This window comes from Dermacentor albipictus, chromosome 9 (assembly GCF_038994185.2).
Source record: "Dermacentor albipictus isolate Rhodes 1998 colony chromosome 9, USDA_Dalb.pri_finalv2, whole genome shotgun sequence".
Taxonomy (NCBI): domain Eukaryota; kingdom Metazoa; phylum Arthropoda; class Arachnida; order Ixodida; family Ixodidae; genus Dermacentor; species Dermacentor albipictus.
Window position 1 is genome coordinate 92361345 of NC_091829.1, and position 288358 is coordinate 92649702.

Below are 288358 nucleotides of genomic sequence, written 5' to 3' on the forward strand. Positions count from 1 at the left end.
ACCAAGGGCAGGTGGCCCTGTATTGTGTCGGAAACATCTTATTGAGCACCCAGAGAAACAAATCGTGAGCACACACTGATGACAAAACACGTCGAGATAGGAGCAAAATTCAGGGAAGCATACTCGCACGCGCTAATAACTTGGACAAGAAAGCAATTACGAGCTCACGTGAGGTCCTGATGGAGTATGTGCGTGAACGGCGGCCAGAAAGGGGATAGCGAAATTTGTCACTAGAGTGGCTCAAATGATGACTTGCGAAGGGCTGAGTCCCAAGTGGGTCGGCGACCCAAACTGAAATTATGTGCCACATTGTTCATCGCAGACCACCCTCAAATCAATGGCAACAGAAAACGCTTCAACCCTACGCTCGGCAAAATGGTATTAATGTATGTCGTATAGGCATAGAATACCTAGATGCAACAAACTTAACATGTCGCGTTAGTATTTGATATTGAAATTTTAAAAGTGAATGGTGGTCTTTCGTGGCTAAAGGTTTTAGGTTAGCTCTCGTTAACAAGTTCGTTGCAGATGTGCGGTCATAACGATTGTAAATAGAGAGAACTGATTTTTGTCACTCATTTCCATCTTTTCAATATTCGTTATTATAATGAATCCTAGATAACAATAGAGTGATCTAACCTGTAATCGCCTAAAGAAAAAGAAAACAGGCTAAATCCAGTGATGTAGGCTGTATTCACGTAGGTATAAGATACACATAGGCGTATTCTACGTGCTTGACTAAAACTGCAGTATGCCTTAATATGTCGGACACAATGCGACGGTATCTGATAGTAATGACTACACTATCATGCTAGATGTGATAACACGTAACGGATTCCTGAATAACATTAATGACTTGATTGCTCTATACCCGAGAGCTAGGGACTTTTCCTGCTTTAGAAACGGCGTGTAAACGTCAAATTATAAGCAGCAGTGAGGAGTCCCCCAAGGGAAAAACATTTTCTCCTCTGTTTTGATGACTATTTTGACGCGCTCTGAAATGCACCCAGGGGCTCATGTTCATTTCTACGCAGATGACGTTGCAGTCTCCGGGTCTCCGAGGGACATGCATTCCCTCTATGAAATTCTACATAGTTAAGTTCAGTTCGCTAATGGCAAGATTGACTTCATTTATGTCCTTATATATTAACTAATGTGCCCTTCTTGCATTTCATTTATCAGCGCCTATTTGTTTCCTTCACATTGTCGCCAAGCATGCATGCCGCGGGCCTGTTTCCTTTTTGGGGGGGATTGTTGTGTCCTCTTCGATGCGGGGCACCGGGGCAGGGAGCTGTGCCGAAGACATGAAAACGTCAAAACTAGGGCACGGTGGACTAGCGCATTTGTGCGGGAATGACCGCGATGGCTAATCAGGTCGATGCAGTCGCACTTGACGGTAACTTTGTGTTCTGCATGCAGCCGACTTTGGTGCATCACGAAAGTGTTGGGGACGAGTGCGTCTATCGTAGCCTGTTCGCGTTCGGCTCTGCCCATAAGTCATGATAGGTTTTGTTCCCGGTGTGTTTTCGAGACCATGTCTAGTCGCTCGCACTGTGGTATCTATTGGATCTCACTGACTTGTCTCCCTGGCCTGAGTTGGCGATCGGTGAAGAGTCCTGTGTCTGCGAACGGTATATGTCTCTCAATTTCAGTTACATCAAGTTGAAATAGCATACTCGCTTGCTTAAGCTTCCTTGGGCGGTCCAGTAGTTCCGCTTTTGCCAGTTACGCAGTATGTCTCTTCAACAAAATACACCTTGATCAATCTATACGAAACAAGCACTACTATCAAATTCCGAAGCTCAGCAGCTGCAGTTCTCCTGCAATGTTGACTGGTGTCCATCAGAGTAATATATGCTGTTGCATTTGCGAGATGGGGATGCCGCATTCCGAAGTTAAACTTTTATTTGCAAAAGGCTGGTCTTACGCGGTGCCCTCTCGGTCACTTCGGAAATAAGACGGAGACACTCAATCATTTCTTTTTGTGTCTTCGTGGATTGTCGTGGAGTTGAGACCACGTTCCAGAAGAAATTTTATCGCAAGTACATGGAGCAGCAATGGGTGCGTCGATTTCGGTCACAGTAGCTAACGTAACAATGGAGGCCATCCAAGCTCAAGCGCTGTCGTCATTTACACCGGCACCTAAAGTCTTCCTCACATATGTCGAAGACTATTTCAGTATTTTGCAACGAAAAAACCTTGACTCTTTCACGGTTCACCTAAGCAATATACAAGTAGCAATCAAGTTCACCGTTGAAGTGGAATCTGAAGGCCAACTGCCGTTCTTGGACACACTTGTGCAGCGAGAAGGGCCAAACCTTTTACTCAACGTGTTTAGGAAGCTCACTCATACTGGCCGCTACCTAAACTATACCCATCGGTGCACCCTGCTTCGCAAAAGAGGTCTGTCGTTGGCTCTCTTCTTCGTCGGGCGAAAAACGTGTGCACAACAGCGGAAGACCGCATGGCGGACAACGCACTTGTGCGGAGGGAATTAATGGCTTGTGGATACCCTGAGTACTTCATTGACTCTGTAGGACGCCAGCTGGCTCGCACAGTACGCACTCAGCCTGGACCCCCCAAAATACCGGCTTCGATTCCTTACGTCCTCGGCATAAGCGAAACTCTTGCACGCGTCCTGCGGTCATATGACGTGCAGGCTCCCGGAAACTTAGACACGAGCTCGTGCATGTGAAAGACCCTTTGAAAAAGGACAAGTTCCAAGTCGTGGTGTGTGTCATTTCGGATGCGGACTATCGGTATGTCTACGTCGGTGAAACCGGCAACTCCAAGATAAGACTTAAGCAGCACATGAATGACGTCCACAAACGACACGTTGCATCGAATGCCTTGGCCGAACACAGCGCAACCACATCACATAGGATTACCTGGGAGAAATCTCGCGTGATTGCCAAGGAACGAAACCATTATTCGCGTCTTTATCTTGAGTCTCTAATCATCCAAACCATGGCGCACACTCTTAATCGCAACGAACGCAATATGCCGCCCATGTATGCCAGATGCCTTAGTCAAGTGTTGAGACACACATAAAAAGGGGCGCCAGCTCTGCCGCTTCTTTCATTGTGAACAAGGCTCCCGTGGGGGAGCCGAAACGTAAATAACTATTTTAAGCCATTTTGGCTGGTGTTGCGACCTCTTCCTTTTAAGCATGCATCATCCCGACCAGACGGGCTTCCGTCATACTCTCAACGTCACTTCTCCAGTTATGCTTTCTATATGGGCTTCCGCTCTGGGCATCAGCTACAGGAGTGTTCGCCTCGCCATATACAAAGCCGCTGGCAGCACCGAAATACTGGTGTTATAAATAGACATTTATCCTTATCCTCTCTAGCACATTGTTGACGTAGTTTCGAGTTACGTTAAAGCGAAAGGACTATAGGCCTCAATGGGTGAAAATCCGGCTTCATGACGGCGGCGTTACCGATCGACGTTACAAAATATAGCTGACGGGGCAAAGGGAAAAAATACGCCTAAAGATGTTGCGATTGACGTCAAATTTGTCAGCAATGTTCCTGGGAACAAAGCAAGTTATACGCTTTGAAAATGAAATTTCTCGCATTTCGGTCTGGTAGGCGGCGAGTCCGGGCCTCCGTGGTGCGAGGCCAGAACTCTTCCCGGACGCCGCGGCGGCTCCACGGTTCTGGCAGACTAAACGCGTGCCTAGTGCATGCGTGCCTAGTGCAGCCATCTGATCGACTAAGTTGTGTCCTAGTGCGTGCAACGGGCACATGATGGCGCCGCCAATGGCGAAGGGGCGGCGCCACGTCATGAGGGCGTAAAACGAGCGCGTGGCCTCCCACCACGTCACTTGCTCTTCGGATTTCATCGGTGTTTTTACTACTGCGATGGACTTTCGACGCCACGTCATGAGTTTCAGTTGCACTAGGCACACCTTTAGTAAACCAGAACCGTGCAGCACCCGTGGCGTCGGGAAAGCATCCTAGTCTCGCACCCCGGAGGGCCGGACTCGATTCTCCCCCAGACCGTATCAGCCGAAGGAACTTTAATGTGTGTGGGAAATATCAGGCAAAAACATTTCAGCAAAGCGGCTATAATGCTTTCGCGTTCCCGTGCATAAGCGGTCTTAAGGTTCTCTGCCGAATTTTCGTTCATTCATTTTCAATCGTGCCTGTATTATAAATATCGCGTTTCAATTCCTGAACACCTATGTTGCCTGGTATTTTTTAATTTGTCCTCGTTTTATTTTTGGCTCGTGGTTCTGGGCCCTTCCCTCGCTGTGGGTATGTGCCATAGCTTAGAAATTGTCAAGCGCGGGGGCCTCCGTGCTTCCTTCCTGAGCTGCTATCAGTTATTGTTGCCTCAAATCAGTACACGTACACACGAGGGGGATAGGCCACACGGTATGGAATGAAACGAATACCCAACAGCATACCATAAGTGTTAAGGGCGAGCATTTAGGACAAATCATTTGGTAAGTAGCCGATAACACCGATTTTATCAGCACCTATACATCGAAAGAATAAAAGAAAATTAAACTGATAAGCTAAGGAATGCCACACGCTTATCAACATTGCACACACGACAGGTATCATGGCAATCTAAATAGGTTCTGTCATACACGGCCTATATCCGCATAGTGGAGAAAGCCTAACTGCTAGATGCTCGTGAGCATTACAAGTGCTGCTTGTGTTGGGTCGGCCTGTTCTGTCTGCCTTTCAGTTTTGTTCCTGTACTTACCTGCGCGTTCCCAACTCCGATTCCTTCGTCAAGGATCATCGCCATTGCCGTCATCATCATCCTACCACACGACGGAACGCGCTCATGTTGAACGGGACCGGCCGCTCGCCCCAAATGCAGCCAGCGGCGGACCGGTGCACACCTCGACCAGCACAGCAGTACTACGCGGCCCGTTGCTGAGCTGTTCGGGTGAGTGACGTTTATTTAATGACATGGCTCTGTACAGGACACCGCAGTGAAGCTCGGTATCGCTGATGCAGAGCTTGGATGTCCATCCGAGACGCGATGCCCATCGAGCCCGAGTATCCAATTGTTCAAGCTCGTTCTACATTCAGGCCGAAAGCGCGTATTGATCATGGTGAAGCACAAGAAACTCAAGAATCACTTTAAGTACCATGATTTTCTTAGTCAACGTGGAGCTTTAAACTTACGTGCCTATTTTAAGGACGTTACCTCGTTTCACAAGCTCTAACAAATGCTTTGTACACGTTAGAATGACCGAACAAGTTAATTTTTTACATCTCGGTACATGGAAATAGCCCAAGCACAGCGGTCTGGCGAATTACGCATAACTTTCTTTGATCCTTCTACAGCACTCTCTCACCTGGTGTCTTTATATTCCTGCGTTACTCCTCCATGCAGAATAAATATCATGTAAGCGACTACAAACGCGAGCCAAAATTTCAGCGTTTCATTAATGCCGTCTCTTGCGGTCAGTTCAGCAATTATTCTTTCTATCATGACCTCGAGTTTAGGCTTCAGTAAGACCCTTGAGTGTTTACCCTGCTATGTAGTACTTCGTCTCTCACAAAAAAAAAAGGCTGCTGAGGTAATTCGATACTTACTTTGTTTCTTTGTTTAATTACCATGCAAAAGCTGAGTACGATTTATTCAATCTTTATATAATGCTGCTTTCTCTTTGTTTTATTTTTATTGGATTATCAAACATTTACTTTTTCTTTTCCGTGAAAGCGTCCCGTGCTGCGCGCGTGTTTTACTCCGCTATTATTTACTCATTTATTATTACTGCTACCACCCTTTTCTTCTCATTTTTCTAATGTTCTCAAACCCGCGCTTAAGCCAAATTCTTGTTGTCAGTATGTACCAATGTTTGGCGGTGGCAACGAACTATACTCCTGGCAAGTCGTTTGCAGAACTGTGAAAGCAGCGAGGCTCGTTAGCAAATATGAAGGCCATATGCAACTCTATAGATGTGTTCAATCGTCTGTCGGCTGTCGACGTTCACGGTATAAGACGCGCATGCGCAATAGTTGTAAGATCTAGAGTATGGCTGTAAAGCATGACGCACCAGTCAAAACGAAGGCTTGGTAGTCACGCCATTAGTCACACAGTTACGCCCGGAACTGTATTCCGCTGCGCAAGGAAATTGCCTGCGTACGCCTCGTACTTTCGGCAGCGTTGGAAATGACTTGTGTAGTGGGGGCTATGCTTTGTACTGGTATGTTGCACGCGAACTATGCGCACTCTGACAAGGTAAACAATACGTTTCCGCCCTTGAGACTGTAATGAGTGCTCTTATACTTTTTCAGCACATAGCCTCGGGCATCATTTCCGTCGCTAGAGTTATTCGGCCATTTCATGTGTCTTGTGCGTTAGGTTCCCAGTGGAACAGGAAGAAAGAGCATTAAGCGATGGGCCCGATTTTTATTAATCGTATCCTGAGAAACCAAGAAGCAAAGACGACAAGGAAAACATAGGGGATATTACTTGTACTTACTAATTGAATTCAACAAATTATGAATTAATGACAATGGACTGCGACGAAAAAACAACTTGCCACAGCTGGGGAACGATCCCACGTCTTCCCATTAGACGTGCGATGGTCTAATCACTTGACTTAGCACAGCGCCGTTTACCCATCCACTTTGTTGGGTATTTTTGTGTTACTACTAGAACTGATCTTGGGCGTGTTAGGCAGCGTCACCGCTCACAATCCTTGGCGGCGGATGTGGAATATCCTTTCTGCCGCTGGCGTCACGAGTACGTGATCTCTCTGGGTGAAGTGCAACTGGCCGATAAACCTGCACATGCTACCTGAAGGCATCTATGTTACCGGATTCGAGACCCCCATTATGCAAGGACAAGAAAGGAGGCTAACCGAGGGGCTTGATTTTTATTAATCATATCATCAGAAGCCAACATACAAAAAAGATCATGTATCCGTGGCTCCTGCGGCAGAAATGATATTGCACATCCCCCGCCAATGTATGTGAGTGCTGGCTCTGGCTAGCACTATCAAGGTTAGTTCTAGTAGTAACATATAAATGCCCAAGAAAGTGGATAGGGAAATGGCTTGAATGATATTGCGCGACAAAAAAAAAAAAACGACACGGACTGGTCTGTCGTCTTCTCTCACGTCCGTGTCGTTTTTTTTTTTGTCGCGCATAATTATTTAAGTAATGTTACACCATGATTGTACCACCTCGCAAGCAGCCTATATTGATACATTTAGGTTCACCGCTCTTTCACCTAATTTTCGGGTTTGGCGTGGCTCGCGTGGCGACCATGCTTTAGGAGTGCTTTTTTTTGCGCTGTTCTCCCAATGTGTCTTTTTTTTTGCGTCAGGTTTTTCTCTGTGTTTTGCCGTGCTTTTGTTTTTCGCGTCCAAGTTGCTCCGCCACTATTTTGTGCGCCAGTAGTGAGAGCAATATTTGGCGTGAAATGAAAACCATCTGGTTGTTCATAATTCATTTTGCGCGTCATGTTGTATTCGCTTGGTCTTGTGTTGTATCTTCTACAGCTTGATCACGAGTTTTTGTCTCTTGTGTTTGCACTGCTCGGTGGGTCTCCTCAGCTTGCAGTGCTTTTTCAGGAGTCGTTGAATGTTCAATTGGTTGCTGTTGAGCTAACAGTAGATGACGGCATTTACATTTCCCAATCACTGCCTTGTGCACCACAATAAAGTCTGTCCATCATTTAAGACAATGAATGGCTCATAGCCCCGTAAACGCGGCGTCCTCATTACGACGATAGAAAAGTGAAATTCTACGGTGGAATGACGAGCGGAAATGGAGGAAGGTGTGGAAAAAGAAGACGACGCTCGAGCCATTGCTGATGTTGAGAGTTTTAGCCAACTCGACAACAAGGCACGGGGTCCGCATGAACAGCTTTGCCGTAGAAGACCTCATTGCGTCTATAGTACTCACTGTGCACAAAAGTGAAGAAAAATGAGAATGCTTTAAGCGGTAGCACAATGTGACCGGAAACGGGCACTTACCGTTTAAGTCGATGCTGTAGGGTTTTGTTGTTTATCCCATCGTTAACACAGAAACAGGTGCCATTAAAGTATGATTCAAGAGCAAAGCTCAAGAAACTGATGATAACAAAAGCAAAGAGCGTCGATGTCAAGTTTATGGAAAACTCAATCTACAAGCCCAGTGAAACTCGGTTCAAGGGGCCCTGAACCACGTGTTATTGAAGGTAAAAATGCATTTGAAATTAAACAATAGTGTTTCTGAAATTATTTTCAACAAAGTGTACTTCAATGCGTTCAGCCGGCGCACAGTTATTGGCAATCAAATGTTCCCTACGCGGAGCTTCCGTTATGTCTTCAATGACTTGCACTGTGAAGGCTGCGGCGGGGCGGGACCTGATCACAACGATTCACAAATTGAACGCCACCGTTACGCACAGTGCAACTTGGACGCCACTGTTTCTGGTTTTGGGTGCCCAAGGCGTCCCAAACGCGGTGGTCATCAACGAGCCGCAGCAAGCTCAGTCAGCGGACTCATCGCGGCACGCCGCGGTTGGCGACCGTCGTATCTACGCTACGAAGGAGACCGCAGCTACATGCAAATGAACTGCGTATAGGCAGATTTTGCATTTCACACGACAGGGCTTGAGCGCACGCTCATGCGCTACAGGCTGGTATCGCCACGTGGCACGGACGAGATTTCTCCTGCACCAGCTTGAACGACGAATAGCAGCCACATTCAACTTGTGCATCTGGAAGCGCTATCGATAGCTCACTACTATAAGCGGTAAGACTGCCAAGGCGCGCCACCAGGAGCAACCCGAAGTGAGCGCGCGCTGTCAAGCATGCGCATGGTCTTACCTAAAGCTTTCCCTGGTTAGAGGCTAGTGTTCAAAACTAGTACAAATTAGCGAAAGACGACGGCTAGAAACCTATGAGCGGGGTTGATCGAAGTTAAATTCCTGCGCAGGCGGCCGTCGCCGAGCGTGGCAGATGATAGTCGGCTTCTTCCGGAAGTACATAATAATTACCGAAATTCAAAAGCTGATTTTAGTTTACTTCTGCCTGTTTATTAAACTGCGTCAATAAATATACGCAGACGGCGCCGCAGTAGCTCGGTTGGTTAGAGCATCGCACGCATAATGCGAAGACGTGGGATCGTTCCCCACCTGCGGCAAGTTATTTTAAAGCGAAAGCTTTACTGGCTGCGAGCTTGCGATTTCGCCGTGGCCGTGCTCCGAGGAGGCACATGATGTCATACCACGTTCCTCGTGGTTGCGTTCGCCTCCGCTCGCTTCGCCAGCTGCATCGCATGTCTGATAACGTGTCGGAGGATTACAAAGGAGAGCTCGCGTGCTCCGCAACCACAGTTGAGGCGGCAGTATGAACTGCAACAATTCTGATAAGCAGGAGGAGGCATCGAATCGACATCGGAACGAGATGAATAGGAAACTAATCGCCCAGGAAACAGACGAACAGCGCGCCAAACGACTGGCGAAACGCCGCAATATAGCTAGACAACCAGAATAACCTGGAATCGCAATCAAGATTAACCAAGGCTAACCATGTTATGCCTTAGCTTTGGTTACGTATATCCTGGAATAGCCGAGCTAATCTACTGCCAATTTGTTTCATGCACTTCCACTGCCATTAATTTATAATTTCTTTAATTCAAATGGTAAGTAAAAATAAGTTACCCTATTTTGTACTTGGTGTATTTGTTGGTTTCTCATAAGTGGAGATGACGTCGCGAGCTCGTGCAATGGCTACTAATTGAGACAATTCACCTTGTCAAGGTGCCCAAGTCGAAATGCGCGAAGCGTCTCAAGGAATTAACTTGCAGGCGAAGAATTCATCAGGGCATATTATGTCGCTTATCGGTGCATGCGTCCTTGTCGTAATGGTTTCAATATCGGGCTTCTGTTCTAGAGTTTCGGTCTCTTAATCCTGTTGTTGGACAATGTTGATATTGTTTAGTTATTTATTATTAGGCACTACATTGTTTAAAATGTTGATCTTACAAAGTCACGAAGCCGTTTGAAGTCAGAAGGATGAGGTTTAGGCAAATCCGTGTACTTCCCATAAAACACAGAACATCGGAGCAGCATTTCGCTCACACGGAACAATCCCCTCCAAGCCGAGGAAGCGGCCATAGCCCTCGCTCTCTCCCAAACAGTGGTTGAAGTCATAAAGACCGACTCCCAACAGGCGTGCCGCAACTTTGCTAGCGGCAGAATTCATGCCACTACACTCCGGATCATCAATCAAAAGCCGCCAACGAGATCAGTCATGATCATCTGGGCGCCAGCTCATCAAGGCATTCCTGGCAACGAGGTCGCCAACCACGTGGCTCGAGATCTGACCCACCGAGCCGACGCCGAGGAATCTGAACCCGAGCGCATGCACCCTCTAGTCTCTTACCAAGACATCACACAACACTACAAGCTAACCCGCGGAACATATGCAGCCCCACACAAGTCACTACCTAGAGAGCAGGAGCGATTCCTCCGAGCTCTACAGGTTAATACATTCCCCCACCCAACCAGAAATCACCTCATAGGCCCTACAAAATTCTCTCCGCAATGCCGCTTCTGCGCAGAGCCCGGGTCCCTCAGGCACATAGTAGGGGGTTGCAGAGCGGCACCATTAAATCATCCGAACCCTTACCCCACTAACGAGCTTTGGGAGAGAGCCTTGGCCAGCTCCGACCTCGAGAATCAGCAACGGCTGATTGCGAGGGCCCAGGACGCGGCACGAGCTCAAGGCATTCTGGAATGAGGACGCCTCTCCCTAGCTGCATTTACCTAATAAAAATGTGTATTCTCTCTCTCCCCATGCTGGCTGAACAGCCCCTATTGCAGCTCCCGCAGACACTGGCGCAAGAGTTCCATCTAGTAATTATTGTACGAACCTCTATGACAGCAACAGAGGTGGGCAGCCGGTGCTCACCAGATGTCCGCACACTTTGCTCTTTGCACCCATCTTGGCTGGCATGGGTGTGCAGCGCGATCCATATCTTTCTAGGCTTCGGCTCTACTGGAAAGGTATGACACGGCTTGTCTCATCCGACGATACTTTTCTCACGCCTTAGCGCGCAGCAGCATCGAGGTATTTGGCTGCGTTGTGCCATGGTGGTTCACTGATCGCATTACAAAGCAGCATACAAGCGGCGATGTCGAATACTTGGACACAAGTTGCGCTTGCGAAAACAAGTTTGCTGCAGCAACTGTGATATTGAGATGTCGTTCGCTGGCATCGGGTGCCGTCCCAGCGGGCGGTGAGACGGCGGCAATGGCTGACACGCCGGTGCGCGGCCCAAACAACGTCACGGAAACGTCACTTCCTTTTGATCACGGCGCGGCCGCTAAACTCCCTATTTTGCGAAAAATGCTATGAATTATTTGCTTCCCGCTAGCTTCTGCCTGATGATAAGGTTGTGTCAACCAATGTGGACACCCGAGCTTTCATTTGGGCTAAAAATCTCGGCGGCATAAGTTTTGTTCAGTACCCCTTTAAACTCGCCGCGTTCATTCATCGCTGTTCTCAACACATGATGTCGTGGCATTGGCTTTCAGGCCACGGTGACCACCCGCATTCTGATGGGGGCGTAATGCAGCTGCGATGGTGTAACGTGAGCTTCGAAGAACCATGTCGCCGTAAAAATTATTCAAAAGCTCCCAGCAATTGCGACTCACATATCTTGCCTTCCAGATCGTAAACGCCATTCATCACTCACCAGATAAATATGAAAAGAGGCTGCTCAGTTTGAATGTGGCCTTAAGATTGTCAAAACAGCGCCGTATCCTCTAAATTTGCAGAAATCCGTCGCGCCTTCAAAGAGCTGCAGAGCCTAAGAATGAACCCGCACTGAGTGAAGGCCAGAAGTCGTCGAGCTTTATTCCCAAAGTACACACACATACGTTGAATGCCATCCCAGGTTGCGCTATCTCTCGGTTGTTGTAGAAAAGTCAACACGTATGTGGTGATACCTGAATATGAAGTATATAATATGAAGCCATTTCGTACAGTGCGTTACCCTGTGTAACTACTGAGTCACGCATGGCCGCCGCAGTTGTACCCATGCATCGTGAGAATCGATGTCAGCGAAGCTTTATGTCCTGTTTGCGTATGTTGGCGATAATAAGCGGTGATGTTTACAGCAAATGTTTAAGGTTATAAGTGTTTTGTAGATCACCATAGCGGTGAGCTTATGTTAAACGTTACTCCCGTGCACCGCTTGTCTTTGTCTACTTAGTACACAGAACACAAAAGGAGCCGTGTTTTGTTGATGCATTGTTGCATGCCATTACTCACCGCTTTCGACGAAGTGAGCACTGACATTGCCTCATACGTCATAATGCATCGCGGAAGAAGTGTTACACTTTCAATAAATTATAGAGATTTATGTGCCGAGCCTACAACATCATTATAAGACATGCGCCAGTAGAGGACTCAGCTTTAATTTGATCCCCTTGGTTTCTTTAAGTAAGCTCTGAACGACTTTTTGTTGAAGTGTAGGAAAGCATTAGAAGGGAAAATGGGCTATTTCAGAAATAATTTGTCACAAAAAGTATTGCAGTATGTTTAGCAGAAGAGGACTTATGGGCAATCCAACACGGCCTCCGCGGTGCTCCTGGTTCTTCTTCAGTGCCGTGCACTGCGAAGGCTACGGCACAGTGTCGTGTGTCCGCAAATCTGCGCCTTCTAAATACCACCGTGGCACGCAGATAAATTTCATTTTGAATGTTGACGTAGATGTCACAGCTTCCGCCTTAGGTGCTTACGACGCGCTAAACATAAGCCAAACACTGTTGTCCTTCGTGACCCGCACTGCGCTTAACCAGTGGACTCATGACGGCACTCCGCTGCGGACGCGGTATAGACGCCATGAAACCGACCGCAGCTTGATATCAGCGATCAGCCAATAGCAGCCGTCCAACTTTATGACGAACTAGTGCGTCCAATGACACAATATTGTGTCTAAAAGAAAGTAAGGACAGGGCCTTCTGTTGAAAACAGAGCGTTTGAGAGAAAGGTGACTGCGATCCGCTTGCAAGCTCCACGCACCCCGTACGGCAACAAATTTGGTCGAGATGTTCACAGCAGCGTATGCCATCCGCGGACGATGTTACACCTAAACTTACAACTAAATCTGTGTGCACCAGAGTTCTTGCATTAGGCACGCAACCAAACGCGGCTGGCGCCGTCAGGATCGAAATCGTCACCTAGAGCAATGTGATTGCTACAGAACTAGCGCGGCGGGTAAAGAGGTGTTGATTGGATGGGTGAGTAGTGCCGCATAGAGCTTGGGCTGCCCTATTGCGGCTTTGCGTCCCCACACCCTTCGTAAGTTGTTCGCTTGCCAAATTTGCGCGGTTCACGTTTCATGAACGGTTGAAACATACCGTTGCATACATTGCAACATTACTTGTGCACTTTGTCCGTGACTACTAGCCTGTCTAAAAGCATTGTTTCTTTGCATTTTTTTCCTCTTCCACTTCCCTTGTATGGGAGCCGCTAGCGTAGAGCGGCAGGGCATGAGTGCATCGTGAAGGGACTGGCTCCAGCCAGTCTTTATCTCCTCTCCCTACCTCCTTTCTAGCATTCTATGCACCTGCACTGTGGACTTTTGTGGATTAGTAAAAAAAGTAGCTTTGTAGATGTGCATTGCACTTACGGGGGTCAGGAACAATTACAGACTTCGAGAGGGTAGTGTAGAGACGCCCTGGGAGCTCTGAGTGTGATTTTGGTAAAACGGGTTTTTCCCGTCGCATTTTCTCTCTACCGAGCTCCTACGCTTTCTGGACCACCTACTGACGCGGCGCGCAACACAGCGACATTAACAAGCAGTAAAATAGTCGAAGGAAGAGGACAGATATGCTCAGACTTGCAGGGTCCCTCTCCAGGTCCCTCTCCCTCAGACTTGCAGGGTCCCTCTCCCGGTCCCTCTCCAGGAAGTTGCTTGAAGTTATTACAGAATGATTACTACCCAAAATTTTAAGCATTTTGAAGAATTGGTTGCTCAAGCTGACTGGAGCCCGATTCTCGAAATCATTGCCCTTGTACTTGGGTATGAAATATTTATAGTGAAAATTAGACCATTATAACTTTGCTTTTCCGCTTGTGTTGCTAAGTAAAAACAAAACAGCGAGGAAAACAAGGATACATGTTTCCCTTTTACAGAAAATCAAAGATCGAGATAAGCTATTCACACATTCAATAATGCAAATGGGATGGAGTGCTACCTTTAGTTTAAGCAGGTTATGAATATATGTATAAAGCTGGCACACATTACATACAATGAAAACGATTTTACAAGCGTTTCTGCCCCCACTCTTTATTTCCTGCATCTGCTTCTTAAGTTCTTCATTTGCTTTCCTAAGTAATATAACCTCTCTGATCAATTGTTCTTCTCCGGTTATCATTGCTTTGTTGCTGCGGGGCTATCGCCCTGTTACCTGTGACAGTACCTTCGTCTTTCTCGGCCCAAGTCACTCTTCAGCCCCTATTCCTCGAAGTGCGGCTGCGCCTTCCAAGGTATTGAATTGTTTCTTCCCCTCGATGTTGAACGCTGTCTTCTGTCTTAATCTTGATGCACTGCTTGAGCGTGAGTGCCTTCCGGCACCCTGAGGGGTTTCCTTTGTCGGTTGAGCCGATTCCATCTAGGTCTTCGCTTTGGAGCGTTCTCTTTTTATTATTCTTACTACACATGTTATTTGGTACCGCTGCTTACAAGCCTTGTCATTTGTGGGTGATCTTCACCGCATAACTTGCATTTGGGAGAGCAGATATTATCGTTCCCTGGTTCCTGCATACCACATCCCTTGGACTGCACAAGATCAGGTGGGGGGCAAACGTCTGATTTGTGTCGAATTCATCAGCATGCGCTACATACGTTAAATTGCTTCCTGTACAGATCACGTGGGTTGGACACGAGGGTTGAACCATATTCAATGAAATTGCGCACCCTGAATCCGTCCAAAAACACAATAACCGAGCCCGTAGCTTTGATAGCCCATAATGTAGAAAATGGTGCTGAAACATGGTGCTGAGAGTTGTGCAGTTTGGTGGTCCGTGTGTGTTTAGGCACATTGTCTTGCTCTTAATTGCCCTTTTGCCACTGCTTTCCATACAACCACCCTCAAAAATTATTTTTGTATCTGAGTGACTGAGGGTGAATGAACTTTCAAACTTGTATTTTGTTACATGTCCTCTAAGAAGTGTTATACGAAGTTTTCAAGACATTCCGCTGTTAGAACAGATTTAAGGAGGCGAGTCTGACCGCCAGCATAGACATTATCTCCACGTGTTCCGCCTAGTCTCGGCAACTGAAATTCTTCCCTGCGTTCTCCCACAACATTTGGTCAGAGTTCGGAAACATGGGGCGCTATAACGTAAAACTATTCCAAACTTTTCTGTTCCAATTCTGAAATCAACCCACCACGATTGGTCAAAAACTTTTTGGGCCACCCCACTTCACCTGTCTGTCACGCGACGTCACGAAAACCGCAATGGCTCCCCATCTGATATGACGTGTACACACTGAGTATGCATAATTTGACGGAGCAAAAGAAAAATAGTTATTTCTGATTCGACCCCTTTTTTGCCATTAGCCCTCTGCTATTGGTCAAAAGTTTTCGGGCTGCACCTACTTCACCTGCCTCTCACGCAACGCCACAAAACCGCAAAAATTTACCACGCCGGAGTGACGCGTACGCGTTAAAGATGCATTAATATGCTAAACAAAACTGAATTTTTCTTCTGAATAGCCGCAGGCTGCCCCGTTCAGAAAGGAATAAAAGATGGCTGTCACCGATCGATCCGGCACTGGCTACTCGCCCCTTCCGGAGAGCATGGGCTTATTTGCGTGTAATAAAACTTTTTGCCTGGCTGTGTAACGTTTTCGAGAACTTTCGGCATGTTTACGACCTCGTTATGCCAACATTTCTTTGCTGAGGATCCGTTTTAGCGTTATTCTTAATCTGTCGTTGCATGCAGCCGCGATTGCCGGCGAGCCACCGCAAGCTAAGTAAGAGAACGCGGACCAATCGCAGACGCCGGCACCGCCCTCTTTATCCGGCTATCGATATTCAGTGCAGTGGCTCGGCCCCGTCGAACCCCTATCCACTTGAGCGTGCTCCTCGCCTCTTGTGAGCCAATTAGATGAGACGAGCCGCTTAGTGCAGGCAATGTTATTCGTTTTTCAAGCAAACAAAACTGACGTCCTAAGAACGAGGAGAGCATTTGATTGGTTTGTTCAGATAACCCTGCGGGTGACCGCCCGATGTTTGCGTTGGCGGTTACGTAAATTTGACGTCAGGAGATTGGAATAAAAACATATTGGAATAGTTTTACGTTATACGACCCATGTTTTTATTCGTTTTGAGCACAATAAGATATACATGCACCAAGCGCAAATGTTTCGGCAATCGTGATTCGGTTACATTTTTCAGCAGACGATCGCTTTGAGACCAGCGGAACCCAAACGGCAGGTTAGATTTGTCGCCGTCGTTCAATCTCGGCTCATATCAAGGTCGCACTGCCACAACCGACGATCCTCGGTGATGTCGTTGTCCTCCTAGTATCATAGCACTGTCTTTCAGTGGCAGTGTAGCGAGCATAGTGCGTCCAATGTACTCGGACGATCGTTGGTGTCGGTGTCGTCGCCTCAGCGGTCATCATAGGCATAGCAGCCCGAGGCCTCAAAACCTCTACCTACCGCTACGCTACCGACGCGTCGCAGTCTAATTGGTGCACACCGCCGTCACGTCCCCACGTGTCACCGTGTTCGGGACCGACGTTTTTTGGCCGCATACGACGCATTGGTGCGTGCCAAAGCGTGCCGACTCATGCCAGTGGTTGGGCCTTTCGGCGCACATTTCTGTGTGGAGCGTCGGCGTCCCTCAGCGTGCCTTGGCACAACCGAGCGAACGAGCACAGGGAAGGCTGAAAGAGCGAACGCGGCGCGCCGCGGCGGTTGAAAGACGGCGAGAGGGAAGAGAGCGAACAGCTTGCAGCGTACATATGGAAGAAAGCAGAGGAGGAGAGTACAGCGACAGGGTTAAGATGAAAGCGGAGTGCCGAGCAAGACATGTTAAACGGCTGAGACTAGGCATGCGGCGAGCGCGACCATCGATACCATATATGGAAACAAAGCGCTGACGTTGGCTTGGGACCCACTTCGCCTGCGCTACTTTACCTGCGCTGCCGCCACTGCTACAGAATAGAGATCCGCGTGACCCACGCATTCCGGTGTTCAGGCTTTCTTCCTGAACCATGAGCGACGCAACCAGTGCAAGTGCTTCGGGCGCCGGGGTTGCTAAAGGCCGATCCACACGACGGACCAAGTCCGCGGGCCGCTCGGTCACGCGATGTGACGTCACGGCCCGGCGCGGTCTGGTCCGGCGCAGAGCACATCCACACGGCGGACCGCCATATATAGCAGACGGCAGAGCAGATCAACCAGCTACACTCTCGGCCAGAGTGTATCATTGCTATCATTGCGGCTCGAGTCCCACAAAGCCGGGAACTGCTCAACGAGGTATACAAAATGAAAAAATCTCCTCGTCACTCCAAGAGGACACGGTGTTTAAAAAATATATCTGCTGCACGCACGTGTACGCGGAACGGCGGACATGAAACGACTGGCTTGACTGGCTTTTGCTGAGCCGAAAACTGGATTGGATTTGGCTGAAGACACTCTGTTGCCGGGCAACATTCGTTGGCTAAGCCAAAATTGCTGCGGTTTGCATGCGGTCCGCCGCCAAAACGGAAACGGGAAAAGCCTCGGCGATTTGTTGGACCGCGAGGGCCGCGGTCTTGCGCGGGCCAACGGCGCTACGCACGAACTGGTGACGTCCTATCACGTGATGCGCGGACCACGGTCCAAAAGAGCAATTTGGTCCGTCGTGTGGATCGGCCTCGGCCTTAAACGACATGCTAAACGAGCGGCCTGATCCGAGGCTTAGCGCCGCCGCTGAGAGAAACCTGTCATTCAGAATAAAATTCTTCGCAGTTCTATCGCGAGTCCAGAACACTTAGAAGCTGCGCTCATCATTCGCATCAGGAAGTATCGTTTTCATGGGTGAATTTTTTTCTCATGTTTCTCTCGTTGTCGCCGAGTGGAGCACTTGCGTTGACGGGCCCGCGCGCGAGCTGTTGCGTTTGTTTCGTTTCGCGCAGTGGACGATTTTGCGTGCGCTGCGCGAGGACACCCGGTTGACAGAATAAGTCAGTGCGACAACCATGAGCGTTGATGCCGACGCGAGAATATAAAAGAGCAGGATCGGAGCACTAGAACCCGACAGAAAATTATAGTTCCTTACCTCTGCGCATGCGACTGCATGAGGAGGGAACAAACAGACGAAACGCAAGTACATCTCCTGTGACGGCAAAAAAAAAATACAGAGATGCAGCGAGTCATTTGTATGCTTTTATGTTTTCTTACTTCACTAAACAGCAATTTGTATATTGAGGGAAGAAATTAAAATTGTACTTACATGGCCTTGAACAATTCTCGAACTCGCCTGTCAATGTGAGTGACGTCACAGTGCTACCATGTATGTACGCGCACTTGTGCGCTTGCCGTCAAATCTCAGGCTGGGAGCGCGGCGCTCGCGAAGAGAAAGGCAAACGGCGTTTGGTCAGAAAGTTAAGCTCTTTTCGCGCGCGTACGTCTGTAATAGTGAGCAGAAAGGATCATTAGCGCGCACTCTATGCGCGGCGCTTGTCAGCTCAATATGGCCGCAATTGGAAAGCTAGGTGCCCTATATGGGGGCACTACATGAACTGATATGACCTCGCCCATGGAAAGGTGACCTATAGCGCTGGCCAGAACGAACCTTGTTTTTCTCATTTAACGTGAATTTATATGTTTGTTATTTACTAAACGTTGCAAAAGATAACCTTTGGCGCTTCACGGGAGCAAAAGAAAATGAAGCTGCATTTAAGTTTCCTATCGTGTGACTTATTAGAATACGCAGTTCCTTGTCTATCTATTAGCACTGAAGTACAGGGCCCTTTTTTGTATTATAAGCTTTTTTCTAATTTACAATGTGCAGTTAGTCCTTTTGTTTGTTATGAGTAGAGAGGTAGCAATGCCTTCAACTTCGTATTTAGTACGGTAGTTTGGCTCGACTATCGACAGAAAATGATAACGGGATCCAGCCAGCCATGTCGTACGCGTTTACTTGAACAAAAACGCCTTAAACTTATCAGAAAGGTCCGTAGAACACTGCAAGCTTATTGCACCAGCCCTTTATTTTTCTAAATTGGTTTAAAAGGTCAAAATATAGTTGCTTCACCAAAATTGCACTCACTCCTGTGAAAGTAGAACAATGGTCGGCTTTCACAATTTGCGAGGCAGACAATCTTCATTCATCCCATTTCCCAGCGTTGCTGGAGGGAGGAATCTACTTTAGAGGATGCTCATACCGAAAAGCTCTTCCTGCAAACTATACATGAGCGTTTAGAAGCAATCACTGTAGGTGTAAATACTACCAAGGGTGACCTTTTTGCTGCGCCATAAAACACTGGGTCCTTAAACGTCGCTTGTCGGTGCCTTTAAAAGACACCAAGGTTGGAGAAGGTAATGAGCGCGCAGAATAACTCAATAAATGTGGAGTGTTATCGTCAGGTGGCGCTCCCGAACCTCTCATCAACAGCACATTGTGTGGAAAGCTGCAGTGTGATTGTTTATGCGTACACTCCAACTGTTCGCGCTATATACCTCTTATGACTTTATTAAATGTTCTATCTTCAAACACCGTTTACACGAGATGATGATACGTACGGCGACGCCACCTAACAATAACAAGAGTTATACTCAACTATTTTTTTCCAAGCTTGACTTACGTTTTAACATAATTATGGTCACTGAAACGTGTTATCAAAAAGTTGTGATCCATTCCGGTTACCAAAATACAATACGTATCTGCAAAATCACCCTGATAAACAAGTCGGGGGAGTTAAAATAGCGACAGAAAAGCTTTTACATGCTGCCTTCTCAATGATATTCCTCTAACTCGTGATGACATTGAAATGCCTTTCTCACAGATTTGTTGAAACGTCTTTGATCTATCGACCTCCTAAAGTCAACTTTTCCAATTTTCGTTTATTGCATGAAGAATATCTGCAATGGATCACGGAAAACAACCTTAATCTAGTTTTAGGTGGTGACTTCAAGGATGATTGTCTTTTATGTTTTACTAATTAATCAGAAATTGAGCCCATATTGCAATGTTTCATTTCTGTGATAAATGGACCCACGCGTATATAGGCAGCGACGGCAATCGATGTCTTTCTTACCAGCTCTCAAGCAGATCGTGTTATATCAAAGTAATTATTGTCCACATAAGTGACCATCTTCAAATATACTTTATTTTTGAGCCTATAAACTCTCAGAAACAATACATATATTCTATTCTAGAGCATCGGCGCCTTATTAAAGACAGTTTGAATTACTTTTGGGCAACACTTAGCAATGTCGACTGCAATCTTGTGTGCAACAAAAATCATCCAAATGATGTTTCTAATGCCTTTATTACACTTTTAGACAACGTTTACGTCACAAGACTCTTATTTTTTCTCTCGTGCGAGAGCCTCCCGACACAGGCCCAGAACGACGATGATGAGTATGTAGAGACGAGAAGATGAAGCGAATGAATAATGCTCGCACTAATTTTCCCGCGGGCGGAAGGCGCCAACCAGACCGAGAATTAGCCAGGAAGGGAACGGCGAACGGATCATGTGAGGCGCGAATTGTGAACGATCTCCGAAGGACGGGAGCAACGGTCCGAAGAAGCGTCAATGGCAGAAACACGATAGTCCACTGGAAATGTTTGTTCAGCAGTAATGTACTGTCCAAGGAAGCATGATTAAAATCTCTCACAGAATCAGGTTGTATAAACGGGCGTCCAAAGGAGGACTTCTCCATGATGATTGGAGGTGTCTCGACGAGATATGTAGCGTTGGATGCGATCTAGCTGACTGACGTCTCAGTTGAAGGGAGCACGCTGGCGATATTCGTGACGCTTCGAGATGAACTGCTCGGACCTAGTGACTCTGCTGTCAGGTGGTGCTCTTAAGAAAGCAGTGTTGATGGTGAATGTCGGCGAACGGCCGTAAACGAGGTAAATGAATTGCAGTGCTTTGAGCAAACGTCACAAAAGGCAAAAGATTGTCCTTGTGTGCTTTCGCCCCATATACACTGATACCACATTCCTTAGTATGCCATGAAATCGCTCTGTTAAGCCACTTGTTTGAGGCTGGTATGCGTGTGTCGTCTTATGAACTACGCGACGAGCTCTGAGTACATCTTCATAATAGTTGATATGAAAGTCTTGCTGCGATCACTCAACAAAACACGAGGTGCACCATGACGCAGCAAAATGACGCCCAGAAAGAATGAGGCATTGTCTCAGGCCTGAACTACAGCAGTGTCTGCGCACCATAGGAGATGGTCGCCCGCTGTGACGAGCCTTTGATGACCAGCTGGTTTTATGGGCAGACGCCTGACCAGGTCTATCTCGACGATGGCAAAATGTCTCTCAGCACATAGGATGAGCTCTAAAAGGCCAGCAGGAAGCGAAGTTGGGCGTTTCCGTCGTTTACATTGGACGCAAGGGGCGATGCGCTTGGCCAGAAAGTTGGACATGCTTGGCGAACAGAAACGGCTCCTAACCCAGTTTGTTTTTCGGAAATCCAAGTGGCCACAAGATAGGTAGTCGTTAAAGACTTCAAGAACTTGCGTGCCCAGCGAACGTGGAAGAAGGGTATCGAGCAGTTTCTGTCGGTCTCGCAAATGTTGGGGTGCAGCTCATCGTTTTCAAGTTTATATAGTCGCAGTTGTCGACGTGACCTGGCAGTCAGTGCAGGAAGAGTTCCGCACATGCAGTGCATAAAGCGGTTGCAGTGTGGATCACAACGCTTACCCGAGGCGAATTGAGTACCGCGATTGGAAGAGAGCGTGTAACAGCTAACGGTGTAGCATATGTGGAGCCATAGGCTAAATATTAGGTGGCGAGCAATAGAGAGTGCAATAGCAGTGTCATGGGCAGCGAGACAGAGTGTCTGCATCCTGTTGTTCATTCCAGACTTGCACAGATCATCAGAATTGTACTCTTGCAATAGGAACACTCAGTGACATTGGCATCCAGATAAATTTTTCAATGATGACAATCAGGACAATGCGTGATGGTCAGTTCTGACAGTGAAGTGACGTCCATAAAGATGTGACCAAATTTTTTGTATGGCCCAGACTACTTCGACACACTATACTGTATTATCCAGTACTGTTTGGCAGCCGTTAGTGCGCAACTGGCATAAGCAACAACTCTCTCTCTCCTGCAGTGGTATCGCACTGCAGGAGGACAGCACCGATCCCATGGCCACTAGCATCAGTGTGCAAGCAAGCTGGTCCGTTCACATCAAAGCGACAGAGGACGGGGGTAGGATGTTAACGCTTACTTGAGGGCTTGGAAAGACAGTGCCAAGTCGTCTGTCCATTTGAAAGCAGGGGCCAACGTCAGAAACTTGTCCAGTGGCGAAGCCAATGCAGCAATACGACTTATCAAGTGGCGCAAGTAAGATGCTAGGCCCAAGAAACTTCTTAACTGTTTTCCTTTAATTGTTTTTGATTGCGGGGCGAGGCAATCAAATCAGGTGAGCAACCTTGACAGGCTCTGGTCGAACGCCATCATTACTAATAAGTTGGCCCAACACTTTGATGTTCTTTTGGCAAAATTGCGTATTTTTGCATTGAGTTACAGTGCAGCGTTAGAGAATAGTGTCAAAATTTCGGCCAAACGCTCAAGGTTTCGACGAAAAGTGGTTGAAAAAAAAACAATGTCATCAAATAAGACAGGACAGATCTTCCACTTAAGGCCAAGTAAAACTGTCTATCACTCGTTCAAAAACTGCAGGAGCAATACATAAACCGAAAGGCATTACATTGAAGTCGAAAAGTCCGTCGGATGTTGCGAAAGCTCTCTTGTCCTTGTCCACCTGGTGTATAGATATTTGCCAATACATAGACTGGACATCGAGACTTGAGAAATTTTAGGCGCCCTGGAAATATTCAATGTGAGCGTCGATTCTAGGCAACGGATAAATGTCTTTGCCCGTGATCTTATCTAAATGTGATCGATAATCGACGCAAAATAGTACAGGGCTGTCTTCCACACCAACACATGAGACGACCTAGAACTGAACGACGACCGAATGATCATTGTATTGAGCATGTCATCACTGTTTGGCTCAATGATCTTGCGCTCATCAGAAGAAAAGTTGTATGAGTGCCGGTCTAAAATTCAACTGCTTTCGGTTTCGATACGATGCACTGCAATGGAAGTGCGTTCAGGAGCTTGGAGTGAACGTCGAACAGTGCGCTGTGTTTTTGTAGTAGGGCCAAAACGTCTTCTTTGGGCACTACAGTCAGATCGGGATTTTTCGCGGCTGTTAAAGCAGCAGTCGCCGCATGACCATTAGTTATGGTGGATAAAAGTGGTATCTGCGCAAGAAGTTCGACGTTAGTAAAGCATGTCAAGGAGTTGTCCGTGGAGTGCACAATTGGTGAAGAAGTCCGGTTAAGTACAGTGGCCAATGCTATACCGTCATGAAACCACACCACGCAAGGAGCAACTCTAAGCCCACCGCATATGCAGCCACTTCTCGGTGAAAGGAACACATCATCATAAGCTATGGTGCCGAAAGACAGTGGACAATGCCGAAAGACATGCTCATTGCCCAGGGAAATGCAACAGTCAATAGACCTGACTTCACGTAGGCTGTGTGTTTCTGATGATGATATGATGGACAGAATTTCGTGTCCATCATATGGCTAATTCGCTGACGGCAAGAAAATAAAGCTAGCGCTGAGGAGAGAATGTCTAATCCCAAAATCATTGCCTTGGCACAGACAGACAAGACGAAAAACTGAATGTGGTGAAGGACGCCATCAATGAAAACACGCGCAATGCAAACACCGGAGAGCTGAATAAGAACAGGACGAGCACAACGTGGGGGAGGGGAGACTATTGTATTCATACGTGTACTTATCTTTATCGGGCGACTTCGTTTCGCCGCCTAACAAATGTTATCGCACACCGCAGGATGCGCCTGCACGTAAAAGAAGTTTCTGAAATGTTATCGATGGTTCCGTCCACTGTCTCTCACGGCAATTTGTGAGATCTGATTGCATGTATGCTCGACGCAAATATTGCGGAACATTGTGGAAGACACGCGGGTCCCAGCGGTTAATCTGGAACATCCGACGACTGATCTATAAAAGCCGACGCGCTTGACCCGCAGATCAGATTTTGACAATCGCTGACTGTGTTCGCTGTTGCCGCCGTTCTTTAAGTGTAGCCTGTTTTTGTGGGCACAGGTTAGCGCGATAAAAGTTCTTTCATGGTATTGGTCTTTCACAGTAAATCTTTCACAGTATTGCTACTGTGTTCTTCACACGTCGCACCACGTGACATCTGGTGAAGGTGCTTGTGCGTTCGTGTACCGAACGCCCCCGTAAAGCCGCGATCCAAGCCCGAGGCCCGAGGACCAAACCAGCATCGCCCAAGACCAGCGTGCTAGCCGCCGACTGCAAGGACTGCCTCATGAGCACGGACTTCTACCTGAGACAAGCAGGAAGATTGCCACCAAGTCCACCCCAATGGCAGCCTCAGCGTCCTCCATCGTGCTGCAGCAGCCTAGGATGCCTCCGACGTTCCGCGGTTCATCACTCGAGGACCCGAAAACCTGGCTCAATACGTATGAGAGAGTCGCTGCATTTAACAGCTGGAACAGCGACGACAAACTGCGACATGTCTTCTTTGCATTGGCAGACGCTGCCAGGACGTGGTTCGAGAACAGAGAAGCCACCCTAACGTCCTGGGACCTTTTCCGAAGCGGCTTCCTGCAGACATTCACAAGCGTCATACGCCGAGAACGAGCCCACGCACTACTAGAAACCTGGGTGCAACTACCTAATGAGACAACTGCGATCTTCACGGAGGAAATGAGCCGTCTATTCCGCCACGCCAACCCAGAAATGGCCGAGGAAAAGAAAGTCCGCCTACTCATGCGTGGTGTAAAGGAGGAACTTTTCGCCGGCATGGTACGAAGCCCACCGAAGACTGTCGACGAGTTTTTTCGCGAGGCCACTAGCATCGAGCAGACACTGGAAATTCTGAACCAGCAATTCAACCACCGCACGAATTCGACAAGCTACGCCGGAGTGCAGTCACTGGCCACCGACGATTTGCGCGACACTATCCGAGCGGTCGTGAGAGAGGAGCTACAGAAGCTGTTCCCATCATCACAACCTCAAGTGGCTTCGATTGCCGACGTCGTACGTGAGGAGCTCCGACAACTCGGAGTAGCCCCGGAATCGCCGCAGCCTCAACCGCAAGCGATGACATTCGCCGCTATAGCGCGCCGTCACGTTCCCCCTCCGTGCCCACGGCAGGGCCCTGTGACGACACAGTTCCATTGTCCACCACCACCTCCGCCGCCAGACCGCCAAGCCGTCACCCCACGCGGCATTCCAAGAAAGGCTGACGTTTGGCGTGCCCCCTACCACCGTCCGCTTTGCTATCACTGCGGAGAAGCCGGGCACATCTAAAGCCAATGCCCATACCGGGAGAGGAGATTTTGAGGGTTCACCGTTAACGCGCCGCGGCCTCAGAATAGCGAGCGACCTCGCGATATCACCGACTACCTCGCCGCCACTCAGTGGAGCCCTCGACGACCGTCCCGTTCGCCGTCACCAGGCTGCTACCTGTCGCCGCAGCGCCGACATACACCGGCCCAGCCCGGGGCCGCTCTACGAGCCCATATAAGGAAAGCTAAAAGTAGCAACCGATGAAGGTTCGGTTGCTGTTCGTCGAAGTGACGAAGTTCCTCCGCCACCGACGAAGAGGACGAAGAGACCATCTCGACGACGTAATAACGACACGCCGCCGTCCCGACGAAGTCAGGCAGCCAAGACTACACCGACTAAAGACGACTTAACGACGCGACGTTCTAGCTTCAGTTCAACACGATGCAGCCGTGATCCGACACCAAGACCTAACTGCAACGCCAGACAAAGAACCGCCGACCTCGATGTGCTTCTCGACGGCCGCGCAGTTACCGCCTTAGTGGACACAGGGGCTGATTACTCCGTCATGAGTGGACACATCGGCGCCCAGTTGAAGAGATTTAAGACTACATGGGAAGGCCCTCAAATTCGGACCACTGGACGACACTTCATAACGCCGACTGGAATATGCACGGCAAGAATTACCATTCACGACCGGACTAATCCTGCCACCTTCGTTATCCTCCAACAGTGTTCACGAGACGTCATACTCGGTATGGACTTCCTGAATCAACACGGCGCAATCATCGACCTGAAGTCGAAGTCAATAACGTTGTCAGAAGATCAAGCAATATCGCCGGATAGCCTTCCTAGTCAGCACGCCTTGAGTGTGCTCGAAGATCAAGTGAGCATCCCGCCTCACTCCAACATTGTTATTTCGGTCGGCACCGAAGCATCTGCTGTCGTAGAAGGCGTCCTCGAAGGCGACCAGCGTCTACTGCTCGATCGCGAAATTTGCGTCGCAAGCGGTATCGCTCAACTTCATGGAGGGAAAACTGAAGTGTTGCTGACAAACTTCAGCCAGGAGTTCAAGCTCATCAACAAGGGCACGACGATCGCGTAGATCGAGGCAATTCTGGAAACCAGTAATGCATTTGTCCTTATGGATTCCGCTACATCTACTCTGACGACCATGGTTGCCAAACCTGACTATGACATTAATCCAAATCTCCCCGTGATTAAGCAACAGCAGCTGAAAAGTCTGCTCCGATGATACAAAGGCTGCTTTTCGACGTCATCGAGGATTCGACAAACACCAGTCGCCCAGCATCGCATAATCAACGAGGAGTGCGCTCGACCACTCCGCCAAAGCCCTTACCAAGTTTCGCCGCGAGAACGTGAAGCTATAATACAACAAGTGGATGAAATGCAGCGCGACATCATGCAGCCGTCGAAAAGCACGTGGGCATCCCCTGTTGTCCTTGCGAAGAAAAAGGACGGAAGCCTACGTTTCTGCGTCGATTATCGTCGTCTGAATAAGATCACGAAGAAGGACGTATATTCCCTCCCACGGATAGACGACGCATTGGATCGGCTCTGCAACGCTAAATACTTCTCGTCGGTGGACCTCAAGTCTGTCTATTGGCAAATAGAAGTCGACGAAAGAGATCGCGAAAAGACCGCCTTCATCACCCCAGACGGCCTCTACGAGTTCAAGGTCATGCCATTTGGACTGTGCTCTGCGCCTGCAACGTTCCAGCGCGTGATGGACATGGTTTTAGCAGGATTGAAGTGGCAGACCTGTCTCGTTCACTTGGATGACGTCGTTCTCTTCGCCGGAAATTTCGACGATCACCTTAGGCGGCTTGCAACAGTACTAGAGGCCATCAAGTCATCGGGGCTCAGTCTGAAGCCAGAAAAGTGCCGCTTCGCTTGCGATGAGCATCGGTTCCTAGGCAACGTCATCAGCAAGTCTGGTGTCCGCCTCGACCCGCAGAAGACAGCTGCCATTGCAAAATCCCCAGCCCGCCGAAGAAGCCCGATAGCTCGCCCACCTGCGGATCAAGAACCAGCAGAGCACGGACAGCCGACACTACGACCTCCGACGATTCTTCGTCGAGTACCAGCACGGCGACCATGTTTGTGTATGGACCCCGATATGCCGACGAGGACTCAGTGAGAAACTACTCCGACGCTATTTCGGACCCTACAAGGTCATCCGACGTATTAGCGCTCTGGACTATGAGATCGTGCAAGACGGCATTTCGCATTCACAGCGGCGCCGCGCACTTTCTGAAGTAGTGCACGTGGTGCGCCTTAAAGCCTTTTACGGACGCTGACGAACTTCCATATTTTGGTTGCTCTCTTTGCTACGAGTGCTTTTGTTAAATTCGTTTATTTGCAGCATCGGGTCGATGCTTAAGAGGAGGGTAATGACACGTGTACTTATCTTTATCGGGCGACCACGTTTCGCCGCCTAACAAATGTTATCGCACAGCGCAGGACGCGCCTGCATCTAAAAGAAGTTTCTGGAATGTTATCGATGTTTCCGTCCAGTCTTTCACCGCAACTTGTGTAATCTGATTGCATGTATGCGCGACGCGAATAGTGTAGAACTTTGTGGAAGACACGCGGGTCCCAGCGGTTGATCTGGAACATTCGACGACTGATCTATAAAAGCCGACGCGCTTGACCCGCTGATCAGATTTTGACGGTCGCCGACTGTGTTCGCCGTTGTCGCCGTTCTTTAAGTGTAGCCTGTTCTGTCGGTGTGACACGGCGAATCAATGTCTCTTTTAGCGTCTGGTAGGCGTTCTCTGCGGGTGGCGTTAGCAGTAGGTCCTGCACCTCGCTGGCCTTCGCAGGCGGGAGGTTGCCCACCACGCGGTGGCATTTGGTGCTGTCAGCAATGATGCGGCGTGCATCAAACTGCGACTCAACTTGCAAGAACCAAAGTTCCGGGTCGCCAGTCCAAAACGCAGGTAGCTTGACATCAAGTACGGCTACCATGGGGCTGTCGGCGTCGCTTGGCTGATTCATGGCGATCACGTCCGGGTCACCAATTATTGGTATGCGCGAGGAAAGCAGAGACGAGGCGTGGGGCTTGGAGTCTCGGTGCCAACTGATCTTTATTCTTTGTGCGCCGGCCCTCTATCGGCTGCCGACTGGCTACGGACGACTGCGGTCGGCTCTGTTTCGCGCTGGCAGCACCGCGGCGTATCCGCGGCATTTTTGTGTTCACTAGAGGTTCGCCCAATAAACATTTGTTTCTTCTTTCACAGTATTGCTACTCTGTTCTTCACACGTCACACCACGTGACAATATGGCATCTTCACCTTTTGCAAGGGAGAATACAAGTCAGTACTAACAACGGAAAGTGATGCACCTATATCAACGAAGAATTCGCTCCGTACACCTTCAACACACATGAGTAGTACATTTGATGGGTTCTACAGAGGAGTTACATGTGGACCGAAGGAAGTGTCTTTCACACCTGAAGTAGCACTATTTAGTTTTCCAGTCGGTGATCGGAAGTCAAAGTAGCCGGTCCAAGGGGGGAACAGGATCGCCGCTTCGGTGATGGAAAGCAGCGACGCGGGAAACGTAATGAGCAGGCAGTGCTAAAACCCTGAGGAGATGGGCAATCTTATTAATAATTGTAGTAGGAGTGCCGACGTAGGTATACAGGGCCGGAAAACTCATCTCTTTCGGATCCGGCCTAGCCACATTGTTCATCTTGTTGATGGCGTCGGCAAAACCTAGAAATTTGGCCGCTCATGCCGCAGTAGTAGCAAAGTGGTCGAGGTGGGCTAGAGGCGTCGCAATACTGAAGCGGTGGTGGCCTTGTGGTGAGAGAATTCAGTGAACCTAGAATTGCCGGTGCCTGCTGTGGGGGCTCTGGAAAGGTGGCACATAGAGGCAGCCTAAGAGTACGATGGCGTATGGAAGAGATGTTGGCTTAGCACGTGCGGGCACGTCACAACAGCTAATTCTTTCCTGACGCCAGCAGTAGGCGTCGCAAGGACCTCAGCAGGAAATGACGAAATTTGTAGGTGCAGTTCCTCTGGCAGGGTAGTGCGGATGAGTGCACGTAGTTCACCACAGGCGGAAAGTTTTCATTGTTCCAGAGAAGGCAGGGGTCCACCCAGCATTCCTAAGCCCATGTATATATACATTTACAGGAGGTATTCAGAGACCTGGATTGGGAAGAAATGGGGATAAAAGTTAATGGAGAATACCTTAGTAACTTGCGTTTCGCTGATGCTATTACATTGCTTAGTAACTCAGGAGACCAACTGCAATGCATGCTCACTGACCTGGAGAGGCAAAGCAGAAGAGTGGGTCTAAAAATTAATATGCAGGAAACTAAAGTAATGTTTAACAGTGTCGGAAGAGAACAGCAATTTGCAATAGGCAGCGAGGCACCGGAAGTCGTAAGGGAATACATCTACTTAGGGCAGGCAGTGACTGCGGACCCAGATCATCAGACGGAAATAATCATAAGAATAAGAATGGGCTGGGGTGCGTTTGGCAGGCATTCTCAGATCATGAACAGCAGGTTGCCATTATCCCTCTAAAATAAAGTGTATAATAGCTGTGTCTTACCAGTACTCACCTACGGGGCAGAAACCTGGAGGCTTACGAAAAGGGGTCTACTTGAATTAAGGACGACGCAACGAGCTATGGAAAGAAGAATGATAGGTGTAACGTTAAGGGATAAGAAAAGAGCAGACTGGGTGAGGGAACAAACGCGAGTCAATGACATTTTAGTTGAAATCAAGAAAAAGAAATGGGCATGGGCAGGACACGTAATGAGGAGGGAAGATAAGCGATGGTCATTAAGAGTTACGGAATTACAGTTACAGGGAAATGTAGCAGAGGGCGGCAGAAAGTTAGGTGGGCGGATGAGATTAAGAAGTTTGCAGGGACGGCATGGCCACAATTAGTACATGACCGGGGTTGTTGGAGAAATATAGGAGAGGCCTTTGCCCTGCAGTGGGCGTAATCAGGCTGATGATGATGATATACATTTCTTGAACTAGAGATAGCTTCGCGTGACCCGCCATGGTGCTGAGTGGCTATGGTGTTGAGCTGTTGAGCCACGTGGTCGCGGGATCGAATCCCGGCCACGGCGTCCGCATTTTGGTGGGGGCGAAATGCGAAAACACCAATGTACTTAGATTTAGGTGCACGTTAAAAACCCCCAGGTGGTCGAAACTTCTGGAGCCATGTAGTACGGCGTGCCTCATTATCAGAAAGTGGTTTTGGCACGTAAAACCCCATAATTTATTTTAATAACTTCGCGTGACCCCGAAGAATTGTTCGCTGAAGTGGCACGGCGTTATAAGTGAATTTACAAGACCTCAGAGTAGCAGACAGTTCAATCTCACAGCATGGGTCCTCTCCACCCCCAAGAATATGTCGTGTCTCGGTGCTGTGATGTCCCTTCGTGTAATTGCCGTATACTTGGATACCAATAGTACTGCTTCGCCTTTCCGATGAAACTGCCGCCTCTCTCTCCCTCGTTTTTCTGAGAGTCCGAGCATAACCACTGCTGCGCATGACTGCTGTTGATTCTGATTTCGAGTAAATCCGGCTTGGTCTCATTTCGGCTACTGAGTGAATTATACAGGGAGCTTCATGCACCAAGTTTTAAATACCGTGCGGTAGTGTTGCTCCAGCCGCCCCTGATTTTTTGCTACTAAGAATTATTTGCGCAATTGAAATTCATTATCTAACTCGAGAAGTACGCCCTAATTATCAAAGTATCCATGGGGAATTTCTAGGGACCCCCAAGTGTCATCAAGCTTCAGTGTTTTCTGTGACGTACGAATTGCATAAACGTTTTACTGACTGGTAAATAAACCTAACAAATTAGGAAATACCACGTGACTGTTCTGACGCACATCATAAAGCAGCTCCCTCAAGTAAGCTGATCGAAAGCAACTGCATTTACTGTTGGAAAACCGAAGAGACAGCGCATCACCTTGATGGGTATGGAAGGAACACCAACAGCACACTTCGGGTTTAGCAGCTATTTTTGCCTCTCATTTCTACGCCACACTTACTGTCTGTCTTTCAAGGCTGACTGGTCACATTGATAACGATATCTCCTTGATAACGCGGCCGAAGCGCCGCACTGACCACGCACGAAACGCGAGAAGCAATGGAATAAGCATGCAATGTTTCAAAACCGTTGCTCGGCTCACGCCGCATAGAAGAGTGTGCGCGCAACTATATTTCGCGACGAAAACGTGCTTCGCACCAAAGCCAAAATGAAATGACGGTTTCATTTTACATGAAAGTGTACGTGTGCTTCAAAAGAAGTTCGTGGCAAGAAATAAAAGCGGTACAAACAGACCGAGAAGCGACCAATGTATAGAGCAAAGGCAGAACTGATGCGTTCGAGAAAATAAATATATCACTTTTAAATCACAAGAGTTGGCAATCTGAATGTCTGAGAAAAAGAAGATACAAACAAGGAACATCAGATTTCAGTAAGGCCTTTTTGTGTAGGAATTCGTAAGCCCCGTTGAACAGCAGCTACTGCCTAGTGGATGTGTCCGAACAGGCCTACTTCCGCAGCTGCGGAGTACTGAGTCCTTTTTATCACATCTTCAGTTGCTTCCTTGATGGCCGACAATGGAATTCTTCGGCAGGCATAGGTTATCCTTCCTTGAGCTTATCCGACGTCCTTCTTGATTATGTAAGCACGAAAGAAAGAAATCCAGTGGAGATAGGTTAGATGACTTAGCCGGCCGATTTACAAGCCCATGCCTTCCAATGTATTGCGCCTCAAAAGTCGCATCCAGCCTGTTTTTTGCTCGGCTGCTGCTGAGTGCGGGTGCACCATCTTGCTGATGCCACAGAAGGGGAAGATGTGACAGCTCGACTTTGCTGAGAAACTCCTCATCCACTCCCTCAAGGATTTCATCCACTAGCGTTGTCCAGTTTTCAGTATGTGGTCGAAGATGATGGGACCGATTATAGCGCCGGCGTAAACTCCGCAGCACACATTGTATGATCACTGGTACTGGTGCCAATTTCGTTTTTCCCACTGTGGATTGGATTACTTCAATAGTGTGCGTTATGCAAATTTACCTGGGCGTTTCTCAGAAAATTGGCTTTGTCTGTGCACATGCTGTTGCGCAAAACGTCTGGTGACGCATTGGCTTTTGTGAGGACCCAATTCGAGAAGTCTAGGTGAATCATAACCAGTACAAAGTATTGGTTCTGGTTATGGTGGTATTGGTGAAAGGATATCGTTTATAATCCTCCACACTGATGACTTATTAATACCTGGGCGGTAACGTCCAGCATGCTAGCATGAGGGTTTGAGGCCATAATTGGTAGAACAACCATGCGTAGGCTAAGACTCAAAGATGGAGTCTTCCGCAGCTGTTTCTTGAAGCTGCGGGTTTGTCTCGGGTTTTCATAATTTCTGATGTTGGTTGATGCGCTTTGTCTACCGCCACACTTCCACAACTGATAAATATTTGTGGTCTTCCTCTTGTTGGCATTTGTACCTCCCAAGGCAAGGCTCATGTATTCCTTCTACGTATTAGGGAAAGACTAGGGCGTAGGAAAACGCACATGTAGTCATTTGGCACTGACGTTGTCGATTCACTTTTGTGGTATTAGGTTTTGTGGCAAAAAGATATCTGTGCACTTTATCTCCGCTAAGACAACAGCTATCACCGCTTCTTTCCAACTAACACCAAATGGGACGTGTCACTTAGCCGAGGAGCGGCAGATAAAGCACCAGCTCGATCACGATGTTGTTCTAGATTTTCTCTATTTAATCCTGGCTAACTGAACGGGAGCATGTTTGAGGGCGCTGCTTTATGATGCGGGTGGGAGCGTAGTCACGTGGTATTCTTCACCTTTCGGAGGGTTTATTTGTCAGTCGTGAAAAATTAGTACTTTGCTGAAAATACCGCAGCTAGATGTCCCTTGGCTGTGCCTACAAATGCCTTATTGACACTGATAATTACAACTGTACGTCTCGAGTTAAGAAAGCTAAATTATAAGGTTTTACCTGCCAAAACCACTATCTGAAAATGGGGCACGCTGTAGTGAGGGACTCCGGAAATTCGGACAACCTGGGGTTCTTAACCCTGCACCTAAATCGAAGTACAGGGGTGTTTTCGCATTTCTATGGGGTCTCGAGTTACGTAATCACTTGCAATGAGCTAATGAAATCTCAGTAACGAAAACTTACTGGCACCTACTCCATTGTACTGGAAACAATATGCACTAGATTTTCGTCGAATAACGCTTTGCTCTTTTTTCAAAATTTTGCTGAATCATAGTTCAGTGGGAGATCCTGTATATATTTATGACTTCCGCATGGAAATGGAGGTGTTTCCATTCTAATAAATGGTAAAAATCATTTGAAGTGTATTTTTTTCATGAGCCGCTAACATTGCATTTCAGACGCCATTGATAAGAACATGCCGATCAGGTCCCAGAAGTCTATAAGTAATCTGAGGGCCAAAATGCACGCAAAGCAATTAGAAGCGAGGTGAATGTGCACCAACACATTCGTTCTCTAGTCATTGGCTATCCATGCCTTTAAAAGTAATTGTTAATCGCTGCCTCCCCCTCTTTGGAAAATATCATAAAATTGGTCCAGTGCATACATTAAAATATATTGTGTTTGTGCATAGTGTTTACAGTGTCAATATAACACAATGTTTAAGTGAGCAAATACGGGGTAAGGGAGCAACCGCTGGTGGTTTTAATACGCTTATGCTCCTATTGTCTGGATTTGCAGAAATAAAGTGAAAGTAGAAATTAAACGTCACGCATTTCTGCGCGAACAATGATGCGCTTTCAGTTTTAGTCTAAGTTTATTCTTCATTAAATAACAATGAGTACGTAATAAATCGTATGCAGACGAGGGTCCCGAAGTCAATGACCGCAACGGTACCCTAGTTTCTAAAAATAAAATAAAACGCATGCAAAACGTTGGTTAAACACCGAAACTAGAGAGCACAAGGAAAACAAATGAATACGCGTAATACAACACATTGATAAGAGCAAACAAAACGTACGTATCTGAAAAAGCATAATTAAACACAAGAACATGTTACAGGGCCTGACAATATTGGTAAAAATTTTAAAAATTCATTCACGGTAATATATGTTTTAGTACATTAAAAGATGACGTTAGTTTAAGTGAATGTGGCAGGTCATTCCATATTTTTAATGCTGAGAACGAGGATGTACTTTTTCCATAGCTGGTGTTGCGTTTAGTTAGTAAATAGTTTAAAATATGCTCAAAACTAGTGTGGTTGGTATTAATAACTTCTGGTACACTAATTCGTAAGGAAGCTGTTTCTTAAGCATTTGGAAAAAGAAATTTATACTTGAATGTTACTTGAGCAAGCCAGTACCGGTGGTATGAAGTGAGCCTGGAGCAGCGGGAGAGCAGATGAGTAAAAGGAACTGTCGGTGATTAGGCAAATCGCCTAGTTCTGTATGTGTTGAATAGGTAAGAATTACCAATCACATGTGTTTTCCCAGGAAGCAAAAGCATAGGTGATATGACTATGAATGAACGCATTGTAGAAAGATTATAATGTGTGTTTTGCGAAAAATGCAATTGATTTATTGAGAATTCTTACGCCGAAAGTTGTTTTTTTTGTTTGGCTAAGGCAATGTGATTAGTAAACTTGAAGCTAAGACCTAATAATATGCCAACGAAAGACACACCGTCCGCTTTAGGAATAAGGTTTCTGTCTAGAGTTACCAGGAGGATGCACGGCACCATCCTCTTCTTTGTTTTAAATATCATGAACTGTATTTTGTGTGTGTATAAAATCAAATGATTTAACTGACACCGTTCTACAACTTTCACTAGTTCAATGTTCAATTTAAAGAGTAAGGTTGTTAGACTTATATGGCATGGAAATAGGGCTAACATCAGCATATAGTGTTTATTGGATTAAAAAGAATGAGAATATCAGGTGAGTCATTAATGTAAATGCAAAACAAAAAGGTCCCTGTATTGAGCACTGTGATACCACTTCATTAATAACTCTGATTAAGCGCCCCCTACACAGACAGTTTGCTCACGGTCACGCAGGTAATTTTTTACAAACGTTAAAGCATGTCCTGTTATACCTAAACATTCTAGTTTGGTAAATGAAATGGTATGATTAAGAGTTTGAAATGCTTCCGTAAATCTAAAAATACTGGGTTAACAAATTCACCGCTGTCAATAGAATACCTTATGGTAGTGTCCATTGAGCAGAGACTTGTCCCACTTGGCATACTGATTGATTTTCCAAGAGCGTTTGACCGCATCTATCACAAAATAATGTCAGCAAGGCTCGAGCATTCTTGTTTTCGAGGAAAGCTCCTTCAAATAAATGAGCCTTACATAAGTTCAAGAGTACAACACATAAAAAGTGGTGTAGATACAATTGTTTAATGTAACGAAGAAGAGTAGCCTGCCTGCGCCCCAGCACCATCGCTACCGGCATGAGCTCGTGGTTGCTGTCTTTCGCAGAACGCTTGCGACGGCTACCCGTTCGCGCCCGTTGCTAATAAACCTCTTAGCAAATGGTGGACGTGCTGGGTTTCGACCACCCTAGAACTTCGGAGTCGCATTCTACCCCCCATCATGCCCGACGACGCACGAACTCCTCCAGCTCCTCCAACGGCGCCGGCCACCTTGGCTTATGCCGGTGCCTTGCGTCAGCGAGATCACCCTATCTTCTCCGGCACAGATGACAAAGACGTTCAAGATTGGATCTCGTCTTATGAGCGAGCGAGTGCCCGTAACCAGTGGGACGACGTTACCAAGTTATCTACGTTATCTTACGGATGTTGCGAAACTATGGTTTCTAAACCATGAAGCCGACCTCACGTCTTCGTTGGTCTTCAAGACGAACTTTACCCAAGTTTTCTGTCAACCTGCAGTAAGAAAGCTTCGTGCCGAACAACGTTTGCGCACACGATCCCAAGAGGCCGGAGAAAACTTCACGAGCTACATTGAGGACATTGTCGACCTGTGCAAACGGGTGAATGCGTCGATGTCATTTCAAATGTTAATAACGAAGAGTCCTCACACTGTCGCTGAAGTGACAGAATTGGGCCAGAGTTACGACGAGTTGCGCAGGCAACGGTTTCGCACCCGACGTCCCACCCTGCCCGCCGACTCTCTATCAAGCCTTGGAGTCGACGACAACCATGCTACTCGCTTCGTAAAAATTCAGGAATTCGTTCGCGCAGAGGTCGCCCGCCAGCTATCTTTGATATCTTCTGTCCAGGAACCACCACCAGCTTTGCATCCTACGATCCGTGACTTCATTCAAGAACAAGTGCCTCAAGCCGTTCCTCCAGCTGTTGAGCAGACACCAGTCGTGGCTCCTCTCACTTACGCTGAAGCAGTTTCCCGATCTCGTCCACAAATGCCCCTGCCGCACTCTATGCATCGACCACCGACATTTTTGCCGCCATCTATGCCGCTTCACGCCCGACGGAGTTTTCCTCATATGCCGCTGCCCAACCGACAGAATTTACGAATCCTCAACCGCGACTTGGTCGTTACCCCCACCAGTGGCGCACCTTCGATGACCGCCCAATCTGTTTTGCTTGCGGTGGTGCTGGTCACGTGGCGCGCCATTGTCGTCGTGGCATGCTTCCTCTTCAGAACATCCGGCGAGCGTCACTTTTCCCCGCTCCGTTTTCCCCTTCGCCTTCCAGCCTTTCTACCTCTTACTTTTCCCTTGACCACCAAACCACCTCTACTCGCCACTCACCATCTCCCCGTCGTCGCTCGCTTTCTCCGATGCGGTGCCGTCCCGTGTCCACCGAGCAGGAAAACTGATCGCCGCAGTTTCCGAGGCACGAACTGCGTCCACGTCGCAATGCCCAAGTCCTCGTCCCTCTCCAGCCAACGTAATTGAAGTCTCTGTCGAAGGAATCGCCGTCCTGGCACTTGTAGATACAGGAGCCGCCGTATTCGTAATTTCCGCCGAACTCTGCTGCACACTACAAAGGTTTTGACGCCTCTCTCCGACTTCTCTCTTCGAACCGCGAACGCTCAAAATATAACGCCTCTCGCTGCCTGTACAGCTCACGTCTTCATTCAAGGTCTATTGTATACAATCGAATTCGTCATGCTGCCCACGTGTTCCCATGACATCATATTAGGCTGGGACTTCCTTGCAAATAATAACGCCGTTATTGACTGTTGTCACGCCGAACTCGAACTTTCTGCTTTTCCCGACGTCGAGACTATCGAAAACGACCCTTCCACTGTTAAACTGTTTGTTTCCGAAGACAATTCCGTCCCTCCACGCTCTTCCCTACTTGTGCCTGTGTCGTGCGCCGCTATTTCTGATGCCACTGTTCTCTTTACGCCCTCTGAGCTGTTCATTCGCCGCCGATGTTCTCCGCTGCCCTTTGCTCTCCTACCTCTTCGCGATGGCGTCACGAAAATAGTTGTCGACAATCCCACGGCCTGCCCTTTAGCTTTATTTCATAGTGAATGCCTAGGCCTTCTTCGACCGGTCGACACCTTTTGCATCTTTGACGCTCCTGCCGCTTCTACGTCTGTGGGCCTTGGCACGCTTACTTGTGACTCTGCGGTTTATCAGTCACTCCTCGACGCTTTCCACTGCTCCATCAACGATGGCACGTCATCTTCAGAACGAAGCCAGCCTATTGCTCTCCTGCAGAGGTTCAGCGCTTCTTTCGACAGCCATGCTTCCGGTGTGGGCCGCACATCGACCATTTTTCACCAGATAGATACCGGCAGTCAAGCACCTTTACCGCAGCGCCCTTACCGAGTATCCGCCTCTGAGCGCCGTGTCATTGACCACCAGGTTGATCACATGCTCAAGCGTGGCATTGTGCAGCCTTCCAACAGTCGCTGGGCATCACCGGTCGTCCTCGTTAAGAAAAAGGATGGCTCTATTCGATTATGCGTCGTCTGCCGACGTCTGAACAAGATAACGCGCTAGGACGTTTACCCGTTACCGCGCATAGACGACGCCCTCGACTGTTTGCAGGAAGCTGAGTTCTTTCCTTCGCTGGATTTACGTTCCGGATACTGGCAAGTCCCCTTGGCACCATCTGATCGACCTAGAACAGCATTTCTAACACCTGACGGATTGTACGAATTCATCGTAATGCCTTTCTGCCTGTGTAGCACTCCAGCCACTTTTGAGAGAATGGTGGATAATATTTTACGCGGCCGCAAATGCAACACATGTTTATGCTACCTGGGTGACGTAGTTGTCTTTTCCGCTGATTTCCGAACCCATCTCAGCCGTCTCGAGCAAGTTTTGAAATGCCTTACTGACGCGGGACTTCAACTTAACTTAAAAAAAATGTCGTTTCGGCGCCCGAAAGCTCACTATTCTTGGCCATGTTGTATCGCGAGACGTCGTCCTTCCGGATCCAGCCAAGCTCCGCGCTGTCACCGACTTTCCGCAGCCAAAGTTAAAGGAGCTTCAAAGTTTCCTTGGTTTATGGTGATACTTCCAACGTTTCATTAGAAATTTCGCTTTCATAAGTGCACCCCTGACAGCCCTTCTATGTGGCGACAAAGAACTTTCCTCTTGGTCGCCCGCCTGTGATGACGCCTTCACGAAATTACGCTGCCTGCTAACCTCGCCACCTATCCTCCGCCACTTCGATCCTGCAGGGCCCACAGAGGTCCACACCGATGCCAGCGGTGTCGGACTTGGCGCCGTACTCGCGCACCGAAAAGCGGGGTTTGATGAATATGCAGTTGCCTACGCTAGCCGAACTCTGACAAAGGCCGAGGCTAATTACTCTGTTACAGAGAAATAGTGTTTATCCATTATTTGGGCCCTTGGAAAATTCCGTCCTTATTTGTATGGTCACCCTTTCGATGTCGTCACTGACCATCACGCCGTTTGTTGGCTGTCTACCCTTAAGGACCCATCTGGCCGACTTGCTCGCTGGGCCCTTGAGCTACAGGAGTACGACATCCGCGTTCTCTACCGCTCCGGCCGCAAACACATGGACGCTGACGCCCTTTCTCGCTCACCGGTCTCCGCTGACTGCGCTTGCCTATCCGCCCTTGAGCCCACAGTTCCATCTCATGCGCTGCGCAACATGCCGTAGGAGCAGCGCAAGGATCCCTGGATCAGTGCTCTCATCAGCATCCTTTCTGATCCATCCACCTCTTCACCATCTCGCGCTCTTCGCCGCCAGACTATCCACTTCTGCATTCGCGACGGCATTCTTTATCGTCGTAATTACCTCCCTGACGGTCGCAAGTGGCTTCTCGTGATACCCCGCCATCTCCGTGACCTTACCTGCGACGCTTTCCACGCAGACCTCAGTGCGCACATGCTGGACTCTTCAAGACCTATGCTCGACTACGCATCCGATTTTATTGGCGCGGCATGTATAAATACGTCAGAAAGTTCATTCGCTCCTGTACTCCGTGCCAACGCCGAAAATTACCTCCCGGACAAGTCTACCCGTCACAACCCCTTCCCTGCCCTAGTCGGCCCTTTGATCGTGTTGGTATAGACATATACGGACCGCTACCCTCCACTCCAGCAGGCAACCGCTGGATTACTGTTGCAGTGGATCGCTTGACCCGCTGTGCTGAAACAGCTGCCCTGCCGACTGCCACCACTCGCGATGTTGCATTGAACGACATATCGTTCTTCGCCACGGTGCCCCTCGCGAACTTCTGAGCGATAGATGTCACGCCTTTCTTTCCGATGCTTTGAAGGCACTACTCGACGCATGCCGAATCGTTCACCGCACCAGTACAGCGTACCATCCGCAAACTAACGGCATGACCGAGCGCTTCAGCCGTACTCTAGGCGATATGCTCTCCATGTACGTCGCCTCTGATCATTCAAACTGGGACCAAGTTCTCCCTTTCGTGACGTACGCGTACAATACTGCGGCCCAAGCAACTACTGGTTTTTCCCCTTACTTTCTCCTATACGGACGAGAACCTTCTACTACTCTCGATACCATTCTGTCATATACCCCTGAGGCGTCCGAAAGTACTCCGCTATCTGAAGCTGCTCGTCATGCCGAGGAATGCCGCCAGCTTGCCCGCTCTTTTTCCACCGAGGACCAGTGACAGCAGCAATCCCGTCAACCTGCCGGCTGTTCTGCACCAACTTTTTTGCCTGGCTCTCTCGTATGGCTTCGGGTACCCGCTACTACACCCGGCCTCTCCTCAAAACTTGTCCCAAAGTACCTAGGACCCTACCGCGTTCTCGAGCAAACGTCCTCCGGCAATTACATCGTACAGCCCCTCACGCCATCGACGGACCTATGCCATCGCGGCCGCGAACCTATCCTGTCTCTCGCATTAAGCCATACTACGACCCAATAGTAGTCTCTTCGCCTTAAGCCACCACGATGGCGCCTTTTTCTACGGAGGGCGATTGTAACGAAGAAGAGTAGCCTGCCTGCGCCACAGCACCATCGCTAGCGGCATGAGCTCGTGGTTGCTGTCTTTCGCCGAACGCTTGCGACGGCTTCCCGTTCGCGCCCGTTGCTAATAAACCTCTTAGCATTAAAAATAATCACAGAAGATACAAAAACCGTGCTTCCCAGGCCTCGCAATAATTTGCCTTACATGATGCATCTTTAAGGATGGGTACGTCACTCATCCAAACAATTTTATCAGTCGAGAAGTCGAGGAATCATCTTCAATGAAAAATATTACGGAATGATCACGTCTGAATTGGGGTGGATAATGAAAAATGGCTATTTTGTGTCCACTGAAATACTCATGCCGAAGCGTATTAAAGGGCCCCTCACCACGCAGCAGACATTGGCTATACGCTGGAAGTGTCTATAGGCTCTAGGGAGCGTTCTGCCGCAATTTTTTTCTTTCACATTGGCTCAATAGTAGCTGAGGGAGAATATTTCAGCGCAGCAAACACAGTATTTTATTAGGCGAGCTTCACCGCAAACATTGACGCTCGATCCACTGGCCCGTCTAGCGTCTGCAAGCGAAATTCCTTCCCTGCGTTTTCAGATGGCGGAGTTGGAGGTTCGCGTTATGCATACGTCACGGGCGTCACCTTCATTCCTTTTTTCTCCTTAGTTTTTGCGGCGCGACGCATTTCCACTCTCAAAATGCGTCGGCGAATGCAGGCGCAGCGTGCGAGTGGTTGCGATTGTCTCGTTTCACGCCACGCACGATTTTGCGCGCTGTGCACAAGGACACCTGACTAGCGGTATAAGGCAGCGCTACGAGATATCGGAGGCAGGCACAAGCGTATAAAAGGTCATGATGGCACGCTCGAACACGGTAGAAAATGACACAGTGTCTGTGTCTGGGCGCGTTACTGCATGACGTGTAAACAGAGGAAACGGAAGTACATGTCTCTAGCTGCGGGGAGAAGCAAAGCCAAAAGACGCAGTCATTCGGTTTGTGTCTTTTATTATTTGTGTAAGCTTTAGCTTGTGTTTTCAAGCAGTGTATTACACAAATAACATATCTTGCCTTGAATAATTCTCGAAGTCACGTGTGACAATGAGTGACGTCACTTCACAAACCCATGTAATTGGGCGCACTAGCACGTGTACGTCACTCGCCGTCGTGGAGCGCGGCGGCCACGAGGGGAAGGGCAAAGAACGTTAGCTTTGAAATTTCAGATCTCTTCGTGGTGCATAGCGTTGTAATACTTTGCAAACACGATCGTTTTCCCGCATCGTATGCTCTGCGCTTGTCAGCCCAAACGGGCAGACCTAGTGAGGGGCCCTTTAAGCAAATGTTGTATAATACACTGTTTCCTTCTGTTGGTAATCATTCCTTCTTTAGTTTTTCGTTCCACATACTTTCACATATCCAGTGTTGGAATCTCTTTCAGCAATAGCTGTTGGAAATATTGTGAAGGTTGCGCGGCTAGAACACCTTGATCCGGTCTTTAAGCTGTTTGGTATTACACCCTTCCCCAGTTTTACGATACTTTGCTCCTCAGACAGTATGAAGCAAGTGTTATGAAAAATACCTGTTTCATGTTACAGCCGCCCTCATTCAAACGCAAACAGCCTGAGCACTCAACACCAAGAAGCTTGAGATGGTTTGTACCTGAGACCTGTTCAAATTATGGTTCTCAAATGTTGCGCAATACTCTTCCGCATTTATTATACATGGAATCTTAATCAAAGTGTCTATAGCTAAACAATGTCAACTTTGTTATCTTGCGTTTGTTTTGTCCACGTTCTTTCTTGTGCCTGAATGTGATTTCACGCTGTTTTTGTTTGCATGTTCTCGTGCGACAATGCCAAGCCTCTGTAGTGTGCATCGGCCTCGCGGGGCCTTCTCAGGGGCTTTTTGCCAGTGCTTCCAACATTCCTATGAATTTAAATAACCATATTGTATTATGTTAAAGCGAGAGCACCTTTTTCTCCCTTTCTCGCTCATAGACACATGCTCTCACGACCTCGTAAATTACCACTTGTTAGGGTAGGCATGTAGCTTCTCGACTTCTTCTCCTCTCGGCGTACTTTTACACCACAGGCAGGCTCCGGCTGACAAGTCTGCGAAGGAGCTGCCCAAGGTACTCACCCGCTCACGGGCTTTCTTGAAAAGACAGAGGTGTCACACGCGCGATGGCACGCTATGGTGCGCTACGGCGAGCAACGCCAGGAGCAGCCCCGGCACACCCAGCAGCAGCTGGACCATCGCAGACACGGACGCGCAAGGTGCCGCCGCCGAGCACCGGGATGGCCAAACATCAAACAACCCGAGTTCAAATGCCGACGGGGAAATTGCCGCCGCAGGCCGTTCCGGCGATCCCAGGCTGCCCCGCGGGCCTGGAATACCTAACGAAGATCGACCACCTTATCGTCCGCGAGGATGTAGATCTCTGCAATAGTACGTGTAGCTCTCTCCACTGTAGACGATTCGCGGACCAGACGTAGAGTTGACAAAAAAGGGCGCTAAATAACAGCACGTGAGGTAAGGACAGACAACCACCACGGCTAACTACGAAGTGGTGATTGTTTCAAGAGCATGTATAGCTATACCACTTCGCAAGACAAACACGGGAGCACGGGATGGGAGCATGTGTAGAAGGAAAACAAGGATGTAAACACTCCGATATGAATGATATTTCCTTCGGAAGGAGTGAAATTGCAAGGAACTGAATGTTCAAGGCTTCAGATATTATTCGATGTGCGCCCGTCATAAGTTTGGCAACATGACGCAATATTAAAGAAGAAAGATGCTTCACAGGCACATGCGACGCATTGCAATGACCAATGGCTAACTTTATCGCCTTAGTTGAGTGTTCGCGCATACGGTCATTCGCGCAACGCCTCGCTTGTTCGACATAAATATGTCGTCATCAGAAAGGTATCAGGTAAACGACGTAACAACGGCACTTAAAAACTGCTGTCTATGCTTTGCTCCGAACCGTTTTTTTTTTGTAGGTCTTAAGATTGGCATTTTGTGACGGACTACCAAGATAGTTTGGGGAAGTGAACAACACCCTAACGCCTCAAATCTTCAATTATAGCTCATCTAATCTGATCTCAAGAGTTCGTATCCATTCCTTTGTCTTTATTGACTCTTTGGTACTTGGAAATGCTTACCAATTGGTGGCGTTAGTGCCTTACCTTCACATGAATTTCAGCTTCTGAAATAAGCCTAGTTGGCGATTAGTTTGAATTTCTGACATTTTACTATGGAGGAAGCATATACCTCGCTGTCGTTTCCTTGCTTCCGTTTGGTGCTACGGTCTCTTTTCAAAAAGTATTTTAGCAAAACGGAAAATTTGGTGAATTTGTATACCAAGGCTTGGAGGACCTTTTAGCTTCCCCTTTAAGAGTGGAAAGCGATAGCACTCACAGATACATGACTGCTTCTCAAGCTTCCCGGAAACGGCAACCTTCGCCAGCGGCGAACGTTGGCCACGAAGGCGGGCTTCTGGGTAGAAGAGCGACTTCTTTGCGTAGACAGATCCCGGAGAAATTGAACAGCCACGCCAGGAGAGTGAAACAATTTTATTGTTTTGTACTTTTGATATTTGGTCTTAGAAGTTTTGACATAAAAGGCATGCGTTGTCAGTATTTTGTTCCCTTACATTTCTTTGTGGGATGCCATTCTCAATATTCCGGATAATTACTTTGTCTAGAGTGTACCACAAAGTCTGAGGAACTTTAGTGATAGAATAGGATGCCAATATAACCAGCATATAGCACATGTCATAAAGGAAGTATACGGGAAAATGTTTAGGATGATTTTTCTCTAAGTACAACTGAAACTACGCCGACACCGGGTTGACACGAGGCGCTTAACGCTATCCAAAAGTGTCTTTTTCTTATTTTTGGCTGTGGCCGCAAGAAACGCATGGTCTTCGACTATTTCTTCTTGCCTTTTTAAATGCAAAACTGTTTCTAAGTCCAAACTACACAAAATACATTTATGTCAAGCATTGGCACGAGGCCCGAATGCTACTGATCGCTTCACCTGCTCGTCCGCTAGGGTACGATCACATGACGGTGATTATACAGTTGGCAGTTCGGATGCAAAGAGAAATTGGTCGCGCGGTACACGCCAACTCCAGTGACCTTGCGCTAATTCTCTGCACGAAGCCGATTAACCCACTGATCCGTAGGTAGAAATAACTCTAAGGGCACTCCAGAACTCTAATACCCATTTTGGATGTGTAAACGCTAACCACTGAGATATCGCGCAATCTTCGCACTTGAGAACCTCTTACAGGCTTTTCGAGACTACTACTTTGGCAATGGTAGCGACTGTGCACCTGTTTCACAGGGCACAAGAGGCAACGCTGACATCGCACGATGTTGTTCGCAGCATAAAGCACGCTTTGTTCTTGAGAAGATAACGGTTCACGGTGAGAGCTTGCTCTTATCGCGCAAATAAAAGAACGCAAGCAATGGCTGAAATTTGATTATTATACATGTTGCGCCCAAAGGGTTTCAGACACAAGATGAAATGCACGAGTGCAAACACGAGGTACTGCAAGTAAATATTGTAGCGATGCAGCGGGCGTTTACTAGACATGGGGCAAAGGAAGACAGGCATCGGTTCTTCGCACGAGCTGGTTCCATCTCGGTATCTGGCTGCACTGCTATAGTAAATATATAGTAATTGCTTCCTTTGTCTGTGTCTGTCCAAACATATTATTTCGTTGGAGGTTTGCGATTCCTGTTATCTCCACGGAACTCCGCAACATCGAGAGCGTTGCCATGCCTCCCGCAGACGATACTCCGTCAGCATCGGCTACGGCTGGTTACATTTATCCAGTCTTGACGCTTTCCCACGCTCGCGCCAAAGGTCTCTTTTCCGGCCTTGATGTCGAAGAGTGGACAACGCTTTATGAACGCGCTAGCACTACTAACAGATGGGATCAAAACATCGTGCTCACTAACGTCGTTTTTTACCTCAGTGGCACCCTACGCGTGTGATACAGAGCACACGAAAACAAATGAACATGATTGGACATTTCCAAGTTTAACTAGGCGAAATGTTAACTTACCCATTTGGTGGCGCAGTCATTGCGAAAGAGGCCTTTGGGACGCGTGTTCGGAGCCCCACAGAGCCGTATTTCTTGTACATTTCTTGAATTTATTGATTTGCCAAATCTGTCATCATGATGCCGGACCACTGCTGAATTTATTAGCTTAATACTAGATTACAGCCTAACCCAAACAGTCGATCAACGCACCCGTGGCCACTACATCCTAATTTAGTATTAACTACCGCACCTGATACCGCCGGGCCTATTGCTTACATTGATAGTTTGAGCGATCACAAAATTTTTGAAGTAGACATTATTATTCCACAAACTTTCTATCGGGCTCAGAGCATCACTGTATTACCATCAATGTATTAGACATTGCAATACAGCCGACTTTTAAAATGATTATGCAGAATTGGCTATTTTTCTTAGTGAAGAGTTTCTGCCTTTCTTTAATTCAGGATCGGTAAAATGCAGCTGGGAACGTTTTAAGCAAACATTAACAGCTCTGGTAGAAAATTACGCGCCAAAAATCGTTATAGCAAATGACAGATCTAATCCTTGGTTTACTAAGCACCTTCGAACATTAAGAAACAAGAAGAAGCGTCTGTCTCGGGCAGCCAGAAGAGACAATCAAGCCTCATATTGGACAGCATACAGTGATTTCCTAAAATTTTACTTCAAGGAGCTATGCGCAGCCAAAGACAAATATGTCTCACGTGATCTGCCATGTCTTTTAATCAATAACCCCAGAAAATTCTTGCCAGTCATATCACCAGGTAACACTGTCCGCAATATTGTGCTACATGATGACGACGAAAGCCCTTTGTCTGACGCTGATTGTCCAGTAGCGTTTACCAATTTTCACACATCTGTTTTTACACAAGACGGTTCCACTCTTCCCATAGTTCGCGACGTTGATTCTCCTCTATAGAACCAATAGATAGTACAAAAGATGGCATTTCGTCTTTGATAAGTAATATGAATTTATCCACATCTTCCGGTATAGACAAGATCAACTCAAATATACTAAAAAATACCGTTTCAATTTCAAGCCAAATTTTGTGTCATATTTTGAGGAAATCCTTATTATCTGGCCAACTACCCCTGGACTGGGAAATTGCAAATGTTATTCCTGTACTTAAAGGGGTTGACAAGTACTCTCCACGAAATTACCGGCCCATCTCATTAACATGCATCTGCTAGAAACTACTGGAATATATCAAAGCATAGCATATCTACCGCCATTTATAATTCAATGACGTTTTTTTTTAATTTTAAGCAGCCTGGATTCAGAAAAGGCTTAGCTTGTGAAACTCAGTTGCTCGAATTTACAACAGTATAACATTCCAGCACGAATAGCAAACGAGAGACTGACTTTGTATTCTTAGAATTTTTGAAAGCATTCGATCGTGTCGATCATTGTGGCCTCATTTCGAAAATATGCGCGCTTCAACTGGATCCATTAACTTTATCTTGGCTCCGAAACTTTCTCTCTTTGTGGCAACAGTTCCCTGTTGTTAATAGTCACTCGTCGATTATTTCTGACGTTACCTCTGGCGTACCGCAAGGCAGTGTCCTTGGTCTCCTTCTTTCCTTAATTTTCAATAATGACCATCCACAAAACATATCATCGCACATAAGGCTTTACGCAGACGACTGCATTTTATGGCATACGATATAAAAATCTGATGACCATTTGGTACTACAGAACGACCTTAACCTTATCAGTTCCTGGTGCATTATACGGCGGATTACCATGAACTCAGACAAATGTAAAGTTATGTCCTTCTCGCGAAAACAATCATACTCTCGCTTTCCTTACGTCCTAGCTAACAACGCCGTACCTCCGACATCGTCCTACATGTACCCTGGCATTGAACTTAAAACTCATCTTCCCTGGAGTACTCACATAACAGCTAGCTGCGCAAGAGCTTCGAAAACTCTAGGTTACCTTCGACTGAACTTGCGTAAATCCCCTGCTACAGTTCATAAATTACCATGTCAAGCTTTTCTTCGCCCACATATAGAACTTGCGACTTCAGTACAGTCACCACATCAACATTATTCATTTATATGCTAGAATCAATTCAAAACAGAGCATCGCGCTTCATCGCAAGTAACTAGGACATAACTTGCAGAGTAACTAAGATTAAAGCAGATATCTCGCTCCAGCCACTTGAAACTCGTCGCACGAAAAGTCTTCTTTGCCTTTTCCATAGGATACGTTCACGGTAATCGACCTCATGTGTTGCCGCTTGAAGTACCAGTGCGCGCGTCATGTCGCATAAACAATAGCCATAGTTTCAAGCGCACATTTAGCGATACACTGTCATTTAACACATCAGCACTGCCACGTTCGATAACCGCATAGAAGAGTCTGCCTGATAACATTGCGTGCTTAACAAATCGTGATGCCGTTCACGAAGAATTTCAAAGCTTCCAGTAGAAACATAGTATAAGGAAGTTATTGATCTGCTGTCCTTCCCTGTTTTTCACACTTGTATTTTTGAATTTTTGCGCGTATGAGTATATTACTGTGTTTACGCTGTCCAAAACTAAGCCTAGGCAAACATATTTTTGAACTTTGCTTTACTTATCTTGTGACTGCCTGTATTTATATTTATATTGCTTAATCCTGCTGAAACATTTACTTTGTGTCCCCCCTTAACCAATGCCATTAAATGGGCCTGTAAGCTATTTTGAGTAAACACATAAGATGTCTCAGCTTTTTACCGCAAAGCTAACCACAAGACGTCTGGAACAAAGTGGCCAACATATTGAAGGTTATCGCAGACGACATCTCCAACTTACTGGTTTCCGCCAAAGTTTCTACTATTGACCCCATCATCAAAGAATGTCACCGCATCAAACAAGCTAAGAGCCGACATATCATGCCACACATCGTGAGCCTGTGAAATAAGGCCTTCTCGTCGACTGGTGAGGAGCATACCTTCCAGCAAATCCTACGTGAAAACGTAGGTGGCATCGTTCGAAGTGAGCTTTAGGCCGCCTATTCGGCGGCCTATCCGACAAGAATTCAAAAACATGGGTATTGTCTCTGCGTGCTCATCGACCTACGTAACCTGCATGCTGCACTTCACTCATGGGCTTCCTCCCCGCCGATAATCTTTTACGAAATTGGCACTGTTCTATGTCGGACACGGGGTTAAAAATGATTGATGATTGAATAAACGCTTTCAATCATCAATCATTTTTAACCCCGTGTCCGACATAGAACAGTGCCAATTTCTGCAACTCTGCACCTCATGCTCCCGATGCTTCCTGCCAGAATTGTACTGCTTCTGACGTCTCTGCTCCGAATCATCATTGTGGCCAATCGGCGCCATCCCGACGTTGCCAGTCTCCTTCTACCCAGCCCCTTTCATTCTTTGTGACCATCCGTTTGTCCCCGCATCCGCCCAGAAAACTAGCAAATGCAGCTTCAAGAAGTGAATAAGCAATGTCGAAATGGTGCTCCAATCCACCTATTATTTTGTACATGAACCAGAACCTTCTTGAAGTTTATGTAGAATGCACTGTTGACACTGCGCTGATCTACAAATGTGACCACCTCTCCAATGTGAGTTCCTCCTCTGGAAAACGAATAAAAAATCCTTACTTCTGCAACAACACGCGTCGTCCACGTTGCTGATGGCAGTACTGTTCCTGTCGTCGGTATGCATGCAGACCACGTAACTATCGCCAGCCTCCACACTGCTGTCCTTTTTACCATGATTTTCCATTGCCCGCACGACCTCGTTCTCCGTCTTTCTTGCCTGCCTGCGTATTTGGCTTTTACTGACTGCTACCGCTGCTCCCTCCGCCTAGAACTATTCTTTCGGATACTTGTGGTGCAACCCCCTTCCCCTTAAGCGCCACTAGCTTTGTTCGACGGCCCCCCAAATAATTATCTTACATCGAAGTGCCTACTTCTCCGTGTTTTCCTGATGTGGAGTATCTCGATACTCATCTGCCAGACATTCCACTGAACTAGGTGGTCACCGTACCTCACGCAGTTCTGACTATCACGGCCAACGGCGAGTGCATTCGTGCCGTAAAAGTTGGTCTACAAAGTCAAATTTGGCACACGGAAGTTCATTCGCCCAGCTTGATACCTGAGATTACCATCAGGTGGCGCTTTTCTCAGCCGACATTTCCTCTGAGCCTACCAGGTCTCTTAGGTCTGCCGCTTGTACTGATACCTAGATAGAGAAAATGATAGCGATGGGCATACTGGCACAAGCCGAGGACCTTTAGGGTGTTTTTTTTCCTACAGGAATGTTTTCGCCTTTAGCAATTGTCCCTTACACCAGCTGCTTGCTGTCAAGCATCGTTGTTATTATGGCGGTGCTGCTCAAAGTCACCGTATACCATATTCACTATGTCTATCGGAACGCCCGTTAATCGAAACTGAGGTTAACAAAATGCTTGTCAAGAACGTCACTGAATTTTCTATGAGCCAATGTGCGTCACCGGTAGTGTAGGTTCAAAACAAGGACAGGACATGACAATTTTGTGTGGATTACCGCCCTCTGAACAAAGCCACCAAGAAAGGAGTCGACCCGCTGCCACGAATCAATGACGCCCTTGAGTGTATCCATGGTGCAAGCTACTTTTCCTCAATTTCCCTTCAAATGGTATAGCGGCAGATCGGCGTGGACGATATGGATGGAGTAAATACGGCATTTATAACACATATGATGCTCTTTTCCTGATCAATTTATGCTCTTTAGATTATGTATTGCGCCGGTCACTTTCAGCCTATGACGGACTCCTTGCTTCAGCGGTTAGACGACGTAATTGGGTTTTTAGCAACAATATACACTCACGTTGAACATCTCTAAGCCATACTTGACGTTTTTCTTTAGTGGAGGCTGCAACACCTCTCATCGAAATGTCGTTTCGGTCCCAGCCAAAATGAAGTTATCGATAATCTTGTCGGTGCTTCTTGAGAACAACCTGACTCAGACAAAATTCATGCTCTCCAAAACTTTCCGGTACCGAATCATTCCCGATCACCACCCACTTCGATTCTAAAGCCCCAATCTAATTGTGTACGGACGCCAGTGGTCATAGTGTATGCGCTCTCCTAGCCCAGCGACAGCATGGCCACAATCGCACGATCGTTTAGGCCAGCCGCCTCATCTCACCAGTAGAGCGCAACTGTTGTGTTAATGAACGGCACTGCCTTGCTTTTGTTGGGGCAGTTGACGAGTTCTGTTCTTGCCTTTACAGCCACATGTTTTCCGTGGTAACCAACAGTCATGCTCTCGGCTCGTTTTCCTCCCTCAAGGAGTCCACGGGTTGGCTTGGTCGCTGGCCTTGGGAGCTCCAAGAGTTTTCATGCTCTGTGATTCCCAAGTCCCAACGCCGGCACCAAGATGTGGATGTTTTGTTTTTTGGCCCATCGACTGCTCCGGCGTTTCTGACATCGAGAATGCCGTTTATGCTTTCTTTGTGTCACAGCTCCCCCGATCCTTATGAGCAACGTCGCGATGCCTCACTCAAAGTGCTCACCGAATGTTTGAATACGCGCCCGACGACGCTTTCTTACGCATATACGCTCTGTGGGATAGCACTGTGTACCGTCGTAATGTTCATTCCGGAGGTCCCAATCTGTTCCTCTTCATCCCAAGGCACCTCTTTACGACCGTTTTTAAGGAAAATTATGACGCGCCCACCGCTGCACATCTCGGCGTGTCTCGAACTTAGGACAGGGCACGTCGCCGCCTTTTCTGACCCCGTCTTGCACTTTCTTGTGCGACGATATTTCGCAGCATGTGAGCCATGTCAACGCCACATGCAGGCATCCTGCTTCCCGCTACACTGTAATAAAAATGCAGGCTTATGTAAGAGTTCGTTGGCAGCTTTTTTACATGCCTTATCTAAGCATGATATTTCACCACGCTTGCCACTCACGCCTGCTTCACGCTTAGTAGGCGTGATAAGGACTCCTGTTCTGGACTCCTGATAAGGACTCCTGTTCCCACGGTTATTAGGGTGCGCCGAATCTCCACGCTGAGAGAGGCTGCCCGAGGGGGCAAATGCGATGAGGTGATGAGCATGCCGCATGCCCCCTCACCCGTTCTCTGCATGTGTTGAACCTACGAATACACACCGGCCTATGACAGTTTGGGCACTGGGGCTGCTTCTGTGAAGGGACTTTTGCTCACCAATCTCTTCGTCGCCATCTTTAACTTCTGCTTCGTCGTTGCAGACAGTCACGAACCAAGACGATATCACAGTGGCAACATGCGGGCACATTTCAACAAAGCAAAGGAATGTAAAACGTAAACAATGCACTTGGTATGCCCTTGAACAAAAAGACGAATGCCCTTTCAACCGTGCTTGTGGCGCCCGCGTTATAAGATAGCAAGCCTTGTGCAGGATAGGGACCTCAGGACAGAATTTACCGCATTAAAATCATCATTCTATTGCGCTCTTTCGCCAGTTGTTGGTGCAAAATACCTCATCAAATTCTTTCTCACTGGCGGCATTTTCTAACAAAGGCGAATCTTCTAGGCAGCGAAAAAAATGTGACGCACATATTTCTCCCTGGTCAAATCTGTTATTCTTAATATTGATTCCCAGAAAATGTGATACAATGTGACGCTTATGTTTGAAAACAAAACTTGCAGAGTTAACGCATTTTCAGTTTGCTAGGAAAGCTTAAGCCTTTATATGGGCTTATTTAAATGAGCAACGCAGTGAACAAAACCTTTAACCTTCTTTACGCCCATGACATTTCATTGCTTGTTCTTAGATTTGTAGTTGTTTGCACAAAAAACTGGGCATTTGCTGCCGGATATGTTATATAATACATACAATAAAGGCATAGGTACATCACTAATGCATTTTACAGGGATGTGTCATCACTGATTTCAATGCTTTCCTGCTCGCAGCCGCAGATACGAAGCCTTGCTTACCCCAATCACTGCCAGGTCTTATAAGCTCACTTAGCGCTATCCGAAAAAAAAATGTCCTATTACCCAAAGTATAATACATTAAAGGCGAAAATATGTTTTTTTTAGACAATACGTGGTAACGAAGACCGCTTGCTTTTTCACTGCTTTAACACTGATTGCACTACATCTGAGGTTTCTCCTACTGACTGCTCTTAAAATGTTGCAGTTTGGAAGTTTTTTGAAGAGGCGATAGGATAAAGAGAGTCAACTTACCGCAGTAATGACGGCATGCATTGCAAGCATTGGTCACAAGCAAGCTTCTAAAGTGACGTATGAACGCTCAGAATATGTTAGTACTTTTTATATATTCAGAAGGAACTATTTCAATTTTGTTCATTTTAATCAATCCTAATTCGGAACTTCGCTTTCAAATGGAAACTGAAAAACAAGAGAACAAAGTGTAAAACGCATCTAAGTGAGACATATAGCCGTAAATAATTTAATTCCCATCATGCTCTCTATAAAAATACAGTTATAAAAATCGAGCGTCAATGGAAATGCGTTAGATGAAACGTTATAACACCTAATGCAAAATTCGCTAGAAAAACGTAGTTACGCCTAATTCCAAGCCTAATGGAGATGGAAATTTTGACAGAAATGACATCATACGTGAACTTATCAAATATCAACTCTCACTGCTGGCATAGATACATTTTAAGCTTGAAATAAGGAGCGGCAAGGGGCAGAGTGTATTCATGTTCATTGAGTACAGTCACGCTTCCTATATTTAAAGCCCAAAATGTAAAATAGGCGGGGCTACACTAGATAGATACCCTAATTCAGAGTGCAATTTAGGTTGAAAATAACGTAGCACATGTGGTTACAACCTCACTTCGAGCGCTTCTGAGCTGCAGGTTACTGTGAGTCGACAATGGCTGACAAAATTACGAATTTCCACTTTCTAGGCAGCCGTATACTATGAGCAGCATACGTGACAACTATGCGGCGTACACGGAATACCACACTCATGCGCCAGCAGCGGAAACCTAAATCATGAGAAGAAGCACGGTGCAAAATGCACAGTAACAACTCCCAGCTAACGACCCTTGGCCGAGGCGAAATGACAGCGGGCAAGAAGAGAACAGTGAGCAAGCGAATACAAAATAGAAACACAATAAATTCTGGGTATTTGGTACCTCATCACACAAAACTGAACAATTTAGAGGAATTCAACATTCCTGAGCTCAAACTTTTTAATAAAGTATGAGGCTGACTGCTCCCTATTTAGATCAAGGTTCCCGCTTTACAATAAAGTCACCATTACGGCAAGTTTTGCACATCATATGAGCACATATCGTAAATCAAATGAGAAATAGGCAATTAGCCGCAATTTATTAAAAGCGAGTCATTTCTAATGTTCTTTCCTATATGTTTCAATCATCCACGAATGGCAGGTGAGGGACCGCAAGATATCCATTATCCATGTAGAAATGCTGCTCTGGAGTCATCAAATCACGGTAGGCTCTCACTATGGTCCTGGGGGTGCCTCGACCCTTTCCGCACGTGACCATAGTGACAGACTCGCAGGCTGCCTGCCGGGCCTTCGCGCAAGGACTCGTGACTGCACACACACATCGAATTCTCTCCTCTGTCCCCCCTCCCACGTTACACAGGGTGTGTATCGTCTGGAAAGCGTTAATGCGGTAGCCCGAGGTCTGACTGGCCGGGCACCATCGCAAGAGCTGTCCAACCCAGACGACGCACCGCCAGAGCCCCTACAGTACACCGAGACGCTCGAGTATTACTGACAAAGTCGCCATAACTATCCCCCTCCTCATCCTTCGCTTAATAGGGCTGATGCTGCTGTCTGGCGGCAACTGCAGACCAATTACTTTCCTTGTCTCCACATGCTACACATCTTTCATCCCACCCTATACCCTTCCTGTTGTCCCCACTGTGAGGCCTAACCCATGGTGTATCACTCCATATGCGAATACCCTAACTCTTCGGCTGTTCATTCTATACCCAACCCTAGCCTTTCCTCTTGGGAGTCTGCGCTCCTCAGCACAAGCCAGCAGGAACAGCAACGGCTGATCCAGCGGGCTCGCGAAGTCGCGCATGGCAATGAAGCCCCGGACTGAGGGCTGCACTCATCAGGGAAATGTTCTACTTGGTTTGCGAAATAAATCTTTGTTCTATGTCTCTCTCTCGTAAACTCTCATGCACTCGGCACAATGCACAATGTATGAATGCACCACATGCGTTATACGCTATGAATGTCTGTAGAAGTGAACATGGCGATGCACACCAACTCTGACAATTAGACCGCACGCTTTGTGCTGCAAGAATGAACGCATTTTATGGAAGACCGCTACAAAATCCACACCAAAAATGGCCGAGCGCAGCCTTCAAAACACCACGGTCTCCTTTATCCTCCCCCCCAAAAGGTTTCATATTCCTCGCAGGGCCGTGAGAAGGCGCCGAGCGTTGTTATTGCATTCTCGGCGAAGACCACGTGACATATCACGGATCCCCTATTCGGATTTTTATAAGCCGGGTGGAAAGCTCCAACGCGAGATTTGTGTGATCACACGCGCGAGAAGCATGTGATTTGCGTTTCTCACGCGTGCGCGGCTCGATCACGCTCTCACAAGACCAAACCATGGCACGCAGTCTTGTCCTCACGCTTACGTGATGGAATCCCACGCATATTTTTGGTCACGTCGTGCTTGAAACGTCATCTGGGCCTCATTTACATGCGCGTCCGCTTAAACTTGCAGCTTAGCGTGAGAATAAGCGTGGAATTTTTAATAGTGCAGGTGCGTCCATCCACTTAAAACCCTGGTAGAGCCATTTGATCTTGTCGGTTTGAACGTCCTCGGTTCTTTTCTGCCATGGGTTTCGGAAAACACGCTGTTTGCTGTCGCTTAGGCTACGCCTCCAAATACGTCATTACATGCGCTCTCCCAAGCGGCTGCGTAACAGGTGTACTAGATTTCGTACTACACACCGTTTCGTTGATGCATGGAGCGCCACGTCCAATGCTCGCAGACCAAGGTCATACCGTCTTATCCAAGACCATTGATGATATCATGCACATCTGCTCTATCCAACATCAGCTTACCACCTCCTACCATCGAGATACCAGCGGCCTGACCGAGAGATTGAACCGGACCCTCACAGTTATGCATAAAAATTGGTTTCTGCGATCACCGGAATTGGGACTTCGCTTTATCTGAAATATGTTCCCTTATCATTCTTCTCGTTATTACAACGCAGGCTATTCCGCGTTCTGTCTCTTATATGGCCATGAACCCCCACCACAAGCTGACGCCTTGCTGTTATCGATTACGACCTCTACAAGTGGTGGCATACCTCGCAATGACCACGCTCGAAAACTGGAAGCGTCGCTACGACATCTGTCACCGTGACGTGCAGATTTAGTCGGGTGCTCTAGCGCTACTTTGCTCGCTTTTCTCTCGAGCAGCTCTGTGCATGTAACACCTGTCTTGTTACAGAGGCCCATATAGCGTGGTTTGCCAAGTCACTCATGTTAGCTACGAAGTCGCGTTCCAACCAGCCTTACGACATCTTCCGCTTCGGCCCCCAGTGATATAGGCCACAGTGCCAGACAGAAGCACTAATGCTCTCTCCTTGCCCCAGTTATCTAATGGGACCGCGACGGCATATTTGCCGCCGCGAATTGGCTTGTGATACGACAGGTGCGAGAGCAAGCGGGTATAGTCAATAGTCTGATTGACATCAGGAGAAAGAAATGGACCTGGGCTGGTGATTTAATGCGTAGCTTGGATTACCGGGGCACCAGTAGACTTACCGAATAGGTGCCAAGAGAAGGGAAGCATAGTCGAGGATGGCCGAAAACAAGGTGGGGCGATGCACTTAACAAGTTTGCAGGGACAGGTGGGGATCATTTGAGGCAGGGCAGGAGTAATTATATATCGCAGGGAGATGCCTTCGTCCTGCAGTAGACAAAAAAATAGAATGATGTTGATGATGACAGCAGGCGCTTAAGAGACATGGCGCAAGCGAACACGAAGATGGGCACCTGAGCGTGGTACAAGCTCGTTTACATCTTGTCTTTGGCTGTGCGTCTCTTGTAAGTAAATAAAAATTAGTTCCTTTGTGTCTCCCCGCATGTAACAACATAATGAACAGATCACTGGCACTATGACTCTTTGGGCCTTAAGATTCTATCTTTTTATATTGGGCGCCGCCTTGTTGGGATATTAAATGAACAATTTCCCAGTTTTCTGCAATTTTACCTCGAATAACATGGCTGTGGAACATTGAACGCATCCGTAAAACAATTTTCAGCTATATAAATGGACTACATGGTAACACGAATTCGGTGGTGGCCGACACAAGGTCGCAACGCTAACATCCCACCACTACGGTACTAAAAGCGCTTCTGTGAGGTACTCTATACTGCCGCCGAACCGAAAGTTGGGTCAGTTCATTAGGGATCGTAGTGTGACCTGCGCCTGGTTTATCACCCGGGTCCTTCTTCATTATCTGTATGTGTTTTCGTATAGTCCACAACTCGTATCCACATTGTCACGCCATTGACCTCTGGGCAACATTCTTTGGCAATGAAGGGAAAGCTACCAGGGCTTAGCTTCTGCAGATGTGATAATGTGTGAAGTAGTCCGGCCGCTACCTGACAAGTACCAGATGCTACGTGGGAGGGTTTCGCGTTTGCCAACACCGCCCAAAGGAAAAGCCTCAAAATCGGCAAACTTTAATACTAAATCACGTCATTTGTCTTAATTAGGCTTTGGATGTCAGTGGCTTCTGTGTTCTTTTCGCCAGGTTAAACTAACGTGGATGAAAATGGGGGGCTGTTTTCTCAAGTGCTCTCGCTCGTTCGCGCTTCTCTTTCGTAACCTTCACTTCATTGCAACAGGAAGTTCTCAAGACACGTCCAATGTCAAAACTGAGTTCCGCATTTAACTCGAACCAGAGCACAGCCATACATATTACTCTCAGCACGATGATAGCAGCTTGCACACTCGTCGATGCTTAAAAATTTAATCTGCGAAATCGGAAGCGTCGGCTATTCATATACGGTGCAATGAACATCGCAGCGCAATCAGTTGTGCTCGAACAATTTTAGACTGTACACCACCATTTGTTGCGCATGTAATCTGATCACTGAAGGAAGGTGCAGCTACAACATAGGCAAGAGAGATAACCAGTGACACTTCCATATATAAAGGAGCGCCTCCCGCTGAGCAATAAATTAAAAATTTCCTTTAAGGAGATAGACCCTGTTACCAGGAAACATAGGTAGGTGGACGTCTCTTCCTTCTCTTCCTTTAAGTCTTTTCTTTCGCACCTTGAATTAATGAATGACTACACTAATGACCTTTTCGAGAGAGATGCCTGGACGAATGTTCGCAGAGTCGTAGACTACACACTTGCGATCATATGTTCAACTCGCGCAGCAATCATGCCGAGCCAGTCACCGAGCAGTTACGTGGTGACGAACACCATGGACCAGATTGTCTTCAAAGTGACCGAGGACTTCACCTACGCGTGGAGAAGCCTCGGCACCATACGGCCCTTCCTGATGCGGCTGTACGACTTCCGCGATGCCGAAGTGTTGCGGCTTGACCGGCCACTTCGCTGTGATTGTAGTCTCTGCTTTTGCTGCCTCCAGGTACATATATATCGCCAACGTAGCGTAAGGCTATAGTTTGGCTGTAGAAAGTGTGCATACTCCGTTCAGAAATGCGGAAACTTGGGGCCTTTCCATCGCGTCTCCACAGTGCTCTCTGGAGCTATCTGCACGTCGCAACAAGAGCAACCTTACGGATGTAATTATCCGAGACCCTGGCTAACGAATTGCGGTAACTGAAGCGCTTGCGGTAGATCTACCGTGATGCAGTCCAGAGGGAATCGAGGCATAGTAGCGAAGGGGAGCAAAGGAGAGGAGCCAGAGTAATGCTGCAAACGGCCACGTCACGAGGTGAGTGAAGAACAGCGTTGACACTCTTAGCTCACAGCTCCCATACATGGTGGGCATGTGCGAGTGGCAAAAGACAACGCAAGAAGGAAAGAAAACTACTACCTGACACGACAGCCCTTGCGGGTAAATTTAGGTTTAGGATACGGTATGGTAAGGTGCAGCGGTGGCGTAGAGGTAGAACACCCGCCTCGCGTGCAAGAGGTGCGTGGTTCGAATCCCGGTGCCGGCAATGTTCCACCGGATTAAAAAGAAAAAAATCCGCGTGTTGATAAAATTGCATAAACAGGCCTGGAGTGTGGCCTGATCTCGGTGACCAGAACCGGTAACGCACTCCCTCACCAGAGCAGGATTGGCCACCCTGGTGCAGCACTTGGCCACACCCTCCTATATGAACAACACAATCAAATCCCGGCGCTCAGTCCCCAGCAACTGTGAATCAACTGACCACGGCGGCGGTCAGACCTGCGATGCAGCAGAGGGTGCTAAGAATCACTGGCTCCGGACAGGCCGCCATTGGAATATGAACCTGGCAACGTTTAACGCTAGAACGTTATCTAGTGAGGCGAGTCTAGCAGTGCTATTGGAGGAATTAGAGGGCAGTAAATTGGATATCATAGGGCTCAGTGAAGTTAGGAGGCCAAAAGAAGCATATACAGTGCTAAAAAGCGGGCACGTCCTGTGCTACCGGGGCTTAGCCGAGAGAAGACAACTAGGCGTCGGATTCCTGATTAATAAGAATATAGCTGGTAAAATACAGGAATTCTATAGCATTAACGAGAGGGTGGCAGGTCTTCTTGTGAAACTTAATAAGAGGTACAAAATGAAGATTGTACAAGTCTACGCCCCTACATCTAGTCATGATGACCAGGAAGTCGAAAGCTTCTATGAAGACGTGCAATGGGCGATGGGTAGAGTGAAAACTAAATACACTCTACTAATGCGCGACTTTAATGCCAAGGCAATGGGGGAATATGGCATAGGCACTAGGAAAATCAGGGGAGAGTTATTAGTAGAGTTTGCGGAAGAGAATTTATGAGGATAATGAATACCTTCTTCCGCAAGCGGGATAGCCGAAAGTGGACGTGGAGGAGCCCGAACGGCGAGACTAGAAAAGAAATAGACCTCATACTCTGCGCTAACCCCGGCATCATACAAGATGTGGACGTGCTCGGCAAGCTGCGCTGCAGTGACCACAGGATGGTAAGAACTCGAATTAGCCTAGAACTGAGGAGGGAACGGAAGAAACTGGTACATAAGAAGCCGAATAATGAGTTAGCGGTAAGAGGGAAAATAGAGGAATTCCAGATCAAGCTACAGAACAGGTATTCAGCTTTAACTCAGGAAGAGGACCTTAGTGTTGAAGCAATGAACGACAATCTTGAGGGCATCATTAAGAAGTGTGCAATGGAAGTCGGTGGTAACTCCGTTAGGCAGGATACCAGCAAACTATCGCAGGAGACGAAAGATCTGATCAGGAAATGCCAATGTATGAAAGCCTCTAACCTCACAGCTAGAATAGAACTGGCCGAACTTTCGAAGTTAATCAACAAGCGTAAGACAGCTGACACAAGGAAGTATAATATGGATAGAATTGAGCATGCTCTCAGGAATGGAGGAATCCTAAAAACAGTGAAGAAGAAGCTAGAAATTGGCAAGAATCAGATGTATGCGTTAAGAGACAAAGCCGGCAATATCATTACTAATATGGATGAGATAGTTCATGTGGCTGAGGAGTTCTATAGAGATTTATACAGTACCAGTGGCACTCACGATGATAATGGAAGAGAAAATAGCCGAGAGGAATTCGAAATCCCACAGGTAACGCCGGAAGAAGTAAAGAAAGCCTTGGGAGATATGCAAAGGGGGAAGGCAGCAGAGGAGGATCAGGTAACAGTAGATTTGTTGAAGGATGGTGGGCAGATTGTTCTAGAGAATCTGGCCACCCTGTATACGCAATGCCTCATAACGTCGAGCGTACCGGAATCTTGGAAAAACGCTAACATAATCCTAATCCATATGAAAGGGGACGCCAAAGACTTGAAAAATTATAGACCGATCAGCTTGCTGTCTGTTGCCTACAAAGTTTTTACTAAGGTAATCGCAAATAAAATCAGGAACACCTTAGACTTCTGTCAACCAAAGGACCAGGCAGGATTCCGTAAAGGCTACTAAACAATAGACCATAATAACACTATCAATCAAGTTATAGAGAAATGTGCGGAATATAACCAACCCTGATATATAGCTTTCATTGATTACGAGAAAGCATTTGATTCTGTCGAAACCTCAGCAGTCATGGAGGCATTACGGAATCAGGGTGTAGACGAGCCGTATGTAAATATACTGAAAGATATCTATAGCGGCTCCACAGCCACCGTTGTCCTCCATTAAGAAAGCAACAAAATGCCAATAAAGAAAGGCGTCAGGCAGGGAGATACGATCTCTCCAATGCTATTTACAGCGTGTTTACAGGAGGTATTTAGAGACCTAGATTGGGAAGAAATGGGGATAAAAGTAAGTGGAGAATACCTTAGAAACTTGCGATTCGCTGATGATATTGCCTTGCTTAGTAACTCAGGGGACCAACTGCAATGCATGCTCACTGACCTCGAGAGGCAAAGCAGAAGAGTGGGTTTAAAAATTAATCTGCAGAAAACTTAAGTAATGTTTAACAGTCTCGTCAGAGAACAGGAATTTACAATAGGCAGCGAGGCACTGGAAGTCGTAAGGGAATACATCTACTTAGGGGAAGTAGTGACTGAGGAACTGGATCATGAGACGGAAATAATCAGAAGAATAAGAATGGGCTGGGGTACGTTTGGCAGGCATTCCCAGATCATGAACAGCAGGTTGCCATTATCCCTCAAGAGGAAAGTGTATAATAGCTGTGTCTTACCAGTACTCACCTACGGGGCAGAAACCTGGAGGCTTACGAAAATGGTTCTACTCAAATTGAGGACGACGCAACGAGCTATGGAAAGAAGAATGATAGGTGTAACGTTGAGGGATAAGAAAAGAGCAGATTGGGTCAGGGAACAAACGCGAGTCAATGACATCTTAGTTGAAATCAAGAAAAAGAAATGGGCATGGGCAGGACATGTAATGAGGAGGGAAGATAACCGATGGTCATTAAGGGTTACGGACTTGATTCCAAGGGAAGGGAAGCGTAGCAGGGGGCGGCAGAAAGGTTGGCGGATGAGATTAAGAAGTTTATAGGGACGGCATGGCCACAATTAGTACATGACCGGGGTTGTTGAAGAAATATGGGAGAGGCCTTTGCCCTGCAGTGGGCGTAACCAGACTGATGATGATGATGATGATGGTAAGTTTACGTAATTTGCGGCCCGTACAACAACAAACCTCGCCAGCTTCATGGCCTACTCATAGGAAGCAGTCGAAAACAGGAGTCGACTATTGAAAGTGTTGTTCCCAAAACTTTGCGAAACTGGTGTTTCATTACCTTTTTTACCTCTGTATCGGGACTAGCTGCCAGACCGCACATGTTTTGCCAATTCCAACGGGTCATTCTCAAGTACGCCCATAGCTACCAGTACTGTGCAGCAGGGCTCTGTGGACCGCTTTTTTACCGTGTCTGTAGATGATGTATCCACAGTCGTAAAGAATTTCCTTCGGTTATGCGCATGACAAACATATTTTTTTTTAATTCGCAGCCTTTGTAACGACACTCTACTTGAACAAGAGGCATCCGCATTTGCGATGGGCGCGTGTAAAAGAAACTTGTGCAAAATGACCGAAAGACTTAAGGGATGTCACATACACGCAAGACATATGTGGTGCATAGTGTTTAAAAACAGCGCTCAAAACGTACACCAGACAACAGAATACAGAATGGGAGGAATGGGTTCGGATAGAAAGCGCCGTGTTTGTCCCATTATCTATTCTGTTGCGCAGTATTTTTAGCGCTGTTCTTTAAAGACTGAAAACCACTAACCCGCCAAATATGTCGTTTTTCACATGAGTTGCGTTCCCCTTACCACCTGGCCAGAGCCACACAGTTTATATAGAGGGAAGTTGGAATCTAGGAATCATGTTCGATTCCAACCTCACATTTTCAACCCCCCCACAATATATCACTAAGCGCGGTCGGCACACAAAAGGTGCAGGAAGTAGAATCTTGGGGGAGTTCAGAAATGCAGGTGTATTTCTTAAGCTGCACACCTGTATTTCGGACTTCGGTTGGAATAAGTCGCTCACGTTTGTAACATAATTTGCCAGACTAAAGGAAATTGAGTAGTCACGAGTTCAAAGAAATTTTTTTCTCTCTACCTGCATATCGCTGCTTCAAGCAAGTCGTTCACGAACACCAGTCTCGCGCTCAGCCCACCCTTGGCCTAGAACACCTGCACCGCTTACGTACGAAATCTGAGTTAACTTGCTCACTCAACGTTGTGAATGGTATCATTGAACACGAGGAAATATTGAATACCGACAGTATAAAGATTCCGCGTAAAATAACAAAGGTGCCTTGACCTTTCCATGTGCACACCTCTGGCGCCTCAAAGAATTGCTTGACCAGGGTGCTCCATCCCTGCAGCAAACACTCACAAGAAATTGACATACTTAAACGCATTTGCATCCTTTGAAAGCAGCACTCAAATCAATTTCATGATCTGTTTCTAAAAATGGCGTTGTTGTTAGGTAGAAGGGATGGAGGGGGGAGGTGGTGTGCTCCGGCAGCAACTACGCATTTTGCTACTGTCCATACGGGGACTGGACGATCGCGGCTCAATCATCATCATTATCATCATCATCATCATAATCATCATCAGCCTGGTTACGCCCACTGCAGGGCAAAGGCCTCTCCCATACTTCTCCAACTACCCCGGTCATGTACTAATTGTGGCCATGTCGTCCATGCCAACTTCTTAATCTCATCCGCCCATCTTTCTTTCTGCCGCCTCCTGCTATGCTTCCTTTCCCTTGGAGTCCAGTCCGTAACCCTTAATGACCTTCGGTTATCTTACCAACCCTTACATGTTGTACCCATGCCCTTTCGTTTTCTTGATTTCAACTAAGATGTCATTAACTCGCATTTGTTCCCTCACCCAATCTGCTCTTTTCTTATCCCTTAACGTTACACCCATCATTCTTGTTTCCATAGCTCGTTGCGTCGTCCTCAATTTAAGTCGAACCCTTTTCGTAAGCCTCCAGTTTTCTGCCCCGTATGTAAGTACTGGTAGGAAACAGCTGTTATACACTTTTCTCGTGAGGGATAATGGCAACCTGCTGTTCATGATCTGAGAATGCCTGGTAAATGCACCCCAGCCCATTATAATCATTCTGATTATTTCAGTCTCATGATCCGGATCCGCGGTCACTACCTGCCCTAAGTAGGTGTATTCCCTTACCACTTCCAGAGCCTCACTACCTATCGTAAACTGCTGTTGTCTACCGAGTCTGTTAAACATTACTTTAGTTTACTGCAGAATAATTTTTAGACACAACCTTCTGCTTTGCCTCTCCAGATCAGTGAGCATGCATTGCAATTGGTCCCCGGAGTTACTAAGCAAGGCAATATCATCAGCGAAGCGCAAGTTACTAAGGTGTTCTCCATTATCTCTTATCCCCAATTCTTCCCAATCCAGGTCTCCGAATCTAGGTCTCGCGGCTCAATATCACACCTCATATATGATGAACAACAGGAAGGCAGTGCGGAAGGGAGGGGGGAGGGCTTCGACTCCGCGAACAAGTGCGTATATTGCGCGGCCGCTGTCCGTCGCATGCGCCGTCGCTTGCAGTGGAGGTGCAGACGGCTCATACCATTGTGCGCGCTGGGCTCTCGCCGTTCTTGCGTTGAAGCGATGTGACTAAGGTTATTTCGATCGCTGCTGCTGCCACACTTGCTCGCACCATCGTTCTGACAGCGAGTCTCCGCGCTCATCAACTGCAATGCGTTCATGTTCATTTGTGCGCGCTGAACACTACGCTTGTTAACTGTATTAGTAAGCGAAAATTTCCAAGTTTATACGGCCGTTAAAACTACTACCCTTACTTCGTGTAGCTGCGTACGAATTTACTATCGCGATCGACGAGTGGCCTTTCATGCGAACGTGCGATATATTTGAAATCGCAATTGTATATAATGTGCACTTTTATTCCTGTTTGTTGATATGTATAGGAAGGCGTATGATCATTTTAAGCACTTAATAGAATTTTTAGAAATCACCTGTTGCAAATAATATAAATCGCCTTTGAGCTAGGTTATTCGAAACGGTCATAATTTGCACGTGAAATCAAAACGCATATTCAATTAATTCAATAGCTTTGCAGTTGTCGTGGTAATTTCAATTTACGAATTGTATCTAGTGAGCTTGCCCGATGTATTAACTTGAAATGAATTTATAGAATGACACCAATTTGCGGATATGCGCCAATACTATATACCGCAAGAATGCACGGTTGTTCCACTTGCATATTTAACAGAACAGAATTTTTTGCACTAAAGCACAGCAGTAAGTGGTACGCCCATGTTTTTTGTCACACACGAATCATATCTTGAAATTAGTGTCCCCCTGCATATACATTCAAAGAGGTACGATACGGCTTGCCAGTTCAGCGCCTGTAAATGGTCAATTGCAATGAGCTGTATTGTAATTAAAATGTGAGTAAGTGAGCTTTTTTTAAGCAGTTGAATAATTGTTTCAATTTCTCGTGCATGTTCTCCTATTTTAATATTCCAGTTCAAAGACAATTATTATGCTAACTTTACAAAATTTTAAAACTTAAGAACCATAACCCCGTGTATGTCTGTATACATACGCCAGTACCTTGAAACCGATGTTGTTCCCGGACAGGTCAATAAAATTGATCTTCATCGAGATCATGATCGTTATTACTATTACTATACTAAGTAGCTAGGTAAGTGTGTATCATAGAAGCCCACGGAAGGTGTCGGCATACCTAGCAACATATCTGTAGATATTGCTTATTTACAATAAACATTATTATTAGCAGTATTAGTATTATAGGACCTAGCAGAATTCTCGTTTGAGGTTTAATGTGTTTAGCGTGTAATGTCCAGAGATTCCCACGTTTTACTTATCATTACTTTTGTTCTTACCTATTTTCATATGTTTATTTTTTGAGAAAATGCGCGCGCGAGCCCTCGCACATCAGGGTTGCTCTGAGGCATAGTAAATGACTAATTACTGTTATCATTCTCTTTCTTGGGTGCAGACAATGGACGTGCGTGACGCTTCAGATGCAACCATCGGCTCCCTCCGGATGGAGTACACCCTGATATATCCAAAGTTCTCAGTGCTGGACAGCGAGAACAACGCTGTCCTGCTGATTATCGGGCCCTGCTGCACGAGATCCATCTGTTGTGAGGACGTGGAGTTCGATATCGTAACCATGGACGGCGTCACGAAGATTGGCGCGATAACGAAAGTCTGGGGCGGAACGTGCAGGGAAGCCTGCACCGTAGCCGACAACTTCACGATAACCTTCCCCTTGGATTTGGAAGTGAAGATGAAGGCCGTGCTGCTAGGTGCCGTCATGCTACTTGTGAGTGGATGGTTGATTGATTCTCCGATCTTGGCGCCGTGGAGCGCTACTAATTTAGACGACCTGGTGATTATTGCTTGCACTTAAAGCTTGTGCTTCCCTGTAAGCTTCCCTGTTCTTGCTTTAGCCTCTACCCATACGCGATCTCGGCTGCCATAGATTTGAACCGGCCACCTCGTGCACAACAATGCAACGCATACGCCAGTGAGTGGCCGCGGTGGGTAACTGCTAGTGGACGGGAGCAAGCTCACACACACTCAGACCAGATCGTCGAAGCTTGACAGTGAGCGGAAAAACGCACCCTCACAACACTGCTCGCGGAGGGCTATCCTTCCAGCGGCAGCATTGTCCGTACCTCACTTTTCTGGAGACAATGGCTTTCGCAATGTTTGGAGAGACTATAGCACAGTACGCGTCGGCTTGTCAGCGTTTCAGCACAGTGCCGAGCACTCGCCGCCATGAGCCGGGTGTCAGGAAGGCGTTTGGCCGTAGTTCAAGCGAAATCTCGCGAAAATCATTGTAATCTCCAAAGGCGAATGACCGAGAATGCCGCCCCTGGAATCTTACATATAATAACAGTGTCAATATGGCTAGTTACTGCGATCATTTGCGAGTTCCCACTGAAGGCCTTTCCGCAAGGAACATTACTAGACGGTGCTTTCTATTGCCTGTTCGTCGCCCACTAGGCTGATACACATGCAGCATCCATTTAGTGCGTTAGGATTAGAATCGTCAACGTGGGAAAATGTATGCGTCTGAAGTACGAGAAACAGGTAATGGAGTAGAAGTGAAATATATATTGCGACAAGGCGTGAGGCGTTTATTCAGAAGGCCCGGCGCGAAAGCATTGGATGGGACGAGACCGCTAGACCAAGCATTGGACGTGCGGGGAACTAGTGTGCATGAAGCATCCTTGTCGGCGTACCCTCGCACCTTTTCCCTCTCCCCTGCAGCATATGAAACATTACGGCGACATGGACGGAAAAAAATTGGCTTGCAGTGTGCGCATATTTGCTATCACCACAAATCAGAACGGAAAGAAAAGGTAGGATCGTTTCACATAATTTTCCTAGATGAAAATGTGACACTGCAATGCTAGGCACAATTTCGACATTTGTTCAGCATTTTACCAAGGAACCTTTAGTGGTGACGGTGCCAGGCCGAGCCAGGCGAACATATAGCAGATACGAGGTTGGAATGTTGAGGTCATGTCTTCTGATGAGTGTCGGAGGCGCGGCAGAGTGAAATGGCAAATTCAGCGGCACCGCGGAACGCTCGCTGGGTTTGAAGCGCCTGCGCTTCCCGCTCGCGGCGCTCCTCGTCGCGCCAGCGTTGGGGCTCTACGTTGTGCAAGCACGTCCGTGTACTCAGTAAGCCCCTTCCACCCCCCTGAGTGCTTACTGTAAGTTCTACTTCCCACGGCGCTGCAACACTGTTTATTATTGTTTAATATTTATAATATACAACCTGGCTGCACCCTAATATTGCCTGCAATGAAATCGCTTCCTTAGCGGACAGCTACATTGTATACGGCTGTGATCGCAGGGATAAAAGAGCCGGCGGTGTCCCTTTGGCAATGGAAGAAACAATCACTTCACACATCGTTAACACAAATTGCGATCTAAAGATTGTATGGGCCGTATGTCTCAGCAACAATGCGAATGTCTTCAATAGTATTTGTTACCGCCCTCCTGACCCCACCCATTGCTTCAGTAATGAACTCCAGTCTTGCATCGAGAAAGTCACACAGTCCGAAAATCTTCACTTTTCTTGGCTATTTAATTCATCCTCTAATTGATTGGCTGCAATGGTCTCCATCCTGTATTTTCTCAACGAATTTCATGAATCTGCGCATACAATACAATGTATCCCTGATTGTTCTTTATCCGACTCGAGGCACCAACTAGTGGGACCAAATTCACGTGAACGTCCCAGAGACTACGGTGGAGGTTGCACATCTAGACGGTTTTAGTGATCACAATTTACTCTAAACAACAATCAGTGTTCCTTTACACTTTGCGGGTGTTTCAAAAAAGTCAATACGCGATTATAACAAGGACAATTATGCCGAAATTAACCGAGAACTTGGTTTCTTCTTTAACCATACAATTTTTCCCTAATTCGACACAAGGTCTATTGAATATAACTGGTTAATCATCAAAGACAAGCCATGCGCGTTCTTTGAACAACAGTCGCCTCTAATAAAATGAACAGCAGAGAAAATTAATGCATGGTTAACCGAAAAACTTCGTAAGCTCCGTAATTAGAAGCACCTATTTAAAGCCGTAAAACGTTTGCGCAGACTGTCAGCTTGGGAAAATATAACGACTATGCAAAAAACTACTGCCAAGCTCTTTCTGCTGCTAAAAATAAACATTTTGCTCAAGACCATATCACGCTGCTGAAATCTAACCCCGAGAAATTCTGCCTTATTTTGTCTGTAATAGGCGCGATAAACACATCACCTTGCACACTGCTAACGGTGCTCCTGTTTCAGAAAACGAGTGTCCATCAGTTTTCCATAGTTTATTTTCATTCATTTACACGATGGAAAGTGTAGATGATCCGCCAGAGTTTAGGGATCGATACTACCCTATGTGGCACCCTTAGATTCGACAATTGATAGTGTCACGCACTTTATTAACCTCAAACTCTCCACTTCCGCTGGTATCGATAATGAGTTCCGCAATACCAAAAGATGCAGTCGCGGTTTCAGGAAAGATTCTATTTCACGTTTTCGAAGATTCACTAATAACTGCTCAGATTTCCAATGAATGGAAGACAGCCAAAGTAGTACCTATATTTAAAAACGGCGACAGAAGCCTAGTTAAAAGCTATCGACCGATTTCAGTTTTTCAGTTGTAAATTGATGGAACATATTATCGCCTCCCATGTTATCATCCCCTGCAATCTAATAAGCTCTCAGTAAGTAGCATTGGTTCAGAAGAGCTTTTTCTTGTGATACGCAACCACTAGACCTAACGACATATCTGCGCTTTTACATGGACTGAACCTCACGAACTGGCTGTATCTTCGTTAATTTTTCAAATGCAATTGACCGCGTACTCCATTGACGCCTCTCCATAAATATATGCGCATTCAAACTTGATTCACTGACCTTACCTTTGCTCCTAAGTTTTTTTTTTAGCAGAACGGAAGAAACAATTTATTAGCTTTTTTTTGAACGGAAGAAACAATTTATTAGCTAAACATGAGGAGGGAACGGAAGAAACTGGTGCACAAGAAGCCGATCATTGAGTTAGGGGTAAGAGGGAAAAGAGAGGAATTCCAGGTAAAGCTACAGAAGAGGTATTCGGGTTTAACTGAGGAAGAGGGCCTTAGTATTGAAGCAATGAACGACAATCTTATGGGCATCATTAAGTAGTGTACAATAGAAGTCGGTGGTAACTTCATAAGACAGGATACCAGTAAGCTATCGCAGGAGGCGAAAGGTCTCATTAAGAAACGTAATTGTATAAAAGCCTCTAACCCTACAGCTAGAATGGAACTGGAAGAACTTTCGAAATTAATCAACAAGCGTAAGACAGCTGACATAAGGAAGTATAATATGGATAGAATTGTACATGATCTCAGAAACAGAGGAAGCCTAAAAGCAGTGAAGTAATTAGGAATAGGCAAGAATCAGATGTAGAGACAAAGCCGACAATAGCATTACTAATATGGATAAGATAGTTCAAGTGGCAGAGAAGTTCTATGGAGACTTATATAGTACCTGTGGCACCAACAACGATAATGGCACAGGGAATAGTCTAGAGGAATTTGACACCCCACGAGTAACACCGGAAGAAGTAATTAAAGAAAGCCACTGGAGCTGTGCAAAGGAGAAAGACAGCTGGAGAGGATCAGGTAACATCAGATTTGTAGGAAGATGGTGCATACATTATTCTAGAAAAACTGGCCACCCGGTATACGCAATGCCTCATGACCTCAAGCGTAAGTGAATTTTGGAAAAACGCCAACATAATCTGAATCCACAAGAAAAGGGACGCCATGGGCATGAAAAATTATGGACCGATACGCTTACTGTTCGTTACCTACAAAGAATTTACTGAGGTAATCGCAAACAGAATCAGGGAGACCTTAGACTTCCTTCAACCAAAGGACCAGGCCGGATTTCATAAAGGCTACTCAACAATTGACCACATTCATGCTATCAATCGGGTGATAGAGAAATGTGCGGTATATAACCAACCGCTATATATAGCTTTCATTGACTAGGATAAAGTGTTTGATTCAGTCCAAACCTCAGCAGTCATGCAGGCATTACGGTATCAGGGTGCAAACGAGCCTAATGTAAATATACTGAAATATATCTATAGCGGCTTCACAGCCACTGTAGTCGTCCATAAAGAAAGCAATAAAATCACAATAAATAAGGGTGTCAGGCATGGAGACACGATCTCTCCAAAGCTACTCACAGCGTGTTTGCAGGAGGTATTCAGAGACTTTATATTGGGAAAAATTCGGGACAAGAGGTAATGGCGAATACCTTAGCAATTTGCGAATCGGTGATGATATTGCCTTGCTTAGTAACTCAGGGGACCAATTGCAACGCATGCTCACTAACCTGGAGAGGCAAAGCAGAAGGGTGAGACTAAAAAATTAAAGAGTAATGTAAGTAAAGTAATTAAAGCAACGTAAAGTAAAAAAAGCTAAAATGAGGTTTGACAGTCTCGGAAGAATACAATAGTTTACGATGGGTAGTCAGGCACTGGAAGTGGTAAAGGAATACATATACTTAGGGCAGGTGGTGACGCGAATGCGGATCATGAGGCTGAAATAATCAGAAGAATAAGAATGAGCTGGGGTGCGTTTGTCAGGCACTCTCAAGCCACGAACAGCAGGTTGCCATTATCCCTCAAAAGAAAACGGTATAACAACTGTGTCTTACCAGTACTCATCTGCGGGGCAGAAACCTGGAGGCTTACGCAAATTGTTCTACTTAAATCAAGGCTGACGCAACGAGCTATGAAAAGAAGACTGATGGCTGTAACCTTAAGGGATAAGAAAAGAGCAGATCGGGTGAGAGAAGAAACGCGAGGTAATGACAGCTTAGTTGAAATCAAGAAAACGAAATGGGCATGGGCAGGACACGTAATGAGGAGGGAAGATAACTGACGGTCATTTAGAGTTACGGACTGGCTTACAAGAGAAGAGAAGCGTAGCGGGGGCGGCAGGAAGATATGTGAGCGGATGAGATTAAGAAGTTTGCCGGGACAACATGGCCACAATTAGCACATGACCGGGGTAGTTGGAGAAGTATGGGATAGGCCTTTACCCTGCAGTGGCTGTAGACAGGCTGCGATATAACAATTTTCACTGCAATATAACAAGCAGCAGAGAATCCGAAGTCTCATCATTGAAGTATCTCGGCATCACCCTCAATCCAAACTTCTCCTGGACTCCTCACATTACTAACGTGCATGCCACAGCAGCCAGGTCACTGCGGTATTTAACTTCGAAACTCGCCTTCTCTCATTCCTAAGCTTGATTCGGAACGATGGTTCGCCCAAAACTAGAATTTTCCTCTTCGATGTGGTCCCCCTGTCAAAGCTATTTAAGCAGCATGTTAGAAGCTATACTAAGTAGAGCCGCTCACTTCATTTCTTAAAATTACAGTTACCACTGAAGCGTGATTAAACAGTTAAGTAATCGCCATGACATAGCCCTCTTGTGCTTAGTTCATAAGTACGGTGTATCTGTTTAACCAAAATTTTTAGGCATTGAAACATCACCGTACACCTCACGTAGACTACACCATAGTTTCACGGGCATACACGGCAATACTGACGCATTTACCTCTTCGCCAATTCCACGTGCCATACGGCTATGACAGCCGTATGCAGCCGTTGCTTAGCATAGTCGTTGAAGCAAACGCTGAGAAAGTTCGACAGTCCCTTATTGCTCATATAAACAGCTAACCTTTAATCCTCCAAAATAATCACGCATAGTGAATTGTTCTCTGGGGTTCTTCGGTTGATTGCGCAACTACGCGTGTGCTCATGGTGTTACCGTAGTAAAAAAAAAGAAGAAATTACTTGTAATAACTGGTTAGTATATTTTGACAATTAAACTTTGGTCCTTATGAACGCGTATTGCGTCATCTTTTTTGTTCTATTTGACTGACTTATTTATTCCGCGCTACAACCACCCCATGGACAGATGAATTGTATCCCCCCCGCCCCCCAACACGCACATTTATCGTATCTTCCATGGTGTTACTACTCAGTTGTCGAATGATTTGCTTGTTTACCATTCTTATGAGGGTTTTTATGAAATTCGGCCACCTATCATTTATGTAACACTTACTAATGCCCTTTGCTTAAGCAGCCAAGAAGACATTACAACGCCGTGTGGCGTTGTAATGGCGTTGTAAAGTTCAATTCCCTAAAGCAGTAATGCCATTTCATCACAGCATCTTTTGAGATATATTTTAACAAAGACCATAACACACTAACCAATTAACATGGCCAACGAAAATAATACACAAAGCAATCATGGTGTTAGCAGAACTGTAAAAAAACACATAAACAATGTTGAACTGTATAAATCAAGAAACTATGGGCAACAAAAACAACACCGGCTGGCCTTTGTCCTTGCAAGCCTGCTTTACTGCTTCGTGCTGTACACGCTTGCAACAAATTGTACTTAGTAGAATATAAATGACCAGATCTGCCATCTTCCTTTTGAAATTACCCAGATTGGCGAAACCCTGCCTTCCACCCACGTCACAGCTACCATTCGCAATGCAGAGTAACGCGAGTGCTACGTGCACTTTCTGGCGAATTACCGCCGTTTACACTTAGGCGTCATCCGCTATAATGCGCCATTGTCGCACTGAAGCTGTTGACACGGCTACTGTAAGCACAACGAGGATTCATTCACTCGCAGCCGGCAGGCTCTCAGTTTATCACATGCCAGTTTTTCTTTCAGTGTTGAGAGGAAGCGACGTACATACATATATGAAGTATGCGCGTACGGCCGGAGCATGTTATGCAGTCCCGTCAGATGATTTATTATTGCCTTACAGTTCGCTGCAGTTCACGGTAGCCACTGTTGCAAGGATCACGTATCGTCTCTAGATGGCCTACTGTACGAGTAATATCTGATTGATAATTACTGCTCGATCATCGGTACATGTTCTTTCCTAACAACCGGACGGCAGCACGTGTGCTTTCTACAATTCGCAAGTTGTGAGCAATCATCTAACCGAGAAACCTGCAGCGCATGACCAGAACACACAGCGACAATTACCTGCTCAACAACGCGTAGAAAACCACTGGCCGGGACGTTTCTCTTTAGTCGGTCCGGCAGCAGCATGTACTTAACTCTCATTAGGTCTCTTTTTTTAAACTTAGAGGCTTCCGCAGTTTCCGGTAAACAATATTGCAGAGACCACATTTCATCGTTACATGGCTTACTCTAGCAGCAATATCAGTTTGCTAATTACCCCTCGGTCATAGGTACATGCGTTTTGCCACAACCTAATTGGGAGCACGTTTGCTTTTTACGATTCGCAAGTCGTGAGCTTTCACCTGAAAGAGGAAACCTGCTACGTATGGCCACAACACACATCGACAACTACCTGCTAAACAACGCATAGAAGAACACCGACCAGGACGCTTCTCTTTAGTCAATCAGGCAGCAACATGTAGTTCAGTGCCGTGAAATCTCTTTTAACTTACAGATTGTCGCAGTTTATCATAGACGCTTTTGCAAGGACCACGTGTCATCCCCACGTGGCCAACACTAGCAACAATATCAGTTTGATAAATATTGTCGATCATCTGCACACGTACTTTGCTACCACTGGATTGGAGCACGTGTGCTTTTTAGAATTCGCAAGTTGTGAGCTTTCACCTGACCGAGGGAACCTGTTGTGCATGGCCAGAACACACATCGACAATTACCCGGTCGCCAACGTGCGTGAGAACAGCGACCAGGACGCTCCTATTCTTAGTCCGTCTGGCAGCAACATGTAGTAAAGTTCCATGAAATCTCTTTTTACAGCGAATCTGTGTACCTCTACCCCCAAGGAAATTTTCGTGTCGTTGTAAGCGAAAACACCCCATGCGTCGGCCGATCCCGAACATAGTGCAATACCGGTGCGCCGCGCGGTGGAGTTGAAGCAGGCGCTATGCACTCCCCATACTTGGGCCGATCACGAATATTGTGCAATGCTGGGCCGACCCGCGGCGGAGGCGCAGTTGGCCATTAAGGGGACCACATACACAGCTTCGCCGGTCATCCTCCTTGACAGAGTGGAAAAGCAATGGCTTTTATTCGCCTTGCAGATTGCCCCTGTCTCCGGTAAAGTCTATTTCAAAGACCACGTGTCATCCCTATATGACCTACTGTCGCAGCAAAGCAATTTGATAAATACCCCTCGTTCATCGGTACCGGTGCTTTGCCACAACCGCCATGGATCACGTGTGCTTTTTATGAATCGTAACCCGTGAGCTGTCATCTTTTCGAGGGAACTTGCTGGCATGGCCTGCTCGCCAACGCCTGTGAAACCCGCTACCACGACGCTTCTTTTAGCAGGTCCCGCAGCTAGATGTCGTTCACTCCCGTAAAATGCATTTTTTCACTTTACAGATTGCTGCAGTGTCTGGTAGGAACTATTGCAAGGACCGCGTTTTCTCCCTGCATGGCCTACTATATCAGGAATATCAGTTTGATGAGTAGCCCTCGATCATCGGTACATGCGCAATCGCACAACTGAACTGAAACAGATGTGTTTTCTAGGATTGTGAAGTCGTTAGCTGTCACCTGAACGATGAAATATTATGCGCATGACCACAACACACAGCGACATCTACTTGTTCACAAAAATTATAAGACCAGTGCCTGCTTCCCATCAATGGGTGCAGCAGCGGCATGTCTTTCATTTCAATAAAATGTTTTTATCGCGCCTCACAAGCAGGCTCTAAACAGGAGTATTGTTTTTGTGTGCCTGATTAGGAGTAATTGAGTGTCTGATGGCTAGTAATACGTACTGGTTTAGGATATTGCTACATTTATGTCACGACGTGGAGAGTAATACAGGTCGCGCTGAAACAGAACAAATCCCAGCTGACCTTCAAGCCGGCCAGGTTGCACCGGCTCTGAGTTGGTAAGCCTGAGTTCCAGGTTCGCAGCATTGGATGAACGTTTAAGTCAATAAGGATTGACGGAAGCTGACATAACTGACATAAGCGAGCGCGAACAAGATCTGGAGTACGCAGTCACACACATTCAGGAAACTGCGAAAAAACTTTTCGAAATGCGGAGACCTGGAAAATCGGTCGCGACGTAACTTGGTAATTTACCGTCTTCTTTAACGACCTCCCAAAAGCACTGAGCAGCTGTTTAAATTAGTAACTGATCTTTTGTCAACTAAGCTGGAAATCAAATGGGACAACATCGAGCGCTGCCACAGACTTGGGACACCTAATCCGGACAAAGAAAGGCCTATGATTTTACACTGATGGGCTGCGGCACCAAGATTGAAGTACTACATAACGCGAGTAAACTGAAGAATTCGAAGGTTTCCATTAGCGAAGATTTTTCTTTTAGCGCTGCGCGAGATTCGTGGCAAGCTACGGAGGCACTCTGTTAATCTGAGAAAAAATTCCAAGAAGGCACGATTGCACTATGACTCGCTTTATCGTAGACATTAATGGCTACACTTGGGACGATGCGAAAAAATGTATTATCAAGACTACCAGAACTTTCCTTACCAGCAGTTCCAAGTGACTGCAATCTAACTGAAGACTGACGTTTCCAGAAATGAGTGCGCGCTCTGTACCAAGTAAAACTGGTCACTCAAACTGTTTTCTGGATTGGCGCGACGCATCTTTTGTTTGTTTAACGAAAACTTGGCTGAGTGATGTTATTTCCGATGTTGAATTTTTGCCTTCTCGATACACGGTTCTACGTAGATTGGCCGGTTGCACGATGCGGTGGTGTGCCACTCTTTTTCGAAAATTACATCAGATCTTCCACACTTCTAGGACTCCCAAATATTGATTAACTTTCGGCCAAAGTTCCAATCGGTGGCATACTGGTATTTTGGGTTGTCGTATACCGCCCGCCCAGCTCTGGCGCTATCTTTCCTACCGTTTGTGATTACATAGTTAAGCCCACGATCGCATCGTTGGTATATATATACCAACGATGCGATCGAAATTATTAGTAACGCCTGGGTCAAAGTTCGTATGTATGCGGACAACTGTGTGTTTTACAGAAACGTTACTGTCATGAAAGACCAACTTGAGTTAAAGAGTGTTTTCGCTTGATTTTTCCACTGTAGCCACTTCTCTCAAATGTCAGTTAAATTTAAACGAAAAGCGCCAGTGACTGCTCTTAACAAAATAAAATAACCTTTGTATTTCGCTTACAGTAACGGAAACGAATACCTCAAGGGCTTCAACGAATTGAAGTGTCATGGAGTCACTTTCACGACTAACTTAAAATGGCAAGAGCGCATTAACCTCATCTGTTTAAAGGCGTGTCAGATGCTTAGTTATGTCCACCACACACTGAAGAAATTCACTAAAAAGTGCAACCTCACTGCTTACTAAACGCCAGTCCGACCCCTCCTTGAATACGCCTTTATAACCTGGTGCCCTCACCATAAATGCGGCATTGATAAACTTGAAACTGTACGAAAAAAAAAACAGCCATGTGATTTATATACGGCAGGTACCATCGTCATTTTCCACTCTCCTCTCATGCTCAGCCATTGCCCCTACAGTTGCGGAATCACACAGGCACATGTGGTCCTCTTATCATGCTCCACAAAATTGTCAGTTCTATTCATGTCCACGTGCTTATATCTCTCGTCATGAGCTATGTGCGCTGAAAGAGTCACTCAGATTCGTTGAGTATTTGTCCACTTATGTCGCAACTGGAGTGCTTTAAGTTTACTTTGCTTCCGTCAGCAATTCAATTGTAGAGCAAGCTTGATGGATCTGTTAGACGACGGCTCACGGACCTATTTCCAGCGGAAGTGATAAAATATATATCTGTTACCGTTCCTTATTATTCTTAGGTTCTGTCGAACTGTTTTACCTCTTTCGTGTGATCATTTAGCCTGTTATATTCTGCTAATGTGTTGTTGCATCTTTTTGGTTTCGTATTGACCCCTCCATGCTAGGTGTCGTATGGAGGCAGCAATATTTGTAAAATAAATAATGAAGGAATTGGTAGTAGATGAATCTCAACACTGTGACATATATTGACCACTTGCCCATACAATGCGGGCAAGGTAACCTATTGTTCTTCTTAGACTGGCATTTATTCTGTCCTTTTATGAAATGCCGAAATGTTCATAAAGCCTGTTCGGGGTAAAGAAAGTGGGAATATTGAGTTTTACCAGAGAACATACGAAGGCAATAATTACAGATGCAGTGCCGGCTGTCTCCTAATGAAGGATATTCCGCTAAACGATACAGTGGGCATGGTCTGTGAATACTATAAAGAAAGAAAAAGTTTAAACAGAGGGGCAAGCAAATTTGAAGGCATCCCAAGAGAACAATAAGGTTGACTTGTTAGTGTACTTCGATTAGTTTTCTTTTACCTTAGGCTATTCTGAAGCGACCGAATGATGTAGCTCGGCACGGCAATATTGAGCGACATCATTTATAACACACACACACACACACACACACACACACACACACACACACACACACACACACACACACACACACACACATATATATATATATATATATATATATATATATATATATATATAGCGAAAACGAAGAGCACTTCACCTAGGGCGCGTGGATATCGAGCGCCAGAGCGCTAGGAGATTCATGCGCTCACTCGCAGGGATGCCCTCTTACCTGCTTCTCGCCTTTACACTGTATATATATATATATATATATATATATATATATATATATATATATATATACACATATATATATATATATATAACACGTGTTTGGCGCAGCATAGCCTCAGCCGCTTTTGCGCCATTAAACCCCATTTAACTAACTAACATATAACAACAGGGCAACATGTTCAAAAACAAACGGAACTGAGCCACGTCTTCCTCGTTCTCTCCCAAATCTCAGCCACCCACTAGACCGAGTCCGTTATTGCCGCCATCGTCGTTGTCTTCTAAGTAGAATATACGCGTCATTTGTCCCTCCGTAAAGGAGCATCGCCCCGATGCTACAACAGAAATGTCACTCGCGGAAGTAAAAGTCTCTCGCGTAGTTATTCGCTCACATACGGCTTCATGCAGACAACGTGCTCAAGTTCAGGACAATGCGTGCGGCGCCGCGTACAACTGGCACTATCGGGGACGACCTCGTACGTGACATCACTGAGTCGGCGCAAGACTCGATGTGCTCCGAAGTATCGTCTTAACAGCTTCTCGGATAGGCCTCGTTTCCCTACGGGTGTCCAAACCCACACACTGTCGCCGACGTCATAGGTGACCATTCGATGGTTGAGATCATAGAGCCCTGAGTCGTAGCCTTGCTGCTGGCAGATCCGCAAGCGTGTGAGCTGCCGAGCCTCTTCTGCGCGTTGCGTAAACACATCGGCGTGCGTATCAGTGTCGTCAAAGTCGTGTCGAAGCATTGCATCCAACGTCGTTCATACATCCGGTCCGTGAACAAGGGTGAACGGTGTCATGCGCGTTGTCTCGTTTTGCTGTGTTGTATGCAAAGGTGATATAAGGTAGGATGTCGTCCCAATTTTTCTGTTCAACATCCACGTACATGGAGAGCATGTCTTCAATTGTTTTGTTTAGGCATTCTGTTAATCCGTTGGTTTGTAGATGGTAGGCGGCTGACTTCCTATGAGACGTTGCACTTAGCAGCAAGACGTGATCTAACAGTGCAGTCGTGAATGCGGTTCCTCGGTCTGTTAATACGATGGTTGGTGCGCCGTGTCGCAACACAACATGCTCAATGAAAATGCGCGCCACCTCGGCTGCGGTCTTTCTCTGGATTGCATTTGTTTCAGCGTAACGTTTGAGGTAGTCGGTTGCGACGATAACAAAGCGATTAGCTGCAGTAGAAGTAGGAATTGGGCCAAATATATCCATTCCGATTTGGTCAAATGGTCTTCGAGGAACCTGGACGGGTTGTAGGAGGCCGGCTGGTTTCGACGGAGGTGACTTGCGCCTCTGGCAGCCGAGACAAGTGCGAACGTGATGTTTCACGGTGGTGGTAAGTCTCGGCCAGTAGTACCTCTGCTGATCCCTGGCCTCCGTTCTCGTGTAGCCTAAGTGACCAGAAGTCATTTCGTTGTGACAGGCTTCAAGCACTTCCGTAGAAAGAGCTGCAGGGATGACGAGCAGATAGGGGGACCCGGTCGAAGAAAAGTTTTGTTTGTAAAGTACTTTCGCCCGCAAACAAAACGACAACAGTCCTCTTGCGAAAACTCTAGGCGGTTTCGCAGATCTGCCCTCCAAGTAATTGATGAGTTCAAGCAACTCACGGTAATCCCGTTGTTGTTGCGCGATAGTGGATGTGTGCAGAGCACAAATAAATGCCGAGTGTTCTTCGGTTGGAGAAGACGCCTCTATCGGCGGTCGAGACAGGCAGTCAGTATCCGTATGTCGTTTCCCCGGCTTGTACTTGACAGTCTTGTCAAACTCTTGCAACCGTAGGCTCCAACGTGCCAGTCTTCCCGAAGGATCTTTAAGGTTTGTCAACCAACCTTAAACTCGCTTATAACTGTGAAGTCGCTTACAACTGTGTAGTGGCGGCCATACAAATATGGGCGAAATTTCATAACCGCCCACAAAACGCCGAGACATTCTCTCTTATTCGTGGAGTAATTAGCCTCTGTGCATGAGAGTGTTCTACTTGCATAGGCAAGTACTCTTTCTGTGCCCCCCTGCTGTTGCACAACAGCTCCAAAGCCACCATTGCTTCCATCAGTGTGGAGCAAAGTAGGAGTGGTCTCATCAAAGTGAGCAAGGACTGGAGGTGTCTGGAGACGTTCCCGCAAGTCGTTGAATGCACCTTGCTCTTCGTCGCCCCATACAAAAGCAACGTCATCTCTCGTCGGGCGAGTTAACGGCGACGCATTATGAGCAAAGTTTGCAATAAACCGCCGGCAATAGGCACAGAGGGCGAGGAAGCGTCTGACAGCCTTTTTATTGGATTGTACGGGAAACTGTGCGACGGCGGCAATTTTTTCGGGATCCGGGCAGACACCTGTGTGGCCTACGACGTGACCAAGGAACGTGACCAAGCCAAAGTGGCACTTCTCCGGTTTCAGGGTAAGGCCGGCGGCGTGGATGGACTGCAGAACCGCTTCAAGCCGTTCGAGATGTTCTTCAAATGTTGCGGAGAACACGATGATGTCGTCGAGGTTTATTAAGCAGGTTTCCCATTTTAGGCCTGAAAGCAAAATTTTTATGAGGCGTTGTAACATAGCAGGGGCAGAGCACAAGCCGAAAGGGAAGACCCTAAATTCGTATAGGCCGTCTGGTGTAACAAAAGCAGCTTTTTTACGGTATCTCGGGTCTACCTCGATTTGCTTTTTAAATCCATTGAAGAGAAGTAACGCGCGCGTCGAAGCCTGCTGAGTGAATGGTCTATACGGGGAAGTGGGTACACATCTTTGTGACTCGATTTATTTTTCAGTAATCCACACATAAACGCAAGCTGCCGTCCTTTTTCTTGACTAGAACTACAGGAGATGCCCAGGGACTCATTGATGGTTGGATCACGTCGTCTTAAAGCAATTTTTTCACTTTATGTTGCATGGCTTCACGTTCTTTGGGAGCAACGCGATAAGGATTTTGGCGAATTGGTCTTGTCATATCCTCTCTAATTATTCCGTGTTTTGATAGGGGTGTCCGACCGACGCTGGACGTCGACGCAAAGAATCGCTGAATTTGACCAGTAGCGTAAGAAGCCGTTCTCGATCGTGTGGCGACAAACCAGTGCTGACGTCAAATACAGGAGCTGGGTCTTGCGTTGGTGCTTCTTCGAGTAGCGAGCAGCAGCCACGGACATCCGCAGTACCGCCAAAATAAGCTGCAGCCGTGCCGTTTGGAAGGCGCCATCGCTCTGTGCTAAAATTTGTCAGCAACAGGTGTTTGGGCCCATCGGTGACATCTATGATTCCTCGTGCGGCCGAGATGCCATGACTGAACAACAACGTGGTTTGTTTGTCGGCAATGCCTTCGCAATGAAACGGTACGTGACATGCGACCGAAACGGGGGTACATGATCGAGGTGGGATGACAACGTCGCCTTCTGTTAGACGAAAGGAGTGGTGTTGCGGCGATGAGCAATAGACTGAATCAGGAGTCTTACAAAACTTACCCATGCGATCTGGGATGTTAATTACGGCGCCATTGTCTTTCAGAAAATCCATTCCAATAATAAATCTTTACAGCACACAGGCAGAACGATGAAAGCGACCACGAAAGAAGAATCCCCGACATCAATTATAGAAGTAGATCTTCCAAGTAGCCATCAGTAATTGACCGCCTGCCATCCTTATGTGAGGTCCCGTCCATGGCGTATTTACTTTCTTCAAGCGGAGGACGAGTTCCTGACTCATTATCGAGAAGTCAGCACCAGTGTCGAATAACGCTGTCACTGGCTGTCCGTCCACCAAAACATCAACGTCGACGCTCACAATTTCTTCGGTGTTTATTGGCTTCACAGCTTTCTGCAGCGGGAGTGTTGGGGGCTTTTTATTGTCTTGCGGTGGGCCTGCAACGTTTCCTCCAGAGGTCGCCACCTTCAGTTTCCCCGGCGTGGGTTGGGCGACCTTCGTGCTCAGAGTTCAGCAAAAGTACGTCGAGTAGGTCAAGCCATTTGACGTGGAGGGTTTGGAGAACGCGGCCGACGGCCGAAATCGGACCTATCGTTGAGCACGGATTTGTCATTCGGGTGCGCTATTGGAGGTCCCCGAAAAGTAGCGTCGTCGCGGCGTAGCATGGAATCGTCATTTGCACGTCGACCATAGCACCACCGAGGATGAGGGCGAAATGACGTGTCGTGATGCCAGCAATTACGCGAAATATGGCCGGCGCCTCCGCATTCAAAGCAAAGTCGTCACCTATCAACTGTGCGCGATACGTCGGTTTTCCGAAATTGCGGCCGTCCCTAGGCGTCGTTTCGCGGCGTTGACCAAGGGGCGGCGAACGACGGCTGCTGGTGTGAATGCAGCGGCATAGCGGGTGCGCGCCTCGAAGCATCCTCTTGCGGTGGCGACAAAGGAGACGCTGTTGGAGGCTGGTGGTACGGCGGTGTGGTTGTGACGGGTGGAGGACACCGGACAGCGGCGGAGTAAGTCATGGGACGCTGGTGATCTTGAAAATTGGCTGCAGAAGCACCTGCCTCATTTCGTCGCGCACCACTTCGGCGATTGATGCTACAGGTATATCCAACGTCGGTGTCAGAATCTTTTGTACTTCCTCTGTGACAAGCCCTCTGATCAATTGACGCAAGGAATTCTCATACTCGGCAATCCCTGCAGCGGCATTGATTGCATTGCTGGTGGACAGTCGACCAAACTCCCTGCACTGTTGATTAAAGGCCCGCTCAATAGCCGTAACCTCTTTGATAAAGTCAGTGACGGTGACTGGTGGACTCCGCAGAAGCCCCGCGAACAACTGCTCTTTTACACCTCGCATGAGGTAGTGCAGCTTCCTCTCTTCGGTCATGTTCAGGTCGGCTCTACGAAAGATGCGGGCCATGTCCTCCGCACTCATTGTGACCGACTCATTAGGTTTTCGCACACGTAGCTCCATCATCTCCTGGGCGCGGTGGCATCGGTCGGCACTTGCAAAAGTATCAGTGATCTTTTGCCGAAAGTCATTCCACGTCGCTTCACGGTTCTCATACCAAGTACGGCCATTGTCGGCAAGGGCGAAATAGACGTGTGAAAGCTTTTGCTGCTCACTCCACTGGTTTATGTGTGCGAGACGTTCTTACTTCTCAAGCCAGTCTTCAATGTCTTCGAAGACTGCAGCGCAATAGCGATCGAGAACCAGTGGATGCAGAACGGTTAACTGTTGTGGGCTGGGAAACCAGCTGCTTCGGGGTGCTTGCGGTGAGCTGGTTTTGGCCATTACGAGATGTGTGCTGCTGCCGGAGACAGGTGGTTGAAGAGGGGAAACTTCGGGGGCAAGGCCTAGCAGTAGGCGACAGAGGCGATGCACGGGTGTCGTAACTGGTGACAATGCTTCTTCGCTAGATGAACGACTCTCAGAAGGACTCCGGAGCATCAGGCGAACTCAGTACCCCGCACCTCCACCAGTGTCGCAGTACAACGTTGACAGAAGACAGGGAGCCGTTCAAGAACAACAGGGCAACCTGTTCAAAAACAAACGGAACCGAGGCACGTCTTCTTCGTCTTCTCCCAAATCTCCGCCACCCACTAGACGGAGTCCGTTATTGCCCCCAACATCGTTGTCCTCAAAATAGAATATACGCGTCAATATATATATATATAATATGGGTGCGTATCCGTGTAAGGTTGAGAAGCAGGGAAGAGGTCATCCCTACGGTCGACTGCATTAATCTCCTGGCTTAATTCCCAGCTGCTCACTTTAACACACACACAGATCATCATCATCATCATCAGCCTGGTTACGCCCACTGCAGGGCAAAGGCCTCTCCCATACTTCTCCGTCAACCCCGGTCATGTACTAATTGTGGCCATGCCGTCCCTGCAAACTTCTTAATCTCATCCGCCCACCTAACTTTCTGCCGCCCCCTGCTACGCTTCCCTTCCCTTGGGATCCAGTCCGTAACCCTTAATGACCATCGGTTATCCTCCCTCCTCATTACATATCCTGCCCATTTCTTTTTCTTTTTCTTGATTTCAACTAAGATGTCAGTAACTCGCGTTTGTTCCCTCGCCCCATCTCCTCTTTTCATATCCCTTCAAGTTACACCTATCATTCTTCTTGCCATAGCTCGTTGCGTCGTCCTCAATTTGAGTAGAACCCTTTTCGTAAGCCGCCAGGTTTCTGCCCCATAGGTGAGTACTGGTAAGACGCAGCTATTATACACTTTCCTCTTGAGGGATAATGGCAACCTGCTGTTCATGATCTGAGAATGCCTGCCGAACGCACCCCAGCCCATTCTTATTCTTCTGATTATTTCTGTCTCATGATCCGGATCTGCCGTCACTACCTGCCCTAAGTAGACATATTCCCTTACTACTTCCAGTGCCTCGCTGCCTATTGTAAATTGCTGTTCTCTTCCGAGACTGTTAAGCATTACTTTAGTTTTCTGCAGATTAATTTTTAAACCCACTCTTCTGCTTTGCCTCTCCAGGTCAGTGAGCATGCGTTGCAATTGGTACCCTGAGTTACTAAGCAAGGCAATATCATCAGCGAATCGCAAGTTACTAAGGTATTCTCCATCAACTTTTATCCCCAATTCTTCCCAATCCAGGTCTCTGAATACCCCCTGTAAACACGCTGTGAATAGCATTGGAGAGATCGTATCTCCCTGTCTGACGCCTTTCTTTATTGGGATTTTGTTGTTTCCTTTATGGAGGACACGGTGGCTGTGGAACCCCTATAGATATCTTTCAGTATCATCACATACGGCTCATCTACACCCTGATTCCGTAATGCCGCCATGACTGCTGAGGTTTCGACAGAATCAAACGCTATCTCGTAATCAATGAAAGCTATATATAAGGGTTGGTTATATTCCGCACATTTCTCTATCACCTGATTGATAGTGTGAATATGATCTATTGTTGAGTAGCCTTTACGGAATTATGCCTGGCCCTTTGCTTGACAGAAGTCTAAGGTGTTCCTGAAATATATATATATATATATATATATATATATATATATATATATATATATATATATATATATATATATATATATATATATACCACAACAGAGGAAATCAAGCCATGGCTACGCAGCAATGCCGGTCGTCGCGTTTTGTTACTCGCTCGAGGTTGCTCGGTGAGTTTCCACAGTGGTACATCCGTGACAAGTGGCAGCATAGTGAATGACCGAGTGAGCTGCAAGGTCTCACATAATGTTGAAATGTTTTCATCCAACGTGACTACCTCGTACGTAGTGATATCACAACACGCATAAACATCGTCGGAAGCGACATTGAAGCGGGTTACGAAGGAATATTTCTGTTTGTGTACCTCTTTAAGCGGGTTGACTGTTGCATTTGTAGGTATACGAGACGTGATTTTAACAGTTGGAGTGTACTTGTTCCTAATGCCGGTTTAACTTGAAATTTGTTTTACGTACCAAAACCACGATTTGATAATGAAACACGATGCAGTGAAGGACTCCAGATTCATCACGACCACCAGACGTTCTTTACCTGCTCTAAAAGCAGCGGACTCGAATAATTTTTTTTCATTTCTCCCCATAGAAATGCGACCGCCGCGGTCGGGATTTATCCCGTGACCTCGTGCTTGGATACTGCTTAGAAGCACAACACAATAGCCGCTAGGCCACATGGCTGATTTGTAATCCTCGTTGGCTTCTCGCAGGCTGAAAAAGGGAGCACATCGTGATAGAAAAATTTCATCAAAGCGGGCTTGATTGCCATAAGAAGAAGGGAGTCCACCGCGATATAAAAATTTCATTCGAAACGGGCTTGATGACATGACAACTTGTGTAAATCGATACCTGATCTTTATTTCTGATATAACGCAAAAAGCCGTCGACCACGTAGGTTATAAGAAACCCACTAACTGGACGTGGTATTGTTACTCTGCACAGGACCGCATTTACTTCGAGGGCGGATGCTGTGCGACGTGCCTGCGTTGGTGGTGCAAGATAATGGGCAGCGGTGCTAGATAATGTTGACATCAGGTGAGACATACGCACAAGTTTCCAAGTTACAACACACTTGACTGCTGCGAAAAAGGAAAACATAGGAACAATATTTGATGCCATTGTATTCAAATACCGTCAAATTCAGAATGAAATGTGCCTACCGACTAAATACAAATAACATTTTAGATTCTAATGATGTTATAAAACTATACAAATATTTCTTGTGTAATAATAAACGTTATCCAACGTGTACAGCATCATAAATCAACAGCAAGCGCACAAAACCAATCACACATACAATTCGGGTGCTGAGATACAAAATAAAATAATAAAGAAAGGAAATTAGAAACACGGACATGGATGCATTCAAGTGGATATGGATGAAGGTGAAAACACAAAAATAAAAATAGTTCATGAAACGATATGCGTATTCTGAAGACAAATTATGCTATTCATGGCAAGCCATTGTTCATTTAATCACTCATTTTAGTTTGAAAGAATATGTCTTGTCTTTTTAAGCATTCTTTTATTTATTTTTTAAAGGTACCTAAAGAAGTATTTAAGGGCACAGAGTTACTTTATATGTTCATTTTTTGTGGAGTGATGGACAAATGCGTTTGTCGCGCAATTTCTCCTTGTTTTTGTGTGTGTCACGGGGTGTGTCCCGAGAAGTATTCTGAACGGTTACGGTCAAGACATTTTGCGCTTCGGCCTCTCTTTCGAATTTCTAGAAGTTGCATATCGCCACGTGGTAGTGAATGTGAAGAAAACAGCCAAACTGAGAAAGACGGAACTAGCGTTTCATTGGGCGAACTTGTGCCCTCAAAAACAGGCTACACTCAAAGAACGGCGACAGAGGCGAACAGAGTCGGCGATCGTCGAAATCTGATCAGTGGGTCAAGCGCGTCGGCTTTTATACAGCAGTCGTCGAACGTTCCAGACTAATCGTTCGGACCCGCGTGCCTTCCACAGAGTTCTACACCATTCGCGTCACGCTATGCAATCAGATAACACAAGGTTCGGCGACAACAGACAGCCGGATAAAAGCATCGATAACTTTCCAGAACCTTCGGATACGTGCAGGCGCATCCCGCGCTTTGCGATTGCATTTGGTAGGCGGCGAAACGTGGCCGCCCGACAAAGATAAATACACGCGTCAATACCCCCCTCGTAAAAAGCATCGTCCCTATGCTACAAAATATAAGAGAGCGAAACACAAAAGGACACTTATTAAACATAAGTAACAAAACAACGAAAAGAAACAAAGTCCAAAAGTCAGTTACGCGAAGCCCCTAAGTTCATTATCGCTGGTAGTACGGCTTGAGTCGCACAACGTGGACTATTTCAGGTCGTGAGTGGCGCCGCTGTGATAGCGAAATGCCGTCTGGCACGACCTCATAGTACAGTGCCCCAACACGTCGGATTATCTTGTACGGCCCGAAATAGCGACGCAAAAGCTTCTCGCTCAGTCCTCGTCGGCGTATAGGGCTCCAAACCCAAACACAGTCAGCGGGCTGGTACTTGACGAAGCGTCGTCGGAGGTTGTAGTGTCGGCTGTAGGTACGCTGCTGGTTCTTGATCCGTAGGCGGGCGAGTTGTCGGGCTTCTTCAGCGCGATGGAGAAAGGTCGCGACGTCAAGATTCTCTTCGTCGGGGACGTGCGGCAGCATGGCGTCGAGCGTCGTCGTCGGGTTCCTGCGGTAAACCAGCTTAAACAGCGTGATCTGTGTTGTTTCTTGCACCGCCATGTTGTAAGCAAAGGTTACGTACGGCAGGACCGCGTCCCACTTCTTGTGCTCGACGTTGACGTACATTGCTAGCATGTCGGCGAGGGTATTGTTCATGTGCTCCATGAGACCATTCGTCTGCGGGTGATAGGCAGTTGCCCTCCTGTGGCTTGTATGGCTGTACTGCAGAATGGCTTGGGTGAGCTCTGCTGTAAACGCTGTTCCTCTGTCGGTGATGAGGACTTCTGGGGCAACACGCCGCAGCAGATTGTTCTCTATAAAAATTTTGCCACTTCGGCTGCGCTGCCCTTCGGTAAAGCTTTAGTTTCAGCAAAGCGGGTGAGATAGCCCGTTGGCACGACGATCCACCTATTTCCGGATGTTGACGCCGGAAACGGTCCCAACAAATCCATTCCGATCTGCTGAAATAGTCGTTAAGGAGGTTTGATCGGCTGTAGTAATCCTGCTGGCGTTGTCGGTGGTGTCTTGCGTCGCTGACAGTCTCGACATGTCTTGACGTAACGAGCGACGTCGGCGGTCAGACGCGGCTAGTAATACCTTTCCGGTATCCTCGACAGCGTTCGGGAGAATCCGAGGTGGCCAGCGGTTGGATCATCATGTAGAGAGTACAGTACTTCTGGACGCAGCGCTGACGGAATAACAAGAAGGTAGCTGGCGTGGACTGGTAAGAAGTTCTTTACGAGCAGGTTGTTTTGTAATGTGACAGAAGACAATCCGCGCTTAAATGCCCTGGGTACTACGTCGGTGTTCCCTTCCAAATACTCGTCGAGGCCTTTTAGCTCCGGGTCTGCTCGTTGCTGTTTCGTGAAGTCTTCTGCGCTTATTATTCCGAGGAAGGCGTCGTCATACTCGTCGTCTTCCGGCGGGGGATCGATGGGGGCGCGTGATAGGCAGTCGGCGTCTGAGTGTTTTCGTCCGGACTTGTAGATCACCGTGAAGTCATATTCTTGCAGTCTGAGGCTCCACCACGCCAGCCGTCATGAAGGGTCCTTTAGGTTAGCTAGCCAACACAACGCGTGATGGTCGCTGACGACTTTGAATGGCCTGCCATATAGGTAAGGGCGGAATTTTGCTGTAGCCCAAATGATGGCGAGGCATTCCTTTACAGTCGTAGAATAATTGCCTTCCGCTTTTGATAGCGACCGGCTAGCATAAGATATCAACCCTTCATGTCCGTGTTTCTTCTGGACTAGGACGGCACCGAGGCCTAAACTACTGCGTCAGTGTGGATTTCGGTATCGGCGTCTTCGTCGAAATGTGCAAGTACCGGCGGTGACTGCATGAGTCGTTTTAGTTCTTGAAATGCGTCGGCCAGCGGCGTTTGCCATTGGAACTCGACATCAGATTTGGTTAGATGCGTTAGCGGCTCAGCCATGCGTGAAAAGTCCTTGACAAAGCGCCTGTAGTACACTGTAAAAAAATTGCTTTACTTTATAGAAAATTTGCTGGTAATTTGTGACCGAACACACTTCCGTTAATTAAGAATGGTCATTTCCGTAGAACGGACAACTGTAAAAGAGAGACCGTAATACAAGATACGAGTGTTTCTGTATCTAGAAAACGGAAGACTCTGTATTCTGAATATGTACTATAACCGCTAAATTACGGTGCTTCTCGTATTCAGAAAACGGAACACACTGTATGGTGAATTCGTACTATAACCGTTAAAGTACAGGTGCTTGCCGTATTCAGAAAACGAAAGACTCCGTATGCTAAATCTGTACTATATCCGTTAAAGTACAGGTGCCTCCCGTATTTCATCTCGCAGAGCATATTCGCTGTTCGAATAATGTGCCATCGGGGACAAAATTGCCCAGGACGTGCGAGAGTCGACCGAAATTTATGGTGCACTATTTGCTGGGATCAGCCGCGCTACCATTTGCGATTGGAATGTGCATACGTGACCCACTGTTTTCAGTGGTCTTGAACAGAAATGCGATTTGGTCAACGCTCGCACACACAGGGTACTTTTGTCCGCGATAGTACATCGCCTTTAATGCAAATGTCATGAAGGCAGCTCATAGACAAAGCAGCAGGTCACCATTGAGAAAATTGTCTTGCCAACACACTGACATGGCTGTAGAGATAAAACACTTTGCACTATGTGATATGAATGCACTGCATAGCATATATACAAAAATGTGCAACATTTCAGTCCTCAAGTCCTTAGATCACAGAAGCAACTTTATCTTCTTCAATCACTCGTCTTGCACTTCTTCCTGGTGAAAGTTGTTCTTGACCCAAAACGCTTGCAAGGATAAACTTGCTGCTGTTAGGAAAAACAAATAGTATTCGTGAATATCCATCTTAAAGAAAGCGGCAAAAATGTATAATCACAGAACACGACAAAGCAGTAACTTCAGTGTTGGAAAAACATGTATGTAGACCAACATTGTTGGAACAAGGGATGTTGCTGTAGCCACCATTTCGACATAGGTGCTTGTCATTAGGGTAGCAAATGTTTTCCTTGGCTGCGTTGTTTTGGATTGTGCATAGTTCACTGGCCCCTAGCCTCATTGGGCGAGAAGAAACTGGTGCATATAATAGGTCAAGAGAAGCCAAAGTGTTAAAATAAAGGAAGGAAGGGTGTGCTTAGCATAGGTGATTGTGATGGAGCGGGTATGAGCACTACTGTCAGTTCTTGCAAGGAGTCATCATCATCATCATCAGCCTGGTTGCGCCCACTGCAGGGCAAAGGCCTCTCCCACACTTCTCCAACAACCCCGGTCATGTACTTACTAATTGTGGCCGTGCCGGGCCTGCAAACTTCTTAATCTTATCAGCCCACCTAACTTTCTGCCGCCCCCTGCTACGCTTCCCTTCCCTTGGGATCCAGACCGTAACCCTTAATGACCACCGGTTATCTTCCCTCCTCATTACATGTCCTGCCCATGCCCATTACTTTTTCTTGATTTCAACTAAGATGTCATTAACTCGCGTTTGTTCCCTCACCCAATCTGCTCTTTTCTTTTCCCTTAACGTTACACCTATCATTCTTCTTTCCATAGCTCGTTGCGTCGTCCTCAATTTGAGAAGAACCCTTTTCTTAAGCTTCCAGGTTTCTGCCCCGTAGGTGAGTACTGGTAAGACACAGCTATTATATACTTTTCTCTTGAGGGATAATGGCAACCTGCTGTTCATGATCTGAGAATGCTTGCCAAATGCTCCCCAGCCCATTCTTATTCTTCTGATTATTTCCTTCTAATGATCCGGATCCGCCGTCACTACCTGCCCTAAGTAGATGTTTTTCTTTACGACTTCCAGTGCCTCGCTGCCTACTGTAAATTGCTGTTCTCCACCCAGACTGTTAAGCATTACTTTAGTTTTCTGCAGATTAATTTTTAGACCCACTCTTCTGCTTTGCCTCTCCAGGTCAGTGAGCATGCATTGCAATTGGTGCCCTGAGTTACTAAGCAAGGCAATACCATCCGCGAATCGCAAGTTACTAAGGTATTCTCCATTAACTTTTATCCCCAATTCTTCGCAATCCAGGTACCTCAATACCTACTGTAAGCACGCTGTGGAGATAGCATTGGAGATATCGTATCTCCCTGCCTGAAGCCTTTCTTTATTGGGATTTTGTTGCTTGCTTTATGGAGAACTACGGTGGCTGTGGAGCCGCTATAGATATCTTTCAGTGTTTTTCCATACGGCTCGTCTACACCCTGATTCCGTAATGCCTCCATGACTGCTGAGGTTTCGACAGAATCAAACGCTTTCTCGTAATCAATGCAAGCTATATATAAGGGTTGGTTATATTCTGCACATTTCTCTATCACCTGATTGATAGTGTGAATATGATCTATTGTTGAGTAGCCTTTACGGAATCCTGCCTGGTCCTTTGCTTGACAGAAGTCTAAAGTGCTCCTGATTCTATTTGCGATTGCCTTAGTAAATAGTTTGTAGGCAACGGACAGTAAGCTGATCGGTCTATAATTTTTTAAGTCTTTGGCGTCCCCTTTCTTATGGATTAGCATTATGTTAGCGTTCTTCCAAGATTCCGGTACGCTCGAGGTCATGAGGCATTGCGTATATAGGGTGGCCAGTTTGTCTAGAGCAATCTGTCCCCCATCCTTCAACAAATCTGCTGTTACCTGATCCTCCCCAGCTGCCTTCCCCCTTTGCGTATGTCCGAAGGCTTTCTTTACTTCTTCGAGGGTTACCTTTGGGATTTCGTATTCGTCTAGACTATTTTCTCTTCCATTATCGTCGTGGGTGCCACTGGTACTGTGTAAATCTCTATAGAACTCCTCAGCCACTTGAACTATCTCATCCATATTAGTAACGATATTGCTGGCTTTTTCTCATAACGCACACATCTGATTCTTGCCTCTTCCTAGTTTCTTCTTCACTGTTTTTAGGCTTCCTCCGTTCCTGAGAGCCTGTTCAATTCTATCCATAGTATACTTACTTATGTCAGCTGTCTTACGCTTGTTGATTAACTTCGAAAGTTCTGCCAGTTCTGTTCTAGCTGTAAGGTTAGAGGCTTTCATACATTGGCATTTCCTGATCAGATCTCTCGTCTCCTGCGATAGTTTGCTGGTATCCTGCCTAACGGAGTTACCACCGACTTCCATTGCACACTTCTTAATGATGCCCTCAAGATTGCCGTTCATTGCTTCAACACTAAGATCCTCTTCCTGAGTTAAAGCTGAATACCTATTCTGTAGCTTGATCTGGAATTCCTCTATTTTCCCTCTTACCGATAACTCATTATTGGGCTTCTTATGTACCAGTTTCTTCCGTTCCCTCCTCAGTTCTAGGCTAATTCGAGTTCTTACCATCCTGTGGTCACTGCAGCGCAGCTTGCTGAGCACGTCCACATCTTGTATGATGCCGGGGTTAGCGCAGAGCATGAAGTCTATTTCATTTCTAGTCTCGCCGTTCGGGCTCCTCCACGTCCACTTTCGGCTATCCCGCTTGCGGAAGAAGGTATTCATTATTCTCATATTATTCTGTTCCGCAAACTCTACTAATAACTCTCCCTTGCTATTCCTAGTGCCTATGCCATATTCCCCCACTGCCTTGTCTCCAGCCTGCTTCTTGCCTACCTTGGCATTACAGTCGCGCATTAGTATAGTGTATTTTGTTTTCACTCTACCCATCGCCGATTAACGTCTTCATAGAAGCTTGCGACTTCCTGGTCATCATGGCTGGATGTAGGGGCGAAGACCTGTACACTCTTCATTTTATACCTCTTAATAAGTTTCACAACAAGACCTGCCACCCTCTCGTTAATGCTATAGAATTCCTGTACGTTACCAGCTATATTCTTATTAATCAGGAATCCGACTCGTAGTTCTCTTCTCTTACATCCTGGGGTTCTCTTACATCAAGTTTTTCTCATTTACGAGTGTTTCCATTGCAAGCCACTTATGTTGCCGACACTGTAGACACTGCAATAGAAAAATTCTAGACACCTCGAAACACTGCTTGGGTAGTTTATGGCACATCCGGCGGGCATGTTAGGGGAAGAAATGCCACACACCCGTGCAAACGAAGTGCTGCCGCAAAGTTGTGAAGCACCAACTTCCGGGGCAAGGTTGGCTTCAGTCGAGGGTGCTCGATGTGCTGTCCATCCCCTGTAGTAGAGATCAGTGGTGTGAACCCTTTTATACTGGCTGTCTTTTCTGGTCGGAACCTTGGCAACAGCTTCCACCATACTTTCTTCAACCTGCAACATTTGCAGAGAAAGTCACATCACTGTGCATTGATTGTATGGCTTTACTGTTCTAAATCATCATCATCATCATCAGCCTAGTTACACCCACTGCTGGGCGAAGGCCTCTCCCATACTTCTCCAACTACCCCGGTCATGTACTAATTGTGGCCATGTTGTCCCTGCAAACGTCCTAATGGCATCCGCCCACCTAACTTTCTGCCACCCCCTGCTACGCTTCCCTTCCCTTGGAATCCAGTTCGTAACCCTTAGTGACCATCGGTTATCTTCCCTCCTCATTACATGTCCGGCCCATGCCCGTTTATTTTTCTTGATTTCAACTAAGATGTCGTTTACCCGCCTTTGTTGCCTCACCCAATCTGCTCTTTTCTTATCCCTCAACGTTACACCCATCATTCTTCTGTCCATAGCTCGTTTCGTCGTCCTCAATTTCAGCAGAACTCTTTTCGTAAGCCTCCAGGTTTCTGCCGCATATGTGAGTACTGGTAACACACAGCTGTTATACACTTTCCTTTTGAGGGATAGTGGCAACCTGCTGTTCATCATTTGAGAATGCCTCCCAAACGCACCCCAACCCATACTTATTCTTCTGGCTATTTCAGTCTCATGATCCGGATCCGTGGTCACTACCTGCCCTAAGTAATGTATTCTCTTACCACTTCTAGTGCTTCGCTACCTATCGTAAACTGCTGTTCTCTTCCGAGACTGTTAAACAATACTTTAGTTTTCTGCAGATTAATTTTTAGACCCACCCTTCTGCTTTGCCTCTCCAAGTCAGTGAGCATGCATTTCAATTGGTCTCCTAAGTTACTAAGCAAGGCAATATCACCAGCGAATCTGAAGTTGCTAAGGTATTCTCCATCAACTTTTATGCCCAATTCTTCCCACTCCAGGCCTCTGAATACCTCCTGTATACCTGCTGTGAATAGCATTGGAGATATCGTATCTCCGTGCCTGACGCCTTTCTTTATAGGGATTTTGTTGCTTTCTTTGTGGAGGACTACGGTGGCTGTGGAGACGCTATAGATATCTTCCAGTATATTTACATATGGCTCATCTACACCCTGATTCCGTAATGCCTCCATGACTGCTGAGGTTTCGACTGAATCAAACGCTTTCTCGTAATCAATGAAAGGTATATATAAGGGTTTGTTATAATTTGCGCATTTCTCTATCACTTGATTGATAGTGTGAATATGGTCTATTGTCGAGTAGCCTTTACGGAATCCTGCCTGGTCCTTTGGTTGACAGAAGTCTAAGGTGTTCCTGATTCTAGTTGCGATTACCTTAGTAAATAATTTGTAGGCAACGGACAGTAAGCTGTCGGTCTATAATTTTTCAAGTCTTTGGCGTCCCCTTTCTTATGGATTAGGATTATGTTAGCGTTCTTCCAAGATTCCGGTACGCTCGAGGTTATGAGGCATTGCGTATACAGAGTGGCCAGTTTTTCTAGAACAATCCGACCACCATCCTTCAACAAATCTGCTGTTACCTGATCCTCCCCAGCTGCCTTCCCCCTTTGCATAGCTCCTAAGGCTTTCTTTACTTCTTCTGGCGTTACCTGTGGGGTTTCGGACTCCTCTAGGCTGTTCTCTCTTCCACTATCGTAATGGGTGCCACTGGTACTGTGTAAATCTCTATAGAACTCCTCAGCCACTTGAACTACCTCATCCATATTAGTAACGATATTGCCGGCTTTTTCTCTTAACGCACACATCTGATTCTTGCCTCTTCCTAGTTTCTTCTTCACAGTTTTTAGGCTTCCTCCGTTCCTGAGAGCCTGTTCAATTCTATCCATATTATAGTTCCTGATGTCTGCTGTCTTACGCTTGTTGATTAACTTCGAAAGTTCTGCCAGTTTTATTCTAGCTGTAGGGTTAGAGGCTTTCATACATTGGCGCTTCTTGATCAGATCTTTGGTCTCTTGCGATATCTTACTCGTTCCCTGTCTAACGGCGTTACCACCGACTTCTATTGCGCACTCCTTAATGATGCCCATGAGATTGTCGTTCATTGCTTCAACACTAAGGTCCTCTTCCTGAGTTAAAGCCGAATACCTATTCTGTAGCTTGATCCGGAATTCCTCTAATTTCCCTCTAACCGCTAACTCATTGATTGGCTTCTTGTGTACCAGTTTCTTCCGTTCCCTCCTCATGTCTAGGCTAATTCGAGTTCTTACCCTCCTATGGTCACTGCAGTGTACCTTGCCGAGTACGTCTACATCTTGTATGATGCCAGGATTCGCGCAGAGTATGAAGTCAATTTCATTTCTAGTCTCACCATTCGGGCTCCTCCACGTCCACTTTCGGCTAACCCGCTTGCGGAAAAGGGTATTCATTATCCGCATGTTATTCTGTTCAGCAAACTCTACTAATAATTCTCCTCTGCTATTCCTAGAGCCTATGCCATATTCCCTCACTGACTTGTCTCCAGCCTGCTTCTTGCCGACCCTGGCATTGAAGTCGCCCATCAGAATAGTGTATTTTGTTTTGACTTTACCCATCGCCGATTCTACGTCTTCATAAAACTTTCGACTTCCTGGTCATCATGACTGCATGTAGGGGCATCGACTTGTACCACCTTCAATTTGTACCTCTAATTAAGCTTCACAACAAGACCTGCCACCCTCTCATTAATGCTATAGAATTCCTGTATGTTACCAGCCATTTCCTTATTAATCAGGAATCCGACTCCTAGTTCTCGTCTTTCCGCTAAGCCCCGGTAACATAGTACATGCCCGCTTCTAAGCACTGTATATGTTTCTTTTGTCCTCCTAACCTCACTGAGCCTTATTATATCCCATTTCATCATCATCATCATCATCATCATCATCATCATCAGCCTGGTTGCGCCCACTGCAGGGCAAAGGCCTCTCCCATGCTTCTCCAACAACCTCGGTCATGCACTAATTGTGGCCATGCCGTGCCTGCAAACTCCCATTTATCCCATTTCTCATTTATCCCATATCCCATTTACTACCCTCTAAATCCTCCAATAACACTGCTAGACTCGCCTCACTAGATAGCGTTTTAACGTTAAACGTTGCCAGGTTCATATTCCAATGGAGGCCTGTGCGGAGCCAGGTATTCTTAGCACCCTCAGCAGCGTCGCAGATCTGGCCGCCGCCGTGGTCAGTTGCTTCGCGGCTGAGGGGGACTGAGGGCCGGGGTTTGATTGTTGTATTCATATAGGAGGTTGTGGCCAAGTACTGCACCAGGGTGGCCAATCCTGCTCGGGTGAGAGAGTGCGTTACCGGTTCTGGTCACCGGGATCAGGCCGCACTCCAGGCCTGTTTGTGCAATTTTCTCAACACACGGTTTTTTTGTATTTTCCGGTGGAGAATTGCGCGGGACCGGGATTTGAATCATGGTCCTCTTGCACTGGAGACGGATACTCTACCTTCCCCGCAGGAGTTATATTAACAATTAAATTATAGGGTTTTACGTGACACAACCACTTTCTGATTATGCACGCCGTAGTGGAGGACTCCGGAAATTAACCTAAGCCTTAGTACACGGGTGTTTTCGCATTTCGCCCCCATCGAAATGCGGCCGCCGTGGCCGGGGTCCGATCACGCGACCTCGTGCTCAGAAATCTAACACCATAACCACTGGGCCACCACGGCGGGTCCCGCAGGAGTTGTACGCCTCATTCATTCATCCACTTTGACTTATCAAATAGGGCACCACTGTAGAGTGGTGCCCTATTTGATCAGCCAAAGTGGACGAATCTGAGCTCGGTTATACCGCCTCGATGGCAATCGCCTAGAGAACCTGGTATTTATGACCTGCACATGTGTGGCCACTCATATTTAAGGATATATAACTTTTTTAGGAGGGTTTCCGTACAGTAATAAAATGAAGGAAAAGACATTAAAATAAAAGAAAAAAAGAAAGAAGGAACATAATATGTGATTTGACCTCGTGACGCTTCAATGATGCCCGGAAAGGTAGCTCAGTCGGGTGGTTCGTCAAGCCACCGGTTACTTTCAAGCGCCATAGCTCCTGCTCCGAGCCTTACACTTACGTGGAAAGAGACTGATGATGTCCGCGACAGTCGATTGGAAGGCATATTTCTTAGAAAAATGGCCGCCAGAGGAGAAGCGTGAACTCGAGCGGCTTTAGAGACTAGGAAAATTGCCTTAAAATATTTTTGACTTCAGGGAAAGCTTCGTTAACAAACTATAACAGGCCAATCAGCACTCGAATACGACGAGAGAAATTATTAAGACGTGGAAAATTCCCTTGAAATAAATCTGGTCTGCGAGATAAATGGTTGTATGTATTGAACCTCTTAAAACATGAGGGGGGTAGTATGCGCTCACCGAGAGGACGTCGTCAGCACGAGACCACCATCAGGCACCTTATACAGAGATGTGGAGAACTTCGCGGCCGGAACGAAGCCTCCCCTCTCCGCCGGCCAAGAGTGGAAAATGCGCTTTCCGATCGCTCAAGGTTGCGCGGCAATAGTAGAGCTCTAGCGTCTAGGAAAAGCTTAAACAGGTGCGAGGGCGGCACGCATTGCGTAGGAAGCTGGCCGCCAGCATAGCTATCTCAAGTATTGCTGCTGGCGAGGGAAAAATACCTTCGTGTTATTATAATAACCCTAATAGGACTTCTTTCAAAAAAAGGGGAAAAAAGGAAACGGCTCAGAAGGCTATACTATGAGAGCTATGACTGATACATATCTATATATATGTATTCATCTCATCTATGGAATCGCATGCGCGCGCTGTTGCTTTGTCTCTGCGTGTAGTAGTTGAAGGAGAGGAAAGCAATATTTCAGCGCCTTGGTTTTAAAGCGCAACCGTGGTAGGGAAACGGAAGGCGATATAAGCATGTGTGTTCATGATACGCACACGACCAACTGCCTTAAAATGTTTAGACTTGAGGGGAAGCTTCGTTAATAAACTATAACACGGCAATCAGCACTCGAATATAATTTTAACTTCAATGCTGCCCGGAAAGGTAGCTCAGTCGGTTGGTTCGTCGAGCCACCGGTTAATTTCAAGCGCCATAGCTCCTACTCCGAGCCTTATACTTATGTGGAAAGAGACTGATGCTGTCCGCGACAGACGATTTTTGCCTATTCTGAGTCGTTGGAAGGTATAATTTCTTGGAAAAATGGCCGCCAGAGGAGCAGCGTGAACTCGAGCGGCTTTAGAAACTAGGAAAACTGCCTTAAAATATTTTTGTCTTGAGGGAAAGCTTCGTTAACAAACTATACCACGGCAATCAGCACTCGAATACGACGAGAGAAATTATTGAGACGATGAAAATTCCCTTGAAATAAATCTGGATTGCGAGACAAATGCTTGTATGTATTGAACCTCTTAAAAGATGAGGGGGGGGGGAGTATGCGCTCACCGAGAGGACGTCGTCAGCACGAGACCACCACCAGGCACCTTATACAGAGATGTGGAGAACTTCTCGGCCGGAACGAAGCCTCCCCTCTCCGCCGACCAAGAGTGGCAAATGCGCTTTCCGATCGCTCAAGGTTGCGCGGCAATAGTAAAGCTCTAGCGTCTAGGAAAATTAAACAGGTGCGAGGGCGGAACGCATAGCGTGGGAATCTAGCCGCCAGAACAGCTAATTCAAGTACTGCTGCTGGCGAGGGAAAAATACCTTCGTGTACTTATAATAACCCTAATAGGACTTCTTTTAAAGAAAAAAAGGAAAAAAGGAAACGGTTCAGAAGGCTATACTACGAGAGCTATGACTGATACATATCTATACACATGTATTCATCTAATCTATGGGATCGCATGCGCGCGCTGTTGCTTTGTCTCTGCGTGTAGTAGTTGAAGGAGACGAAAGCAATATTTCAACGCCGTTGTTTTTTAAGTGCAACCGTGGTAGGGAAACGGAAGACGATATAAGCATGTGTGTTCATGATACGCACACGACAAACTGCCTTAAAATATTTAGACTTGAGGGGAAGCTTCGTTAATAAACTATAACACGGCAATCAGCGCTCGAATATAATTATAACTTCAATGTTGCCCGGAAAGGTAGCTCTGTCAGGTGGTTCGTCAAGCCACCGGTTACTTTCAAGCGCCTTAGCTCCTGCTCCGAGCCTTATAATTAGGTGGAAAGAGACTGATGTTGTCCACAACAGTCGATTTTTGCTGATTCTGAGTTGTTGGCAGGCATAATTTCATGGAAAAATGGCCACCTGAAGAGCAGCGTGAACTCGAGCGGCTTTAGCGACTAGGAAAACTGCCTTCAAATATTTTTGACTTGAGGGAAAGCTTCGTTAAGAAACTATAAAACGGCATTCAGCACTCGAATACGACGAGAGAAATTATTGAGACGTGGAAAATCCCCTTGAAATAAATCTGGTTTGCGAGACAAATACTTGTATGTATTGAACCTCTTAAAAGATGAGAGGGGAAGTATGCGCTCACCCAGAGGACGTCGTCAGAACGAGACCACCACCAGGCACCTTATACAGAGATGTGGAGAACTTCGCGGCCGGAACGAAGCCTCCCCTTTCCGCCGGCCAAGAGTGGAAAACGCGCTTTCCGATCGCTCAAGGTTGCGCGGCAATAGCATCGCTCTAGCGTGTAGGAAAAGCCTAAACAGGAGCGAGGGCGGCACGAATAGCGTGGGAAGCTAGCCGCTAGAATAGCTATCTCAAGTACTGCTGCTGGCGAGGGCAAAATACCTTCGTGTAATTATAATAACCCTAATACGACTTCTTTCAAAGAAAAAAACGGAAACGGCTCAGAAGGCTATACTACGAGAGCTATGACTGATACATATCTACATATATTTATTCATGTCATCTATGGGATCGCATGCACGCGCTGCTGCTTTGTCTCTGCGTGTTGTAGTTGAAGGAGAGGAAAGCAATATTTCAGCGCCGTGGTTTTAAAGCGCAACCGTGGTAGGGAAACGGAAGGCGATATAAGCATGTGTGTTCATGATACGCACACGATGAACTGCCTTAAAATATTTAGACTTGAGGGAAAGCTTCGTTAGTAAACCATAACGTGGCAATCAGCACTCGAATATAAGTATAACTTCAATGTTGCCCGGAAAGGTACCTCAGTCGGTTGGTTCGTCAAGCCACCGGTTACATTCAAGTGCCATAGCTCCCGCTCCGAGCCTTATACTTATGTGGAAAGAAAGTGATGTTTTCCGCGACAGTCGATTTTTGCTGATTCTGATTGGTTGGAAGGCATAATTTCATGGAAAAATGGCCGCCAGAGGAGCAGCGTGAAGTCGAGCGGCTTTAGAGACTACGAAAACTGCCTTAAAATATTTTTGACTTGAGGGAAAGCTTCGTTAACAAACTATAACACGGCAATCAGCACTCGAATACGACGAGAGAATTTATTGAGACGTGGAAAATTCACTTGAAATAAATATGGTTTGCGAGACAAATGCTTGTATGTATTGAACCTCTTAAAAGATGAGGGGGGGGAAGTATGCGCTCACCGAGAGGACGTCGTCAGCACGAGACCAGCACCAGGCACCGTATACAGAGATGTGGAGAACTTCGTGGCCGGAACGAAGACTCCCCTCTCCGCCGGCCAAGAGTGGAAAACGCGTTTTCCGATCCCTCAAGGTTGCGCGGCAACAGTATAGCTGTAGCGTCTAGAAAATGCTTAAACAGGTGCGAGGGCGGCACGCATAGCGTGGGAAGCTAGCCGCCAGAATAGCTATCTCAAGTACTGCTGCTGGCGAGGGCAAAATACCTTAGTGTAATTATAATAACCCTAATAGGACTTCTTTCAAAGAAAAAAAAGAAAAAAAGGAAACGGCTCAGAAGGCTATACTGCGAGAGCTATGACTGATACATATCTATATATATGTATTCATCTCATCTATGGGATCGCATGCGCGCGCTGTTCAGATACTGTTCTACACATTCTATCATATCATTAAAAATACAATTCGCACATTTTTACTACTGTATATAGACAGTCTAGTTGCTAGACATGCGAAACATTACCATCCTTCTGGCAGAAGGCAACAATAGAAGCGTACACTATAAAGCTACACTAAAATTTAAATTGATGTGACACCGTATGAGCATACAGTATGCGTACTGTATGCTCTAGCCCTTTGTCAAGTAAAAGTTAATTGTCAATCATTTATGGTATATCTCTACTTATTCTGGGTCATCAAACTGTACAATCAATGTTCCAAGTTTACACACTGTTGGCTTTTGTGTGCCTATGTGATCCATTTCCTACGTACCCATGCAGTAATCCCACTTTAGTAAGGAATAAGAGTTAGAAAAAGAAATGCCGTTATAATCTTCCACATTTGCTGAGGGCAGGAAGACTGGCCAATAGCATGTGGTTGAAGCTACATAAATACTCAGTTTTATCACAGCTTAATTCTTCAGCAAGTAATAAAAGGTAGGCTGTGCGCCTCTGCATAACAAATAAAATCTGACTACTTGAGACTGCACTAAGGCTGCTGCTTGATAGTGTTCGGCAGTTCGGCGTTGGTTTTATGATATACAGAACTGTTTAGGTACCGGTAGTTTACTTTGTGATAAAATGGAACTTGGAGCACTGGTCATATGCACATAAATATTGCGACAGCAAATATAACACAAGGATAGGCATATGGGTCTCTTAGAAAAAGTACATACACATTATGATTATAACGCGATGTAATGCCACAATGAAACAGACAGTAACGCATAGAAGTGCACGGCACTTCTATGCCACCATGGTTATTAGACAGACAGTACTTCAGAAGTACCGGGAACACAGTCAAAGAAGGCAAAGCAGCATATCTTTGCGTTCAACCCAATGTGTTGGCGGTCTGGTTGGTGCGAATCCATAAATACTTTGTTTAGCGCAAAACAATGGACACAGGAAAGACGACCAGCACAAGGCGCTACTCTCAACTTACATCACTTTATTGCGTCACTCCTGTATAGATAGTAGAATCTAGAAGAACATGCGCAGTGAGCACCATGTGCAGGGACCGCCAACTGATCACAAGAGCGCATTCATGCGACGGGATCCAAAAACCATATTGAGCACTGCACAAGGTTAAAGAAGGCACACTAATGCACTGTAACCCCAATGACTGTATGAAGAAAGCTTCCGATGACTCTCGGGCGGTGGTATCACAGCACTTTTTCAAAATCATAGTATCACGGAACATGGCTTTGCACTTCCATATTTTAGAATGTTAGCCAAATGGGAACCTGTGCCTGTTGGTATGGATTGCTTATGTTCGCAATGTCTCGTGATACTACGATTTTGAAAAAGAGCCGTGATACCACCGCCAGAGAGTTATCGGAAGCTTTCTTCATACAGTCATTGGGGTCACAGTGCATTAGTGTGCTTTCTTTAACCTTGTACAGTGCTCAATATGGTTTGTTTTTATTCTGTCGCATGAGTGTGCTCTTGCGATCAGATGGTGGTGGTTCCTGCGCATGGTGTTCACAGCGCATGTTCTTCTAGATTCTGCTGTCTACAAAGGAGGAACGCAATAAAATGATGTCAGTTGAGAGTAGCGCCTTGTTCTGATGTCTTTCCTGTGTCCGTTGTTTTGCGCTACAACAGCAATAATGTATTCTTTGTGTGTGTTTGAAGACAGCTCCACACACAGTAGCGGTTCCAGTATTGCTGCCCAGTGGTTTAGCTCACCACAGCTTGAAGTGCCACAAAATATAAGGAGAGAAACCTGCATTATAGTCTTGTTGCAAACAAGAATGTAACGTGAATTGCATTCTGAGGCCGGAGGCTATAGAAAAAGATTTCATGATGCACCACTGTACAGGGTTTTATAGGAAAGTCAAATATATTTAGTGTAAATATCACACTATGATGGTACACAATGGTGGTAATCTGTAATTATATAAAAGGTGCCTTAATGTTACAGCAAAATCTGACAGTACTTAATAATAGCCCTGTAGAATTTAGCATGTAGGGGCACCACCACTTGGTTAAACAATAGTGATGTAATGTCTATGTACAGAAGTATTACCCATGCATTTCTACCATTGCCCAAATGGCATAAATGAATGGGTAATACTTGTATAGATAGATATTACATCGCTATTGTTTAACCAAGTGGGTAATCTATGTCTGCCTCATACAAGATTACAATAAAACCATAAATTATATACAGTCACCCTAACAGTAACACCTCACTTCACATTTGTAGCGTTCCTAACTAGAACGGCAACAGAAATGACATCATCTAAGTGAGACGGGTGTCGTCCGCCATTTTATTCCAACTTCTTCCTTCTCACTTCTCCCCTAGCACCTTCCTTCGTCTTCTTTCATGCGTCCAGCGCAGACCGCTTCACTCTTCCGGATTTCTTTTAATTACACCTCCTGGGGTAATACTTGAATACGTTTCCAATAGCGGCGCACTCCGTTTGGCCCGAGGCTCCGGCGTACCAGACATTCTTCAATATTCCATGCTGGCATGCAGTCTTAATAACTTGAAATGGTCCGCAATATTTTGAATTTGAGGGCACAGCTCCTTTCCTTACAAGGACATAGTCTCCAGGCTGTATGTCCGGTATCTCGCTACTGTGCCTTTTATCAAAGTTTCGCTTCATGCGGCGCTTGTAGATCTCCTGTTCTTTGACAGTTTTCCTTACTTCCGCAAGTTCGAGGTTCTCTAGGAGACCTAGCTCACGATCTGCAGGAAGTATGGGCGCTGTACCTGAAGTTACAAAATGAGGGCTGCAGCCTAAACTCGTGGTGTATGATCTGTTGTGATGCTTCACAGCGGCCTCGAGACAGCACTTCCTGCCACCGGCAAAATCTGGATACATCTTCAGATACTGTTTGATGTCTCGTATGGCACGTTCCGCTAGGCCGTTTGCTGCCGGGTGGTATGGAGAAGAATACTTTATCATGATGCCGTGCTCCTGGGCCCACTTTGATAATTTGGCACTCCGAAAAGCCGGCCCGTTGTCGCAGACGAGCGTCTTTGTGTGTTTAAAACACTCAGCTTTGAGGAGGTCTATTACGCTGTTTGCGTCTTCGTTGCCAGCTTTAGCCGCAATCGTCCGTGTGCACTTATCTATGGAGAGCAAGAAAGCTTGCGTTCGCTTGACTCCTTCCCCCTTCTTTTTGAGCTCCGCGAAGTCCAAATGAATTACTTCGAACGGGATGCTTGAATATTCAGGGTTTGTCATAACGTCTGTCGATTGCTTGAATTTAACTTTGTTCACCTGGCAGAGGTGGCATGTGCGGATGTAATGGCTGATGTCGTTTTTCATGCCCGGCCATGTGAATCTCATGAGCAATTTCTTATAAGTGCGCCAGAAGCCATCATGTCCACCCGATTCAGGGGTGTCGTGGTATAGATGAAGAATCCTTGGAATCATAGTTGGTGGTACGTGATACTTTCCATCGATAAACTGGAGCTCTTCTGTACCTTCCCATAGCTTAATATGATTGATTGTATCTGGATTATTGCTTGATTCCTGTACAAGTAATCTTGATAGTGCGTCAGCGTCAGTGAGGAGTGGGCCAGGACGGTGCGAAATTACGAAATCAAATTGTTGCAGATAGTTCACCCATCTAGCAATGCGGCCTCTTGGCTGGGCCATGCTCAGAAGTTGAGTCAATGCTTGATGGTCCGTGAAAAGTATGAATTTGGCACCTTCCAGGTAAGTACGAAAGTACTGCACAGCTTTTAAGACGGCCAGAGCTTCCTTTTCTGTGGTACAGTAATTGATTTCGGCGGGTTTCAGGGTATAGATATAGTACCCCACGACGTAGTGTTTGGTTTGAACAGCTTGTTTGGATGGCTTCTGGTACAGAATTGCACCGGTAGCATAATGTGATGCGTCCGTGTTCAGCACGAAAGGCAAGGAAAAATCCGGTATTCGCAAGATGGGGTCCGACGATATTAGTTTTACAAGCTCACGATAGACAGCTTCGCACTTCTCGTCCCAATGAAAAGGCACGTCTTTCTGAGTTAAACGTGTGAGGCACCTTGTTCTCAGTGCGTAGTCTTTGATAAACGCCCGGAGGTGTCCTGCAAGGCCAAGAAAAACGCGCAGGGAGTGCACATCATAAGGCTTTACCAGCTTGAAGATTCTCTCTACCGATTCTTGCTTGGTGCTTTTAGTCTGTCCATCAAACACCCTGCCAAGAAATACTACGGTATCTTGAAAGAACGCACTTTTCTTGAAGTTGACTTTGAGTTGGGCAAGACTGAGGGCATGAAGAACTTTTGAAAGATGACTACGTTGTTCGTCCTTTGTCTTTGAGTAGATGATGATGTCGTCGATGTACACATTGCAAAATGTGCCCAGGTAAGGTTTCAGAATGTCCGTCATAATCTTCTGAAACCACGCAGGGGAGTTTTTCCAACCAAATGGTAGGCGGTTGTACTCAAACAAGTCAAATGGGGTTATGAACGCGGTGTACTTCTTCGTTTCTTCACTTAGTGGAATCTGCCAAAAGCCCAAAAGCCAAAAGCTTGGCACTGAGGTCTGTAAGAAGTTCAGAAGGTCATCAAACGTTCTTGGACCTTTGAGCTGGACATGACTACGGATCTCGATACACAACCCTTGCGTTATCAAAGCTACAACAGCAGAAGACGACAGCTTCGGTTCTGCAGAATACAACAGGCGACGCTTCTCAAGACAGTACTCAAGCAGAGAGCCACCTGTATAACTGAACCGCAGTGCCGCATCCCATCTTTCTACTGCGTTGCCTACGAAGGCCCCTAAAAAGTTGCTTTTCCACAGTTCCCAACATGTTGTTCCATAATCCATGAGTTGCACGTCATACCATTTTCTGGCTGTACCGCCCAAATAGCGGCGCATATGCAAAATCTTTGTGTCGTCGGAGTGCCACAGATTCTTGTCACAGGCGTACTCGAAAAAACACAGCCAGTAGTGTGCATTTTGCGATTTTCCTTCAAAAACATCTGGTTCAACAATACTTCGTGCTGACTGCTCTCGACTAAGCGCTTGGACGAAAGTTCTCATTATTTCGATCTGTTGTATAATGTTCCTTTGCAGTTCCATAACACTCAAGTCTAGGCTCACCTTCCCGGCAGGCGTTTCCTCTTTGAGGGTGCCACGTCGCATGGGTTCCAGAACGAGTTCGCTCAGTGTCTGCAGTTGTAGATTCACTGTCACCGATCCTGTTTGCACGAGGGCTTGGCGGCTGATTGCAGCTTGTTGCAGTACCACGTTGATCAGCGCGGTAGAACTAACTTCAAGAGGAAGGTCCGTCGCTGGCTCACCGTGCACTTGGTATCGGGTGAACACAACAGACTCTGATGACGCCTGGTCGACGAAAAACGTCACCCGCATCGCTGGTCTTCGAAAACTGTCGGCTGCGCCAAAATGTAGCGTTCCTAACTAGAACGGCAACAGAAATGACATCATCTAAGTGAGACGGGTGTCGTCCGCCATTTTATTCCAAATTCTTCCTTCTCACTTCTCCCCTAGCACCTTCCTTCGTCTTCTTTCATGCGTCCAGCGCAGACCGCTTCAACAGTAAGTAGACGTCACCTATTCAAAGTTTATATGCTGAATGTAACGAGCCCCATTACAGCAGCGCAGAGTATTACTCAAATTTCCGTATACGTACTCAAAATTCAGTCATCACCGCAACACATATGCTACAACATCGTCACACAGTGCAACTCACGCTTACACTACACAAATAAACCAAACCTGATTAGGGCTCTTGTACTGCGGTATGAGCAATACTGTCGGGATTATGAAATTCCCCACGAAGTCCTCCAGGTTGCCAAGAAACCAGAACGGTTTGGCCCGTGGTACGATTTCACGCAGTTGTGCGACTGGACATTAACACATTTAAGGAAGAGACACTCCACACGAACACATTATAAAAGAATTCCGTGCTGTTCAGGACCAATATCAAAATCATATGCAATTCTACACTGATGGGTCCAACACAAATGAACACGTGGGTGTAGAGGCCGTAACAGAAAACTGGGAAAGAAGTATTTGTCTGCCAAAACATGCCTCTGTTTTCACTGCTGAAGTTTACGCTGTATGGGTTGTAGTTAAAAAGATTATCACTGGCAAGCACAAAAACAGTCATTTACACTGATTCCTTAAGTACACTGAAGGCTCTAAACCTAAAATCTGAGCGCGAACCCCTGTTAGGGGACATACTGAACATGGTCGCGCTTAACAAATATGGGAGATCAATCCACTTCTGCTGGGTACCAAGTCATGTTGGTATACCGGGTAACGAAGCAGCCGATATGCATCGATGGCAGCGACCAAAGAGATAACAAACACAGCACTTTCCTACAAAGATAGCATCCGTGCGATTAGAAAAGCCTTAACGGCGAAATGGCAATGCGAATGGGACCGTTGTGCTGACAACAAACTACATTTCAAGAAACCCATAGTTGGCGAGTGGAAGTCATGAGTCAGGAGTCAGGAGCGGTTCATCAAAGCAGTGTTATGCCGACTACGCATTGGGCACATACACCTCACACACAATTACTTACTTACGAAAGAAGACACACCAACATGCGTGAAATGTCAACAGCCACTAAGAGTTATGCACATATTACTCACATGTACGCAGACTGAAACACACACACGAACACCTTTGCACAAATTATATTAACTACAAATACCTTTACACCCTGCTCTAATTTCAGGTGATGATCCACTAGTCCCATTATGTGACGTTCGTAAATTTCTAGACGACACTGGATTTTTACATAAAATATAGATTATTAACAAAGCCTTTTCCTTCATTAACTGGATTTTAAAACACCTCGTATTTGGCGCAGCATAGTCTTAGCCGCTTTTGCGCCATTAAACCTCATTTAACTAAGTAAGTAAGTAGACGCCTGTTGATGCCAGCCTCCCCCAATGCTAAACTGTGCTGCATGCTTTACAGAGAAATTATAGTGGTATCACTAATCTGAAGCTATTCAGGACTGCAGCATTGTAGAAGGCATCTACAAATGTCCCATTTCATATGTAACAGCCTGAATTGCTTGCACATCTTACCAAGTGCAAATCAAAATTACTTCTCCTTGTTTAGCATTTTTGCCTACTAGACCGCAATCCAATGTCATCAATATATTATCATATTGCCTCAAAGAACCTAATTTGGCCTATACATTAACACCTTCGCATACTGCCACAGCTGCACTCTGTCATATGCGCTGCAATCATAAAGGAGTGCTTGTCCACCAGCACTCAAATGTCACTAACAGTGATCACCTACACAGCTTGATTCTGGTGGCAGGTGGCATTCATGATTCAGGTGGCAAATAGCTAAGAGAAAAAAGTCCACTCACTTTGAGAGCTAAAATACTGCGAATAATTGAGAGAGATGTAAAAGGATAGACAGTTGGGCGAGTTGGTACGGTAACATGATATTGGCTTCTAGCGCGAAGTGAAACACGGACACAGAAAGGAGCAGACAGGACGAGCGCTAACTCTCAACTAAATTTTTATTGAAACGAAGAACACATATATATAGGTGATTGCGAAAACCGTAGCATCAGAACATGACAAAGTTTGGACTCACTTTCTGTGTCCGTGTTTCACTTCGCGCTAGAAGCCAATATCATGAGAGAGATGTACCCATTGCAGGCAGCAGACCTCTTCTCAGCTCCAGCACAACAGTAACTTGACTTTCAGTAAAAGAGATGGATTGATTAGTAATGATAAGTTACCTTGTTTTTGCTGAGTATCAATACAATCTGACTTTCATGCATATCCACTCTCCGCTTCAGTAATACAACTGAATTATTCGCAAAATAAAAGAGTCAATGATGATACCATTCGCTTCTCTTGTATGTCAAATTTTTTTCGCACTGATACCCCGTTTACTGCTGCTCACTGACAAGAATGCCTTGACTGCCCAGACATCATTCGAAGCAACACGTCTTGCTGCACCACAAAAAGTTGCACCAAGGAAACACAGCAGAGCAGCCAGAGCAAAATACTTTTTTTAATGGTCACAATTAAAACGTGAACCCAAGCAAGAAAGTAACGTTCACAGGTAGTGAGCGATTGTTATTGCATCGAACGTTTATTTCCATATTTTAACAGAGGTTCTTGCATCGGATACAGTATGCTCTCAAGCAAATACAAGCGTCAATACAAGTGCGCAACTGAACGCAGTTTTATTCTACGCTTTTAACGCGAGTGAGCAAAAGGTTAGAAGTACCTCACGGAAATTGCGATCGAGCCGATCGCGCTACGACTGGAACCGATCTGAAAAGATAGGGTGATCCCTTTCCCCATTCATGCGTCAGTTTTGCCCTAAGACGTTGCATAGTGGTGTTTTGAAACAATATTTCTGTTCGCGACACCGGCTTACCACACATCATTTTAACACCTACGTTATGCAAACCAAATAAGATTAAAATGGGCTTACCTCATGAGCAAGTTACGAGTGCGCGTAGACTGTTGAACAGCCGTTGAGAGCAAGCAGGATATATCCGTGTCCAAGCGCATACGTGCACCCAAACACAGGACAACTTCTTCGATGCCGGAGCGTGCAGAGTTTTGTACACGAAGTGAAAGACATCCAGCGCAAATATCTCCGCGCGAAGACGGCAAAAGACGAGCGCACAAGCGCACAAAACAAAGCGACAAATTCGGAACTTTGCCAATTCGAACGTGCCGAGACCCAAGCAGCGTAACCATCCATCGTTTCTGTTCTTCACTCCCGATGCGTCAATCTCTCTTCCTCGGAGTCTTGCTTCACTCTTGAGTACAAATCAAGAGATATTTACGGCAAATTAACAACCTTTACAACACGTCACGAAAAATTCCGGCTGCCTACACATGTGCAGCTCCGTCTGCCACTCCTAACAGACGCGCAGCGCGCGCTGCCCCCTGGTGCCGCACTCTGTGAGCGCGGAGAACAGAACCGAATCGGTTTCGTTTTCGCATTTGTGCTGTAGTTACTGTATCGTATCAGTTCAACGAGCACAAGCTATCTTGGCACGCTGGAACGACACGTGCCTTTCCTTGCCCTATATTTCCACTAACCATTTCCCTCGCTCTGGTATAAAATGCCCAGCGCAATAAACATAACAGTTCACAGTTGTCTTGAAACGCCTGCTGTTGGTTTCTTCGACCGGGACCCGGTCGATAGAGTTACTGGAACTGCAATATAATTGCTTGACAACTAATTGAATTCTAAAAGACGAGAATGATTTCTCTCCCACAAGTTAGTGCGTTTTATACAAAGGGAGGGAGAATGCAAAAAGCGGAAAGGCAGGGAGGTAAACCAAAGCGTTCGCTACTGGGGATAGCAAAGCCCTGTGCTGCAATGAAGTGCAAAGCAATGCACTGCGATGCGTCCATAATCTCTAGTATAGTGATAATTTGGGCTGGTTGGTGCATGTATTGAACGGGTAAATAATGAGTTGTGTCATAACATTACCTATATATAAAGCACATGGAACTAATGGTGTTGCATTCTAGGTCAAAAAGAAATAAAGCTTGAATCGTTACATCTCAGCACTGGGCATTCTTTCTTTCCGTCTTTTTTATTCTTCTTTTGGACAGTACACAAAGTACTAGCACGGTAATAGGTCCTTCAACTTCAGTCACCTTCCAGTAGTTTACACACATGTCGGTGCATGTTCGCGTTCTTTATTCTACCGTACAAGAACGAACGCGGTTACCGGTCTTGGTTCAAGATGAAGCGCCAAATGTTTGCGATTACATCTTATCGCAAGAATTAACACATGAACAGTGAAGATTAAGCGTAATCGATTTGTCTCAATGAATGGGCAGTTATTGTCAGAGACGAGATATTTTGTAAATATTATGGGAATGAGTCAAACCAACTACATTGCAGTTCAGCAATGCCCTTTGACACTTGGGTTAATTGCTTGCCGCATTCGAAAATTTCATCCGACCGTTGTACTTGGATCTATAGGCCGCCAGCCCCCTTCGAGACCATTTGTTGCAAAATGTAAACGCCGTTACGGTCATTATACCACTCCCTGCGTTTCGGTGCTGATTTAGGGTGCACACAATTTTTGGCGTATACAGAGCACCAATGTCATTCTCAGTGCACCAGCACCTGAATGCTGCAAGCTTGTTTACGTATGCACGTATGTCCACGGCTCTTCGTTCACCTAAACATATATGCTGTGTTATTAACTACAAAGCGCTTAATTTGAGAACATTACGAGAAGACGTATATATTTGCGCATATGATCAGCGTGGCCCATATGCACGGCAAACTGCGACCGCAATAGAAGATGCGTATATATATTTATACGATCTGTTATTGCAACTTTTGGTAGAAGGCTAGCTCTCACATTTTGTACGCATCTTCATAATGCGTACAGTTTGCGTGTTCAATAAAATATTGTTAGCTGAAACTTTACGAGTACGAGCGCTCATTCAGACAGCCTAAATTTTCTCACAATAATACGGATGTTCGCATAACAAAAATACGGAATTCTGTCTGTTTCGTCCAATAGAGTGTATAACCGTACATATGATTACAGTGAAAATGTCCGTAAAGCTGAAAACGGAGAGCACTTTCCGTATATTAACGGCAGATTTTGCCGTATTTTTGGAGTATGACATAGTTTCCGTATTTTTACCTGCAATTCTCCGTATAATGACGGAAATCCTCCGTATAATCACGGAAATGTTTCACAGTGCAGGCACACATGCCAAGGAATCTACGCATTGCCTTCTTGTCGATGGGCTGCGGGAACTTTGCGATGGCAGCTGTTTTCTGCGGGTACGGGCGTACTCCGGATTTGCTGATGACGTGGCCTCAGAACATAAGCTCGTCTTAAGCAAAGCGGCACTTTTCTTGCTTCAGAGTGAGCCCTGATGATTTGATGGCCTCTAGTACTGTTTCAAGCCGCCTAAGGTGATCGTCGAAATTTCTTGCGAAGACGACGACGTCATCGAAGTAAACGAGACAGGTCTGCCACTTCAATCCTGCTAAAACCGTTTCCATGACGCACTGGAACGTTGCAGGCGCCGAGCACAGTCCGAATGGCATTACCTTGAACCCGAAGAGGCCGTCTGGGGTGATGATGGCGGTCTTTTCGCGATCTCTTTCGTCGACTTCTATTTGCCACTAGCCAGACTTGAGGTCCATCGACGAGAAGTATTTAGCGTTGCAGAGCTGATCCAATGCGTCGTCTATTCCTGGGAGGGGGTATACGTCCTTCTTCTTGATTTTGTTCAGACGACGATAATCGACGCAGAAACGTAGGGTTTCGTCCTTTTTCTTCACCAAGACTACAGGAGATGCCCACGGGCTTTTGGACGGCTGGATGATGTCGTCGCACAGCATTTCGTCGACTTGGTGCCTTATAGCCTCACGTTCTCGCGTAGAAACTCGATAAGGGCTCTGGCGGAGTGGTCGAGCACACTCTTCGGTTAATATGCGATGCTTTACGACTGGCGTTTGTCGAATCCTTGATGACGCCGAAATGCACTCTGTATCGTCGAAGTAAGCTTCTCAGCTGTTGTTGCTTAATCATGGGGAGACTTGGATTTATGTCGAAGTCTGGTTCCGGAACTACGGTCGTCGGGGTACATGGGGCAGAATCCGAAAGGAAAAACGGATTGCTGGTTTTCAGAATTTCCTCGATGTATGCGATCGTCGTGCCCTTGTTGATGTGCTTGAACTCCTGGCTGAAGTTTGTCAGCAACACTTTCGTCCTTCCTCCGTGCAGTCGAGCAATTCCTCTAGCGACGCAAATTTCACGGTCTAGCAGTAGACGTTGGTCACCCTCGATGACGCCTTCTACGTCGGCAGGTGTTTTTGTGCCGACGGAAATGACAACACTGGAGCGAGGCGGGATGCTGACTTGACTTTCGAGCACGGTTAAGGCATGATGACTACGAGAGCTCTCGGGTGATATCGCTTGATCTTCAGACAGGGTTATGGACTTCGATTTCAGGTCGATGACTGCGCCGCATTGGTTTAGAAGTCCATGCCGAAAATGACGTCGCGTGAACACTGTTGGAGGATAACTAAGGTGGCAGGGTAAGTCCGGTCATGAATGGTAATTCTTGCCGTGCAGATTCCAGCCGGCGTAATGAGGTGTCCTCCAGCGCTTCGAATTTGAGGGCCTTCCCATGCAGTTTTCACTTTCTTCGACTGGGTTGCGATGTGTCCACTCAATACGGAGTAATCGGCCCCTGTGTCCACTAAGGCGGTAACTGTGTGGCTGTCGAGAAACACGTCGAGGTCGGTGGTTCTTTGTCTGGCGTTGCAGTTAGGTCTTGGCGTCGGATCACGGCTGCGTCGTGTTAAACTGAAGCTGGAACGTCGCGTCGTCAGCTTGCCTTTCGTCGTCGCATTCTTTACTTCCAGACTTCGTCGGGATGGCGGCGTGTCGTTATGTCGTCGAGGTGGTTTCTTCGGTGTCGTCGTCGGCGGCGGAGGATCTTCGTCAGTTCGACGAACAGCAACCGCACCTCCATCGGTTGCTGCTTTTAGTTTCCCGGATATGGGCTCGCTGACCGGCCCCGGGCTGGGCCAGTGTATGGTCGGCGCTGCGGCGACAGGTAGCGGCCTGGTGATGGCGAACGTGACGGTGCTCGAGGACTCCACTGAGTAGCGGCGAGGTAGTCGGTGATATCGCGAGGGCGTCCAGCTTGCTGCGGGCGCGGAGCGTTGACGGCGAAACCTCGCAGTCCCATCTCCCGGTATAGACATCGTCAGTAGACCCACTTCTCCGCAGTGGTAGCAGAACGGGTGGTGGTCAGCAGCGCGCCAAACGTCTCTCTTCCTCGGGTAGCAGCGCTGGGCGACGGGTGGGCGTGCTGGCGGCGGTGGTGGTGGTCGACGGAATTGCGGTGTTACAGGGCCCTGGAGCGGTCGTGGAGAGGGACCTTGACGGCGGGCGACGGCGGCGTAGGTCATCGCTTGCGGCTGAGGCTGCGGCGATTCAGGGGCTACTCCGAGTTGTTGTTGGAGCTGCTCACGTACGGCGTCTTCAACTGAAGCCACTTGAGGCTGTGATGATAGGAACAGCTTCTGTAGCTCCTCCCGCACGACCGCTCGGATAGTCTCGCGCAGGCCGTCGGTGGCCAGTGAGTGAATCCCTGTGTAGTTTGTAGAGCTCGTGCGGCGGTTGAATTTCAGGTTCCGCATTTCGAGTGTCTTCTCGATGCTGGTGGCCTCGCAAAGGAACTCTTCTACGGTCGTCGGTGGGCTTCGTGTCATTGTCCCGAAACGCTCTTCCTTCACACCACGCATAAGTAGACGGAATTTCTTCTCCTCGAGCATATCCGGGTCAGACAGCTCATTTCTTCCGTAAATATGGCAATGTTCTCGTTAGGTAGCTGCACGGGGGCGTCCAGCATAGCTTCGGCTCTTTCCTTGCCTACGACGCTTGTAAAAGTGCGCAGGAAGCTGCTACGGAACAGGTCCCATGTTGTCAAAGTCAACTCCCTGTTCTCAAACAAGAGTCTGGCGGCATCTTCTAAGGCGAAGTATACATGCCGCAGCTAGTCGTCGGAGTCCCAGTTGTTGAAAGTCGCGATTCGGTCATAATTCTCCAGTCAGGATTTCGGGTCTTCACTCGCTGCTCCATGGAATGTCGGTGGGTCCCAAGGTGGTTGTAGGATAACGGGGGACGCTGGGGCAGCCATTGGGGTTGTCTTGACCAGTATGTTCTTTGTCGTCTCAGGTAGAAGTACGTGCTCTGTGGGCAGTCCTTGCAGTTTGCGGCTGGCACGCTGGTCTTGGGCGATGTCGGTTTGGTCCTCGGGCTTCGGGCTCGGCTCGCGGCTTTGCGGGGGTGTTCGGTACATGAACGTACAATCACTTCCACCAGATGTCACCTCGTACTGACTGTGAAGAAAACAGCCAAACTGAGAAAGACGAATCGAGCGTTTTATTGGGCGAACTTGTGCCCTCAAAAGAGGCTACACTCAAAGATCGGCGACAGAGGCGAACACAGTCGGCGATCGTCGAAATCTGATCAGCGTGTCAAGCTCGTCGGCTTCTATATAGCAGTCGCCGAATGTTCCAGACAAATCGTTCAGACCCACGTGCCTCCCACAGAGTTCTACACCATTCGCTACACCATTCTATTCGTGTTTCGTGAACAAAATTGACAGTCTTGCATAGATAACACTTTCACAAATTTTTGAAAACAAAGTGTACTGAAATCGGCCGCTAATTTGAGAATTGCTCTAAGCTTTCCCCTTTCCAAATTGGCGTGACCCTCGCTATGTTGAGCTCGTCTGGAAAGACGCCTGGATAAGAGGCAAGTTGATAACGTGTACGAGCGCTGGTCTTATTTCGTGCGACACATAATTAATCGAAACCGGACTCATATCATCCATGCCACCGGAAACATAATGCCTTTCTTTAATGCCTTCATCAAACCACATATTTGAAGACAAGGTGGTTTAAACAAAAGTGAATTCGACTCACGTGGTGTCGAAAACATTTACTCTTTCCAATTTGAACGTGTGCAGGGTTCGTATCAGTGTTAATAAAATGCGTGTTTATGCAGCTAACCAATACCGAACGTTCTATCTTGCACCCATTTAGGTATGCATTTGCGTATTAGTGAATTTCTTCCTGTTACTTCATCAACCGCAGCCCATAATTTTTATGCAGATAATTCTTATATTCGAGAAAATACGGTCATAGTAATATTTCTTGGCTTTCTTTGAATGAGTTTGTAGTGCATTTAAAAATTTTTGTAGATCACGAATAGGACCGGCTTTATTGTGCGTATCAAAGAGTAATACATACCTTCTTTCTTTTTGATGCGTTCGTAAAAGTATTTGTCGACCCAAAAGTTGCGCGCCTTTTAAGTTTTTTCCAGAAGCCACTGGCTGAGGTGGAAAAGCGAAGTCATAGCACGCGAGTAAAATTTGTTGGAACAGAGCAAACGCTCTACATCACGTATACCTTGCCAGTCTGTGCGCTGGAATAGACATCGGAATTTCTTTAATTTATTCTGCATGAATCTTAGATGAGGTCCCCGTTCGCAGTCTTCGTTTTGCTTGTCAGAATTTTCGGTATAAGACAAAACACAGGTAGATGGTCACTTACATGTGATATTAGTTATCCTGACTTCACATCGGGTTCATTTAAATTCGAAACAGCATAATCAGCCTCGTTACACCCACTGAAAGGCAAAGGCCTCTCCTATACTTCTCCAACCACCCCACTCATGTGCTAATTGTGGCCACGTTGTCCCAGCAAACTCCTTAATCTCATACGTCAACCTAAATTTCTGCTGTCCTCTGCTATGCTTCCCTTCTCTTGGTTTCCAGTCCTTAACCCTTAATGGCCGTCGGTTATCTTCCCTCCTCATTACATGTCCTGGCCATGCCCATTTCTTTTTCTTGATTTCAACCACGATGTCATTACCTCGCGTTTGTTCGCTCACCCAAGCTGATCTTCTCTTATCCCTTAACGTTGCACCCATCATTCTTCGTTTCATAGCTAGTTGCGTCGTCCTCAATTTAAGTAGAAACCTTGTCGTAAGGCTCCAGGTTTCCGCGCCGTACGTGAGTACTGGAAAGACACAGCTGTTTTACACTTTTCTTATGAGGGATAATGGCAGTCTGCTGTTCATGATCTGAGAATGCCTGCCCAACGCACCCCAGTCAATTCTTATTCTTCTGATTTTTCCAGTCTTATGATCCCGATCCGCGGTCACTACCTGTCCTAAGTAGATGTATTCCCTAACCACTTCCAGTGCCTCGCTACCTATCCCAAACTGCTGCTCTCTTCCGAGACTGTTAAACGTTACTTTAGTTTTGTGCAGATACATATTTAGACCCACCCTTCTGCTTTGCCTCTCCAGGTCAGTGAGCATGCATTGCAATTGGTCCCCTGAGTAACTAAGCAAGGCAATATTATCAGCGAATCACAAGTTACTAAGGTATTCTCCATTAACTTTTATCCCCAATACTACTCAATCCAGGTCTCTGAATACCTCCTGTACACGCTGTGAATAGCATTGGAGAGATCCTATCTACCTGCCTGAAGCCTTTCTTTATTGGGATATTGTTGCTTTGTTTATGGAGGACTACGGTGGCTGTGGAAGCGCTGTAGATATCCTTCAGTATTTTTACATACCGCTCGTCTACATGCTGATTCCGCAATGCCTCGATAACTCCTGAGGTTTCGACTGAATCAAAAGCTTTCTCGTAATCAATGAAAGCTATATGTAAGGGCTGCTTATATTCCGCTCATTTCTCTATCACCTGATTGATAGTGTGAATATGGTTTATTGTTGAGTAGCCTTGACGGAATCATGTCTGGTCTTTTGGTTGACAGAAGTATAAGGTGCTCCTGATTCTATTTGAGATTACCTTAGTGAATACTTTGTAGGCATGAACAGTAAGCTGATCGGTCTATAATTTTTCAAGTCTTTGACGTCCCCTTTCTTATGGATTAGGATTATGTTAGCCTTTTTCCATGATGCCGGCACGCTCAAGGTCATGAAACATTGCGTATAAGGGTGGTCAGTTTTTCTATAACAATCTTCCCATCATCCTGCAATAAATCTGCTGTTATCTGACCCTCCCCAGCTGCCTTCCTTCTTTGCCAAGCTCCCAAGGCTTTCTTTTCTTCTTCCGGCGTTACTTGTGGGATTTCAAATTCCTCTAGACTATTCTACCATTATCGTCGTGGGTGCCACTGGTACTGTATAAATCTTCATAGAGCTCCTCAGCCACTTGAACTATCTCATCCTTATTAGTAATCATATTGCCGGCTCTGTTCCTTATCGCATACATCTGATTCTTGCCTATTCGTAGTTTATTTTTTACTACTTTTAGTCTTCCTCCGTTAGTGAGAGCATGTTAAGTTCTATCCATATTATACTTCCTTAGGTCCGATGTCTTATGCTTGTGTATTAACTTCGAAAACTCTCCCAGTTCCATTCAAGCTGCAGGGTTAGATGCTTTCATACATTGGCGTTCCTTGATCAGATCTTTAGTCTCCTGCGATAGCTTACTGGTATCCTGTAACATGGAGTTACCACCGACTTCTATTGCACATTCCTTATTGATTCCCATAAGATTGTCGTTCATTTCTTCAACGCTAAGATCCTCTTCCTGGTATAAAACCGAATACTTGTTCTGTAGCTTGATCCGGGATTTCTTTTTTTTCCACTTACCGCTAACTCATTGATCGGCTTCTTATGTAGCATTTTCTTCCATCGCCTCCTGAAGTCTAGGCTAAGTAGAGTTCTTACCATCCTATAGTCACTGCAGCGCCCCTTGGCGAGCACGTCCACATCTTGCATGATGTCCGGGTTAGCGTGGATTATGAGGTCTATTTCATTTCTAGTCTCGCCATTCGGGCTCCTTCACGTCCACTTTTGGCTAACCCGCTTGCGGAACAAGATATTCATAATCGGAATACTATTCTGTTCTGCAAACTATACTAATAACTCTCCCCTGCTATTCCTACAACCTATGCCACATTCCCCCACTGACTTGTCTCCAGCTGTGAGATTGGGTGTAGGATCACTCCAGAAAGAGGCAGACGCAGCGCGCAGAACCACAAACACACAGCAGACATGCATTGACGCACATGACATGTATATAACGGCACACACACGCGACAGCTCCCCAAAATACCTCAGACGACATGCAGCTATATATTGTTACGGGAGGAAGAAGCGTGTGTCTATTTACAGAAGGCTTTTAATCGCGGAGCTAACAAGCACAGAGCTGTGATTATGATAAACTGTTCTTCGTCGTCTTCAAGGCCACCATCATCGTCCTCTTCTTCCCGCATTACCGACTGTGACATCACCCCCGTTGGAAGAAGCACCTCATTGGTACGGTTCATCGTTCTGAGAAAGGTAGGGTTTGAGGCTGCAGACGCGTATGATGTCAGAGAGAGGGGAAGGCACCCTGGCATCCAGTGGAGACACTTCATATGTGACAGAGGCTCCTGGTGAAGGATGCGGTAAGGCCAATAGTACCGCGAGAGGAATTTCTCCGAAAAACCAGCACGCCGAGTTGGATACCAAGCTAGCACACGAGCACTTCTTCGTAGTGCACGTCGTGATGGCGCTGATCATAACGGCACTTCTGACGTGTCTGTGAAGCAGACAGACGAATGCGGGCAATCTGGCGTGCTTGGGTCACTGGCTACGACATCGCGAGTGTACTCTGTCGGCGAGTCAAGTGTGGTCGAAATGAGAGTCTCGAAAGGCAAAGTCGGCTCATGGCAGAAGAAGATACAGAAGGGTGATTAGCCAGCTGTGTCGTGGTGCGAGAAATTGTAGGTGAACGTGACAAATGGAAGAGCAATGTCCCAGTCGCGATGATCGGAGGAAACATATATTGCTAACATGTCAGTTAATGTGCGGTTCAGGCGTTCGGTAAGACCGTTAGTTTGAAGATGGTAAGCGGTAGTAAGTTTTTGTTTAGTAGGACATGATCGAAGTAGCTCGTCTATGACTTTGGCAAGAACGTATCTGCCGCGATCGGTGTGAAGTTGACGAGGTGAACCGTGGTGCAAGATAACGTCGTGAAGCAAGAAATTAGCGACATCTGCGGCGCAGCTGGTCGGTAGGGCTCTAGTAATGGCATAGCGAGTTGTATAGTCCGTAGCGACAGCAATCCATATATTTCCGTCGTTTGATATAGGGAAGGATCCGAGAAGATCAACGCCAACGCCAAAAAAGGGATCGGCCGGTATATCCAAAGGCTGCAGCAATCCGGCAGGAGGTAGATCTGGTCTTTCCCGGCGTTGACACGACTCACACGCTGCAACATAGAGCTGGACAGAGCGGTTGAGACGGGCCCTGAAAAACCGTCGCCGAATTCGGTCGTAGTCCGCGTGACACCAAGGTGTCCAGCTGTAGGGACGTCGTGTAGTTGCTGCAGTACAGTCGGTCGCAGATGAGACGGAATGACGGTTAGGAGCTCGCGCCCGTCGGGATGCATGTTGCGGCGATACAGGATGCCATTTTGTAGTACGAACATGTAAACAGATTGGTCTGACGGATCAGAAAGTAGGCGTTCGATAATGAGGCGTAATGACTACTCGCGTCGTTGTTCAGCGGCAATGTCTTGCAAGGCAGAGAGTGGAAAAACGCAGATCGATGCGACATCTACTAAACCATCTGGTACATTGACGGGATGACGAGACAGGCAGTCGGCGTCCTGATGTAGACGACCCGACTTGTAGACCACAGTGTATGTGTATTCCTGCAGCCTTAGCGCATAGCGACTGAGGCATCCGGTGGGATCCTTGAGGGAGGAAAGCCAACAAAGGGCGTGGTGGTCGGTTGTAACTGTGAATAGTTGACCATATATGTAGGGTCGGAACTTGCCCACCGCCCGAATGAGGGCTAGGCACTTGCGCTCAGTACTCGAGTAATGCGCTCTGCGGGAGAGAGGAGGCGGCTGGCGTAAGCGATGACGCGGTCTTGCCCACATTGGTCTTGAGCTAAAATCATCAGGTTTAATCAGGTTTAAATATTTTCGATGTGGCAGAAAGGACAGGAGAGGTGGTGGCGTCTTTATTGCGGTGAAGCAAGAACTGATTACCATACCAGTTGTTGTTTCCTCTTTTCTGAAATGTATATTCATCTCGATAAAGTGCATTACTACAAATATTTTTGCCGGTGTGTTCTACCGTCCACCCGACCTGTACGATGGACATGCTGGCGAATTTTCTGTGTGTACGCGTTTTCCAAATTCTGTCCTAATTATCTTTGGTGATCTTAATTTCCCCAGTATCAACTGGGACACACTATCTGTCTCAACAAGTAAAAAGGATGCGCACGCTTTTCTGCAGTCTTGTCTAAACTTTCACCTAACTCAGCTCATTACAAAGCCCACGCGATCCGCAGGTACCACTGCCAACATTCTCGACCTGATTCTAAACCAATAATCCCGATGCTTTTTCTAAAATATTTCACCTTAGTGGTCTTTCCGACAATGACGTCATTACCGGGTGCATCAATCACCGTATGGTTGACAGGAAAACTACCTCAAAGCTGATCAGCTGTTATAATAGAGCTAATTTTGACCAGATGAATCTCGTATTAAGAAACTTTTTCTGTGCGATTCTTAGCTGAACGCACTTTCCGTTCCATTGAACAGAACTGGACGCTGCTCAAAACAACCCTACTTAACCTTATTACAAGATTCATACCGGTTATCTCAATTGGGTGCAGTAAAAGGGCGCCTTGGTTCAATGAGCGGCTGCTAAGAGCCAATAAAAAGAAAAATCGTTTGTATAGGCAGGCAGTTGCTAGCAACCTATTAACTACGTGGGAAAGCTACAGGAAAAACGACAAGGATTACCAAAGAATGCTGAAAGCCACCCGGCGCCAGTTGTACAGTGGTGTCTTACACACTGTGCTATCTAATAATCCCAAAAAATTTTGGAACGTAATGAACTTACATTCACGTCCCAATTCATCCTTAAAATATTCTGATGATGATCAGTTGGACGATGCGCATTCTGCTCAACTCTTTAACAACGCTTTTTCGTCTCTTTTCACCCATGAAGTCATTACCGCTTCTCTAGCACTCAGTTCACTTCACGATTATTTCATGCCCTCTATAGTCATAAGTGATCATGGTATTCTTTCTTTATTGAATAACCTTAAAGAGGCTACAAGCACGGATCCGCTTGGCTTTAACTACAAAATATTGAGAAATGTATCTCAGAGTAGTTTTCAAGTCCTATCTGCCCTTTTTCTTCAGTCTTTACCATTTGGTTACATCCCTCATGACTGGCGAGAAGCTAAAGTAATGCCAATTATCAAATCTGGCAGCCGCTCTGATCCCCTAAGCTATATACCTATTTCATTGCCTTGCACCTTCTTAAAGTTCCTTGAACATGTCATACACACCCGTGTCCTTATTATCTTGAATATCACAACATCATATTTAATTATCAGCACGGTTTTCGCAAGGGATTTTCTTGCGACGCTCAGCTTGCAGGATTTACTAACGACTATTCACATAAATAGATGCTGGGATACAAGTCGACGCTTTATTTCTCGATTTTTCTAAGGCATTTGATTGGCTCCCCCACCATATACTACTACTCAAGTTTAGAATGGATTAAAGACCTCCTCTCATCTCGCGTTCATTTCACCGCTATTATAGGTTCTAACTCTTCAATGGGTCAAGTCACATCCGGTGTACCCCAGGAGAGCGTGCTTGGTCCCTTGCTCTTTCTAATATTTATTAATGATTTACCCAATTATGTATCTTCCCAAGTTAGACTGTTCGCGGACGACTGTCTTGTGTACCGAGCCATTAAATGTGAAACTGACCACCAATTTTTACAAACTGACCTCGATTCAATTAACACTTGGTGTTCATCGTGGCTCATGATCTTAAACCACTCTAAGACAAAGCTGGTCTCCTTTACAAGAAACTCTTCCCGCATCCCAACCGCATACACTATTAATCACGTAACAGTTGAGACAGCTTCTACTTACAAATATTTAGGAGTTCACCTTTAGTCCGACTTGACTTGGAACTATCACATTGACCTGATTCTAGCAGCTGCTAACCGTTCTCTTGGCCTCTTAAGATGTAACCTTCGACACGCTCCGGCGCCTGTGCGTAAACTTGCTTATATCACCCTAATCTCACCTAAAATCGAGTACGCTTCAGCCATATATGACCCGGATAAAACCTACCTCATAGAAAACATCGAATCCCTGCAGAACCGTGCTGCTCGTCTCACTTTTTCAAATTACTCACGTTTCTCTAGCGTCGCAGTGTTAAAGGCTCGTGCTGTTCTTGATAACCTTTCCCATCATCGCAAACTTTCTCGCTTAACACTTTTTCACAAAATTTACTATCATCCGTTGCTTCATCACGATTTCTTTTAATCACCAGCGGCGGTCTTTCCACGCCGTGACCATCCTTTCAAGATCAAATGCATCATTTGCCGCACTTCATGTTTTGCGCAATTCATACCCAAAACAATTATTGAGTAGAACGAGCTGCCTGTTTCAATCGCAACAGAAATGAATTCATCTAAATTTCGTGATCTTCATAAAATGAATGCGATGAGTAGCTTTTCTTCTAGTTTCGTTCCGTTACCGCAATGTGTTTGATTTTTAATATCTTTTTGTGTTGTCTTTATTATGTTGCGTTTTTCCATTATGTCTCATTGAGTGTTGCTGTTCTGCTATTTTATTCTTGTTGCTCATTCCTTTAATACGCTTCTCTAGATGTTTATAGAATTTTTGTCACCCCCCTATGTAATACCTTCGTTGTGTGGGCCTTTAGGTGTTTCTCGAAATAAATAAATAAATAAATAAATAAATCATTAATAAATAATAATGCGGGATGACGGCAAATATAAGGTTGACCAGGAAAAAGAATCACACGAAAACAAATATTGGCTGGCATTATACATATGCAAAGCTGCACACAAGAATTATAAAGTGTACCGATCACAATGAAAAAAGTAAAAAGAAAAACTAACCAAAGATAGCGAAGTATGCGGATTCTAGGCGCAGGAACAGAGACGCGGAGCAAACACAGCTTGGTGGAAATTTGGCACATATTAGTGGGAGGAAGCACGGTTGAGTGCAATATTGGTGAACACAAGTGGGAGCAAGCTCGGCTCACTAGAATTTTAGGGAATATGGGCCAAAGAAAACTAGGCTTGGTAAAAATTTGGCGAATATGAGTTCCAGCGACATCGGCTGAATAAACATTTTGTGAATGTGAGTGGGAACAAGCGTGGCTGAGTTAAATTTTTGCGAGTTTTAGAGCAAGATCGGCTGAGTAATATTTTGGCCAATATGAGTGGGAGCACGCTCGCCTGAGAAGAAGTTAGGGGAATATGAGGGGGAGCAAGCTCGGCTGTGTAGAAATTTCGTGAATATGAGTCAGAACAAACCCAGCTTTGTCGCTAATTTAATAAATACGAGTGGGAACAAGCTCGACGGAGTAGAATTTTGGTGAATATGAGTCAGAGCAAACTCGAGTGTGTAGAAATTTAGTGAATATGAGGGGGTGCAAGCTGGGCCGAGTGGAATTCTGGTGAAGATAGGTAGGAGAAAGGTCGGCTGAATAGAATTTTGGTGAATATTTGTCGCAGAAATGTCGTCTCAGTAGAATTTTTGTTAACATGAGTTGGAGAAAGCTCTGCTGGTAGAATTTTGGTGAAGGTGAGTCAGAGCATACTTGGTTGAGTAAACATTTGTTGAATATGAGTGGGAAGAAGCTCGGCTTGGTTTAATTTGGTGAATATGAGTCAGAGCAAGGTCGACTGAGTAGAAATCTGGTGAATATGAGTGGCAACAAGCTCAGCTAGCCGAATACTTGTCCAAGAAAATCGGCTGAGCAGAATTTTAGGTTATACGAGTTGGAGTAAGCTCTCATAGATATAAATTTGCTTGTGTCTAAGTTTGCGTGAGCTAGACCAAGTAGAATTTTATGAAGTCCACACTCACATACCTATAAATCACACCACGGAATAAAACAGGGGCCCTATACCGTAAAACTATTGCAATATGTTTTTATTCAAATCTTCTGAGGTCAAATTTGCGTAACCGGTGACGCATTGGGCGGTTATCCGCAGGGCTCGGTGAACAGACCAATCAAACGCTCTCCTCGTGCAAAGGAGATCACTTTTGTTTCCTTGAAAAACGAGTAAAATTGCCCACACTAAGCGGCTTGTCTCATCTAATTAGCTGAGAAGAGGTGAGGAGTACGCTCAAGTGGATAGGGATTTGATGGGGCTGAGCCACTCCACTGAAAATCGATAACCGGATCGGAAATGCCTACTTTTCTTTTGTTCGGTCAAATCATGCATAATCAGTGTGTACACGTCACATCACATGGGGAGCTATTGTGGCTTTTGTGACGTCGCGGGACAAACAGATGAAGTGGTTCTAGTCCAAAAAAGTTTTTTACCAATCGCGTAGGGCTGATTGCAGAACTAAAATAGAAACGTTTTGAATAGTTTTACGTTACTGCGCCCGAGTAAGCACTGTATCTCACAATCTAACCAAAAGAATCTTCGGATACACAAACGCGTTCCTGTCTTTCTTTATCTTGCGTGTTACATGATACTTTTTTAGAAGCCGAACGACGTGATATGGTTATGTGCTTAGGGAGTAATACGTGTAATTACAAACTCATTTACAACATTGCCTTCGTCGTGATAGGAGACGTGATAGGAGACTGTCTATATCTGAACATACGCCTCATTTTATTTGCTTGGATGTGCAAAAACTAGTGGCACTTAGAAAGATGCTGTCATCTGCAGGAAGGAATACAAACGCTGACTTCACTGCATGAAATGATTCGCTTTTACTTTGATATCTACTGCTTAAAAAACAAGTTTCTGCCTGCTTTTTATGTTGTTGCATGTGTTTTACAAGTGTTAGAGAGAAAAAAGCAAGGAAAGGCAGGGATGTTTAAAGCGAAGTTGCTTCTTAGAATACTGCAGTATGTTAGTATAAACAAACAAAAAATTCAATGCACTGAAGCAAGTGCGATATCCTATTGCATTTAAGGTGAGCGTTACAACTGGTGCACTAAGGTTACGAGGTCCAAAACACATTAAACGCTTATTGGTTTGTGTACAGAAAAAATAATACATGAGAAAGAACCAGACAAAGGTGTTTAAATGGCGCTCATTGCGCATCAGCACTTCGAAAAGAAATTCACGGCGCTGTTTATTTCTCGCCAGAGCGGCGAAAGTGCTACGCTAGTGTACAAAATACATTACGGAGTATAGTGTTCACGTTCGCTTTGCAAGCTTGATAAGTATCACGTCTCGCCGCGAGACAGAACCTTGAAATGAGATGACTCGCCAGGAAAAATACGGATGAAAGCCCAAATCAACAAAATGCAAGTAAGTGGGCACGCGCATAGCGCGACTTTTAAACGTCACATACTCTGCTGTCATGTCACATCCAACCGACAAAGCATTTGACCGTACCTACATATTTCTAGGTCATTTCTCCGTCTGTAAAAGCATTACACGCTATGACTGAGGCGTTTTAACATAATGAACGTATACAATTGCAAAGTACACCCTTTTGGGACCCAACAAATTTGTTAAAGGGTCCCTACCGATTGTTATCAGGGAAAAAACACTTCTATGGCAGCTGTTTTTTTTATACGGCAAAATCACACAAAACCTATATAGCTGAAGTAAAACAAGAAAATACAGCAGTAGGGAACATTTTACAAATGAGATACATTTTTCTAACAATTTTCTTTGTTACGTCATCGAAAACATCGGCACAGGAAAAGAATTGCAAAGTGTGTACTTTGCAATTGTATACGTTCATTATGTTAAATAAACGTTCAAACTGAGGCGTTTTCGTATATGGCGACTATCTTGTCCTCAACACGGTTATACCAGGAGAATGCCAGCAAATTTGAACATGGGAAAAATTGAAAGTCAGACGTGGGAAAAACGAAACAAAGGTCGCTCTTAATTTTCCCCTTTTCAATTGTGCTGGTATTCTCCGAGTATAACCATGTACTCACTAGACTAAACATCCCCTCTTTTCTACGCAACAAATCAGGTTCTCGGGACGACATCCGAAGGCCTGGTCTCCTGGTGAGGGACACGTCGTAGTATCTATAACTCGCCGAGCATGTGAATAATCAGTGTCGTTCAAAGTAAAGAACATACAAAGCATAGCTTACAACTGTGGGGAGCTCGGTTTAGTGGCGGCAATAAAAGCACGTTTTGGCAGGTAGGGAGCGGATAGTCGACTGACTTTTTTTGAAAATTAAATGCAGGTTTGCCCAGTGGCTGTGGTGGTACCGCAGTCGCGCAGCCGCCCCGACTCCAAGAAAGGGCAGCAGGCAATGACCCTCGCTTCGTGGCAAGGCGAAGCAAACTGGATTACCGCGAAGCAGGGACAACGTAGCGACGGACTGCCGCTACAGGGAATCTCCCCCTCGAATGCCGAAGACTCGGGTGTGAATGGGGGAAGGAAAGAAAATTTAATATCCAAAAGAAGCTGTTTTGATATGCTTGCATGACACTGTCTCTCCTTTGGTGCGAACGTCAATCTTCAATGTTTTCTCTGAACGCAAAACCACGCAAAAAGGGCCTTCATAGGAAGAAATAAATGGTGGCCAAATACGCACGTGGTTGTGTCCATTGTCGAGAAACTAAACACTAGCTGCCACGGGCGATACGCGCGTGTGTTGCATCTCTAGTGCTGTGCGGGCGCTGGTGGAGTGCATCGCTAGGTGCCAAAAAACTGGCTGGGAATGCGGATTGCTCACCCATAGAGCATCTCGGCTCGGCTGACTTTGAGGTCATGCTTGATTGTTGTTCGCAGCCCGAGTAGTACCATGGGTAGCCTTTCCACTAAGTGCTGTCTGTCGAGCGTGGCCGCCAACGACGCCTTCTGCTGTCTGTGGGGACGCTCAGCTTACCACCCACGTTGCTCCGTGGGTGATAAGCCGCGGCGTTATGATGGCACGTGGGCAGTAGTTGTAAGGGCCGTTTTGAAATTGCCAGCCTCGGTTAATAGTTATGCGGGGAGCGCAACCGTACCACGACACCAACGTAGCAACAAATGCTTCCGCCACTATCTCGGTCGTGATGTCTTGCAGAGGTGTGCCCTCAGGTCATCCTGAGTACCAGTGGACACACGTGTAGAGGTAGGTACCTGAAACCTTGACAGAGCGGAAGAGGCCCCACCAACTCTAAATCTACGTAATTGAAACGGATTTCTGGTGGTCAAAACCGCTGCACCGCTGAACGCGGGAGTCGGGTCACTTTCACGGTTCGAGAGGCTTGGCCGCTTCTTAACCAGCTTCGAACAGGTCTGTTGATCCCTGGTGAGAGGAAGCGGTCTGACATAAACCTCTATGTAGCTCTGGTGCTGGGCTGGCTTAGCCCGTGCAGTGAATCAAATATTAGCTGCCGAAACTGAGGAGCCACGCATGGGTGCAGAGCTGCATGTGATTTGTCGCACGTGACGAGTCTTGTAGGGAAGAGGGACCCTTTCAAGCAGGAGTGACCAGCCTTTTTTACCGCAAGTGGGGAAATTCGGGGCCGGTTTACCGAGCGGAAGCTATAGTTTGGAAATCCACCGGGCCAGCAGCCAATGCGCCGATCCACGACAGCGCGTCAGCTCTCTCATTTTCAGTCCTCGAGATATGACGGATGTCCGTAGAAAATTCGGAAATAACGAAAAGTGGCCGAAGCTCATGTTCTGAGTACGAGGTACTGTTCTAGAAAACGAAGGTTCACGGCTTGTAGAAAGACAAAATGTAAAATATTGCCTGCAAAAAAAAAGAAGTGGAGATGCTTGACAGTACAATAAATGGCCAGCATAAAATATTATTCCCGAAAGTGCTTTGGCGAGTTTCTCTAGGTTTGGGGCGCTTTGAGAAGAAACCTAGCGATGTATAGTCTGTGCCATCGTGCCGCTGCAGTGCTGTACCCACTGCCACGGTCGACGCGTCGACCACAACACGAGTGGTCACGTTTGGCAACGGATGAATCAGCAACACTGCAGTCGTCGACCAGCTTTTGGATTCCTGGAAGAAGTTTTCCTGCTCGGACGACTAGCAGAAGGAGGGCGTTTTTTTTTTTTGTAGTCGTGCCGCATCAACTAAGTAAGCGGCTTAAGAACTTGCGAGAGGAAGATCTGAAGCGCCTGTGGAAATTTATGAGCCCCAGATTGTCGCGCAACTTTCGGAAGGAGATTGGAAAGCGGAATTCCTCAATTGACTGCGCTCGTGATTCCAGTGGCTTGAAATGCAATGACCGAGACGCTCCAGATCTTCAATTCCGAAAATGTATTTCTGGGGCTATACTGCCAGGCCGTGTTTATAGAGTCGCTCAAATAGAAGGCGGAAGTGCTCTTTGTGGTCTTGGTCTGTGTGACTTGGAACAAGAATGTCGTCAAGGAAGAGGAAAATTAACGGGAGTCCGCGTGTAACCTCGCCCATGAACTTTAAAAACCTTGAACTGCATTGTTCCCACCGTAAAGCACACGGGCAATATGAAATAGGCCAAATGGATTAGAGATTTGTGTCTTCGGACTGTCGCTGGGTTTGAAAGCAATTTGATGGTACACGCTCATCCAATTTATATCGCTTCATATATTGGTACCTGCGAGACTATCGCCGAAGTCATGCATGCCTGTAGGGAAGGGGACATTGATCCGCTTAGTGAAGGTATTGAAAGCTCGGTAATCTGCACACGGCCGCCAGTCCACACTGTCCTGATTTGTAACCAGATGGAGAGAAGACCAATTGCTCAAGGGATGACGAATAACGCCGAGCTGAAGCATGTGCTCGAACTCACGGTGGCCGACTTCCAACCTGCGTCCAGCGACCCCGGCCAGGGAGGGCCGGGCTTCAAAAGGTGGGTCAGTGGTGGTAATATGGTGCATCAGCTTTGTTTCACGGGCAGCGCATTGTTTCGGGGCTTCCTGAGTTGTGGCTAGTAAGCAAGTATCTTGTCGTACGTTGAGACCGGCCGAAACATACGTATATCACATGAGCTGAGGTTGGACTGCAGGCCAAGCACATCGAGGGACGTGACGTTATCCATAAGGCGCCGGTCGCAAATAGTCACATCTAGGTTGAAATGGCTGAGGAATAGTTGTTCCCTGTATGGCAAAGCTGACGTTGGTGATCACAAACACCCATCTGTACAAGCGCCGGAGTCTGATGTCTAGCGTTATGGACCGGAGCCCATATGACGCGACGGCAGGGTTGGTCGCTGCGTAGACCGTGGGTGCGGACATGCCGCGTTGATGATCTGCGGCCGTGGCGGGAACGACAGACAACTCTGCTCCAGTGACGACGAGGAGACAGAGCCGATGTCACATGCCACCGTTAGCGGTTGGCCGGTGTGCGTTTCCCACGCATGAACAGGGCTGGGTGCGAAAACTTGCTTGCTTGCGATAGCGACGGTTGCAACACCACAACTGCAGCGGCGAGTGTTTAGATGCGCATCAAGACTGTGAAGGCCCATATGGTTGCGCCGAAGTTTGACGCCAGTGTTTGCACCCGACGTCAGCTTCTTCAGAGCACTGGTAAGGTGGTCGACTGTTTCCTCCAGTTTGCGAGAGTCGGTTTTCTGATTCTGAGACTATCACATCGATTATAAGAAGCTGTGCCGCTGACAAAGAGTCGCATATGCGGTCAGCGGATGCAGCTAGCCGATTGAGACTCATATCATCAGAGCCCACTAGTACCATGAGTGCGGACTGTGGGAGGCACTGCAAGAACAGCTGGGGCAAAATTGGAAGCTGGATCATGTTGGCAGTGGGCTCACCCAGTAGCTGACTCAACCGGTGCAGTAGTTGTGATGGTCGTTGGTCGCCGAGTTCCACAGAAGGAGCTGTTGGAGCCTGCTCTGTTGCGATGGCTTGGCAGATTGCAGGACCATGCATTTCATGTCGTCGAGTGCGGTGACCGAAGGCATACCCGCTAGCATGCCGTCTATGGCATGGGCGATGTATGAGGGTAGCACGGCAACGAAACTACGTGCAGGTACTTTGCTGTGTGTGAAGTGATGCGCCGGAGTTGAAAACGGATCTCTACTTGCGTAAACCGAACTCAGGGATTCGTGGGGCGAAAACTTGGAAACCGAAGCTCTGCAGCGATGACAGCGGACGTAATCGTGGCGTCGTCTCTGTCAGCAGGAGTAGGAGCAGCGTCTTCTACGCCTAGTGTTCGAAAAAAAGTGTAAGTGTCCTGGGTCACCACTTCTTGGGAGCTCGGTTTAGCGGAGGCAAGAAATACAGGATTTGAAAGGTTCAGAATGGAGAGTCGATTGGCTTTAATGAAAAGCAAAAACAGGCTTGCCGAGTGAGTGTGGTGGAGCCCCAGTCGGGAGTGTCCCCGATTCCACGAAGGAGCAGCAGCAATGAACCCCACGCCGAGGCAAGGTGAGGCAAACTGGATTTCTGCGAAACAAGGACAACGTAGTTTCGCTCAGTCGCTCCACATCTAAACTCACGGTGTTTAGGATTCACTGATGTTTTTTTTTCATCTTAAAATAAAATAAGGCGTTGTGAAATTTTTGACCTCGTTTTTCAATGTTTCCACATTTTGACCCATCACAACCTTCAGGAAAACAATTTCTAAACCACCTCTGTAAAACCTCCCTTGAAAGTTGTTTCTGACCCGAAATTTTGTCGTGAACAAGATGAGGTACCTTTTGTACGTTGTATTTCAAAGAATTTATGAACATGAACAACTATTCCATATTTGACGTACATTGAGAAGAAAATAAATAAAACTCATCCTCAAAGTGATCACATTCTTACGCAAATGTAATCAAAACACCCGACTGGCCTTGTTCTGCAATATAACCCCCTAGAATGTATCTAACTAGAACAATTAGTACACCTTTATTAGTCATATAGGATATATTTTATAAACTGACATGTCTACTTGATCCGTATGACAGCCATAACAATTTTTTTTTATTTCACCTGTAAAATGTACTTTAGACCACGCACTCAAAACCAGATGAGACATAAATCTATGCCATTAGCACACTACGTAATAACTGATATGTACCAGATGTAAATGATGGACTGGTTAGACGCCATAACTAGTCGCACATTCTTTGCGATAGGAAGCTAGTTTACCTGAGGGCAATAAAATCTCGAAGCCATTCTCGTTCTGAATCACACACGTTGGCGTGAAAGGGGTTCCTTTCAGTACATCCCGTAACTAGTGGTGGGCCATACCCATCGCCCCATCTTGGTCCGACAGTTGGTTTCCATCCCCATTCCAGCAGAGCAGCCCGCTGCTCTAATGGACTACGCAGTTCCCTAAGCTGGTGTGAAAGCTGTTAGCAAGTCTGAATGCTGCAAGCAACTTGCACGTTCGAGATGTACACAAGACAACGACGCACTTGGCTTCTCACATTACCCACAGGAGAGCGGCAAATGAAGCCATTGAAATTGCCCTTTGCCTTGTACATGCGCAGGTTGCTCTGTGTATTTTATATATTTCATACTCTCTAGTATGACTCATTTCCCTTCGACTGCTGATGCTTGAAGCGGTATGAGCTTTCGAATAGAATATGAAGAAGCGCAGGAACCTAGGCACATAAGAAGAGGAAAATGAATTGAGAATACAGGTAGACAAGATGCATGCTAGTCCCACAGCAATGCTTTACGTCTATTGTGGCCTTTAACTAGGAACGCTAAATTGTTTTCGCGCAGCCGACAACCGACTTCACCACGTGGGTGACATTTTTCTTCAGGAGACCTCCATAGAGAACATCATCTTTTCGAGATACCAAGCTCAAGATAAACCAGCAGTGGAACTACCTCGAGATCTCAGCTCGGCAGAACTGGTGATACCGGTTTGACAGAAGCGTTCCATGGACACTGCTGATCTACGTCGGAAGGTTGCTGTGAAAGTGAACTTTCGCCTCGCGAACTTCGACCGATTAATTCTTCAACCGATGCATCGAAAGGACTCTGGATCTTGGCCTTCGATGGAAGATGTGAGCCTCGTTTTGAAAGCTCTTCAGCTACAGCAAGAACAGATTGCGCAACAAAACCAACTGGTGACATCACGCATAAGGTCTCTAAACGCTGAGAAGCCGGTGACTAAATTTGGAGAACCCGATGTGTTCGACGGCATGTCTTGAATTCCATAAAATTGGCTCGAATTCTATGAATAGGCCCATGAGAAGAACTGGCTGTCTAATGTGGACAAGATTACTAACATGCGTAGTTACTTGAGATGTGTTGCACGGTACTGGTACAATTTGCAAATTATTGAAGAAGCAGGCAACTCTTGGAATCAGTGGAAGGGAAAATTCTTGATGACGTTGCGAAGCAACGTAGTGCAAAGATGTGATGCCGCGCCTAATTTCTAATTCAATCAGCGCTCCCTCGTCGCGCATTTCTTTGAAAAACGCCGCCTTTCAAAGCTGGCAGAGCCTATGCTTGCCTCTTCTGCCGTATTAGCACTACTAATGCAGGGAATGCACCCGGAAGTCCTGAAGAAAGTGCAAGTACGATCACTTAAAACTATGGACGGGCTCGTGGAGTATATATTTCTATGGACGGGCTCGTGGAGCTTATATTTTCTTCTGAAGCCGAGGACATACCCTCGGCTTCAGAAGAAAATATAAGCGCCAACTCAAGCAGCCGCTTCTGACGGACTGGCGCGAATTGGTAAAACCGTATTCAGCGAGAAGCGAGCCACCTTGCAGGCAGCACAGAGAATTTGGTTTGGCGCGCTTCCAGAAGTCGGGTGACTAAGCTCGACAATGACCCTGTTCCCCTAATTTCGGACGCTCAAGGGTTTCCGATGACCAAAACTAATAAACGAGGGTAATCAGTCCGACCCAATGACCACAAGTGAGACTGTTTATTTAACTTGCCTTAGCCTAGTTCACATTCCTGTCAAAGTGGGAAAGAGACATATGATGACTTTGGCTGACAGTGGTGCTTTGTGTCTAAGAGTACTATGGGTGCATGTTCACGATGGAAATGTGCCATTGCATAACAGTGGGCCTCAGTAAACATCGAGTTCCAAGGTCATGAAATAGAGTGAAGTACTGGTGATAGAGGGGGTGACGTACGAATTTCTGCTGTCCAGGCAAGATATAAAGAAACTAAAAATCAACGTTTACTGGGGCGATGAGGCTTTAGTGGAATGACTATCATGGGAAGAGTCACAGCAGGGTTGTCAAGTGCGTGGAGGATATTGCAACAATCTACCCCAAACTGGTATGTATACGAAGCTATCCACAAGCGATGAAGTTACACAATAAGCCTTTCGCAATAACTGACCAGACCGTCATACGAAAATAACCATATAGCATGTCAAGAAAGCGCAAGATATGGTTGAAGAAAAAATTGCAGGAGATGCTAGACGCTGATATAATCCGACCTTCGATGTCACCCTTCGCTTCTCCCGTAACAGTTGCGCCGAAGGAAGACGGAACTTTCAGATTTTGCAGGATTACAGGGTTCTCAATCGCTAGACAGAACGTATGCCCTTTACGATGCCGAAGATAGGCATGATTACAGATGAGACAGGTGATTGCCGAAATTTTTCATGTATTGACTAGTGCAAAGGTTTCTGGCAGATTCCGCTAACCAAAGAAACAAAAATTTGCACTGCTTTTATCACGCCCTTCGATCTGTTCGAGTATAAGCGGCTTGCTTTCGGCTGGGAAAACATGCCAGCATGGTTCCAGAAGAATGTGAACGATGTCCTGAAGCCTTTCCTAGGTGTCTTTTGTAGCGTGTACATTGACGATATTATCATCTTCTCCAAAACGGAGGCTGAACGTGAGGAACACCTCCATAAGGTATTAAATATCTTTAGCTTTGCCCACCTCAAGGTTATTTTAAGAAAAGTGCATTGTTTCAAAGAAAATTTGTCTTTCTTGGAAGAGTCTTTGATGGTACTACCAAAAGCACGAAACGAGAGTCCATCGAGAGGATACCCCAACTGTTAAAACCATATTACGTCCACTCATTGCGTGTGTTTTTGGATTAGCGGGAAACTTCAATTTTTTTATAAAGGACTGTGCCATAAACAAGATGCCTCACGTGCTTAACGTAGAAAAAAGTTCCATTTGAGTGGGATGAGGAATGTGGGAGAGTCTACCATGATCTGGTGCACGGAATCTCTGCTGACCCTATTCTACACATACCAGATTTCACTTTACCCTTTGAAATGAATACTGACGCCTCATATTTTGGAAAAGGTGGTCCCTTGTACCAGAAATGTCCAGAAGCATCCGCCCGAAAAAAGTGACACGTAGTAGGTTACCCCAGCTGCACCCTCAACCCATCGGAAGTCAGCTACACCACCACTAAAAAGGAAGCTCTTACAGTCCTTAAAGCAATTCAGTGCTTGCGTACGTACCTAGAAGGTACGAAGTATACTTTGTTCACCAATCAACAGGCCCTCGTTGATCTCTTGAATAAGACGCAACCTAAGGGACGTATCACTAAGCGGGTGAACTACTTGCAGCAGTTCCATTTCGCCATCTCCTACAGATCTGGACCTCTGTTGACTCATGCAGATGCATTGTCTCGACTCATGATACAGGCCAACAAAGAACAATTGAAAGAAATCAACGAAATAAAATTGTGGGAAGGCGCTGAACAACTGATTTTATGGAAGGTTGCTATCAATCCTGCCAACGCTGGTTTCCAGGGTGCTTTATTTGTAACACGATAGCCCAAACTCTGGAGGACACGATGGATTTTGGCAAAGATACAAGCTAGTCAAGAGATTTACGTGGCCTCCCATGAAAGAAGACGTCAGTCAATACCTTCGTTCCTGCCACATTTGTCAAGTCACAAAGTGAAATATAGGCAGCCTACGGACGCTATGATAATACCTTGCCACTCGATAGGGTCTTTTGAAGTTATACACCTGGATTTCGCCAAGCTAAATGCGAAGCGAGGAGTCCGAAAAACGCAAGTTTTTCTTCTGGCCATAGATGAATGCAGCAGGATGGTCGTGGCACGGGTAGAAAAAGAAGATGCGAATAGTGTCGTCGCCCTCATTGAGCGGGATATGCTTAGGACAACGAGGATGATCGTATGTGGCAACGGTCCAGCGATCAAGTGAAAAACAAGCAAGATGGGCTCGAGACCACAATATAATAATGAAATTCTGTGTGCCATACCATGCCGTATCGAATGGGCTTGCAGGGCGTGCTATACGAGATGGGAAGCAATGCATCTGGGTGTACAAAAGTTTCCCTGGTGAATAGAAATGCTCTTTAGAAGCAGCTGTAAGACATAACAATCGCACCTACACCACTGGCTTTGGATTTAAACCACAGTTCGCTTCTTCAGGATAAACCCCTAATCTTCTGGCGGTCCTTGAGCTGGGCTGTTAGAAAATCTCAAGTTCGTCGAGGAGAAGAAACAAAAATCGCAGGGGGAGAAGCAACGTGAACGCTTAAAAAATTTCGACAAGACACACTGCTCAGATATCCTTGACATTCAATTCGCCGACCTCATTCTAGATAGGAAAGGAGTAGGAGAATCCAGTGAGAAATTCCATGGTCCTTACTCTGTGACTGTGATGTGCATAGTGCGCGACACGGTGCGGTGGTTCGAGAGGACAAGAAGCAGACGAGCAGGAGTGCGTGCGCTGAGGCGAATTTTGTGCTCGATGGAAAAGGACAACGTTGAACAGCGTCCCGGAAGTGAACACACGGCGCAAGAAAAGAAGCTAAAAGAAAAAAAAATACCCAACCCAAATAGAAGAAACCGCACAGCTTGAAGCAGCCAATGAGCAAACTACGAATCGGCCAGAGCGGCAGAAAAGCGAGGCGCACTGGCAGAAGGGAGGGAGAGAGTTCCAGGAAGCGACGCCAGGATGAGGTCGGCCACCGGACCAGGAGTTGGATACAGGCCATCGAGTTCTAGACCCAAGCCACCAGAACTTCACCAGGGTGGGCTCCTGCGAACCCATTCCTGTGCGTCGCCACTCTACCCGGTCATGTACTGTTGCCCGAGGCCGGCGAGCTGCTGTGCCCATGGGCAGAACGAGAGCAGACGGGTTACGGGCCCGAGTTCTACGCCCAGCTGCTTGGCCAGAACTCCGCCGCCATCTGCTCATGCCGCCAAGGCGCCTGCCTTCCCTCTCTTCGCTAGAGCTGGTGCGCTCTGGTCGCCATGTCAATGGTCCGATACCGTGACCTTTGGTTAGACCGACACCACTTCTATCGTCATCCTTTCTGTGCTCCTCCACGTCGAGACTACTATGCGCCCTCGGAGTCGTGGTGAGCCCTGACTCGCGTACTGTTAATACACTCCTAGCCCTAAGCGCGTCTCTTGCCATGATGTCTGTTGAAGTGTTTATTTTACATTTTTTATCCCCGTTCGAGTTTTAATAAAAGTTTCTGTGTGTGTTTTGGAAACAAACGGCCTTCTCCTCTACAGGGTTCTCGGAGGCTCCGCCTTAGAGAACCGCCTGAACCTTTAAACAAAGAACCTGCATCACAGTGACAAAGTCAGCCAATAAGAAAGGAATATTGTAGAATGTGTGGTACATTGGTGAACCCGGCACAGTTGAATGTGCTTCGATTGGAAATGTTTCCAAATATTAACCCAGGTGGGGTTAGAAAAAGAAACCTGGAAGGGAGAAGTGGTATGAGCCTTCGAATAGAAGTTGATGAAGCACAGGAACCTGGGCACAGGAGAAGAGGAGAATGAGTGAGAATAAAGGTAGACAAGATGGACGCCAGTCCAACAGCAATGTTTTATGTGTGTAATGTCCTTTAATGCTGTTGATGCTGTACTTTTAGCATTCATGTTTCAAGGCACACGTAATATGTCTACGCTGACATTTGTTTATAATATGACAGGGCACAGACACAGAGCTGTGATGGGTACATTGTGGGCCTCTCGTGTCTCCGTCAGTTCTCACACTGTAGGCTTCCACTATGTTGAACTAAAAAGCCCGACTAAGTAATCTGATCACAGGACACTCACGAAAGACTCACTAGTCTTGTTTTCAGGTGTTCTGGACACACTTCCGCTTGCCATGCTCTAAATTGCTCACAAGTGGCAGAAACAGCAGTAAAAACCAGAGCGGACAGAGGGAAAGAAAACGTGTGTATGCTGTGCGTACACATCTTCAAAGTGAAAGTGCAGTCACAATCCTGCCAAAATTAAACCGGAGCAAGATACTTATGACATGGCAAAACTAACCATCAATTATCAAGCAAAACCTTTAGTATTGCCACTTCTGCACAAAATTGTTGATGTGATTATCTAAAAAGGCATGTTCTACGTATCGAAAAAGCAGTCCGGTTTTTATTGTTCTTCCTAATATTTGATGGACTGATGAGTTTGCCCATTACACTGTCTGAAAGAGTTGCTGAGCCTAGGGCGAGGTTACATTAAACAGAAGCGCGGACTTCAGAAAGGGAAGTAAAGAAACTTAAATAGAGGCTAACGAACTTTACAGTGCAGCCGGAGAAAAAATCTTGGAAATACAAGTGGTAGAGCAGGATGAGGATGAGGTGACCACGGCAACGGCATAGGAGAGAGACTAAATCTTGCTGACTTTCAATCAAAAGATGTTGAAGCAGTACAGAGGTTGTCTTCTAAATGAAAGCAATTCTGTCTTTTTGTGATAGGACTCACTACACTCCCCGTAAAAGAACAGTGGTAGCAACAAAAAGAACTGTTGCTAACTAAGCTTGCTTCCTGGCGTGTGACAACCTGACTGCATAAAATAGCAAAACTGTTACCATTGACTAGATCACGGACGGCTGAGAAATCATGCCAATAATATGGTAAAAGAATGGCCAAATTTTGTTCAGGAAAAGCAGGGTTATTCTGCCTTTCAAATAAGATCAGAAGAGTGTATGAAGAAAATTCTGTAAAGGCAGGGCTTCATTGAACATAACCTAGCACATTTATGGACACTGTTTATGAGTGATCTTTCATTTGCCCTTACTGTGACACTGTGTCATTCCTTAGTGTCACACACAACGTACTAACAGGACATAAAGTGTTACCCTTTTTTTCTATATGAATGCGCGTAGTTTGCCGAACAAAAAGAATGAAGTTAACTCTTACTGGGGTCTGCGAGGGCTCGCATTTGATCGTCTGGCTTTTAGAAAGACTTGGTTCAATAATTATGACTATATTTCGCGGTGTAGATTTTTTTCACCCTAGTCGTTTCTTTGAAATGGTCAATACAGATTGCCTTAGAAAAAATACGGAGCGTGTACTCTCTGTTGCACACACACAAATAATGTTTTTATCAATTCATCGACATTCAACTTTTAGCAAACACTAATTATGGACCACTCCCTGTCAAAAATTTCGGCAGAGCGATCTTGTTGGACCCACAGAGTTCTTGACGGTGCTTCAGGATTTCTTGTTGGCGCCCGTCCAACACCAATAAGATTCCTGAAGGTCCCTCAGGACAGCCTGTCGGAACGCTTCCCACACCAAGAATATTCTTGAGGGTCCCTCCGGACGCTCTATGGGCACGCTTCCCACATCAATAAGATTCCTGAAGGTCCCTCAAGCTTATAGGTGACCCTCCAACAGAAATACGATTTTTAACCATGTCGCTTGAAGACCCCTTCCAACAGCAATACGACTGGGGAATCATATATGTGCCTCGTACATGGTGAGAATACTTCAGCTTCGTAAATACGTTTCACAAACAAATGAGTAGGCCGACCACCTAATGCTGTCATAATAGGCCGACAACGACGCGACTGACGAACGCGAGTCCTCGCAGTGTGGGGACTTCAGCGAACTTCCAAGCAATGCCGACGAAACTATCGATTCACTGCCGTCCCAGATATCAATCTTTATTCGACAGAGTAATTTCCACAATGGCTCCGCGTATATTTATACTTTATCATGGTCCTAAAGAATTGAGCCATTCCTCGAGTGCTGGAATGGACAAATTTCAATCAGGATTTTTACGTTCAGCGAAGCATATATATGTAGCGAAGTCAACGAGTTCGTACGCTGAGGCCACCGGCGGATTTGAACTGACAACTGCTTTTATGATTCAGTTTTTGTTCGTAGCGATTTGAAATATACCCCATTTTCCTTCGCACAGTACAAGCTGGAAGCGGCGACACGGCGCTGCGCCCATGCCGCTGCTTCAGCGAAAGCTGCCTGCATGTCGCGCTCGATCGCCACGGCGCTTCACTGAATGAGATGTGGCTGTGTAGACGGCTGTATTTGTGCGCAATGTTATGCTGACACGCTCAGCTATTCAGATACAATGGTTGTTATTTACTATACGCCAAACAGTCAGCAAGCGACGGCCAAAATGAGTGCTCGTGAAAACGACTTCGATCTGAATGTTAAATTTCGACTCGATCGAGCACACATTTCTACGACGCAGAGCTACTATAGATGGCATCGTTTTGGACTTTCTCTCAGGTTATCATGCAAGAAACGGACGAGAACGAGCTCGTTTATTTCGCGCATTTGCTTGCACTTTCTGATTGCGTAACGCTGCTGATGGGCAGCTTCGTTGACTCTCAGTGGCTGCCAAAACGCGAGGTAGCTATGGCATTCCCTGGGCGCACTGCCTGAAAGAGAACCGTGATAATCGCACCTTCGAGGTATCGCTTTTTCAAAAAAAAACATTCGAGAAATTTAGGTTGTTTGCATACATTGTACTGTACCTATAAGTCCAAACTTCAGCCAACGAAGCATGGAAACACTGAAAAACGCTTAACAATTTGGTAGTGGCGTAGCTATGTCGGCTGTCATCCGGGGTCCAAATGTTCTCTGTCACTGCTCCCCTTACACCCCCCTCCCCCGAGTGTATTCAGGAAGGCTACGATATCGAAAAGTTTTAAGAAGTGCGGGGTGGTGTTTCAGCACCAGCACAGCTGCCTTGGACCCTCTCTTTCTCGCTTTCGTTCCCAGAGATCGCTAATGTAGCAGTGATGCAGGATGTTTTATTTTCTGCACCGAATAGCACAGGGTGCTGCACTGATAGCTTGTGATAGGTGCATTTGCACACCTTCTGTCAGACTGTGAGGCTTGGCAGCCAATACAGATAAAGTTTAATTAGCAACTTTAGAGGTGGTACTGTATTTGAAGAATTGAAGCATGACAATCGTATGTTGCCCAACAACAACTTCACAAAAATTGTCCTAGGTATACTGCGGCGTCCAGTATTTTGGCTGTCACAAGCCCTCAACAAAAATAAAAATTAAATAGCGTGTCAATGATGCTGATCTCCCCACGCTATCAGAAAACGCCACCTGCTTCCTTTGCTGAGCAAGTGACAGTGCTACGACAATCACGAGTTCTCTTCATTCTGATTGATAAAGCCTTTTTTTATTAGCTGCTAATGGCAAAAATGATCATCCGAGGTGTGGTACTACCACAGAATTGGAAACAAGATGGAGCCTGCTGCACGTAGATTCCTGGCGTCACCATGCAAAAATCTAGAAGGCCACAATGATGACCGTGCCAGAGAAAGCTTGTGCTACTGTTGGTCTGCACTGGCAATGGAGAGGATAGAGAGATCGACGTCACTGGTGCACTATTTCTTATTTCTTTCGGTACTGCTATATTGGGCCGCCCACTGTGCTTAAGTACTGCATGTTCTAGCGCTTAAGACGATCTCGTTTATAGAAGAAGATTTGTTTAGTTAATGTTACGAATTTGGATCCAGTTCATTGTTCAAGTTCAATGTTTCATATATAATTGCTAATTAAGGAGTTATTTAAAATGTCTTGATTAATTATCTGCGAAGGTTTCGGCGACATCGAATTCCTAGTTGTTACAAAGACACTTAACCTGATAGAACACCGGGAGATATCCTTACAACATTAACTTATTTGTAAAAAAATAGGACACTGCATTTGTGACATGAAGTCACACAACAACAACAACAACAATAACAGGAGGAGGTAGAGGAGGAAAAAAAGAAAGAAGGAAAAGTAGGAAGGAAGGTCAACCACACGCATTTACTATTTGCTGCCCTAGAGAGGAAGAGGTGTTTAAGGGAAGAAGGGAAATGTGAAGAAGGGAAGAAGGCACTATCAGTGTGAATATGTACTATGTCCATAACTTTGCGCCTATAATCAGTCACTGAGGCAAGTCGATTTCATGAAATGTAGCAGTGCCCGCATCGCCTTGTGAGCATGTGACGCCTGGTGCCATGGTCCAATAATTTTAGCCTCTGAAAATGGTCTGATATCTAATCGGTTTAAAACCATACGAAGAATGTGAGTGTCGCATTCCATCTCATAGAGATTACAAAATGTAACACGCGTTTGATTTTCTCTTCACATTTGCACGAGTAACAAAATGGTGTTTCGGTAATTCCGAAAGGAATGAATAAGACATGTTCCAATGGGCGGGCACCGCAACCTGGACGAAAGACAAGAGGAAGTACACGATACAAGCGCAGACTAGCAACTGGCTCATTTTTTCAAAGAAGGGACTAAAATATACGGACCATGTAAACATGCTTATGGGAGCCTATGTCTAAGCAAACGGAAATATTGTATAAAAATATTAATCAAATCAACAGCGAGATTGAGCAAGCCTACTTCATGCATGTAAACTCAGGTACATGCGTCAACCAGACTTCTATCACTCTGCAGGATAAAGAAATTAAGTTTTTGAATGACAAAATAGGCTACCACCCTTTCACCCTTGTAAGCGTCACTCTACACGTGTTTATGTTTTCTGTATATTTTAGACCCTTGTTTGAAAATATAGGCCAGTTGTTAGTCTGCGCTCACATCGTATACTTCTTGTCTTTCGTCCGGGTTGCACTGCCCACCGATAGAACGTTTTCAATCACCAACTCGCCCAGCTTGCCGTGTGAATGAGTAGGCTCTTGTAAAAGCCACCCCTAACCAGGGGCGGCACAGTAAAGTTGCATCACGGCGGAAGAAGTTCGATGAAATCTGCGGCCGCAGTGTAGGATGCAGGCCATGGAGACGGCAGTTGGAGATGATCGGGGTGTTCAACAAAGCTTCAGTCTTGGTTTGAGCAAGTAAACGATCCTTCGCTGTGTCTGTCCTTGCTAAGGTTATAGGAAGGGTCACGCTTTCTTTATGGACTGACCGGGTGGCATCACCACCAAGGTCATTTCCGACGATGCCACATTGCCCGGGAAACCATTGGAAGACGATGTCATGTCCGTTTACGAGGGCTTCTTGGAGAATCTCTCTGGTCTAAAACACCACTTGTTCATGGGTCTTGCGTTGGGTCTTGAGATTCTGCGTCTTGCGACTGCAGAATCTCAAGCTCGGCATTGGAGTCGCAGAAAACGACCCACTTTCGCGGTTTGGCTTGTGCGATGTAATTAACAGCAGCATGTAAAGCGGCAAGTTTTGTTGCGGTAGGGATCATTATATGGGACACTTTCAACGTAATTGTGACTTTTAAGGCCGAGATGATACCAGCGCCTGTGGAGCTGGTGACTGAGACAGATCAATCAGTGTAAATCTGCGTTCTTTGTTCATATGTCTCATTCAGTACTGACAATGTGAACTGACGTAGAGGCAGTGTTGATGAACAGCTCTTCTTCGTAATTCCCAGAATCGTGAGGTGTACTTGTGGCTGTCGTAGGCACCAGAGGGGTAATAGTGGTCTTGGTGCTGCGTAAAGCCCGACGGAAAGTAGCCTTGATGTAGCCTTGAGTTTGTAAAATGTGGCTTGAGGTGTTTGCACTGGCAAAGGAGCAATATAATGACTGGGTAATGTGTGCTTTAAGGTGGTCAGTCGTTATATATGTTTAAGCTAAGTAAACATGAGTGTTGCATGAATCCAGGCACACTGTGGTAGTCCAAGACGCGTTCGTGGAGCCTGGCCTTGAAAACTTTTGAGGGTACGAATGTTTATTTTACATGTGTTCGTCAAAACCAGGCAAGCTGTAAAGAGCCCAGAAACAGTGGTCTGTAAAGCTGCAGCTTAGGACATACCTACGTGCCTCAGGTTTTTTGCGCTGGAACCTCACTATATCTATAATCGAAATTAGTCTTCGCTTCAGGTAGATGCAGTGGCGGCTCCATGAAAGGTCCTGATCAATAGTCACATTTAAGAAATGGTGATATTTCCGGTATTTGGTACCCTGCCCGTTGAGGGAAACAAGGTACGGTGTCATGCGTTTGCGCATAAACGCGATTATCGCGCATTTTTCGATAGATACACTAAGGCGTTCTTTGCGGAGATACGAGCATGTTCGGGTGGTTGCCCGCTGAATTCTTGCGCTCACTTGAAGAAGAGTCACTGCAGAAGGGCAAAGACAAATATTATCCGCGTACTTTGTTGAATTGTCCTGCGTAATATTTCAGCAAGGCCAACCAAAGTTACGGTAAAGAGAACAGGGCTCGATACCCCACCCTGTGGGACGCCACCGTGACAACAACAAAATTACAAAGAGATCGTTAGCTATGGCTAGGGGACAGTGTTCTTATTCAATACCACGAAACTGATACAAAACTAATACAAACGATACAAAAATGATCGATGGAACACTGTATACATATTGACGATACAAATACCATGGTGGGACATGAGCGCATCGTACGAGCGCCTCGCCCACGCACCGTTTCGTCACCATTTACGCCCAGTCAAGCCGGCATATACGAAAGACATATGTGACAACCTCCCTCCACTTTGTACCTGGCACCCAATGCCCACAGCCCCCCGGCCAGTGCCCTTACTATGCCACTGCAACTTCGTATTTTGTTAATTGCGTAAGCGTTGTCAGTGCACCTAGACATTATACATTTGCCTAGTATGTTGAAACAAAGGTGATTTTCGGCGAACGGTATACTCTTGGCACTGCAACAACGCAATTGAGCTATATAGCATGCAGTTTATTACTAATAATGTAAAGTTAAATGTATGTATACATAAACTATCAGGTTGTGTACACATAATAGATATGCATCTATTATACAATCAACATTTACATATTCAAACTCACTGTTCCTTCAGCTTAAGTATTAGATCTTGGTTCTCTTTAAACACTGTTGAAATGCGTGTCAAAAGAACAGTATATTTTCATTGCAACAGCAGATTTTATTTAGATAAGTACGTTTATGGATGCTGTATACTCTCATAAATCAAACTCGCACCCAATCTCGAATAGCCATTTCAGCATTTACGAGAATCTGCACTAACCGCGTTCGAGATAACAATGGTCAAGCGCAATGCTCTATAAATCTATGAAGCAACGAAGTACTTTAAATCCAAGCTAAAATACACAAATAAATGAATTTTAAGATTTGCACCTAATAGTATGTGAAATAATGTCAGCACTGAAATATGTGTCATTAACTCCAATTTCACATGGTCAGCAAACAGCCACCTACTTTCTGAAAAGGAGAACACCCTTTAGCCGCATAATCAGCCTTTACCTACTAAACTGGTTTACGGATGCTATTCAGTGCTCATACTCTCTGTGTTATTTTTTTGTGATGCGTAACGACCACGCAACCCATTCATCTATGCAACAACACGGCCTTCCCAGGCCATCTCCATAACACCCACTTTGAACCCGCATGCTCGAAAAGACATCTTTTAGTTTGCAGATATTTATACCTCATGTACCTTGGACGCAGTAACGCTGTCTTAAAGACTGGTCATTGTCTTTATGATCGAATACAATAACTACGCAATCAAATGTGTGCATGGAGGCAGATTGTCAGGAGATTCCAGCATATGTGGCCCCCTTTTGGGAAAGGAATGCTCTATTCATAGAAAAGAGGGGGATCTCCTGAGAGAATTCACAATATAAAAGGATATCACGTTCACGAGCTGTCCCTGTAGGCACAGTGTTAATTGCTTTATTAGAATTATCATTTCTTAGGCATCAGCATGATAGATTGCTTAGGGGACTTCTCTAGTATGGTTTACCAAATGAACTTATATTAGTTATGCGTCTAATCAATTCTGCCTGCTCACCTTAGTGTTTTTCATGCTGTACAGTGACTAATGCCTTACCGCTAGGCATGCCAAGCATACCTCGTGGTAGAAAGACTGCCCAGCAATGTTACTAACAAGTTAAGATCTTTGTAGTATATTGTTGCTTTGCATAATACGCTATCAAAAGTGTGCAACATTAAAGCAGCACACTCTTCTCAGCTTTGTTTTCCTTGCAGCTAGTAAAGAATATCCAAGCAACAGACCATGCACCACGGCTTAAGTTTCACAACTGTCTACAGTCTTATAGATGTTACTAAGGAACAAAAAATTAAGAAAATAATAAATTATATCTTACTACTCAAATTGATGACATTGCTCTTTAGCATGCTACTCTACTGCTAAGTTCGCACACTCTTCAAGCTGCTCAGCTACCAGGTAACTGAAGAATTGCCATCTTTTAGTGGTAGAGTTCAATCGCTTTATCCATACAGGAAGAAAAATAATGCAGATCCAATGCAATGTGGCAATCGATGTAAGCGAAGCTTTTTGTGCAGTTTGTTTTGATCGACGATAATTAGCAGTGATGATGAAGGCAAGCTTAAGTTACACATTACTTTGCATGCACCACTGCTGTTTTCCTGTGTACTACGCAAAACACACAGGGGAGGTGTTTGCTTGAGATGGTGTTTTGCATTGCACTTCATAACCTCTAAGAGAGAGAGAGAGTTGAGCGTAATAATTGCCTCACATGGTACATCACGTCATGGCACAAATATTAAGCCTTAAATAAATCATGGGGCTGTACAAGCCAAAATTGCAATCGCATTATGAGGCATGCCATAGTGTCGGCCTCTGTATTAATTTTGACACGGTGGTCTTTCTTTAACGTGTCCCTAAATCTATGTGCACGAGCATATTTTATTTCGCCCCCATCAAAATTTAGCTACCGCGATCAGGATTAAAACCCGTGACCTCAAGCACTGCCATAGATGCAAAGCCACTGCAGCGGGCACTGAAGTTGTGATTTGGCATGGGACCATTTCTGTAGTGTCGCCTTGACCCTAAAGATGTGCTTTATTGCGGATCTTCGTCAGCACAGGCCGAGTAGGTTGTTCGCTTGAGAAATTTGCATCATGGTTTGTTTTTCAGCAATAGCGGAAACGTGCCGTACGGTACCTTGAACCTAAATTTATTCGATTTGCCTGCGAACACTGTCACGTCTTCAGCAGCGTTTGCTTGCGTTCTCACGTCACGTTTTCCCTAACCCCCTTCTAATGTATAGAAACCGCGAGTGAAAAGTGGCAAGGCTCGTTTCGCGACTGCGTCAGTTATTTCTTCTCTGCCATGCTTCTACCACGTATATACGCACTCCTGCCCGCCCTCCCCCCCCCCCCCCCCCCCCCCCCGCTGCCGTGTGTCAGACACCAACACCAGCAGCAGTGGGAAAGTCAAAGAAAAAGGCAAACAAAGCTTCGCTTTACACAAATAAAAAGCCGATGCAAGGCTCAGTTAAATCTCGCACCGGCACTTTCAACCGCCTTTTCTCATCTCGGAGCTAACCGCCGCTGCCCCACACATTGCACTGCTCCAAGGAGATGTGAGAGAGTATGGCTACCTGCCTTAGCTACTGCTATTTCCTCCATAAGCAAAAACAGGGAAGCCTAAGAAGCCGCTTGGCTTCTACCACACACTTCCTTAAGCATACAGAAACTTTGATGCCTCTCATGTTCTTTCCTTCCGTTCTTATCCCAACAAAGTGTGTATATATGTGCATTTGTATATGAAACTGCGAACTTCACAAGCTTTTTCATATTACGCCACTGTCAAGCTCTAGCTAGCAGTAGTGTCAAAAGAGTAAGTCAATCGAAACTACTGAAAAATAAAGCATTTCACATGTGCCATTGTCATCATTTATTGTCACGCAAAAGTATCTCTTTCAATATTCGCCAGAGTTTAGGCAAAAAAAAAAACACTTGTGGAGACATCAATTCCTGCACCATATTCTAGTCCTGGTATATATAGTGTTACGGGGCTAAAAACAGTCAGACGTGTATTCACAGAATATTTACAATAATAATAGCAGCTGACAACCTGGTAGGCCGCGCGCGAAGCCCAGAACATCGTCTTCTTCCGACGATGATCAAAACATCTTCGTCAGCGTGTGACATGCACCCGGCGGCTGAAGCACCGGCTCGGCGTGGGTTAGGAGGTGGTTGAGTGATACAACTTAAGACGTGGACCATGTCTGAGCGGTGCTGAGCCACGGTTGGCTCGAGAGGGGCAATTTCGTTCGTAACGTCAGTTACTTGACGCAGGCCAAGGTAAGTGCTGGAGTAGAGTGAAACTAACTTCTAAGAGAGGCCAACGCGTCACGATGGCGACCAAAGGAGGACCAGCGCGACCGGTGTCGAGTAGACATCACGATGGCGGGCGTCATATAAGTGCCGCTGATTGTTCTGCTTCACAGGCGTACTGGGATACTCATATAAGTGCCGCGAAGATGGCTTCCCGGGCGTACTCGGATGTGGAATTCAGACTAGCGGGCAGCAAGGTCTCGAGAGGTAACGTAGGATCTCGGCCACACAAGAGGAAGAATGGAGAGAAGCCTGTGGTATCGTGGCGAGACGTATTCTAGGCGAAAGTAACGAACGGCAGCGCAACGTCCCATCGTGATGGTCATCGGAGACATACATGGACAGCATGTCAGTAAGGGTGCGGTTAAGGGGCTCGGTTAGACCGTTCGTTTATGGATGGTAAGCAGTAGCAAGTTTGTGTTTAGTCGCCCACGAATGTAGAATTTAATCGACAACTTTAGAAAGAAAGTAGCGGCCTCGGTCGGTGAGGAGCTGTCGAGGGGCGACGTGTTGAAGGATGACGTTTTCTAGGGGGAAGTCGGTGACATCGGTTGCACAGCTTGTCGGAAGAGCCCGTGTGATTGCTTATCGGGTGGCGTAGTCTGTTGCTGCAGCAATCCACTTGTTTACTGGAACAGACGTAGGAAAAGGGCCTAAAACATCAACCCCTACACGGAAGAATGGTTCAAATGGTATGTCAAGTAGTTGAAGGCGAGTAGCAGGGAGTGTGGTCGGCTTTTCGCGTCGTTGACAAAGATCGCACGCAGCGACGTAACGGCAGACGTCAGGGTATAGACCAGGCCAAAAGAAGCGCCGACGAATGCGGTCATAAATCCGTGACACGCCAAGTTGTCCTGCAGTCGGTACATCATGAAGCTGGGCGAGAACAGCCTGACGCAGATGCTCAGGCACAACGAAGAGTCGGGCAGGGCCGTCCGGACGCATGTTAGAGCGGTACAATATACCATCTTGAAGTTGAAACATGCGAAGGGAAGGATCGGGCGTCGTTGAAGTGAGCCGTTGAATAAGGTGTTGCAAGGAGGCGTCCCGACGTTGTTCGGCTCCAATGTCAAGAAAAGCAGCCAGGCAGAGAACGGTGACAGGTATGCCGGCCACAGAAACTTCAGGAGGGTCGAAAGGATGGCGCGACAAGCAGTCCGCATCTTGATGTAACCGGCCGGTCTTGTATACAACTGAATAGTTGTAGTCTTGGAAGCGTAGAGCCCAGCAGCCAAGGCGCCCTGAAGGATCTTTGATGGACGAAAGCCAACACAGAGCGTGGTGATCAGTGATGACTGTGAATTGGCGGCCTTACGAATAGGAGCGGAATTTACCCACTGGCCAAGCGAGAGCCAGACGCTCGCGTTCGGTGATATAATAATTGATCTCCGCAGAGGAAAGAAGGCGCCTGGCGTAGGCAAGAACACGTTCTCGCCCTTGTTGTTTCTGTGCCAAGATAGCTCCAATACCGTGGCCACTGGCATTGGTAGGGGCTTCTGTTGGAGCTGACGAATGAACGTGAGCGGGAATGGGGGGGACGTAAGCAGCCCAATCAGCTCAGTGAAAGCATCAGCTTGCTCAGGGCCCCAAATGAATGCAGCGTCTTTCTTGGGGAGCTGCTTGAGAGGACGCGTAACGTTCGCAAAATTTCGGACAAACTGACGGAAGTAGGAGCAGCGGGCCAAGAAGCTTGACACATGTTGGCACGGGAAAGTCTTTGCGTGCTCGTATTTTATCGTGATCAGGGCGTACACCAGAAGAATCAACGAGATTCCCGAGCTCCGAAATTTCACGACGACCGAAGTGGCACTTGCACGAGTTTAGTTGTAGCCCCGCCTGGCGGAAAACAGATAGGATCGTCGACAGGCTTTCGAGGTGTGTCGCAAAAGTCGGAGAAAAAACGATCACGTCGTCCAGGTAACACAGGCAGATGGACCATTTTAACCATGTGGGAGGGCGTCCATCATTATTTCAAATGTGGCCGGGGCATTACATAAACCGAAATGTATCACTTTGAACTCATACAGGCCATCGGGAGTAATAAAAGCTGTCTTCTCGCGGTCCATGTCATCGGCGGCATTTTGCCAGTAGCCGACGCGAAGGTCGATGGAAGAAAAATATTGTGATCCATGAAGGTAATCCAGGGCATCGTCAATGCGTGGTAGCGGATAGACGTCTTTGTTTGTTACCTTGATGAGGTGTCGATAATCGACGCAAAATCACCAACTGTTGTTATTCTTTTTAACTAGTGCAACAGGAGATGCCCATGGGCTGCAAGAAGGTTCGATGTGGTCTCGAGAAAACATCTTGTCAACTTCGTGTTGGACGATATGTCGCTCAGTTGGCGAGACGCGGTAGGGTCGCCGATGGGTCGGGCTCGCATCACCAGTGTTTATTCGATGTTTTACGACCGATATTTGTCCTAGAGGGCGTTCTCCAAGGTCATATATGTCCCAGTAGGAGGCAAGGAGGCAACATAGTTCTTGAGCGCGCTGGGGAGAAATGTCGGGAGCAATAATTTTTGTTAGGTCATTCAAGTCTGAAGGGACAGGGGGTTAAGCAAGAGTTGAACACGAGGAGCTGTCCCTTTTAAAGCAGAAATGTGGTACTCTCTGGTTGGCATTATTTCCGCCATGGTTATTCCGCGCGGGAGTGCTTGTGTACAGAGTCCAAAGTTCACAAGCGGAAAGCAGGACGTGTTGTCCGATATGGTAACGACGGTGTGAGGAAAAGCGACGTTATGCGAGAGCAGGACATCCGGATTAGGAGATACGATGTAGTTACCGTCTAGTACAGGTGGAACGGGGGAGACACCTATGTAGGTAAGGGCACGGTGAGGGAGGCGAATATGCTCTGTGGAACATAGCGGTATTGGAGCACTATCGGGAGGGTCAATAGCAGCAGGTAGAGCGAGTTGCACAACACCAGCAGAAATGTCTATCAAAGCGGTATGTGTAGGCAGAAAGTCAAGGCCCAGGATGCGGTCGTGAGGGCTGGGCTCTAGCACATAAACTAACACAGAAATGTGATCTCTGGCAACCGTCACGCGAGCCGGACACTTGCCAATAACGGCTGGTGTTCCACCGTCACCGACTTGGACCACAGGCGAAGGGGCAGGGGTGAGGACTTTCTTGAGACAATTCCGAAGCTGAGCATTCATCACAGATACATGCGCGCCAGTGTCAATCAGAGCAGTAAGAGGTACACCATCCACATTAACGTTAATGAGTTTCCGATGTGTGGGAAAGGTCCAAAGAGGATTTTTGCGTCGGATCGGTTTTCCAGCATCACCTCCAGGTGCTGCAGCCGTTAGTTTTCCTGAAGGGTGCGCCAGAAGGAGCTAGGGGACGGTGATCGGCGAGATGGGGGTGATGGGGAGAAGCGGCGACGTGGCAAAGGAGAGCGGCTGAAGCGGGTAGGAAGAGAAGTGTCGCCAGAATTTTCTGGCTGCGTTTTCGGGGCGAAACTAGGGGCATGGGGGCCGTGGGATGGGTAGTAGGACCAGGGGGTCGAATTCCACGAAGACTGGCAGTGACGTAAATATGGCCGATATGGCCACAAGTGAAGCATATAGGCGTGTCGTGTCGAGTGCGCCATTCGGCCAGGTTGCGATACCACGTTGGCGCATTCAGGTTGCGGATGCGTAAGACAGTGCTAGATGGAGTGTGGTCAGGCCGATAAAATGAGCAGACGTTGGTCAAGCCAACATTGGCGAATTCTTGGCGCACGACGGACTGTATCAATGAGACGGTCGCCGGACGATAGTCGGGGCCATGGGTTGGGGTCGTGACAGGAGATGCGTCTTCTATTTCACGTCGGATGAGATGGAGGATGTCATCAGAGCGATTGGGTGCGGGCGGACTGCGGAGGTCTTCGCAGCTGGACATAGCAGCCGTGTTGGGAAAGTGGGGAAATGGCTGGGCAATGCAGCGATTCTTGGCTTCTTTAAACCGCCAGCATTCGGTAATGATGGCATTTACAGTGGAAAAATTCTTGAAGACAAGGAGATGGAAGGAATCATCTGCGATGCCTTCAATGACGTGTGCAACCTTATCAGGTTCAGACATCTTCGGATCTACTATACGGCCCAGAGCAAGCATGTCCTGGATGCACGTGAGATAGGATTCAGTGCACGTCTGGACACGCGAAGCGGGGCCTTTTAGGGCGGCGCGCTGACGTTTCACAGGCTTGCCAAAGAAATCTTTGAGTTTCTGTTTACAGATGTTCCAGCTGGTAAGTTCCCCCTCTTGGGTACTCTCTTGGGTCTGAAACCAGACGCGTGCCGTGCGCACGAGGTAAAATATCAAATTAGCGAGCATGATGGTCTGGTTGCAGTGGTTGCTGGCGCTCACTCGCTCATATAGTTGAAGCCAGTCTTCATCATCAGTGTCGTCAGTGCCAGAAAAGGTTCCTGGGTCGCGGGGTTGTGCTAGAGTCACGGTGGGCGTGGGTGCCGACGGGGCCGAACCATCCTCGCATTGAGATGACATTTTAGATGCAGCCAAGGAGCGCCCGCTGCGTAAATCTGTTTTTATAATGTATCCCGCAGCCTCCACCAAAAATATAACTGGGATAAAAAACAGTCCGACGTGTATTTACAGAATAATTACAGTAACTTTAGCAGCTGCCAAGATGGTAGGCAGCGCGCGAAACCCAAAACATCGTGTTCTTCTGATGATGATTAAAACAACTTCTTCTTCAGCGTGTCACAATATATATAGAACTCAGGCATCCAAAACCACGAGCATGACAGCTCATGTAGGAATCATACAGGTATGCAATAAGCACAGTAACAGTGAAGTCTATTGCAGAACTTGTTCACCCGAAACTTCTTCCGAGAATAAGAGAAAATCTAAATTGCACATGAACAAGCTTCACAGCCTAGTTATTACCAAAACTATGCTGAGCAACACAATTATACACTAATTACTTATAAAGTATAATAAACAATATATGCAACATAGCAATTTCCTAAACCATTGTTTTCTAGTACTTGAGTAAAAAGTGGCAAATCAATTCAGGAGAAATCTATGCTTGCTGAAAAATTATAACAGTTATGTGTAGAGTAGAGAAATTTACTAAACACTGATCTCAGAACAGCAAATTTTCTTCTGCATTAATCCTTGCACTTCGTGCCAAAGTTCGAATAACAATATCAGGATTCAAGTGGATAATTCACTCTCCAAACTTGGAATCCTGGAATTATGGGCTTTACGTGCCAAACCCATGATTACATTGTGAGGTGCGCAATAGTGGGCGACTCCGCATTAATTTTGACCACCAGAACACCTTTAACGCGCCCCCAATGCATGAGGTGCACGCATTTCTGCATTTCGCCCCCATGGGATTGCAGCTGCCATGGCCGGGATGCAAAACATTGTTCACCTCTTTGATGCAATTTTACTATGCATGGTTCTCTTATACGATCCTTGTATGAATGTCGTTTAAAAGACATCCTCAGCAGCATTTTCTTTTCTGCTTCTGGCACACTGCACACATCACACAGCCAGGTGGCAGGCCCGATTAGGTTTCTATTGAGCCATAAATCCACAACCCTGCCAAGTGACACTGGTTTTATGTAGCCATTGCGAGAGAGACACGGGCAGGCCGTAGTCACAAGGTCGCCTGCACTGCCATGCGCTTTTACGTTTTGCTCCGTGTTCTTAGTGGTCCTCCAATTGAATTTTACTTGCCCACCTACTGCTGCAAGCAACTATGCAAGCAGTGCACTTCCGTCATAAGACAAGCCAAGCACGGAGGCAGGCAGCCCATGTGATCGTCAGCGTGTTCAAACAGAACCAGCTTGGATCAAGATGAAACTACAGCCGGGCATACGATACCTGTTGACAGTACAGTAAATTCATGATAACTGAAACTAATATTTCGTACTCTCAGTTAATTCAAACAAATCTATGATTTGGTCGGCCCACTATATTGTCATTCTATTTAAAAACTAATTAATTCAAACTGCATGATTTGGTCAAATTTGTTCATTCATACTTCCTGCTTTTCCATACAAGAAGTATGAGCTGCTTTCATCATTTCTAGCTGAACATTTGCGTTCATATGAAAGTGAAGCCAACTACCTGTAAACGCTTCTTAATGTGGTAAAAACCACAAGTAGAAAAGCTGTCCTTTTTGGAATAAACAAATTCTTGTTTTGAAGTCACTTGCTGCAAGAGAGCAGTCCCAAATTTGCAATTTATTTTCAGTATATTATCAAATGGATATTTTATTACAGTATAAGCTGATGTGTTGGCCAAGGACATATTGACACCTGCATCTGACAATTGAGACAAAATCTTGAGGCCCCCTCAAGTTTGAAATATCGGAAGTTTACTATATTTTAAACAGCTTTAAGCAAAGAACACAGCACCGTCCCAACCAGGCCTCCTTTTTCTCGGAAACCGAGGTGCCTTGAAGACATTGAAGAGATAGTCCCACAAGTGGCGGGCTGCATGCCTGCAGCCTCGCCGCCACCTCCGGTTCGACCCCCTTCTCTGACTGCACGCATCTACCCTGCCCCTCGAGCCCCGCGTCTTACGATCATGGCGGTGTACAGTAGCCTGTGTCCTACAGAGAGTAAAATTGCGTTTCAAAGAGAAAGGCTCTGTGTCTGGTTGCTCCCCCTAGTTCGCGAGACACCCTTTTTGAATGGGAGCCGCTTGGGACGAGTGTACGCCGGAGCCTTACTTCGCATCGCGTGTTTCTGGTACACAGTGGCACATTCGCGGGTGACTGTCGACCACAGTTAGTTTTTTTTTAACAAAGTGTGCGGCTAGCTTGCCGAGTCTCCGGTCGACAACTTCTACACAGTTGTCACTCTGTTGATCCAGAGATGGACGGCCAAATCAAAATTCGTCAAGTGTCTCAGCACGCTTGCTTGCCCAAGAGAAATCGCCAAGGACTTGCCGAACGACATATCAGTGGCGTACTGGTTTAAATATCCTATTTCTGTGCTCGAGGCCTCGGACCAAATTGGGCAGGCGGACACTTTCTTATGTATTTATTACTATTTGTAGTTATGCAGTAAATATATAAAATGAAAAGTGACGATAATGTGCAAAGCGAAAAAGATAATGTTGATAGAAATCCACACAAGCAATCATTCCCACGCAAGCTAAAGCGCCTTGCTAGCATCTCACATGTGCACTAACACTATACTTCTGCCAATTATAGTCTATAGCCACAACAGCCGCTATGCACCAGAACTGACATGCTGATCCAGCGTGTTCATACCACCTCAGCAAGATACCATGCTAGAGTTCCAACTTTCATGACTTCTTCAACAAAGTGTGTCATGAAGAGGTGCATTGGTGGGTGAGTCCATGCGAACCATATCCCTGAGATGAGCACATTTTGCCACCGCATAAAAGCAGGAGGCTCATTAATCATTACTTGAACTGGCCAAATTGTGCTCTTGCTGGAATCAAACGCAGGTGCCCCATCGCTGTTGAAGGTCAATGTGATGTCACTTCATGCTGTTTGCCTGCTTTCATACAGTACAGTAGAAACTTCCATCTGTGATGCCAGGAAAAGCGCTTGGCAATAGAGGCCCTGATGATAGCTTCTGTAATTTGGTGTGGAGAAGTCTGCCAACTTGTTTTAAGAGTTCAAGTAACTGCTGTTTCAAGTTAAACATCAAAAAGAAACTCCCAAAACTCATTAACTCTTGAAGCGTCTTTTCTGCACCACATTAACCACAGGTGATACTGGGCTTGTTTTCTTAGTGAGGCCAAAAATATTCATTCGGCTTGCTATTGAATGGCGTTTTATTTGTTTTCACATTGAAAAAGCGGAGACAGAACTAAAAGCTGGGGAACAGCTTGACGAAGGCCCCGTCCCCTTATACATTTGACAGCAGAACATTGCAGAAACCTCACAAAAGATGCAACACTTGCAACAAATTAATATTGCAAAGAAATGCACTTTCAACAAAAAGAAAAATCTAGTATAAAATTACGCAAAATATATACATACATATATACACATGCAATTTCGCATTTATGCATATATACTCACATGCAGATACATACCATATGCACTAGCGATGCACACAGATCCATATACACATATGAACAGGTGTGCTAACACGCACTCATGACTGTAATATGTGAATAAAAATATGAGATTCTAGTCTATTTGGTATAATTGACAAAATAGCCTTATATATTTATTGAAGTTATATAAAGAATCAGTCTTCTTGAGCGAGTTGATTAAGTAGAATGGGCACTGTAAGTGTCAGTGATTGTTCATCGTAATTGGTCCGAGGTGTCCATACGCGCCATACCTCTTTATGCCTAGTATCACGGATAGTACGGTTAGCTTTTAAATCCGCCAGAGAAAACACAATATATTTATTAGACTTCAACTGTGACCTGAAGCTCAAAATTAAACTACAGTTGTATAAAGAGAATACAGGATATATTTCGAACTTTGAGACCAGATATGTCGTAGAAAACGAGCGAAGGACATTGGCAATGTATCGCACTGCATTTTTCTGGACCAACTGCAATTTCGTAAGGTTTATTTTGCTAGTAGTGCCCCAAGAGAGGTTACAATATGGCCGAGCTGACAATACAAAGTATTATAAAGTAAAACTTTTATTTTAACAGGAAGAAAGGATTTTAATTGATCTATTATACCTACAACAGAGGATAGCTTGTTACTTGCATGTTCTTCTTGATAATTCCAACTTAAGTCTTTAGCAAATGTTACTCCTAACACAGGGATCATGTTAACAATCTCTAATTGACCCGTATCTATTTTCATGTTTATTGTACTTCGTAACTTTTTGCTTCTTTGCATATAGAAAACAACTTTCGTCTTTCTGGCATTTATTCGCCAACAGGTTGCATGAGCCCAATCTATTGATTCTCCTAAGGCTCTGTTACCCTGAAATTGAAGTTCAGTTTCTGACGTAGCTGTGATAAACATTGCTGTACCACGAGCATAAGAAATAAATTTTGCCCGTTTTGAACTTTGTGGCATATTGTTTACAAATTTTATGAGCAAAAGTGGTCCAAGGATGTTTTCCTGCGGAACTCCAACTCTTACAGCCCGAAGACTGGACTGCTCTCTTTCCGACTCTGCATATTGTGCTCGATGCGATAAATAAGATACAGAGCTCCAAGGTGATAGCACAGATACCAAAAGCGAGCAGATTAGCAGGTGAAATTATATGACTGACACGATCGAATACGTTGCACTATATATATATATATATATATATATATATATATATATATATATATATATATATATTATTATATATATATATATATATATATATATATATATATATATATATATATATATATATATATTCCCCATAAGTAATATTTTATTGTTGAACGCTTGCAGAATGATTTCGTTATGAATGAAAAGAGCTGTTTCGGCGGAGCGATGCTTCCTATAGCCAAGTTGGAAATGGACTAACAAATTTTTTTGTCAAGATATTATGTGATTTTTCCGTTAATATTTTTTCAATGCCTTTCTAAAATACTCGAAGGGTTGCAATTGGACGATAATTGCCTAGCAAATTCTTGACACCTTTTCAAACACAGGCTGCACTCGAGAAATTTGCATGTCTTTCGGAAATTGGTCAGACGATACAATGAAATTGTAAATGTGAGTAAGAACAGGACAAATGATGTCAAGAAAACGCTTTTTTGTTCCAATTTGAATACCATCTGCGTCCTGTGATTTACTATTTTTGACAGATCTTATAAAAGAAAAATCTCAGCACAATGCCCAGGAGTGTCAGTCAGTCAATAACTTTATTGAGGTCCTGAGGTTTGAGCCGCTGGAGATCGCACGCGGGGAGCTGTAGCCGAAACCGTAGGCGACGCCCAAGTCGGGACAGGAACGTGGTGACGCTCCGCCAGTTTTTGGGCCCTTTGGACGGCCTTGAGTTGGAGTTTGAGGTCCAGGTTTTTGAGGGCTTCTTCCCATTCGGGCTCAGTGGAGAGAGGGCCCTCTGGTAACGCGGTACATTGCCAAAGCATGTGCGAGAGTGAGCAATAGAGTTCTGGGCAGTCTGGGCAACTTGCCGGGATTTCTGAGTTGTAGTGGCTTAGTACGCTTCGTGACGGATACGAGTCCGTTTGCAGCATTCGAAACGCGGCCGCCTGCGCGAGTTCGAGTTTGGCGTGCGGGAGCGCTTATTTAATTCTGTCTTTTCAATAGTGTAACGTGATTTCTTGGTAAGTGAGTAGCGGGTCATTAAACTGAATGTCCAACCCCTCGGAGGCCATGGGACCGTCGCGGCGTGCAAGTTCTCGCGCACGGTCGTGTTCGGTTTATTGAGGTTGGGTCTTTGCGGGTGAATGTCTTTTCCCAATGTGAGCGGTGAACCAGGAGAGGCATTGTTTCCACTCTTTTGAGCTCGCTAGTAGTATATGCGCTACCTCTTTCGATGCGTTGCCACTTTCGTAAGCACGAATTGCACCACGCGAATCCGTGAGGACATGGGTAAATGTAGGGTCTGCCATGGCGATGGCTACGGCTATCTGTTCTGCTTTAGCGCTGGTAGTCGATTTAACCAATGCGGATGATCGTAACGTTCCGTTGCCGTTCACAACTGCAATCGCGAAAGTTGATGTATTGCCGTACTGGGCCGCGTCCACAAATGTGGTGGCTTCACGATCCACGTCGGTGCAGCCGAGAATCGCGCGGGCGCGGGCCCGGCGCCTACCCACGTTGTATAATGGGTGGACGTTTCTGGGAAACGGCGAGACTGTAGTTGCCTCTAATTTCACTCGGTAGGGTAACCGAGTACTCGAGATATGGAGATGAGGAGACATTATCTTCCCTTAGAATTAGTCTACCGGCTTTGGACGCGGATAGGCGGAGTATTTGCGCCATAGTCTGAGCCTCGATCACTTCGTCGATGTTGTTGTGCATGCCTACCTGGTCAACCTTTGCTGTACTTGCTCTTTCCGGAATGCCCAACACCTGTTTGATGCTCTTGAGCATGAGTGTGTTTAGTTTCGTCTTTTCTATTTTCGTCCAATTGTGGGCAGAGGCGACGTAATTAATGTGCCTCATAAGGAACGCGTGGTATACGCGCAGAAGGTTATCTTCGCAGAGACCCTTCCTGCGCCCTGAGACTCTGTGGATGAGCCTGATCATGTTTTCTGTTTTGGCGGTTAAGTGTTTGATCGTGTGTCCATGGTATCTAGTGGATTCGATTAGGAGCCCAAGAATGCATATGTGGTTGACTCGCGGAATCTGCTGTCCGTCTCTTGTGCGTAGTGCGATCGGAAGTTCGTCTAGAGGACTTAGGTAGCAGACTCCTTGGCAAGACTTGCGAAATAGTAAAAGTTCCGATTTCTTGGAGGATAGTTTCATCCCTGTGTTTAGTAGGTACACCTCTGTGGCATCTAGGGCAGACTGTAATGCCTGCTCCGTGTCTGCCAGGGAGCCTCCCGGGCTCCGGATGTTGATGCAATCTGCATATAGAGCACAGTTTACGTTCGGGATGTCTCGTAGACTGTCTGTGAGTCCCTTCATCACTATGTTAAATATTGACACGTGTATTTATATTTATCGGGCGACCAGGTTTCGCCACCTAACAAATCTTATCGCACAGCGCGGGATGCGCTTGCATGTATCCGAAGTTTCTGGAAAGGTATCGATGCTTCTATCCGCTGGCTGTTGTCGCCGAACGTTATGTTATCTGATTTAATCGCCTGACGCGAATGGTGTAGAACTTTGTGGAAGGCACGCGGGTCCGAACGATTAGTCTGGAACATTCGACGACCGCTCTATAAAAGCCGACGCGCTTGACCCGCTGATCAGATTTTCGACGATCGCCGACTGTGTTCGCCGCTTTCGTTGTGCTATAAGTGTAGCCTGTTTTGTGGGCACAGGTTCGCCCAATAAAAGCTAGTTTTGTATTCCACCGTACTGCTTCTTTCTTCGCCGTCACTACCACGTGACAATATTAATGGAGAGATGACTGAGCCTTGCGGTGTTCCGACGGAGCCCAGCGTGTAGCAGTCCGACGTAAGTTGCGAGAATCGCAGTCGGGCTTCTCTGTCTTTTAGGAAGGCGCGCACGTACTCCTGAAATCTCTGGCCGAGGCCGAGGCCTGCGACAGACTCCAATGTGAAGCGGTGCGAGACGGTGTCGAATGCTTTCGTGAGATCGAGGGCGAGGATGCCTCGAGCGTCTGTTGTTTTAACGTCGAAGACCTGTCTCTTTAGGAGTAGCATGACATCTTGCGTGGATAGGTTGGGTCGAAACCCTACCATGTTGTGTGGAAGGAGTTCGTGTTCCTCAATGTAACGTGACACTCGTTCTTGAATGACGTGCTCGGCTACACTACCCAGGCATGAAGTAAGAGAGATGGGGCGTAAGTTCTCAAGGTTAAGTGCTTTGCCGGGTTTTAAGATCAGGACCACCGTGGCCGCGCGCCATTGCGTTGGTACCTCTCCTGTTTCCCACACATGGTTGATGTCTTCAGTGAGTAATGTAATGGCCTGGTCGTCTAAGCTTCGTAGCCTTCGGTTGATTACCCCGTCGTGTCATGAGGCCGACCTGCTGTTTAGGTTGTGTAGCGCCTTTCGGACTTCTGCTTCCGTGAAGGCAGTGTCTAGTTCGGTAGTAGTTTCGAACTTTATGCTCGAGTAATCGTAGGAGTGAGCGTCGCCTAGCGGAAGGTAACGTTTGGCAATTTCTACCAGGAATGACTTTTGCGTTCCCCCTTTCTCTTTATGTGAGTGTAAAAGTCGGTCTAGCGCGTGGCTTTGATTAGCCTTTGTTTGGCTGTCGTATAACCTGCGTATCAGGAGGTTCCACTTACCTCCGGTCCGCATGCGACCGTAGACCGCCAAACATAGTTCTGTGCCATTGGAGTCTTGTGAGCTCCGTACAATATTCTTCGATGTCTCGGTTGAGTATCGCGATGCGTTTGGTCCGGTACTACCGCTTTTGCCAGTTACGTAGTATGTCTCTTCAACAAAATACACCTTGATCAATCTATCCGAAACAAGCACTACTATCAAATTCCGAAGCGCAGCAGCTGCAGTTCCCTTGCGATGCTCACTGGTGTCTTCCAGAGTAGTATATGCTGTTGCATTTGCGAGATGGGGAGGCCGTATTCCACAGTTAAATTTTTATTTGCACAAGGCTGGTCTTACGCGGTGCCCTCTCGGTCACTTCGGAAATAAAACGCAGATACTCAATTATTTCTTTTTGTCTTGTCGTGGATTGTCGTGGAGTTGGAACCACGTTCCAGAAGAAATTTTATCGGCAAGTACACGGAGCAGCAATGGGTCCGTCTGTTACGGTCACAGTAGCTAACCTAACAATGGACGCTATCGAAGCTCAAGCGTTGCCGTGATTTACACCGGCACCCAAAGTCTTCCTCAGATATGCCGACGACTGTTTCAGTATTTTGCAAAGAAAAAACCTTGACCCTTTCACGGTTCACCTAAACAATATACAAGCAGCAATCAAGTTCACCGTTGAAGTGGAATCTGAGGCCAACTGCCGTTCTTGGGCATACTTGTGCAGCGAGAAGGCTCAAACCTTTTATTCAAGGTGTTTAGGAAGCACACTTATACTGGCCGCTACCTAAACTACACATCGGTGCTCCCTGCTTCGCAAAAGAGGTCTGTCGTTGGCTCTCTTCGTCGGGCGAAAAACGTGTGCACAACAGTGGAAGACCACATGGCGGACAATGCACTTGTGCGAAGAGAATTAGTGGCTTCTGGATACCCTGAGTACTTCATTGTCTCATTACGACGCCAGCTGGCTCGCACAGTACCCACCCAGCCTGGACCCCCCAAATGACGGGCTTCGATTCCGTACGTTCCCGGCATACGCGAGACTCTTTCACGCGTCCTGTGGTCATATGACGTGCAGGCTACGCATGTGCCCTCCCGGAATCTTAGACACGAACTCGTGCATGTCAAAGACCCTTTGGAAAAGGATAAGTTCCCAGGCGTGGTGTATGTCATTTCGGGTGCGGACTGTTGGTATGTCTTCGTCTATGTCTATGTCTAAAGCGGCAACTTCAAGACAAGACTTAAGCAGCACATGAATGACGTCCACAAACGACACGTTGAATCGAATGCCTTGGCCGAACACTGCGCAACCACATCACATACGATTAACTGGGCGAAATCTCGCGTGATTGCCAAGGAACGAAATAATTATACGCGTCTTTATCTTGAGTCCCTAATCATCCAAACCATGGCACACACTCTTAATCGCAACGAAGGCAATCTGCCGCCCATGTATGCCAGGTGCCTTAGACAAGCGTTGAGACGCACATAAAAAGGGGCGCCAGCTCTGCCGCTTCTTTAATTGTAAACAAGGCTCCCGTGGGGGAGCCGAAACGTAAATAACTATTTTAAAGGGCCCCTGAAACGGTTCGGACAAATTTTGTAGACGCGTAGGGTACAGCTTAAGTAGAACATTCGCACCACAATTTAAGTGAAGCGTTACGTATTAATGGAGCTACAAGCGATTATAAGTTACCCTCCTCCCCAGCCATGCTTTTCCTTCTCAACTCGTCCGCCGAGCGAGCGGGGCTAAGCTCCGCCTTCACTGGTCCTGCGTCATGATGCGACGTCACATCGTCGACTTCCGGGTGTTTTGGAGCCCGCCCCAGCCCGCGCGAAACCTCTCCGCTAGCTGCTTGGCTGTCAACCCCAAGCGAGAGCTATCGAAGCAGCGTGCGTTGCGAGCATTCTGTCGTAGCGCCGAACGTGTCTGGTATTCCGTTAACCACAGGCAAGCTGGTCATTTCGGCAAATGACTGGAGGCATAAACTCAAGCTGATGACGGAACTTTGGCGTAGACGTACGTGAGCGGCCTGATCGGTCTGCATGGTCCAGACACTTGTTGGCGCAGCGCTTAACCAGTCAAACAAAGCGCTAATATTGCTCTAATGAAGTGTAAAACATTTTAAACATTTATAAAAACAACGTGTTGATGATTACACTCCTGCGAAAAGTACGCACCAGCAGCAAAGAAGGAAAGGCTTCGTTGCTGCTACTGTGTATGGTTGAGCTCTATGCCACCAGGTGGCTGCACCGTGCAGACCATTCACATTTGCCCTTCTGCTCATTTCGGCTCATCCCGTTACGGCACAGTCAAGCGGCCAGATCCTGTCCCCTTGCGCTTACGTTTGCCTTAATGCGGGACTCGCGAAACGCTATTGCGTTAGTAATCTTCCGGTGTAAAGTGACGGCCACAAACGCGCAAATCCTGCGCAGCAGCCAGTTCGCCCGTACGCTGCCTTGCTGAGGGACACGATGTCGCAGCTTGACATATTGCCAGTCGCTACGTTTGCAGCCCACAAGGCAACAAAGTCGAATCACAGTGCTCGCGAAAAGACTGACACCAACTCTGACCGCGGAGCTCTCGTCAAAATGGAGTACGTTGTAACGCAAGCAGACGACACTTGCTGTGTGCCGGAAGTGCTTAAGTGTACTGAAAAATTGTTCTTGTGCATTCTCTTTATGCTACTTTCTTTTTATAAAAACTAATTAACTAACATTCCAACTATTACGAAGATCATTTGTTTACCATAAAGTTGGAAAAATTATCGACCACGCGCCCTGGTCAGCCAATCAGATAGCTCGCCCATGTGACGTAATATGGGTTATTTGCATCATATGGGTAGGGGCGGCTTAAAACTCCGCCGAGCACTGCGCTGCGATCGACAGCGATGTGCATTTTTAAAACCTTATAATAAATTACACGCTTTACGCAGAGCACTTAGATGTGTCAATTAATGATCAGAAGGACCTACTGTAACGATTCAGTACGTTTGTAGAAAATCGCCAAAATCGTTTCAGGGTCCCTTTAAGCCATTTTGGTTGGTGTTGAGACCTCTTCCTTTTAAGTATGCATCATCCCGACCAGACGGACATCCGTCATACTCTCAACTTCACATCTCCAGTTATGCTTTCTATATGGGCTTCAGCTCTGGGCATCAGCTACAGGAGTGTTCGCCTCGCCATACACAATGCCGCTGGCAACACAGAAATACTGGTGCTATAAATAGATAATAATGCTTGTCCTCTCTAGCACATTGTTGACGTAGTTCCAAGTTACGTTTAGGCGAATGGATTATAGGCCTCAATAGGCGAAAATCCGGTGCCATCACGGCGGCGTTACCGATCGACGTTACAAAATATAGCTGACGGCGCAAAGGGGAAAAAAAATACGCAAAAGAATGTTGCGATTGACGTCAAATTTGTGAGCAAGGTTCCTGGGAACAAAGCAAATTATTCGCTTCGAAAATGAAGTTTCCCGCATTTCGGTCTGGTAGGCGCCGAGTCCGGGCCTCCGTGGTGCGAGACGAGAACGCTTCCCGGACGGCGCGGCGGCTCCACGGTTCTGGCAGACTAAATGCGGGCGTAGTGCATGCTTCGTTGTACGCGTCCCATAGCAGCCATCGGATTGCCTAAGGTGTGCCCTAGTGCGTGCAACGGGCACGTGACGGCGCCGCTAATGGCGAAGAGGCAGCGCCACGTCATGAGGGCGTAAACCAGAGCGTGGCCCCCCCGCGCGTCATTTGCTCTTCGTATTTCATAGGTGTTTTATTGCGAAAGCAATACTGCTCCCACTTACGGCACATCGGTGGTCGTGGCGCCTCCTTACACAGCTGCGCGTCACATGACCATCTGACGTCACGCCAGACCGAGAGACGGGGCCCCAGCTCGCGGCATCGATGGTGGAGGCGAAGCCTTGCGCATCGTTGCTGCGGCGCTACCGAGAGGGTGCTCGCTGGTGTGACGTCACGCTAGGAGGATAAATAGGGCTACAGCTCGTCTCCTCACAGTGGTCGGCGCGCTGCCTTGCGCTGTGTCGAATGATGCGTACAAGGCGAGGCTGGAACGATCTGCTGCGGCCAAGCGACGGCGCTTGGCTTATGCAATCTTCCAGGTTTAACCAAGCTGAGCTTTCAGCCAATTTTTTACTACTGCGATGGTCTTTCGACGCCACGTCATGAGTGTCAGTTGCAGTAGGCACACCTTTAGTCAACCAGAACCGTGGAGCACCCGTGGCGTCGGGAAAGCATCCTAGTCTCGCACACCAGAGGGCCGGACTCGATTCTCCCCCTGATCGTATCAGCCGAAGGAACATAAATGTGTGTGGGAAATATCAGGGAATAACATTTCAGCAAAGCGACTATAACGCTTTCGCGTTCCCATGCATAAGCGGTTTTAAGTTTCTCTGGTTCATTCATTGCCGTTCATTCATTTTCAATCGTGCCTGTATTATAAAGATTGTGTTTCAATTCCTGAACACCTATGTTGCCTGGTACTTTTTAATTTGTCCTCGTTTTATTTTTGGCTCGTGGTTGTGGGCCCATTCCTCGCTGTGGGTATGTGCCATACATAGCATAGAAACTGCCAAGAGCGGGGGCCTCCGCGCTTGTTTCCTGAGCTGCTATCAGTTATTGTTGCCTCAAATCATGGCACGTACACACGAGGGGGATCGGCCACACTGTATGGAATGAAACGAACGCCCACCAACAAACCATAAGCGTTAAGGGCGAGCATTAAGGACAAATCATTTGGTAATTAGCCGATAACACCGATTGTATTAGTACCTATTCATCAAAAATATAAAGGAAAATTAAACTCAGAAGCTAAGGAATGCCACACGCTTATCAACATTGCACACACGACAGGTATAAACGGCCTATATCCGCATAGTGCAGAAAGCCTAACTGCTAGATGCTCGTGCGCATTAAAACTGCTGCTTGTGCTGGATCGGCTTGTTCTGTCTGCCTTTCCGTTTTGTTCCTGTACTTACCTGCGCGTTCCCAACTCCGATTCCTTCGTCAAGGATCATCGCCATTGCCATCATCATCATCCTACCTCGCGACGGAACGCGCTTGCGTTGAACGGGACCAGCAGCTCTCCCCGAATGCGGCCGGCGGCGGACCGGCGCACACCTCGACCAGCAGCTGCAGTACTACGCGGCCCGTTGCTGAGCTGTTCGGGTGAGTGACGTTTATGTAATGACATGGCTACGTACAGGCCGCCGCAGTGAAGCTCGGTATCGCTGATGCAGAGCTTGGATGTCCATCTGAGACGCGATGCCCATCGAGCCTGAGTATCCAATTGTTCAAGCTCTTTCTACATTCAGGCCGGAAGCGCGTATTGATCATGGTGAAGCACAAGAAACTCGAAGAATCACTTAAAGTACCGTGGTTTTCTTAGTCAACGTGGAGCTTTAAACTTATGTGCCTATTTTAAGGACGTTACCTTGTTTCACAAGCTGTAACAAATGCTTTAGACACGTTAGAATAACCGAACAAGTTAATTTTTACATCTCGGTACATGGAAATAGCGCAAGTACCGTGGTCTGGAGAATTTACGCGTAACTTCCTTTTATCCTTCTACTATAAACGCGAGCCAAAATTTCAGCGTTGCATTAATGCCGTCTCTTGCGATCAGTTCAGCAATTATTATTTCTATTATGACATCAAGTTTAGGCTGCAGTAAGTCCCTTGAGTGTTTACCGTGCTATGTAGTACTTCGTCTCTCACAGAAAAGGGACTGCTGAGGTAATTCGATACTTACTTTTTTGCTTTGTTCAATTGTCATGCAAAAGCTGAGTACGATTTATTCGATCTTCATTTAATGCTGCTTTCTTTTTTGTTTTATTTGCATTAGAATATCAAACATTTACTTATTCTTTTCTGTGAAAGCGTCCCGTGCTGCGCGCGTGTTTTACTCCGCTATTATTCACTCATTTATTATTACTGCTACCAACGTTTCCTTCTCATTTTTTCTAATTGTTCTCAAGCCCACGCTTTAGCCAAATTCTTGTCAGTATGAACCAATGTTTGGTGGTGGCAACGAACTATACTCCTGGCAAGTCGTTTGCAGAACTGTGAAAGCAGCGAGGCTCGTTAGCAAATAGGAAGGCCATATGCAACTCTATAGATGTGTTCAATCGTGCCGCATTTCTGCCCAGCGGCTGTTGACATTCACGGTATAAGACGCGCACGCGCAACAGTTCTAACATCTAGCGTATGGCTGTAAAGCATCACGTACCAATCAAAAACAGGGCTTTGTAGTCACGTCATTAGTCACACAGTTACACCCGCAACTGCATTCCGCTGCGCAAGGGAATTGCCTGCGTACGCCTCGTAATTTCGGCAGCGTTGGAAATGACTTGTGAAGTGGGGGCTATGCTTTGTACTGGTATATTGCACGCGACCTATGCGCACTCTGACAAGGTAAACAATACGTCTCCGCCCTTGAGACTGTAATGAGTGCTCTTACACTTTTTCAGCACATAGCCTCGGACATCGTTTCAGTCCCTAGAGTCATTCGGCCATTTCATGTGTCTTGTGCGTTAGGTTCCCAGTGGACCAGGAAGAAAGAGCATTAAGCGATGGGCCCGATTTTTATTAATCGTATCATGAGAAACCAAGAAGCAAAGACGCTAAGGACAACATAGGGGATATTACTTGTACTTACTAATTGAATTCAACAAATTACGAATTAATGACAATGGACTGTGACGAAAAAACAACTTGCCACAGCTGGGGAACGATGCCACGTCTTCCCATTACACGTGCGATGGTCTAATCACTTGACTTACCACGGCGCCGTTTACCCATCCACTTTGTTGGGTATTTTTGTGTTACTACTAGAACTGATCTTGGGCGTGTTAGGCAGCGTCACCACTCACAATCCTTGGCGGCGGATGTGGAATATCCTTTCTGCCGCTGGCGTCACGAGTACGTGATCTCTCTGGGTGAAGTGCAACTGCCGATAAACCTGCACATGCTACCTGAAGGCATCTATGTTACCGGATTCGAGACCTCCGTTATGCCAGAAGGAGAAGAAAGGAGGAGAACCGAGGGGCTTGATTTTTATTGATAATATCATCAGAAGCCAACATACAAGAAAGAGCATGTATCTGTGGCTCGTGCGGCAGAAATGATGTTCCACATCCCCCGCCAATGCTTGTGAGTGCTGGCTCTGGTTAGCACCATCAAGGTTAGTTCTAGTAGTAACACATAAATACCCAAGAAAGTGGATGGGGAAACGGCTTAAATGATATCGCGCAACAACAACAACAAAAAAAACGACACGGACTGGTGTGTCGTCTTGTCTCACGTCCGTTTTTTTTTTGTTTTTTTTTTGTCGCGCAATATCATTTAAGCAATGTTACACCATGAATGTACAACCTCGCAAGCAGCCTATATTGCAAACATTTAGTTTCACCGCTCTTTCACCTCATTTTCGGTTTAGCGTGGCTCGCGTGGCGACCATTCTTTAGGAGTGCTTCTTCTTGCGCGGTTCTCCCAATGTGTGTTTTTTTTGCGTGAGGTTTTTGTCTGTGTTTTGCCGTGCTTTTTTTTTCGCGTGCAAGTTGCTCCGCCACTATTTTGCGCACCAGTAGTGAGAGCAATGTTTGGCGTAAAATGAAAACCATCTGGTTGTTCATAATTCATGTTGCGCGTCATGTTGTATTCGCTTGGTCTTGTGTTGTATCTTCTACAGCTTGATCACGAGTTTTCGTCTCTCGTGTTTGCACTGCTCGGTGGGCCTCCTCCGCTTGCAGTGCTTTGTCTGGAACCGTTTAATCTTCAATTGCTTGCTGTTGAGTTAAGAGCAGATGACGGCGTTTACATTTCCCAATCACTGCCTTGTGCATCAAAATAAAGTCTGTAAGACAATGGATGGCTCATACCCCCGTAAACGCGGCGTCCCCATTACGACGACAGAAGATTGAAATTCTACGCTGGAATGACGAGCGGAAATGGAGCAAGCTGTGGAAAATAACGACGACGCTCGAGCCATTGCTGATGATGAGAGTTTTAGCCAACTCGACAACAAGGCACGGGGTCCGCATGAACAGCTTCGTTGTAGAAGACATCATTGCGTCTATAGTACTCAACGTGGCCTGCCATGTACAAAAGTGAAGAACAATGAGAATGCTTTAAACGGTTGCACAATGCGACTGGAAACGGGCACTTACCGTTGAAGTCGATACTGTAGGGTTTTGTTGTTTATTCCATCGTTAACACAGAAACAGGTGCCATCAAAGTATGCTGCAAGAGCAAAGCTCAAGAAACTGATAACAAAAGCTAAGAGCGTCGATATCAAGTTTATGAAAAACTCAGTCTACAAGCCCAGCGAAACTCGGTTCTAGGGGCCCTGAACCACTTCTTATTGAAGGGAAAAAATTAAATTATATTATTTCTGAAATTATTTTCAACAAAGTGTACTTCAATGCGTTCAGCAGGCGCACAGTTATTGGCAATCAAACGTTCCCTACGCGGAGCTTCCGTTCTGTCTTCCATGACTTGCACTGCACAGGCTACGGCGGATCCGGACCTGATCACAACGATTCACAAACTGAACGCCACCATGGCGCTCAGTGCAACTTGGGCGCCGCTATTTCTGATGTTGGCGCCTAAGGCGTCCCAAACGAGGTGGTCGTCAACGAGCCGCAGTAAGCTCAGTCAGCGGACTCGTCGCGGTACGTCGCGGCTGCCGGCCGTCGTATCTACGCTGCGAAGGAGACCGCAGCTACATGCAAATGAAGTGCGTATGGGCAGCTTTCGCATTTCACAGACAGGGTTTGAGCGCACGCTCATACGCTGCAGTCTGGTCGTCCGTGCCACGTGGCACGGACGAGATTTCTCCTGCACCAGCTTGAACGACGAATAGCAGCCACATTCAACTTGTGCATCTGGAAGCGCTGTCGATAGCTCACTACTAAGCGAAGACTGTCAAGGCGCGCCGCCAGGAGCGACCCGAAGTGAGCGCGCGCTGTCAAGCATGCGTATGGTCTTACCTAAAGCTTTCCCTGGTTAGAGGCTAGTACAGTGTTATAAGCTAGTCCAAATTAGTGAGAGACGACGGCTAGAAACCTATGAGCAGGGTTGATCGAAGTTAAATTCCTGCGCAGGTGGCCGTCGCCAAGCGTCGCAGACGATAGTCAGCTTCTTCCGGAAGTACGCAATAATGACAGAAATTCAATAGCACTTCTGCCTGTTTATTAAACTGCGTCAATAAGTATACGCAAATGGCACCGCAGTAGCTCGGTTGGTTAGAGCATCGCACGCATAATGCGAACACGTGGGATCGTTCCCCGCCTGCAGCAAGTTATTTTAAAGCGAAAGCTTTACTGGCCACAAACTTGCGATTTCGCCGGGGCCGTTCTCTGAGGAGGCACATGACGTCATACCGCGTTCCTCGTCCCACCGCGTTCCTCGTGGCTGCGTTCGCCTCCGCCCGCTTCGCCAGCTGTATCGCTTGTCTGATAATATGTCGGAGGATTAAAAAAATTACCGACGATTACGTTACTTCCTAATGCGAAATTTGAGCGCAGCAAATAAGCTGTTTCACCTTTTCGATAGATTGAGGCAAAGAAATCGAGCAACACATGTATGCGCTATCACAGAATTTTTTTTTTATTTTTAACACGTATTCCTTTAACAAAGACTCCACTAACAGTTCTTGACAGTCATGAAGGAAGCTTTGTGGTCGGAGAAATAGACTGATATATGTTCGACTTGGTACACCAATGCTTGATTCTCAAAGACGAGATCTATACAAGTGCCTCGCGAGGTTGTCCCAGCCGTGGGACGCGTTACGAGCCAGAGGAACGGGATGTTCTCCCGCATAAGTGTTAGGAAATTGCTGTTTGTCTTTATGTCAACATTAAAGTCCCCCACTACTAACATCGGTGTGGATCGATGGACGGTTAATGCGAGTTGCAGGAAGTGCACGACGTCTTTCGTGAGTGCGGTAGGGGCGAAGTAGGCAGCTACTACCAGCAAGCCGTTGGGCAAATTTGCGGCGCACAGTTCGCCAACTTCATGTGACGTGCCAAACATTTCGACTGGTATTGCAGAGAGACCTGTGCGCCTCGCTTACTGCTGGTTGCTCTCGACGGCGGCGATGAGCCTCCGCTTCGGCGGCGCGAACGGCAGGGTCTTCTCGGCGGCGGCGCTTAGCCTCTACTTCGTCGACGCGTACTCCTGGATCATCGCGACGGCGGTGACGGTAAGCTTCTGCTTCGGCGGCACGCACCTCGGGATTCTGACGGCGACGGCGCTGGGCCTCTGCTCTGGCAGCTCGTTTAGCAGCAGCAGCAGCAGCAGCAGACGGAGGACTTCCATCGGTCGTCTCGCTCATGGCTCAGAAAGAACTGGCAGATAATTTCGCAGTGGCGAACGGCAGCGGCAATTTCGGCTCGGGCGGTGCACATATACAGATCCGCCACCGATCTGGCTCTCTGATTGCCACCGCACAGGGCGAACGGCAGCGGCAATTACGGCTCGGGCGGTGCACATATACAGATCCGCCGCCACCGATCTGGCTCTCTGATTGCCACCGCACAGGGGTTGCATTGGAGGAGGAGCGAAGAAAGGAATTAGGTTCGAGCCGGCGCTTTGACAACCGGAGACTCGCAGGAAGAGGGGGGAGGAGGGCGGCGTGTACACCCAGCGGCAAACGATGGGGGCAGAAGCGCGCGCAGCAAGCGGACAACACGATAAAGGGAGGAGGGAAGAGATAGCAGCGACTGACTGATGCCGCTGACGCCGATAGTGAGTCAACCCCAGCTGCGGAGTTGGTTTCAGGGACAACGCCGCCGATGCCGACACAAACAATATGATACCCTCGCTTCCGCAGCGCTAAGAACCAGGTCTAGCCGTGGGAAGGTGGTCACGTATTCGTCGACGTGCCGGGGCCTACCTGAAATAACCGGCGCGTCGGCAACTGAAGAGCACCCTATCCGCCACACAAGAACAGGGGGGGGGGGGGCCCTTTCCTCCTCTTTCTGCATGGCGGCGACGGTGTTCTATGCAGTCACGTTATCTTGACTCTCTAGCGGCGTCAGCGGCATCCAGCGGTATCAGTCGGTCGCTGCTAGCGCTGGGGGGATGAAAGGGGGGCGGAGCTGGTTACGAGGCCGACGACAACGCCGATGACGACGCGAAACCCAGGAACGGACGCCAAAGAGCTGCGCTCTAAAAGGAGAGCTCGCGTGCGCCGCAGCCACAGTTGAGGCGGCAGTATGAACTGCGACAATTCTGATAAGCAGGAGGAGGCCTCGAAACGACATCGGAACGAGATGAATAGGAAACTAATCGCCCAGGAAACTGACGAACAGCGCGCCCAACGACTGGCTAAACGCAGCTATATAGTTAGACAACCAGACTCACCTGGAATTGCAATCAAGATTAACCAAGGCTAACCATGTTATGCCTTAGCTTTGGTTACGTATATCCTGGAATAGCCGAGCTAATCTACTGCCAATTTTTTTCATCCACTTCCACTGGCATTAATTTATAATTTCTTTAATTCAAATGATAAGTAAAAATAAGTTACCCTATTTTGTACTTGGTGTATTTGTTGGCTTCTCATAAGTCGAGATGACGTCGCGAACTCGTGCAATGGCTACTAATTGAGACAATTCAGCTTGTCAAGGTGCCCAAGTCGAAACGCATGAAGCGTCTGAAGGAATTAGCTTGCAGGCGAAGAATTCATCAGGGCATTTTATGTCGCTCATCGATGCATGCGTCCGTGTCGTAATGATTTCAATATTGGTGTTCTCTGCTAGAGTTTCGGTCTCTTAATCCTGTTGTTGGGCAATATTGTCAATATTGTTTAGTTCATTATTATTAGGCACTACATTGTTTAAAATGTCGATCTTACAAAGACACGAAGCCGTTTGAAGCCAGAAGGATGAGGTTTAGGCAAATCCGTGTACTTCCCAAAATCCCCATGCTGGCTGAACCGCCCCTATTGCAGCTCCCGCAGACACTGGCGCGAGAGTTCCATCTAGTAATTATTGTACGAACCTCTATGACAGCAACAGAGGTGGGCAGCCGGCGCTCACCAGATGTCCGCACACTTTGCTCTTTGCACCCATCTTGGCTGGCATTGGTGTGCAGCGCGAACCCATAGCTTTCTAGGCTTCGGCCCTGCTGGAAAGCTATGACACGGCTTGTCTCAGCCGACGATACTTTTCTCACGCCTTATCACGCAGCAGCCTCGAGGTATTCGGCTGCGTTGTGCCATAGTGCTTCACTGATCGCATTACAAAGCAGCACACAAGCGGTGATGTTGGGAACAAGTTGCGCTTGCGAAAACAAGTTTGCTGCAGCAACTGTGATATTGAGATGTCATTCGCTGGCATCCGGTGCCACCCCAGCGGGCGGAGTGACGGCGTCTATGGCTGACACGCCGGTGCGCGGCCCAAACAACGTCACAGAAACGTCACCTCCTTTTGATCACGGCGCGGCCGCTAGACGCCCTATTTTGCGAAAAATGCTATTAATTATTTGCTTCCCGCTAGCTTCTGCCTGATAACAAGGTTGTGTCAACCAATTTGGACATCCGAGCTTTCATTTGGGCTAACAATCTCGGTGGCATAGGTTTTGTTCAGTGTCCCTTTAAACTCGCCGCGTTCATTCATCGCTGTTCTCTACACATGAAGTCATGGCATTGGCTTTCAGGCCACGGTGACTAGCCGCATTCTGATGGGGGCGCAGTGCTGCAGCGGTTGTGTAACGTGAGCTTCGAAGAACCATGTCGCCGTAAACATTGTTCCAAAGCTCCCAGCTATTGCGACTCACATATCTTGCCTTCCAGATGGTAAACGCCATTCATCACTCACCAGATAAAGGTGAAAAAAGGCTGCTCAGTTTGAATGGCGCCTTAAGATTGTCAAAACAGCGCCGTATCCTTCAAATTTGCAGAAACCCGTCGCGCCTTGAAAGAGCTGCGGAGCCTAGGAATGCACCCGCACTGAGTGAAGGCCAGAAGTCGTCCAGTTTTATTCCCAAAGCACACACACTCACGTTGACTGCCATCCCAGGTCGCGCTATCAGTTCTTGTAGAAAAGTCAACACGTATGTGTTGATACCTGAATGTGACGTATATTCTATCCGCCATTTCATACAGTGCGTTACCCTGTGTAAATACTGAGCCACGCATGGCCTCCGCAGTTGTTCCCATGCATCGTGAGAATCGATGTCAGCGAAGCCTTATGTCCTGTTTGCGTATGTTGGCGATAATAGGCGGTGACGTTTACGGCAAATGTTTAAGTTTATAAGCGTTTTGCAGATCACTGTAGTGGTGAGCTTATGTTAAACGTTATTCACTTGCACCACTTGTGTTTGTCTGCCTAGTACACAAAACACACAAGGAGCCGTGTTTTGTTGATGCATTGTTGCGTGCCATTACTCACCGCTTTCGACGAAGTGAGCACTTATATTGCCTCATACGTCGTAATGCATCGCGAAAGAAGTGTTACACTATCAATAAATTATGGAGATTTATGTGCCGAGCCTGGAACATCAATATGAGGCATGCGCCAGTGGAGGACTCAGCTTTAATTTGATCCCCTTGGTTTCTTTAAGTAAGCTCTGAACCACTTTTTATTGAAGTGTAGGAAGGCATTTGAAGGAAAAATGGGCTATTTCAGAAATAATTTGTCAGAAAAAGTATTGCAGTATGTTTAGCAGAAGAGGACTTATGGGCAATCCAACACGGCCTCCGCGGTGCTCCCGGTTCTTCTTCAGTGCCGTGCACTGCGAAGGCTACGGCACAGTGTCGTGTGTCCGCAAATCTGCGCCTTATAAATGCCACCGTGGCGCGCAGATAAATTTCATTTTGAATGTTGACGTAGATGTCACAGCTTCCGCCTTAGGTGCTTACGACGCGCTAAACATAAGCCAAACACTGTTGTCCTTCGTGACCCGCACGGCGCTTAACCATTGGGCTCGTGACGGCACTCCGTGGTGGCCGCGGTATCGACGCCATGAAACCGACCGCAGCTTGATGTCAGCGATCGGCCAATAGCAGCCGTCCAAGTGTATGACGAACTAGTGCGTCCAATAACAAAATAGTGTGTCTAAAAGAAAGTAAGGGCAGGGCCTTCTGTTGAAAACAGAGCGTTTGATAGAAAGGTGACTGCGATCCGCTTGCAAGCTCCACGCACCCCGTACGGCAACAAATATGGCCGAGATATTCACAGCAGCGTATGCCATCTGCGGACGATGTTACACCTAAACTTACACCTAAATCTGTGTGCACCAGAGTTCTTGCATTAGGCACGCAACCAAACGTGGCTGGCGCCGTCAGGATCGAAATCGTCACCTAGAGCAATGTGATTGCTACAGAACTAGCGCGGCGGGTAAAGAGGTGTTGATTGGATGGGTGAGTAGTGCCGCATAGAGCTTGGGCTGCCCTATTGCGGCTTTGCGTCCCCACACCCTTCGTAAGTTGTTCGCTTGCCAAATTTGCGCGGTTCACGTTTCATGAACGGTAGAAACATACCGTTGCATACATTGCAACATTACTTGTGCACTTTGTCCGTGACTACTAGCCTGTCTAAAAGCATTGTTTCTTTGCATTTTTTTCCTCTCCCACTTCCCTTGTATGGGAGCCGCTAGCGTAGAGCGGCAGGGCATGAGTGCATCGTGAGGGCACTGGCTCCAGCCAGTCTTTATCTCCTCTCCCTACCTCCTTTCTAGCATTCAATGCACCTGCACTGTGGACTTTTGTGGGTTAGTAAAAAAAGTAGCTTTGTAGATGTGCATTGCATTTACGGGGGTCAGGGACAATTACAGACTTCGAGAGGGTAGTGTAGAGACGCCCTGTGAGCTCTGAATGTGATTATGGCAAAACGAGTTTTTCCCGTCGCATTTTCTCTCTACCGAGCTCCTACGCTTTCTGGACCACCTACTGACGTGGCGCGCAACACGGCGACATCAACAACAGTAAAGCAGTCGAAGGAAGAGCACAGATATGCTCAGACTTGAAGCGTCCCTCTCCAGGCCAGATAGCAAATTTTGGCTTTACGCTGGAAGTTGCTTCAAGTTATTACAAATGAATACAATGAAAATTTTAAGCTTTTTGAAGAATTGGTTGCTGAAGCTGACTGGAGCCAAATTCTCGAAATCATTGACCTTGTACTTGGGTATGAACTATTTATAGTGAAAATTAGACCATTATAACTTTGCTTTTCCGCTTGTGTTGCTAAATAGAAACAAAGCAGCGAGGAAAACAAGGATAGATGTTTCGCTTTTACAAAAAATCAACGATCAAGATAAGCTATTCACACATTCATTAATGCAAATGGGATGGAGTGCATCTTTAGTTTAAGCAGGTTATGAATATATGTATAAAGCTGGCACACATTACATACAATGAAAATGAGGTTTACAAGCGTTTCTGTCCTCAACTCTTTATTTCCTGCATCTGCTTCTTCATTGGCTTCTTCTTCAAGTTTTTCATTTGCTTTCTTAAGTAATATAACCTCTCGGATCAATTGTTCTTCTCTGGCTATCATTGCTTTGTTGCTGCGGGGCTATCGCCCTGTTACCTGTGATAGTACCTTCGTCTTTCTCGGCCCAAGTCGCTCTTCAGCTCCTGTTTCTCGAAGCGCAGCTGCGCCTCCCAAGGCATTGAATTGTTTCTTCCCCGCGATGTTGAACGGTGTATTCTGTCTTAATCTTGATGTACTGCTTGAGCGGGAGTGCCTTCCGGCGCCCTGAGGGTTTCCTTTGTCGGTTGAACCGATTCCATCTCGGTCATCGCTTTGGAGCGTTCTCTTTTTATTATTCTTACTACACATGTTATTTGGTGCCGCTGCTTGCAAGCCTTGCCACTTGTGGGTGATCTTCACTCCATAACTTGCATTTGGGAGAGCAGATATCATCGTTCCCTGGTTCCTGCATACCACATCCCCTGCACTGCTCAAAATCAGGTGGGGTGCAAATGTCTGATATGTGTCGAATTTATCAGCATGTGTTACATACGTCAAATTGCTTCCTGTACAGATCACGAGGGTTGGACACGAGGGTTGACCCGTATTCGATGAAATTGCGCACCCTGAATCCATCGAAAAACACAATAACCAAACCCGTAGCTTTGATAGTTTGTGCATCCAATGCCGTTCGGTTGTATTCATGCACAATCTTTTTCGTTATCACAGTTTGACTGTCATTGAGCTTCACTCTTACAATAACCCTCTTACACATAGAGTGAGGGGTCGTTTCATAAGGGCTCACTCCATATACCGCCTGCATGGCCGTAATACTCTTCATTATTGCATATGTTTCGGTATGATCGGAGTCCGGTGTACTAACCATCACAATATTCTGTGTGAAGTTGGGTCACACGATGTCTTCCTTCGCTTGGTCTGCCGTAAGTCCGGCTGCCTCTACGACAGCTTCTCTAATAACTGGAGTGCTGTCTTTGTTCAGGTTGAGGCCTCCCCGAGGTCTAACGAATATTTTCCTGTGCTCCTCCAGCAGTTGCACCGTCCTTGACGCCTTCAATATCTGGCGCTTGTGCTTGTCGGCCCTGGCAGCAGCTTTGTTGGCGATCTCCTTTCCTTGTCATTCTTAGATCAAATAGGTGGTTCCACCAGCTCCCCAGGTCGGTTTGGCAGATCGCGATCTTCAGTTGGTGACTGCCTGCCAACGCCTTTTTTCCTCGCCATTTTTCGTCTCCGAGGAGAGTTCGACGTCCATACGTGTATCAGCCATACCGGCTTGGCGGACTCGCTAGATCTACGTGGCGTTAGGCCCAGTGGGCCACCCACGTGGAATCACAGAAAAGGGGTGATAAAAGTCCACAAAATGCTGGCCCACCTTGTCCAAAAGTATCCACGGATTCTCGGTAAATTCGCGAATACGATGATATGCTTTACTGCGTGGTCCTGTCAGAATTTCCTGCAAAATCATTCAGAAAAGATTGAGCCGATGCAGGGCATGTCCACTCTCTTCTGGTTCTTCTTCATGTCATTAATGCAGAAAATGGTGCTGAAACATGGTGCTGAGAGTTGTGCAGTTTGGTAGTCCATGTATGTTTAGGGACATTGTCTTGCTCTTAATTGCCGTTTCGCCGCTGCTTCCCATACAACCACCCTCAAAAATTATTTTTATATTCGAATGACTGAGGGTGAATAAACATTCAAACTTTTATTTTGTGGCATGTCCTCTAAGAAGTGTTCTACGAATTTTTCAAGACATTCAACTATTGGAATAGATATAAGGAGGCGAGTGTGACCGCCAGCATAGACATCCTCTCCACTTGTCCCGTCTAGTCTCGGCAACTGAGATTCTTCCCTGCGTTCTCCCACAACTTTAGGTTGCAGTTGGGAAGCATGTTTTCATTCGTTTCGAGCACAATAAGATATACATGCACCAAGCGCAAATATTCGGTTAGATTTTTCAGGAGGCAATCGCTTTGAGACCCGCGGAACCCAAACGGCAGGTTGGATTTGCGCCGTCGTTGAATCTCGGCTCAGATCCAGGTCGCACTGCCACAACCGACGATCCTCGGTGATGTCGTTGTTGTCCTAGTATCATAGCACTGTGTTTCAGCAGCAGTGTAGCGAGCATCGTGCGTGCAATGTACTCGGATGATCGTTGGTGTCGCTGTCGTCGCCTCAGCTGTCATAGGCATAGCAGCCCGAGGCCTAGAAACCTCTGACTGATGTATGCTGGCGACGCGTCGCAGTCTGATTGGTGCACACTGCTGTCGCGTCCCCACGTCGCGTCCCCTTTATGGGGACAGTACATGAAGTGATATGACCTCACCCATGGAACGGTGACCTATTGTGTTGGCCAGAACAAACCTTGTTTTTCTCATTAAATGTGAATTTTTGTTTGTTATTCACTAAACGTTGCAAAAAATAACCTTTGGCGCTTCACGGGAGCAAAAGAAAATGAAGCTGCATAAGTGACCTATCGTTCTGTCTTACTAGCATACGCAGTTCCTTGTCTATATATTAGCACTGAAATACAGGGTGCTTTTTTGTATTATACGCTTTTTCTAATTTACAATGTGCCATAAGCCCTTTTGTTTGTTATGCGTAGAGAAGTGGCATTGCCTTCAACTTCTTATTTAATGAGGTAGTTTGGCTCGACTATCCACAGACAATGATGACGGGTGCCAGCCAGCCATGTCGTACGCGTTTACTTGAACAAAAACGCTTTAAACATATCAGAAAGGCCCGTAGAACATTGCAAGGCTATTGCACCAGCCTTTTAGTTTTCTAAATTGGTTTAAAAGGTCCAAATATAGTTGATTCACCACAGTTGCGCTCACTCCTGTGAATGTAAAACAGTGGTCGGCTTTCACAATTTGCGAGGCGGACTATCTGCATTGATCCCACTTCTCAGCGTTGCCGTAGGAAGGAATCTACTTTAGAGACTGCTCATGCCGAAAAGCTCTCCTTGCAAACTATCCATGAGCGTTGAAAGCAATCACTGTAGGTGTATATACTACCAAGGGTGAGCTTTTTTCTGCGCCATAAAACACTGGGTCCTTAAAAGTCGCTTGTCAGTGCCTTTAAAAGACACCATGGTTGGAGAAGGTAAAGAGCGTGCAGAATAGCTCAACAAATGTGGAGTGTTGTCGTTAGGTGGCGCTTACGAACCTCTCACCAGCAGCACTTTGTGTGGAACACTGCAATGTGATTGTTTATGCCTACACTCCGACTGTTCGCGCGATATACCTCTTATGACTTTATTAAACGTTCTATCTTCAAACATTGTGTAGACGAGATGATGATAGGTCCGGCGACGCCACCTAACAATAACAAGAGTTATGCTCAACTATCTTTTTTTCAAGCTTGACTTACGTTTTAACGTAATTATGGTCACTGAAACGTGTTATCAAAAAGTTGTGATTCATTCCGGTCACCAAAATACAATGCGTATGTGCAAAATCACCTTGATAAACCAGTCGGGGGTGTTAAAATAGCGACAGAAAAACTTTTACAAGCTGCCTTCTCACTGATTTTCCTCTAACTCATGATGACATTGAAATGCCTTTCTTGCAGAGTTGTTGAAACGTCTGGGATCTATCGACCTCCTAAAATCTGCATTTCTAAATTTTGGTTACTTACAAGACGAATATCTGCAAGGGATCGCAGAAAACCTTAATCTAGTTTTAGGAGGTGACATTAAGGTTGATTTTCTTTCGTATTCTACTAATAAATCAGAAACTGAGCCCATATTCCAATGTTTCATTTCTGTCATAAATGGACCCACGCGAATATAGGCAGCGACATCAATCGGCGTCTTTCTTACCAGCTCCCAAATAGATCGTGTTAAATCAAGAGTAATTATTGTCCACATAAGTGACCATCTTCCAATGTACTTTATTTTTTAGTCTATAAACTCTCAGAAACAATACATATATTCTACTCCAGAGCATCGGCGCATTATTAAAGACACTTTGAATTACTTTTTGGCAACACTTACCAATGACGGCTGCAATCTTGGGTACCACAGAAATTATCCAAATGATGTTTCCAATGCCTTTATTACGATATGTAGCTCATTACACTTTGAGACAACGTTCACGTCACAAGACTCTTATTTATTCTCTCATGCGAGAACCTCCCGACACAGGCCCAAAACGGTGATGCTGAGTATGTAGAGACCAGAAGATGAAGCGAATGAATAATGCTCGCTCTAATTGACCCGCGGGCGCAAGCCGCCAACCAGACCGCGAATTAGCCAGGAAGGAAACGGCGAACCGATCATCTAAGGTGCGAAATGTGAACGATCCCCGAATGGTAACAACGGTCCGAAGAAACGTCAATGGCAGAAACACGATAGTTCACTGGAGATATTTGTTCAGCAGTAATGTAGGGTCCAAGGAAGCATGATTAAAATCTCTCACACAATCCGGGTGTATAAACGGGCGTCCAAAGGAGCACTTCCTCTCCAGGATGATAGGAGGTGCCTCGACAAGAGATGTAGCGTTGGATGCGATCTAGCTGACTGACTTCTGAGTTGAAGGGAGCACGCTGACGAGATTCCTGACGCTTCGAGACGAATTGCTCGGACCTAGTGGCTCTGCTGTGAGGTGGTGCATTTAAGACAGCAGTGTTGATGATGAATGTCGGTGAACGGCCCAAAACTAGTTGTGCTTTCGCCCCCATATACATTGATACCATATTCCTTAGTATGCCATGAAATTGCTCTGTTAAGCCACTTGTTCGAGGCTGGTATGTGTGTGTCGTCTTATGAACTATGCGACGAGCTCTGAGTACTTTTTTCATAATAGTTGACATGAAAGTCTTGCTGCTATCCCTCAGCAAAACACGAGGTGTACCATGACGCAGCACAATAACGTCCAGATAGAATTAGGCATTGTCTCAGGCCTGAACTACAGCAGTGTCTGCGCACCATATGAGATGGTGGACCGCTGTGACGAGCCTTCGATGACCAGCTGGTGATATTGACAGACGCCCGACCAGGTCTATCTTGGCGATGGCAAAAGGTCTCTCAGGACGTGGGATGGGCTCTAAAAGTTCAGCCGGAGGCGAAGTCGGTCGTTTCCGCCGTTTACATTGGACGCAAAGGGCGACGCGCTTGGCCAGAAAGTTGGACCCGCATGGCAAACAGAAACGGCTTCTAACCCGGTATATCTTTTTAGGAAATCGAAGTGGCCACAAGATAGGTAGTCGTGAAAGACTTCAAGAACTTGTGCGCCCAGCGAACGTGGAAGAAGGGTATCGAGCTGCGTGTGTCGGTGTCGCAAATGTAGCAGTGAAGCTCATCGTTTTCAAGTTTATATAGTCGTAGTTGTCGGCGTAATCTGGCAGTCAGTGCAGGAAAAGTTCCGCACAGGTGGCAGATAAAGTGGTTGCAGTGTGGATAACAACGCTGACCCGAGGCGAATTGAGCATCGCGATTGGAAGAGAGCGTGTGAGTAACAGTTAACTGTGTAGCATATGTGGAGGCATAGTCTAATTAGCAAGTGGCGAGCAATAGAGAGTGCAATAGTAGTGCCATGGGTAGCGAGATAGAGCGGCTGCATTCTGCTGTTCATTTCAGACTTGCACATATCATCAGAATCGTACTCTTGCAATTGGAACGCTCAGCGACATTGGCATCCAGATAATTTTTTCAGTGATGACAATCAAGACAAGGCGTGATGTTCAGTTCTGACAGTAAAGTGAGGTCCATAAAGATATGACCAAATTTTTTGTATGGCCCAGACTACTTCGAGACATTATACTGTGTTATCGAGTACTGTTTGGCAGCCTTTAGTGCCCAACTGGCATAAGCAACAACTCTCGCTCCTGCAGTGGTATCGCACTGTAGGAGGACAGCACCGATCCCATGGCCACTAGCATCAGTGTGCAAGCAAGCTGGTCCATTCTTATCAAAGTTACAGAGGACGGGGCTTTGATGTTAAAGCTTACTTGAAGGCCTGGAAAGAAAGTTCCCATTCGTCTGTCCATTTTAAAGCAGGGCCCTACGTCAGAAAGTGGTGACGCCCGTGCAGCAATACCACTTATCAAGTGGCGGAAGTGAGATGCCAGGCCCAAGAAACGTCTTAATTGTTTTTCTTTTTTGTTTTTGATTTCGGGGCGAAAGAACCAACTAAGGTGAGCAACCGTGTCAGGGTCTGGTCGAACGCCATCTTTACTGATAGGTTGGCCCAGCACTTTGATGTTCTTTTGGCAAAATGGCGTATTTCAGTATTGAGTTGCAGTTCAGCGTTAGAGAATCATGTCAAAACTTCGGTCAAACACTCAAGGTTTGACGAAAAGTGGTTGAAAAAAACAATGTCATAAAATAACACAGGACAGATCTTCCACTTAAGGCCACGTAAAACTCTATCATTCGTTCAAAAGCTGCAGGAGAAATACATTAACCGAAAGGCATTACGTTGAAGTCGAAGAGTCCGTCGGATGTTTCAAAAGCTATCTTGTCCTTGTCCACCTCGTGCATATATATTTGCCAATGCCTAGATCAGACGTCGGGAATTGAGAAATATTCAGCGCCCTGGAAAAACTCAATGTGATCGTCGATTCTACGCAACGGATATACGTCTTTGCCCGTGAGCTGATCTAAATATGATAGATAATCGACGCAAAATAGTACAGAGCCGTCTTCCACACCAAAACAACATGAGACGACCTAGAACTGAACGACGACCGAATGATCGTTCTATTGAGCATGTCCTCACTGTATGGCACAATGATTTTGCGCTCATCAAAAGATGAGTGCAAAATGGAAGAAGATGAGCGTATCCCCTAAGAAAATGGTCATATCCTTTATGTTTCCTTTATGTTTCCTTCTTGTGCCCTATGTGACCTTTATGATTCCTTGTCCTTTGTGTGACCTCCGGGACGCCAACTTTGTGTGTACTACATGTTTACTCATCCTAACGTATACCTCGAGGATGTGACCTTTATTATGCCTCTAGGATGTGTCCTTTATGTTTACCGCAGGATGTTAACTGGATGTGCACTATGTGTTACCTGAGTGTACACTTGAGTGCACATGTAGGTGACATAGAGTGCACATAACAACTGTCTGTACATATAATACAGGCAGATATACCTGAACTTTGTGACAGCCGTTAATACACTCTGCAGAGTCATTGTAAGTACTAAATCTTGACTTATCCTTTCCTTTGCCCCAAGAAAACAACCCTTATTATAATTATTGTAGTATGTGCCCTTTGTGTTTACGGCGGGATGTTACCTATGTGTGCACTTCAGTGCACAAGTAGGTAACATAGAGCATATAGTGGGCGAGTTGGTTACGATTCATCGTACCTTTAGCAACAGCGCAAAAGCAACGCGGAAACAAGGAACACTCCGAAGAAACAGCGCCGTCTTGTTGTGTTTCTTCCTTTTGTCCGTGTCGCTTTCGCGCTGACCACAAGTACGAGTAACTGCTGTGTCGATATTAGCACGCGTAGAAGCAGGGCAGCGCGGATCCCGTAAATGCTTGCTTGGGCGTACAACTGAACAATTTATAATTGTGAGTTGGCTAAGTATGAAAATTGTGTGCGGAGTATGGCCGTATTTGATTACGCGAGCATGCAGGCAGTACGCCTGTTTCACTTTGGCCGAAGTTCCGCTGCCGCTGCAAGCCAGCCATCGCCACATTTTGTCGCCTTCATTCCTTACGCTACGAGCAAATATGGTTCCACCTATGCAAGATAAGGCCTGACATTCTCAAAAACACGCCACTGGGCACCATAAAAAGCGTGTATATGTGTGGCAATTCCGAATTTCTGATCGGTAGGCGTCACAGCTCTCGTGGCTGCCCGCACACCGTGCGCCATCCCAAGCGACGGAACAGCACATGATGCGCGCTGATTGGCTCGTGTCCGCCGACAAACCACAGGACAAACGTTCGCGTATAGTTCGTCTAAAATGTCTGCATATACTTTAAAAAAACAAGGCAGCGCACAAAGACACTTTAAAATCAATAATTTGTGTTTAAACACCAGCCTTCCTTCCAGCAACGACGTTTTTAAATTTCGAAGGCCCTGCTTTCCAAAATGCACGCCCTAAAGGAAAATGTAGATCTCGGAGGCTAAATTCACGTTTTAACCGCAGTGCGGCGCTGCCGCAGTGTAACGGTTGACGGTGAGCTGGGCCACGTTGTGTTGCTGTGAGCGGTGAGAGTGTTCGTTACACAGTAATTTAATCATATTTTCGAAGTGCCTAAACAAACTGTGATCCGTACCGTGTGCATTAACCATCAGGAAACCCTCTGGACTCGTGTAACGCCATTAGTTCGCCTTATGTTTCGTGTGATACGCCAGTGTCTTGTGTACTACAGCGCCCGTCCGAGCTGCGTTTGTTCTCGCCTGTCCGCGTTCGCTCGTGGAATACCTGATACTGTGGCTTCAAATTATGGTGCGTGAAAGAATTTGTTGACAGTTGTGCTTTCGTGCGCTGGTGTTCATCGGCAATTCAACAGTGTTCGCGCCGGAAAGAGCGTCGTCGCGTGGTGCCTGCGAGACGTAGAAGCCGTTTGCTGACCACATTGAAGGTAAGCAGGCCTGACGCTTGCGCGCATTCTCGCAGCTTTTGGTTCATGTAGTAAGCTTTGTGGAACGACAACAGAACACTTTCTGAGCGTACGTTGACCATGTTGCTGTGCACATTTAGCAAAGCGTTTCACGAGGGGAGTTTCCATGAAATGTATCATTTCTTACCGCTTACTTGATTTATGGAGTGATGTGCTATCACCGCTGATTGTTGGGACTTAATGGGCAAATATTTACGTAAACGGTGAAAGTTACTGTTTTCTCGGTAGTTTCCCGGCAAGAAATTCTTCCGTAGATATGAATTTCCGCAAGTTACGTTTGTAATGCATGTCGGTGTGTCACGGGCATCGCGAGTTGGCACGCGACTGCGATGTTTGACACTTGAACAGGTATTAGCTTGTGTGAAGATTACTTTATTGATAGTGTTCAGATTGAAGTGCAGCTTCGCGAGAACTTGTCTGCATTGTTTGTGTTCTTCGACGTGCTCGTGTATTTGTCTTCTATATTGTAAGGCAAATGTAGACCGACATTACAACAGCGAAATTTCTTTTTAATCGAGGCATCTCAATCAGACGCTCGTTTTCATCAATATTTTCATCCGAAGAACGGGATGTGAGTTCCTGCGATTGTTAAAGACAGTGGCTTGTAGCACTGCCTAATAAGGGATGCGATTTTCTTGCGATGCTTTGCGCTCGATGTTTGCCACTCTTATAACCCACCTTCCACGGCTGGCTGTTATAGCTAATAACGATAGCTGAATGTCGGTCAGATCAATGAGCAAAAGGAGTAGCATCGGAAAAGGGATCGCTACAAAATCGCGGTCTAGGTTTTAGACCCTTCGTAATCGATTGTTCATTTGATTTACTAGATCTTTAGGTTTTGGTGATAATTTCCCATGTAGTCTGATGTTTGCGGCTGGTTTTATTCCTGCCTGAATTTTACCATATAACAGTGTAACCACTTGAGATATAACTACGAGACATCAGTACAAGCAGGCACACAAAAATTTGTTGGCCAGTTGCCTACTCCTATAGGTCATGTACTACTTAGCAGCTGCTGCAGAAATGTTTAAAAAAAATTGTGAGCAATTTAATACCTGAGTGGACTGGCAGCTCAGTCTCTTTCAAACAACAATTAGTTAAAAGCTTCTGTGTTGCCCTGATGTTTTTATGATCTGTTTTTGACTTCTCCAAGTTTCTTAGCTGTGTGCATACAGGCCAGGCTGTTCTTGCTTATATGAATATTTTTGAATAAGTGAAAAAGATTGGCTTTTGTTTTGTTTTTCAGGTGCCTTGTGAGCTCTCACCCAAGCAACACATTCCAGAGGTCTGCTGTGAGCAGACGTGGCAAACTGAAGTAACATTCAGATAGTCCAATAAACTGTTCGTAGTTTCAGACAAACTTTTGCAAAGTATAGTCAAAACTTTCTTTTAAAAGTGCAAGCACTGATCCAACCTGATCTTTCCATCCAAACATTACATATTATATTAGTCACAAAGACATAACGAGAACAGCAGCACTGCAGTGAGGAACGTACAGTGGTTCTCCAAGTGTTATACTGAAATAATCTATGAAGGCTAATTAGTTTGTAATTTTAGAACGAATTGGCATGAATTTCTGTGCCATAGCAGAGTTTCAATCCATGCACTGTATCATGTAGGGAACAGTAACCTTACAATGAAAACGAATGCAAAACTTTTTAACTCAGGAAAAATTTATAAATATAAAATGTGTACACGGAACTCTTCATCTATGCATGTCTACGTAAAATACAGGATTTAGTCACTGCGGCCACATAAAGGATGCATAAAGGTAGGACACACGAAGGAAACATAAAAGCAGTGGCCAAATTTCAACACGGAGGAAACATAAAGTACGGTAACATAAGGGATACATAAAGGGAGGACACACGAAGGAAACATAAAAGCAGTGGCCAAATTTCAACATGGAGGAAACATAAAGTACGGTAACATAAGGGATACATAAAGGGAGGACACACGAAGGAAACATAAAAGCAGTGGCCAAATTTCAACATGGAGGAAACATAAAGGATATTTCCTCATGTGAACTGCGGGAAACATACAGTAAACATAAAGGACATAACCATTTTCATAAGGGATGGTGCCGGTGTACAATTCAACTGCCTTCCGTTTCGATACGATGCACTGCAATGGAAGTGCGCCCCAGAAGCTTGCAGTGAACGTCGAACAATGCGTTGAGTTTTTGTAGTAGGGCCAAAACGTTTTCTTTCTGCACTGCAGTCAGATCGGGATTTATCGCGGCTGTTAAAGCAACAGTCGCAGCATGACCATTAGTTATGGTGGATAAAAGTGGTAATTGTTTATTAAGAGGTATGTGTGCAAGAAGTTCGGTGACAGCGGCCAATGCTATACCGTCGTGAAACCGCACCAGGCAAGGAGCAACTCTAAGCCCACCAGATATGCAGCCACTTCTCCGTGCAAGGAACACATCCTCATAAGCAATGGTGCCGGAAGACAGTGGTAGAACATCCTCATTGCCCAGGAGAATGGAACAGTCGATAGACCTGACAGCAGGTAGGCTGTGAGCATCGACATCTTCACAGAAATTGGCGTCCATCATATGGATAATTCACTGACGGCAAGAAATTAAAGCTAGCGCAGAGGAGAGGAAGTCTAATGCCAAAATCATTGCCTTGGCACAGACAGACAAGACGACAAACTGAATGTGGTGAAGGACGCCATCAATGAAAACACGCGCACTGAAAACAGCGGAAAGCTGAATAAGAATTGCAATAGCACAACGAGGGGGGCAGAAGGCTATCATATGGCATCTTCACCTTTTGTAAGGCAGAACAAAAGCCGGTACTAACAACGGAAAGTGATGCACCTGTATCAACTAAGAATTCGCTCCGTACACCTTCAACACACACAAGAAGTACATTTGACGGGCGCTACGGGGGAGTTTCATGTGGACCGAAGGATGTGGCTTTCACACCTGAAGTTGCACTATTTAGTATTCCAGGCAGTGATTGGAGGTGAAGTAGCCGGTCGAAGGGGGGAAGAGGATCGCCGCTTCGGTGATGGAAAGCAGCGACGTGGGAAACGTAACGAGCGGGCAGTGTTAAATCCCTGAGGAGATGGGCAACGTTATTCATAAGTGTTGTAGGAGTGCCGACGTAGGTAGTATAGGGCCGGAAAACTCATGCCTTTCGGATGTGGCCTAGCCACATTGTTCATCTTGTTGATGGCGTCAGCAAAACCTAGAAATGTGGCCGCGCATGCGTCAATAGTAGCAAACTGGTCGAGGGGGGCTAGAGGCGTTGCAATACTGAAGCGGTGGTGGTCTTGTGGTGAGAGAATTCAGTGAACCGCGCATTGCCGGTGCCTGCTATGGGGGCTGTAGAAAGATGGCACATAGAGGCAGCCTAAGCGTAAGGTGGCGTAAGGAAGGGATGTGGGCTTAGCACGTGCGGGCACGTCACAAGAGCTATTTCTTCCCTGGCGAGATGGCTTTGGCCGCCAGCAGTAGGCGTCGCAAGGACCTCAGGAGGAATTGACGAAATTTGTAGGTGCAGTTCCTCTGGCAGAGTAGAGCGGATGAGTGCACGTAGTTCCCATGGGCGGAAAGCTTGCGTTGTTCCATAGAAGGCAGGGGTCCGTCCAGCATTCTGAAGCCCATGTATATATATATTTCTTGAACTAGAGATAACTTCGCGGGACCCGCCGTGGTGCTCAGTGGCTATGGTGTTGGGCTGCTGAGCCACGTCGTCGCGGGATCGAATCCCGGCCACGGCGGCCGCATTTCGATGGGGGCGAAATGCAAAAACACCCGTGTAGTCAGATTTAGGTGCACGTTAAAGAACCCCAGGTGGTCGAAACTTCCGGAGTCCTCCAGTACGGCGTGCCTCATAATCAGAAAGTGGTTTTCGCACGCAAAACCCCATAATTTAATTTTAATAACTTCGCGTGACCCCGAAGAATTGTTCGCTGAACTAGCACGGCCTTATATGTGAACTTACAAGACCTCAGAGTAGCAGACAGTTCAGTCTTACATCATGGGTCCTCTCGCATCACCAAGAATATGTCGTGTCTCGGTGCTGCAATCTTCCTTCCAGAAAAAAAAATATGCGCGTGACTGAACGACGTGTAAACAGAGAAAACGGAAGTACATGCCTCTAGCTGCGGGGCGAAGTAAAGCCAAAAGACGCAGCCATTCGGTTTGCGTGTTTTATTGTTTGTGTAAGCTTCAGCTTGTGTTTTCAAGCAGTGTATTACACAAACAACATATCTTGCCTTGAATAATTCTCGAAGTCACGTGTGACAATGAGTGACGTCACTTCACAAACCCATGTAATTGGGCGCACTAGCACGTGTACGTCACTCGCCATCGTGGAGCGCGGCGGCCACGAGGGGAAGGGCGAAGAACGTTAACTTCGAAATTTCAGATCTCTCCGTGGCGCGTAGCGTTGTAATACTTTGCAAACACGATCGTTTTCCCGCATCATATGCTCTGCGCTTGTCAGCTCAAACGGGCAGACCTAGTGAGGGGCCCTTTGCGCAAATGTTGTATAATACACTGTTTCCTTCTGTTGGTAATCATTCTATTTTAGTTTTGCGTTCCACACACTTTCCAATATCAAATGTTTCCATCTCTTTCAACAATAGCTGTTGGAAATATTGTGAAGGTCGCATGGCTAGAACACCTTGATCCGATCTTTAAGCTATTTGGTATTACACCCATCCCCAGTTGTACGAGACTTTCCTCCTCAGACAGTATGAAGCAAGTGTTATGAAAAATACCTGTGTCATGTTACAGCTGCCCTCGTGCAAACGCAAACAGCCTAAGCACTTAACACGAAGAAGCTTGGAATGGTTTGTACCTGAGACCTGTTGAAACATGGTTGTCAAATGTTGTGCAATACTCCTCCGCATTTATTAAATAGGGAGTCTTAATCAAAGTGTCTATAGCTAAACAATGTCAACTTTGTTATCTTGCGTTTGTTTTGTCCACGTTCTTTTTTGTGCCTGAATGTGCTTTCACGCTGTTTTTGTTTGCATGTTCTCGTGCGACAATGCCAAGCCTCTGTAGTGTGTGTCGGCCTCGCGGGGCCTTCTCAGCGTCTTTTTGCCAGTGCATCCAACGTTCTTATGAATTGAAATAAACATATTGTATTATGTTAAAATGAGGACACTTCTTTCTCCCTTTCTCGCTCAGAGACACATGCTCTCATGACCTCGTAAATTACCACTTGTTAGGGTAGGCATGTAGCTTCTCGACGTCTTCTCCTGGCGGCGCACTTTTACACCGCAGGCAGGCTGCGGCAATCAAGTCTGCAAAGGAGCTGCCGAAGGTGCTCACCCGCTCAAGGGCTTTCCTGAAAAGACAGAGGTGTCACACACGCGATGGCCCGCGATGGCGCAGCCCCGGCAGACCCAGCAGCAGCTGGACCATCGCAGACACGGACGCGCAAGGTGCCGCCGCCGAGCACCGGGATGGCCAAACGGCAAACAACCCGAGTTCAAATGCCGACGGGGAAATTGCCGCCGAAGGCCGTTCCGGCGATCCCAGGCTGCCCCGCGGGCCTGGAATACCTCACGAAGGTCGACCACCTTATCGTCCACCAGGATGTATCCCTCTTCAATAGTACGTGTAGCTCTCCACTGCGGACGATTCGCGGACCAGACGTAGAGTTGACAAAAAAAAAAGGGCGCTAAATAACAGCACGTGAGGTAAGGACAGACAACCACCATGGCTAAACACGAAGTGGTCATTGCTTGAAGAGCATATATAGCTATACCACTTCGCAAGAAAAACACGGGAACACGGAATGGCAGCATGCGTAGAAGGAAAACAAGGATGTAAACACTCCGATATTAATGATATTTCCTTCGGGAGGAGTGACATCGCAAGGAAAGTTCAAGCACACAAACTGACACAACTGAATGTTAAAGGCTTCAGAGATTATTCCGTGTGCGCTTGTCATAAGTTTGGCAACATGACGCAATAATAAAGAATAAAGATGGTTCGCAGGCACATTCAACGCATTGCAATGACCGCAAGCAATGGCTGAAATTTGCTGATTAGATATGTTGCACCCAAAGGGTTTCAGACACAAGATGAAATGCACGAGTGCATACACCAGGTATCGCAAGTAAACATTGTAGCGATGCAGCGCGCGCCTACTAGACATGGCGCAAAGTAAGACAGGCATCTGGGCTTCGCACGAGCTGGTTTCCATCTTTGTCTCTGGCTGCACTGCTCTAGTAAATATAATTGCTTCCTTTGTCTGTGTCTGTCCAAACATAATATTTCGTTGGAGGTTTGCGATTCCTGTTATCTCCACGGAGCTCCGCAACTGTCACTGCATCGAGCGCGTTACCATGCCTCCCACAGACGAGACTCCGTCAGCATCGGCTAGGGCTGGTTACATTTATCCAGTCCTGACGCTTTGCCACGCTCGCGACAAAGTTCTCTCTTCCGGCTTTCACGTCGAAAAGTGGAGAATGCTTTAATAACGCGCTAGCACTAATAACAGGTTTGACACCATGCTCACTAACATCGTTTTTTAACTCAGTGGCACCCTACGCATGCGATAGAGAGCGCGCGAAAACAAATAAACATGCTTGGACATTCCAGATTTTAACTAAGCGAACTGTTCACTTACCCATTTGGCCACGCAGTCAATGCGAAAGAGGCCCTTGTGACGTGTGTTCAGAGCACCACAGAGCCGTATTTATTGTACATTTCTTGAACTTATTGATCGGCCAAGTCTGTCATCGTCATGCCGCTCCTCTGCTGAATTTATTAGCTTAACACTAGATTACAACCTAACCCAGACAGTCGATCAACACGCCCGTGGCCCCAACATCCTAATTTAGTATTCAATACCACACCTGATACCGCCGGGCCTATTGCGTAGATTGATGGTTTGAGCGATCACAAAATTCTTCATTTAGACATTATTATTCCACAAACTTTCTATCGGGCTCAGAGTGAAAGTATTAGACATTACAATAGAGCCCACTTTTAAAATAATTATGCTGAATTGGCTATCTGTCTTTGTGAAGAGTTTCTGCCTTTCTTTAATTCAATATCGGTAAAGTACAGCTTGAAACTTTTTAAGCACAAATTAACAGCTCTGGTAGAAACTTACGTGCCAAAAATCGTTACCGCAAATGACAGATCTAATCCTTGGTTTACTAAGCACCTTCGAGCATTAAGAAACAAGAAGAAGCGTCAGTATCGGGCGGCCAGAAGGGACAATCAAGCCTCATCTTGGACAGCATACAGTGATTTTCTAAAATTTTACTTCAAGGAGCTATGCGCAGCCAAAGACAAATATTTCTCATGTGATCTGCCATGTCTTTTAATCAATAACCCCAGAAAATTCTTGCCAGTCATATCACCAGGTAACACTGTCCGCAATATTGTGCTACATGATGACGGCGAAAGCCCTTTGTCTGACGCTGATTGTCCAGTAGCGTTTACCAATTTTCACACATCTGTTTTTACACAAGACAGTTCCACTCTTCCCATAGTTCGCGACGTTGATTATCCTTTATAGAACCGATAGATACTACAGAAGATGGCATTTCGTCTTTGATAAGTAATCTGAATTTATCCACATCTTCCGGTATAGACAAGATCAACTCAAAAATACTAAAAAATACCGTTTCAATTTCAAGCCAAATTTTGTGTCATATTTTGAGGAAATCCTTATCATCTGGCTAACTACCCCCGGACTGGAAAATTGCAAATGTTATTCCTGTATTCAAAGGGTATACGAAATACTTTCCATGAAATTACCGTACCATCTCATTAACATGCATCTGCTGTAAACTACTGGAATATATCCTATCATCACATATCTACTGCCGTTTATAATTAAATGACTTTTTTTATTTTAGGCAGCCGGGATTCAGAAAAGGCTTATCTTGTGAAGCTGAGTTGTTCGAATTTACAACAGAATAAGATTCAAGCATGAATACCAAACAATAGACTGACTGTGTATTCTTAGATTTTTCGAAAACATTTGATCGTGTCGCCCATTGTCGCCTCATTTCAAAAATATCCGCGCTTCAACTTGATTCATTAACTTTATCTTGACTCCAAAACATTCTCTCCTTGCGGCAACAGTTCACTGTTGTTAATAGCCACTCGTCGCTTATTTCTGACGTTACTTCAGGCGTACCAAAAGACAGTGTCCTTGGTCTTCTTCTTTTCTTAATTTTCATTATAGACCATCCACAAAACATATCTTCGCACATAAGGCTTTACGCAGACGACTGCATTTTATGGCATACGATATAAAAATCTGATGACCATTTGGTACTACAGAACGACCTTAACCTTATCAGTTCCTGGTGCATTATACGGCGGATTACCATGAACTCAGACAAATGTAAAGTTATGTCCTTCTCGCGAAAACAATCTTACTCTCGCTTTCCTTACGTCCTAAATAACAACTCCGTACCTCCGACATCGTCCTACATGTACCCTGTCATTGAACTTAAAACTCATCTTCCCTGGAGTACTCACATAACAGCTAGCTGCGCAAGAGCTTCAAACACTCTAGGTTACCTTCGACGGAACTTGCGTAAATACCCTCCTACAGTTCGTAAATTAGCATATCAAACTTTTGTTCGCCCACAGTTAGAATTAGCGGCATCAGTAGAGTCACCACATCAACATTATTTATTTGATATGCTAGAATCAATTCAAAACAGAGCACCGCGCTTCATCAGAAGTAACTACGACATAACTTTCAGAGTAACTAAGATTAAAGCAGATATCTCGCTCGAGCCACTCGAAACTCGTCGCACGATAAGTCTTCTTTGCCTTCTCCATAGATACGTTCACGGTAATCGACCTCATGTGTTGCGCTTGAAGTACCAGCGCGCGCGTCATGTCGCATAAACAATAGCCATAGTTTCAAGCGCATATTCAGCGATACACTGTCATTTAACACATCAGCACTGCCACGTGCGATAGCCGTATGGGAGAGCATTCCTGATAACGTTGCGTGCTTAACAAATCATGATGCCTTTCACGAAGAATCGCAAAGCTTCCTGTAGAAACATAGTATAAGGAAATATTGACCTGCTTTCCTTTCATGTTTTTCACACTTGTATTTTTGTAATTTTGGTGTCTATGAGTATATTACTGTGTTTACGCTGTCTAAAGCTTAGCCTAGGCAAACATATTTTTGAGCTTTGTTTCCTTATCTTGTGACCGCCTGTATTTACATTTACATTGTTTAATCCTGTTGAAACACTTACTTTGTGTCCCCGCTTACCCAATGCCATTAAATGGGCCTGTAAGGTATTTTAAATAAGTATATAAGACGCCTGAGCTTTTTAATGGACAGCTAACGACAAGACGTCTGGAACAAAATGGCCAACATATTGAAGGGTATCGCAGACGAGGTCTCCAACTTACTGGTTTCCGGCAAAGTTCTACGTACTGACGCCATCATCAAAGAATGTCTCCGCATCGAACAAGCTAATAACCGACACATCACGCCACACATCATGCGCCTGCCAAATAACGCTGTCACGTATACTGGTGAGGAACATCCCTTCCAGCCAATCCCACGTGACAACGTAGCTCGCGTCGTTCGCCATGAGCTTAAGGCCGCCGAATAGGCGGCCTATCCGGCAAGAATTTAAAAACATGGGTATTATCTCCACGTGCTCATCGACCTACGTACCCTGCGCGCAGTACTTCACTCATGGCCCTCCTCGTCGCCTACACTCTTTTACCACCAAATCCCGCAATTCGCCTCAATGGCGCATCTATGACAACAGGCCCATCTGCTTCCACCGCTGCTGCATTGGCCACATCGCTCGTCAATGCTGCAACCATTTTCTAACCAAGTGTCCGACATAGAACAGTGCCAATTTCTGTAACTCTGCACCTGATGCTCCCGATGCATCCTGCCAGAATCGTACTGCTTCTGACGTCTCTGCTCCGAATCATCACGGTGGCCGATCGGCGCCCTCCCGACGTCATCAGTCTCCTTCGACCCTGCCCCTTTGTCGCCGTTCATTTGTCCCCACATCCGCCCAGAAAACCAGCAAATGCAGCTTCAAGAAGTGAAGATGCGATGTCGATCTGGTCCTACAATAGATTTCTGACTTTGTACATGAACCAGAACCTTTTTGAATTTGATGTCGAAGGCACTGTTAACACTGCGCTGATCTACAAAGGTGCTCACTTCTCCAACATGAGTGCCGCCTCCGGACAACGAAATAAAAATCCTTACTCCTGCAACAACATACGTCGTCCGCGTTGCTGATGGCAGTACTGTTCCTCTCATCGGTATGCGTACAGACTACGCATGCATCGCCGGCCGCCACACTGCTGTCTTTTTTAGCATGATTTTCCATGGTCCACACGACCTCATTCTCTGTCTTGCTTTCCTTTCTTCGTATTCGGCTTTTACGGACTGCTCCCGCAGCTCTCTGAGCCTAGCACTATTCTTTCGGATACTTGTGGTGCAATGCCCATCCACCTAAGCCCCACTAGCTTTGTTCGATGGCTGCCCAAATACTTGTCATATGTCGAAGTGCCGACTTCTCCGTGTGTTCCTGATGTGGAGTATCTCGATATTCATCTGCCAGACACTCCACTGAATTACCTAGTCACCGTACCTCATACAGTTCTGACTATCACGGCTAACGGCGTTTGCATTCCTGTCGTAAAATTTGGTCTAAAAAGTCAAATTTGTCACACGGAGTTTGCTTCGGCCAGCTTGATCCCTCAGATTACCATCACGTGGCGCCTTTCTCAGCCGACATTTCATCTGAGCCTACCAGGTCTCTTAAGTGTGCCTCTTGTACTGATACCAAGATAGAGAAAATGATTGCGATGGGCATACTGGCACAAGCCGGGGACCTTTAGGGTGTTTTGTTTTCCTACGGGGATGTTTTCGCCTTTGACAATTGTCCCTCACGCCAGCTGCTTGCTGTCAAGCACCGTTGTTATACTGGCGATGCTGCTCAAAGTCACGGTATGCCATATTGAGTATCTCTATCGGAGCGCCCGTTAATCAAAACTGAGGTTAACAAAATTCTTGCCAAGAACCTAATTGAATCTTCTATAAGCCCATGTGCGTCACCGGTAGCGTAGGTTCAGAACAAGGACGGGACATGGCAATTCTGTGTGGATTACCGCCCTCTGAACAGAGCCACCAAGAAAGGAGTCTACCGCTGCCACGAATCAACGACGCCCTTGACTATATCTATGGCGCCAGCTACTTTTCCTCTATGGCCCTTCAATCGGTATAGCGGCAGATCGGCATCGACAATATAAACGGAGTAAATACCGCTTTTATAACACATGATGCTCTTTTCCAGATCAATTTATGCTCTTTAGACTATTTAATGCGTCGGCCACTTTCAGCCTATGACGGACTCCTTGCTTCAGCGGTTCGTCGACGTAATTGGGTTTTGAGCAACAATGTACACTCACCTTGAACACCTCTCAGCCATACCTGACGTTTTTCTTTACTGGAGGCTGCAACACATCTCATCGAAATGTCGTTTCGGTCCCAGCCAAAATGCAGTTATCGATAATCTTGTCGGTGCTCCTTGAGAACAACCTGACTCAGACAAAATTCATGCTCTCCAAAACTTTCCGGTACCGAATCATTCCCGATCACCACCCACATCGATTCTAAAGCCCCAACCTAATTGTGTACGGACGCCAGTGGTCACTGTGTATGCGCTCTCCTAGCCCAGCGACAGCATGGCCACAATCGCACGATCGTTTAGGCCAGCCGCCTCATCTCACCAGTAGAGCGCAACTATTGTATTACTGAACGGCACTGCCTTGCTGTTGTTGGGGCAGTTGACGAGTTCTGTTCTTGCCTTTACAGCCACCTGTTTTCCGTGGTAACCAACAGTCATGCTCTCGGCTCATTTTCCTCCCTCAAGGATTCCACGGGTTGGCTTTGTCGGTGGCCTTGGGAGCTCCAATTGTTTTCATGCTCTGTGATTCCCAAGTCCCAACGCCGGCACCAAGATGTGGATGTTTTGTTTTTTGCCCCATCGACTGCTCTGGCGTTTCTGACATCGATAATGCCGTTTATGTTTTCTTTGTGTCACAGCTCCCCCGATCCTTATGAGCAACGTCGCGATGCCTCACTCAAAGTGCTCACCGAATGTTTTGAATACGCGCCCGACGACGCTTTCTTACGCATCTACGCTCTGTGGGATAGCACTGTGTACCGTCGTAATGTTCATTCCGGAGGTCCCAATCTGTTCCTCTTCATCCCAAGGCACCTCTTTACGACCGTTTTTAAGGAAAATTATGACGCGCCCACCGCTGCACATCTCGGCGTGTCTCGAACTTAGGACAGGGCACGTCGCCGCCTTTTCTGACCCCGTCTTGCACTTTCTTGTGCGACGATATTTCGCAGCATGTGAGCCATGTCAACGCCACATGCAGGCATCCTGCTTCCCGCTACACTGTAATAAAAATGCAGGCTTATGTAAGAGTTCGTTGGCAGCTTTTTTACATGCCTTATCTAAGCATGATATTTCTCCACGCTTGCCACTCACGCCTGCTTCACGCTTAGTAGGCGTGATGAGGACTCCTGTTCTGGACTCCTGATAAGGACTCCTGTTCTCACGGTTATTAGGGTGCGCCGAATCTCCACGCTGAGAGAAGCTGCCCGACGGGGCAAATGCGATGAGGTGATGAGCATGCCGCATGCTCCCTCGCCCGTTCTGTGCATGTGTTGAAGCTACGAACATACACCGACCCATGTGAGTTTGGGCACTGGGGCTGCTTCTGTGAAGGGACTTTTGCTCACCAATCTCTTCGTCGCCATCTTTAACTTCTGCTTCGTCGTTGCAGACAGTCACGAACCAAGACGATATCACAGTGGCAACATGCGGGCGAAGTAGAAGCTAAATGTGCTGCTGTGAGATTCCGCAAGACGCTCCCGCCGGTAACAGATAGACTAATCCATTAAGAAGGGGCTTTGCTAAGTTTTGGCACATTTCAACAAAGCAAATGAATGTAAAACGTAAACAATCCACTTGGTATGCCGTTGAACAAAAAGACGAATGCCCTTTCAACCGTGCTTGTGGCGCCCGCGTTAAAAGATAGCAAGCCTTGTGCAGGATAGGGACCTCAGGACAGAATTTACCGCATTAAAATCATCATTCTATTGCGCTCTTTCTCCAGTTGTTGGTGCAAAATACCTCATCAAATTCTTTTTCACTGGCCGCATTTTCTAACAAAGGCGAATCTTCTAGGCAGCGAAAAAAATGTGACGCACATATTTCTTCCTGGTCAAATCTGTTATTCTTAATATTGATTCCCAGAAAATGTGATACAATGTGACGCTTATGTTTGAAAACAAAACTTGCAGAGTTAACGCATTTTCAGTTTGCTAGGAAAGCTTAAGCCTTTATATGGGCTTATTTAAATGAGCAACGCAGTGAACAAAACCTTTAACCTTGTTTACGCCCATGACATTTCTTTGCTTGTTCTTAGATTTGTAGTTGTTTGCACAAAAAACTGGGCATTTACTGCCGGATATGTTATATAATACATACAATAAAGGCATAACCACATCACTAATGCATTTTACAGGGATGTGTCATCACTGATTTCAATGCTTTCCTGCTCGCAGCCGCAGATACGAAGCCTTGCTTACGCCAAGCACTGCCAGGTCTTATAAGCTCACTTAGCGCTATATGAAAAAAAAAAGAAAAATATGTCTTATTACCCAAAGTGTAATACTTTAGAGGTTAAAGTATGTTTCTTTTAGACAAAATGTGGTAACGAAGACAACTTGCTTTTTCACTGCTTTAGCACTGATTGCACTATATCTGAGATTTCTCCTCCTGATTGCTCTTAAAATGTTGCAGTATGGAAGTTTTTTGAGGTAGGCGATAAGAAAAAGAGTTAACTTGCCGTAGTTATGACGGCATGCATTGCAAGCCTGGGTCACAAGCACGCTTCGAAAGTGACGTATGAACGCTCAGAATATGTTAGTACTTTTTGTATCATCAGAAGGAACTATTTCAATTTTTGTTCATTTTAATCAATCCTAATTCCTCGCTTTCAAATGTAACCTGACAAACAAGAGAACAAAGTGTAAAACGCATCTAAGTGAAACATATAGCAGTAAATAATTTTATTCCCATCATGCTCTCCATAAAAATAAGCTTATACAATTCGAGCGCAACTAGCAACGCATTGGATGAAACGTTTTAATACCTAATCGAAAATTCGCTAGAAAAACTTAGTTACGCCTAATTCCAAACCCAATGGAGATAAAAATTTTGACAGGAATGATATTGTACGTGAACTTATCAAATATCAACTCTCACTGCGGGCATAGATAGATTTGTGCTGTAGCGCGAGTAACAACAGACGCAGTAGGTGCAAGCAATGGAATGGTAAATAAAGATAGCGTGGCTGCTTTTATTCCGTACGAATCAGTAGGTGAATGTGCACTTTGTGATGCGACAGGCGGGCTTGCAATGACGCAATACGGCACTTCCTCCCCCTTAGAAGCCTAGCCTGTCGGGTGGTCTCCTTGTGCGCGTAGAATGCCTAGGACGACATAAGCCCGCCGGTACACTTGAGGTTGCTTCACTGGAAGCATGGAATGTACCAAGTGATCCATGTGACGATGGTTCAGCGTCTTCCACTGCAGAGGATTGATTACTCTGACTTCTTTGTCTCCAGGTCGAGTTGCGTAGAATTCTTGCTTTACTTCATCCGCTGCGAATCGTGACCGCACTTGGTCTACGCGACGGCGCTGCACCCCTCCTGTGGTATCCACCGTGACCATACGCCTACCTCTTGTTGACGTCAGCATGCCGGGTAACTATCTCTGGCGAGCCTGATTGTACTGCCACGACCAAACAGGCGCTCCCGGTGAAAAGAGTTGTGGCAACGGTGCCGGGGGTCTGCTCACCGTGGGATCCCGTGCCAACTGTTCCTCTGGAAAATGTGTACTTAGGCGGGTCCTGGGTTGAAAACCCAGCAACATCTCCGCGGGCGACTTACCATCTAGACTCGGTGTTGCCCTGCAGCATAGCAAGAACTTGGAAATACAAATGAGCAGACTTCCATTCTTATTTTTTTTATACTTTCCTTAATGGTGCGAACTGCATGCTCCGCCAATCCGTTTGACTGCGGATAGTATGGAGCGCAGGTGACATGACACACCATGGTTATCTTTGAAAACTCTTCCAGTCACTGAACTGCTAAATTGTCGCCCATTGTCGGAAACGACTGTATGGGGCAGACCAAAACGCGCGAAGATCTCTCGCAGTACTTCGATTGTAGTTTCTGCACTTGCTGTTTTAAGAGGTACTGCCTCTATCCGTTTCGTTTCCGCATCTACCACCACCAAGATCATGTGACCTTCCATTGGCCCTGCATAGTCGATATGCAGGTGAGACCAACCTTTGTTGGTTTTCGGCGAACTTGAAGGGACCTGTACCGCTGGCATGGGCCAACATTGCAGGCATTGCTGGCAGCTTTGTACCAGCTTGTCTATGTCGTGGTCCAATCCGGGGTACCAAAACCTCGTACGGGCCAGGCGCTTCATTGCAGTCATGCCTGGGTGAGCGTCGTGAAGTTTTCTCAGAATAAGTGCCCGCACGGTCTCGGGCAAAACTACGCGATGACCCCAGTATATTAGTCCTTTACTCACAGTGAGTTCGTATCTGCGGGTGAAGTACGGCTGAAGGCACTGTAGCTCCGGCCCCACCTAGTTTGGCCAACCACAAAGGATCCACGTCTTCACCTGTCGGAGGAGCATGTCCTCGCTCGCGCTCTCTGCCAACTGCTCTGCGCTAAAAGAAAAAATCGGTCAAAGCTTGCGCATGTAGCCCATATTAGACGGGATCACCTGCACCAGGGTGCCCTTGCTCCGGAAGCGGCAAACGGCTCTAAGCATCGGCATTCGCGTGTAATGGTCCTCTCCTGAATTCTATGTCATACTGATACGCTGATAAAAGGAGCGCCCAACGCTGTATCCTGGCCGCCGCCATCTGCGGAATTGGTTTCTCGGGATGGAACAGCCCTGTCAACGGCTTGTGATCCGTTATCAGACAAAATTTATTGTCGAAAAGATAGTCTCTGAACCTTGTCACACCGAAAACTAGGCCGAGGGCTTCCTTTTCCAGTTGCGGGTAATTTCGCTCCGCCGGCGTCAAGGTTCTAGAGCGAAAAGCTATCGGAGAGTCTTCGCCGTTAATGCGGTGGGACAGCAGTGCGCCCAAGCCGACCGATGAGGCATCGCATTCCATTCGAAGTGGTTTTCGCGGGTCATAGTGGACCAGAAATTTAGCCTTACCTAAGGCACTCTTTGCTTCTCTAAATGCTCTGTCCTGGGACGGCCCCCATTGCCACAACATCCCCTTTGCCAACAAACGATATAAGGGAGCCAGCGTCGTTGACAAGTTAGGCAGGAATTTAGCATAATAAGTAACCAAGCCCAAGAACGATTTCAGCTGGCTTACCGATGTTGGCTTCGGCGCGGCCAGTACCACCTCGAGGTTATCTTGCAGAGGATGAAGACCTTTGGCATCGATGCGGTGCCCCAGAAACGCCACTTGTGCGTCCCTAAACCGGCACTTGGCTTTGTTCAAGTTCAGGTTGTGTCCACGAAGCCACTGAAACACTTGCCGCAGTACCGACGTGTCGTTTTCCTTTTCCGCCACAATGATGTCGTCGAGGTACACTTGAACATTCGGCAAACCTTGCAAAATTGATTCCATGCGTCGCTGGAACAAGGCGGGGGCTGAAGCACTTCCAAATGCTAGGCGATTGTAGCAGTAAAAGCCCCGGTGTGTGTTGAGTACCGCCGTCTGTCTAGCTTCGTCGTTCAGCGGCAGCTGATTGTACGCGTTGCGTAGACCCAGAGTACTGAAGACTTCGCCTCCCGAAAGCGCCACAAATATGTCTTCAACTTTGGGCAGGGGATACTGTTCCAAGTGAGACGCCGGGTTGACTGTTAACTTGAAGTCGCCACACAATCGTATATCACCTTTCTTTTTTGCTACCGGAACCACCGGTGTTGCCCGATCTGAAATGCTTATCGGCGAAAGCACTCCGTCTTGCACAAGACAGTCGATCTCGGCCGAAACTTTGGGGCGCATAGCATAAGGCACTGTACGTGCCTTGCAGAAACGTGGGTGGGCTCCTTCTTTGAGGTGTAATTGCACAGGGGGGCCCTTGCAAAAGCCAAGCTTGTTATCGAAAAAATCCGAAAAAAAATCGAGCAGAGGCGTCCTCTTGTTATCCCGAAGAACATTTACACTTAAGGTGGTTCTAGTGTGCCAGAAGGACACACCCGCCTTACGGAAGGCCTCTATTGTGTTCTGGCCGCACAGCAGTGGCCCGTTACTTGCCACGACGATTAGCGTGCTGGTCACAACAGTTGATCCAGACTGAACCCTCATGGTTACCTCGCCGACAACTGGCAATGGCCCGAGGAAGCATGTTAAGTGGAGCGACGTTTTTTCCAGTGCCGGTTATCATTTTTGATGTTTCTTAAATATGTACTTCGGTATGACGCTGACCGGAGAACCCGTGTCTAGAATCATTCGCAATTTCCGGCCCTGCCTTTTCAACTCTTCCTAACGTAGCTCTGTCGGCGGAGCTGTGAGCGACAAGAGCAAGCAACATTTCTTCTTCGCTCTCACCTTCCATTTCCTCGACGGCAAAGGCACCACGTTCTCGAGGGCAGCTGCTGCTGCGAACCTTTGCCATATGACCTTTCCTGCCGCAATGGTGGCACTTGGTGTTTCGATGACGGCACATGTGTGTTGCGTAGGGGCCGCCGCAACGCTCACATGAATGGTTGTTCTTTGCCATGTTCCACTTCGTCCAGGGTCGTCGTCCTCGTTGCGACTGTACAACATTGATGCTGGTTCCCGTAGTCACTGGGTCTGCTTCTCGCATGCCATGAACGTCCCCTCGCGCCTTCTCTGAAGCTATGGAAAATTCTTCTGCTTTCTCAAAAGTTAGCTTCTTCCGCGTTAACCCTTTAAGGCGCCCTGTACACAATTGTGTACATTGTATTTCTGCTGTTCTTTTCGTGTTTAGGGCGCGCAATTTTCTATTAGGTTGGCTTTAGCGCATTCCCAAACTTTAAACTGACAACCATGTGCATTTTGGGCGCCATTTGTCGCATTTCGGTGAAGATGTTCATATCAAAGCAAGAAGTGGCGGACGCTGGAGCAGCAAAGAGCGGTGAGTCAAGTTCTTATTTTTTTAGAGCCGCTTTTTTTACTGTGGCAAGCGAAAAAAATTAGACGCGCTTGTGCATCATATGAGGTACCGAGGAGTGATAATTGCATCCATTCTGAGGAGATGACCGAACGCTAACGCTCGCACGCGCATGTGTACACGATTGTGTACAAAGCGCCGTGGTCGCTGCAGAAATGGAGAACGCTGAGAGTTGCTTTGATTTTCTTTCCAGGTTTTTTGGCCATTCGTCGTTCTTCTTTCTACAGAGCAAACAAGCATAAGAAAACCCAAAAGACAGCTGAAGGCTTTTGGAGCTCATTGCTGATAAATGTTTCAGACATCGGGGAAAGTGACGAAGAAGAAGCCACGTGTGAAGCGACCGCCGCCTGCGTTGCAGCTGCGTTCACCAACCTCACAGAAGAGAAAGATGCTGCTGTAGGGGAAACGCAAGCTGAAGAAGTGGACACTGAGAGTGCCTTTTCCTTTTGTGAACCTGGGTACCTGCAATTATTTGCTGGACTACCACCGCGACAATCAAACGCTGCCTAGAGCTAAACTCCTATTTTTGACGAATTTTCGCTTGCAAGCTGCCAAAGCATTAATCAAGTCGGTACTACCCGAGAAAAAGCGTGGAAGGCCTTCTCTTGCAGAGATCCAAGCACCACAACCAAAGATAGGGCAAAAAAGCAAGAATATCGCTTCCTTGCACCGACGCGCACTACGACTCCTTTGACCATTGGCCCGAATCCCGCGACCAGAAGGTGCGAATTAGGTGCAAGCTCGAGAAGTGCACACGAGGCGCCCGGATATTCTGCATGAAATGCGCCGTGCCACTGTGCCTGACGAAAGAGAGAAATTGCTTGCTCGCATTCCACAAGTGAATTTTGTGACCACCGAGGCGCTGTGTACACAATTGTGTACGATGTTGCAAATAATAAAATTTCATAATAACTTTCAAGAATTCGATGGTTTTGTGTTTCTTAGGTCCCAAAAAGAATGTTTATATATAAAAAGATTTTTTTCTATGCATAATTACGAGTGGCGCCTGAAAGGGTTAATAGGCAGCGTTGTGCGTTGTCGTCCCTGATTCCGCATACGGTGCAGCGAGTTGCCGAAGTTGCAACTTTCCGCCAGTCTCCGAAGGTCGGCAATGTATTCCCGAACGCTCTCTCCATCCCTTTGTTTGCGCATAAAGAACGAGAAACTCGCCGCTTTTTCATTAACTTGAGGATTGTAATGCTCCTTGAGGTATTGAACGACTTCATCGTAAGTCTGGCTGTTAACCGACACGGTTGGAAGGCGTCCATGCAACATGCGCAAGACATTATTGCTCAACGAAGACACCAGCAGAGCTCGGCGTTTGGCCGTGTCAGTAATTCCATTGCCCTCAAAATAAGCTTCCAACCGTATCCTGTACGTGCTCCAGCTGCTCACCGTCTCGTCGAAAACCGATGGGCGAGATGCCATCATTCCATCCTGTCAGTCGCTGACCATGCTCACATGAAGTCCCACCCTCGTCGCCACTGCTGTAGCGCGAGTAACAACAACAGACGCAGTAGGTGCAAGCAATGGAATGGTTTATTGAAGATAGCGTGGCTGCATTTGTTCCGCACGAATCAGTAGGTGCATGCGCACATCGTGATGCGATAGGCGAGCTTGCAATGACGCGATACGGCAATTTGTAGCTCGAAATCAGGAGCGGCAAGGGGCAGAGTATATTCATGTTCATGAAATACAGTCACACTTCCTATATTTAAAGCCCAAAATGTAAATTATGTGGCGCTACACTAGACAGATATCCTAATTGAGAGTGTCATTTAGGTTGAAAATAAAGTAGCACATGTGGTTGCAACCTCACATTCGCTTCACAGCGCTTCTGAGGTGCAGGTTACTGTCAGTCGACAAATTGCTGACAAAATTACGAATTTTCACTTCATAGGCAGCCGTATACTATGAGCAGCATACGCGACAACTATGCGGCGTACACGGTATACCACAGTGATGCGCCACCAGCAGAGGTCTAAATCATGAGAAGAAGCATGGTGCAAAATGCACAGTGACAACTCCCAGCTAACGACCCTTGGCCGAGGCGAAGTCGCAGCGGGCAAGAAGAGAACCGTGAGCTAGCGAATATAAAAAAGAAACACAAGAAATTCTGGGAACTTGGTACTTCATCGCACAAAACTGAGCAATTTAGCGGCATTCAACAGTCCTGAGCTCAAACTTTTTAAAAAAGCGTTAGGCTGACTACTCCCTATTTAGATCAAGGCTACTACACACGTAAAAGGTTCCCGCTTTCCAATAACGCCACCATTACGGCAAGTTTTGCACATCATATAAGCACATACCTTAAATCAAATGAGAAATAGGCAGTTAGCCGCCATTTATTGACAGCGAATCATTTCTAATGTTCTTTTCTATATGTTTCAATCATCCACGAATGGCAGGTGCGGAACCGCAGCATATCCATTACCCATATAGAAATGCTGCTCTTGAGTCATCAGATGGCGGTAGATTCTCACTATGGTGATGGGGGTGCCTCGACCCTTTCCGCACAAGACCGTAGTGACAGACTCGCAGGCTGCCTGCCGGGCCTTCGCGCAAGGACTCGTGACTGCACACATACATCGAATTCTCTCCTCTGTCCCCCCCCCCCCCTCCCACGTTACACAGGGCGCGTATCGTCTGGACTCCTCGACACGCCTCTCTCCATGATAATGAACGCGTTAATGCGGTAGCCCGAGGTCTGACTGGCCGGGCAACATCGGAAGAGCTGTCCAACCCAGACGACGCACCGCCAGAGGTCCTACAGTATACCGAGACGCTCGAGTACTACCGACAAAGTCGCCGTGACTAACCCCCTCCTCATCCTTCGCTTAATAGGGCAGATGCCGCTGCGAAATGCGAAAACACCCGTGTGCTTAGATTTAGGCGCACGTTAAAGAACCCCAGGTGGTCGAAATTTCCGGAGTCCTCCACTACGGCGTGCCTCGTAATCAGAAAGTGGTTTTGGCACGTAAGACCCCATAATAAAAAAAAGGGCAGATGCCACTGTCTGGCGGCAACTGCAGACGAATTCCTTTCATTGTCTCCACATGCTAAACATCTTTCGTCAAACCCTCTACCCTTCCTATTGTCCCCACTGTGGGGCCAAACCCACGGTGTATCACTCCACATGGGAATACCCTAACCCTTCCGGTGTTCCTCCTATACCCAACCCTACCCTTTCCGCCTGGGAGTCTGCGCTCCTCAGGAACAGCAACGGCTGATCCAGCGGGCTCGCGAAGTCGCGCCCTAGACTGAGGACCCCACTCATCAAGGAAATGTTTTACTTGGTTTGCGAAACAAATGTTCGTTCTCTTTCTCTCTCTCATAAAATCTCATATACTCGGCACAGTGCAAAATGTATGGATGCACCACCCGCGTCGTACGCTATGAATGTCTGTAGAAGTTGACATGGCGATGCTTACCAACTCTGACAATTACACCGCAGGGTCTGTGCTGCAAGAACGAACGCATCATGTGGAAGTCCGCTAGAAAATCCACATGAAAAATGGCCGAGCGCCGCCTTCAGAACACCACGGTCTTCTTCATCCTTCCCCCCAAAACGTTTCGTATTCCCCGCAGGGCAGTGAGAAGGCGCCGAGCGTTGTTATTGCACGCTCGGCGAAGACCACGTGGCATATCACGGATCCCCTATTCGGAATTTTATATGCCGGATGGAAAGCTCCCGCGTGAGCGCTCCGCGAGATGGTAAGCGTGTGATTTGCGTTTCTCACGCGTGCGCGGCTCGCCCACGCTCGCACAAGACCGAACCATAGGACGCAGTCTCGTCCTCACGCTTTACCTGATGGAATGCCGCGCATATTCTTGGTCACGTCGTGCTTGAAACGTCATCCGTGCCTCATTTACATGCGCGTCACGCTTAAACTTGCAGCTTAGCGTGAGAATCAGCGTGGAATTTTTAATAGTGTAGGTGCGTCCAGCCACTTCAAATCCCGGTAGAGCCATTTGATCGTGTCGGCTTGGACCTTCTTGGATCTTTTCTGCAATGGGCGTCGGAAAACACGTTGTTTGCCGTCGCTTTGGCTACGCGACCAGATACGCCATTACATGCGCTCTCCCAAACAACTGTGTAAGAGATGTAGTAGATTTCCTACAACACAATGTCACTTTGATGCATGGAGCGCCACGTCCAATGCTCACAGACCAAGGTCATACCGTCTTATCCAAGGTCATTGATGATCTCATGCACATCTGCTCTATCCAGCATCAGCTTACTTACTACCTCCTACCATCGAGAAACTAACGGCCTGACCGAGCGATTGAACCAGACCCTCACAGTTATGCTTAAAAATAGGTTTCTGCGATCACCGCAATTGGGACTTTGCTTTACCTTAAATATTTTAGCTTATCATTCTTCTTGTTATCACCAAGGTCGGCCATTCCGCGTTTTGTCTGTTATGTGGCCGTGAATCCCCACCACAAGTAGACACCTTCCTGTTATCGATCACTCGCACTGACCACGCTCGACAACTGGAAGCGTCGCTACTACATCTGTCACCTTGACGTAAAGATTTAGTCAGGTGCCCTAGCGCTGCTTTGCTCGCTTTCCTCTCGAGCAGCTCATTGCATGTAACACCTCTCTTGTTAAAAAGACCCATATCATGTGGCTTGCCAAGTAACTCATGTTAGCTACGAAGTCGTTCCAACCAGCCTCACAACATCCTCCGCTTCGGCCCCCAGTGATATAGGCCACGGTGCAGACGCAAGCACTAATGCTCTGTCCTTGCGCCAGTTATATAACGGGACCGCGACGACACTTTTGCCGCCGCGGATTGGGTTGTGATACGACAGGTGCGAGAGCAAGCGGGTAAGTCGATAGTCTGACTGTCAGGAGAAACAAATGGACCTGGGCTGGCCATGTAATGCGTAGCGTGGGTTGCCGGCGCACCAGTAGACTTACCGAATGGGTGCCCAGAGAAGGGCAGCATAGTCGAGGATGGCCAAAAACGAAGGGGTGTAATGCACTTGACAAGTTTGCAGGAGCAGGTTGGGATCATTTGGGGCAGGACAGGAGTAATTATATATCGCAGGGAGATACCTTCATCCTGCAGTAGACATAAAAATAGAGTGATGTTGATGATGACAACAGGCGCTTAAGAGACATGGCGCAAGCAAACACGAAAGCGGACACCTGAGCGTGGTACGAGCTCGTTTACATCTTGTCTCTGGCTGCGCATCTCTAGTAAGTAAATAAAAATAAGTTCCTTTGTGTCCCCCCGCATGTAACAGCATAATGAATTGATCACTGGCACAATGACTATTTAGGCCTTAAGATTCTATCTTTTTATATTGGGCGCCGCATTGTTGGGCTATTAAATGAGCACTTTGCCAGTTTTCTGCAAATTTACGTCGAATAACATGGCTGTGGAACATTGAACGCATCCGTAAAATAATTTCCAGTTATAGAAATGGACTACATAGTAACGCGAATTCCGTTGTGGCCGACACAAGGTGGCAACGCTAAAATCCCTACACAGCGGTACTCAAAACGCTTCCGTGAGATACTCTATACTGCCGGTGAACCGAAAGTTGGGTAAGTTCATTAGGGATAGTAGTGTTGCCTGCGCCTGGTTTGTCACCCGTGGCCTTCTTTATTATCTGTATGTTTTCGCATAGCCCACAACTCGAATCCACATTGTCATGCCGTATACCCGCGAAAAACAATCTGTGGCAATGAAGGGAAAGCTTCGAGGGCTGAGCTTCTGCAGATGTGTTAACGCGTGAAGTAATCAGGCCGCTACCTGACTAGTACCAGATGCTACGTGGGGGCCTTTCGCGTTTGCCAACACCGCCCAAAGAGAAAGCCTCCAAAATAGGCAAATTCAATACTAAGTCGTGCCATTTGTCCTAATTAGGCTTTGTAAATCAGTGGCTTCTGTGCTCTTTTCGCGAGGTTAAACTAACGTGGATGAAAATAGGGGGCTGTTTTCTCAAGTGCTCTCACTCGCTCGCTCTTTTCCTTCGTAACCTTCCTGTCATGGCAACAGGAAGTTCTCAAGAAAGGTCCAATGTCAAAACTGAGTTCTGAATTTAACTCGAACCAGTGCACAGCAAAATATATTACTCTCAGCACGGTGATAACAGCTAGCACACTGGTCGATGCTTGAAAGAGTACGCATTTGGGCTGGTTGGTTCATGATTACGAGCAATAAAAACAGCGGTAAACGACGGGACGAGTGAAGGGACACAGACAACGGGCCGTTGCCTGTGTCCCTTCACTAGTCCCGTCGTTTAGCGCTGTTTTTATTGCTGATGCTTCAAAATTTAGTTTCCTAAATCGGAAGCGTCGGCTATTCATATACGGCGCAATGAACCTTACAGTGCACTCAGTTGTGCTCGAACAATTTTAGAATGCACACCACCCTTTGTGTCGCGCATGTAATCTGATCACTGAAGAAAGGTGCAGCTACAACATAGGCAAGAGAGATAACCAGCGAAACTTCCTATATATAAAGGAGCGCCTCCCGCTGAGCAATAAATTTAAAATTTCCTATAAGGAGATAGACCCTGTTACCTGAAAACATAGGTAGGTGCACGTCTCTTCCTCTCTTCCTTTCAGTGTTTTCCTTCGCACCTTGAATTAATGAATGACTACACTAATGACCTTTTCGAGAGAGATGCCTGGACGAATGTTCGCAGAGTCGTAGACTGCACACTTGCGATCATGTGTTCAACTCGCGCAGCACTCTTCCCGAGCGCGATGCAGAGCAATTACATGGTGATAAACACCATGAACCAGTTTGTCTTCCGTGTGACCGAGGACTACAGCTTCTCATGGCGAGGCATCGGCCCCATGCGGCCCTTCCAGATGGCGCTGCACGACTCCCGCAATGCCGAAGTGCTGCGGCTTGACCGGCCTCTTCGCTGTGATTCATGTCTGTGCTTTTGCTGCCTCCAGGTACGTATATATCGCCAACGTTGCGTAAGGCTATAGTTTGGCTGTAGAAAGTGTGCATACTCCATTCAGAAATGCGGAAACTTGAGGCCTTTCTGTCGCGTCCCACACAATGCCCTCTCGAGCTATCTGCACGTCGCAACAAGAGCAACCTTACGGATGTCATTATCCAAGACCCCGGCTAAAGAATTGCACAAACTGAAGCGCTTGCGTTGGATCTACCGTGATACAGTCCAGAGGAGATCGAGGCATAGTGGTCGAAGGAAGGTAAGGAGAGGAGGCAGAGTAATGCTGCAAACGGCCACGTCACGAGATGAGGGAAGAACAGCGTTGACACTCTTAGCTCACAGCTCCCATACATGGTGGGCATGTGCGACTGGCAAAAGACGACGCAAGAAGGAAAGAAAACTACTACCTGACACGACAGCCCTTGCGGGTAAATTTAGGTTTAGAGTACGGTACGGTAAGTTCACGTAATTTGTGGGCCGTACAACAACAAACCTCGCCAGCTTGATGGCCTACTTATAGGAAGCAGTGGAAAACAGGAGTCGACTACTCAAAGTGTTGCTCCCAAAACTTTGCGAAACTGGTGTTTCATGACCTTTTTTACCTCTCTATCGGGACTACCTGTCCGACCGCATATGTTTTGTCAGTTCCAACGGGCCGTCCTCAAGCACGCCCATAGCTACCAGTACAGTGCAGCAGGGCTCTGTGGACCGCTTTTTTACCGTCTCTGTAAATGATGTATCCACAGTCGTAAAGAATTTCCTTCCGTTATGCGCATGACAAACATATCTTTTTTTTAAATTCGCAGCCTTTGAGACGGCACTCTACTTGAACAAGAGGCATCTGCATTTGCGATGGGTGCGTGTAAAAGAAACTAGTGCAAAATGACCGAAAGGCTTAAGTGATGTCACGTACACTCAAGACCTATGAGTTGCATAATGTTTACAAACAGCGCTAAAACGTACGCCGGACAACACAATAGAGAATGGGAGGAAGAATGGGTTCGGCTGGAAAGCGCCGTGTTTGTTCCATCCTCTATTCCGTTGCGCAGTGTTTTTAGCGCTGTTTTTTGAATATTGTGAAACCAACCAACCCGCCAAATATGTCGTTTTTCAGATGAGTTACGTTCCCCTTGCCACCTGGCCAGAGCCACACACTTTCTATAGTGGGAAGTTGGAATCTTGGAATCATGTTCAATTCCAACCTCACATTCTCAACTCCCACACATTATATCACTAAGCGCGGTCGGCACACAAAAGGTGCAGCAAGTAGAATCGTGGGGGAGTGCAGAAATGTAGGTGTATTACTTAAGCTGCACACCTCCATTTCGGACTTCGGTTGGAATATGTCGCTGTCGTTTGGAACACCATTTGCAGGTCTAAAGGAAATTGAGTAGTCATGAGTTCAAAGAAATTTTTTTCTCTCTACCTGCATATCGCTGCTTCAAGCAAGTCGTTCACGAACACCAGTCTCGCGCTCAGCCCACCCTTGGCCTAGAACACCTGCACCGCTGACGTACGAAATCTGAGTTAACTTGCTTACTCAACGTTGTAAATGGTCTCATTGAACACGAGGAAATATTGGATACCGACAGTATAAAAATTCCGCGTAAATAACTAAGGTGTCTTGACCGTTCCGGGTGTACACCTTTCGCGTCTCAAAGAATTGCTTGACCAGGGTGCTCCATCCCTGCAGCAAACACTCACAAGCAACTGACATACTTCAAAGACATCTGCACACTTTGTAAGCCGCTCTCAAATCAATTTCATGACCTGTTTCTAAAAATGGTGTTGTTAGGTTACACTCAAATCAATTTCATGACCTGTTTCTAAAAATGGCCTTGTTGTTAGGTAGAAGAGATGGAGGGGGGAGGGGGGGGAGTGGTGTGCTCCGGCAGCAACTGCGCATTTCGCTACTGTCCATAAGGGGAACTGACGATCGCGGCTCAATCATAATCATCAGCAGCAGACTGGTTACGCCCACTGCAGCGCAAAGGTCTCTCCCATACTTCTCCAACTACCCCGGTCATGTACTAATTGGGGCCATGTCGTCCTTGCAAACTTCTTAATCTCATCCGCCCACCTAACTTTCTGCCGCCCCCTGCTACGCTTCCCATCCCTTGGAATCCAGTCCCTAACCTTTAATGACCATCGGTTATCTTCCCTCCTCATTACATGTCCTGCCCATGCCCATTTCTTTTTCTTGATTTCAACTAAGATATCATTAACTCCCGTTTGTTCCCTCACCCAATCTGCTCGTTTCTTATCCCACAATGTTACACATATCATTTTTCTTTCCATAGCTCGTTGCGTCACCCTCAATTTAAGTAGAACTCTTTTCGTAAGCCTCCAGGTTTCTGCCTCGTATGTGAGTACTGGTAAGGCACAGCTGTTATACACTTTTTTCATGAGGGATAATGGCAACCTGCTGTTCATGATCTGAAAATGCCTGCTAAAAGCACCCCAGCCCATTATTATTATTCTGATTATTTCAGTCTCATGATCCGGATCCGCGGTCACTACCTGCCCTAAGTATATGCATTCCCTTGCCACTTGCAGTGCCTCGCTACCTATCGTAAACTACTGTTCTCTACCGAGACTGTTAAACATTAGTTTACTGCAGAATAATTTTTAGACACAACCTTCTGCTTTGCCTCTGCAGATCAGTGAGCATGCATTGCAATTCGTCCCCGGAGTTACTAAGCAAGGCAATATCATCAGCTAATTGCAAGTTACTAAGGTGTTCTCCATTAACTCTTATACCCAAATCTTGTCAATCCAGGTCTCCGAATCTAGGTCTCGCGGCTCAATATCACACCTCATATATGATGAACAACAGGAAGGCAGTGCGGAAGGGAGGGGGGATGGCTTCGACTCCGCGAACAAGTGCATATATTGCGTGGCCGCGGTCCGTCGCATGCGCCGTCGCTTGAAGTGAACGTGCAGACGGCTCATAGCATTGTGCGCGCTTGGCTCTCGCCGTTCTTGCGTTGAAGCGATGTGACGAAGGCCATTTCGATCGCTGCTGCTGCCACACTTGCTCGCACCATCGTTCTGACAGCGAGTCTCCGCGCTCATCAACTGCAATGCGTTGACGTTCGTTTGTGCGCGCCGAACACTAAGCTTGTTAACTGTATTAGTAAGCGAAAATTTCCAAGTTTATACGGCCGTTAAAACTACTATCCTTACTTCGTGTAGCTGCGTACGAATTCGCTATCGCAATCGACGCTTGACCTTTCATGCGAACCTGCGATACTTTTGGAAATCCAATTGTATATAATGTGCACTTATATTTCTGTTTGTTGATATGTATAGGAATGCGTATGATCATTCCTAAGTGCTTAGCGGAATTTTTAGAAATCACCTGTTGCAGATAACATAAATCGCCTTTGAGCTAGGTTATTCCGAAGCGGTCATAATTTGCAGGGGAAATCAAAACGCATAATCAACTAATTCAAAAGCTTTGCAGTCGTCGTGGTAATTTCAATTTACGAATTGTATCCAGTGAGGTTGCCCGATGTATCAATTTGGAATGAATTTAAAGAATGACACCAATTTGCAGATATGCGCCATTACTATACCGCACGATTGCACGGTTGTTCCACTTGCGTGTTTAACAGAACGGAATGTTGTGCACTGAAGCACAACAGTAAGTTTTATGCCCATGTATTTTGTCACACACGAATCATATGTTGAAATTAGTGTCCCCCTGGATATTCATTCAAAGTGGTATGATACGTCTTGCAAAGTCAGCGGCTCCAAATAGACAATTCCAATGAGCCGTAATGTAATTAAAATGTGAATAAGTGAGCTTTTCTTAAACATTTGAATAACTGTTTCGATTCCTCGTACATGTTCTCCCATTCAAATAATCCATTTCAAAGACAATAATTATGCTAAGTTTTCAAAATTTTAAAACTTACAAACAATAACCCCCTGTATGGCTGTTTACATACGCCACTACCTTGAAACCGATGTTGTTCCCAAACACATCAATAAAATTGATTATCATCGGGATCATGATCGTTATTACTATTGTAGGGGTTGAAGGGCGGACTCCGGGATGAAAAACAAACTTGGGAGGGTTTATTTTACATTATATACAGGGAGGTGAGAGTCAAGTAACAGTCGTACAGTCATTACAGGCGGCAGCAACTCGGACGCTGCGGCCCGGGGCAAGAAGTTCGAGAGAGGTCAATCAGGGAAATCAGGGAATGCTCTGGTCTCTGTGGAATGCTTATTTTAAACCCTTCGAGGACTGTAGGTCGCGTCATGTTCGACCAATGGGAGAGTCCGCTCAGATGACGCCATTTTCAGGCAATGGTTGGCGCCCGTATCACGTTGTCACACCCGGCGGCTCTCTGCGGTCTGGCCTCGCAGACTTGCAATGCGATTCTTCCAAGGCGGAGAATGGGGGGGGTGCTCATGCTCCATTGTCCGAGGGCCCACCTGGTCCCGGTGCTACGGCCGCGCAGCGGTAGCAAATGTCTTCTTCAAAGGCGATGAAGAGGTACGCTTGGGCCTTCCCGGCACGTCCGGCTGTCACGGCGCATTACCGCCGTCTTGATTTGGCACCCACTTTACTTCCAACAATGCCGTGCTATCCACTCGCATTCTGGAAAACTCAAGCATTGAATAGCTCCACCGGTGGCGTACGAACTTGTTTGCTCGTGAACTTGTCACCTTCAACTTGTTTGCTCGGGCGCTCCTCTGGAATGTGCTTTCCGTGTTTTCTGCGCTTCTGAATTAGCTGTGCGATTCGATGTGGTCTGGGGAACTCGAAGTAGGCGCAGGAAACAGCTCCATATCTAACAGCTCGTCCTCGCCCCGGTAATTCTGAATGGCCGGTGAACTCAATTCGCTGGCCATGAGGAACGCTGAAAGAAGCTGCAGGGTACTGGGGTCGAGCCTCGTTTGACAACCTTCGGGATCCTGGGCCCTGGAGAACATACGTCAAACATACCAAACAACACAGCGCTGCACCACGCGTAAGCGCAGGCTCTTCACCCCTGACTCGCCAGGCTATTACGGAGTCAAAATGGACCCTGATCTTTTATTTCCCCAATGTTGACAAAACAGTTCCAACCACGCTTCCAAACAGCTATCCATTTCTCCTCGAATGCCGACAAGACCAGAGTACTATTGTTGTTGCAAAAGAAAAGGTCGTTGACATTGCAAACAACAAATGAAAACAGCCGAACATAATTTAACTGGCCTAACTAAACGAACAGCATGTTTCCAATCTATCGCAGTGGCGTACTTATCGCACGTATTGATGCCACTGAATAACCTGCTCAACCTCACAAGTACGTAATCACAAGCGCACTAGCCCTGTGGTCTCCAAACAAAACGCGTACTTGCGTTGTAGGCAAACTTTTCATTTACGCTTACTCACGTTTCTTCCCTGAAAGTCCTACAGGACACGTGACTTAAACGAACAACGAAACTTGCGGGACACACACACTCCGCAGAACCCTTAAAATAATGCGTCTTTTAATAACTCGTTCCACGCATACTTATCAGAGAAGTCAGAATACGGCTGCCCTCAACACACACGAGCAACCCAGTCATAAATCTGCTTCCTTCCGTCCACACAGGACACGCGCTAATGGAACTAAGAACGCTTCTCAGTGCAAATCACGCACTTACTAAAAATCTACGCGCTTAACCTTAGAAAATTCAAAAAACACTTAAAAAGAAAGAAGGTTAAATAACACACACGCGCGTTACGATAGGCCTCTCAACTATAACCTTGACCTTCAGGTTACTCACGCATACACAAAAAAAGAAAGGCTATATACTTATTATTGAACACCTCGCGAGACTACAGGTTTACCTTAAACGCGTCTTTCAAATCTCGAGCTTCTCAAAGGAAACATAAACAGAGCTCATACCTTACACATTGAAAGAAATCCCAGTCTCAATTCGCGAAAACTTTCCGATGCTCAAAATAAAAAACAAAACACTTCATTTCTACGGAAGCGCTCTTGGCCTCCTTTCCCAAACGTTTTCGACTGACTCATACTTTCAGTCGGACTCGAGGTGGTCGCGGTTTCAAAGCTACTCTGGCTACGGAGGAACAACAAAAGGGCTGACTCACTATCAGCTCCTTCAAGACGTTACAGACCCCTGCCAATTTGCGTCCTCGCGCCCCGCTTTCAACACGAACTCGATTGACCGCGTCGCTACTCCCCACCTGGTCTCGGCCTGCCACCTTGCGTTTCTTCGAACTGCACGCTGAGCTATGAAAAGAACTACGGAACGACGAGGAGTTTAACTGCCCCGTGCCCTTTGTCCGCGTCCGTGCAGAACATGCTTCGCGGTCCCCTTTTGACCGGTGGCTCGAACGTTTTCGATGCGTCAACATCGTCCATGACGACTGCATCTTTTTCCTCGCACCCTGCCCTGTTGGGTTTCTCGCCATCTTTGGCGGCGCTACATTAGTTACCGTCTTTCGGTCTTTACCGCGCTTCTTTTTACGTCGCTTTCTCTTTGCACTCGCTTTCATGTCGCCTTCTCGTGCCTCGTGCAGGCCGGTACACATTTCGTTGGCCCGGATCGGTCTCTTACCCGAACAGTCTGAGTGATTTACATTTAAATCTACTATCACTTTGCCTCGACTGGCGGACAGCCCAACCGACTCTGGAACAATGCAGCAGGCTTTACTCGAGTTAGACAACTCGCACTCTTGCGAACTGCCCTCTACTACATTGCCCAGTTCACGCCGTGCATCGGCACACAGCCCGTCGGTATCGATCGCTGTCTCACGCACACAGTCCGAATGATTAATAACTGAACCATCCCTATCTAGCCTATCTAGACTGGCGGAGAGCCGCACCGATCCCTGAACAATGCAGCTGTTCTCTCGTGGACTACGGAGCTCGCCATCCCGAGAACTACTCTCAACTGCATCGTCCAGTTCGCACCTTACTTCTGCACGCAGATCTGGCTCTACATGGGTGCTCGCTTCTGTCGGGTCAGCAGTACCCTTTTCTTCGCTAGCAACCTCGCTAACATTACCAGCGACGCACACGCGCGGTAACTGTGCCAATTTGTTCGCAGCTGGCCTAGCTGTCTCCACAGTCATCTGTTGGCACAGCACCTCGTCGCCCTCACTGCGGCCTCTAACGGCCTCTGTTGCCACTAAGGCATCGTTAGCGGCTAGCCTTTTCCCTTCACTTATGAATCTGCAGCTAATCTCACAGGCACTACTCTTCTCGTCGGCTTTTGGCGAAAATCTGATAGATGATTCCTCATTCTTTCACTCTGTACTACCTGCAGAATTCTCACACAGCCGTTGTCTCTGTGCCAATAACTGATCACAATACTGTATCTCTTTGATCAGTGCTGCCTTCTCTCTCTCTCATACTTTTGCTCACGCTCACGTTCATGACGCTCACGCCTAAGAGTAAGTTCTTGAAGCTCATGCTTCCGTTCATTCTCGCGTTCTTGACGCTTACGCTCACTCTTAAGTTCACGACGCTCTCGCACACGTTCACGACGCTCACGCTCCCGCGGCTCCTGTATCACCGCCCAAGCAAGCTCAATGCTTTTGCCGTCATTGCCACTATCGTTAATCGCCTTTATGATAGCTGGCGTCTTGATCCGTTCGTCCGCCTCAACTCCCAAATCGTCGCACACCAACAAGTCCAACCTCGTCAACCTTCTAAGATCCATGGCAGCTGCCCCGACAGGTGGTTAAAACTGTTTTCCTTAATTAATTTGTGCAAACACACAATGCATCAAACTCCCGATTCCCAGAACTATCAAAATGAACACGCAACATTTGAGTCTGGCGAATCATAAGGAAAAAAAACACACGCTCACTTACGGTTGCAGCACCCTGCCATCCGGTTAATTTGTCCGCTGTTCCCGGTTCCTCCGGACTCCCTGGGTCGAAGGCTTGCTCTTCTTCGCTACTCCCAGTTTCTTCGGACCTCTTTCGACGAAGGCTCTCTCTTCTTCGCTCTTCCCGGTTCCTTACGATCTCTCTCGACGAAGGTTGATCCGTAGTGCTGTCACCAGCTGTTGCATTCGGAGGCGATCTCACCGCTGCCAACCAGATGTAGGGGTTGAAGGATGCACTCCGGGATGAAAAACAAACTTGGGAGGGTTTATTTTACATTATATGCAGGGAGGTGAGGGTCAAGTAACAGTTGTACAGTCATTACGGGCCGGCAGCAACTCGGACGCTGCGGCCCGCGGCAAGAAGTTCGAAAGAGGTCAATCAGGGAAATCAGGGAATGCTCTGGTCTCTCTGGAATGCTTCTTTTAAACTCTTCGAGGACTGGAAGCCGCGTCATGTTTGACCAATGGGAGAGTCCGCTCAGATGACGCCATTTTCAGTCAATGGTTGGCGCCCGTATCGCGTTGTCACACCCGGCGGCTCTCTGTGGTCTGGCCTCGCAGACTTGCAATGCGATTCTTCCAAGGCGGAGAATGGGGGGTGCTCATGCTCCATTGTCCGAGGGCCCACCTGGTCCCGGTGCTACGGCCGCGCAGCGGTAGCAAATGTCTTCTTCAAAGGCGATGAAGAGGTACGCTTGGGCCTTCCCGGCACGTCCGGCTGTCACGGCGCATTACCGCCGTCTTGGTTTGGCACCCACTTTACTTCCAACAATGCCGTGCTATCCCCTCGCTTTCTGGAAAACGCAAGCATTGAATAGCTCCACCGGCGGCGTACGAACTTGTTTGCTCATGAACTTGTGACCTTCAACTTGTTTGCTCGGGCGCTCCTCTGGAATGTGCTTTCCGTGTTTTCTGCGCTTCTCAATTAGCTGCGCAATTCGATGTGGTCTGGGGAACTCGAAGTAGGCGCAGGAAACAGCTCCATATCTAACAGTATTACTATACTAAGTAGCTAGGTGAGTATCATAGGAGCCCACGGAAAGTTTCGGCAGACTTAGCAACATATCTGCAGATATTGCTTATCTACAATAAACATTATTATTAGTAGCATTAGTATTATAGGACCTAGCAGAATTCTCGTTTAATGTTTGATGTGTTTGGCGTATAATGCCCAGAGGTTCCCGCGTTTTGCTTATCATTTCCTTTTGTTCTTACCTATTTTTTATGCTTATTTTTTGACGAAATGCGCGCGCGAGCCCTCGCACATCAGGGTTGCTCTGAGGCAAAGTAAATGACTAATTACTGTTATCATTCTCTTTCTTGGGTGCAGACAATGGACGTGCGTGACGCTTCAGGTGCAACCATCGGCTCCCTCCGGATGGAGTTCACCCTGATATATCCAAAGTTCTCAGTGCTGGACAGCGAGAAAAACGCTGTCCTGCTGATTATCGGGCCCTGCTGCACGAGGCCCATCTGTTGTGAGGACGTGGAGTTCGATATCGTAACCATGGACGGCGTCACGAAGATTGGCACGATAACGAAGGTCTGGGGCGGAACGTACAAGGAAGTCTGCACCGTAGCCGACAACTTCGCGATCACCTTCCCCTTGGATTTGGAAGTGAAGATGAAGGCCGTGCTGCTAGGTGCCGTCATTCTACTCGTGAGTGGATGGTTGATTGATTCTCCGATCTTGGCGCTGTGGAGCGCGACTAATTTAAACGACCTGGTGATTATTGCTTACACTGAAAGCTTAGTGCACGACCGTTCTTGCATTTAGCCTCCACCACTACGCAACCACCGCTGCCATGGAGTTGAACCGGCGACTTCATGCACAGCAGTGGAACGCATCAGCCAGTGAGTGGCCGCGGTGGGTAACTGCAAGTGGATGGGAGCAAGCTCACACACACTCAGACCAGATCGTCGGAGCTTGACAGTGGGCGGAAAAACGCACCCTCACAACACTGCTCGCGGAGGGCTATCCTTCCAGCGGCAGCATTGTCCGTACCTCACTTTTCTGGAGACAATGGCTTTCGCAATGTTTGGAGAGACTATAGCACAGTACGCGTCGGCTTGTCAGCGTTTCAGCACAGTGCCGAGCACTCGCCGCCCTGAGCCGGGTGTCAGGAAGGCGTTTGGCCGTAGTTCAAGCGAAATCTCGCGAAAATCGTTGTAATCTCCAAAGGCGAATGACCGAGAATGCCGCCCCTGGAATCTTACATATAATAACAGTGTGAATATGGCTAGTTACTGCAATCATTTGCGAGTTCCCACTGATGGCCTTTCCGCAAGGAACATTACTAGATGTTGCTCTCTATTGCCTGTTCGTCGCCCACTAGGCTAATATACATGCAGCATCCTTTTAGTGCGTTAAGATTAGGAGCGACAACGTGGAAAAATGTATGCGTGCGAAATACAGGAAACCGGTCATGGAGTAGAAGTAAAATATATATTGTGAAAAGGCGTGGGGAGCTTATTCAAAAGGCTCGGCGCGAAAGCATTGCATGGGACGAGACCCCCCGGAGTGCTTACTGTAATTTCTACTTCCCACGGTGCTTATTATTGTTATTGTTTATTATTTATAATAAACAACCTGGCTGCACCAAGATATTGCCTACAATGAAATCGCTTCCTTAGCGGGCAGCTATATTGTATACGGCTGTGATCGCAAGGATAAAAGAGCAGGCGGTGTCCCTTCCGCAATTAAAGAAACGATCACTTCACACATCACTAACACAAATTGTGATCTAGAGGTTCTTTGGGCCGTATGTCTCAGCAACTCTGGGAATGTCTTGATTAGTATTTGTTACCGGCCTCCTGATCCCACTCGTTGCTTCACTAATGAACTCCAGTCTAGCATCGAGAAAGACACACAGTTCGAATAACTTCACTTTTCTTGGCCATTTATTTCTTCCTATAATCGATTGGCCACAATGGTCTCCATTATGTCTTTTCTCAACGAAGTTCATGAAGCTGCCATAGACTACAATGTATCCCTGATTTTTCTTTATCCGACTCGAGGCACTAACCCGTGAGACCAAATTCACATGAACGTCCCAGGGGCTACGGTAGAGGTTGCACATCTAGATGGTTTTAGTGATAAGAATTTGCTCTAAATAACAATTGGTGTTCCTTTACACTTTACGGGAGCAACAAAAAAAGTCAATACGCGAATATAACAAGGACAATTATGCCGAAATTAACCGAGAACTTGATTCCTTCTTTAACCATACACTTTTTCCCTAATTTTACACAAGGCCTATTGAATATTACTGGTTAATGATCAAAGGCAAGCCATGCGCGTTCTTCGAACAACACACGCCTCTAATAAAATGAACAGCAGAGAAAAACAATGCATGCTTAACCGAAAATCTTCGTACGCTCCGTAATAATAAGCATCTATTTAAAGCCGTAAAACATTTGCGCAGACTGTCAGCTTGGGAAAAATATAACAACTGCGCAAAAACTACTGCCAAGCTCTTTCTGCTGCTGAAATAAATATTTTGCACAAGACAATCCCTCGCTGCTCAAATCTAAGCCCGAAAAATTCTGCCTAATTTGTCTCCAAATAGTCACGATAAATACATCACCTTGCACACTGGTAACAGTGCTCCTCTTTCAGAAAACGAGTGTCCATCGGTTTTCCATAGTTTATTTTCATCTACTTACACGATGGAAAGTGTAGATGATCCGCCAGAGTTTAGGGATCCATACTAACATATGTGGCACCCTTAGATACGACAATTGATAGTCTCGCGCTTTTTAATAACCTCAAACTCCCCACTTCAGCTGGTATCGATAATGAGTTCCGCAATTCTAAAATATACAGTTGAGGTTTCAAGAAAGATTCTATTTCACGTTTTCGAGGAGTCCCTAATAACTGGTCAGATTCCCAATGAGTGGAAGACGGCCAAAGTAGTACCTATATTTAAAAATGCGACAGAAGCCTAGTTAAAATCTATCAATCCCATTTCAGTAATTTTAAGTTGTAAACTGATGGAACATATTATCGCGTCCCATGTAATCATCCTTTGGAATCTAGTAAGTTCTTCTCAGTAAGTAGCATTGGTTCAGAAGAGCTTTGTTTTGTGAGACGCAACCACTACATTTAACGACGTATCTGCGCTTTTACATGGACTGAACCTTACAAAGTGACTGTATCTTTGTTATTTTTTAAAAGCAATTGACCGCGTACTCCATTGTCACCTCTCCATAAATATATGCGCATTGAAACTTGATTCACTGGCCTTACCTTTGCTCCGAAGTTTTCTTTTTAACAGGCATCAATTTATTGTCGTTAACAAATCTTTTTGTCACTTTCCAATGTTTCCTCAGGCGTACCAGAGCATAGCGTACTTTGTCCCTTACTATGCAAGGTATATATATATAGGGTCCCTTGGTCCCTATATATTGCTACGGAACAATATGCGCGATCACGAAAAGGCGAGCAGTGTGAAGACGACGACGACGATTAGAAGCTGGCGCGGGCTGTTGCCTCTTGGCCAAGCGCAGCGTAATTTCTTGAAAATATACTTGTACATAGCTTTTCGTCTGTGTCTTCCTACGTAACATATCTGGTGGAGGTGGACGTTCCCTGTACCTCGTCACGGAGCTTCACAGTGGACGGTACGTCGAGCCTTCCTTCATGGCTCGCGGCGACGACAATCGGACTCCCCCGGCTCCGACACCTGCTGCCTCTTCGACGACCTACATCACTCTCCCCGCTCCCCCTGATCCTGGCGTATTCTCGGGCAAAGATGGGGAAGACGTCGATGACTGGATCAGCCTGTATGAACACGTCAGCCGCAATAACCGGTGGGACCCTACTATTATGCTCGCCAACGTAGTCTTTTACCTCGGTGGCACACCTAGAGTTTGGTATCACACGCACGAAGATGAGCTCACCAGTTGGGATTCACTTAAGACACAGCTTCGAGACTTGTTCGGCAACCCCTACGGTCAAAAACTTGCTGCGCAGAAGGCGCTTTCCGGCCGTGTGCAGACGTCAACAGAGCCCTATGTCACGTACATTCAGGACGTCTTGGCTCTGTGCCGCAAAGTTGACACCCACATGACTGAGTCCGACAAGGTTGCCCACATCCTCAAAGGCATTGCCGATGACGCCTTCAACTTGCTCGTTTGCAACAACGTCGCGATGGTGGATGCTGTTATAAAAGAGTGCCGCCGCCTGGAACACGCTAAAGGCCGACATATTGACCAGCAGTTTGCCCGTCTGCCCAGCACCCCAGCGACATCTTCCCGTGCCGACACTCCTCGTCCCAACAACACTGCCGATGTTACCAGGATCGTCCGGCGTGAGATCGAGGCCGCCTATCCGGCTGCCTTCGAGTCCAGTCCCACCAACACATCTGCAGTCACGGTCTCACTGACCCAGGCAGTTGTCCGTCAAGAGTTCGAAAACATAGGTCTTCACACCATCTGCTCGGCCCATCGTCCTGACACCCGCCCGGCTTCTTCGATTCCGCCCCGTCCCGCATCTTCTTACCCACCACGTTTCCGCAAGCCATCTGAATGGCGCACTGCTGACGACAAGCCCATTTGTTTCCACTGCCATCGAATCGGGCATATTTCTCGGCACTGTCGCAGTCGCTGGAATTCCCCGACCCGGTCTACTTATACTGCCTACTCTCGCCCTCCAGGTGGCCCTTCTCGTCCCTATTCCGCACGCTCCGATAACGCCGCCGCTGATTCTCCTGCACCGAACCGCTCCTATTCTCGTTCGCCTTCGCCCCAAGAATGACAATCTCGCTCTCGCCAGCCCCGTTGCTCCTATACGCCGACTCCCTTCGGACGCCGCTCCCAGCCGGAAAACTACAGACGCTGCAGCGCCTCGAGGTGACGCTGCATTGCTCCCTAAGCCGCCAAATCCTCTACTGACGTTGCCCACTCATCTGAACCTTCTTGACGTACAGGTCGACGGTGTTTCTGTGTCTCCACTCATAGACACTGGGGCGCATTTGTCCGTAATGAGCGCTGACCTTCGTAGCCGGCTCAAGAAAATTATCACGCCCGCCATGATGCCTGTTGTCCATGTCGCCGACGGCGGAACAGCCCCCGTAACTGGTATGTGTACCGCCCGCGTCTCCTTCGCCGGTCACTCAACCATCGTGCTATTCACAGTCATCGCCCACTGTCCCCACGACATCATCCTCGGCTTAGACTTCCTCTCCGCACATTCTGCGCTCATTGATTGTTCCGCCAGTACTCTCCGCCTTGACCTGCCTGTTCTGGAACCTGCTGAACCACACCCCAGTCACCTCAGTTCCGTCGACTTCGTTCGCTTGCCACCTTCGGCGCGGACCTACATTGACCTAGTGTCTTCCCCACCAGTCCCCGACGGTCACTACATCGCGGCTCCTATGCAAGACGCCCTCCTTACACACGGGATCACAGTACCTCATACAGTTTTATCCATTACGGCGAATTGTGTCTGCCTGTCAGTGGTCAACTTTGGCTTGACGACAAAAGTGCTGCCACGCGGGATGTCTCTGGCCCAGCTTTGCTCATTAGAGGATCACTCAGTAGCATCCATTGCAGTAGACGACACTTCATCCGATACTCCTCTACCATCGCAGTCGGCAAATTGCACCATCGCTGACTTACAGAAAATTATTGCGCCCGACTTGCCGCCCGAGCACGCTCGTGAACTCTACGACGTTCTGTTTTCCTACCACGATATTTTCGACTTTAACGATCGTCCTTTGGCCCAAACTACAGCTGTCAAACATCGCATTAATACCAGCGATGCCCCTCTTATTCATCGCCGCCCGTATCGAGTGTCACCAGCTGAGCGTCAAGTTATTCACGCAGAAGTTCGCAAAATGCTTTCCAAGAACACTATTGAACCATCACATAGTCCATGGGCGTCACCTGTTGTACTGGTCAAAAAGAAGGATGGCTCATGGCGCTTTTACGTGGACTATCGGCACCTTAACAGGGTTACCAAAAAGGACGTGTATCCTCTACCTCGGATTGGTGACGCCCTTGACTGCCTCCACGGTGCTCGCTATTTCTCTTGTATTGACCTTCGCTCCGGCTACTGGCAGATTTCCGTGGACGATCTCGACCGCGAGAAGACTGCTTTTGTAACACCCGACGGTCTCTATTAATTCAAAGTGATGCCGTTCGGTCTATGTAACGCCCCTGCCACTTTTGAACGCATGATGGACTCCCTTCTTCACGGTTTCAACAGGTCCACGTGCCTGTGCTACTTGGACGACGTTATCGTATTCTCCTCAACGTTCGCTACGCACCTCGACCGCCTCTCAGCAGTCATAGACGTTCTTCGTCGAGCCGGTCTGCAACTAAACGCATCGAAGTGTCAATTCGGCCGTCGCCAGATTACAGTTCTTGGACATCTCGTTGACGCGAACGGAGTGCAACCGGACCCAGGCAAGATCCATGCTGTTGCACACTTCCCTGTTTCGAAGTGTGTCAAGGATGTGCGCAGCTTCATCGGCATTTGTTCGTACTTCCGCAGTTTCGTAAGAAATTTCGCCACCATAGCACGACCACTAACCGAGCTTTTGAATAAAGACGCCCCTTTCCAGTGGGGCGATAACGAGGCTTCTGCATTCTCACATCTAATCGACATTTTCACAACGCCTCCCGTTCTGGCCCATTTCGATCCTTCTGCGCCTACCGAAGTCCGTACTGATGCCAGCGGTCATGGAATTGGCGCAGTACTGGCACAACGCCAGCGTGGCCACGACCGTGTTATCGCTTACGCCAGCAGGCTCTTCTCACCCGCGGAGGGCAACTATTCCATCACTGAGCGTGAGTGTCTGGCCTAGTTTGGGCGGTTGCGAAATGCCGCCCATACTTATATGGCCTACCCTTTTCCGTTGTCACAGACCATCACGCTCTTTGCTAGTTATGCTCACTGAAAGATCCTACAGGAAGACTTGGTCGCTGGGCCTTACGCCTCCAAGAATATTCGTATACTGTCACCTATAAATGTGGCCGACTACACAAGGACGCTGACTGCCTGTCTCGCTACCCGGTCGACGAGCCTGACGACGCTGACAGTAGTAGCGCCAACGGCATTTTCTCTGTGTCTGCCTTCGCTAACATCACCGATAAGCAGTACCGAGACCTATCGCTGCGAGCACTTGTCGAGCGTCTGCGCTCAACACCTACCGACGCATCCGTTCGCCGATATGTCCTCTAGGGCGGCATTCTGTACCGAAGTAACTTCCTCCCTGATGGCCCTGACCTTCTTCTTCTCGTGCCAAAACATGTACGACAGACTGTGCTCTTTGAGATTCATGACTCACCCACTGCAGGACATCTTGGGGTAACGCTCACGTACGACCGCATCCGCCGCCGCTTCACTTGGCCTGGTCTTGCTCGCTCCGTTCGACGCTATGTTGCTGCCTGTGATCCTTGCCAGCGACGGAAAACACCTCAGGTGCTACCTGCCGGTCATGTCCAGCCGATCACCGTCCCTGTAGAACCGTTCTTTCGTGTTGGATTACACCTGCTCGGTCCCTCTCCGACGTCATCCGCTGGGAACAAATGGGTAGCCGTCGCGACTGATTACGCCACCCGATACGCTATCACTCGGGCTCTCCGTACCAGTTGCGCCACTGACGTCGCGGACTTTCTCTTGCGTGACATTATCTTGCTTCATGGCGCCCCGCGACAGCTGCTTACTGACCGTGGTCTAAACTTCCTCTCGAAAGTTATCGCTGATATTGTGCGTTCCTGCTCCATTCAACACAAACTGACTACCTCATACCATCCGCAAACCAATGGCCTGACAGAGCAGTTAAACCGTACTGTTACCGATATGCTGTCCAAGTACGTTTCGAAAGACCACCACGACTGGGACATCGCCCTTCCTTACGTAACATTTGCGTACAATTTTTCCCGACACGACACCACCGAATTTTATCCATTTTGTCTATTGTACGGTCGCGAACCTACCTTGCCCCTAGACACGGCACTTCTCCTGCTGCGATCTCAACAAGCGAGTATGCGCGCCACGCCATCGCCCTCGCCGACCATGCACGCCAGCTTTCCCGTGCTCGACTGACGGCCTCACAAGCCACTCAGCAGTGTCAGTACAACGCCCGCCATCGTGACGTACAGTTCTCGCCTGGTGCGCTCGTGCTCCTGTGGTCGCCCTCCCGTCACGTCGGACTTTCAGAGAAGCTCCTTTCGCGATACACAGGGCCTTACCACGTGCTGCGCCAGGTGACGCTTGTGACTTACGAAATTGCTTCTGTGGGTTAAATCTCATCCTCTCCTTTGGCATCAAGTGATGTCGTGCATGTCAGTAGGCTCAAGGCCTACTACACTGCTTCCGAGTCCGATTTTAGTCGCTCCGAGACGGCGCTTTTGCAGCCGGGGGTAGTGCTACGGAACAATATGTGCGATCACGAAAAGGCGTGCAGTGTGAAGACGACGACGACGATTAGAAGCTAGCGCGGGCTGTTGCCTCTTCGCCAAGCGCACCGTAATTTCTTGTAAATATACTTGTACATAGCTTTTCGTCTGCGTCTTCCTGCGTAACAATATTAAAGACCTGCCCAATACCATCTCATCCTGCATGCTCATGTTTGGTGATGATTGCATAATACCTCGTGTAATCACCAGTCGTACAGACCACCAGACTCTTCAAGATCAGCGCAACCTATCTACCGATTGGTCGCACAAGTGGCTAATAAATTTATGCGTAGATAATTGCAAAGGGGTGCGCTGCGGTAATATAGAGGTATAACATAAACCACGCGTGCAAGAGGAGCATGGTTCGAATCCTGGTGCTGCCCAATTTTCTACCTGATTAAAGAAAAACTCCGTGGGTTCATAAAATATCATTAGCAGGCCTGGAGTACGTGCGGCCTGACCCCGATGACCAGAACCAGTAACGCACTCCCTCACCAGAGCAGGATTGGCCACCCTGGACCAGTACTTGGCCACAACCTCGTATATCAATACAACAATCAGCCCTCAGTCCCCAGCAGCTACGAAGCAAATGACCACGGTGGTGGTCAGACCTGTGACGCAGCAGATGGTGCTAAGAATCTCAGGGTATGGACAAGCCGTCATTGGAATCTGAACCTGGCAACGTTTAACGCTAGAACGTTACCTAGTGAGGCGAGTCTAGCAGTGCTATTGGAGGAATTAGCTGGCTGAAATGGGATATAAAATAGGCTAAGTGATGTTACGAGAGCAAAAGAAGCCAATACAGTGCTAAAAAGGAGGAACGTCCTGTGCTACCGGGGCTTAGTGGAGGGACGAGAACTAGAAGTCGGATTCTTGATTAATAAGTGTATAGCTGGCAACATACAGGAATTCTATAGCATTAAAGAGAGGGTGGCAGGTCTTGTTGTGAAACTTAAGAGGAACAAAATCAAGATTGTACAGGTCTACGCCCCTACATCCAGCCATGACGACCCGGAAGTCGAAAGCTTCTATGAGGACGTGGGATCGGCGATGGGTAAAGTCAAAACGAAATACACTATATTGATGGGCGACTTCAATGTCAAGGTAGGCAAGAAGCAGGCTGCAGACAACTCAGTGGGGGAATATGGCATAGGTTCTAGGAATAGCAGAGGATAGTTATTAGTAGAGTTTGCAGAACGGAATAATATGCGGGTAATGAATACCTTCTTCCGCAAAAGGATAGCCGAAAGTGGACGTGGAGGAGCCCGAATGGCGAGACTAGTTGTGAAATAGACCTCATCTCTGCGCTAACCCTGGAATCATACAAGATGTGGGCAGTGTCGGCAAGGTGCACTGCAGTGATGATAGGATGGTAAGAACTCGAATTAGCCTGGCAATGAGGAGGGAACGGAAGAAACTGGTACATAAGATGGCGATCAATGAGTTGAAGCTACAGAACAGGTATTCGGCATTACCTCAGGAAGAGGACCTTAGTGTTGAAGCAATGAAGGACAATCTCATGGGCATCATTAAGTAGTGTGCAATAGAAGTCGGTGGTAACTTCGTAAGACAGGATACCAGTAAGCTATCGCAGGAGACGAAAGGTCTGATTAAGAAACGCCATTGTATGAAAGCCTCTAACCCTACAGCTAGAATGGAACTGGAAGACCTTTCCAAATTAATCAACAAGCGTAAGACAGCTGAGATAAGGAAGTTTAATATGAATAGAATTGTACATGCTCTCAGGAACAGAGGAAGCCTAAAAGCAGTGAAGACGAAATTAGGAATTGGCAACAATCAGATGTATGCACTAAGAGACAAAGCCTGCAATAGCATTGCTAATATGGATAAGATAGTTCAAGTGGCTGAGATGTTCTATAGAGATGTATATAGTACCAGTGGCACCCACGACGATAATGGAAGAGGGATTAGTCTAGAGGAATTTGACATCCCACAAGTAACGCCGGAAGAAGTAAAGAGAGCCATGGGAGCTATGCAAAGGGGAAAGACAGCTGGGAAGGATCAACTAACATCAGATATGTTGAAGGATGGTGGACAGATTGTTCTAGAAAAACTGGCCACCCGGTACACGAAATGCCTCATGACCTTGAGCGTACTGGCATCATGGAAGAAGGCTAACATAATCCTAATCCATAAGAAAGGGGATGCCAAAGACTTGAAAAATTATAGACCGATCAGCTTATGTCCGTTGTCTACAAATAATTTACTGAGGTAATCGCAAATAGACTCAGGGACACCTTAGACTTCTGTCAACCAAAGCACCAGGCGGGATTTCATAAAGGCTACTCAACAATAGGCCATATTCATACTATCGATCGGGTGATAGAGAAATGTGCGGAATATCACCAACCCCTGTATATAGCTTTCATTGACTACGAGAAATAGTTTGATTCAGTCGAAACCTCAGCAGTCATGCAGGCATTACGGTGTCAGGGTGTAGACGAGCCGTATGTAAAAATACTGAAAGATATCTATAGCGGCTTCACAGCCACTGTAGTCGTCCATAAAGAAAGCAACAAAATCACAATAAAGAAGGGCGTCAGGCAGGGAGACATGATGCTATTCCCAGCGCGTTTACAGGAGGTATTCAGAGACCTGGATTGGGAAAAATCGGGAACAAGAGTTAATGGCGAATACCTTAGTAATTTGCGATTCGCTGATGATATTGCCTTGCTTAGTAACTCAGTGGACCAATTGCAATGCATGCTCACTGACATGGAGAGGCAAAGCAAAAAGGTGGCCCTAAAAATTAAAAAGTAATGTAAGTAAAGCAATTAAAGTAACGTAAAGTAAAAAAAACTAAAGTATTGTTTAACAGTCTCGGAAGACAACAATAGCTTAGGATAGGTAGTCAGGCACTGGAAGTTGTAAAGGAATACATCTACTTAGGGCAGGTAGTGACGCGAATCCGGATCTCGAGAATGAAATAATCAGAAAAATAAGAATGGACTGGGGTGTGTTTGGCAGGCATTCGCAAACCACGAACAGCAGGTTGCCATTATCCCTCAAAAAAAAAAGGCTATAATAACTGTGTCTTACCAGTACTCATCTGCGGGGCAGAAACCTGGAGGCTTACGAAAAGGGTTCTACTTAAATCAAGGCTGACGCAACGAGCTATGAAAAAAAGAATGACGGCTGTAGCGTTGAGGAATAAGAAAAGAGCAGATCGGGTGAGGGAAGAAACGCGAGGTAATGACATCTTAGTTGAAATCAAGAAAACGAAATGGGCATGGGCAGGACACATAATAAGGAGGGACGATAACTGACGGTCATTAAGAGTTACGGACTGGATTAAAAGAGAAGAGAAGCGTAGCAGGGAGCGGCAGGAAATTAGGCGGACGGGTGAGATTAAGAAGTTTTCAGGGACATGGCCACAATTAGCACATGACCGGGGTAGTTGGAGAAGTATGGGAGAGGCCTTTACCCTGCAATGGGTGTAGACAGGCTGATGATGATGTTGATTAATCGGAAAGTAATGTGCTTTAGCAGAGAGCGTTCTAATTTTCTCTGCAGTATAACAAGCAGCAGAGAATCCGAAGTCTCGTCATTTCAGTATCTCGGCATCACCCTCAATCCAAACTTCTCCTGGACTCCTCACATTACTAACGTGCATGCCACAGCAGCCAGGTCACTGCGGTAGTTACCTGCGAAACTCGCCTTCTCTCATTCGTAAGCTTGATTCGGAACGTTGGTTCGCCCAAAACTCGAATTGTCCTCTTCGATCTGGTCCCCCTATCAAAGTAGCATGCTAGAAGCTATACAAAGTAGAGCCGCTCGCTTCATTTTTTAAAATTACAATTACCACTGAAGCATTATACACAGCTAAGTAATCACCATGACATAGCCCTCTTGTGCTTATTCCATAAGTGCGGTGTATCTGTTCAACTAAAAATTTTAGGCATTGAAACATCACCGCACACGCCACGTAGATTACACCATAACGTAAGTTCCACGGGCATATACGGCAATACGGACGCAACGGGAGCACATGGTGTTCCCGTTGTAAAAAAAAAAGAAATTACTTTTGTTAACTCGTTAGATTATTTTCATTATTAAATTTTGTTTCTATTGTGCGCGTATGACGACATCTTTTTGTGTGTTGTTTTACTGACTTATTTATTCAGCGCTACAACCAGCCCATGGACAGATGAATTGTATCCCCCTCCCAACACACCCATTTATCGTATCTTCCATAGTGTTACTTCTCCTCAGTTGTCGAATGATTTGCTTGTTTACCATTCTTCTGTATGTTTTTTATGAAATTCGGCCACCTATCGTTTATATAACTTTTACTAATGCCCTTTACTTAACTAGCCCATCGCGTCCTGCAAGTACGCTCAAATAAATAAAATAAATATGCTTTACCCCCTCAGCCAAGAAGACATTACAACGCCGTGTGGCGTTGTCATGTTGAATTTCCTAAAGCAGTAATGCCATTTCATCACAGCATCTTTTGAGATATATTTTAACAAAGACCACAACACACTAACCAATTAACATGGCCAACGAAAATAATACACAAAGCAATCATGGTGTTAGCGGAACTGTAAAAAAACACATAAACAATGTTGAACTGTATAAATCAAGAAACTATGGGCAACAAAAACAACACCTGCCGGCCTTTGTACTTGCAAGCCTGTTTTACTGCTTCGTGCTGTACACGCTTGCAACAAATTGAAATTAGTAGAATAAAAATGACCAGATCTGCCATCTTTCTTTTGAAATTACCCAGGTTGGCGAAATCCTGCCTTCCACCCGCCGTGGTTGCTCAGTGGCTATGGTGTTAGGCTGCTGAGCACGAGTTCGCGGGATGGAATCCCGGCCACGGCGGCCGCATTTCGATGGGGGCGAAATGCAAGAACACCCGTGTACTTAGATTTAGGTGGACGTTAAAGAACCCCAGGTGGTCAAAATTTCCGGAGTCCCCCACTACGGCGTGCCTCATAATCAGAAAGTGGTTTTGGCACGTAAAACCCCATATATTATTATTATAATCCTGCCTTCTACGCCACAGCTACCATTTGTAATGCAGAGTAACGCGAGTGCGCGTGCACTTTCTGGTGAATTACCGCCGTTTACACTTAGGCGTCATTCGCTATAATGCGCCATTGTCGCACTGAAGCTGTTGACACGGCTACTGTAAGCACAACGAGGATTCATTCACTCGCAGCCGGCAGGCTCTCAATTTATCACATGCTAGTTTTTCTTTCAGTGTTGAGAGCAAGCGACGTACATACATATACGAAGTATGCGGGTCCGGCCGGAGTATATCATGCAGTCCCGTCAGATGTCTTATTATTGCCTTACAGTTAGCTGCAGTTCACGGTAGCGACTGTTACAAGGATCACGTATCGTCTCTAGATGGCCTACTGTACGAGGAATATCTGCTTGATAATTACTCCTCGATCATCGGTACATGTTCTTTCCTAACAAGCGGACTGCAGCACGTGTGCTTTCTACAATTCGCAAGTTGTGAGCAATCATCTAACCGAGAAACCTGTAGCGCATGACCAGAACACACAGCGACAATTACCTGCTCAACAACGCGTAGAAAACCACTGGCCGGGACGTTCCTCTTTAGTCGGTCCGGCGGCAGCATGTACTTAACTCCCATTAAGTCTCTTTATTTAAACTTAGAGGCTTCCGCAGTTTCCGGTAAACAATATTGCAGAGACCACATTTCATCGTTACATGGCTTACTCCAGCAGCAATATCAGTTTGCTAATTACCCCTCGGTCATACGTACATGTGTTTTGCCACAACCTAATTGGGAGCACTTTTGCTTTTTACGATTCGCAAGTCGTCAGCTTTCACCTGAAAGAGGAAACCTGCTGCGTATGGCCAGAACACACAGCGACAATTACCTGTTCAACAACGCGTACAAGAACACCGACCAGGACGTTCCTCTTTAGTCGATCAAGAGCAACACGTAGTTCAGTGCCATGAAATCTCTTTTTTAGCTTACAGATTGTCGCAGTTTATCATAAGCGCTATTGCAAGGACCACGTGTCATCCCCGCGTGGCCTACTCTAGCAGCGATATCAGTCTGATAAATATTGTCGATCATCTGTACCCGTACTTTGCTACCACTGGATTGGAGCACGTGTGCTTTTTACAATTCGCAAGTTTTGAGCTTTCACCTGACCGAGGGAACCTGTTGTGCATGGCCAGAACTTACACCGACAATTACCTGGTCGCCAACGTGCATAAGAACAGCGACCAGCACGCTCCTATTTTTAGTCCGTCTGGCAGCAACACGTAGTTCAGTTCCATGAAATCTCTTTTTACAGCGAATCTGTGTACCTCCACCCCCAAGGAAATTTTCGTGTCGTTGTGCAATACCGGCGCGCCTCGCGGCGGAGGTGAAGGAGGCGTTATGCCCTCCCCATACTTGGGCCGATCCCGAATATTGTGCAATGCGGGGCCGACCCGCGGCGGAGGTGCCGTTGGCGATTAAGGGGACCACATACACAGCTTCGCTGGTCATCCTCCTTAAGAGAGTGGAAAAGCAATGGGTTTTATTCGCTTTGCAGATTGCCCCTGATTCCGGTAAAGACTATTGCAAAGACCACGTGTCATCCCTAGACCTACTGTAAGAGGATATCAGTTTGATAAATACTCATCGTTCATCGGTACCGGTGCTTTGCCACAACCGCCCTGGAGCACGTGTGCTTTTTACGATTCGTAACCCGTGAGCTGTCATCTTTTCGAAGGAACTTGCTGCGCATGGCCAGTAGACACAGTGACAAATACCTGCTTGTCAACACCTATCATACCCGCTACCACGACGCTTCTTTTTAGTAGGTCCCGCAGCTAGATGTCGTTCACTCCCGTAAAATGCATTTTGTCACTTTACAGATTGCTGCAGTGTCTGGTAGGAACTATTGCAAGGACCGCGTTTCCTCCCTGCATGACCTACTATATCCGGAATATCAGTTTGATGAGTACCCCTCGGTCATGGCTTCATGCGCAGTCGCACAACTGAACTGGAACAGATGTGTTTCCTAGGATTGTGAAGTCGTTAGCTGTCACCTGAACGATGAAATATTATGCGCATGACCACAACATACAGCGACATCTACTTGTTCACAAAAATTATAAGACCAGCGCCTGCTTCCCATCAGTGGGTGCAGCAGCGGCATGTCTTTCATTTCAATAAAATGTTTTTATCGCGCCTCACAAGCAGGCTCTAAACAGGAGTGTTGTTTTCGTGTGCCTGATTAGGAGTTTTTGAGTGTCTGATAGCCAGTAATACGTATTGGTTTAGGATATTGCTACATTTATGTCGCAACGTGGCGAGTAATATAGGTCCCGCTGAAACAGCACAAATCCCAGCTGACCTTCAAGCCAGCCAGGTTGCACTGGCTCTGAGTTGGTAAGCCTTAGTTCCAGGTTCGCAGCATTCGATGAACGTTTAAGTCAATAAGGATTGACGGAAGCTGACATCACTGACATAAGCGAGCGTGTACAAGATCTCGAGTACGCAGTCGCACACCTTTAGGAAACTGCGTAAAACTTTTCGAAAAGCGCAGATATGGAAAATCGGTTGCGACGTAACTTAGTAATTTACGGTCTTCCTGAACGACTTCCCAAAAGCACTGAGCAGCTGCTTAAATTAGTAACTGATCTTTTGTCGACAAAGCTGGAAATGAAATGGGACAACATCGAGCGCTGCCACAGACTTGGGACACCTAATCCGGACAAAGAAAGGCCTATAATTTTACACTGATGGACTGCGGCACCAAGATTGAAGTACTACATAACGCGAGTAAACTAAAGAATTTGAAGGTTTCCATTAGCGAATATTTTTCTTTTAGCGTGCGCGAGATTCGGGGCAAGCTACGGAGGCACTCTGTTAATTTGAGAAAAAATTCCAAGAAGGCACGATTGCACTATGACTCGCTTTATCGTAGATATCAATGGCTACACTTGGGACGATGCAAAAAAATGTATTGTCAGGATTACCAGAACTTTCCTTAGCAGCAGTTCCAATTGACTGCAATTGATTAACTTTGGGCCAAAGTTCCAATCGGCAGCATACTGCTATTTTTGGGTGCCATATACCGCCCGCCCAGCTCTGGCGATATTTTGCAACCGTTTGTGATTACATAGTTAAGCACAGGCTCAGTTGCTGTACGTTGTTACTTTGCGGTGATTTTATCGTCCAAAGTATAAACTGGCGCTATGGTTGTGTAGGTGGCCGTGACAAATTACTACGCGAGTCTTTGATTATCATGGATACATCATTTGACCTAAGTCATGTTGTCACTGTTCCTACTCGTGAAGATTCCACCATGGATGCTGTCTTTGAATGTGAAAATAATATTTCTGATAACAATGCACTCTTCGCTGCATTTATTCTGGCCATTGACGTCGTAGGGTTGTTTTGAAAACAGTGCAGATGACATTGCTATTACTGATTTACTGGTAACATCTCTTGATCAATTCTAGAACTACAGTTCCCATTATAACGTCGTTATCTTATTTGGGTACTTCTAAACAATGCCCATGAGTGCATTTTGAAATTAGTTCCGCAAAATGAATAATACGTAATTTGAAACACCACTGATACAGGAGATCTATCATCCAACTTAGGCAACCAGTCAAACAGCTTTAGAAGTGTCGGAAGAACTGCCCGCCAAACAGTCAGCATCCGTCAACATTAAAATAAAAAATAATGCAATGCTTATATTTTAACAATACATTTGTGACGCTAAGGAAGGTAATGCAGGGATACTTAAGAGAGCTATTAAACCTGTATCCCTGGTTTCGTCTATATGTATTATTGACGAAGAACGCTGTTCTGATCCATGTTCTATATCTGTAACATTCGGCAACTAATTTAAATCTGTTTTCTCTCCCACGATGGTACGGTATGGCCCACCCCATCTCTGATATCAAAATATCCATAGCAGGCATTCTTATCCTGCTGCTTAGTATTTACATAACTAAAAGTATTAGGCCAGCTGGTGTACCAAATGAATTTTTAAAAAAAGATACTCGGAATGGGTTTATTACTTAACCATTACTTTCCAAGGGTCGATTGACTCATGCACTGTTCGTCGTCTCTGGAAAATTGCCGCTGTTATCACGGTATATAAATAAGGAAACAAGCAGATGCTTCCAAATTGCACACTTTTCCTTTAATTAACATATGCGGTAAGTTGTTAGAGCATATCTTCCATATGCATATCGGTAGGTTTTTAGCAATAATAGCATAATAGCAATAATAACGATAATAGTAATAATAGCAAACCCACTAACTGGACGTGGTATTGTGACTCTGCGCAGGACCGCATATACTTCGAGGGCGGATACTGTGCGTCGTGCCTGTCGTGTGCCTGGGACGTAACCACCAGCAGCTAAATAATGTTGACGTCAGATAAGACACACGCACAAGTTTCCAAGTTACGACACATTTGACTGCTGCGAAAAAAGAAAAGATAGGAACAATGTTTAATGCAATTGTATTCAAATACCGTCAAATTTAGAATGCAATATGTCTAACGACTAAATACAAATAACATTTCAGATTCTAATGATGTTCTAAAAGTATACAAATATTTCTTGTGTTAAAATAAACGTTATCCAATGTGTACAGCATCATAAATCAACAGCAAGCGCACAAAATCAATCACACATACAATGCGGATGTTGAAATACAAAATAAAATGATAAAGAAAGGAAATTAGAAACACGGACATGGATGCATTCAAATAGATATGTATGAAGGTAAAAAAACAAAAATAAAAATTGTTCCTGAAATGATATGCGTATTCTGGAAACAAATTATGTTATTGCTGACAAGCCATTGTTCATTTAATCAGCTCATTTTAGTTTGAAAGAATGTGTCTTGCTTTTTAAGCATTCTTTCATTTCTTTTATAAATGTATCTAAAGAAGTATTTAAGGGCACAGAGTTACTTTATCTGTTCTTTAATTTTGTGTACTGATAGACAAATGCATTTGTCGCGTAATTTCTCCTTGTTTTTCGTGTGTGTTACGGTGTATGTCTCAAGAAGTATTCTAAACAGTTACGTTCAAGACATTTTGCACTTCGGCTTCTCTTTCGAATTTCTAGAAGTTGCATATATTCTATCCTGTCCGCACGGAACATTTCACGTATATGTAATAATGGTGTTGTTAGTCGGGGAAAAAGCGAGAGTAAAATAGGAAAATACATTTTTGCGTGCTTATCAATGTCGTCTATTACATTCTTGTGGTTGTACCCCATAAAAATACTTTTAAGCAAAAGTTTGAACGAATACGTGCACTATACAGTTGTTTCAGCCATCGAGAGATCATGAGTGCAATTCTGTAGATTACGTCGACATTTTTTTTAATTCACTGCCCATGAAATTTACATGTGTATTACACGATAATTCTTCACTAGAATGTGTTCCCGAAAATACTGTTGTTTCACATGTTTGGTAAGTGAGTTATTGCAGTTTACTTGTATTCTGCCCGAATTCCAAATATAAGTTGTTTTATTCGCTTTCAGCTGGAGTTTGTTCGTCATCAGCCAATCAGAGAACGCAGATGTAGACTCATTTACACACTGCTGCAATTCTGTAGTGTTATCGGCTGTAAAGAACACATTTATATCACCTGTATACATTTCAATCTTTTGGTGACCTGGCAAATTTAATATCAATCACGTAAATTAGAAATATTATCGGACCTATGTGTGAACCCTGTGGGACATCTTGCTCCAGCATACGCATGTCAGATGCGATAGTAACCAGCCGAAATGTTTTTCTTGAATAGATAACTTTGTATCAAATCATTAGCAAGTGCTCGCACTGCGTGCCTTTCCAATTTTTCACTCAGAATATAGTCGTCAATAAAATAAAATGCCTTTCTCAGATAAAAAAAGACAGGCTAACCGTTTATTTTCTCTTTGCAATATTTGTTACCGTTCGGCCTTTCATATACGACAAAGCTTGCTCCGCTGACTTACTTTTTTCAAAGCAGTGTATTGACATGGCGCATTCATATTGTGTTTCGTGAACAAAATTGAAAGTCTTGCATACATAACACTTTCAAAAAGTTCTTGAAAATAAACAACTGAAGTCGGCCCCTAATTTGACAATTGTTCTAAGCTTCCCCCTTTCCAAATTGGCGTGACTCTCGCTATGTTGAGCTCGTCTGGAAAGACGCCTGGATAAGAGGCAAGTTTATAACGTGTACGAGCGCTGATCTTATTTCGTGCGACTCATAATTAAACGAAACCGGACTCATATTATCCATGCCAACAGAAACACCATGCCTTTCTTTAATGCCTTCATCAAACCACATATTTGAAGACAAGGTGGTTTAAACAAAAGTGAATTCAACTCACGTGGTGTCTAAAACTTTTACTGTTTCCAATTTTAACATGTGCAGGGTTCGTATCAGTGTTAATAAAATGCGTGTTCACGTAGCTAACCAGTACCGCACGTTCTATCTTGCGCCCATTTAGGTATGCATTTGAGGATTAGTGAATTTCCTCCTGTTACTTCATCAACTGCATCCGATATTTTTATTCGTATAATTCATATATTCGAGAAAATGCCGTCATAGTAATAACACTTGGCTTTCATTACATGACTTTGTAGTGCATTTAAAAAATTTTGTAGATCACGAATGGGACCGGCTGCATTGTGCGTATCAAAGTGTTATACATACCGTCTTTCTTTGATGCGTTCGTAAAAGTATTTCTCGACCGAAAAGTTGCGCGCCTTTTAGGTTTTTTCCAGAACGCACTGGCTGAGGTGGAAAAGCCAAGTCATAGTACGCGAGTATATTTCATTGGAACAAAGGAAACGCTCTACACCGCATATACCTTGCCAGTCTGTGCACTGGAATAGACATCGGAATTGCTCTAAGGTATTCTGCACTAAAGTTACGCGAAGTTGCCGTTCGCAATCTTCCTTTTGCTTGTCAGAATTTTTTCGATATAAGACACGGCCCAAAGTGGCCCAAAGAGACACGGACCCAAAGCGGCTCAGTGGAGCCTCGGAATAGGGGCCCACCCTAGCTCAAGAGAAGTCTCAAGTCGCCAGCGCCAAGAAGATGAAGACGACGGAGACCTTGTAACCACGAAACTCTTGAAAGACTCAAAGATTTCACTCACTCACTCGGTATAAGACAAAAAACAGGTACATGGTAAATTACATGTGCTATTAGTTATCCCGACTTCACATCGGATTCATTTAAATTCGAAACATCATCATCAGCCTCGTTACGCCCACTGAAGGGAAAGGGCCTCTCCTATACTTCTCCAACTACCCCGATCATGTAATAATTGTGGCCGCGTTGTCCCTGCAAACTTCTTAATCTTATCCGTCAACCTAACTTTCTGCCATCCTCTGCTACGCTTCCGTTCCCTTCATGTCCACTCCGTAACCCTTAATGGCCATCGGTTATCTTCCCTCATCATTAGATGTCCTGGCCATGCCCATTTCTTTTTATTGATTTCAACTACGATGTCATTACTTCGCGTTTGTTCAATCACCCAATCTGCTCTTTCCTCATCCCTTAACGTTGCACCCATCATTCTTCTTTTCATAGCTAGTTGCGTCGTCCTCAATTTAAGTAGAAACCGTTTCGTAAGCCTCCACGTTTCTGCCCCGCACGTGAGTACTGGTAAGACACAGCTGTTATACACTTTCCTCTTGAGCGATAATGTCAATCTGCTGCTCATGATCTGAGAATGCCTGCCGAATGCACCCCAGCCCATTCTTATTCTTCTGATTTTTCATGTCTTATGATCCCGATCCGCGGTCACTACCTGCCCTAAGTAGATGTATTCCCTTGCCACATCCTGTGCCTCACTACGTATCGTAAACTGCTGTTCTCTTCCGAGACTGTTAAACGTTACTTTAATTTTCTGTAGATAAATTTTGAGACAAACCCTTCGGCTTTGCCTCTCCAGGTCAGTGAGCATGCATTCCAATCGGTCCCTGAGTTACTAAGCAAGGCAATATCGTCAGCGAATCACAACTTACTAAGGTATCCTCCATAAAATTTATCTCCAATACATCTCAATCCAGGTCTCTGAATTCCTCTTGTAAACGCTCTGTGAATAGCATTGGAGAGATCATATCTCCCTGCCTGATGCCTTTTTTTATTGGGATTATGTTCTCTTTATGGAGGCTACGGTGGCGGTGGAGCTGCTATAGATGTCTTTCAGTATTTTTACATACAGCTCGTCTACACCCTGATTCGATAATGCTTCCATGAATGCTGAGGCTTCGACTGAATCAAACGCTTTCTCGTAATCAATGAAAGCTATATATGAGGGTTGGTCATATTTCGCCCATTTTTCTATCACCTGATTGATAGTGTGAATATGGTTTATTGTTGAGTAGCCTTTACGGAATCCTGCCTGGTCCTTTGGATGACAGAAGTCTAAGGTGCTCCTGATTCTATTTGCGATTGCCTTAGTAAATACTTTGTAGGCAATGAACAGTAAGCTGATCGGTCTATAATTTTTCAAGTCTTTGGCGTCCCCTTTCTTGTGGATTAGGATTATGCTAGCCTCGTTCAATGATGCCAGTACGCTCAAGGTCATGAGGCATTGCGTTTGCAGGGTGGTCAGTTTTTCTAGAACAATCTGCACACCATCCTTCAATAAATCTGGTGTATTTGACCCTTCCCAGCTGCCTTCCCCCTTCGTCTAGCTCCCAAGGATTTCTTTACTTCATCCGGCGTTATTTGTGGGATTGCAAGTTTCTCTAGACTATTCTCTCTTCCATTATCATCGATGGTGCCACTGGTAGTGTACAAATCTCCATAGAGCTCCTCAGCCACTTGAACCATCTCATCCTTATTAGTAATGATATTGCCGGCTCTGTTGCCAAATCCATACAGCTGATTCTTGCCTATTTCTAGTTTCTTTTTTTTACTGCTTTTAGGCTTCCTCCGTTCCTGAGAGCATGTTAAATTCTATCCATATTATACTTGCTTAGGTCAGCTGTCTTATGCTTGTTGATTACGTTCGATAGCTCTGCCAGTTCTATTCAAGCTGCAGGGTTAGAGGCCTTCATACATTGGCGTTCCTTGATCAGATCTTTCGTCTCCTGCGATAGCTTACTAGTATCCTGTATTACAGAGTTACCACCGACTTTTATTGCACATTCCTTAATTATGCCCATAAGATTGTCGTTCATTTCTTCAACGCTAAGATCCTCTTCCTGGCATAAAGCCGAATACCTCTTTGTAGCTTGATCCGGGAGAGAAAGGGGAAGGCACCGTGGCATCCAGCGGAGACACTTCATATATGACAGGGGTCACCTGGCGAAGGATCTGGTGAGGGCCATAGTACCGCGAGAGAAATTTCTCCGAAAGACCAACACGCCGAGTTGGATACCGAACTAGCACAAGAGCACCTGGTTCGTAGTACACGTCGTGATGGCGCTGGTCGTAACGGCACTTCTGACGTGTCGGTGAAGCAGAAAGATGGATGCGGGCAATCTGGCATGCTTGGGTCACTGTAGCTATGACTTCGCGAGTGTACTCTGTCGGCGAGGCGAGTGTGGTTGAAAGGAGAGTCTCGAAAGGCAAAGTCGGCTCACGGCGGAAGAGGAGATAGAAGGGTGAATAGCCAGCTGTGTCGTGGCGCGAGGAATTGTAGGCGAACGTGACAAATGGTAGAGCTATGGCCCAGTCACGATGATCTGAGGAAACATACATTGCTAACATGTCAGTTAGTGTGCGGCTCAGGCGTGCGGTAAGACCGTTAGTTTGAGGATGGTAAGTGTAAGTAAGTTTGTGTTCAGTAGCACATGATCGAAGTTGCTCATCTATGACCTTGGCAACAAAGTATCTGCCGCGATCGGTGAGAAGTTGACGAGGTGCAATATGGTGCAAGATAACGTCGTGAAGCAAGAAATCAGTGATGTCTGTGGCGCAGCTGGTCGGTAGGGCTCTAGTAATGGCATAGCGAGTTGTATAGTCCGTAGCGACAGCAATCCACCTATTTCCGTCCTTTGATATAGGCAATGGTCCTAGAAGATCAACGCCAACGCGAAAAAAAGGGTCGGCCGGTATATCCCAAGGCTCCAGCAGTCCGGCAAGAGGCACAGCTGGTCATTTCCGGCGTTGACACGACTCACACGCCCCAACATAGCGCCAGACGGAGCGGTTGAGACGAGACTAGAAAAACTGTCGCCGAATTTGGTCACAGGTCCACGTGACGCCAAGGTGTCCAGCTGTAGGAACGTCGTGCAGTTGCTGCAGTACAGTCTGTCGCAGATGAGACGGAATGACGGTTAGGAGCTCGGGCCCGTCGGGGTCCATGTTGCGCCGATACAGGATGCCATTTTGTAGTACGAACATGTGAAGAGATGGGTCAGACGGATCAGAGAGCAGGCGTTCGATAATGGGGTGTAACGACTCACCGCGTCGTTGTTCAGCGCCAATGTCCTGCAAGGAAGAGAGCGAAAAAACGCAGATCGATGCGACATCTACTAAGCCATCTGGTACATCGACGGGATGACGAGACAGGCAGTCGGCGTCCTAATGTAGACGACCCGACTTGTAGACCACAGTGTATGTGTATTCCTGCAGCCTTACGGTCCAGCGACCGAGGCGTCCGGTGAGATCCTTGAGGGAGGAAAGTCAACAAAGGGCATGGTGGTCGGTTGTAACTGAATGGTTGGCCATATATGTAGGGTCGGATCTTGCCCACCGCCCAAATGAGGGTGAGGCACTCGCGCTCAGTAATCGAGTAATTGTGCTCTGCGGGAGAGAGGAGGCGGCTGGCGTAAGTGATGACGCGGTCTTGACCACATCGGCGTTGAGCTAAAACTGCGCTGATGCCGTAGCCACTGGAGTCAGTTCCGATTTCTGTCGGAGCGCAGGCGACAAAATTGGCCTGCACGGGAGGTGTGGTGAGCAGCGTGATGAGCTGCGAGAAAGCAGACGCTTGTTCAGAGACCCAAAAGAAAGGAGCGTCTTTCGTCAGGAGGTCAGTCAAAGTACGGGCCACATGGGCGAAGTTTTCCACAAACCTGCAGAAGTAAGAGCAGAGGCCGATGAAGCTGCGAACATCTTTGGCAAAAGTTGGTACGGGGAAATTCTGCACAGCATTAACTTTAGCGGGGTCGGGGCGAATGCCTGACGAATTGACGAGGTGTCCAAACATGGTTATTTGGCGGTGACCGAAGTGGCACTTGGATGAGTTGAGCTGCAAGCCAGCGGTGCGAAAAACAAAGAACAGATGAAAGTCCTTCAAGATGAGTCGCAAAAGCTGAAGAGAATAGGATGACTTCATCGAAGTAGCACAAACAGTTGGATCATTTCAAACCACGCAAGAGCATTGTCCATCATCCATTCAAAAGTCGCAGGGGCATTGCACAAGCCAAAAGGCATTACCCGGAACTGATACAGACTGTCTGAGCCAGTCAATCATAGCAGAATGGGCGGCCAAAAAGTCGAGTCCGAGGATCACGTTGTGTGTGGCGACCGGCGATGCTGACACGAGCAGTACATATTCCAAGCACAGCCGGAGTTCCATCATCGGCGACCTGGATCAGTCGTGTCGGAGCAGGAGTAAGTACTTTATACAAGCGCGTTCGAAGCTCCTCACTCATGATGGAAATTTGGGCACCAGTGTCGATGCGTGCTGTAACGGGCAAACCATGAAAGTCCACGTCCAGAAGGTTCCGATTAGTAGGCAGGGTCAGCAGAGGAATTTCAGGCCGGGGTTCTAGAACAGTGCCACCTCCAGGAGCTGCCGCAGTTAGTTTCCCGTCGGAGAGCGGCGACGGTAAGCTGGGGATGGAGAGCGACGCAGTTGGGGCGAACGGGAGCGGCGACTATGTGGCGATGGCGACCGGCTGGTCGCTGTGGCTCGAGCGTTGTCAGGTGCGTCTTCAACCTCGGTGGAAAGTGACGGCGGGCGAGTATTCAGTGTGGAGCGGTGGTAGGTGGGAAAGCTTGGTCGAAAGTAGACTGGCCAGGAACTTCGACAGTGGCGAGCGATGTTTCCCACGCGTCCACAGTAAAAGCAAATGGGTCTATCGTCATGTGTGCACCATTCGGTCGGGTCACGATAGCTCGGGTACGATTGGCTCCGGTGAACAGGGGCAGAGGCAGCACACGAAGCAAAGTTAGGACGGCTGGCGGGGCAGATGGACGGAAGACTCACATTGGCAAGTTCTTGGTGAATGACCGACTGAATGAGAGACACGAGCGGCCTGGAATCGTCAAAGCACTGCGTCACTGGCGTGGCAGGAGACGCTGCTTCAATTTCTCGCCGAACGATACGTACGACGTTCTCGCCGGAGGTGGGTTCACGCGGTGGACAAACGTCTTCGCACGTCGATGAAGCTGCGGTATTAGGTAGACGTGTAAGCTGTTAAACTATGCAGCGACTCTTCGTGTCTTCAAAGCGGCGACATTAGTTAATGATCTCATTGACCGTTGTTAAGTTCTTGTAAACAATCAGGTTAAACGCGTCGTCCGCGATGCCTTTTAAAACGTGGCTGACCTTGTCTGCTTCTGCCATATTGTTACCCCTCTTTGCGGCAAAGAGCGAGGACGTCCTGGATATACGCCACGTAAGATTCAGTGGACGTCTGTACACGGGTCCCAAGGTCCTTCTTTGCAGCACGTTGGCGGCCGATGGGTTTGCCGAACAAATCTCTAAGCTTCTGTTTACACTGCTCCCAACTAGTAAGCTCTTCTTCATGTGTTTCAAACCAGACCCGTGCTGTTTTCTTGAGGTAGAATATTACATTAGCCAGCATAAGCGTGTTATCCCACCTGTTGTGTGCGCTGACCCGTTCGTAATTCTGCAGCGAGTCATCGACGTCAACGTTGTCGATCCGGGAAAACATGCCAGGGTCGCGAGGCTGGGCCATAATGAGTGTCAGTGGCGACGACGGGGCCGTGGTTGAACTCTCTCCTTCGGATGACATGGCCGCCAGGTTACGCCCGCTGCGGAGCTCCGTCTTGCGCAAGTGATTACCCCGCACCTCCACCAATTATGTTACGGGAAGAAAGAAGCGTGCGTCTATTTACAGATGACTTTTAATGGCTGAGTCAACAAGCGTAGAGCAGCGATTATGCTAAACTCTTCTTCGTCGTCTCCAAGGCCACCATCATCGTCCTCCTCTTCGCACATTACCGACTGCGACAATATATACGTATCTGTCAATTATAATCGGCCTACAGTTCAGACGGAAGCGCGTGTCGCCGTGTCGGAGACCTCGTGAAATCGATGTCGGCCAGCGGGGTCGGACAGCAGTGTCTGCTGGTCGGGTGGGACAGCCGTGTCGGACGGCCGGGTCGGACAGTCGGGTCGGACAGCCGGGTCGGACCGCTTCGTGGGGCTCAGGTGGCCCTGCGCAACAGTCGATATACGGGAGCTTCCGCGTGCCCGGTTTCCCTCCGGCGGGGTTTGCGCTTGGGAGCCCACAGCCAGTCACCGGGTCGCGTCCATGGCTGGCGGGGTAGCCCTGTAGCCGCTCACCCGAACGCTCGATCGCCCTGGTTCAGGACCGCCAGCCCTCCTGGACTAGTTCCCCAGCGGAAGAGCGGGGCGAGGTAACCTCTCAGCGGGTCACAGCGTTGACTTGGGTGTAGCGTAGTGGCGTGGGTGGCGATGGCTCTATGGGCCAGATGCCCAGCGAGGAAGCTATTTTCCATCGGACGCCGAACCTAGCGCACTGCTCACGCCTCGGGGCCACGGGCCACTCTCTCGCACCACGCTTTTTGAGGCGCCACTGCCGCCGCTCCCAAATCGGTGTCGATGATGATGATGGCTCTCTTGCGGGTATTTACAAAGAGTCGCTGTCCTCTTCGCCACCGCACGGCACACTGTCTTCGTATGTTTATGCTTCGCACTCCCGCGTAACATATACTATCACAATAGCCCCCTTCTCGAGAAAGTTGTTCACAACTACTCTAACACAAGGACGCGGGATGAAAAAAAAGGAAAAAAAGGAAAATTGTCGTGTACGTTTGTCCGATTGTTCATGTAAGCACACGACACACACTGTTCACAGGGCATTGCGCCCAGTTAAAGTACTAACGCACAAGTCGGTCCGGTTTCAAATAAACACTACGCGCTTGAGTGGTCGCATTGTCTAATCGCTTTTTGATATATGAGCAGGTGATTACGCGCGACTCGACTCAAGTAGTCAGCTCCAATATTGTCACAACCTTTTATGTAGTTAACATTAAAAGAATGCTCCCGCAAAAGTAGGCTCCAACGCAACACTCTCTTGACGTGCCTCGCGCGCTCCTCTGTGGGCTTGGTTTCGCTGCGCTTTTCCCCCGGCGCTTTTTCGACTTCGGCGGGCCTTGTGTAGGCGCTTCTAAAACTTCAGGACCGAATAAACTTGTCGTATTCTCGCACGCACACACATACACACACTGATGAAGTGGAGCAGCCTGTACCTTCTCTTTATAGGTTGCCTTTCGGCACTTGTCCCACGACTTCACGAAGCGTTTTACGTCTCTGTGTACATCTGGCCAATAAATTTCTTGTGGGAAACGATCGGTTGTTCTCCTGATATATTTATGTCCTGCCATGATGTTTTTATGTGCTACTTCTAATATGTCATGTCGAAATATTTTTGGTATGACCACCTGCTTAAAGGTTCTGCCAGTGGCCCGGTGGTAAAGGCGACACAACAATCATTTTTCTTCGACGAATTCGTAGCTGTGACCCTTTCGCGAGTTAAACGACTTGCTTACTTTAGCAAAAATATGTTTCAGCGTCGGGTCTTTCCGCTGTTCTTCAATAAGTTGTCCTTTAGTTACGTCACGAAAGACAAGCGTGGGAACGCACAAGGGACGAATCTTGCCTTGTTCTTCAGTTGTGGCTTTAGCCACGCTCGATTCATGCCGAGGCATCCTAGGCACCTTAGTCAGTTTCATTTCTATCGACGACGACTCCGCGTTGGCAGCAGCGGGGTGCTTCCTGTCAGAGTCCAGATCGTATAGTCCTCTGACGCTTGGAAGATTTCCCAGAATTACGTCGCAGAGGTGCTCGTCCATGCATGCTACTGCTACCCCGCAGGGGCGTCTGCGTAAGCAGACGTTTGGTGTGTTGCGACACCACGTACCCGAGCACACGAGGGTTGTACCCTCCCACGCGTAGCCGTGCGCAGCTTAGGCGTGTCCGGGGAAAAGGGGATCCTGGGGGTTGAGCCAATGCCCGGTGTTTGGACTTTCACGGCCCCCCGGCGGCGGCAACACACCTCTTTGGCCTCGGCTTCACTTAGACGGCACCCCCGGACTGACCCACCCGGGGCAAATCGGTAGTTGCCTTTTCCTGTCCCCCTCTCCACTCTTCGTCATTCTATCTCACTTTGAATCTTTCCTGTCTTCTACTCACTTCAGTTTACTTCTCATTTTCCGTGCAGCAAGGGTTAACCGTGTGTATCTACCCAGCCTTGGTTTCATATATTAGGTTATAGCGGCGTTGTATAGCTGACGTCTACAGGTATGTTTCTAACCTCGTAGCGTCCCCTTGTTGGGCTCGGGGGTGGGTGGCTACCACCGCTGCTGAATATTCTAAGAATGACATAGCAAATGTATCCCCCCCTTGCAGATCGTCCTTACAAAAGAGGGCGCACCGAGGCAATTTTTGACTTCACTTTAAAAATCAACGTAGAAATATTCCCACGCTATCATGTGATCCACAGTGAAGGATCTCTGCCAGTGAAAAAACTATCCTCCCTAATAGCAAAATGTCTAATAGAAAAAATCGGAAAACAATGCAAAGCTTCAAAGATGTCAAGTGGGGACCTCCTCCTTGCAATCAAAACCAAAGATCAAGTAGAAAAGCTCGCTGATCTCGCCAGTGTCGGAGACATCAAAGTCACAATCTCAGCACACCGTTCGCTTGACACAAGCAGAGGCGTAATATCAGAAGAAGATTTCTAAAGCCTGAGCGATGAAGAACTCCTGGAAGGTTTTCAAGAACAAAACGTAATCAAGGTTCAAAGAATAACTCTCCGAAGAAATGACGAACAAATCCCGACCAAACACGTTGTACTTACCTTTGGTACAAGTATTGTACCTGCCACACTTGATGCAGGCTGTCTTAAGATCAACGTAGGACCGTATATCCCAAACCCGAGGCGGTGTTTCAGGTGCCAGATTTTCGGACATCCATTGCAATCATGCAGAGGTAAATCGACATGTGCGAAGTGTAGTGTCAATGACCATCAGTCGGAGAACTGCAATGTTGCTCCACATTGTACAAACTGCAAAGGAGATCATCCAGCATATTCAAGATCTTGCCCCTGCTGGAAGAAAGAGAAAGGGATAATTGCACTGAGAGTGAAAGAGAAGATTTCCTTTTATGAAGCAAGAAAGAAACTAGCACACCTCAAACAACCTACGCCAGTGCGGTGCGGCAGGGGAAAACACCGCACTGGTCTCAGGAGTCTACACGGATCGCAGTCAGTGGCCCAGTAGTAACTACATCCGTCCCCTTAATGGCAGCAGCCAGTTCTGCTCGATCATCATGATCACAGACGGGCCTCCAGACCCCGGTTTCACAGGGCCCCAGGCTAAATCGAACTCCCAGGCCTGAGACGCGCGTCTCAGCGCCTGGTTCTCGACCATCCAGTGCCTCGGAGGAGGCTATGGATGTCGACTCCAAAACTCCGGGGTCATCGACGCCAAAACATCAGCGCTCTCTGGAGCACACTAAGAAAAACAAGCTCCCAATAACTACGCGAACGAAGGGACCGCTAAACTGAACGGTTACCGTTCTTCCAATAGTACATTCCCACTAACAAATATCACCTACAGTTACTTAGTGCATATATGTAAATTAACATTCTCAATTTTGCTACTATAGCTTTTATCGTGCATTGGAATTGTAGAGGATTGATTCGCAATTTAGGTGACATTAAAGACATAACAAATAACTTTTCGCCAATCGCATTTTGTGTACGGGAAACAAACTTAGGCCCTAAACACAGTCAATTCCTTAGAGGTTTCACCATTGTCTGCAAGGACCACGAATATTCCAACCGGTTGTCAGGTGGAGTGGCTATAGTCGTGCAGGATGGCACTCCTACCCGAAATGGCCAATTAAATAAATCTTTACAGGCCGTAGCTGTCACCATTCCATCCTACAAAACCATCACCATTTGCTCACTATATATTCCACCCCACACACATTTTACTATCAAAGACTTAGAAAATCTAACAGATCAGTTACCGGAGTCAATTGTTTTGGTAGGAAATTTTAACGCTCATTGTACTTTTTGGGGCCGCGTCAAAACTGACCAAAGAGGGCAAGTCGTTGAAGAATTTATTCTGTCAAACGATATCTGTCTTTTAAACTCAGGTGCGCCAACCTATTTCTCACCGACTTCCCGCACATTTAGTTGTTTAGATTTAGCTTTTTGTTTACCCTCTCTTTTTACTGATTTTAAATGGGAAGCTCTAGACACGTGATATCGTAGCGACCACTTACCCGCACTCATCAAACTCCCACCATCACCACAATCTTTAGTAACAAGACCACGCCGATGGAAATTACAGCTCGCTGACTGGTAGGTTTTTATGGAGAACGCGAAACTGGAAAATGTCTTTTCACCACAGCTTAGTGTTGATCAACTTAATAAAAAATCACTGAAATTATAATATCAGTGGCAGAAAAGACAATACCCCAGTCATCCGGTATTGTGCGCAAAAAGCTAAATCCTTGGTGGACAAACGATTGTACTGAAGCCAAAAAAGAACAAAATAAGGTCTGGGGAATCCTACGGAGGTACCCCACCTAAAACAATCTTCTAAATTTCAAACAGGCCAAGGCCAAAGCACGATTTATTCGACAAATGCGGAGATATTATCATGGCGAAAATACATAACTTCAATAAATAGTACAGTCACATCAAAACGAATGTGGGACCAGGTGAGGAAACTTAGAGGAGAGTACTCATGATACACTATACCACTATTTACATTTCCAGACACACAAACAACACTACAGGACCAGGCCAACCTATTAGGTGAACATTTTATAACATATCCAGCTCAGCAAACTATTCAATTTTTTTTAAATATAAAGAATTGGGTGAGAAAGAGAGACTGCCTACCACTGGGGCTTCAGCTGAAATGTACAATAACCCCCTCACAATACATGAATTGAACGGAGTTCTCTCTGCCGGTAAAAAAAACGGCAACAGGTCTCGACCGTGTGCACTACACAATGCTGGCACACCTATCTCAGGCGTCGGTAGGGGCCCTTAAATTTTTCAATAAGATATGGGAGTCTGGGGTAATGCCCACAGATTGGAAAAGAGCGGCAGTAGTGCCTTTTCTAAAATCAGGTAAACCCGCAACATCTCCTAGCAGCTATAGACCCATAGCACTAACAAGTTGTCTAGCCAAATCTTATGAGAGCATTATAAACATAAGACTCACATTCATCCTTGAAACAAGAAACCTAATAGACAAACACCAGTGCGGGTACAAAAAGGACTGCTCCACCACTGACCATCTCGTGCGACTAGGGCACGAAATACGTGACGCGTTCCTTCACAAGCAATACTGCCTCGCGGTATTCTTTGATTTTGAAAAGGCGTATGATACCACATGGCGATACGGAATTTTGAGAGACCTGGCTGACATGGGAATTCGCGGAAGAATGCTAAATTGCCTATGCGATTTCATGTGAAATCGAACATTTCAAGTACGTCTCGGCACAATACTCTCGCGCACATTTACACAAGAAAATGGCGTTCCACAAGGTTGCATTCTGAACACGACGCTCTTCATAGTCAAAATGAACTCTGTAAATAAGATCATCCCATCATCTGTTATGCACTCAGTATATGTCGACGATTTGCAAATGGCTTGCCGCGCCTCAAACTTACCCACCGACGAACGACAACTACAAATAACGATAAATAATCTTACACAATGGGCTAACAAAAATGGTTTCCGGTTCTCAACACACAAAACTGTTACAGTTCTCTTTTCGCAGAAGTGAGAGTTACACTGTACTCCAGGTCTTACATTTCATGGAACAACGCTACCGGTCAAAGAACACTATAAATTTTTAGGCGTAACGTTTGACACTGAACTGAACTTCCTGGCCCACATTAACGCAACTAAAATTAAAGCAAACAAAGCGCTAAATATTCTTAAGGTTTTATCCCATAAGCACTGGGGATCTGACCGAACATGTCTACTGCGTATATACCGGTCCCTTGTACGTAGCATCCTCGACTACGGTAGTATAGTTTATGGTGCAGCTAGGCAGTACTACATTAAGCGACTTGATCCAGTTCATAATCTCGGCCTAAGACTGGCAAGTGGTGCCTACAGGACATCGCCTGTACAAAGTTTATACGTTGACTCCAGTGAGGCTTCATTACAGCACCGCAGAACACAACTTACACTTTGCTATGTATTAAAAATTCGGTCATCGCCACAACATATATGCTACAACATCGTAACACAGTGCCAATCACGAATACATTACACAAATAAACCAAGCATGATTCGGCCGCTCATCTTAAGACCCGAACAATACTGTCAGACTTATGACATCCCTCCTGAAGCCCTACAGGTTGCCGAAAAGCCACAAAGATTGCTCCCGTGGTGCAATTTTACACAACTATGTGACTGGATGTTAACACATGTGAAAAAAAGACATTCCACAAGAACACATAATACCGGAATTCCGAGCTATTCAAGAAAAATACAAAAATTACACTGAATTTTACACTGACGGCTCTAAAACACAAGAACACGTAGGTGTTGGGATCGTGACGAAAAATTGGGAAAATATCGTTCGGATAAATTATTTTTCTTCATTGTTTACCACCGACGTTTATGCCATATGGATGGCAGTTAAGAAAATTACTTCCGACAGGCACAAGAATGCTATTATTTATACCGACTCATTAAGTGCTCTAAGAGCACTAAACATAAACTCCGCGTCTGAACCCCTGCTTGGTGATATCTTAAACATAGTACTTAACAAGAAATACGAGGGAACCATACGATTCTGCTGTGTTCCAGGCCATGTAGGGATACCAGGGAATGAAGCAGCAGATGGAAACGCGTCCATGGCAGCGAACAAAAGCATAACACACATAACTAATCCATACAAAGACAGTATCCGAGCGGTTCGTAAGGCCCTAGCATCAAAATGGCAACAAGAATGGAACTCGTACGTAAATAACAAGTTACATGTGACTAAACCCCTGCTTCGCGAGTGGAAATCGTGCATTCACCAAGAACGGTTCTATGAGGTAATGTTATGTCGACTTCGAATTGAACACACTCATCTAACACACAATTTTTTACTTCGAAACGAAAATGCACCAACATGCGAGAAATGTCATGGACCGCTTACAGTAACCCATTTCATTATATTATGTCCACACACTGAAACGCAGAGGCGGAAACATTTCAAAAATTTGTATCACTCACATATACCTTTGCACCCTGCCTTAATATTACTAGTACCATTATCTAACTTGATCGAGTTTTTAGATCAAACTGGTTATCTACATCGGCTTTAAGATAACACAGGTAATGCTGCAGTAACAAGGAATCTTATACTGTCCTGTGACTGGCACAGCATGGCCTTAGTCGCTCTTGCGCCCATAAACCCGAATTAACTAACATGCCACTGTTAATTTGCCTGTAAAGAACAGCGTGTTCATTTGTACAACAGCTTCAGGTAGGTAGCTTGTTGAGCTATCCAGAAGAATAACGTTGCTCGTTCTTCCCGTCATATACACCTGTGGAACGAGTTCTCGTCTGACAATTGCGGTATTACAACCGTTGTCTCGTAATACGCGAACACTTCTTCCTAGCCGCCGGCCTTCAACCACTGGAATCCCGTCGATAAGGAAAGTTACAGCAGTCCCAGGTTTCTCGTAATCACTGTCACTTGATCGGTGAGTCTTCTTTCCTGCACGTTTTGATGCTTTCACTGGACGAGGCCTAACTGGTTGAGATTCCGTTAGTGCACACGAAGAACTCGGTTTGTTGTCCCCGTACAGAGTTCGGCAATTTTCAGCTGCATGTCCCGTTCTGCCACACAACTCACAACCCCATGATCCCGAAAACGCTTTAAGATGACTTTCAATCGCACTCCGTTATCGCCTTTCTTCTCGGACACGATTGCATCATCAATATAGGCTGGAACCACGGGTAAGCCAGGGATAATAGTGTCGATTTTTTTCTGGAAGATCGATGGTGCAGACGATATTCCGAACGGTAGCCGATTACAGCAAAATAAGTCTTTGTGAGCATTGATTACGCAAGGTTTCTGCACGGCTTCGTCTAGAGGCACCTGAATGTAAGCGTCTCGCAAGTCTAGAGTGCTGAAACATTCACCGCCACTTAAAGCGGCGAACATATCCTCGATTACAGGAATAGGATACTGTTCGATTGCGCAAACCGGGTTCAATGTAACTTTAAAATCGCCACAAATCCGTACCGATGCATCTTTTTTTAACACCGGTACTATGTGCGTTGCCCAATCCGAATAGCTGACTGGCGATAAGTCGCCAAGGGAAATGAGTCGGTCGAACTCAAAAGCTACCATGTCGCGTAGCGCATAAGGAAGAGATCTAGCTGTACAAAACTTTGGTATTGTTCCATCTTTGAGGTGCAGGCCTGCTGGATGATCCTTCATTAGAGCGAGTTCCGGGGTGAAGATGTCCTGGTAGTCTGAAAATGGCCTTGACTTTGCAGGTGTCCATTTCGCTCGTTTCTGTGGCTCCGCAGGCCGGTGTCACATGTAGCACCGGAGCGCCAGCGTTGTTCAGCAGCGTCAGCAGGCCCCTTCCGCATAGGCTTGGCCCTTTGCAGTCCAGCACTGTGAGGTGACAGTCCACGAGTACGTATTTGAAGCCTGCACATAATTTCAGATCACCCAGCACTGGTAACCGCCCTGCGTAGCAAGACAACTTCACACGTGACGGCTTCAAGGCAGGCCAATGGTTTCGATGCTTCGTGCACAGTTCCCTAGAAGTGACACATACTGGCGACCCGGTGTCGACTTCCATGGCTACTTGAACGCTGCCCCATATAAATGAGTGGCGGATTCGCGGCTCGAGAAAATTTTTACTCTCTGAAACCAATTTCCAAAGGTGGACTTCGTCACTGCCATCGTCCACTGGCGTTGTTTCCGTTATAGCCAGTGCATTTGCGTGCATCGCTCTGGTAGCTAAGCTTCCGCGGTCAGGGTGGCGCTGACAGCAAGGTGTCCCCGCCGCCCACAACGATAGCAACGTGCATTTGCCCATCCACAACTGCCATAATCCTGTTTTGAACTGCCGCACCTTCCGCATTCTAGATGTTCTTCAGCCTTTCTGTTTTCCCCGGAGGGCGTTTTTCGAGCCACCTGCAATTTCAATAGAGCCTTTGGCTCGGATGACATTTTTATGGCATCATTCTCGGCAGTTTCAGCTGAAATTGCGAGCGCTTCAGCCTCCGCTATCATGAGGTTAGCCCGTCCAAGTAATTGCTTCTGTAGGGCCCTTGACCACACACCGCACAGAATACGATCCCTGAGCATCCGTTCCAGGGCGTTGCCAAAATTGCAGTTATCGGCTATGCGGCGTATTTCCACCAGAAACTGCGTGACAGATACCCCTTCCATCTGGCACCGATTAAAAAACTTGAATCTTTCCGTTATTTCATGTCGCTTCGGATCATCCGAAGCACCTTCGTTTAGCACCTCCACAACTTGCTCGAAGCTCAACGAGTTTGAGGCTCGCGGTGCGACCTTGCCGGCTAATACTTGCACGGTTTGCGTGCTCAATGCTGCCACGAGAAGTGCTCTCTTTTTTGGCTGAATCGGTGGTTCCGTTAGCTTCAAAGTAGGCACCTGTCTTAATGAGATACGGCTTCTACTTATCTGTATATTCGTTTAATGCAGGGAGCTTATGATGAGCCATGCTTATCGTCGGCGAGGCTGCCTTCGCGGTGGCCGATTCCGGGTCTTCTTTCACCGAATGTGGGTATCCTGGCTCGTCGCCACTGTAGCATAGCCATGGCATGCGGCCCGAACAGTTACGAGGCACAGACTGCTCGAACATAGAAGACGTTTATTTAGGGGCGTGTGAAAGCTTTCATCCCCTGAAGTGGGAAGGGAAGTGGGAGCAGAAACAAGGAACGGAAGTACACTGCGCATGCGCAGAAATCCAGCATGACGAAGGCACAACAGGCTGAAAACCGCAGAGTACCAAAACCTTATGGAACTGGAGCAGAAGTTATGGTTCCTTTACTGTAAATAGAGCGAGTATCCCAATATGTAAGGCTCTTCCTGTACTTAAGAAGTATTAGACAAATGTTATATTGTACTGATATGAGCAATTCCATAGATTATTCAACAAAAATAAGAAGTGGAAGGAAAGTGTCAACGTACAATATAACTTTGTTGTAGCGCAAGCTCATCAAGGACAACAGAAAGGCACATCTGACACACATGGCACCAACTTTCATCAACAGATTTATTTCCCGTTCTCGTCGCTATATTTACACTTTCGAAACGTCATACAGCAGGTAAAACTTACGATAAAAATGAAAAATAAAATAAAAGCTGGTAACAAAACGTAAGCACTTTTTGACTCACATATTCACAGACGCGTACACGTACAGCGCGAACAAAGATAATTGAGCACTTTTGAGGATAATGGAATAGGTTTACTGACGCATCCGTCGCCGAATGTTGATGTGTGCCTAGCTTGTATTATCAAGCGCGTCATCTCACACCTGCTTCTACTCATGATGAATGTTTCTTTAAATCTAGGTTGGCATTGGCATCTCTGGGAATGGATGGCAAGAAAGCCGTCAGCGGCCAACTTTACTTTATAATTGTGCTTCCGAAGCCTGTCATTTAAGCATCTGCCTGTTTGACCAATGTAGCATCATGCACATGCGAGAGGAATGCGGTATGCCACATCCGCGATGCAATCATATAATTTGTTTTTATGTTAGTATTCGCACGCGGTACTTGCGATTCTTTCTAGCCTTGTGCTTCTATACAGGCTGAAAAATTTATTAGGCGCCGAAAATACGACGTTGATGCCCCTCCTTCCAGCAATCTTCTTTAATGTATGGGAGAACCCGTGTATGTAGGGGATGACAGCAACCTTTCTATTGTTTATGTCAGTGCTAGTACCATGCACCTGCTCCCAAATGCTGTCCTGTGCCTTCTCAAGCAATCCTTCTGCGACTGACACAAGTATGTGGCTCGGGTAACCAGCGCAGCTTAAACGCGAGGCTTGCCGTCCGGGGCTATCGTTCGTTAGGTGCTGGCATGATTTCTTGAGTGCTCCGCAGAAGCATATCTTCGCGATTCCCCTCTTCACAAGCTTAGTATGCACGCAATGGAATGGTAAAAGTGGCTTACTTGCCCTAGGTTCGTAACACCGGCAGGTTTCCTTATCGGGGAGCATAAACTTGATGTGAAGGAATCTATTCCTTCTGTCGCATGGCCTTTCAAAGGTCGCTTCTAGTGGGTTAAGGCAGCCACGTATGCCCGCAAAAACTGGAGTACGTTCATTATTAAAATGAACGTGGCGTCATCCTCTGGAGGCAACCGTACGTGCTTCAGAGGTCGAGGCCACGAGAATCCACTCCGAAGGTGTTGACGCCTTGAAAAGCTGTAAGCCTCCACGTAAGAAATTACCTGTGAAGCATGTATAATCATACTTGTTACAGCGTGAGGTGTGTGTGCTGCGAGCTGATAAAAAGGCGACTTCACAGTTTTTTCGCATGAAGAGTTCAATGAGAAAGCTATAAACGCTATTTCGGCGCTTTTCATTCAGAGAAATGGCATTTTTTGTTATAAAGTCTGAGCGAAAGCACAACAAATGTGTAAAAAGATGAACCTGCAAAGTGTAATGAGCAGCATAAAAAAGATGGAAGGATTGTCTGGAAGTATTTTTCAGCGCTAAGACTCACAAAGACGGTGCACCGTCGAGGGTGATAGTTTCTGAGAAGGACACATGGTAGAAATATGTCGCCTTGTACCTACAAGAAAAACTAAACTTGCTGGACATCAATGACCCTGTCCTGAAAAAAAGGTTCCGAAGAGGTTACAAATTTTCTAGCAGCTCCTGAAAATGAAGGTTTAAAGGCCTTCTCCGGAAAAGTTAAAGATCTTTATTATTCGCTGCCACAATCAGAATTATTAACCTGCACTGACAGTTGCATCGATACATCAAAAATTGACATGAAAAAATTAAAATGAATGTTTGAAGGCCTTATCCGCAGATGTTAAAGATATTTTTATTCTCTGCCACAACAGAATTACTAACGTTTACTGACAGTTGCATCGATACATATTGTCAGGATGTGCAAGCAGCAGGAACTGATAAGAAAGGGCAGCACACTTTAATTGCAGGTCAAATAAAAAACGATCGTGCAGGGACCTCTTTGCCGCAGTTCGCGAGATCTTCCTCTACGTGCCGCGTACTGGATGTGGCATTTGCCTCCCAAAAGGGAGAGCATCGTCCCGATGCTCACCTAGCGGCTGTAAGATATGTCAGCCGAGGTGTAGGCACTTCATTTCGAACAATAAAGCTCCCTACGCACAATGTGCACAACTTCTGGTGGACGCTGCCTCACATTGGAGGAAGCGGGACTGTCAGGCATAACCTGACTTAGGTCACTATGCTCACTCAGGTCACTGAGGCGCTGTAAAACCTTGTACGGGCGAAAGTACCGCCTAAGTAGCTTTTCTGAAAGCCCTCGACGACAGATCGGACTTGAAACCCACACATTGTCGTCTGGTCGATATGTGATGTAGACTGTAGCGTCTAGTGTCGCATTCCTGTTGTCGGGCGATTCTGATGCGGGCGAGTTGTCTCGCTTCGTCAGCATGTTGAGCGAAAGCTTCAGCGTCCGTGCCTGTATCACCGCAGTCATCTCGCAACATTGCATCGAGCATCATCGTCACTTCACAGCCATGAACAAAGCTATATCGTGTCTTTCGCGTTGTTTCCTGGGGCGCGATCGGAGATATTTTGTTCGATACGCGTTCTGTTCAGTTGCTGCAACGTCACAAAGTTGCAGTATGCAAAATTTGTGACAGCGGGGCGGAGAGAGCAGCCAATCAGGAAGCGGTCACCTCCCCGGAAGTTTACCTGCGTCGTTTGTCGTCTGCTCTCAAACAGTACACTACAAAGCCAAATGTTTCTCGTCTTCCAATTGAATGAAATCTTTGTCTAAAAAAACGTATTTTTTCTTCTCAAGCCCAAACACGTTTTCAAATAGCAGTACGTGTGACTACTGCAATTTATAACTATTAGGTTCTTTGCGTCGTCCCTAGGTGGTGTCGCGCACAGCTAGAAGGTAAAAGAAAAAAAAAACGACGGGAAGAGTGGCGCACTTTTCAAGAGGCAGCCACAACATCCCAGTGGCTCGCTGGCACCGATGATGTTGTCGATTTCTCTGTACAACCAACGAATTATTTGTTTCGAGAAACAAAAACGACGCCGGAATTCACTTTCTGCCATTTCTTCAAACGCGTTTCGCACCCCCACCCACTCTCCTCCTTCCTCAAGAAACGCCAGCGAAACAACCGAAGTTTCCAACGGAAGCGCCATTTTCTAGAATTAAACTATGGATCGGATTCAAACGTGCCATTCGTGCCATTCCGCAGCCGAAAAGGCCGCCTGTTGGATCCAATCCAATCCATCAGACGCGCCATGCGAAGCCGTATGATCGCTCCAAACTTCTCAACTCCCGTCGCGTTCGGACGAAATGCTCGGTGGGCGGATGATTGACAGGAGCGTGTCGTCATTTTGACGTCACCAAAAACGGGGCGGCGCCCCGCGGCAGGCGACGTCGGCGCGGAGTAGGCCAATCGCGCGCGCCGGTAACCGAACGAACGCGCCGAACAACCATCTCCGATCGCACCCCTGTATAGCAATGTTGTAAGGAATGTGATATACAGTAGAAAGTCATCCCAATTTTTGTGCCCCACGTCTACGTACATACTCAGCACTTCGGCGCTAGTCTTGTTCAAGCGTTCTATTAAACCGTTCGTTTGTCGGTGATAGGCCATGGTATTTCGCTGAGCCATGCCGCTGAAGCTAAGCACTAGCGTCAAAACGCGCGCGGCACGCCGCCGACGGCGCGCCGCGTGCCGCGAAACCTGCCGCGGAACCGGTTTGGTCTGCCGCGCAGAGGATGGGTCGAGGAGCCATTTTCGGCGGCTTGCCGCGTGCCGCGAACCAATGAGAGACGTCCGGGCTTTCTCCTAAACGCCACCTCTTGGCTACTGCCGAAGTTAACTTCCAGCGGCGGCGGCGGAACCACGATCGACGACCGAGCGCTCCGAGCCAGCCGCAACAAACAGCACTGGTGCTTCGTCTGCGTGCCTTTTGCGCGCGCCGCCGTCGCAACAGCAGAGAACACACAATGACCCAAACGCTCATCGTCGTCAGAACATCGTCGCCTGCATCTGCCATTGCAGGAATCAACGCGATCAGCGCGCTGTCTGCTAACCGAGCAAGGAGAAAGCGCGCGACAACCGCGATATCGCGCCTATGCTCGCGCAGTTCGAGACAAGGCGAGATCAGCGCTGTCACGTGACTCCGCGGCAGCCGCCGCGCGCACAACCGATGTGGCCTCTCTAGGGTGGCTAGCCTCTCTGCCGCGTGGCGTTCTTGCCACCGGCGGCGTGCCGCGCGCGTCTTGCCGCTAGTGTGTCCGTACTAGCGTAGCCGTAAAGGCAGTCGCTCTCTACGTTATTATCACCGCTGGTGCACCGTGCCTTGGAATCACGTTTTCAATAAAGAATCGCGCGGCTTCGACTGCGGTGTCACTTGGAAGGGCCTTGGTTTTTGAATAGCGTGTCAGGTAATCGGTGGCAACTATTACCCGCTTATAGCCAGTATTTGAATTCGGGAATTGTCCGAAAAGGTCCATCCCGATTTGTGCAAATGGGGTCGTGGGCAGTTCAACTGGTTGTAGTAGTCCAGCTGATTTCATATATGATGGTTTGCGTCACCGACCATCCAGGCATGTGCGGCGTAATGTCTCACAAAGGTGGCAATCCTTGTCGAGTAATACTTCTTTTTGACTCGGACCAGTGTTAGCGTGTAGCCGAGGTTGCCAGATATCGGTTCATCCTAGCAAGCTTGCAAAATCTCATGGCAGAGGCACGTTGGGACGACAAGTAGGCGGCTACTTCCGCGTGCAGAGATGTTCTTGTCAAGAACATTATTACGTAAGCCTAATGACGGCAAGATCCTTGCAAATGTTTTGGGCGCGCTTGTTCTCCGGCCGTATAAAAATTCAATAAGCGGGATCAGTTCGCTGCCTTCCCTCTGCTGACGAGCAATCGTGGCCGTGTCTAGAACACATACAAAAGACATGTCTTCGTTATCTTCTGTGACTTCCTGCTGAATAGATGACTTTAAAAGGCAGTCGGCATCGGAGTGCCTTCGTCCGGACTTCTTGAAGCCTTAGCCTTAAACGCGCTAGACGACCGGACGGATCCTTCAAGTTCGTCAGCCAGCAAAGTGAGCGATGATCGCTGACTACACTGAAGGAACGGCCATAGAGATACGGGCGAAACATCACAACTGCCCATACTACCGCAAGGCATTCCTTTTCTGTGGTTGAGTAATTAGACTGAGCACGTGAGAGCGTTCTGCTTTCGTATGCAAAGCCTCTCTCGGCTGAGTCTTGCCACTGCACGAGCAGAGCGCCTAGACCTACGTTGTTAGCGTCCATAAGAATCATGGTAGGAACGTCCTCGTTAAAGTGAGCCAGTAATGGAGGCGTGTGCAGGCGCTGTCGGAGATCATTAAACGCTGCTCGTGTTTGTTCGCCCCATAGGAAGGCATCGTCTTCTCTTGTAAGGTGCGTTAACGGTGTAGCTATGTGTCAGAAAATGGCTATAAACCTTCGGTAATACGAGCAGATACCTAGGAAACGCCTCACGGCCTTCTTATCCGTTGGCGTCGGAAACATTGCGATGGGCGTGATCTTGTCGGGGCCAGGGCGGACACCTTGATGACTCACAACATGACCTAAGGACTGGAGTTCCTCGAATCCAAAGTGACACTTTTCTGCTTTCAGTGTTAAACGGTAGACCGGATCATTTGTAGAACCACATGCAGCCATCTCAGGTATTCCTCGAACGTTTCCGAAAAAACTGACATTTTTGAGGTATACCAGGCATGTCTGCCACTTCAGGCCTGACAGAGCCATATCCATGAGTCGCTGCAAAGTTGCTGTAGCTGAGCATAAACCGAAAGGTGGGACCTTGAATTCATAAAGCCCATTAGGTGTGATGAATGCAGTCTTTTCTCTGTCTCTCTCATCAATCTCGATTTGCCAATAGCCACTTTTGATATCCATCGACGGGAAGTAGCGGGCATGTCTCTCCTGTGGAGAGAATGATCGATATGCAATAATGGGTATACGTCTTTCTTTGTCACCCGGTTTAGCTTACAGTAGTCGACACAAAAACGTAGACTGCCGTCTTTCTTTTTGACCATCACTACCGGCGATGCCCACGGGCTTTTTGATGGTTGGATAACGTCGTCGCCGAGCATTTTCTTCACTTGCTCTCGGTACGCTTCGCGTTCTTTTGGTGCTACATGATATGGGTTTTGTCGGATTGGTCTCGCTGTCTCATTCGGGAAAATCCAGTGCATCATCAGTGGCGCCTGACCAAATCCAGATGTCCTCGAGAAGCAACCGCAAAAGTGGTGAAGCAGGTCCACAAGGCACTGCTTTTCCGCTGGTGATAACCTCGCGCTCCCATCAAGAACAGGTAACGGTACCGAAGCGTATTGCTCTCCTTGTTGTAATACAAAGTATTCGCCGAATTCTGCAATCTCGTCGAGGTAAGCAACTGCTGCCCCTTTTGCAATGTGTTGCCGTTGCTTCGTGAAGATTGTAGCCGGAGTTCTGTTTCCCCATGCATTACTTTGGCGAAACTTCTGGGCGTGGCAATACCTTGAGTGAGCAAAAGTGCAATTATGTGATCGGAAATGCTTTCCCCATCGTACTCTGTGTCGCGCCTGATGGAAACGACACGGCAAGATAACGTTGGTACGGTCACGTCGTATATGATGCGCAAGGACTTGCGTTGTATTTCTGCACTATCGTCCCCAGAAACGGTTAGTATACCTTCTGGTATTTTGATGACGGCGCCGTACCCACGTAAGAAGCTCATAACTAAGATTACAGTCGAGGAGAATAAACAAATTTGCAATGACTGACGAATCCCCTATGTAGACCCTTGCAGTACCCTTGCCAGTCGGTGTCAGTAGCTGATCTCCAGCACCTGTAATGTGCGGTCCTGACCATTCCACTCTCATTTTGCGAAGTCTGTCCACCGGTTTTTCAATTACGACCGAAAAGTGCGTGCCAGTGTCTGCTACCGCCGCCACGTCGCGGCGGTCAATTGATACATTAACATCGGCGCTAACAATCTCGTCTATGGTCAAATCATCCGGCTGCATCGGCATTTCGTTCGACGGCAATGGGGGATTTTCGGCACTTCGACGTGTGGCAACGTTCCGCCTTGAGGTCGCGGCCCTCAGTTTCTCCGGCGTCGGCTGGCAGATTACCCTCGGGCCACGTCGGTGCAACTGGGTCTTGCAACTGCAAAACGGTGTCCCGGAGAAGGGGAGCGTGACTGGTAACCGGTAGAATCGGCTTGCCGGCTCGTCAAATTGGCGTCGCTGTTGACCCGGCTGCCGTCAAAAGCACAATTAGAAGAAGTGGGTGGAAACGCTTGGTACCCTTCGACGCGATGAGGGCAATGACGGCAGATGTAAACCGCTTACCCACACTGGAAGTGCAAGGGCCTGTGGTCAGCTGTGCACCAAATGTCGGTTCTGCAAAGCGGTGGTCGCGTCGGTTGTTCCCCATCGTACCACGGTGATGCGGTGCTGACTGCTGGTGATACTACGGCGTCGTCATTAGAGGCGGTGGTCGACGGACGACATCTCTGTAGCTGGGTAGCCACGTCTGTGAATGGGACTGTGGTGTCAGCATCGATTTGGCTTGGGAGCCGCAAACGTTTGCTTTTTTTTCTTGGCGCACAACTTCAACCACCGGCGCAGCTGTGCATTCATTTGGCGTGGCAGTAAGCTTAATTTCTTCCTGAACGATTTCCCGTATCAGCCAGCACAAGGAACCTTCGTCTCTGACCATCACTGCGGGGGCGCTTGCCAGTCCAGTGCTGGTCAGGTGAATATACTGGCGTCTGCGTAGGTGTAATGTTTGCTCTATGGCCGTCGGTTCTTTAATAAATTCATCGACGCTCGTCGGCAGGTTCCGCACAAGACCAGGAAACAGCTGCTCATTTACGCCAGGCATGAGGTGGCTGAGTTTTTTTGCCTCGAGCATATCGGGGTCTGCACGACGGCAAAGACGAACCATGTACTCAGCGAACATGGTAACAGTTTCATTCGGCTTTTGAATTCGTGATTCGAAAAGATGCGTGTGGTGTCGCCTTTCGGTGCTCCCGAACGTATGGAAGATCTTCGTCTTCTTCTGCGTGCCGCGTACTGTATGTGGTAATAAGGTGCCGTTAGGTTTAGTACGGAAGCAGGTACATCCATTGAGAATTTTTTTAGAATTGGTTAGGTTTTATTTGTCGTCTACGTTTATCGAACACGAAGTTGCCTGTATCTGCACAAACAGGAAGTTTGTATAGGTTCTTGCCTAGCACCAGTGCTAAGTAGTCTACCTTTAGCCAAACTGCACAGACATCTGTCAGAGCGCCTTCACGAATCTAAGGTTGTCAAAGTTTTTAGATATATTGATGACTGTTTAGTTCTTATTGGCTATACATCCGCTCGTTTTACTAATGAACGTGCTTCCGTTCTTGCTGCTATTCGTGACTGCCTTAACTCACAAGAACTGACCTTTGAAATGTCATGCGACGGAAAGATTAGATTCCTTGACATCTAGCTTCCGATTGCCTATAGCAAAACAGCTGATGTTCCTGATCACCTCATTCACCTCATTCGACTTCAAAACACAATTCGAGAGGCATTCATCCATAGACAACACTGCCTTGCCGTCTTTTTTGATCTAGGCAAGGCTTATGATACTACCTGGAGGTATGGCATTCTCCGCGACCTAGTAGATCTGGGCATTCGCGGCAGGATGTTAAACTGCCTGCGTGACTTTTTGTCCAACCGTTCCTTCCGTGTGCGCCTCGGTTCAACTCTCTCAAAGAAGTTCAGTCAGGAAAATGGGGTACCACAAGGTGTATCTTAAGCACTACACTCTTTATTGTAAAAATGAATTCCCTAGCACAAACAATTCCTAAATCCATTATGTATTCAGTTTACGTTGATGATCTCCAGATAGCTTGCACATCATCAAGCGTATCAACATGCGAGAGGCAAGTACAGTTAACGATAAACAAACTAGCAACATGGGCAGATAAAAATGGGTTCCAGTTTTCTCCACAGAAAACAGTGGCCGTTATGTTCTCGCTGAAACGAGGTTTACAGGCTGATCCCACCCTAAACCTCAATGAAACCGAACTCCCAGTAAAAAACGAGCACAAATTTCTTGGCACAACATTTGACAAAAAGCTAACATTCCTACCTCACATAAACACGGTGAAAAACAAGGCCTCTAGAGCACTCAATATACTTAAAGTCCTTTCACGGAAACGCTGGGGCTCTGATAGGGCATGCCTTCTACAAATATACCACTCCGTCATACGCTCCTCCTTAGACTATGGGTGTACAGTGTATGGCTCTGCCAGATCATCATATTTGAAACGATTGGACCCAGTACAGAATTTAGATTTACGCTTGTCAACTGGTGCCTACAGGACGTCACCCATAACCAGTTTGTATGTAGAAACTAATGAACCCCCACTTGCCGACCGAAGAAGCATGCTGACATGCTCGTATGTTCTACAAATCCGTTCCTTGCCAAAACATTTATGTTACCCAATAGTTAACAAATGCCCATCTAGAATATTATTCACAAACAAATCCCAGGCTATCAGACCACTCCTTCTCCGTTTTGAAGAGACATTACAAGAGTTGCACGTAACGGACACACTGCCTGGTATTGGCCAGAAACCCGATCCACTGCCACCATGGTATTGCTTGCCTTCTGTTTGTGACTTCTCATTAACATGTTTTCAGAAAAAAGTAACGCCGCGGAAACACATATTACAAGGATATTTAGCACTAAAGGAAAAATATGTGGAATATACAGCATTTTACACCGATGGTTCCAAAGCTGCATACTACGTGGGAAGTGCTGTGATACAGAATAGCTGGGAAGAAATAGTACGGCTGCCGCAATGTGCATCAATTCTCACTGCAGAGAGTCATGCAATTTCCATGGCTGTGGAAAGAATATTACATGAAAACATTCAAAACAGCATCATTTATACATACTCACTAAGCATGCTTTCAGCACTTCAGCCTAGGAATGCAGTTCTGCCAATAATCGGTGACATCCTACACAACATAACAGAAGCCGCGAGGCGGGGACAAAACATCAAGTTTTGTTGGGTGCCGAGCCACGTAGGAATCTGTGGAAATGAGAAAGCAGACGAGAGTGAAGCGAAAGCTCGAAATAAGCAAATCGAAAATATAAGAATTCCTTACAGAGATTGCATGAAATTAGTGTGCCATAAACTGAAAGAAAAATGGCAGTCCGCATGGAACAATCAAACGAACAATAAGCTACGCCTTGTAAAACCCATCATCGAAGAGTGGAAGTCATGTTCACACCAAGAACGTTTTATTGAAGTTGTCTTATGTCGACTCCGCATTGGACACACGCACCTCACCCATAATTACTTGCTGACAAAAAAAGACAAGCCTGTTTGTGACAAATGCGGAGACGAACTCACAGTAACCCACATTTTACTCTCCTGTAGGCCACTTGAGGCATTGAGAAAAAAATATTTTACGCCATTTTACAGCGAACGCATTCCTTTTCATCCTTCATTGATTTTAAGCGAAGATGCACTGGTTGGCACAATTCATGTATTTAGCTTTTCAAAAGAAACCGGTTTTCTTGAAAAATTATAAAGCCTGACCTTGTTCTCTTTCACACCCAGTGACACACCTCATCCACCTTCTCATGTCTGAGAAGAACGCTGAGGTGTTTATTTAATTTGTTGGAATCCTCGGGGTCCTCTATCAGAAAAGGACCTTTTGAGGTTACCCAGCTTTTCCCTACAATATACCTTGCTGTTGGCGCATGATGGCCTTAGATGCTTATGCGCCATTAAACTCAACATCAACATCAACATCAAAAACAGCTGATGTTACGAACCTAGGGCAAGTATGCCATTTTACCATTTCATTCCGCGCATACAACGCTTGTGAAGAGGGGAATCGAGAAGATGTGTTCCAGAGAAGCAGCGAAGAAATCATGCCAGCACCTAATGCACTATAGCCTCGGACGGCAAGCTTCGCGTTTAAGCTGAGCTGGTTACCAGAGCCACGCGCTTGTGTCAGTCGCAGGAGGACTGCTTAAGAAGTCATAGGAAAGCAGTTCGGAGCAGGTGCATGGTACAAGCACTGACATAAAGAAAAGAAAGTTTGCTGTCATTCTCTACATACACGGGTTCTCCCATAGATTAAAGAAGGTTGCTGGAAGGAGCGGCATCAACGTTGCATTTTCGGCGCCTAATAAATTGGTCAGCCTGTGTAGAGACACAAGGCCAGAAAGGATCGCACGTCCCGCAAGCGAAAAGGAACATAAAAAAATTCATTGATTGCACTGTGGGTGTGGTATACCGCATTCCTTTCGGGTGTGGACGATCTTACATTGGTTAAACAGGCAGATGCATAAATGTCAGGCTATGAGGCGACTATAACAGAGCAAACAACTTGGCCGCTGCAACTTTCTTGCCATTCATTGGCAGAGATGTCAATGTAAACCTAGATTTAAAGAAACAGTCGTCATGAGTAAAGTAGGTATGAGATGAGGCGATTCATAATAGAAGCTAGACACATAACATTCGGCGACGTATGCCTCAGTAAGCCTTTTTTTCATTATTCTCAAAAGAGCTCAATTATCTTCTTTCGCGCTGAACATGTATATGCCTGTGAATACGTGACTCAAAAAAGTGCAAACGAGTTTCCAGCTTTTTTTTGCGTTCATTTTTACCGAACTTTTACACGTGCTGTATAATGTTACGAGGGTGTAAATATAGCGACGATAACGGGAAATACATCTGTTGAATGTTAGCGTTGTGTGTGTCAGATGTGCCTTTCTGTTGTCCTTGTTCAACTTGCGCTACAACAAAATAAGATATGCCTTATCAACAAACCTCTATAGCTATCCTCATCGAGCACAATGTAAATTGGTATTCCCGAATGGATTGTATTCGTTAAATTTTATGCCTGCATGAATTTCCTGCATTAACCTAGTTCTCATTACAAAAGCTGCATTAATTTTCTTCTGTTGAAAAGGTCCTAGAAATTCAATAGAACTACGCATTGTTCTGAGGGAAGTATTAAGGATTGACTATATCTCTAAGGTTTTATAGGAGTTTCCTTCATGAACAACATTGGAATAAATATGTTTACCTTTGGAAGTTTCAGAATCGAAACATTGTAAAATTTTTGAGGATATCACAAGAATTGTTTAAGATATAGAGAATAAAAATTTAAGTATGGGGGGAGGGGGGGAGACACTTGAGTGGTTACGCGGCCGGCATCAGAATGCGACAGGGTCCGTAGGTGCTACCTCGAGGTAACTGCTAGGTTCTTCGTATGTATTTCCTATGTCCCATGGACCCGGCAAGCGGCATGATCATGCGTGGTCTCATTGCAATATTGGCCTGTGCTTGTTTTGCAATAAACGGCGCCTGACTCAGTTGAAATGCGAATACATGTGTACATGTATTTAGAATTCATATACATCGTATGCACGTACAGTCTTGGTCAAAAAACTTGAACCCGCTGTGAACAGCCGGGGAGCAGCTGCGCCCCGCTATCGCGGCGCTGCCATCGTCGGCGCGTGCCTCTGCTCGCTTGCGTCGACTATAAAGAGGGCGAGGGAAGCATGACTCTTACTCTCAAGCGCCGTTTGATAACAGCGCTCGTGAAAAACTAGTGCGGCGAGCGCGGCGCGAACGCGACGGTGGCGAAGCGGAAGCCACCCGACCGGCGAGCATGCCGTTTGCAGCGTATGCTCGATGAGAAGGCGAGAGTCTCTGGCGACCGCTTTCACACGCGATACACTCAAATTTGGCAATTCTGAGTAACGTAATCATCAGTTATTGTTTTCCGGTATCAAAGTAAAGGAACAGCGCTACGAATAGTCCTGCACATGCTCGAACACGGGCACATTGCGAGGATCGTAGCTAAGATCTGAATACAGCAGCTTAATGATATATTAAATAACATTCCAAAATGGCACCTAGTATTTGTAATCATGAATGCCATAAGTGGAAAATTAATCAAGAAACCGTAAGCTTCAGGGTGGCACGTGCGCCTCGACAAAATCACAGGGGGGGGGGGGGGGGGGCAGCATGCCTTCAAAGCATTGAGTGTGGCTTTGTCTGTGGCTGCCCTGAACAAGTGCTGTTTGCCCATGTGCTTGACTGTAAACTATCCAAGGTCTATGGTAGAAAGGACGATACGTATAACCCATTTTTTAAACTCCTTGTGAAGCCATTTCTCGCAGAGACGAACGATACCTCAGTAAACTATGTATAAAATACTTCTTACAGTGAACCCGTGACAGCGACACCACCGCCGGTGTGACGCCTTCACTATGCGAGAATCCTATTATCTCGTGGCACTGGTCGTGATTCGTGATTCGTGATTCGTGATTACGTGATTCAAACGCGTGATGCCCAATGCAAACGGGATGAACTTACACTGACCTCATGTGTGCATGAAAGTGGGCCCTATTTAACGACAATGAGGCAGTGTGCACGAAGACATAAAAAAAGATGAGGAAGTGAGCACTTTCTAAAATGCCGAGGGAATGGGTCTAACTCAGTCGGCTACTCAGGCAGGGCGAACGTCTTCTAGTCCTGAAAAGTTTTCATTATCTCACTGTGGGTTTAATTAAAGAACTTCAACGCCAAACGCACTCGTTTGGTCGTTCCTTAATGGAGATGGGCGGCCTATGGATTTGAAATATAACGGTGGTTACGAGCCCTTTCCTAAGAGAGCCTTCATAGTCGAAATTACTGCTCCTGACCTTTTTTAAACGAACGATGATTGAATTACCCGCATGAGAGATGAGAGATGTTGTTGAACTATGAGAGATGTTAGTTATTTTTTATCTTTTGTTTTCATCGCACTCAGAAACACATTCAAAATGTTTATTTAAAAGCATAATGCGAAGGCTCTCGCCTTTGAATATGTAAAATAAAGTTGTAATTGGTAATTTTAATGATTAGGAAAATTTTTATACTATAATGCGCTGCATGGAAGCCAGGCAGTTTCACCCAGGCCACCGCATTTACTCGCACGAAGCGCCGTACCACGGCGGCCGCAAGACGACCTCGCAGCTGGCAGAACGAACGTTGCACTAGTTTTTCACGAGCCCTGTTATCAAAGCATGCTTGAGAGTAAGAGACATGCTTCCCTCGCCCTCTTTATCGTCGGCGCAAGCGAGCAGCGGCGCGCACCGACGGTGGCAGCGCCGCGATAGCGGAGCGCAGCCGCTCCCCGGCCGTTCACGGTGGGTTCAAGTTTTTTCACCAAGACTGTACATGTTTATCATGTTCTCGATTGTAGTACTAGCATGGATGTAAGTCCAAATTCAAGAAAGGGGCTGACAGATGGAATAGCACACTATGGCATAAAGTTTGTAAACAGGGATAAGGTGCCTCAGAAAGGCTGGCTAACATTTCGATAGGAGGAGCTATCTTCGACAAAGGCGAAGTTCTTTGACGAAGATAGGTCCTCCCGTTTACAAACTTTATACCATAGCATAGATGTAAGTTTCTTTGATATATTGATCCGCACTCATTTATTCAACTTGGTGTTGATGTCAGCAAAACGTGATCACCTAAATATGGCCAAGAAATCCAACATCAGCAAAAAATATGAGTCACATCGAATGCACTTGTTAGAATAGACATGAGGCAAAGATATCACGCAATGATCAATTATATTCTATAAAACCATCTAAAACTTCTACAACTGTCTTAATTTCGTCCGATGTAATACGGATTCCCACGCAATGTTTTCTTGGGCGCCGCAGAGGTCACAACTTTATGGTCATAGAATGTATACATAGCTCGGTGAACCTGCTCAAACGTCAGCTCACTAATACTTGGCCCGACCTGTGAGGTTCAGTTGCATGTGCCTGTCTGGTTACAATTTTGACGGATATGCGTGAGAGCAAGCACGGCTGAGCAGAAATTTGGTTAATACCAGTGAGATAAAGGTCAGCTGAGCAGAAGTTTGGGCAATCTGAGTGAGAGCAAGCTCAGCTGAGTAGAATTTTGCTGAATATGAGTCAGAGCAAGCTCCGCAGGGTGGAAATTTCGTAGAGAAGTCGGAGCAAGCAAGGCCGAGTACAATATTGGTGAATGCGAGGAGGTGGGGGGCAAGCTTGGCTAAATAGAAGTTTGCTGAATATTTGTTTAAGATACCTCACAGGCCCCTTGACAGGGCATTGAGTAAGGGGGGTAATAAAGGTGCAAAGTAACTCGTCAGTGTACAATCATACGGCTCAAACTTGCACTTTAACACAAACAAATGACACTGCCACGACACTGCAGCTATGCATCCGTACTCCCACAGAACACTTGTGTAGGTGCTGCTGCTGCTTATCCTGGACATTCCACCGAGTCGACCCTGCTGTCTGGATGGGCCCAGGATGAACGTTTGGATGAACGAGACCAGAGCCTTCATAACGGAACCATTTGCAAATTGCTGCCCGCCTTTGGGTTGCCTGCATCACATTGCATCGCCAACGCTGGAGGCCGCTGCCGTGTTCGTCGGGCTACAAGGGGCCACGTCACTTATCTGGCAGCTTGAAAAAGAAGTGATTCCTGCGGACACCGTGGGCCACGACACTGCTGCTATGCATCCGTATTCACGCAGAACATTTGTACAGGTTAATTATTTGGAAACTAAGTGTTACCGGGACAATAATGTTCGTCTCTTTGCGGTGTCGTGGCCACCTTGTGTAATTGATTATGGGAAGTATGTGCGCGCCGTTGTGTTGTACTTTTGGCGCCTTTTGGTTCTCGCGGGTGCACGTGGAGGTAAACCCGGGCCCTATGGCTAAAGCGCAAGAAGACAAGCTTGATGCCGTGGCAGCAACAGTTCAGCGTCTTAAAGCGAACAACTTAAGCCTTTCTGAGTCTATAAATAAGGTCCTGCACATCCACGTCACCCTCGAGAACGACCTTAAACTGTTAACTAAAAGGGTTACGGAATTGGAATCCAAACTTGAAACTCTACCTTCTAATCAGCCCGTTTCAAATGAAAATGCTGACATCTCTAAAATTCAGTACAAGGTGGACGACCTGGAAAATCGCTGAAGGCGGTCAAACGTGTTGTTTTTTGGCATTAGTGACAGCAATGCAGCTGAGCCTTGGGAAAATTCAAAGTGGCATGTGAGAGAATTTTGCTCTCAAAAGCTTGTCATTTCTGTTACCTCCATTGCCAGAGCTCACCGCTTAGGATGTTTTTCGACAGACAATAAGAGACCCATCATTGCGAAATTTTATAATGAAAAAGAAGTCGAATCTGTCCTTAGTCTCGGCTACAAAAGGCTACAAAATAAAGAACACCAATTTAAGTATATCACGCGATTACCCTGAGGCAGTTCGTCTGAAACGCCGTGGACTGCGGCAGTTTTCCAAAACGATAAAGAAGGAGGGGGACCACATTCGTCTGTCGTTCAGTAAACTTCGTGTGAACAATGATGTTTATCTATGGGATAGCACTGGCAATCGGGCTGTGCCTGTGTCAGTCTTCTACCGAATGACACTATCAAAGTCATCATGATGCTTCCGATCGTGCACCACCATCATTGTCGGAACCGAAGTGTTTAGATAACATGTGTTTCCTGTACACTAACATCAGAAGCGTTACGGCGAAAACTGTTGCCCTCTCCTCCCTTATCGACTCCACTGGAGCCTCGATATTAGCACTGACTGTATCGTGGCTTAACGATTATATTGCCGACGATAACATCCTTTCATGCGAATTAGGTTTAAATTTTTTTCGATGTGACAGAAAGGACAGGAGAGCAGGTGGCGTCCTTATTGCGGTGAAGCAAGAACTGTTTACCGTACCAGATGTTTCCTTTTTTCTGGAATGCATATTCATCTCGGTATAGTGCATTACTACAAATATTATTGCCGGTGTGTCGTACCGTCCACCCGACCTCTACGATGGGTTTGCTGACGAATTTTGTCCCCTACTGACTGATGTGTGTACGCGTTTTCCAAATTCTGTCCTAATTATCTTTGGTGATTTTCATTTCCCCAGTATCAATGGGGACACTCTATCTGTCTCAGCAAGTGATAGGGATTCGCACGCTTCTCTGCAGCCTTGTCTAAATTTTTACCTAACTCAGCTCACTACAAAGCCCTCGTCATCCGCAGGTACCACTGACAACATTCTCGACCTGATTCTAACGAATAATCCCGATGCTTTTTCTAAAATATTTCACCTTAATGGTCTTTCTGACCATGACATCATTACCGGGGGCATCAATCACCGTATGCTTGAGAGGAAAACTACCTCAAAGCTGATCAGGTGTTATAACAGGGCTAATTTTGACCAGATGAATCTCGAATTAACCACTGTTTCTGGGCGGTTCTTAGCTGAATGTACTTTCCGTTCCATTGAACAGAACTTGACGCTGTTCAAAACAACCCTACTTAACCTCATTGCAAGATTCATACCGGTTATCTCAATTATAGGTGCAGTAAAAGAGCGCCTTGGTTCAATGAGCGGCTGCGAAGAGCCAATAAAAAGAAAAAGTGTTTGTATAGGCAGGCAGTTGCTAACAACCTATTAACTACGTGGGAAAGCTACAGGAAAAGTGACAAGGATTACCAAAGAATGCTGAAAGCCACCCGGCGCCATTTTTACAGTGACGTCTTACCCACTATGCCATCTAATAATCCCCAAAGATTTTGGAGCGTAGTTAACCCACATTCACGTCCCGATTCATCCTTAACAAACTCTAATGGTGATCAGCCCGACGATGCCCATTCTGCTCAACTCTTTAACAACGCTTTTTCGTCTGTTTTCAATCATGAAGTCATTACCGCTTCTCTAGCACTCAGTTCACTTCACGATTATTCCACGCCCTATATAGCTATAAGTGATGATACTATTCTTTCTTTATTAAATAACGTTAAAGATACTACAAGCACGGACCTGCTTGGCTTTAACTACAAAATACTTGAAAATATATCCCAGAGTAGTTTTCAAGTCCTATCTGCACTTTTTTCTCAGTCTTTATCATCTGGCTGCATCCCTCATGACTGGCGAGTAGCTAAAGTATTGCAATTTTCAAATCTGGCAGCCACTCTGATCCCCTAAACTACAAACCCATTTCATTGACTTGCACCTTCTCAAAGCTCCTCGAACACCCGTATCATTAATTATCTTGAAGATCACAACATCATATTTAAATATCACCACAGTTTTCGCAAGGGATTTTCTTGCGACACTGAGCTTGCTGGATTTACTAACGACTTATTTACTTTAATAGATGCCGGGATTCAAGTCGACGCTTTGTTTCACAATTTTTCTAAGGCATTTGATTGGGTCCCCCACCATAGACTACTAATCAAGTTATCGCATCTGAATGTTCACCCTCAGGTTTTAGAATGGATTAAAGACTTCCTCTCATCTCGCGTTCAGTTCACAGCTTTCTAACTCTTCAATGGCTCAAGTCACATCCGGTGTACCCCAGGGGAGCGCGCTTGGTCCCCTGCTCTTTCTAATATTTATTAATGATTTACCCAACTGTGCATCTTCCCAAGTTAGACTGTTCGCGGACGACTGTCTTGTGTACCGAGCCATTAAATGTGAAACTGACCACCAATTTTTACAAACTGACCTCGATTCAATTAACACTTGGTGTTCATCCTGGCTAATGATACTAAACCACTCTAAGACAAAGCTGGTCTCCTTTACAAGAAACTCTTCCCGCATCCCAACCGCATACACTATTAATCACGTAACAGTTGAAACAGCTTCTATTTACAAATATTTAGGAGTTCACCTTTAGTCCGACTTAACATGGAACTATCACATTGACCTGATTCTAGCAGCTGCTAACCGTTCTCTTGGCCTCTTAAGACGTAACTTTCGACACGCTCCGGCGCCCGTGCGTAAACTTGCTTATTTCACCCTAATCCGACCTAAAATCGAGTACGCTTCAGCCATATGGGAACCGGATCAAATCTACCTCATAGATAACATTGAATCCCTGCAGAACCGTGCTGCCCGTTTCATTTTTTCAGATTACTCATGTTTCGCTAGCGTCACAGTGCTAAAGGCTCGTGCTGGTCTTGATAACCTTTCCCATCGTCGCAAACTTGCTCGCTTAAAATTTTTCACAAAATTTACCATCATCCGTTGCTTCATGACGATTTCTTTCAATCACCATCGGTGGTCTTTCCACGCCGTGACCATCCTTTCAAGATCAAATGCATCATTTGCCGCACTTCTTCTTTTGCGAAATCATTCATACCCAAAACAATTATTGAGCGGAACCAGCTGTCAGCTTCAATCGCAACTGAAATGACTTCGTCTAAATTTCATGAACTTCTAAAGAATGAATGCGATGAGTAGCTGTTCTTCTAGTTTTGTTCCTTACCGCAATGTGTTTGATCTTTAATATACACATGTATATATATATATAATTATATATATATATATATATATATATATATATATATATATATATATTGTGTTCTTTTCATTATGTTGCGTTTTTCCATTATGTCTCATCGAGTGTTGCTGTTCTGCTTTATTTATTCTTGTTGCCTATTCCTTGTATACGCTTCTCTAGATGTCTGTAGAACTTTTTGTCACCCCCTATGTAATACCCTCGTTTTGAGGGCCTTTAGGGGTTTCTTTCTTGAAATAAATATGAGTTCCAGTGACATCGGCTGGATAAAACTTTTGTGAATGTGAGTGGGAACAAGCGCGGCTAAGTTAAATTTTTGTGAATATTAGGCCAAGCTCGGCTGAGTAATATTTTGGCCAATATGAGTGGGAGCACGCTCGCCTGAGAAGAATTTAGGGCAATATGAGGGGGAGCAAGCTCGGCAGTGTAGGAACTTCGTGAATATGAGCCAGAACAAACCCTGTGAATTCGCTGTGAATCAAGAATTACCGGTTGGTGAGTAGGCACTATCTTATTTTAAGCACAAAATATAACAGCTTTAGTTTTATTTGGAGTGACCTTAAGTCTATTCTTTTTTGACTACGCGGAAATCTGCGAAAGCACGTCGTTCGCTCTGGATATTAAATGAAACAAGTTAATGTCATAGATAAGTATGATTGAAGCATCAGCGTATATCACGTACCTAACTGTCGTGCCCATGTTCACGATATCGTTGACATAAACATTGAAAATCAGGGGACCCAGAATACTCCCTTGCGGCACACCGCAAGCGAGAGGCAAGAACGACGAGCTACGTTTATTGATGTGTACACTCTGGAATCTATTTTTAAGATAAGATTCTAGTAAAGATAAGCAATTACCACGAATGCCATTTGATTCTAGCTTGTGTAAAAGAATACTCTGGTCGAGGGAATCAAAGGCTTTGCTGAAATCCAAAAAAAGACCGAGTGTGAATTCGTTTTTTTTTTTCAATGCGATGAACTATAGCTTTTTTCAATGTCAGCAGTGCAGTTTCACTTGACCTGCTGCTTCGAAAGCCAAACTGTGCATCTGCTAGAACATTAAATTTATTGAATAACCGCGTTATTCGAACAAAGATAATTTTTTCTAGGCGTTTAGGGCAGACAGGAAGGACAGAAAGAGGTCTGTAATTACTTTCCATGTTACGATCTCCTCCCTTAAAAAGAACTGATACTCTGGCTCTTTTCATAGCTTCTGGAAAAACTCCAGACTCAATAATTAAGTTGAAGATATGTGCAAGAACTTCTGTGATGAAATGTATAACGTGTTTTATTGGAGAGATCTTCAAATTATTGGCGTCAAGTGACTTAGTATTAATTAAGCACATATAAGTTTGACAAACTCCATTTTTATCTGCTGGATCAAGAAAGATGCTCTGCTTCATATTAGCGCGTCCTGTAACCAATTCCACATGTTCATTACATGGAGTTACTGCGTTTAAGAAGTGGTTGTTGAAGTGATTTGTGAGTGATGTGCCAGGTAAATTGCGACCACCAAGTATTAAGGATTCAGGCAGGGCATGTTTATTTTCGCGCCCAAGTATATTATTGATGAGCTTCGAAGTGGCGTTCCATCGTTGTCGTCTACCATTTTCAAAATTACGAGCCTTCTTTAGCACCTCTAAGCTCTGCATTTATTCGATTTCAATGTTTCTTAAATTCTTTCAACACTTCCATGGAGCGTGTGCGCAAAAATGAATGATAACAGATATTTTTACTTTTTATCATATTCAGATGCTCACGGGTGACCCAAGGTTTTTTAGACTTTTTCACAGGTTTGAAAGTTTTGAAAGGAGAATGTTTCGCGCAGATATGAATACAAATTTTATTGAAGTCATCGTAAGCGTCATTTGCAGTTTTTGTCTGCTTTACAGAGGACCAGCTTTGATCCATTATGCTGTTTCTGAATAATTCAGTACTCTGAGCTGTTATTTGTTGAATAATGAGGTGCTCGTGTCGTAAATATCTATCTAGTGGTTTGTTATGGCAATTTAGAAAGACAGGACAGTGGTCACTAATATCAGATATGATGGTACCTGCTCTGTAGACAATAGTGTCAATATTTGTCCCAATAAGATTTAAAGCCGATGCTGTGGAACATGTAATACGAGTGGGCGTCGCAATTAAGTTAGTAAATCCAGTGGAACTTAACAGGAAGTTTTGTTCGCGGGTGACATTGCTTTCTTCAATCATATTAACATTGAAATCTCCTGCAGAAACCTGGAGTAAGCTTTTATTGCAAACATATTCCAAAAAGTTTCAAAGAACCGTAAGAAATTGGCAATACTTCCACCTGGGGGTCGATACAGTACAGAAAACAGCTCAAACTTGCATTTAATTGGTATTTTTTCGTAATCATCAGGTACTACTGCAAATTGAGGGACAATATGGCAATTCTCTTTTGTTGTAATGAGCAGGGTCACACCCCCGCCTCGTTTATTTGGACGATTTAGGGAAAATAAATTGTAACCGTCCAAAATGAATGACTGATCATCATTTCTTCCCCAAGTTTCTGTCAACATAGTAGCGCTAAAGGTTAGCTGAAATTGTTCTAGAAGAATTGCGACATCACCTTTCTTGTGGTTAAGTGATCTTGTAATAATATCTAAAACTGAGTCACTTGTTTTGTGACGTGAGCTAACGCACTGGGGAAAGGCAAGCTCCAGATAACCCATATCAAGAAGAAAAAAAGTTACTATTAGTGCAGGCAAGCACTGTACTCTAACTGAACAACCACCCTGCCTTACAAAAAATCTTATCGATGTCGCGCTCACTTGGTATGTGCACAACAGGTGTTGCGTCGGAATGTCTAGCACATATCTTTCTGTTAAAGGACCACACTGATTTTAATTTCATTTCATATTTCTTTTTCATCGTAACTGCCAGCAGCCTTTTCATCGTCGGGCAAAGATGCTCATTGACGTACAGCCGTCAGCACGCTTAACACGAACGCTCCGCAGCGTGGCCGGACCGGCTTGGACTGACGCCAGCGCCGCGAAGTGTTGTGCTCTGTTAACTCGGTATTTTGCGGCGGCTCACGATAGCTGGAGCGCAGCTCGATTTGACTGCTCGTCTTGTCTTTCGCTTGTGCCTGACCGGCAGCGAGAGTGCGCTCACTTGACATGTCCTTTTCGCTCGTGGCGGCGGTCTCACGCGCGTCCAAAAAACAAGTAGCAGTTTGCTTACATCGGCAAAGCGACATGGTCGGCAACAGTTCGCGCGCCTTTCGGGTTTGGCCTGAAAGCTGGCGTTTTAAGGAAATGATAAATAGGAAAAGGAGAGCAAATGCAGGTTCATGGCATTTGTAAAGGTTGGACAATAAATAAGTGCGATTCCAGTGGCATACTTGTTCATGTCCTTCATTTCTTGTATTCTCGCGCGAATCGGAGTGCTCTCGCAGGTTAGTCTCTAGCTTCCTGTTTAGTCCACGATGCATTGAAGATCCATTGTCAGGGCCTAAGAGCTGCGCGTGTCCTGAGCAAGAATAACGCGTGGATGCGACTCAAACTAAGCTTTTGATGTATAGTTATTGGCGAAAACCGCCAAGTGGCATCTTGTCGGATAAGAAGCCGGCTTTTCAGGTACCCAGAATGAATCCTGCCATAGATTCAAAATACCGAAAGGTAGCATCTTAGAGGCTAGAACTGCACATAACGTAACTCGACGCCCCCGTCGCATCTTGGTGACTTATACAGTGGGTTCCCGATCTTATTCACAGTGTCATGCTTGACACATTGCAATGCGCGTATCCTATATGGTTATTTTCGCTAGTTTTCAAAGCGGCAAACTGCAGTTAATATTTTAAATGGCTGTATGTTCCCACAGAAAAAAAAATAGATTTGGCAGAGGCAGTCAAGACTGCTTACGTATGGGAATGCGAAAACATGTCATTTAAGGAAGACATAGAGCTTTAGTTGCGGTTAACGAATTGAGTTAGTTAAATGCGATGCATGTCTTGGCGAATTTGCCATTTCGATAGTATCTATCTATCTATCTATCTATCTATCTATCTATCTATCTATCTATCTATCTATCTATCTATCTATCTATCTATCTATCTATCTATCTATCTATCTATCTATCTATCTATCTATCTATCTGTCTATCTATCTATCTATCTATCTATCTATCTATCTATCTAGCTAGCTAGCTAGCTAGCTAGCTAGCCGCCTACGTCCTCGTGCTCTCATGGTCATTTCGTTAACTTGGTAGGCTCCCCGCACACTGCTTCGCATAACATCAATTCCCACATGGCATGCGATCTGCCTGCTTTTTCAGGGGGTCAGTCTTTACTTTTTCAAATTTTAAGCACTACGCATACACAGAGACACACGTGATGACATCACCCGGAAAGTTGTACGCTGAACGGTTGCGTCAAGATTTTGGTGCGAATGGCACCAGCGATAGCAAACCGCGAGGGCTCTCTGATGCGCGCGAGAATATAATGAATAAAGAATATGAACAACTATGCCACCCGATTTGCAGATTTATTTATTACCCGCCGTGGTTGCTCAGTGGCTATGGTGTTAGGCTGCTGAGCACGAGGTCACGGGATCGAATCCCGGCCATGGCGACCGCATTTCGATGGGGGCGAAATGCGAAAACACACGTGTACTTAGATTTAGGTGCACGTTAAAGAACCCCAGGTGGTCAAAATTTCCGGAGTCCTCCACTACGGCGTGCCTCATAATCAGAAAGTGGTTTTGGCACGTAAAACCCCAATTTTTTTAGATTTATTTATTGTCCAACGTTTACAAACGCCTCAAACCTGCACTTGCTCTCCTTTTCCTATTTATCATTTCCTTAAAGCGCCAGCTTTGAGGTCAAACCCGAAAGGCGCGCGAACTGTTGCCCACCATTTCGCTTTGCCGATGCAAGCAAACGGCAACTCGTTTTCTGGATGTGCGTGAGACCGCAGGCACGAGCGAAAAGGACATGTCAAGTGAGCGCACTCTCGCCGCCGGTCAGGCCCGAGCGAAAGACAGGACGAGCAGTCAAATCGAGCTGCGCTCCACCTAACGTAAGTCGCCGCAAACATACCGAGATAACAGAGCACAAATCCTCGCAGCGCTGGCGTCAGCCCAAGCCGGTCCGGCCACGCTGCGAAGCGCTCGTGTTAAGCGTGCTGACGGCTGTACACAGGTGGCGAAAAAGGTGTTGAGCTGCTTATGCCCAAGTCTGCATTAATGAGGCTACCTTTTTGGCTTTTTTCGGCACATTATCGCGCTGTACAGGAGACTTGAATTGAACAACCAATGTGGCTTTTGTTCTCTATTCTACTTGGTACACAGTGACATGCTGCCATGTCACCACTAGTAATCGGCTCACCGATGGCTGCACCAAGTTTGGCCAGCAGGTCATTGACAGATTCGTTTTCTTTCTTAATGACAGCTTGTAGCTCCAAATTCACATTCCTAGACTATTGCTCACTGCTAGTTACTCAATGCTCTAGCTCACTCAAACAGATTTTAGGGTCTCGTTTTCTTGGCGCAGGGCGGCATTTAGTTTCGAGCTGAACGTTTTTTGCGGCAGCTTCGTCCAGTTTTTTATTTAAGTCCGCGATTCTGTCAAGAGCATAGTCGATACTTTTCGTCATGTTTCTTTGCTCGATTTTCAATTCTTGTATTTCATTGCTGAAATCTCTTTCGACAGTCTCGCGGAATATTTTAAGTTCCTGCTGTATTTCCTCCTTAGTTTTGAGGCATTCAATCTTTACTTCATCTTTGATTTTTGCAATACCAAATCAGTTACTAAATTTTTTAAACTGAGGTATGGAAATGAGAGACAGGTGTGGCAACACACAGAAATAGAACTGACAACTTGGCAGCAGCGGCGGAACACTTGACAGAAAAATTCGCAAGAAGAAATGCAATTCGCCTATACACTAATCTGTACAGAAGCAGATAAATTAACACGACGTTCACAGTTCCGTCGCCACTGCCAAATGATAAGGACTACCCCACACGGTTCGAAAACAACTTGCATCACGTACTAAACCATACCTGCGCAAGAGGTGGTGGTCTAGCAGCCTATGTACGAAATGATCTACACTCGGAGAAAATTGCAGATTTCTCCCTAATTAATCGCAACGTTGAATGCCTCGATATTAGTCTGCAAGCAGGAACGTTTTAAGTAGTCTACAGACCACCCTGTGAGAACATAAAAGAATTCTTTTCCTTTGTGGATAAGCTGCTAGCGGTGACACCATACCGTAAAAAGAAGCATCGATAACATTCGAGAAACTTCCGATAGATGCAGGCGCATCTTTCGCTGTGCGGTAACATTTGTCAGACTGTAAAAAGTGGTCACCCGGAAAAGACAAACAAGTGCGCATGTCAATATTCTACCGTCAATATTTTCTCCAGCCTGTATTCCGAGAATATACTCATTGGTCCGGCCTAAATAGTTTGTTACTCTGCAAATCGCTGGAATTACAAGGAAGTCATCCGTTGTACTATTTGGCCTCAAGTAACTTACCCTGTTTCACATTTATGCAGAGTACGGAGATACTGAATATGTGTATACCGATGGCTCTGTCACACGATATGCCTCCACTACAGTCTTCGTCATCTCACATATGATCATTGCACGGCGGTTTACACTAGACCATAGATCGGTATCAACTGCGGCAAGACTTGTTGCTATTCTGGAAGCACTTCGATTTCTATGCGAGGAGTGTCCTCGTGTTGGACGATATTGTGCGATTCCAAGACACCTCTTCAAACCATTGACTGTCTCGTCAGACGGGCCCCGTATTATTCAACAGCTTTAGAAATTACAGAGCATCTCGACGATGGAAACAGAAATAACCATAATATCTCGTTCGGCGGATAATTTCACACTGCGGTGTGATAGACTGCCAACAGACAGACGCTGAACCGAATGTTTCTGAGGTACGTATTCCGTTCTCACGAGCAAACACAAACGCCCTACTTTGTTGCGTAATACGCAACCACACATTGGAGCACTGGATCCAAACAGATCGACGACACAAGCGAGTGCGTAAATAGGACCGAGAAATGAAATTCCGCATGCCTCACAAGTTCAAAAGAAGCCAAACAAGCATGGAGTACCGGATTCACTTTGGTGTCGCATTCACCCAGCGCTATCGACATCTGATAATTGTGAACACCCTGAGGTACCAGGAACACTTGATCACGTATTTTGCGTTTTCCCGCGTACCCACAAGGACAGAAACTGCCTTCCCATTGCAAACGCTGATAAAGGGCGGCTATCACACGAGTTTATTTTAGGTCCTTGGCTGAATGCACACAGCGAAATCATGATAAGAAGTGCCACTATAGCCTTTCTATAAGCCACAGGGCTGGACGCACGGCATTAGAGGTGCCACAACGTTGTGAACTTATATATACGCACGTCCTCCTCATATCATCATCATCACCATTCATCTGCCCTTTTCCTCCCCGTCCCTTTTCCACAGTGTAGAGCAGTAGGCATGAGCATGTTATGGTTCAGGCCGACCTCTCTGCCTTTCTGTAAATAAATTTATCTCTCTATCTTTCTCTCCCACAGGGTGTCGTATATTCCTGTTCTGCTAATGTTGTCTTATGCATATATATATGCAAATGTTTCCTGATAAAAAAGATAGTTGTGAGTCAGCGCATGCGCTGTTCATTTCTTGTCTTTGTCCTAGTCTTGGTGAGCGCTGCACGAACCGAACGATGAACCTAACCTAATGCAGAAATGCGGAACATATGTTTTGTCACAGCCACGCGACCTTGTATGCCTCAAAGTCGGTGAGTTGAAGATATGGTGTGCCACGCGAGCATTAAGCCCTCTGGAGGAGCACACCACGCACAATGCATCATATTGAAGCAGCCGAGAAAGGGACGAAAGACACGGAAAGAAGCAGACAGGACAGGCATTGTTCTGTGTGCTTGTCTGTATACTGCACAGTTGCGTGTTCCCACCTGTTTTGTCCTTTTGTACTGTTTTAAAAATGTCTTTAACTGACACTCCCAAATGTCCATTTTGCCACAAAATATACTTAGCACTGCCCAGTGACGTCAGAAGCAGCCACACTCCAGTGGTTGTTTTGGCCCCCTAGCTTGTGTGAGTTGCCACGTCAGGGCATAGAAAAGGAGCAAATCGTGTTCTTTAAATATAAGACGTTTATGAAAATGGGGCCCAGTTAATTTTGAACAGCTACTCATGCTCAAGATGAATCATGTACTCTGAAGCGTGCACTTACACGTTGCACAGAAACGGTACACTGTGCAGCTCTCATCATGAACTTCATCATATCACCTCCTTCCTCTTCACATCATATCTCTATTGCCCCTCAGACCCCTTCCTCAGCAGGGAGTAGCAGGCCAAAGGAAGTTCACTCCGCCCGACCACTCCGCCTTTCTCTCATTAAAATTCCTCTCTCTCTTAAGTCAACTCATAAAATAGGTCAAACACGCTGAAAACGGCTTGTTTTCACTTAAGGACACAGCCAGGACTCATTAAAATCTGAAGGACTTTCGGAAACCTCGTCGTGTACACATGCCACACGCTTCTGAAAAATGCTGGGAGTGCTGGACACATACAACTTCGTATGCAAAACCTTGGTACAGACACGAGCAGATTGAGAACATGTAGTGGCGGCCCACGCCGGGGTCGGAGTCGATGGCCTTCAACCCTCCGAAGGAAGCGATAAACAACCCCGGCAATGCTTCTTATGTTCTGTCCTACAATTTAGCGCTATTTTTATAATGTTTTTGTGTAATGTATACAGAATTCACAGATATTTCGTGTTATTCTTCCATTATTTCCGCAGAACAATATGCCAAATGTGCGAACTCATACGGGGCTCCAGACGGAAGCTTTCAGCAGTACAAACGCGCCACGTGTTCACATCGAACGACATAATCAAGCCTTCGCCCAGACAGCCCATTTCCCTCTGCAGCAAATAAGTTATTCAAACGTGGCGTGCGACGATCCATTCCTAACGGAAGTTGACACATACACAAGAAACTACGCGTGTAGGTTCGAGAAACATGCGTTGGCCCACCCTGGCGACGCGACCGCACTCGCATGCTTCGATGCCTTTCATTCGCCTGCGCAGGTTGCATGCATTCAACATTAACGCGTTGACTACGACACGAGACAGAGCTACAACGCACGCTTGAAACACGACATGGGGCAGCTGTTTCGAGCATGAAAGGAACGATCTCGGCTGTCATCTTGAACTGAACTGTGGGTACGAAAAGCTTGAGGCTGCGGTGAAACCGAGAGAACATTTGAGGTCATCAGCTGCACAAATTAGGTAAGCTGTAAGATTATTTTAGAAACAGCGTAAATTATTCAGTCAACAACATGATTGTTGTATGAAATAAAGTAAACAATAACGATGAAAATGCTCAATTTGAAATTTATAGTTTGTGCGTTGCATGAGCAGGACTAGTTCATCCTCGTGTATGGTTGTGATGAATTACAGCTGAGCAATTTTTTCCACAGATTTTTGGTTGGGAACCTTCTACGTCTAGCGAGGTTTGAACCATCCTTTGCTTTAATTTACTTTCTGAACTGAAAGAAGCAGTGTTAGACGAACAGGCGGATGAAGTGCTTCTGGAAAGTGTTGGTATAATTGTGATTCAGAGCCTCGCGCTAACTCCCCGCTCATTACTTTCGCATATGATCGAGCTAGGTATGTTTATTCCATTGGAATTTTACAGTGCGTCATCTACCTTCCTATACCCGGTGGCACAAGCGGTTTAACTCACCTGTCGTTAACGCTTTTTTCAATGTTTGATATTTTGTTGTTGTGATTCCTCTGCAGCCGTGTAGCGGACAGCACGTGTTTTCTCGAAGCTGGTCTCATTGGCGAGACCTGAATGAAGACACGATGTTGGCCAAAAGGATGCAGTTTTTCCGGAGCGTATCGAAACCAAGAAAGAGTCGCCAAATGATGAAGCCGCGCAGTTGTAAGTAAATCTTATTTTGTTTGGTTTTTATTCAACGGATGCAATTTGATGTGGGTCTCGGAACGAAAAGCGCAATCTAGGCAATGCTTACAATGTTCAACTTGAACACACTGAACTCTTGTGCCGATGATACTCGTTCTACACGAAGCGCACACATAGCACACGCAAACACGCTTTCCATAAGCAGTGTATATCCGGGGTATCCTGTCCTGCCTCGTGATCCCTGTGTCGCTTTGTCCAGACAGCTAATAAAAAGAATAATCAATTGACTCTTTCATTACGAAATCATGATTTGTTCAGGAGAAATCTTAAGGCTTGGTAGATGCGGTCCTATGTAGAGTGTGTAAAGACCAATGATTCACACTTGTCTGTTGCAATGTCTAAATATTACGTTAGCACCAAGCGAATCATTCCGGATACTGTTTTTTCCCTGAGAAACAGAAATTTGTCTAAGAGGACACGATGTCACCGCAGAGAAAGAAACACAGACTTTAATGTCACAAACACTGTGTTCAATATACAGAATATCATGGGAGATAAATATTTAGATTAATCACTGCTTAGCAACAGCGATGAAACATTCAGAAATTTTGTAGGCACATTTATTCTTGCGCATGAAAAGGTACCCATGCGTGCAGTGTTCCCATGCCATTTGTTGTTAGCATTGTCTAGTTGCACAGGCAATAGGTTTTGACATTAAATTTGATAAAACTGGCTGTCTGCTAATGAAAATACCTTAGCGATCGTAGAAACTACGCAGAATTGTTTCTTAGAATATGTAAGCAGATTGAAACATTATTATTTCTTATAGGCGCTTTCTGGACAACCTGCAGAGCAATTTCTTAGCGAGAGAAACACGCCATGTTCTTATGTACAAATTTTATTTTGGAGGGACCTCCCTTAAAGTGACATAGTTTCATGTAATTCCATGTGTGCATTCATGCAGTCGCCTTTTTGTACATTTTCATCATTATGCATCACGTGTGGATTAACCTCAACGTTTTTTTATCAATCCCGACTCTAAATGCCCTCAGTGCACTCGTCGGATGGTTAATTCTTTATGTGTAAATTTACAGTCATTGGGTCTAGAATTTAGTGTCGAACGAGAAAGACGGAAATTTATGCAACTTATAAAGGCATACATTTCTTGCTGAATCTGTTTTGTCAAACGTCGCAGGGGCAAGGGGAACAACGTTGGAAAGCATCTCTCACGGGCTTCAACTTGGGAAACTAGATGATCCAAACAAACTTGACGCGGGCTGCTTTATGGTGCGGCAGTTCTGCCACTTGGCGCGGCTTTGCAGATTGATGGGTTGCTTCCACATCGGAGACCTCAACGAGCAAGCTATGACCAGGGCGTCAATCAAGTGGAGAACTCCTTACGTCGTTTATTCGGCAGTCTGGCTATTCTTCGTTCTTTTCCTTCAAGGATTAGTACTGGGTAACAAAATTAGCCGCTTGACTTCCAGCGCGACGTTCACGAAGGCTCTCGTAGTTACGGTTCGCCTCTTTGCGTTGGCCAACGCTCTGGCTAACATCTATTGCATCACGATTCGGGCAAACGGGCTCCTAGAGTTTCTTAGAAAAGCGGCCCGTTTCGAAACACTCAGCGGCTTTCCTCCTCCGAGTCGCCGATCTGTCGCATCCAGGCGTCGTTGCTTCTTCGCGTTTCAAAAAGTGGCGAAGTTAGCAGTCGCCGTGGCCGCTTTCGCTGTTCTTCTGACGGCCCTGTTCGGGCCTTCTTCTCTGGCGAGCGTCAGGTATCGGTGGAACGTCGTGATCAAGATTCTGAGCGCGTTCGCCGACGTCGTGTTCATTTTCTACGAGTCGGTCATGTATCTCGTCTTGAGCTGCGCTGCCGAAGTTCTCGTGCACTATATGAAGGCCCAACTGCGAGCCTTCGACAACTGCCAGCGGTGTGTGAGAGCAGCGCCCTGCAAGGCTGACTTGGCTCTCGAAGTTGAAGCTATACGCGGTAGCGTGTCCAGTATCAGAGAAATGAAGGCGTGCCTCAACGACATGTGGAACCCGGCCATACTGACGTCATCAGTGTGCCTCTTGTGGTCACAGTGCATCAGCCTTTACTGCCTCTTCGCCGATAGAGCAGCTCGCCTTGACGTGTGGTTGGGGTTCTTCTACAGCTGGTACTGCTCTCTCAGATTTCTAGAACTAGCAGTCATCAGCCACGACCTACGAATGGAGGTGAGTTGGACATCCTTCAGTGAAACTTAGCGAATTGGCGTCGTTTGCATTTTGAAACAGCTTATGCGTTGTGCCCAGTTTGTTTTAAGCCACAGTAATTAAGCCTCCTTTTTAGAGGTTAACTCACTTGGTACATGGCTGAAAGCAATATCTGAGTTGTGGAAGGTGTCCATTAATGCTCACCCGAGCGCTTAGAGTCCTGGAATGTATTGAAGGATGCATTAAATCTTCTTCATAGCCCAGAGGCCAATGAAAAACACACTACGTGGCTCAGGTGAGGCATCGCTCACACATTGAATTGCCTGCAATCTTTTGACAGAGGGAATTCAAACCAGAGAACCCAAGACTTCTGCCTACTGCAATGAAGGGCATTGTTAGGTCTACTTTAATGCATTTTCGGTCTTACTGCTCATTACGTTCTTGTGAAGTCTTCAAGTACAAAACATTTAAAGGTATTTGCTTCTGAAGGACAGCCTTTGTAACAAATCCAGCAGTTGCTTTTTCACCGTCTTGCCAAATTGCAGTATTCATCACTATAGATTCGTTCGAACTCACGGAACTATGTCATCCAATTACGAATGTCAAAGTGACCAGCTAGTTATGGGCAGCTGGTATATGAAGTAATGTCGCGACGCTGCGTTTGTGAATTTCAGGCCCAGAATATAAAAGATGCGACCAAGAACGTGACCATGGCGGGCGCGACAAGCACCTACTTACGTCAAGTAAGTAGCGCAGGCACTGTTCGACAATTTAAGCGTGTAACCAAGTTCCATCCGCATTTGTCTTCTGGTCACGAAACTACCGCGTAACTCCCTGGGAGTGCTTCATATAACGCCTGCCATGGTCGCATCACAGCGTTGGCGCAGATAGAATGGCGTAGGAGCAGACGCCGGACGGACGCCATGGTGGTGCTGTGTATACGCAGACTACTGCGCAAAAGTTGAATGAATGAATAAACCAAAAACTTTATTTTCACAAAGCAGGTATCCCGGCGAAGGTGGTGCAGTCTTACACTA

At 46.5% G+C, this 288358-nt stretch overlaps 3 protein-coding genes and 1 non-coding gene across 5 annotated transcripts in view; all 4 read left to right on the plus strand.

The window, feature by feature from the left end:
* Nucleotides 1-4432: 4432 nt before the first annotated feature.
* LOC135914613 (phospholipid scramblase 3-like) lies at nucleotides 4433-127606 on the plus strand. 2 transcript variants are annotated; one of them, XM_065447537.2, is made up of 6 exons: nucleotides 4433-4453; nucleotides 4702-4908; nucleotides 43003-43359; nucleotides 58347-58561; nucleotides 66068-66397; nucleotides 127260-127606. In XM_065447537.2, exons 3-6 carry the CDS (start codon nucleotides 43095-43097, stop codon nucleotides 127503-127505), a joined length of 1056 nt encoding a protein of 351 aa, XP_065303609.2. In that variant the 5' UTR covers nucleotides 4433-4453; nucleotides 4702-4908; nucleotides 43003-43094; the 3' UTR covers nucleotides 127506-127606. The 2 variants fall into 2 exon arrangements, with proteins under 2 accessions (XP_065303609.2, XP_065303611.2); XM_065447539.2 differs by lacking the exon at nucleotides 4433-4453 and adding an exon at nucleotides 86121-86213 and having other exon boundaries at nucleotides 4673-4908.
* Nucleotides 9038-9110, plus strand: TRNAM-CAU (transfer RNA methionine (anticodon CAU)). Its single transcript has one exon. It is a non-coding gene; the product is annotated as a tRNA-Met (tRNA).
* A 38440-nt stretch (nucleotides 127607-166046) lies between the features above and the next one.
* Nucleotides 166047-236892, plus strand: LOC135914612 (phospholipid scramblase 2-like). Its single transcript, XM_065447535.2, has 5 exons — nucleotides 166047-166168; nucleotides 190272-190604; nucleotides 209939-210153; nucleotides 219334-219663; nucleotides 236724-236892. Exons 2-5 carry the CDS (start codon nucleotides 190364-190366, stop codon nucleotides 236796-236798), a joined length of 861 nt encoding a protein of 286 aa, XP_065303607.2. The 5' UTR covers nucleotides 166047-166168; nucleotides 190272-190363; the 3' UTR covers nucleotides 236799-236892.
* Nucleotides 236893-284341: 47449 nt separating this feature from the next.
* Nucleotides 284342-288358, plus strand: part of LOC135914610 (uncharacterized) — a 12426-nt gene continuing 8409 nt past the window's right edge. Inside the window, exons 1-4 of the mRNA XM_065447534.2 lie at nucleotides 284342-284482; nucleotides 284996-285140; nucleotides 286318-287342; nucleotides 287996-288064. Coding sequence (XP_065303606.2) covers nucleotides 285062-285140; nucleotides 286318-287342; nucleotides 287996-288064 — 1173 coding nt within the window. The 5' untranslated portion in view covers nucleotides 284342-284482; nucleotides 284996-285061. The remainder of the gene's footprint in view (nucleotides 284483-284995; nucleotides 285141-286317; nucleotides 287343-287995; nucleotides 288065-288358) is intronic.

Coding starts and splice junctions, on each gene's coding strand:
- LOC135914612 (XM_065447535.2), top strand. CDS start 190,364: ATGGCCCGCGATGGCGCAGCCCCGGCAGACCCAGCAGCAGCTGGACCA. Junction 210,154..219,333: donor TGTGCTTTTGCTGCCTCCAG/GTACGTATATAT, acceptor TCTTGGGTGCAG/ACAATGGACGTGCGTGACGC. Junction 219,664..236,723: donor TAGGTGCCGTCATTCTACTC/GTGAGTGGATGG, acceptor GACTCTGCGCAG/GACCGCATATACTTCGAGGG.
- LOC135914613 (XM_065447537.2), top strand. CDS start 43,095: ATGGCACGCTATGGTGCGCTACGGCGAGCAACGCCAGGAGCAGCCCCG. Junction 58,562..66,067: donor TCTGCTTTTGCTGCCTCCAG/GTACATATATAT, acceptor TCTTGGGTGCAG/ACAATGGACGTGCGTGACGC. Junction 66,398..127,259: donor TAGGTGCCGTCATGCTACTT/GTGAGTGGATGG, acceptor AATTAAATGCAG/GTTTGCCCAGTGGCTGTGGT.